General features: G+C 35.1%; 1 protein-coding gene across 6 annotated transcripts; it reads left to right on the forward strand.

Moving 5' to 3' along the window:
- Positions 1-6012: 6012 nt before the first annotated feature.
- BLTP1 (bridge-like lipid transfer protein family member 1) lies at positions 6013-223176 on the forward strand. Of its 6 annotated transcripts, XM_047718357.1 has the most exons (90): positions 6013-6249; positions 7932-8016; positions 13967-14035; positions 21563-21692; positions 25361-25477; positions 26479-26557; positions 27890-27954; positions 39788-39974; positions 42764-42845; positions 43426-43619; positions 45668-45747; positions 48057-48207; positions 53090-53246; positions 53658-53736; positions 56053-56144; positions 57632-57749; positions 59754-59762; positions 62355-62510; positions 62776-62873; positions 65486-65664; positions 65830-65936; positions 66869-67077; positions 72588-72815; positions 73612-73749; positions 78591-78770; positions 80884-81012; positions 84198-84317; positions 86096-86376; positions 91283-91533; positions 94181-94439; positions 95718-96555; positions 99094-99164; positions 100968-101141; positions 101456-101576; positions 103126-103272; positions 103644-103771; positions 104084-104283; positions 107049-107246; positions 108391-108602; positions 111481-111632; positions 112087-112237; positions 112411-112563; positions 114439-114679; positions 117190-117332; positions 120207-120426; positions 120885-121043; positions 122576-122751; positions 125986-126161; positions 130117-130823; positions 131219-131464; positions 131970-132063; positions 133433-133483; positions 136740-136946; positions 137338-137576; positions 148856-149100; positions 151721-151826; positions 156772-156869; positions 157801-157986; positions 159730-159898; positions 161418-161629; positions 163372-163570; positions 173692-173751; positions 175697-175923; positions 176654-176854; positions 177049-177179; positions 178621-178744; positions 180869-180978; positions 181668-181758; positions 182316-182378; positions 184886-185139; positions 185702-185917; positions 187133-187313; positions 187833-188034; positions 190142-190303; positions 191508-191647; positions 192768-192969; positions 197323-197523; positions 198325-198504; positions 200737-200874; positions 201812-202069; positions 203008-203158; positions 203519-203676; positions 203780-203972; positions 204209-204426; positions 207180-207431; positions 208093-208296; positions 215530-215724; positions 216144-216278; positions 219378-219543; positions 222423-223176. In XM_047718357.1, exons 4-90 carry the CDS (start codon positions 21596-21598, stop codon positions 222637-222639), a joined length of 15291 nt encoding a protein of 5096 aa, XP_047574313.1. In that variant the 5' UTR covers positions 6013-6249; positions 7932-8016; positions 13967-14035; positions 21563-21595; the 3' UTR covers positions 222640-223176. The 6 variants fall into 6 exon arrangements, with proteins under 6 accessions (XP_047574313.1, XP_047574316.1, XP_047574314.1 ...); XM_047718360.1 differs by lacking the exon at positions 176654-176854 and having other exon boundaries at positions 78573-78770; XM_047718358.1 differs by lacking the exon at positions 59754-59762.
- The last annotated feature ends 10813 nt before the right edge of the window (positions 223177-233989 follow it).

A 233989-nucleotide genomic window follows, 5' to 3' on the forward strand; every position in this document is an offset into this window, starting at 1 on the left:
CTCTACTCTTTGGCCTTTTCGGGAGCACACACAAGATCAAATGATAATTTATAAAAAATTTTAAATTTTATACTTTGAAAAAAAGAATAAGAAAAAATGAACAAGATAATAAAATATAAAATAGAGGCAGTAAGAAGTTTTTTTTTTTTTTTAAGATTTTATTTATTTGAAAGAAAGAGAGATACCACAAGCTAGGGCGGGTGGGAAGGGGCAGAGGGAGAGGGGCAAAAGGAGAGCAAGAAGCAGACTCCCCTCTGACCAGAGAGCCTGATGCAGGACCCGATCCTGGGACCTGAGATCATGACCTGAGCCAAAAGCAGGCACTTAACCAAATGAACCACCCAGGCGCCCCAACCAGAGTTTTAAAGTAAGGTATGTGGAATGTGTATTTCAAAGAACTGTAGAAGAATGAAAAAGAGATTAGTTCAAGGAAAAGATCATGTTTGTCAAATACTATGGATTGAATTGTGTCCCCTCATAATTCATATGTTGAAGCCTTAACTTCCCCCCTCCCCCACAGTACCTCAGAGTGTGACTATATTTGGAGATATGTACTTTAAAGAGGTGATTAAGGTAAAATGAGGTTATTAAGGTGGGCCCTGATATGTGACTGTTGTCCTTGACACTCCAAGAGCCACCGGGGTCATGCTTGCACAGAGAAAGGACTATGTGAGGACAGAGCAAGAAGGCATTTATCTACCTGCTTACACCTTGATCTTGGACTTGAAGTCTCCATAATTGTTAGAAGATGAATTTCTGCTGGTTAAGCCACCCACTCTGTGATATTTTGTTATGGCAGCCTTAGCAAACTGATATAAAAAATGTAAATTCATCTCGGGTCTAGAGGAAGAAAGCAAAAATTGATGGGAGAACCAAAGAAAAAGATAGTCACATTTCACCGAAATATTTTATTTTACTTTGGGTAACACATGCACCCATTACAAAATTTAGATATTATAAAAAATATATATACAATAAAAAAGAAATCTTTCTACAAACTCAAACTGGGCCAGGATATCCACTTAATTTCCCTTTGCAATGGTAGTCTATACCAGTTTTTCTTTCTTTCTTTTTTTTTTTTTAAGACATTATTTATTTATTTGAGAGAGAGAGAAAGCGAGCGCAGCAGAGGGAGAGGGAGAAGTATGCTCTCAGCTGAGTAATGAGCCCAATATGTGGCTCAACCCAGGACATAACCTGAGTCGAAGGCAGACACTTAACCGACTGAGCCACCCAGTTTTTCTTCATCATTTTTTCATATATAACCTATGCCTAAAAATAATACTATACATATGCATACAAATGCTATTTTACACTATGTGCCATTGACTGGAAATTTTAACTTTTGTCCATTTTAGTCTTTTGAGCAGTGTGTTTATAAAATGAAATCTGCAGGTTTGAGCTTGTTATTAGTTTCCACAGGTACACGTACATGTTTTGCTCTTCACTTTTCCACAGTATACATTGTAGATCATCTCCTATCAGTGCTTTTATAGTTACCTCATTTTTTTGCAGCTCTGTGGATGTTCCATGATTTTTAAACTAATCTTCTGAACTGAACTTTATTAGGTTGCTAACAATCTTTTATTTTTATGAACAGTGTAACAATGGATAGCCTATACATTTTGGTCGTGTATGAAGATATCCATACAATTCATTTCTGGAAGTGGGATTGCTGGGTCAAAACATATGAGCACTGACAGCTTTAAGATGATATTACAATATTGCTCTCCTTTAAAGCTAAATCAATTCAAACGTCCTCCAGCAATGTATGGGGGGGGTTCTGTTTCCCCAAGCCTTTTCTAATATTGCGTTATCAAATGTTTTTGAAATTTGTCGCCAGAAAAAGAAAAGCGATGGTACCTCAACTGCAGCTTTAACTGGTCTTTATCTTTCAATGAGAACGAAGAACATCTTTTCTATGGTTTTAGCCCACTTGTATTTATTTTTAGGTGAGCTGTCTGTTCATATCTTTTGATCATGGTTTGGTGGTTTTACTTGTTGATTTGTAGGACATTACATGTTATTTTAAAGTTCAAATCATTATTAGAATACTGGGTTCTTCTAGTATATCCAAAAATGTACAAATTTCCTCTTTCCAAATGCATGTTCAGCTCCTTCCACTTTTTATCAGCTTTAAAGAAGTGGGTAATTGTGGTTTTCCTAAAATATATTGGACTAACTCTCATTGGTTTGTTTTAACATTGGTGCCTCCTGGGAGACTAGTGGCATGACAGAATGTTGAATTGTGGCCTGCGCTGGCTAGTGGTAAGTGAAAAGAAAAATAATTTCAGTTGGCAGGTATATTTTGAAATAATACAGGAATCTATATTTTTTTTGTTTTTATGGACTTAAGAACATTATTGATGATGATGACAATTTAGTGTGAGAAATGACTTCAGACTTGGTATCCTGGTATTATAAAAAGTGTATAACAACTTGAGGAACAGTCAAGTTTATACATCGAGACATTGGGGTTTTAAGAAATTATTAGATGATAAAGAAATAAAAATCTGAATTAAGCATTCAAAAACCTTTAACATCTTGAATTTGGTGGCAGTAAATTCCTTTATGCATTAAAATACAGATAGTATGCTGTTTTAATATTTTTAAAAAATTATCTATAAAGTAGTTGTGGTTTTACATTTTTATGTGTTGTAGTTCTATAATTTGAGAATTTTTTTTTAACTTGGGTCTACTGTGGAGTAGTGAAAGATAATAGGTGTTGGAGTTAGACTCACTTGAGTTTCAAGCTCTGGTTCCATTTTCTAGCTTTTGTGATCTTGGGCAAGTTATTTAACTTTTATAAACTTCCTCATCCACAACTGGTATTTACATTATGAGCTTGTGCAAGTTAAATGAAATAGTATCCATAAGGCATTAGCCAAGTGCCTAGAACTTAACATATATTTAATTTTTAAAAAATGTTATTAGCATAATGATGAACATTTTTTCATGTCTCTGTTAGACATTTGTATGTCTTATTTGGAGAAATGTCTGTTCATGTCTTCTGCCCATTTTTGACTTATTTGTTTTTTGGGGTGTTGAGTTTGAGAAGTTCTTTATAGATCTTGGATATCGGCCCTTTTGCTGTAGTGTCATTTGCAAATATCTTCTCCCATTCTGTGGGTTACCTCTTTGTTTTATTGACTGTTTTCTTTGCTGTGCAGAAGGCTTTTATCTTGGTAAAGTCCCAAAAGTTCATTTTCACTTTTGTTTCCTTTTCCTTTGGAGACCTGTTTTGAAAGAAGTTGCTGTGGCTGATGTTGAAGAGGTTACTGCCTATGTTCTCCTCTAGGATTTTGATGGATTTGTGTCTCACATTGTGGTCTTTCATCCATTTGAGTTTATCTTTGTGTACAGTGTAAGTGAACGGTTGAGTTTAATTCTAATGTATATAGCTGTCCAATTTTTCCAGAACCATTTTTTGAAGAGACAGTCTTTTTTCCATTGGATATTTTTTCCTGCTTTGTCAAAGATCCTTTGACCATAAAGTTGAGGGTCCATTTCTGGACTCTCTATTCCATTAGTCTATGTGTCTGTTTTTGTGCCAGTACCATGCTGTCTTGGTGATCACAGCAAGTTGAAATCAGGCAACATGATGCCCCCAGTTTTGTTTTTCTTTTTCAACATTTCCTTGGTGATTCGGGGTCTTTTTTGGTTCCATGCAAATTTCAGGATTGTTTGTTCCAGCGCTTTGAAAAATGCTGATGGCATTTTGATTGGCAGGATGTTAAAAGTATTGATTTTATGAGAACAATGAATCTTGGAACACTACATCAAAAACTAATGATGCACTATATGGCAACTAACTAACATAATAATAATTGTATTACTTGTAGAGTAAAATAAACTATTAATTCTGAAAATATTTTTCTTAATATATATTTAGTTTTGAAGGGCATTTCATTTTACTCTGCTGTAAAATATTTTTATGGTGAAAATATCAATGTAAATTAGGTTAAATTGGTGGCTACCTTTGTTGATTATTTTGAAAGTAAACCCTGTTATTCTTAAATAATTGTTTCATTGTGACGAAAATTATGCCATTAGAGATCTACTCCTTTTATTTTTTTTTTAAAGATTTTATTTATTTATTTGAGAGAGAGCAAGCATGAGAGGTGAAAAAGTCAGAGGGAGAAGAAGACTCCCCATGGAGGTGCAAGCCCCATGGGGGACTCAATCCTGGGACTCTGAGATCATGACCTAAACCAAAGGCAGCTGCTTAATCAACTGAGCCACCCAGGCACCCAGAGATCTATTCCTTTTAATCTCTTCCTTTCCTTTCTTCCCTCCTTCCCTTAGCTCCAGGGCAATTTAGTTCAGTTCAGTTTTCTATCTGAGGATTCTGAACCACATCTAGGTAATTTCTAGATTCCTAGAGAATTCATACTGGGACAGTTTCTCTCTTGGGCAAAGTTGGTAGTTTGGCTGTGGCAAACTTGAATTCATGTGGGGTCCTGGTGCCTTATTAGGGAACAAAGATTGAGAATGACTGGGATTCTTCCAGATTTAGAAAAAGACTATTGAAATTAGGGGCGCCTGGGTGGCTCAGTGGGTTAAGGCCTCTGCCTTCAGCTCAGGTCATGATCCCAGGTCCTGGGATCGAGCCCCGCATCGGGCTCTCTGCTCAGTGGGGAGCCTGCTTCCTCCCCTCTCTCTCTCTGCCTGCCTCTCTGCCTACTTGTGATCTCTCTCTCTCTGTCAAATAAATAAAATCTTAAAAAAAAAAAGACTATTGAAATTAATTTCTTTGCAGAGGTGGAGAAAAACTCTAAAGAGGTAATTCAAGTAAGGGTGGTAGGAGTGTCCTCGAGGAAGGTGGAAGTAACTAAAATAGGTGCATGTTTTTCTTTTTTTGGCTTTTATCCAGTCCTTTCATAACTCACTTCTGCTAGGGCCTCTATTTCCTTATATGCAATAAAGGTTAATATGGTATGTCATATGTTTAATCTTTTCTGGCTTTATTTTAGATTTGGTTTCACATCTGTTTCTTTAAGGGCAAGAGTAAAACTCCCACTTGAAAATGTTAGGAGATATGGTACGGTACTTAAGCTCAGGAAGGAAGTCAGAACTAGAGTTTTAGACATTTAGAACTTGAGGGAGGATAAGGTATACAGTAATGCTAAAGAGCATGAACTTTGGTGCCACATAGCTTGGGTTCTACCCTAGCCTTCCAAGTTATTTAACCTCTCTGTACCTTAGTATTTAAGGTGCAGTTTGGCAAGTTATTTGACCTTCCTGTACCTTAGTTTTTAATTTATGAAATGGGAATAGAAGAGATAATACCTATCTCCCAGGATTTGGGGAGGATTAAATGAATCAATAAAAAGTGCTTGAAACAGTGCCTGGGCCATGGTTAACACTCTGTTTGCTATTGCTTGCATATCACTGTGTGCATTTCTAGTTGTCCACATCTGTCCCGAGCAATCCCAAATCTTCCATAGAGCTAAGACTGTTATCCACTTTCCTCTTCCTATTACAAATTGTACATAAAAAATGCACAATATATCTGAGATAATTCTCGAACTCCAGAAAGTCGTTTGCCTTGGTTCACCCGCTAAAAAATATGAAGTCTTTCTCTTTAAAAATGGTGAGCGTTAAACCACTTTTCATTAATACAGTAACAGACTCGATTGATTCAATATAGTTTCATTTCATACAATGAAGCTCCCGGTATTGATAAGGTCATAAAAGTATTACTCTCTATTTCTAGCGGATTCATTTCACTTCATAGCATCAGTCTGATTCTCCTTTTTGTCAGCGTTCTGTTCTTTTCTGTGCTTCTCAGGAAGGCGTTCATTGACGTTCCCTTTGCACGAGTAGCGGGTGGTTTTTTTCAAGCCAGCCCCTGACCTGAGCCTCAGGGCCCAGACTCCACCCCCAGCCCGGGAAGGTCTGGGGGAGGGAAGGAGCGGAAAGGAAAGGGGTGGGACGCCGCAGATTCTTGGGTGGGGCTTGGATGGCGTGCCGGCGCCGTGACGTGTGACGCCACCAGTTGGCGCAGTCGCAGTGGCGCCTGGCAGTGGCTGGGACCCCTCCCATCCTTCTCCGCCCCTCTGTGTCAGTGGCTAGGGGTCCCTGGCAGGACCTGTGGCAGCTGGCCGGGGTGGCGGGGTTAGAGGGTCGTGGGCACCGGCAGAGCTTCGCGGGCCGGGTCCGGCTCGGCGCTGCTGCCTCTGCCCGAGGCCTTTGGCGTCGCTCGGAGAGAGGCCGGAGCGGTTCCAGGCCGCCCCGGCGCTCGCCCAGGTGAGGGGACGGAGTCGGACTGGGCAAGGGTTGGGGTGAGCAGCAGTTTTCCGTCATCTCTGGAACTCAGCCTGGTGGGAGACTGGAGGTTTGGCTTCATCGCTGCTGTCTGTTGCGGTGTCGACTCATTTCTTAGTTTCTGATACAGCACCGGGACCTGTAGACCTGGTGCTGGAGGTCAATGGGAAGGCCTGGAAGGGCCATCGTAGTCGGATTGCTGGGGGCGCCGACACAGGAGCGGCCTCTGTAGATGGTGATAAGGCGGGTGGGCGGCGCCCACTTGCTTGTGTGTGGACTCGGCGGCCGGGAAGGTCAGTGCACCTGCAGGCTCCTGCTTTAGCCCTTAGAGCGGCTCTGGGATGCTTCAGACCCGAACTGCTTAACGTAGCTTCGATTGACCAAAGGCGGTGGAGCCTTAGAACTCCCCTTTCCAATTAAGGCATGGGGTGTTTTGTACTCAGAATTGGCGCTTGCCGAGTCTGCAGTATGGAAGAGTACATTTCAGCGGAAACATTATCTTTGGTCAAAGGAAGGTGAAGGGAAGTTGATTTTCCTTCCGCAGAGTATCGTGTCCCACCCACTTTCCCACACCTAACTCCCATTCCTATTGGCCTTAGTTTTGACAGTAGAAAGCTGGGGACGCTTGTTAAATGGAAAGAGTTCTTGTAAATTTCCAACAAAAGGAAATCATTTTTTTTTTTTTAGCTGTCCGGTAGTTTCAGGTTGCTGCTTTCACTCTTTGCATGGCATTGAAGCTGATTTATTCTAAATTAACCATAAATATTAAATATAAAAATAGATGAATTAACCAGAATATTTATTTTATATAATTGTTGAGTGGTACATATTTCATATGCATGTTATCTCATTTAGTCATCATAACATTCCTATCATGTAAAGCCTATTATTATCTCTTCAAGATAAACGCACAGGCCTAAAAATCAACTTGTCCAAAGTTAAGAGATGTGATTTAAACCAGTACTCTGACTCCAGTTTACAGTCCCTTAATTAGTATGCTTATCATCTCCCAAGTATCTTAAGAGTTTGCAGAGTGGTTTTCATTTGATGAAAAGTGTGCCAGTTGCTTGGAATAGGAAGGGAACTGAGGCATCATTCTTGACAGCAAGGACCCAACAGTTTGAGAGAACAACCTTTTCAAGGCCACACTTTGAGAGAGAGAGAGAGAGAGAGTGTGTGTGTGTGTGTGTGTGTTTTAGTATTTTATTTATTTAGAGAGGGCATCTGGGGGTGTGGCAGAAGAGAGAATATCTCAAGCAGACTGAGTGTGGAGCCCTCTGATCTCATGAGCCTGAGATCGTGACCTGAGCCAAAACCAAGAATCAGATGGTTAACTGACTGAGCCACCCAGGTGCCCCTTGAATATGTTTTAAAGGTAAGATTTGACCTCGACAACCCTCTAACTGCCCAAATCATGCTGTTTCCATGGGTGTGATGGTTTGGAAACCTTTAGAATGGTGTAGTTTGGAAACTGTGTTCTTATTCTAGATTTAAAAGTATTTCTTGTTTGGAAACTTTAAAGTAGGAAATGCAATTTTGGAGTAACATTAACAACTTTCCACATGTGTGCACTCTCACACATGTAATCAAATAATTTAATCTGAAATGGTGGAAATGATGGTAAAGCCAGACTACCTTATATATTGGTTAAATATTCTTTTCAGGTTTGTTAAGATGAAATGCTGCAGGTGGACCTTTTGAAGATTAGGAGGAAGAAGAACAACATTGCAGACTCTGAAAAAATATTGGGTAAATATCTTGGCTAAGTTTTAATTTTTTTTTATCTTTTAAAAGATTTTATTTATTTATTTGTCAGAGAGAGAGGGAGAGCACAGGCAGGCAGAATGGCAGGCAGAGGCAGAGGGAGAAGCAGGCTCCCTTTGGAGCAAGGAGCTGGTTGTGGGACTCCATCCCAAGATGCTGGGATCATTACCTGAGCCGAAGGCAGCTGCTTAACTGACTGAGCCACCCAGGCAGCCCTTGGTTAAGTTTTTAAAAATCTAATTTCCAATTAAAGCTGTGATAGAAGAAGTCTGACTTTCTGCTTCAGTTGTATTTTAATTGGCTTAATTAATGGTCAAGGAGTGGGGGTTTGGGGGATGTATAACATGACTTGCCATTCATTTTACCTGACTTTTGAATTGTTGATATCTGACTGACAATTAAAGCAGCTGGTTTTCCCTGGAGCAGATGATCTAAGAGAGAGCGAGGAGACTGTGATGCCATTTTTGACTTAGTTACACACTGTTACTTCTGTCATATTCTTTTAGAACTGTATCACTAAGTCCAGCCCACACTTGAGAGGGGAATTAAGTTCAACCTCTTGAAGGGAAGAATATTAAAGAATTTTTGGACATTATAAAACTACCATACATCTTTTAGCAATTGTCAAGTTCTTTAGGGTCAAATAAGCTCTTTCAAAGTACAAAAATATAGCCTTTATGACCAGGTGAGTGAGAGTTCTAGAAAAGTGGGGAGATGGTTAAGTCAGATTTGGCTTACTTTATAATTTGCCCTTCTTTGCTGCTAATCAGGCTCCATAACTTGATGTGTTATCTCTTAGGGTTATTTTTTTTTAAAAGTGCTTGTTCACCTTTGATTTAATGGAGGATCCTTTTAGGAGAAAAAAATTTCATAGTGGGAAAAATACGAATTTTTTATAACAAAATAATGAATTTTGGTAGCGTTCTTATTAGCTTGTAAATGTCGAGTTTGGGAGGAAGGAACTCATTTTTCATATAAAGAAACATTTTTCATATAAAGAGAACAAAGAGATAATTATTGAGGCCATGTCTTAACTGTATTTGTACTCAAGCTTCTCAATGCCATAGTTTTCTCATCTGTAAAATGGGGAATTGTGAATGAGTAGTTATTTGTGATGATTAGATGAGTAAATACACAAAAAGTGTTTAGAACAGTGCCTAGCATATAGCAAGCATTGAATAAATGTTAATAACCATCATTATGGTAGCTATATTTTTATTATTTTTTAATACCATGGAATGAATATTTCAAAGAGTAGGAGAACATTGACCAAAATATTTAAAGTTTAAACTTTAGATTATTGATTTTATTGTGCTTTGTATATGTAAAGTGTATTTCTATATCCATTTTTTTCCTATCCATATCCATTTAAAATGCTGTGTCTGATATCACCACTAGTGTTGTACAGTCATATCCTCATAAAAGTCCCTGAAGCAGCTGTTTTGTTGTTGTTTCATTTACATGAAAGTTCAATTTCAGTTGTAGCAATTCTCAGCTCACAGAAATTGGCTACTAAATGGATCTTGTGGGCTCTTTGGGTAGCAACATGTTATTCAAAAATATTTTCTTTGTACTTGATATGATGAGAGTGTTGGCAAACACAGGTGGCCAGTTTCTTTCTCCTTCTCCCCACATCCAATGACCCTATTTTGTTGGGCAAGTAGTTTGAACATGTATTTGGGAGGGTTTTCTGACTGATGTGAATAAGGTAGGTGATAGAAGTTTGAGGGCCAGATAGGAAAATGGAAATAGTTTTATCACAAAAATCCTATAGAATTTTACTTTGCTGGTGCTTTTTACTGTTATACCTTCTGGTGTATTTTTAATCAGAATGAAAGTGATAGGTTGAATTCTTGATTAAAAGAATTAAAGAAAACTTGCAGAGTGTATTCACTAGTCAGTACAAAAAACAAAGACAAAACCCCATAACCAGTGTATGGGATGTAGAAGTTGGAGGATTAAACCTTTCACACAGCAGTTACTGTTGATCTCTTTGCATAACTGACCATATCAAGGAATATGTTGAAGGTAGTAATTAGTTCTGGTGGACTATTAAAAGTGGGTTATATTTAAAAATCGTGATTTCTTCTAGATTTGGAAGTTGAAGTCAGTTCTTTTTACCCTATTCATAGATATGTTTTCTGGAGATTTTTAAGAGATTTGTTTTGTTTTGCTTTTGCTTTTAATAAGTATTTAGGTAAACCAGCCTAAATTTCTGGTTATAGAAGTCAGGTTTTCTAAAGTGCAACATTTTTGTTGAATGATATGATTACATAGATGTTGAAAATACTTCCATACTTAGTATAAGGAACCATTTTGCGTAGATTATGGTGTTAAAAGTGCATTTATTTAGTTTGCAGATTTGTAGTGTTTGAATTGTCACTCATCATATCTGAATATTTCTTTAGCAACAGTTGCCTGTTGACTATTGTCTTTTGGTATTTGATCTGCTTCTAAGAAACATGCTCACTGGTATTTGTAGAACTATATTATTCATATTGACTTAATACTTTTTTGATTGTTATTTATGCCAACTGATTATAAAATTCTGTTATTTAGATACATATATATTTTTTTTCTTGTATATTATAAGGAATGAGATGCAGTTTAGTCATTGTTTACTGGTATGCATTTTATTTTTTTATTTTTTATTTTTTTAGCTTTCACCTTTTTTGTTGAGCTCAATTTTTTTAAAGAACATTAATAACAGGTTAGCTATCACTTTTGTAATGTGTTTCTTGTCAAACACTGTACTGTGAGTTTTATGTTTGCTTTGTGTTCTTAGTGCCTTCAGCATCTCTTCAAGAAAGAGATGGCCATGTGGAAACAGGCTCTGAGATGTAGTAACTTGCTCAAGCTATATCATGGCTAAGGAAGGAATTAAAGGGATAGAACCAGCTTTCCATTTCAAATCTGGCTTTAAAGCCTACTCTAGTTCCAGGGTACCAGATAATTTCTGTTATTTCTGATAGAATGTTATTTTACCACTTAATTCTTTTGGATTTTAGAGTTAGTTATTAATGAATTGTGTTTGTTGCACATAGAATTCTGGGACTGGAAGGGACCTGGAGTGACTCTTTTTAGGTAGAGAGGATTATATACCTGGTTTGACATAAGAGGATAATTATTTATCTTGTTTGTTTAAATGAACAGAATAGGACATTATATATTTTTGTTTGATGTGTACAAAGCTGCTACCCTGACCAAAATTGTTAAGGAAATTAAGTTTGCTTTTGTTGCCCACCATCCCCTTTTTAAGATTTCCCCCATCTTCAGGAATCTTGGGTCTTTTGGGATACCCTTGGAACCTGCTTGTTAGTGAGAAAAGTCATCCAGTGAGTTAATTTACACTAATAACATTTGGTAATAACTAATGGTAGCTATTACTGAGATGCTTTACTTTGGATTTTAAGAGCGAATATTGGTTACTACTCCATTTAAAGTAATAGATGGTAGAATTTTAGGCCTTAAATCCTGATGGGTAAAATTTTTTAGGCAGAGAGGGCTTTCCAAATCGCTATCTGGTTAATGGATAATAACAGTCTTTTTACTACATTCCATTACTATCTTATAATGTAAAATTTACACATATGTGTGAGATGTCTAATTGCAGTAGGTACTTCTCTATTTTGTGTTTGTGTGCTCTATTTCTGTAGCATCGTGGAGTTGGAAGGAACATCACAAAGTCATTTGTTTCAGGCCATTTAGATTGGTGAGTGATCAGGGTTCTGTATGAATAGCTCAGATGGTCTAATCATTCTTGAAACTTCGTTTTGGATAAAAATGTTGTGATCTGATTTATGTTTTACTTTTGTTTTGGGGTGTCATTATGCCGTAGTAGAGATAGATAGTTCTTTTGTGTTGGTATTTACTGAGACGCTTGGGTCAATTACCTGACTTCTTAATTGTAAGGAGGACATAAATGTCTTTGAAATTGGCAACTTTACAAAGGTATCTTAAGATAATTTGTTACGTATGAGCAGAAACCAAACAGTAGCTGAAAAATATAAGTATATTTTTCTATGACAGTTGATGTAGATGAGTAAAATTTGACCCAAGGGCAAGTGATGCAGAAATATGTGTAAAGTGCATACTTCCCAGAATTTCTAGTATACAGAGTGTGCTGTGTTCTAATAGGTGTTTAATTTTACCTGATGATGAACAGAATATCAGTGTTGATGAAGTTCAAAGGGGAACTATAAATTTGATTTTCCAACTCTTAAAACCCATGAAATTTCTTTTATAGAAAAAAAAACTGTAATTAAATCCAAAGAACTTTAACATAGTGGTCTAAAGATACGTAAATACCTTTTAAGCCAAAGCATTGGGCCTTCATTGCTGTGTGAGAAATTTGAGAATGATTAAAACTTTTTATATTTGGCATTGAGTTATTAAAAAGTTGAATATCCTCTTCTTAAACTCAAGCAAATGAAAACCAGATTTTCTTGAGAATGAAAAAGATCATTTAGTAATCTCTTTGGCCTTGGGTACATTGGGAATACTCACTTATTTTTGGCAATAGTGCATAATTATGTACTTTTAATTTTTTTAATCTTGGTATTATTTTTTGAAGATTCTATTTACTCATTTGACAGAGAGACAGCTAGAGAGGGAACACAAGCAGGGGGAGTGGGAGAGGGAGAGAGAAGCAGGCTCCTAGCTGAGCAGTGAGCCAGATGCAGGGCTCAATCCCAGGACCTTGGGATCATGACCTGAGCTGAAGGCAGACGCCTAACTACTGAGCCACCCAGGTGTCCCTATGTACTTTTTATAATGATGCATTTATTTCATTCATTTTTGAAACAAGTATTCAGGGACTGCTGTATACAGGAAGTTGGTTGGATATGGCACTTAAATGAGTAGGGCAAACTTATCCTTAACAACAGCTGCCTAGTTGGGGGGTCCACTTCTAAAATGATAATTACAATATGATATGATAATTGCTAAGATACAGGTAATCAAACAGCCTTTCTTCACCATTTTCTATATTGCCAGTTATCCTACTGAAGATTATTGTAACTCTTCCAAATCTTAAACTTAATACTGAGAAATCCTTAGCTATACTGTAGAATTTTTTTTTTTTAAGATTTTATTTGAGAGAGAGAGAGAGTGAGAGAGAGAGCACAAGCTGGGGTGAGGGGTGGGCAGGGGCAGTGGAAGGGAGAAGCACACTCTTCGCTGAGCAGGGAGCCCGATGCCAGGCTCAATTCCAGGACCCTGGGATCATGACCTGAGCTAAAGGGAGATGCTTAACTGACTAAGCCACCCAGGTGCCCTCAAAGATTTTATTTTTATTTATTTGAGAGAGAGAGATCATGAGTAGGGGGAGGGGTAGAGGGAGAAGCAGACTCCCCACTGAGCAGGGAGTCTGATGGGGGCCTGGATCCCAGGACCCTGTGCTGGTGACCTGAGCCAGGGGCAGACACTTAACCAAGCCACCTAGGTGTCTGCTGCATTGTAGAATTTTTAAGCTCAATATTTATTGAACGAACAGCAGAAAAATAGCTCTACATTATCATGCAACTGTCTTAAGTATATTGCTCCAAAAAAATCAAAATCCAATATATACTTTCCCTTGACAGTTCCAGGGAAAGCTCTGGTTCTTCATAACTAGGTCTTCTCACATCATAGGTAATACTATACAGACTTACTCCTGTTTAAACCTGGTATAGGTTTAAAAACCTTCTTTTTGAAATCCTGTGTCAAGTTATGGGGTGATACCTCTTTTAGAGGAGTCATGCAGCCCTAGAAGAAGGTAAACCAGTGCAGTGAGGTTTTCTTGAGAAGCTGTGGGCAGGTGCACAGATCTTCCAGTTCCCCCCATTCCCCTTTTCTGAGGTAATCAAATAATTATTGCTGAGGTAGAGTGGAGTTGAGGGTAAGCAGTGGGAATGAAGGTCCTCTCATTCATATTTCCTTTCGCCTGCCACCCTAGGGCCATTCTTCTGACAGCTGTTATAAACACAAATTAAAGACGGAGAAAAATAGAAGAGGAACAGGAACTGTAAGTAATGGGATTAGAGCCAAAAAACTGGGAGTAATATATAAATTAAAAAAGAAAACAGAAAAAAGTGGAATGAAATAGAAGAGGTTTTAGATAAATATGGATTTGACTTTTTCAAGAATATATAGAAGCCATCAGATTCTCTCATCTTTCTGTCACCAAATCTCTCTATATCTGGGTCTTTCTTTTCCTCTTTCTTCCTGTTCCGATAAAGGAAATGTTTCTCTTTCTGCCAAACCTAATTCCAAAACCCAGCATATATGTGCCCTGAATTAAAGCAAAATTAAAAAAATACTAAATATTTAATACCATGTCCTTTATTTATTTATTTATTTATTTTTTAAAGATTTTATTTATTTATTTGACAGAGAGAAATCACAAGTAGGCAGAGAGGCAGGCAGAGAGAGAGGAGGAAGCAGGCTCCCCGCTGAGCAGAAAGCCCGATGTGGGGCTCGAACCCAGGACCTGGGATCATGACCTGAGCCGAAGGCAGCGGCTTAACCCACTGAGCCACCCAGGCGCCCCATACCATGTCCTTTAAATTGTATGATTTCATGATCTCTTTTTTAAAGTACAGAATCTTTTTTCATGTAAAAGAAAACTGTCCTTAGATTTAATAGGACTGGTAACAAATAAAAAAAAAATAGTGCTGTAGTTTGGGTATCCTCAGAGACAAAACCTGGGTAAGGATTCAAGTAAAGTTAGTTTACTTGGAAGTGATCATAGGAAACACTGGTAGGGGATGGGGAAGTAAGAAAGGAAAGGGACTGAAGTCAATGAAGGGCATTATCCTAGCAGTTACTGCTATGGGCATCTGGAACTCACTACCATTGGTAAACTCGCAGAGACCAAATGAAATACTCCTCCGAATTATCCCAAACTAAGAGCAAGGAAGCTGTAGGTGTTCATCCAACACTTTTCTAGCCATCATTGACATTAACTCTGGCATTTCTGGCTTGTCCTGATTCTAAGCTGAGATGTTTCTGCAGTCCAAAAGCAATCCTCAGTAAGATGTTACAGGTGTTTAAAATGAACATTCTTGTATAGAGGTAAATGCCAGCAGTATATGGGCATGATGCTAATGCATTGGTTGCTATTAACAAATATTTATACAGTGTATTATTTACTACGTGCTGGTGATATTCTAAATGCTTTACATTTATGAATTCATCAATTCTCACTATTCAGCTCTATGACGTAGGTACTGTTAGTATTCTTATTTTACAGATGGGTGAATAGAGCATGGAGAGGTTAGGTAACTTGCCTGTGGTGACACAACTATAATATTAGGACTGTTAGTTCTAACTTACATAGTCTAGTACAGAATCTATGCTCTTAATCCATATAATGGTCTGTTTTTGAAACAATACAGTCTGAAGCAGGACTTTTTTTTTTTAAATAAAAAAAAAAAAAGCTTGTACTGCAACTCATGACCCTGACGTCAAAACCTGAGCTGAGACCAAGAGTTGGATGCTTAATTGACTGAGTCACCCAGGCACATTCCCCCTCTCCCCCACCTTATTTTTTTAAGGATTTCTTTTAAAGATTTATTTATTTATTTGAGAGAGAGAGCTCATAAGCTCATGAATAACGGGGGTTAGGGGAGTAGAGGGAGAGGGACAAGCAGACTGTGTTGAGCAGAGCCCATGGGGCACAGTCCCAGGACTCTGAGATCATGACCTGAGCCAGAATGAAGAGTCAGACACTTAACTCATTGAGCCACCCAAGTGCCCCTTTTTTAGGCTCTTTGATTCTACTGGTTTTCTTTGATAACTGTCTCCTCCTTCTCCCTTACCCAATCTCTTTCCTTTTAGTGTTCTTTACCTCTTTCCTTGATGGCAGCTTACCAGCTGCCCCTTTCTAGAACAGTATAGCTATTTTTCCTTCCATTTTTATACTCAAGGCTATCAAATCAAATAATTCTATCAAAGGTATTAACTGATTTTTCTGATGTGATGAAGTTTGAGTTTGACATTGGTTAGTATTTGCATTTTAGTTTTTTAAAAAGATAAGCATTTAAGAACTGAAGAAAGACATGATGGTAGAATGAGGGATGACTACTTTTTTTTGGGTTGGGAGACATCTATTTCTTGGCCATATTTGTGAGGACAGGCCATGAGATACATGCTTGGGTAAGAAAAACCTCTTTCTAACCTGTCATTTCCTGTCTTCCAGCCACCACTTTCCCTTTTTCTTTTTAAATTATGGAAGTATTATATGCCAATTCTAAAACATTTAAACACTAAGTATCAAGAATAAAAGTTAAAGTCCTGCTTCACTGATTCTTTTCCTTCCCCCCAGATCTTACTGTTCTCTCTAGAGGTAACCACCCCTGGCTTTGCTAGTGTTTTTGAAGACTAGAGAAGTGTACATGCATGCACAAACACACTTCGTGTATGTGCACATATATATTTGTGTGTATATAGGATGTATACATATAACATATATAATAGTCTTTTCTTTTAGACATAAGTGAAATACTATACATTTTGTTTCTCAGTTTGCTTTTTCCCTGCTAACATTACATATATTCTGGACATTTCTCTTTATTGGCCCATATAGAGCCACCTCATTCTTTTAGAAAGATTGTATATTATTTCCCATTAAAATATAACATAATTTATTTAACTACTTTCCTATTGACGTTTTTTTCAAATTTCCCAGTATACTATATAATGCTGCAGTGATTGTCCTTGAAAAATGTCTTATTGTGGCTGAGTATTTCTGAGAAAGTCCTAGAATTGATATGTCCAAGTTAAAGCATACACATTTTTGTAGTATCTGATAAATTATTCTTCCCAAAGATAGTTTATGCCTATCAACTGCATATGAGTGCCCATTTTCCCACATTTTTGCCAACATAGTTGTTTGCAGTCTTTCTCATTTTCACTTAATATGACTACTGGGTGATAAATGGTGATTGCTCCCATTTCTAGTGATATTTTCCACCTTTGTAAATTGACTATATATTTTGCTTATTTTTTCATATTATTAAAAATATTAAAATATATTATTAAAATTACTATATTTTAATATAATTATATATTTATATTTATTTCTATATAAATTTCTATATATTTATATGTTACATTTAATATATTATTAAAATATTAAAATATTATTCCTATTTTTTGGTACTGATTTGTAGGATGGCCTCTGTTTTTGAAGGACCAAATTAATATTTGGAATTCTATCTCTAAAAGTGTTAATGCAAGTATTAGATGTTTGATAAATAAAACAGTGTGAATCTAGTATTTGAAAAGATTTTACAGGTAATTCATTTTGAAAAGTAATCTTGGAAAGGTATTTTCCAAACTGGTATAGTTGTGGTGGTATTAAATTAGGAACTTTGATAAATCTCCGGTTTGTGCATGTTTTCTTGAACCATTTCACATTTTCATGCTTTTCTATGTATGTCACTAAAATAATGATTGTCACAATTGCTATTCTAATGTGGACAGCAGTTTTGAAGTAAATATGATGGATTTCAGGAAAAATGAAAAGAATGTAGATGAATCATGAAAATATTGAGAGAGCTTGCATTGAAACATGTAGATCAGTATTATTTTCTTATGTACTAGATAAAGATACCATTTAAAATGATGTTATACTTGAAAACAGTGGCTGTGTTCAAGGTACTGTCACTGGTATTGTTGATACAAAGATGAATAAAATAATCTTTATTGGTCATAATCTATCAGAAGAGAGAGACAAGATAGATTAGGTTCAGGTTATGCATCTTTGGTGGGAATATCATAGAAGTGAGGCTATGTTCTTCTGTTAAGATGGTAGCTACATTTGTGGTAAGTGAGCATAGCATAATGCCTAGAGAAGTTGAGCCACTGTGTTGTACACCTGAAGTGAAAGTAACATTGTATGTCAACTATAATCAAATAAATTAAGAAAAGGAGTGCACAGTTCTGATTTATCTTAATATTGATGGTGTTTACTTTCTTTGATCCTTAATTAAATTTCACAAAGTTCCTCTTTCCCCCTTTGTCATTAATAATTATTTTGAGGGGAGTTATTTTGAAGTGATATGAGAATCCTGTTGCTTATCAAAATTTAATTGATTATATTGGTAGGGACTCATAGATTCTTTTTATTAAATGGGTTGTAATCTATTACTAGTATTTATTTTGATGCTTAAATTGCCCCAGATTTTGCCACTGGGAGCCTCTTCAAGCTCGTTTCTGTGTTCTTTTGACATGTTCCCATCATTCAGGTATTTCTTTACCTTCTGGAAAACACAAGCTCGTCTTGACTTTCCTTGCCCTATTTGTGAAATCAGCTATTTCTTCAAGGAGCCCTGTTTCCTCTTGATAGAAAATGTTTTTTAGAAGCAAAGTTCTCTGTTCATTTTAATTATGGTGCTGCTCCCAGACCCTTTAATGAGCACATGTATATACTTACATACTCATGTTTGTAGCCACATTTATTTCTATATCCACCTATATTGAAAACTATAACTCCAGTTCGTATCAAACACCATTGGATTAATTCTAATATTCATCATTTATATATCCTCCAACAGTGAGAAAACTGGCTTCTATTATCCTTAATATATTTACTTAATTTATCCCCTCCCCCATACCCAGGGCTGCCAGGGCTGTTTCCTAGGAGTGTGCCGTCCTTATCTTGCTCCCACATCAACACACTACTCCAGATTGCCCTTCTGCATGGAAGCGCTATTTATTTCTTTGGGGTCTGATGCTTTTCTCTTGGGTTCTAATGCCCTGCATCTGGCAACCTGCCTGCTCAGGCTCCAACACCTTAAGCTGGTCTCTTTCTTCAGCTTCCTCTCCCAACCATTGATACTGTCTTCCTTCCACTCAGACTCTAGCACTCTGTGCCTGACCTCTTCCCTACAAGTATGGTCTCCTCATCCTGCTATGGTTTTGATGTCCTCAAAAACTGCCACTGTTTCACTAGCCTCTTCATCACACAATTAGATACTTAATATTATTGGGCTCTGACATCCCCCTATGCCACTGAGACTCCTATCCATCTTTTCCCCAAATGCAGATGACTACCTTACTGTGCTTTACCTTACGGATTTTAGACTGAACCATTGAGGGAAAGAAAACAACCAATTTGTTAATCCATCAATTGCTCCATGAAGAATATGCAGTAGAGACCTCTCCATTAAGGAATTCGTGGTGTACCATGTAAACAGTGTGGTTAAGCATGCAGCCCCACTTCAATCTGGATTCTCTGTATCCATGTGGCTTTCACTTATTTCCTTGTCATCAGAATGTCTGCTTCTTACCCAGGGCTTTTATTAAGTCTTAGTCTTTACTTCAGTACTTACTCAATGTCTTATTTTAACTATTGAGCCTTTATCTGTTGATTTCTCTTAAAGCTTTTGCATTAACTAATAACTGGAAAAGCTTTGATTAAATCTGTGTGATACTGCCATTTTCTGTCTTTGTAACCTGAACACCCTCTTTCTCATTCTCCTTGGCTGTGGGTTGTTATAGTAGTTGGTGGTAGAGATTTTGGATGAGATCTTTAGATCCTCTTGGTAGATAGATCACTCTCCCTTGGATTTGATTCAAAACAGATCACCTTTTTATATTGAAACCTGAATGCCAGGATACATCCCTCATGAAACATCCCCAGGAGTTAGTAGGTGATCTTTTCACCAGAAGTGGTGTGGTGATGTATTATAAAATCGTAACAGTAAATATGAAATAGGCACAGATGTTACTTTGTAACATGTAAGTTATTAATTTTAGTTTTGAATATAAGCCTTTCCAGTGTTTTCTTCCTCTTAAAATTTGTGGTTTTTTTTAGTTTAAAACAAAACAGGCAGAAGGAAAGAGAAGTTCATGTTATAAAGTTAACCCCCAAATTTTAAGTTGCCAGTTGCCAGTTGATTTTTCAAAGCTTTGAACAGCATGAGAACACCTTTTTCTAGTTTTGAGATATAAATGACAAATATTATATTAAGGTGTATGACCTGATTGATATGAATATATATTGCAAAATGATTACCATAGTAACCACCATCACCTCACATACTTATAACTTTTTTTTATCTTGTGATAAGAACTTTTAAGATCTATTCTCTTAGCAACTTTCAAATATATAATACAGTATTGTTAACTATAGTCACCATGATGTACATTATATCTCCAGAAGTTACAGCTGGAAGTTTGTACTTTTTTTACCACCTTCACTCATTTTCCCTACCTCCCCACCTGGGGTCACTACTAAGCTGTTACACACTGTGAGAACATTTTTTACTCGTTTTCTAAAGTGTAAGAAAAAAAAGTTTATTGAAAAATGAAAACATTTGAAAATTGTTTTCTAGTTCTTTTACCCTTAGGTTTCCCTATCACTAATAAACCTTTCGTTGTTGAGCTTTTTTTTAAAAAGAGATGTTTAACTTGCCTCTGAATTGCTAACATTTCAACAATTTAGAAATATGAAACCTTGTAATCTGGCAGTGTTGTCTAACCCAGTTTTTAAACTTGTTTTGTGATTTCTGAAGATAGGACTCTGGTGAGTAAATAGGGAACATTTTTAGGAAGTTGACAAGTCAGCTGTACTGAATTTCAACTAGAAAGTTGTCCTTACTTCTTCTTCCGGTCTTAAAATCTGTTTTTCTTGTTTTCTATAAAATCACCTATGCTATTTGGCCTTAAATAATCATTAACGATGTCCTCTCTTTGTGATTAAGGCTAGTTTTTGTCGTTGTTGTTGTTGTTGTTTTGTATTGTTTTTATCTTTTTCCTGATTTACCATGATAATTTTGTTATAATTTTGTATTAACATGAGGGATAATTTTTAACAGAGGGATACTTTTCTTGTTTCTTTGATCATAAAATAAGAACTTTTATTCCTTTTTACTCATTTTCAGTTCATCTAACTCTCAATACATCTAAATATTCATACTTGTCCTGCTGAAATGCATACACACACACACACACACACACATATTCTTCACATGTCTGGTCACAGTTTGACATGTAATTTTGTAATTCATCCTGAGCATCTGATAGGAATAGATCTGCTTCCTGACCAAACTCTACTCAGAGTGAATCCAAAGTAGGAAGATTGTTTCCCCATGAAACAATGGGAAATACAGAGCTGATGGAAGTTAAGAGGCATTAATATAAGTTAATATATAAATACATTTAGTGTCAGCTTTTGAGACAAGTGTAGATGAATTTGTCTAATGTAGATCATTAATGCTTCTTATTGTTGAGATAAATATATTTGATTAGATTTAGTAATGATGTACCTCATATTTGGAGTATGGTAACTGAACCCAAGTCTCTGCTTATTCTTAGAGTGGTGAAATTAGGACACTAAAAATGTGATAACGTTGTCTTACATTTTATATAGAAATGTGGATGTGCTTTGTTGCTGTTTGTTGTATATTTTTCATTCTTACTGAAGGAACTGGAATGGGGTTTAATGAATTTTCACTTTTATTAAATTCATCTTTTTTCCCCTTCACATAATTTCCATTTCAGTTTAATAAATCTCTGATTCTAAAGCTAACTTTTGAATTCTTAGGTCTTTAGATGCTGCTCTGGAAAAACTTCAGTAATGGATCAAAGGAAGAATGAGAGTATTGTCCCTAGTATTACTCAATTAGAAGATTTTCTTACAGAACACAACTCCAATGTTGTTTGGCTCCTTGTTGGTAAGTAGAATATATTTTCTTATACTTTATTGTTTATCATGTATGGATTAACAACTGCCAAATTTTAAGCTATAGTTAGCTGAAGTTGAAATGCTTACAATACTATCGGTTTATTTTTTAAATATTTAAAAATTTAAAATAAGGTTTTAATCTTTGTTTCTGTGAATATTTGCTCTGGCAAATGTTCTGGAGGGATGTTTTTCTTAGGCTGCCTCGTCTGACTTAGGGGAAGTGGGAGGAGAAGAAAGACATTGCATTAGCTTATCTTTCCTGTCTCAAGCGCACTCCTTCACTGCCCCCCATCTCAACACACACGCGTGTGCATGTGCACACACACACACACACACACACATTTGTTTTATTTTAAAAGTGATAAATCCCCATTTATATGATAAATATATTTTATAGCAAAATAGAGTGTATATGCCTAATTAATGTCATCTCTTTACTCGCTCTTTATAAACTTGACTTTGGGCTCTGCCAGTAAAAATTTCTTTTTGTCTAATATTCCAGCAGTTTTCTAGGCTCATAGAAATAATACAAAACAGTGTATAAATCAGTGGCAAAAAAGAAGGGGGAGATATGAGTGAATAAATGAATGTGAACAAATAATGGGGGAAATACAAAATACTAATCAAGAAAGGGAGAGGGGCACCTGGGTGGCTCAGTCATTAAGCATCTGCCTTTGGCTCAGGTCATGATCCTAGAGTTCTGAGATCAAGCCCTACATCCGGCTCCCCACTCAGTAGGAAGCCTGCGTCTCCCTGTCCCATTCCCCCTGCTTATATTCCCTCTTTGCTGTGTCCTTGTCTGTCAAATAAATAAGTTAAAAAAAAAAAAAATCTTAAAAATAAATAAATAAATAAGAAGGGATAGAACACTGTAGGCTGTTATTGTCCAGGAAGTTTTTGTGGAAGAACTGTATTTGATTTGAATTTCAGCATAACAATTAGAAAGGTAGAGGGGGAAATAGGGTAAGATGGGGTAAGAGGGGAAAGAGAGGGTAATGGTATTTATTAAACATCTTCTGTGTGCCACATATCATTGGCATTTTGCAAATGCTGTCTCACTTAATGCTCAGAGAAAACTTATAAAGGCAGCAGACTTAACTTGTGGAATTAAATAACTTATACAGGTAACATAGCTGTTTTTTTGAGTGCATGCTTATGCTTCTTTCATGACACCACAGGATATGTGGTAAGGAAATGGGTAGAGATGAAGTGTGTATAGAAGGAATTATTATTGTTGATGATTTGTACATAGGATTGGATTACCATTTAAACTTTTAGTTCTATTTTCTCTATTTGACAGAAGTGAGCTATTATAAATTATCACTAACTAAAGCCAAAAAAAGTAAGATGAAATGCAAAACATTAATATGAAATAGAATTGCATAAAAGCAATGTTGAAAATTCTCTTTTGGTTTAATTAAGGGTGGAATTCTTCCTCTTTTCCTATCAGTCTCTTCTCTTATCACCTAGAATTTATGACTTTTTTCTGTTGTATACAAACTCCTTTCCTTAAGGACGAAACAACAGCAACGACCAGAAAAACACTGAGTGAGTGTTTTTACTCTTGCTGTTCCAGTAAGTGGCCTTATGACATTGAAGGGGGTTGGAAAACATGATGCAGTGCAAAAGCCACAATTCTCAGGTTGTGTAATACCAGAAGCATACTTTCTAGGTAAATACCTCTCGCCTTTCTGGTTGGCCCACCATAACCTGCTTTTGACACCGTGATTTACAATAAAAATTAGCACAAAATGCTTGTAAATTTAAAACGTAATGACATATTAAAATCACTATGTTGTATACGTGAAACTAATGTAACATTGTGTGTCAACTATCCTTCAGTAAAAAAAACCCATAACACTTTTTACAAAGGAAAAAATAATGACATATCATCAAATAACTTTTCAATAGAATTGTTCTAAAAATAATTTTTGTGGGCAAATCATAGCAGTTGCTACATCAGAGTTATTACTGTTAGTCTAAGCTACCCTGAGAAAATGTATTTTGACTCAGTGACTGTTTTATCCATATTAAATAACTTTTTGAAAAAGTTCAGAACTTAATGTGATATTGCTAAGTGATCGTACATGTTAAATTCCTTTGCATTACTTTGTCTTAATTTAGAAAATAGTTATACTTTTAAAATAGTTAAGTAAAGGGAAAGTTATTATCAAAAAATGCTTTATTATGTTTTATTTTTTATATATTCATGAACTAAGTTCTTTTGGAAATAGTCCAAATTCTATAGGTGCTGATACACTTCTCACGAAAAATGAGTCAAATTTGAAATATCATTTTCTGTAGCATATTCACTGGCATTCTTTAAAAGTAGGTTATTGTCTTATGAATTATAATAAAATAGCATAAAATGGCCTGTTAAATATAGATACGCCTTTAAGTAGGGTAAAATTCTCACTTCTTTCCATTTTTTTAAAAAAGCAGAAATTACTGATTTAAAAAAATAATACTACCTTTTCTCTGATTTAAGAAATCATTGATTTTCTTTCTTTTTATTTTATTTTATTTTTTTGAAAGATTTTATTTATTTATTTAACAGACAGAGACCACAAGTAGGCAGAGAGGCAGGCAGAGAGAGAGAGAGGAGAGAAGCAGGCCCCCTGCTGAGCAGAGAGCCCCAACGCGGTGCTCGATCCCAGGACCCTGAGATCATGACCCGAGCCGAAGGCAGAGGCTTTAACTCACTGAGCCACCCAGGCGCCCCAATTTTCTTCCTTTTTAAATGACTATAACTTTTAGGAGATAGCATGGGAATGAGCTTTTAGTCTGATAAAGGTGGATGTTTTTTAGAATATTCAGAAATATAGGCTTTCTCTTTCCAGAACATCTTCATATATGCTTGTTTGCTTATTTATTTATTTATAATATTTTATTTATTTATTTGACAGAGACACAGTGAGAGAGGGAGCACAAGCAGGGGGTAGTGGGAGAGGGAGAAACAGGCTTCTCCCAGCCAGGGAGCCTGCTTCGGGGCTGAATGCGGGGCTGGATATGGGCTGGATGAGGGGCTCAATCCCAGGATTCTGGGATCATGATCTGAGCCAAAGGCAGATGTTTAATGACTGAGCCACCCAGGTGCCCCTATCTGTGTTTAATAATAAAGAGTACAAAACAAAGAAAAGGGAAACAAAACAGGAAGTATTTCTTTCTTTTTTTTTTTTTAAGAGAGAGAATGCTTGCATGTGAAAATCAGGGTGGGGGGCTCGGGAGGAGGGGCAGAGCTGCAGGGGGAGAGAGAATCTTAAGCAGGCTGCAGTGCCTAGCATGGATCTTGAAGTGGGGCTCCATCTGACAAGCCCTGAGATCACGACATGAGCCTAAATCAAGAGGCAGACGCTTAACCGACTGAGCCACCAAGTCGTCCCAGGCAGTTTTTCTTTAATTGATCTTACTGGAATATATGCTTTTCTGGCTAATGAGTAGAGAAAAATGAGGAAACTTGGATAACGCAGAATCAACATTTGGTATTAAAAATCCAAGTATTAAATTGTAAAAGGACATATTATCATGTATAAGTAAACCCTGTCATTTCTGATTGTAATAAATGAACTTTTACTAACAAATTTTTACTGAGATATTAAAGTGATTGTAAAGGAAGCTTATAGTGAGATTCTTTTGCATTTTTTTCTCTCCCAACAGCTACCATTTTATCCTGTGGATGGATTATTTATCTCACATATTACAATTCTCGAAATGTTGGTCTTATTTTAACATTGGTTCTTAATAGATTATACAAACATGGCTATATCCATATTGGTAAGTTTGAGTAACAGTGAATGTTTTTCTTCCGCATAATCTTGAGATATATATTATAAATTTATATTTTATAAATGATAGTAGCTTTATAAATTTACCTTTGTGTCATGAACATTAACCTACCTGGAATTTCTCTCACACAGTACTCTATGACTTTATCACTTGTAAAGAACCTTCTTTACCTCATTCTTATTTATTAAAGTATTTCTATAGTAACTTTTGGATTTTTTTTCATATAAAAGATGCTTGTTAAAACAATTTGAAAAATATAGGCACATGTAAAATATGGAAATAGAAATTTCTCAGGATTCTACTAACCAAAGAAAGTTTTTAGTGTTCAGTGAGGTTTTTTGCTGTTTTTTGTTTGTTTGTTTTGTTTTTAGTAACCTATACTTAAAAAATCTATAAGTTGGAATCATTTTGTGCATTTCATTTTGTGCCCTGAGTTGTTCATTTAAGCTTCCAACTACTCATAATTAGGAAATTTGCAGATATGAGGGTCTATTTGGAACAAATATGCTTTAAAAAGCCTTCAACCAGTGGGAAAAGGGGTGAGAGGTCACTGTCTAGAACCATTCTAACCTTCCTTAGAATACTTCTTAGAGGATATAAATAAAATTTCTCTCAAACAGAAGTCATCTTCAACTAATTTGAGGCAATGCCTGTTTCCTGGAGTCAAAGAAATTAATGGAAAAAAGTGGTGAATTAGTCACTGCTTTGGGGTTTATTTAAAGTTGTGCATAATTAAGGGAATTATTCATTGAAGCAGCTATTCACTGTCTTCATATGGTTATTTAGTAACTCAGTTCATAGTGATGGTACTTGTACTTTTTGTTATACTTGACGAAAGAGCAATAGAAAAGGCTGTAAGGGTATCAGGAGGGAGTTAGGAGAGAACATTTAATTATTGAATAAATTGAATGCTAAGATTATTTTAAGCTTTAGTGCTCACCCTGGATCAAAACAATTCCATTAATCACTTTTTTTTACCCCCACAACAGGATCCTTCTCTTTCTCTGTTCTTTCTGGAAAAGTCATGGTTCGTGAAATTTATTACATTACAGAAGACATGTCTATTAGGTAAAAAAAAAAAACAAAAAACCAAAAAACAAAAACTCTTCTTAAACTTGAAATATCGTAAAATGTTTTTCTCATGATATTTTATTTAATATGATTTGCTTTTTCAATTAAAAACATAAATCAAAAATTTTTTTTTATAAATCATATCTGGTGAATTGATGTTTAAAAATATTTTTATCAGTAGATTAGCTAAGGTTTAGGCTGGCACAAAGTTTATCAATTAGCAATTTATTTATTTAAAAAAATTTTTTTTTAAAGATTTTATTTATTTATTTGACAGACAGAGATCACAAGTAGGCAGAGAGACAGGCAGAGAAACAGGCAGAGAGAGAGGAGGAAGCAGGCTCCCTGCTGAGCAGAGAGCCAGATGCGGGGCTCGATCCCAAGACCCTGAGATCATGACCTGAGCCGAAGGCAGAGGCTTAACCCTCTGAGCCACCCAGGTGCCCCTCAATTAGCAATTTAAAGAAATGAATGATTTCATTTCAATCCTAGATGAACACTTGATCCATTAAATTATCTGACCATTTTTCTTGTAGAATTCATGGTGGTCATTTGTTACAAAAAACAAAGATCAGGGATGCTGATAACTCATCCATTAGCTCCTTTTAGGTAATAAGTTTTAAGAATTGCTTAGATCTCTTAGCTCCTCTAATTTTCATGTAAGGAGGAAACACAAATCTGAATATAGGAAATGACAGTATGTTTGGTATGTTCTTTCTTCTGTAGGCCTTGAAGGAAAAGCTTACTCTATTTTTGTGATTATCTTAACATTTGTTACTTAGAACTTGAAAGTTTTAAATGAGTTGAGAGGTGCTAGAGTTTGGCAATACTCATACCTCACTTGAAACAATGGAGGCATTTTCTTTGTGAGTCTAAAATTATTTTGAAAAGAAAAGTGAAAAGGTTAAGAGGCTCTAAGTTCATCTTTTTGAGGCATGAGGTTATATATGATTACAGAGATGAAGGATTATCATTAAAAGTTTTCGTTAGCATCCTAATGTCCCCCTTTTAAGATTTGGCTTTTTGTTTATATAGTTTTTACACCATTTAAAAAGTATCATTTATAAAAAAAAATTTTTTCTGTTAGCACTTTATTTTCCTATTACGTGTGATCTGGTATTAAATTTTACCTAAATAATCTAATTTAGAGCTGTGTAAATTCTCTTTTCCTTTTTTAACTGGAGATTATGAAGCATTTATGTATACCAGTGATCTGTTGAAAATTTTCGATATTTGCATATTCATTATCAGTTACCGGTTTTTTATAATAATTAATTAAATGAGTAAATTGTTACTGAAGTTTTCATTTTTGTAATTTATCTTGCATAGAATTCAAGATGGATTTATAATTTTTCGGTGGTGGAAAATGTATAATCCAAAGCAGAAACAACATGGTGAGTCTTCATGTTTTTATGTATTTGAAGTCTTTAATTATATGATCACTGTTTTCCTTTATGGACATTAAAATATTTCACATTTTATAACAGATAAAAATATTTTTAAAAACTTTAACATTAATAAACTGATATTCTCACTAGTTGGCTGAAAATTCTTCAGCATCTTTCCTCTTGCCTGCTTAAATTTATTGACTTAAGCATATTATTTATTCAGGGTTATCCTCAGTATGATGCTTACCCCCATCATCTTACCTCCTATTACATCTATGGACCTTAACCCATTCTGTGGTTAAAATGGGTTTCTGGTAGTGTTTAATCATCAATTAAGACGCTTTTCTTACTTTTCAGCTTCTATGCCTTTATTCATAGTCCAGCCTGACACTGCTACTAATTCTCACTTACCTGCCATGTTAAGGATGAATAGAAAAGAGGAAATTAAGGTTCTAGATTCTAACAGTTCTGCTTTTATCATCAGAATTTTATCACCTTAGGATTTTCTCCCAAAGTCTTCATTTCACAGCTCTATATGTGTGCTTCTGTGCCCCTAACCCTCCTACTCGACATTAATCATACCAGTGACTTTGAGGAATGTAGATCTTGACTTACTGCCTGGAATAGTGGTTCTCAAACTTTTCGGTCTCAGGAACTGTACATTCTTCTAAATTACTGATGACCCCAAAGAGCTTTTATTTATGTAATTTATACTGATATGTACTGCATTCAAAATTAAGCCTGGGGGGCACCTGGGTGGCTCAGTGGGTTGAGGCCTCTGCCTTCGGCTCAGGTCATGATCCCAAGGTCCTGGGATCCATCCCCGCATTGGGCTCTCTGTTCAGCAGGGAGTCTGCTTCCCTTCCTCTCTCTGCCTGCCTCTCTGTCTACTTGTAATCTCTGTCAAATAAGTAATAAATAACATCTTTAAAAAAAAAATAAGCCTGGGTACACCTGGGCAGCTCAGTCTGACTCTTGATTTCAGCTGAGGTCATGGTCTCAGGGTTGTGAGACTGAGCCTATGTTGGATTTTGTGCTAGGTGTGGAGCTTGCTTGGGATTCTCTCTCTCCTTTGCTCTTTGCCCCTCCTCCTGCTCACATTTACATATACAAACTCTCTTTCTAAAATAAATGAATAAAGTCTTTTAAAAAATTAAGCCTGATAACTACAGAAATATTTTTGATTTCATTAAAAATATTTATAATAAACCCATATGTATTAAAATAAATACCATACTTTATGAAAAATAACTTTTCTAAAGCAAAAAGAAAACCAAATAGTGAGAAGAGTGGCATTGTTTTATATTTTGCAAATCTTTTTACCATCTGGCTTAATAGAAGATAATTGGATTCTCACTTCTGCTTTAATGTTCATCTGTTGTGCCATATATCTGAAGTGCATCTGAAGTGCCATATATCATAATGCCTTTTAAAAAAAAAACTCCACGGTCCACTCATGGGAGAATGATTGAGAAAAAGTTGAACATCTTCATATAATAATACTATTAAAATAGTTTTGACCTTTGGTCCCTAAAACGGTTGTTGGGATCCTTGCAAAGATTCCGAGACCATACTTTGGTAACTACCACTCTAGAAGGTTTTAGCTGGGTCCTTGGAGTGTAGTGTCAGAAGATGATGAGACCCTTCCACCTTTTCTTAGCTATTAGGACTGTCTGTATTTCTGGCACCCCACATTAGAATTCTGAAATGGTGGTTAGTGTCTGTAAAGCCTTGGAACTTTCCAATTTTTTTTTTTTTTTTTTTTTTTTTTTTTTTTTTTATGGGTTCACTTAGGAATCTTGCTGTCATTTATAACTTGCTTCTATGGGAAAATAGATTTAAAGTTCCAGAAAAGTTTTTAAACTTACCACAAGACTGAGCTAGCCTAAATTACTTTTGAATTCATTGTTCATTATTATTTAGTTTTTTTTAACTGTCATTTCTTTGCTCCTACATAGCTTTTTCCCCTTTAACATAATATATCATGTACTTTTCCTTGAAAAGACTGGCATAACTTGATGACAGTTTGGCATCTGTAGAATTAATGAAATCAGAATGACTAGAAAGAATGGGCAGATTTCATGTCTGGAAAAAGTTTTCTAAAAATTGGATTAGAGTTGTTTATTAGATAATTTGAGTAGAAGTTAATTGATTTCATATGATAAAAGTATTCTGTTTTTAGTTTGGAATAGACTTTTTTTGGTCTGTCTTCAGTGATTCAGAATGTGTCTTAGTAAGTCTCTAGTCTGTGGTTATAGAAAATTTGTTGTTCACACTTCCTTTTTACCTCTTTTTTAAAGCAATTACTATAAGGATTTTCACAAGAAAAGAAATGTTCTTTAGATAGTCAATATGTTAGTGCACTGGAAATCTTTAAAGTTTTGACTTTTATCAAATATGAATATATTCAAAATTTTGAGTCACTTTCCTACAGTATTATCCATGTTAAATTGTGTAGAAACAATATTCCTGATTATTTTTGATATTTTATTTGCCTATAAACCTTAAAGGTGGAATTTAAGTAAAGATATTCTACTTGTACTTCAGAAATGGTTAGCACGCATTCCTAAGAGCCAAGTTCTTTTGAGTTCAGGCCCAGCTTTTGACACATTCACTTAACTTTGAACAGGTCCAGTATTTCTACCTCTGGTTTAGTTTGTAAAGTCTATCTAGTTTGTCCCTTAGAGATTTACTTTAGGACCGTATATTTTTGTTGCATGTCATGGTTCTGTTAATTTTGCAATGATGTGCTCTTTTGACTTAATCTCAGTTTAGTCTTTTTTCCCCACGTTTAGTTATCATAAGCTTTCTTGTTAATGAGTTGCAGCAGAGCTGAAACAAAAGTTCTCCTTGTTTATATTTTTAAAAATGCCTTTTTGTATATTTGTATATTTATATTAGAAATTCTATTCTAAATTTTTTTCAGTGTTTTAAGATGTTCTTGTGAACCAGTGAAACTATAGGGATATGAGTTGAGGAGGCCCATTTGATCTAACCTCCCCCACTCCATGCTCTTTATCCCAGGATTCCAAGGACTTACACAATTAGGAAACAACTGAATTTCTCAAAATTTCTTATCCGTTTGGAAACAACTAATGTTCTCAAAAATCCCCAATTTGCAGAGGGAAAAACAGAAATTCCTATTAATAATAAATGTTAAAGCCAGAGTGAAAACCTAGGTCTGCTAACTTCCATCACTCCTTTTATTATAAAACAGGCTTGTCAAATATGGCCAAGTAGGTTCTTGGAAATTCTTATATATAAATACTGATGGCACCTTATGGGAGGAATGAATATGATAATTTATAGAATCCAGAGGCAACTGCAAGTTTTAAGCCTAAGCCTAATGGGATTGCTCACTTTGGAATTTTCTTAGACATGTGGAATACCATTTTAAATTGTTTGTAGTTTTTTTTCTGAAGAAAATAATTACTTCATTTTATCATGAAATATTTTATCTCCTTAAAGTGGATTGCTTTTCAGCAAAATACATAGATGAGGTCAAGAGTAACTGATCCAAGGGTGCCTGGATGGCTCAGTCGAGTCTGAGCCCCACATTGGGCTCCCTGCCCAGTGAGGAGTCTGCTTCTCCCTCTGCCTCTCTCTCTGTCTCTCATGAATAAATCTTAAAATCAAAAAGAGTAACTGACCCAAATCTGTCATGAAAAAGGTAGCTTTTAATAAAAATCTTTAGCTTATTTAACAGATACCTTATATTCACTTTACTGATCACTGATGATGGTAGGATTTCATCAGGCAGAGGTGGAGTGTAATGTTAACATATTTCCATGTCTTAGCTTTCTTTGTAATTGCCCATGATGTGAAATAGAAATATAATTTTTGGATATTTTATGTCTTAATATTAAGAATATCTAAATTATTTTGTGTTGCTTTTTGTGTGCCAGTGCTTGCAATAGAAAAGGTTATACCCCTCATTTTACAATGATGTTAAAAGTTGGTAGACTTTATTAGTTATCACATTTGCAATTCTAATTATTTGCACATAGTTTTCTATGTATTTTAACATTTAAATCTATGTATTCATCAAGAAGAGCACAGCTTTGGGAAGGGTCAAAGAAATTTGTCTTCCATGTGCTTTTAAAAGAAATTCTCTGTTACAGAGGATGACATTCTTAAGATTCTCACAGTTACAACTTTCCAAAGTAAAGACACGATGCCCAATAGCAATGCAGGAATAAGTGGTTTGGCCTAAATACATCATTAGTCTAGCATGATTCAGAGATAGAATTTAGAATGCAGGACATGGAAGAATGAATAGGCTGCAAACTAAGCTTTTGGTAAAAAGTTGGACGATATTATGGAATATATATTAAAATAGTGATTTACATTTACTAATGAGACCTTACGGTCTAGATATTATTTCTTATTGATTAAGGTCAGATCCTGATTGTGTACTTTCATAGTAAACTAAGCAAGAAGTGGAGATGGTTGACATTTCTTGTGAGAAAATTTGGAAGCCTAATTGGAGCATGTGCCTGAATAGATAATGGCCACTAGCCATCCAAAGAGATAGGCTAAGGTCTGGGTAAGGCTAAGATTTTCATGAGAAAGCTTAAGAACTATTTTATTAGGAGAAAAGAGGAGTGTTCAAGCGCTCAAATTCTGTGCCATTGAGCTTGGCTGGGATAATTTAATCCAGGAGTAGATTTAGAATTGTCAATTGTTCAGTTTAATCCTTAAAAAAAAAAAAAAAAAAAAAAAAAAGGAAAACATCTAATTTGTTTAACATAATTGTTGTAAAAAATTGTTGTAAAATATTCCCTAGGTCATGAAATTAATGATCTGCTGTAGATGATTGTTGGCCAAAGACCAATTAATGAGGATATCTATCAAAAACCCTTATTTTGGCTAGGATAGTTGATTTTAAGCCATTCTTTTGGAAAATAAGTAGCAGGACCAGTTACCTTTTAATATGTGATGATTCACTGTTTAAATGAATACCAATCTAAGTAACTAGGCATGCATCTTTCTTATCTAGAGAAGTTCTTACATTGCTAAGAAGTGAAAAGACGGTGGTATAGTATATCCCTTCCTGTTATTTTGTCATTTAGAAGTTTTAGCCTAATGTAATCTAGTACTTTAAATGTGTAGCATCTAAATCTTGTTTGTTAAATACAGGAAATAAAAATCCCTTAATAATTTAAAAGGTCAGTGGACTATTTTGTCTTTGTACTAAGTATTGATTCCAAGTATTTTAAGGCCGTGGCAGCACTTTGCACTTTAGCTTTTTTTACTACAAATAGCATGTGTCCCAATTACATAATTAAATAAGTGCCTTTTTCCTAATTTCCCTTTGGAAAACAAGTTTCAATTAGCTGTTTGCTCAGGAGACTTAAGCAGCTCTACACATTCATTTACCTTCTTTTCCTCCATAAATTAACTACTTATTAAGTGAAGAGCCTTTTATATTTATAATTTATATCTATCTAATTGTATATTTATTAATAAATATTTTGGGGGAATCCATTATGTAAATATTAGATGACATGGATATGAGAAAAAGATTTCTACCTCAAGGACAGAGCAGTGTCAATGTAGAGATGAGATTTAAAAGAGTCAACTGGGGTATCTGGGTGGCTCAGTGGGTTAAGTGTCCAACCTCTTGATTTCAGCTCAGGTCTCCATCTCAGGGTCGTGAGTTCAAGTCCTATGCTGGGCTCCCTGCTGGGCCTGGAGACCACTTAAAAAAAAAAAAAAGAGTCAACTGATTATACCGTTCTTAAATTATGTATAAGTTAAATTTTTTGTTTTGACTTTCAGTGTCATCAGAATGAATGAAACTTAAAAACTGCTTTTAAAATTCCCAGGAGAAATAAATGTCATTGAGAGATCTAGATTTACTAGAATTTAACAGTTTTAAATACTGCATTTAAGCTTTTAATATTGATCAGTTTTTCATGAAATTACAAAGAAATAACTGGATTCTTTTTTTTTTTTTTTAAGATTTTATTTATTTATTTGACAGAGACAGTGAGAAAAGAAATACAAGCAGGGGGAGTGAGAGAGGGAAAGGCAGGCTTCCCGCTGAGCATGGGAGCCTGATGCAGGACTTGATGCCAGGATCCTGGTATCATGATGTGAGCTGAAGGCAGATGCTTAATGACTGAGCCACCCAGGCTCCCCAAAATAACTGGATTCTTGATAACATTTCTGTTTTCAAGGATTCATAACCTTTTTTTTGAAACCATCATTTAATATAATTGATAAGTAATTTTATTTTGTGGTTAAGACCCAGTATTTAGAACCTTGGATTCTTGTCTGCTACTTTCTAATTGTGTAGTCTTAGTCTTCAACTGCCAGGGTTGCCGTGATGATTATGTGAGATCAGGCGAATAGAGTGCCTAGAATAGTCCCTGGAACACAGAATATGTTCAGTAGAGATGAGCTGCTTTTATTATTATGAACATTGTATCATATTATGAAATGAAAGATTATTTTTAAAAATAATTGTTTATTTACATAAATTGAAAGTGAATGCATAATTTTAATGACTAGTAAGAGTTTGACCTGCAAAAACAAGGAAACTAGTATTTATTTTGTATGACAATCATACAGGTAGGTAGAGATATTCTAATTTTATTTATTTATTTAAACTTTTTTTTTTTTAAGATTTTATTTTCTTATTTGTCAGAGAGAGAGTGAGCACACAAGCAGGTGAAGCAGCAGGCAGAAGGAGAAGCAGGCTCCTCAATGAGAAGAGAACCAGGACTAGGGCTTAACAGAAGGAGCCACCCAGGCATCCCATATTCTCATTTTACAGATGGGGAAAATGAGGCTTACAGTGGCTGAGGTACTTGCCTTAGGTCACATTAGTAAAGACCTATAGTCTTTCTATTATTTATTTACTACTTTTCTCCAGTTTCTGGAGAATCCAGTGCAGGAATCCCCAACTTTTTTTTTTTTTTTTTTTTTTTTAATTAAAGAAGCTGTGTGTACGTGTATGTGTGTGTGTACATGCACATTCCTTGGAAGAGGAGATACATGTCTTTGGAAAAGGTGTTTTGTCTTTCAGGAATGTGCTCATCTGTCAGTGGAGTTATTTATTTATGAGGATACCTTTCCAGATCAACAGGCACATTGCGTGTGGCGTACCTCTGTATGGACTTACTGTGTGAGTGTGAGATTGTAAGTGTGCCAGTACTTTGCATCTTTGTGTGTATATTAGGATGGGGTAGGGATCTGGAAAGGGTATTGCTGTATAGAATATTCCTGGGCATCACAGAAAGCTGAGATTATTGACAGAAAAGATCCTGGACAAAGGCCCTGAAGAGAATATAGCCAGGTAAGCCAGGTGTGGAGTTCTGATTTATTGTTTAATCACATAGTTTGCTGGCTGGAATCGTAGTATAATGGAGGTGAAACAAATAGAACCAGCAGAACAAATAAAAAGTCCTTTGTGAATTCAGCTAAATCTTTCTATTCTAAAATACAAAATCAATAGGTGCATTTAAAATGTTTGTAGATTTGCTATTATTTTTCTAAAGTGATTTTTGGAAGGAAAAGAGTGATCTAGGCATTTTGTTCAATCTTATTTGTTTTGTTTTTTTCATTTTTTAATTTAAATTCAGTTAATTAACATATGAAGTGTTGCTCGTTTCAGTGATTCATTAGTCTTATGTAACACCCAGTGCTCATTACATCATGTGCCTTCCTTAATGTCCATGTTTAATCTTTTTTTAAAAAAACCCACTTATTTCTATTTGATGATTTAACATATTTATTGAGCACCTCGTATATACCAGGCATTGTTTTAAGAATTTAATAGTAAACACAACAGGAAAAATGTTTCTCTAATGGAGTTTGCATTCTAGTGGGGGGAAGCAACAATAAGTAAATATTAATGCAAAAAAAGTTTGGGAAGATAGGATAGGTATTGTTGAGGGAATCTTGCAGTATTTTAGTATCAAGTATTTAGTGTTTGTCAGTGTTGTCAAAATATTTTCAGAGATTAATACCTTTATCTTTGTGCCTTGGTTTCCTTATTAAGTTAATGTAGCCACATTCAAACATATCAGTGATACGAGAGAATCAGTTGTGCATGTCCAGTAAGTTAGTTATGAAATTGAGAGGAATCCTATTTCCATTTTTATTCAGTCACTTTTTGTTTGTTCATCACTGTCGATCCAATTAGGGACTAGTCCAGACTCTTAATATTTCCCATTGCTGCTTCTGCTGCTCATCCACTGGCTTTTATAACATGGTCGCTAATGATTGGGGCATTTATTTAGGAACCATGGTAAACTATTCTGTAGGTAAGTTTGAAAACAAATGACCTAAATGAGTTTGGAGGTAAATTTTGATTGAGTTGTTTATGACCTTGAAGAATTGCTTAATAATTTAATTGCTACTTGTGTAGATCAATGGGGAAATAGAAAAATATCCAACTTTGCAGTTATTATGCTTCTACATGTAGGGTTTTCAAAAATTCTAAGATCCGTTTGTGGATATTTTTGTTCTACTTAAGAGTAGGATTTGTGGGGACGCCTGGGTGGCTCAGTTGGTTAAGCAGCTGCCTTCGGCTCAGGTCATGATCTCAGCGTCCTGGGATCGAGTCCCACATCGGGCTCCTTGCTTGGCAGGGAGCCTGCTTCTCCCTCTGCCTCTGCCTGCCACTCTGTCTGCCTGTGCTCACTCTCGCTTCTCTCTCTCTGACAAATAAATAAATAAAATCTTAAAAAAAAAAAAAGAGTAGGATTTGTGGTAAGATGCTGTTATTCTTTCATATAAATGAGTACTTCTATGTGCCAAGAATTGTAGGTACCATGGATACAACACTGGATAAAACAAGTCCCTTCTCTTACAGAGCTTGCGTCATTCAAGTTGGGAGGGACTCAGGTAATTAGTAAGTAAATATATCTAGTGTTGAGGAGTGAGTGAGGAAAATATGGCATTGAAGAAAATAAAAGCAGATTCAGTAGAATAGGGAGTGCTGGTTTGTGGGGAGGGCGCTCTTTTACATAGGGAAGTCAGGGAAGGTTTTATTGTTTGGGGAGAGTTAAACAGAAACATGAAACAAGTAAGGAAATGAGTTTTAAATGTCTGGGGGCAGAACATTTCCTGGTTTTTCTGTTCCTATCATTACTGAAGTGGAGACCAGTTTTTAGAGAGATTAGGAGAGAAGAGTATGGATCCTGTAGGATTTTTTAGGTAGCTTAAAGACCTTGATATTAATCTGAGTAGGAGGGGAAGCCATGAAAAAGTTAGGGAACAGAAGAGTAATATGATTTCAGTTAGGTTTTTTGAAGATCTGTAAAGATGTGTAAGGCACCCACGGTAAGGGGAATAAGGGTAGAAGCATGGAAACTAGTTAGGAGGCTCTTGTATTATAAAACAGGTATAAGTTGATAGTGACTTGACCCAGAGTGGTGAGAAGTGGTTAGATTTTGGATATAGGAAAAGGAAAGGAAATCTGACAGAATTTCCTGATACTGTCTGGAACAGGAAAGAGAACAGTTTTTCTTGCTTGAGTAATTGAAAAGATTGACTTACTATTGATAAGATGGGGAATGCTATGGATTAAGTTTCGTCATGAGAGAAAAGCACATGTTTGGTTGGAAGTGTCAAGTGTGAAGTACCTATTAATGTATCACATTGGAAATATTTGAGTAATTTTCTGCATAGTTGACCCTGGCATTTTGGGAAGAGGTTGTGGATGATAACCGAAGAAAGGTTTAAACCTAATGGGTGATAGAGTTTGATGACTGACTTAAAAATGGATGATGATATTTATTACTATCAGGTCTTTGAATGCTCCAAATTTATTAAAAAACAGTGCTTCCTATTCTTTTAATTTTAAGAATTTGATCTATAGCAAGAGAAAAGGGGCAAAACACTTGATTGTAATAGTTTAGGGGATTGTCTTAGTTTTTAGACCTGTGATAAATCTGAATAGGAGGGAACATAGGTCAAGAGCTATTTGAAAAATACCAGAAAAATTATAGCTCCTTTCTTTTATCTTTTCTTTTCTTATCTTAGGAAGTGGTGAGGGAAAAAAATCTAGATTGGAGTAGAAATGAAAGTATTACTGTATAAAAAATGAATGTTGTTGATTCATTTTCCATGGGTTATTTTTGAGGTATGAATGACAGTATTTTTCGTTTGTTCATTTAAACTAAAATGTATTTTATTTAGGGTATTTGACATTTCTTACACTTTTTTATTTTCTAGTAACTCGAGAAGAAATTAGTTTTGGTATAATTTGGCATATTACTCAAGGTGTATACTTCATATTTAAACACAGCTTAAGCTACTATAACGAAAGTTAGTAATAGTTCTCCATAGCCATTTAAAAAAAATAAGCTGTTCTAACTTATCATATCTAATTTTAATTGTCCTTCCGTTGAATTTGATAGAGAGAAAAATGAATAAAAATTAAAGTAATCTCAAAAATAACCCTCACAAAAACCTATGTATAACATAAGAAAAGAACACACTTAAAAAAAGCACTGCAGTACTTTTTTCTCACCCTCTTCAGTTGACATGTGATAACTGTCTTAGATTATTTCCTCAGTAGAAACAAGTGCCCCATCTATCATTTTGTTGTTGGATTTAATAATTACTGTTGTTACTTATATTTAAGGTAATTATGTCTCTTATTGAGAAGATTATTGTTTCTTTCAAGTCTGCAGTTTTTAAGATCTTGGTTTTAGTATGTGTAGTTTTATTAAAAAAAATTTTTCGGTAAGATTTTATTTATGTATTTGTCAGAGAGAGTGAGAGTGAGAGAGCACAAGCAGGAGGAGCAGCAGGCAAAGGGAGAAGCAAGCTTCCTGCTGAGCAAAGAGCCTCTGCGGGACTCCTTCCCCAGAACCCTGGGATCATGACCTGAGCCTAAGACAGAAGCTTAACCAACTGAGCCACCCCGGTGTCCCTTAGTATTGTGTAGTTTTAAAAAAATAAACTAGTATTTATGAAAAATCTTTGTTTCTGTGATATAAAAATTTAAATACTAATGTAATATTTAAATGTATCATACTTTGAACATTTTGAGCGATATATATATATATAATAAATTTATTGTTAGGATAAAGTTTTACTTTTGGTCTATAAATAGCACTTTGCTTTTCTTAGCATAGAAATCCTTAAATTCTCTTGTTATACAGTCAGAATTTAGAAATCAAGATTGTTTTAGAATGCTAAATTGGAATACTACAGTGACATCAGCTTTTTTCTTTCTTTTGCTAGTGTTTTATATATTTTTAAAATATATTTATAGGGATGCCTGGGTGGCTCAGTCATTTAAGCATCTGTCTTCAACTCAGTTCATGATCCCAGGGTCCTGGGATCAAGTCCTGCATCGGGCTTCCTGCTCAGTGGGAAATCTGCTTTTCCCTCTGCCTGCTGCTCCCTCTGCTTGCATGCGCTCTCTCTCTCTGACAAATAAATAAAATCTTATTAAAAAAAAATAGGAACTTAAAGAGATGCCTGGGTGGCTCAGTTGGTTAAGCATCTGCCTTCGCCTCCTGGGATTGAGTCCTGCATTGTGCTCCTTGCTCAGCGGGGAACCTGCTTCTCTCTCTCTGCCTCTGCCTGCCACTCTGTCTGCTTGTGCTCTCTCTCTGAAAAATAAATAAATAAAATCTTTAAAAAAAAATAGAAACTTAAAAAAATTAAAAGAATATATTTTTATTTTGTATATTCATGTTATATATTATATAAATTAAAAATAGATTTGTAAGTTTTTGAAATTCTCTTTATCATAGAATTATTTTTAAAATAGAGTTACCATAGCTGTGAGAAAAGATTGACTAAAAACTTTGAGTGAGGTTTTTAAAAAGTTGATTAAAAACTTTTTTTTTTTTGTAATCGGTGTCTTTAGATCCAAAGGCAGAAACCAGATTATACATCACAGTCAATGACTTTGAATTTCATGTCTATAATCGTTCGGATCTTTATGGACGTCTTCAAGAATTATTTGGTTTGGAGCCAACAATAATTCCACCTAAGAAAGAGGATGATAAAACACGGGAAAATGGAAGAACAAGAACCCAGTCCAAAATTGAAAGGTTCATAGTTACACTTGAATTTTATTAATCTCCAACATTTTATCATTTACTTTTATTGAATATCATCGATGCTACTCACCTAAACACAGCTTAATCTTTCTTTGTAGTTTGACTAAAACTTACATTCACATAAATTGTATAATTACTTTAAAAATTAAGTAATATAGAATTATATAATTTAAAAAGAAGCAGTCTTGTTCTGCTTACTAGTCCTACTTTCTTCCATATTGATTTGTGTTTTATGTACATGCCCTTTTGAGTGCATGTACATAAATATATACACATATACACATAGTTAAGATGCATATACAAATACATGATTTTGTTTTATTTGTTTCTGGGCTCTCTGCATTGTTTCTGTTACATTGACTTATGTGTCTTTTTTTTTTACCAGTACCACACTATCTTAATTACTGTAGTTTTACAGTAAGTCTTGTAGTCAGGTAGTGTCAATCCTCTAACTTTGTTGTTTTCCTCCAATGGTATGTTGGTTATGTTGGGTCTTTTGCTTCTCTGTATATACTTTAGAGCAACTTATTGGGATTTCAGTTTGGATTATATTGAATTTGTAGATCAAATCAGGAAAAACTGACATCTTGATCATGTTGAATCTTTGTATCAGTGAACATGGAATATCTCTCCATTTATTTGATTGCTTGATATCTTTCATCACAGTTTTATAATTTTCCTTATGTAGATAAATCTACATATATTGTTAAATTTATATCTAAGATTTTCATTTTTGTGGTGCTGATATAAATGCTATTGTGGCTTTAATTTCAAATTTCACTTGTTCTTTGCTGGTTTATAGGAAAGTGATTGACTTTTGTATATTATTAATCTTGAATCCTACAACCTTATTATAATCACTTATTGGTTCCAGGAGTTTTTTGTCAGTTCTTTCAGATTGTCTACACAGATGACTGGATCATCTGCAAACAAAGAAAGTCTTTTTTCTTCCTTTCCCACCTTAATCCACTCCAGCCTCAGTAAACAACTTCTCTGTTACATATGATGTTTCTTCTTTATGGAAGACTCTTCATCTTTTTTGCCTAACTCATTCATCCTTCAGGTCTCCCTGATCCTTCTATGTGTGCCCACAGAATTCTATTCTTTTTCCTAAGGTAACACTCCTTGCACTAAAATTGCCTATTATAACTATTCTTACTTCCATTGTAGGGTACAGATTCCCTCAAAGCAGAACAGTTGTCATATTCTCAGGAACCCTAGTACCTCAGCTCAGTTCCTTGGACATAATATCCATGAAACATTTATTTGGGAATAAATGTTCTCTTATTATCTACTTAAAAAACTATTAGATAAACAAGGCTAGTTCTTAACATTCAAAAATCAATGAAAAATGAAAAACCAAATGATCATATCAAAAGATGCAGAATAAGTATTTGACAAAATCTAACATTCATGATTAAAATTTCACAGTAAACTAGGAATAAAGGAGAACTTCTTTGATAAAGAATATCTACAGAAACCCTATAGTTAACAATATACTCAATGGTGAGAAACTAGAAGCTTTCTCACTAAGATCGGGTACAAAGCAAGGATGTCCCCTTACACCACTCCTTTTCAACTTTGTATTGGAAGTACTACCTATTGTAAGACAAAAGGAAATAAAAGTTACACAGATGGAAAAGGAAGAAGGATGTTGTGACAGTTCAGGGAAAAGTGATCATCAGTTGGGTTGGTAACAAGGAGAAGGGAGAGAAGTAGATGGATTCCAGATATACTTAGGCAAATGAATCCATAAGACAGTGATAGATTAGGTGTGGAGAATGAGTAAGAAGGATGCGTCAGTAATGAATCCAGTTTCTAATTAGTGGTTATCCTCACGGAACTGTAGAGAAAGAGCAGGTTAGAGGGGAGATAATGAGGTCAGTTTCAAATTTAGTTTTAAGCACTGAAGGCTACCTTAGTGGAGATGGCTTGAGAAATATGATTTAGGAGTTACTGGGTTATTGAAGAGCTATGGCTTCTCATCTGAAATCTTTAGTGATTTGCTGTGAAATTTTCATAGCTTAAATTTAGTATACTTTGTGTGTGGCCAGTTTCTTTTTTCTTATTCTTGGCCTATCATTTTCATTTTATTGAGAGGAAATTATTCTGTTATAAAGTGATGGGGATAAGGAAGGGAATGGATCAGCTGAGTTGCCAAAAGTGCTTAAAACAGTTGAAAATATCAATGTGACTTGTACTTTGGTCATTTGTTATTTTAGTAATTTAGGTTGTCTTATAGAATGTCATATTGGGGCACCTGGGTGGCTTAGTCGTTAAGTGTCTGCCTTTGGCTGGGGTCGTGATCCCAGGGTCCGGGGATCGAGCCCTGCATCAGGCTCCCTGGTCAGTGGGGAGCCTGCTTCTCCCTCTCTTACTCCCCCTGCTTGTGTTACCTCTCTCACTGTGTCTCTCTATGTCAAATTAAAAAAAAAAAAAAAAAAAAAGAATGTCATATTATAATGAGTATAATGGTGGATGTAATGACAGCATATCATAATTTGTACTTTTGTCATTAGAACTTGTTACTCTAAAAGTGTAATTTTGTTATTATACCTTGCCAGTCTTAAAAATTGATAAATGATACAGTGTATCCCGAGAGATATTTGAGAGATACTAGTATTCTGTTAGTTGCTGTCGTTATTTTGTTTACTGGAACAATCATTAGATGTATTTGGAAAGTTATAGCTAGTATTACTGTGTATTGTGAAGAGGTCCACTGTATTCTCAACTATTTAAGTTTTCTTATGTATGTTTATTTTTATTTTTATTTTTCTCAGAGTTAAAGTAAAAACAGAATCTCAAGACCCCACATCTTCATGGAGATCACTTATTCCAGTCATAAAGGTCAATGTGAGCACAGTAAGTAAATTCTGCGGCAGTTCATGTTTGGTGGGTTAATAATGAAAACTCTTATTTTTGCAAATAAAATTTTCACTAAAGAAAGTAATTTTGTAGAGTTGTTTAGGTTCCAAAGTTCATAAAGCTGTGAAAGAATTATTTCAACACCCAATACCATCTTAGCACACATTTATTAGGTTTTAGGGGCTACTTATTCACAACTACTTAGATTTCTTTAAACACTAAATTGATCAGTGGAGTAATTTGGATAGTGTATAGTGCTGAAGTGGAATAATTTAATTGTTGCTTGAAAATGTTTGTTATTAGGTCAGGGGCACCTGGGTGGCTCAGTGGGTTAAAGCCTCTGCCTTCAGCTCAGGTCATGATCCCAGGGTCTTGGGATCGAGTTCCACATCTCTGCTTGACAGGGAGCCTGCTTCCTCGTCTTTCTGCCTGTCTCTCTGCCTACTTGTGATATCTGTCTGTCAAATAAATAAATAAAATCTTAAAAAAAAAAAAAGAAAATGTTTGTTATTAGGTCAACTAAGGAAAAATATATGGTTTGTATATTACAGCATAGTTTCTCTTATTTATTTTTTAGGGACGTTTGGCCTTTGGAAATCATTACCAACCTCAAACTCTGTGTATCAACTTTGATGATGCTTTCTTAACTTACACTACAAAACCGCCTTCTAGTCATCTTGATCAATTCATGCATATTGTGAAAGGGAAACTTGAAAATGTTCGAGTCATGCTTGTTCCTAGTCCAAGATATGTTGGTCTTCAAAATGATGAGTAAGATAGTCTTACAAATTGTCTTTCTCTGATTGACTTATTTCACTTAGCATAATCCTCTCTAGTTCCATCCATGTCAATGCAAATGGTAGGTATTCATCCTTTCTCATGGCTGAGTAATATTCTATTGTATGTATGAACCACATCATCTTTATCCATTCAACTGCTAAAGGACATCTTGGCTCCTTCCATAGTTTGGCTATTGTGGATAAACCATGAGAGACTCTGGACTCCAGGAAACAAATTGAGGGTTACAGAAAGGAGAGGGTTGGGGGGATGGGATAACCAGGTGATGGGTATTAAGGAGGCACATGTTGTGATGAACATTGGGTGTTACACGCAACTAATGAATTGCTGAACACTACATCAGAAACTAATGATGTACTATATGTTGGCTAACAACATAATAAAAAAAAGTCATAAAAATAACATAATATCTTTATATCTAATATAGATATCAATTAGAATCTTTGTCATCTTTAATTTTTTTGCTCTAAGTTGGGCGATAATTGGGCATATTTCTCTGTTAAGCCAGTTAACAGCATAGTCATGCTTTATAATTACAAATGATATATTATCCATTGATGAGCTCTAATTTTAAACATTTTCCTATAAGATTATAACTATAATTTTTCTACCATTTTCTCCTTCTCACTGTACTTGGGAAACTTACTTGGGGCATTTAGACTCTGATGTTTGTAGGTTAGAAAATATACACTATATGTTGGCTTTTATTTCCCGAAGGGATGGATTAATAGTACATTCAATAAATGCAGTGTAGTGGAATACCATTTTGAGTTAATAAAAAGTTGAAAATTGAATCTAAATTACTCTTGGTAAACTGGGGAAGTAAGAATGATACAGTTTTAGAACTGTCCCAGCTTTTATCTTTGTGTGCTGGTAGTATAAAATTTATGAGGTTATAAGAAGCATGATTATTCCTTCTTAATTCCAACTTTTGGCTAGCTTGCTTATTAGATTTCCCCATCACTAGAATGATGGAGAGGTTTTCCCTATGTGAGTAGCAGGGATGCTATGGGGTTTACCTCATCTCATTCTTCATAATCACAGACTTTGCTAAGCATCTTGTAGAATGTGGGCTGTGCACACAGTTCTATATATTATGGGTAAATTTTAAAATACTGAATAAATCTGGACCTTATGAAGTTTACAGAGTAAGATAAAAAGGTGTTTTCTTACTAATTTTTATAAAAAGGTAAAATTGTATTTTTCACTCTTCAAAGTAAGTGTGGAAATTGAATGATGATATTAGACATTAACCTTCATCATTTAATATATATTTAGAAGAAGGTTGTTGAATTTGTATATATTATCTAATGACCGAGAAGTTAATTTTGATATGGAAAGAAGATGTGGTATATGAACGAAAAAGAGAAAAGTTGTTGAATCAAAGCAAGTAAAAATTAATAATTTGTGGGGAAGCGATTGTAGAGAAACATTAATTCCAGAATTTTTTCAAGTTGATCAACTAAATATTCTTAGAAATAAGATAAAGACAAAGATAATATCAAGTTGTTAAAAAAGACTTAATATTTTTCTTATTTAATGTTTCTAAAAGATTAAACTTTATTTTACAGATATATAGAATATTTCCTATTAAGTTATAAAGTATTAATATAAAATGGTTGAATTTAAAGTTTAATTTTAAATTTTTTGTTGCCAATGCAGAATATGATTATTCTAATGATCATTGATCTTCGATTATATTTAATCAAACTTTGCTTTAAATTGACTTCTCTCTTTTAAAGCTAAAAATGCATAACAAATTTTCATTTTTTCTTTTTGAAACTAATATATTGGTTAAAAATTTTTCAGTACCAATTTATTTAGTCTAATACAGAATACAACTATGCAAAACTTCATTGTCTATGTAAAAGGTGTTTTGTTTTCCCTTTTCAATGTGCTACACTTGATTGTTTTTTAGATTTTTTTCTCTTTTTGTTCTCAACTATTACTACCTTATTAGAATACAGAACATTTTATATTCTGGAGATGTACTTAGTTTGCCATCCCCCCTCCTTCTATAGACCACCAAGATTAATGGGAGAAGGGTTTGTGGTGATGCAGTCAAATGATGTTGACATCTACTACTACATGGATGAGCCAGGTATTAGTTTTTGAAAGTGTGTTTCATAGCTGCACTTTTACTCTATGAAATGTTGATATTTAATAATATTTTAAGTTTCCTTAGTTCAGATAAAATAAACATCAATATGTCATAAATGTGGATGGAAGAGTGCCTACCTAAAAAATGTCTGTGTCATTTATCAAAAATTGAATATTACTATTTTAGACCAAAAGAACAATATAGGAATCTTTTGTTCAATTCTGTTTTCAGAGGTATACCTTAAAAGTTGTGAATGCAAGTAACCTGGTGTGAAAACCTTTAGAGAATATGGTGACAGTTAAGGTAGTTCATGCTAGCTTAAGAAGAAAATCCTTTAAGGCTTGAAGTTTAAGGATTGAAGTCTAGCTCGTTAGAGTGCTTCACAGGTGGCTTGAATTTTATAAAAGTAACTAAACATTGGATTTTTAGCCCTTTTTTCCTACTAATTTTTTTTTAATGCCTTCATGGGGTTTATGAGGTCAGAGTGTTTTCAGAGGAAAATGAGGATGTTGCTTGCCTTTTTAACCATATTGACATTTGCATGCTGGTACAAAAGCAATGGTGGGTGAAATGATACCAGCCATTGCTGGTACAAAGCAACAGTGGCTGCTTTAGTATGAATTAAAGCAGAGCTTCCGAACTATACTAGTAATCACTGACTTTTTCACTACCACGCATTTACAGTAAAACGCATGCCAGTATCAGTTTAAAAAACTTTGATAAAGCCATAAAAAGTGTTTCTGTCAAATCTTGACCCTTGAGTAAACTTTTTAATAATTAGTGTGATGAAATGGCCAAGTACACATAATACACCTCTGTTACATACCAAAGTATACTGATGTTTGGAGGAAAAGCACTTGTATAGTTGAGTTTCTAGCTGAATTATATGCTCTTTTCATGGAGCACCAGTTTTACTTGAAGAAGCAACTAGAGATAATCTATGATTTTGAGCTTTCATGTGAAAATCAGAATTTTGGAAAATTTGGTTCTGCCAACTGTGAGTTTAAGGACTTTTCTGATAAGACCACCAGTGCTATTAACAAATGTGATTTTAAAAATGTTTAATGATGACGGGAGCCTGGGGGGCTCAGTGGGTTAAGACTCTACCTTGGGCTCAGGTCATGATCTCACGGTCCTGAGATCGAGTCCCGCATTGGGCTCTCTGCTCAGCCGGAAGCCTGCTTTCCCCTCTGTCTCTGCCTGCTGCTCTGCCTACTTGTGATCACTCTCTCTCTGTCAAGTAAATAAATAAATCTTTTTAAAAAATGTTGTTGTTGTTGTTTTTTAAAGAGTTTATTTATTTGACAGACAGAGATCACAAGTAGGCAGAGAAGCAGGCAGAGAGAGAGGGAGAAGCAGGCTCCCCGCTGAGCAGAGAGCCCGATGCGGGGTTCGATCCCAGGACCCCGAGATCATGACCCGAGCCGAAAGCAGAGGCTTTAACCCACTGAGCCACCCAGATGTCCCTAAAAAAAATGTTTAATGATGAAATTTATCAGTATTTGGAGAACATATGTGTGTCTCTGTGAACCAGTATTTTCCAAATGTTACAAAGTTACATCATGGATAAAAGATACATTCAAAGTATAAGGGAGATCGGTAAGTTTTAATGTATCCGAGTATGAAAAATTCAGTATAGGGTTTCAGATTCCACGTTGCAACTAACTTTTAAGGAACTACCACTTCTTGAATTTTGGTATAGTGTCAGAGAAGAATATCCACAGTTATCTGAAAAAGCTATTAAAATACTCCTCCCTTTTCTAAATAGCTGTTTGAGGCTAGGTTTTCTTCAGATACTTAAATAACAAATGCAGAAGCAGCTTTGAGAATTTGCTTATTTTTTAGTAAGTTGGACATTAAAGAGATTTGCTGAAATAAAAACAATGCCAACACTTACTTCTAAATGAATTTGTTTTAGAAAATATGGTTATTTGTTCATTGAAAAGTACTTTCATTAAAAATGGAATTAAAATTTCATTTAGTTTTTATAAAATAATTTTTTCATATCATATTTTCATTAAGTTATATTAAATGAAATATAATGAGTTCAATTTTATTAAACATTTTATTACATCAACACGCAATGAGTTGTTACCTTAAAAATAAAATTTTAAAAAATTGTCCAGTTTCAATTTTGAATACAGTAAATTATGATTGAGATAATACCAAAAAACCCCACTGTGTATCCTTGGTAATTTTTAAGAGTGTAAAGGATTACTGAAAGCAGCATTTTTAGAACTCCTGGTCTAGGGAATCTTTAAACAGTAATTTTAAGTAATTACCTTTCTATTGTATATTCTGCAATATAGGACTTGTTCCAGAAGAAACAGAAGAAAATATTGAAGGAGAAATGAGCAGTGAGGATTGCAAATTACAAGATTTGCCTCCGTGTTGGGGACTGGATATAGTTTGTGGAAAAGGAACGGATTTCAACTATGGGCCATGGGCCGATAGACAAAGGTACTTGAGTAAATTATATTTCTAGTAAGTCTTTTAATGTTGAATGATATAAATTTTATAAAAAAGTGGCTTAATATTTTATAAGCTCTTTTATTATGGCAGGGTAAGATATCACTAAGCATTTTAATTCAAATTATAAGCATTTTAATTCAAATTATAAATTATAATTTTAATTCAAATTATAAGTTGGCATAAGCAAGTTCATTCTGAAGGAGGGGCTGATTTGTTAGAAAAATGGTGAATGAGGAGCATATTTATTGGTTTCTTTGTTTTTTCTTTTGTATTTAATCAATGAATTTGCCAGGGACTGTTGGGCTGTAGAGATTCAGAGACAAAAGACATATAGTTCAGTTTCAGTGAGGGAAAACAAACAAAAGAGTTTTATTAAGGGTTGAGGTAGAGGTAAGGAAAAAGTCTTGATGAAGCACTTAGAAACGTACTGTACTAGTTGGCTAAGACTGCCATAACAAAGAACCATAGACTGTATAGTTTAAACAACAGAAATTTTTTCATGGTTCTGGAGGTTAGAATTCTGTGATCAATGTGTTGGTAGGTTTGGTTCCTTCTGAGGGCTGTGAAGGAAGGGTGTATTCAAGGCTTCTCTTCTTGGCTTGTAGATGGTCATCTTTTCTCTGGTCTTCCCATGGTCTTGCCTTTTGTGTGTCTTGTAGGTCTCTGTGTCCACATTTCCTTGTCTTAGAAGAGCACTAGTTATATTGGATTAGGGCACACCCTAATGACTACATTTTAACTTATTCATCTCTCTAAATATCCTATTTCCAAACATCAAATTCTCAGGTACTCAAGGTTAGGACTTCAATGTATGAATTTTTAGGGGGACACAATTCTTTTATAAAAGATACATAACTCATCAGAGAAGAATTGGGGAAGGCTTTTTAGTAGAGGTAACATGTAAGTTGAATTTTGACACTTAAGTAGGAGTTAGCCAATGAAGGAAGAGGAGGACAAATAATTGAGAAAAAGGAATAGTTCTGCAAATGCATGATGACAATGGAGATTTGTCTTATAGTTTCTATAGGTTGTTAGGAGACTTGGAGGTAGTTAAGAAAGATTTTATACTAGGGTCATGGACAGTGTCTGAAAGGTGTTTTTTTTTAAATTTTTTAGTCGTTCTGTTAATTTTGAAGTAATTCTTATTTTAATACATTCTGACCACGTTTCTACTTACTGAAGAGTTTTAAGCAAAGAAGGGGACATTTACCACTAATTATGAGGGAACATCTAAATTTTTATGTAAATAGACATTGCCTAAAGTCAGTTTAGTTTTTCTGTTCATAAACAAGCTTGAATGGAGAAATATAAGCCAAACCATTCACTGAAGCAGATATTGTTGGGCTGTTGATGGACTAATGAAGAGTGCTGATACTGACTTGATATACTGACTCTTTTTATACTTGTTTTAAAAAGTGCTTTCGACCTAGCTTGTTAAAAGAAATACATACTTTGTTAAGTCGCATGTTAACCTTTGTATCTCTAGTATGTTGAAATACCTGTCCCATCAAGTGTAGCTACTTAACAATTGTATGATAAATGAGTAAGTAAGTTTGTCATTTGAAAACTCCTGCAATATGCTAATACATTACTTTGTTGAGTTCTGGGTTAGGTTATTTATTAGACTTGGAAGTAAACAGCTTAAAATTTCAGGTTAGGAAACAAATGCTTTCCAAATTACTGGATTTAAATTTTCCTTTTATGATAAAATTTTTCCTATAGTAAGCCATACTGTGTTGGAATTGTTGAAAATGAGGGGTTTTATATCCTATTACATAACAGTTATATTTATACATTATTATATTTGAAAGGAAAATATTAAAAAAAAGCTTCAACACAGACACATAAAATATTTGCATTTCTAAGACTTGAATAAAGTATGATTATTTTTAAACTGTATTTCATTTGGTTTCATTAAAAAAAATTAGGGTATATTTACATAAAAGCCCAAACTAAAATTCTTTTACTAAATAGCCATATTCACTTCTTTTTTTTTTTTTTTTTTTAAAGATTTTATTTATTTATTTGACAGAGAGAGATCACAAGCAGGCAGAGAGAGAGGAGGAAGCAGGCTCCCTGCTGAGCAGAGAGCCCGATGCGGGGCTCGATCCCAGGACCCTGAGGTCATGACCTGAGCCGAAGGCAGCGGCTTAACCCACTGAGCCACCCAGGCGCCCCGCCATATTCACTTCTGAAGTGATACTTGTATTACGTGGAGAAATGAAAAAAGAAAAAAAGAAAAATTTGTTTTATCGACTCTTTTCAGTAGATCTTGCCACTGCCAGAAGAGAACAGCAATATCTTTCTTAACCTGGACTTAAAACCATTCATTCAGGTTTATTTGAAAGAAAAAAGAGAAAAAAGAAAAACTTCTTTTTTTTTTTTAAGATTTTATTTATTTGAGAGAGAGAGAGAGGGAGACCACAAGCGGGACGGTGGGGAGAGGGAGAGGGTAAAGCAGACTTTCTACTGAGCAGGGAGCCCAACTCCAGGCTTTCGATCCCAGGACTCTGAGATCATGATCTGCACCAAATGTAGACGCTTAACCAACTGAGCCACCTAGGTGCCCTGAAAAACTTACTTTCACATGCTTTTAGTTTATTAACAATACTTCTTATTTAACATGTACAAACAGTGCATTTCCTCTTTTGTATCCATTTCCTTTCTTCTCTACCATTTTGCATTTCTATATAAATATGAATTGTAATCAGAAATGAATTATAAGGTCAGTTTTCTTAGCATCCACTAAGATATAAGAAATTTAGGAAGAAATCTCAACTGTTTTGCTATTGGATAGTTCATTCAGTTTTGTGACGAGATTTTGATCTCTTCAAAAGAGATTTTGATCTTGTTAGCTTCTGGATTTTGATTTCATTCTACCACCTTTACATGATTTTTCTGAATCATTACGATATTCAGCTTTTCCTTCATGATATTTTCTTTCTGCGAGTTTTCATGTCAGAGTTGAAATACAAACGTTATGAGATTTGTACTTAATCCTTAGATAGGTGATAATTATAATAATGCAAACATTTTCAACATTGTCTAGCCTCTTACTGCTTTCACATAAGTGCTTTTCTTTGTATTTTCACACTTGAGTCTCAAAACCCAGTGAGATATGTGGGGCAGATATGGTAAGCTTATTATACCTGTGAGAAAATGGAGGTTCAGTGATTTAGGCAAGATAATGATGCTGTAGCATCTAGAGCTAACAATTGTTAGCTTTTCAAGCCTTTCAAGTCCACGCCTCTTTTCATTATATCCTGCTATCCATTGAACAGTCCATTTTCATTCAGTGATCATATTGGATTTTTTTAATCTTTAATAGTCTTAGTTTCATGTATTTGTATGTTGTAGCTAGAACATTTGCAGAACTTTTTCGTTCATATACACTAACTTGATGGCAAATTATAGTCTATAATGGGTCAGTTTTCACCTTTTGTTCTATTCATCTAATTTTTCCCTACCTTATTTATTCTAAGTAGCATTTTTTGTTACTTTTTCAACCCTTCCTTTTTAAAAGCTATAAACTGTCACCTTCTCTGAATGTGTGAATTACATTACATTAATTTTGACTCTGAAATGGAAAGTCCTTGGGTTCTTTCATCTTTGTGAGAATGATGAGGGGAGGCAAATGTATTAGAGCCTTAGCTTCTTTACTTTTTAGAGATCTACTGACCTTTAGATTCTTATTGATAGGTTATTGATTAAAAATAATGATTGTAGGGGCGCCTGGGTGGCTCAGTGGGTTAAAGCCTCTGCCTTCTGCTCAGGTCATGATCCCGGGGTCCTGGGATCGAGACCTGCATCGGGCTCTCTGCTCAGCAGGGAGCCTGCTTCCTCCTCTCTCTCTGCCTGCCTCTCTGCCTACTTGTGATCTCTTTCTGTCAAATAAATAAAATCTTAAAAAAAAAATAATGATTGTAAGGGGAACCTGGTTAAGCATTGCCTTTTGATTTTAGCTCAGGTCATGATCTCAGGGTTATGAGATCAAGCCCTGCATCAGCCTCCAACCTGCGTGTGGAGTCTGCTTAAGATTCTCTCTTTCCCTCTCCCTTTGCCCCCCCCCAAATAATAATGATTATAAAAATAAAAGAAATAATAACCATTTTTTCAAGCATCATGTACTGTCAAGTCTTTTCCATATAGGTTGTCATTTAATCCTCAGATCTATTCTATGAGGCAAGTTGTGTTATTCCTGTTGTTCAGATGAGAAAGCAGGTCAGGTGTCTTCAGAAAGGCTAAATAACTCATCCATAGCGGAATGATTCTAATTAAACCATCCTCCTTTAGTTATTTCTTTAACTCTTCATATGCTTGTAGAAAGTCTTTAATTTCTCCCAGTATGGTTGAACAGTACAGATTTGTTCTTACCTGTATCTCATTTGACAATAGTGTATTATATACTCAAAGCTTGTTGGGGTACCTGGATGGCTCAGTTGATTAAGTGTTGGGACTCTTGGTTTTGGCTCAGGTCATGATCTGATGGGTTGTGAGATTGAGCCATGCATTGGGTTCTGTGTTCAGTGAGGCAGTCTGTGTGAAGATTCTCTCCCTCTGCCCCTTCCAACTCTTGTGCATGTGTGTGTGCACCTGTGCATGCTCTCTCTCTCAAATAAATAAATAAATCTTTAGAAAAATACTCAAAGCTTACTGATCTTTGGAAGTATGAAACATTGGAGAAAAGAGTCTTTCATTTTACTGAAAGGAAATTAGTGTAGGTGTTATTTTGTGACTTAGTTTTTTTTTCCTATTTCATGTCCAATTGTTAAATGAGATAGCAGTGATAGTACAAAGTTAGAATACTGATTTTGCTCCCTTATAGATATAATTTTGAGTAACAAGTTATTCTTTATACCTCCTTATATAGAGACTGTCTGTGGAAGTTTTTCTTCCCACCTGATTATCAAGTTCTGAAAGTTTCTGAAATTGCACAGCCTGGGAGACCACGACAGATCCTTGCTTTTGAACTCCGAATGAATATTATTGCAGATGCTACAATTGATTTGCTGTTTACCAAAAACAGGGTAATTATTAAAATAATATAGTAGAATACAGTGTTTAAAATTTGAATATTATTTTCCAGGGTATTTTTCTGGTAACTAGTTCTATACTTACATTCATTTCTATGAGCTTCCTGTCCCCCTCCCCCCCACACTAATTGTATTTATGTTGCTTTCATTACCAAAAGTAGGAAAAATTAATAATAAATCTTAATTCTATAATCTGGTTCATTTTCTTCTTTATATCTGGCCAAATTGTTTTAGTGTATTTTTACTAAAACTTTGAACTTTTGTTCTTAGAAACTTTTATTACCCATTTCATATTATTGATGATTATATTTTATCTGTGATAGTAACTGAAAAGTAAAGATGTGAGTATGATTAAATAGTGAGAAAGTAATTGTTTTATATGGTTTAATTTTTTTCTTTTGATAGGAAACAAATGCTGTACATGTAAATGTAGGAGCTGGCTCATATTTAGAAATTAATATTCCAATGACAGTTGAGGAAAATGGTAAGCTGCAATGAGTACTTTCCTGTTTTAAATGATTAATGGGGAATGATTAATCTATAAATAATAGTTTGCTATCCCATTGAGACTAAAATTAATGGGGTTTTCTTTTTCAGCTTTCTATTATATTTACTTGATAGTACATTTTAATTACATAATCAAATTATTTGTATACCTGCAGAGAAGGGAAAATTTTTAAATCAAGTTAGGTCTTACGCTTTCATCATACCCTATACTTATTTTTTGTGAGACTGAGGATAATTTGTTTAAAATGTATTTTTCCTATTAGTCTGTTGCTCTGTAAGACCAGGTGTTTTTTTTTTTTTAATTTTATTTTTAATAAACATATATTTTTATCCCTAGGGGTACAGGTCTGCGAATCGCCAGGTTTACACACTTCACAGCACTCACCATAGCACATACCCTCCCCAATATCCATAACCCCACCCCCCCCTCCCAACCCCCCCTTTTTTTTTTGTTTTTAAACTGATAGAAACTTGGTGCTGAACCCAGTACCTGGCACATGGTATATGGGCAGTATGTGATAGAATGACTGAAAGGCTTTGTTTTAAGGTTTTATTGTTAATAGATTTTGTTAGGGAGTAAGCCTGGTATTTTGAAAAATATAGCTTTAAGAAAGCAGAATATTTCATATTTAAAATACTAAATAATACTCTGCTATAGTTTTATCCAAGCTAATCTAAATTTATCATACATTTGAAATTTGGACTCATACAAGTTAATCAATAATGTAATTAAATACCTTTTGTTAAATTTATCAAAATATTATATAGCCTTTTTCATTTTCCTTCTTCCTATCCTTTTAGTGTATTTGTAATTGAGAATAATTAAAGTGAAATTCTACTTTATTGATTCACTTCTTGAGAATACAGAGAATAACAACTTACCCATATTTTTAAGTCATTAACCAACAGTGTTACTATGGCTGAGTATAATTCGAGTAGTTTTTGTATCATGCTTGGCTCTCTTTACTTGTTTCTGTCACCTTTTTTTTTTTTCCTGGTATAAGAAGAAAGAAACTAGTGGGTTAACTGCATTCATTAGCTTGTATAAAAAGGTAGGAGTTGGGTCTATCTACTTAGATAATCAGTTGTGAAACAGTGACTGAGAATGGCATAGAGTATCTTTTCCCTGTACCTTTGAGGCTCTTTCAGTGAAGATTTAAACATTACCTTTGCTTGTTGTAGAAGAATGGTCATACTAAGTCTTGAAGCAGATGCTTGAGATTCTCTAGGACTGGGTGGTTCAGATTAGTAAATTGTAAAGAACATCTTTTAGTGTAGCCTTACAGAGACACAGCAGGAGGAAAAAGACAGTTGGGGGGTTGCATAAAATTGAGAATGATTCAATTAAGGGAGTGCTTCTACCATTTTTAAACTGATATTCCACGTAGGAAATATTTGTTCACCTTTCTTTTGTGCAGTTATGGGTACATCTGGGGTAAGGGAGCCACTGAGGGTTGAGGGAATCGATATGTCAAGCATACTTACTATGAATTCATGGTCGGTGCCACAGCACACTGGTTGTGGAACTCTGAGTGAGTTATGGGTCTAAGGAAAGTCCAGTCAGGTTTTTGGGAAAGGTTAGGTGGCTTTTAAGATGACTGTCTGAGGGGGAAAATTAGATTAAGTCATAGATATTAGCAAAATATAGTTCAAACACATTTAAAACTTTTTTCAGAGATTCAGGTACTTGAAAAAAATGCCCAGAACAGGAAGTATGCTGAACTAGCTATATACTAATTAGTGTATTAGTGGACTCTGGCTACCATAGTAGCGTTAGTGTTCATAGAAGGGCAGACCTTCAAGAAAAGAAATGAAACACTTTGCAGTTTTCTTCTTTTGTTCAGCATGGAGCTATATTGTTTGCTAACTGTCATTAATTACATAAGTAATAGCCATTGTTTAGAAACTCTCATTATATATGGAACATTTTCCATATAAGGAAAATGATTAAAACAACTTTCTTTGAGTCAGTAGGAAAAGAAGAGACATGGGAGCCATCTTCAATACTTGAAAACTGTCATTTAGAGGATGGACTTAACAGTTTTGCACTGGCAAGCAAAATCAGGAGGACATTTTGTGAAGATGGAACTTCATTCCTTTAGAGTTGTCCAAAATGAGAAAGGTCACTTATTAGATAGCAAGTTCCCCATCACTGGAATGTATTTGTGTAGTTTCTGATCACCATTTTTCAGAGATGCCTTCTTTGGGTGGTGATGGGAGTTGTTTCTAGTACAAAATTTTTAGTCATAGATATATCTTTTTAGGTTCTTAACTTTGTGTTTTCACGTATTAGGTTATACTCCTGCAATTAAAGGACAGCTCTTACATGTTGATGCTACCACCAGCATGCAATACCGGACCCTTTTAGAAGCAGAAATGTTAGCAGTAAGTCTAGAGTATATGATAATATTGTTTACATACATAAAATCTGAATTTGGTTTTAATTTTTTAATATAAAATTTTAATTACCAGGAAGTTATTAAATAGTTAATCTTCTCATTCAAGAACTACCAGGTGCTTTGGGTGTTAATTTTGGTAGGAGGAGTAGATTCCCAGTGCTGTGGACTCTGGCATCTTTTTTGCTCTGCTTCTGGTTATGGGCAAAGTGAATATAAGGCTGTGTTAGCATGATTTTTGATCTTTAAAAATGTGAAAAGTTGTTAGATTATTATTATTATTATTATTATTTTAAAAGATTTTATTTATTTATTTGACAGAGAGAGAGATCACAAGTAGGCAGAGAGGCAGGCAGAGAGAGAGAGAGAAGGAAGCAGGCTCCCTGCTGAACAGAGCCCGATGTGGGCCTCGATCCCAGGACCCTGAGATCATGACCTGAGCTAAAGGCAGAGGCTTAACCCACTGAGCCACCCAGGCGCCCGAGATTATTTTTAAATTTTATTTTATGTTTAGACTGATTCCTGTGTTATAAATGAGATAATTTTTCACTATATGTTTCTGGCCCCATTGGATTCCTGCTCATGGCTTAATAAGTCATTTTCCTTTTTACTTGATGAATGAGGTAGAAAGAATAAAATCTTATTGATACTGCAGATTGCTCCATATTAGAAAAAATATGGAAGTACTTATGATTAAATGGCAGGTTGGGGCCTCATTTCATTATCAGGTGGATTATTCTTCATCAGGGGAGACAACATTAACAATAATAACAAAAGCCACTATGTAGAATGGCTGATATTCAGAAAGGATTCTTTTATAAGATTCTCTTATATTAGGTCTTAATTGTGTAAAAAAAAAGCATTTTTACACATATATATGTAAATTAAGAGGAGAGATTTGTAATTACCAAGAATATATTGAATACTATAAGTGTATATTAAACTGGCATATTCAGCATTTTAACGAGTTCCTGAGCTATTGCTTATAAATGGTGCTGGGCAATAATGCTATTCCTGGTTAGGCAGCTCTTGCCTTTAGCAGAATCTCCGAACTTTGGCAGATGGAATACATGATAAAACACCTTAAATACATGATAAAGCTCCCTATCAAACTGCCAAACGGGAACCTGGAAGGCACCGGTGGCCAAACCTCTCACATAACAGATTAGGTTTAAAGAGGAATTAAGGATGTTGGTTGCTACTCTGTTAGTTTAGCTGGAGTACAGTATCAAAACTGTAGTCTGCTTTGTTGTTCTTAAAGTTTTCATGGCTTACTCTTTCAAGGAGCTGGATATAACCATAGATACTGACCTTTAGCCTCAGTAATATTAGAATCTCAAAGGGACCTCTGTTCAGCTCAGTGGGAAAATAAGTTTTAATTACTCTTATTAGTGTATGTGTGAATTTATTTCTAATGTTCTTCACACAGTGTCACATTTTAAGCTCTAACATTTTTACTTAACATTTCATTTGCAGTTCCACATCAATGCCAGTTATCCCCGAATATGGAACATGCCACAGACTTGGCAGTGTGAATTAGAGGTTTATAAAGCCACCTACCACTTTATCTTTGCACAGAAGAACTTCTTTACTGGTAATTTTCTAATAAATCTAAATATAATGAGGTTTATCACGGTGAACTTGTTTACATTCAGTATGTTTTGTCTTTAGATTCAACATGGGGATTTTCTGGTAGAGTTCATACTTTTTTTTTTACACTTCCTTTTGGGCTAAGAATATAAAAGGGAAAATTTAAATATAGGTATTTTGTGTTCTCTTTTACTGCAAACAAGGGAAATATCAACCCAAAATTGGGCTTACAAAAAAATGAAAGAATTCATCTTAGGCTGGTGCTTTGTGTCATCATAGTAGGGGATAATTTGGGGAGGATGAATCAGTTTCTTTCTTTGCCTGAATTAGGCATCAGCATAGTTTGATTATTTTGTTTCAATTATGTAATCAATCCACAAACGGTATATTCAGATAGCCAAGTATGTTATTTTTTTATTTTTTTGGAGTATAGTTGACACGTTACATTAGTTTTGGTTGTACAACATAATGATTCAACAACTCTGTGCTCACCACAAGTATAGCTACCATCTGTCACCATAGAGTACTACTACAACACCACTGACTATGTTCCTTATGCCATGCCTTTCGTTGCAGAGACTTCCTTGGTTCATAACTGGAAGCCTCTACCTCCCACTCCCTTACCTATTTTTCTCATCTCTTTACCCTCTTCCCCTCTGAGCACCAAGAGTTTGTTTTCTCTATTTATGGGTCTTTTTCTGCTTTTTTGTTTGTTTTGTTTGTTAGATTTCACATGTAAGTGAAATGTTGTTGCACATGGCAAAATTTTATTCCTTTTTATGGCTGTTTAATATTCTTGTGTATTTTTGTGTGTTTGTGTGTCTGTACATCAACACACACCACATCTTTATTCATCTATTGTTGACATTTAGTTTGCTTCCATATCTTGGCTGTTGTAAATAATGCTGCAATAAACGGGTGCATACAGTTTTTCGAATTAGTGTTTTATTTTCTTTGAGTAAATACCCAGTAGTGGAATTATTGGATCATATGGTATTTCTGTTTTAAGTTTTTGAGGAACCTCCATACAGTTTTCCATAGTGGCTGTACCAGTTTACATTCCCACCAACAGTGCACAAGGGTATGTTATTTTTGTGTTTGGAACTCCTACTTCTTTCCATTGGCATGGATATTGAGTTGATGTTATCATTAGTTGGAAAAAATTCCTTTATTTCTTGAAGCATATTATGATAGCTACTCATATTTCATGGGTTTAGAAGCATGCAGTCTTGGTCTCTGACTAACATATATATGACTACATAAAAATAAGTTGCATTTATAGAATCTTCCCATAGAAAGTTTAGTTTAACAGAGTTGGGCTAATTTGCCAGGGTCAGTGGCTACCCCAGAGTACCTAATATTTGGTTTACTGATTACTACATTTATCCATCTATCCATCCATCCATCCATTCCTCCATCCTTCCCTGTACCCACCAGTCGTTTACAAACATTGGATCTGTGCTGAGTACTATTAGATATTTGGGGCTATGGTGGTAGGTATACATAGATAGTCCTGCCCTTACGTTACTTACTAGCAATATGATGTTGGCCAAATTATCTAATTATCTTACCTTCTGTTTCCTTATCTGTGAAATAGAGATAATAATTTCTACCCTAATTTTGCTATTGTTAGAGTTTGGGCATTGTATAAAGCCATTACTACAAATATGTTCAACCATAAGTGTTTTATATTTGTTTTCTAGTTTGATTGGGAACTTTATTGTGGGAACTAGATAGAAAGCTTCTAAATTCTTGAAGTTATATAATTCTTCAAGGCTTGAGTCGGGGTCCCAGTAGTAGAATTTGTAACAAAATCCCTGGCAAGTTAAACTTTCGTCAGCGAAGCCGAACATTGAATAAGTACTGCTCAATTTATTTTTAAAAAATAGCTAAAATTCACAGTGTGTATTATGTGTCTGTTTTTGTTCTAAGCAATTTGCACATATTGAATTGTTGAATCCTTATAATAATTCCTGAGATCGATATTATTGTTATCCTTGTTTTACAGATGAGGAAAGTAAGTTACAGAGTGGTCAAGCAGTTTGTCCAGGGTCACACAACTAGTAAGTCTGTCGAGCTAGTGTTCCAACCCAAGTCGTCTGGCTCAAGAATCTGTTATATTTAGTTTCTTCGACAGTAGCCATATCTCTCTCACTTAAGGTTTTGTATTTTATAACTTTGCTAACCTTTTAAAATAGGTTCCTATTTTCAAGCATTTAATCCTTCACATTGTTTTTATTCCAGACATTTCACATTCTTAGACTTTAGCAGTGCTAAGAATAGTTGGAGTAGATACTTCCTCAAGATTTAAAATTTTTAACTTTGTAGTAACACTTTAATTTAGACTGAGCAATGTACTAGTCACTTTCAAATAGACAAGTGCACATTTTCTGTTACAACCATGTTTTCCTTAAATTATTTTCGGTACCTGGGTGACTCAGTCAGTTAAGCATCTGCCTTTGGCTCAGGTCATGATCTCAGCCCCACATTGGGTTCCCTGCTCAGTGGGGAGTCTGCTTCTCTCTCTAACCCTCTTCCCCTCTCCCCTCCCTGCCCCGTGCTTGCTACCTTGCTTGCTTGCCACTCTCTCTCTTCAATAAATAAATAAAATCTTAAAAATTTTTTTCTTTTTTTCCTAAATTATTTTATTTCTAACCTCTAAGCCTATACATATTGCAGTTCACTTTTTTTTTCCCTAAAATTTATTTGGAGAAATTTAAAGAAAATTGAAAGATACAAAACTTAAGTTCTCATATCCCAGATTTTACAGCTGTAACTTTTATTCATATTTTTTCTATTGCTTTTTAGAATCCTTTAAAACCTTACTTATTCTCTAAAAAGGATGACTATTAGAGAGTAACATGGTTAGCCTGGTGGTGAACATACCTGGTCATAGTGTTTGAATTGCTTTTTTCTGTTCTCAGTTTTCTGTTTCCCCATTGACAGAATTCTGCAGAAAGCAAATGACCTAATTTGGTGTGAGGGCATGCCTAATATTCCTCAGTAGTCATTCTTATGCCAATTATTACATAAAGTTTTTTTTTTAATTTATTTTTTTGACAGAGAGAAAGAGAGAGAGAGCACAACCAGGGTGCAGTAGACAGAAGAAGAAGTGTTATTCATTTAAGATTACATTGCTAGTAAAATGGTAAAGACAGAATTTAAACCCAGAACTGTCTGCTGTCAAACTGTGCTAAATACTGTTTCTATTCATTTTTCTGTCTCATATATACAAAGTTCTAATTTTATATGCATAGCACTGTTATATATTATGGGTATATAGAGATGAACTTGACACCTTAAGGAGGAGACCATGTACTGAAAGATATGATTGCTGGGAGTATAACCATATAAGTGACATGAATGCCTGAAGAAAAAGTAAAACCACTGTTTTAGATTAGTACTAATATCTTTATATAAAGAGTTTTTGCCTATCGGGATTAAAAAAAAAAAGGTACCAGAGGATAGGCAGACTAAGTAAATGAATAATTTTAAACTGCAAGACTTAAAACCATACAAACTGGCAGTACAACAAATCAGAAATCAGAGATTATTGACTATAAATACTAACAGGGCCACGTTTGTGTTCACCATTATATTCCCAGAGTCTAGAACAGAGTCTGGCACACAGAAGACACTCTGTAGGTATTTATTTAGTCAGTAAAACAACATGAAAAAATGCTCAACCCTACTTGTAGTTAGGAAGTTCAGCTAAAATGAGTTAACAGTTCTTAGTGATCAGTTAATTCCGAAGCTACATCCTCTTACTCCCCCAGAGAGAAAGAGAAAGAGGGAGGGACAAGGGACAGGGGGAGGGGAAGGTAGAAGGAAGTATAATGCAGGAGAAGGTACAATGAAATAGATAAGTCAAGCATATATTTCTGGTAGGAGTATAAATGGTTTCACTATTCTTAGAAAGCAATTCTGTAATTTATAGTAACTTTGAAAAACTTTATAGACTTTGACCTAGCCATTCTACTTCTGGAATCTATACTGACAAAGTAATCCTGAGTATATAAAATATCTTCCATGAAATATATATAAAATTATATATAACAAAAATTTGGAAAGAGTCTAAATATCCAAGATTACTAAATGGTTAAGTAAATCCTGGCAAATCTCCTTATTGAACTCTTATTAAAGTTTTTGTTAATGTTTGTGAAATAACATGGAGAAATTTTGAGTTCAGTGAGAAAAAGCAATATATGAAATATGTACATCTAGAATAGTGTAAAAAACTACATAGAAAGTAAAACTAGAAGGAAAGATATCCACAATGCTGGATATTTGGGTAGTGGATTATCAAGTGATTATTTTTTTTCTTTTATCTTCTAAAGTTTCTCTAATAAATAATAGGTATAAAAATTAAAAATAAATGGGTATATAAAATGCATAAAATTGCTCTTATTTGGATCTGTGATTAATTAGTACGTAAACATTGGTTTGCTATTAAATCACCTGTATCTTAATCTTCTTTTAGTATTTCAGTATAAAAGTTCTTTTTAGTTGTGAAAGAAAAATCATTTTTGACTGGTGTTAGAATATTTATATTTTGTTTTCTTAATTTCAGTTAACTTTTGCTTTCTGTCTTCTACTCCCATGATTTTAGATTTAATCCAAGACTGGTCTAGTGATAGTGCTCCAGACATTTTTTCATTTGTGCCATATACATGGAATTTTAAAATCATGTTTCATCAATTTGAAATGATTTGGGCTGCTAATCAACACAATTGGATTGACTGTTCCACTAAACAACAGGAAAATGGTAAGAACTTAAAAATTAGGTTAAGTATTCTGTTCATTAAGAGAAATTACAACAGTGGAAATTGATGTTGATTTTATAGTTTTAATAGATACTAGAATTGATCTTTTTTCCATTGTCTTATAATACTCTTGGAGAATTACTTCAGAGTTTTTATTGAACTAAGCATTTTATGTTTCATTTTCTTAGGTATGTATTTAAGGCAATTGTTATTTAAACTTTTATCAAAGTTAAAAATAAATTTTCTCTTTTTTTCCTCTTCTTGTAGTGTATCTGGCAGCCTGTGGGGAAACATTAAACATTGATTTCTCTTTGCCTTTTACGGACTTTGTTCCAGCTACGTGTAACACCAAGTTCTCTTTAAGAGTATGTATAATTGTTTGAATTCTTTATTAGTAAGTTTGATTAGTTTATTAGTAAGTTTGATTTCCCAAAGCTTATCTTTACTTTTCCCCGCTATCCCATTGTTATCCTGCAGTATTTTAGTTCTCCATATTGTTCATGAGGTTCAGTGTCACAGAAATGCTGCTGTTTGTTTTTTGTAGTTCCCCAACTCCCCCTTAGAGGAGTTGAGCAATAAAAAGAAAATTCCCAGAGCTGAATATTTTCCTAACCAGCTCATTTCTAACCTTTGTGGCTAACTCACATGTTCTTTTGAAAACCCCTTCTAGCTCCAATGTTTACAGTGTATGAACTAGATTTTACACTTTCCTTTGTTACTAATTATAAACATGAATTCAAGGGATAGCCACAAATACCTCTCTTCCTTTTTCTGAAAGGCAGCTCTAATGAGTTCGAAATTTTGTGGAATACCTAATTTTAGGGTATGAACAATCAGAAGTAGTTACTAGTATTGATGGAGGTTATGATGGTTAAAAAATAACAACAATAAGAGCTGCCAATACCTATTAAACATGTTCTGTGTGACATACACAATTTCCAGTGCTTTATGTGTATTAGCTCATTTCATTCTCAGAACAGTTTACATAAGGTAGTTGTTATCTGCATTTGTGAAATAGGAAACTGAGAAGCTGCGTTTATGTAACTTACCATGTGACTGGTGAGTAGCTGAATTGGAATTTTAACCCAAGTGGTATAGGTCAGGGCTTCATTCTCTTAACCACTCTGCTGTGCTGCCTGTTAAGAAATCAGGAATCATGGCACCCCAGTGTTTATAACATTATCAACAATAACCAAATTATAAAGGGTCCAAATGTCCATTGACTGATAAATGGGTAAAGAGGTATGGTATATATACATGGTGGAATATTACTCAGCCATCAAAAAGAATGAAATATTGTCATTTGCCATGAAGTGGATAGAGCTAGAGTGTATTATGCTAAGTGAAATAAGTCAGAGAAAGACAAATACCATATGATTTCACTCATATGTGGAATTTAAGAAAACAGATGAACATTATGGGGAGAAAATGAGATGCAAACCATAAAATAGACTTAACTATTGAGAACTGAGAGTTGCTAGAAAGGAGGTGGATGGGGATTGGCTAAGTGGTGATTTAGGTATTAAGGTTAAGGGCACTTACTGAGCGAAATAAGTCAATCAGAAGAAGACATTTATCATATATCATATCTCTGATGTGAGGAACTTGAGAGGCGGGGGGTGGGGGTTGGGGAGTAGGGAAGGAAAAAAATGGAACAAGATAGGATTGGGAGGGAGACAAACCATAAGAGACTCTTAATCTCACAAAACAAACTGAGGGTTGCCGGGGAGTGGGGGTATGGAGAGGGTGGTTGGGTTATGGACATTGGGGATGGTATGTGCTCTGGTGAGTGCTGTGAAGTGTGTAAGCCTGATGATTCACAGACCTGTACCCCTGGGGCAAATAATACATTATATGTTAATATAAAAAAAAAAAAGAGCACTTGTGTTGAGCACCAGGTGTTACATGTAAGTGATGAATCACTAAATTCTCCTGAAACTAATATTATACCGAATGTTAACTAACTGGAATTTAAATAAAAAATTTTTAAATGTAAATAAAAACAAATTCTATAATAATGAAATCTAAAAAAAAAAACAAAAAAGAAATCAGGCACCATGATGAACAAGATTAGGACACTGACTTCAAGGAGAAAAGTGAAGGCAAATGAAAACATATCAATTCAGAATTCTTCAAAGGCAGTTGATAATCCAAAACAATCCTATTTTAAAAATTAAGTAGGGGCGCCTGGGTGGTATAGTCAGTTTAGGCTCAGGTTGTAATCTCAGGTTCGTGAGATCCAGCCCTGCATTGGGCTCCATGCTCAGCACAGAGTCTCCTTGAGTTTCTCTCCCCTTCTGCTCCTCCCACTGCACTCTTCCCCCTGTCTCTCTGTCTCTAAGCTAAATCTTTGAAAAAATTTAATAAAATACAGAACATATTCCACCTGAACTTATTGTCAGTGAGATGATTTTGGTTTTATTTATTTATTTTTAAAAGATTTTTATTTATTTGAGAGAGAGAGAGAATGAGCGGAGTGGGGAGAGAAACTCAAGAAGACACTGTGCTGAGCATGGAGCCCAACATAGGGCTCAATTTCACAACCTTGAGATCATGACTTGAGCCGAAGGCAGATGCTTAACCAACTGAGCCACCAGGCATTCCTCAGTGAGATGATTTTTAATTTTTTTTTTTTTTTTTTTTTTTTACTGAGTTACATGTGAAATACCCATGGATACCCATAGAGATAATCTTTTTACTATTTTGTGAAAACTATGCTATTTATTCCCTTACTTTTTTTTAACTTTCTAATCAGAATTTAGTTTAAAAAAAAAAAGAATAGCGGAATTTAGTTTTAGTCAATGTTAAATCTTATCCCAGTTATTTAACTGACTTGATTATAAAATCTGCCTTTTGAAATTTATTTTCTTTTGAATTTATTCTCAAGATTATTATTAACAGGTTTGGCTATAAATAGAAACCTAACATATTTATGTACCTGTTTTATTACTTTGGGTTATTATAAATTATTTTTTAGGGAGAAGATGTTGATCTTCATTTATTTCTACCAGATTGCCACCCCAGTAAATACTCATTATTTATGTTGGTAAAGAATTGCCACTCAAATAAAATGACTCATGATACTGGTCTTCCTGCTGAGTGTCAAAGTGGTCAGAAAACAGTTAAACCAAAATGGCGGAATATTACACAAGAAAAGTGAGTATATAAAATTAGTGATTTAAGTATTTGTGTTTCTATGTGGAGAAGATTCTTCTGATTTTTTCAAATAATAAAGATAAAGTTGATTATTTGTAAGTGGTGTTTGTACACAGTTAAATGAATTAAATAACTGACCAGAATTTTATTTTTTGTTCTTCAAAGAGCTGGTTGGGTTGAATGCTGGACTGTCCCAAGTGTCATGCTTACAATTGATTATACATGGCATCCAATTTATCCACAAAAAGCAGATGAGCAACTAAAACAATCATGTAAGTTTTTTTTTATATAATTAGTACTTTGAAACATCTGGTTTATGATTGATAGCCATTAAAAGTATAAGAATTTTTTTTATTTGGAAATGTATTCATTTGATGTAATTTTAAACATTTAAAAATCTTCTAAGGATTTTTGGCGTAATTAAAACTAACTTTCATTGAGTATTTACTGTGTATCAAATACTAGAGCAGGCTGTTCACTGGTTTACATTATCTCATTTAATCCTTACAACTCTATGAGATAAATGTTGTTATTGTAGATTTGAACAAATGTGTTCAGAGAAAGTAAATAATTTTTTCAAGTTCTGCCAAAGCTAGAAACAGAAGAGCTAGAATATCAAATAAAGTATATGTGGATATAAATAAATTTAAAGCATTTGGCTTCATGAAATGTTAGTTTTTTTAATGCATTTTCACAACTATCATATCATACCAGTTTCCCTGAGGCTTATGTACTTTATTACCAGGGTCCAAAATGAAATTAGAGTCAAGTGATATTTTCTTTGTATTTTTCTAGTGAGTTAAATGTACAAATAGTTTTCATAATTTTTCTTATGAGCTTGATTATGTCACACTGCATTTGAATAGCTGTTTATGTGAAAACAACTTTGTACTTTAATGCCCAAGTATAGATAAAGCCCTGACTGTGACCTGAATTTATATTACAGGGACTTGAGAATGTTAATAGGAAATTTTCTTTGTTTCTATACCATGTGATTTATGTATTTCTACACATATTTCAATGAAGTCTGTTTTATTTCACATTCTTAACTTTAGTCTGGCAGGTCGTTTTCATTATATATTATAGATACTGTATCGTAGTTGATTTCATGAAAAATTACAAAATAGAATTTCTTAGAGAATGATTCCGTAAAGAACTTGTGAGAAATTCCCCACCATAATTTTTTTTCCTTAATTTTTTTCAGTATCAGAAATGGAAGAAACAATGCTATCTGTATTAAGGCCATCCCAGAAAACATCAGACAGAGTTGTTTCTTCTCCTTCTACGTCTTCACGCCCACCTATCGATCCCTCAGAACTTCCACCTGATAAACTTCATGTAGAAATGGAACTTTCACCAGATTCTCAAATAACTCTTTATGGACCACTATTAAATGCCTTCTTATGTATAAAGGTATGATTTTTAAAAGATCTTACACATTTTTAAACATAGGCAAATGGGTACTATCTAATTAAAATTGAGACCGTCTGAAGTAGCCAGTTTTGGTGGTTTAAAGTTGTTGAAGATAATATATGTTGACTAGACTTCCAGTGCTAGAGTTAATTACAAAATTATTTATTAAAAATAACACTATTTTTACACAACTTCTCAGTTGAGTTTTTATTTTGTATTTTTAGCATTTAATATATTCTAGGAATTGTGCTAGTTGCTTGAGATAGAGATGATACAGCATCTGTTCTCAAGGAAATAAGCTAGAGGATATAGTAGGATAGACATATATAAGGAGAGATTTTAACACATTGTAATGTAATACAGCAAAAGAAGTACAAGAGAACTTTGTCATCTGAGAGTAATAAAATAAAACCAGGAAGAGCTGACTTTAAGTAATCAGTAAAAACAGAAAACTTTTATTTCATGCTAAGTAATAAACAAAGATTTGTTTGCAGCACTATCTACACTTACCACTGATAGCTTTCCCTGTGATTTGAGCAGTTATCCAATATCACTTTTAGCAACTCCATGAAATTTTACATTTTTCCAGGATTTTGCTAATTCACTTTGCTTTAGATTTTCATCATACTGTTGGATGCTTTACTACATCTCATAAACAAAGTGAGACTAATTGTCCAAACATTAACAGTCATGAGCAGTAGAGTTATTTGTGGGATAGGTTTTTGTGTGAGTCTGATTTTGTCAGTGTTTACTTGTTTGCTTCCTTTTGTGATTTCACAACTGTGGAGGTTTGGTTATTGAATGCTTAGGTAACAGGCAATCCTGTAATGTACACTGACAGGTGTAATTAATTCTGGAAACGGTTTAGGATGTTCAGGGTTAATTAGGGAAAGACAGTCAAGGTTTGTTAACAAAGATTCTCTGGAAGTCCTAGCTGAACAGGTTTTTATATTTAAATTTTTATATTTGAGTTACTGTCTTATATAAACTACTGTAAAGCATCAGATGATATAATTTAAGATAAAAGGTACAAGGGACAATGTATTTAATATTTGTGGAAATCTAAAGTTTTGGTTTGGTTTTAGGAGAGATTCCTGAAGGAGTGATTCTTCAGATATTCAAAGGGGAGAAATACACAAACATACACACACACCTACGCATTTTTTTTCTTGTGACCCTTGTTTGACCCAAAGTATTCTTTAAATATTTCTCCCAATATTTTATTTTCTTGGGATTGCTTGTGAATATTAAGGATTTAAAGTATAATTTTCAAGTTATAATTTCCCTGGAGAGACTGAACTGTATTTTAATTTAAATGTTTTAAGTAATGATTTAGTTAGCAAATGAGGATGGTTATATTGATATAATACCAGTTTTGAATACTACTTAAGAGGTATTATCACTGTTCTTTTGCATCACTCTATGTATACTGAGCCTCAATTTTTTTCTTTTAAAAATTCCATAATACATACTTGTCAAAATTAAAAGGATGGTAACAAAGAATAAAGAGAAAGGAGTAAATGCCCTTTTTAAGATTTCTTTACAAATTCTTCATAAATGTAACCTCTCTTGATAGTTGGTTTTGATGCAGTCTCTTCCATGCATTAAGATTTTATAACAACTATTTAGTAGTGTCAAAGGTTTGTCATACTAAAGTTTATATTAGTATTTGCATTCATCAAATTAATGTAGAACTTGTATGAAGTAGCTATTAAAACTAAAAATTTTAAAGGTTTGAAATATTTTTAAAAATATGTATTTAAAACATGACAAATAAAATTTTTTCTAGGCCAATGAGCTCCATGCTTCCTTTTATTAGGAATATAAGTAACTCTTTGTCTTTTTTTTATCTCCTGTTTTTCTTTCTGCCTACCAGAAAGCTTACTGTCACGCTAAATGAGATGTATTCTATTTTAATACATAACTTACATTCTAGTTAGTGTTAGAATGTATGTATATATAAAAAAAAAAAAGAGAATGTGAAAATTCATGTAACTGAGATTGTATTTTCCTTAGTTACTAAAATTAAGCATCAAGACATTCTGAATAGACTAGAAAAAAATCATATTTGTTTGACTGTTTATGAAAAATTGATTTCCAGAATCCACAAAGAGACTAGGGTTACCATTATTATTACCAGGAAATTTGAGAAGAATATATACAAACATGCATTAAAATTTGTGAGAATATTTTATGGAACTGTTTACATCTTCTGAATTGACTTCTCTTAGTCTTATTACGTTTTTTCTTAATGGAAGAAGGAAAATCTGAATCTAAATAGTGATAGCATGTCGGTGGTAGTCAGTAGTAACTGTGGATTAAGGGTTGGTATATATGGCATATATGTTTTTCTTACTAGAAAAAAATTAATATTGAAAACAGACTACCTGTAGGTTGTTTTTTCTCCCCCTCTCTGGCTTCTCTGAATTTATTAGCTCCCTTCTTTTAACTATAGTGGTAATTCTTTCTCCTCTTCTTTGAGAAATGGGTATTATTGCATAAATAGGCTAGGGGAAAAAACGGTAGTGTCCTCTTATTTGACACTCATGATAAAATATCTCTAGGAAAATAAAATTTCAAAGAGCTTTTAAGTTGGTTGGAAATACAGCTTGCTTTATCGTGTTTAAATTCATTCATGCTGCAAACTTGACAAAAGAACACGTCTTTTCAGTTATATAAGTTATTGCTTTTTTTCTGGGGTTGTTTGGAATTTGTTTTAGAGTTAGTTCAGTTTTGCATACTACCTACCATAAAATGGAAATGGAACTTTTATTTGTACTTGTAAAAATTTATGTACATTTATTAATCTTAATATACCATAAAAGTTTGCCATAATATATTATTACTTACTTTATACTTTGGTCAACCTTTTGGTAATTTTTTTAGTGAATCCTCAAGAAGTTAACCTTTGCAGATGGAGTTCACATACTAAAAAAACAAAATTAAACTAAAACACACAAAACTTAAACCACACACTCAATATCAAACATTTAACATGAGGCTCATGTTTTAAGGGATTTATAATTTAAAAGTACATTTGTTTATAATATTCAATATGTACTAATATAATAACTCATAAAAGACTCCTAGAGTTTTGTAACTCTTTAAAAACAGTCATTGACACATTTAATAAAAATTAGCAAATGTTCTCTACTATTTTGGGGATTCAGTATTCCCTAAAGAATTTGCTATGTGTTATTTCTGTTTCAGATAATTAAATGGAGATTGTTTTGGTAGTGAAATCGAACATTAGGCCCAAGAGAACATTTTTCTTTTGACTTTAATAATCTACAGAAATAATCTTTAATAATCTACAGGAATCTCTTTAATAATCTACAGGAATCTCTTCTGTTTTTAAGGTTAAAAATTGCAAAAGACTTCTAAGAGACTTCTAAGAAATCTTTTAAAAATAAGAAATCATTTAAAAATCTTTTAAAAATAAGAGGATTATTAAAAATTGACTAAAATGAATATAATTTATTTTTATTGATTTGTTGGTAACTCTTAGTATGTCAAAAGCTAATAAACCTGAACATTGTACGCTGATTCCATTGATCATTTGTAGGGAGGAAGGGTGTAGAGGTGGTTGGGTCTGGAGGCCATTTGTAGATAAATATCACTGAAGGAAATATTTTACTTTTCTTCTTTCTCTGACATCCATGCCCATTGCAAACTATTGGACCTGTCTTCAGGACCAGAATGGCATGTGTTTTTTGAAAAGGCTTCTCAAGTGATCTGAAGACTGCTGCTTTGAGTACTTCTAGATCTTTAATGTTGATTGAAATCAATTAGAAATTTATTTTTAGTTTTAGAAATTTAATGTTAGAATTTAGGATAAAAACTAATGTTTATTTACATTTATATTTGTGCTTGAGTTTTTCCATGCTTCAGAGTTATATAATAAAGGCAATTATCAAGATGTCAGGTGGGTTCTAAGTAGGACCTGTGTTATTAGAGCTAGATAATAATAGAGAATGCATCAGTTTTGTGAGTCCATAGATGTGGGATTTTATTATTAGTTCCACCGCTAATTAACCAAATGACTGCAAGCCCGTCAACATCATTTCCTATGAAAAGATATTTAATTGGCCGGATTGATTGACTAGAATTCTAGCTAGAAAATAAATGTGTCAATAAATAAAATGCAGAATTTACCAAAATACTGACTTGATTTCTAATATTGAACAAATATGGTTAACTGTGTTAGGAATATTTTAACAGCTTTTGATTACTACTAACAGATCAAATAGATAAAATTTAAATTCAGAATAATGGGAAGAAAAAAGAATTTCATTTAAAATAAGTCCAAGAAAGACAAATACCATATGATTTCACTCATATGTGGAATTTAAGAAACAAATGAGCATGGGGGGAGAAAAAGAGAGAGGCAAACCAAGAAACAGACTCTTCACTATAGAGAACAACCTGATGGTTACCAGAGGGGAGTGGGTATAGGGATGGGTGAAATAAATGATGGGCATTAAGGAGGGCAGTTGTGATGAGCACCGAGTATTGTATGTAAGTGATGAATCACTAAATCCTACTCAATGAAACTAATATTACACTGTGTAAACTAAGTGGAATTTAAATAAAAACTTTAAAAAAAAGAAAAAATAATAATAAATTTAAATTCTGACACAAAAGGAACCAGAATATTAATAGTTAAAATACTTTGCATAAGAAGTCAGGATGGGGGGCACCTGGGTGGCTCAGTGGGTTAAGCCTCTGCCTTCAGCTCAGGTCATGATCTCAGGGTCCTGGGATCAAGCCCTGGATTAGGCTCTCTGCTCAGCAGTGAGCCTGCTTCCTCCTCTCTCTGCCTGCCTCTCTGCCTACTTGTGATCTCTCTCTCTCTCTCTCTCTGTCAAATAAATAAATAAAATCTTAAAAAAAAAAAAAAAAAAGCCAGGATGGATTATGTGAAAGGGTGTTTTGGTAACTATTGATAACACATGTATTTTTCATCAGTAACCAAAATTGGAGATTCTTACTTAAGATGTTAAAAACACTTCCGATAAATATTTCACCTAGAATATATGGATTGTAGTAGTTAGTTAATTGGATTTAGTCAAATTAATTTTTAGTGAATTGATCTTCCCTTAAAGGATGTCTCTAGGTACTATTGCCTCAGAACTCTGAGAAAGATTGAAAACGATTGAACGTTTCAGATTTTCAGAGTTTTCTTCTAGGACCTAAATTGTTAAGTTTTTGCCATAATTGGAAGTAGTGTTGTCATGAAACTTTACTATAAACTTCTGTAAATTTTTATGTTTTTGTTTTTTGGTTTTTTGCTACAGAATGTTTATTTGCTAAGTAGCCAAGTAAGTATATATGCCTTAAGTATATGTATCTTTTTTTGTTGTTGGCTTTTCATTTCAAGGAAGCAGACCATATACTTTTAACTAAATAAAATAGTTTAAGGAAATGCTTGGTTTACAAAATTCAGACTCTAAGTTGAAAAGTTATTGTTACATACCTCTTTAATAGAAGTTTGTTCTTAATATTTATAGGAAAATTACTTTGGGGAAGATGACATGTATATGGATTTTGAAGAGGTTATTTCAAGTCCTGTTCTGTCACTGTCAACATCATCCAGCTCTGGGTGGACTGCTGTTGGGATGGAAAATGACAAAAAGGAAAATGAAAGTTCAGCCAAGTCAATTCATCCGCTTACCTTACGTCCTTGGGATATTACTGTACTTGTTAATTTGTACAAAGTTCATGGACGTCTTCCTGTTGTAAGTGTTTATGTATCAGAATAGTCTGGAGTATATTACGAAATTCACTCAACTTAAACTGTAAGTGTGTATACACACATGCACACACTAATAAAAAAATCAGATTTGAAAACTTTAAAATTTATCCTTTTACCATAATAAAGCTAGTTTATTATTTTCTTCATAATGTGATTACTTGATCATTGTTAATTTTCTGCTTTTCTTCTTTCACTTCAGTTCCTTCTTTCTGTTCTTTGTAACTTTAGAGCATTTTGTCACAATATTGAGTTGCTGGGTTTATAGTTACCCTGATGGATACTCTAGGATTTACATTTTCTTATCCTTTATCCAACTCTAGACCTTTTGGAGCTCTTATGGTGAGCCTGCTACAAAATCAAGATTCAGCTTCACCCTGCAGGTTGAATTGTTTTCAGGGGTTCAGACCTAGCACAGAATCCTGCTTCAGTCTTAGGTTGACCAGTAGACTGTTGGGGCAGACTTGGAATGAGATTACATTGCCAGAGAACCCAGGGTTGTTGGAGTGAGACCAGATAGGGAGGAAGAGGCCCTAGAGCATTGTGCTGCCTACTGGCTCCATACCATACACCTAGGATTACAAAGCAGAGGAGTCACCTCTGGTGCCTAGTGAACTTAATGTTCTTACTGGGGTACAGAATAGTTAATTTTGTCAGTAAGCACTGTTTCCCCTTTTTAAGAAGCAAAATCTCTTAACTATATAAAGGTAATTTTTATTTTCCTGCACTTCCTTGGTCTTATTTTTTCTATATCTTGATTATGGTATTTTGTTCGACTTTAGCATGGAACCACTGATGGCCCTGAGTGCCCTACAGCATTCTTGGAAAGACTGTGTTTTGAAATGAAAAAAGGATTTCGAGAGACCATGCTGCAACTTGTCCTGTCACCCCTAAATGTGTTTGTCAGTGATAACTATCAGGTAATATGAAAGTGAGTTACAGTAGAGATGTAGAGATGTATTATTGCTTTTGGGGTTGAAATAGTGTGTTAAGTTTCTGTGCATGGTATATATAGCTCTTTAAATTAGAGCTTGTAATTTAACAAGTAGGAAGTTCTGTATATATATATGTGAGTTTTTCAAGAATCTCAGTTTTCTCTTTCTTTTTTTCTGCTGTTCCTATTTATGTGATCCCGTATAATTATATTCTATATATATTGTTTTTAGAAATGGAAAAACACAGTTTTTAATTTTTTCATATATTTATGGACGTGAAAGTGTATAAAATTTTGGTGGAGTCTGTTGAAAATTACAACCTCAATATTCCTATTAACCAGTACTATAAATCTTCAAAACATCCATATCCACATGGATTATTCTTTTTACCTAACATACTTACAAGACACTTCATTAATCCCCTCAAGATATCCCCAGGGCTCTTTTGGAAGGGAACCAATGATATTCAGCAAATGGGAATAATTTACATTCTTCAGTAGATTATCACTTTATTATTATTTTTTAATGCCAAATGGCTTCATTTTTTTTTTTTTAAGATTTTATTTATTTATTCGACAGAGAGAAATCACAGGTAGGCAGAGAGGCAGGCAGAGAGAGAGGAGGAAGCAGGCTCCCTGCTGAGCAGAAAGCCCGATGCGGGGCTCGAACCCAGGACCTGGGATCATGACCTGAGCCGAAGGCAGCGGCCCAACCCACTGAGCCACCCAGGCGCCCCTAAATGGCTTCATTTTTTATTTAACACTACTTTAGGGCTCTTCTCTACTTTTAGTCAAGTTATGAGTTTTAGAAAAGTAAATGTATTTTAACATAAGGCAAAGTAAAATTATGAATGGGAGGATGAATCTGATACCCGCAAATCATCAACAGATGATAAGGATTCTGTATAGTAACTGATCATTTTATATAAAATAACCTACCCTCCCCTTTGTAACTCTTTTGCCATAACTGACTTTATTTTTCTACAAAGAATTTAATTTTTTCGTATGTGCATATATTGACACACCTGACCTCATAGTAGCTGAAACTTAACACCTAATATATGCTTATTCTTGCCACAGAATCTGTTTCCTTCATCAGACTTTTGAAATAGTAGGCATACCTCATTTTATTATACGTTGCTTTATTGCGCTTGCAGATACTGCATTTTTTACATATTGAAGGTTTGTGGCAGCTCTGCATCAAGCAAGTGTATCAAAGCCATTTTTCCAACAGCATTTGTGCACTTCACGTCTCTATCATATTTTGGTAATTCTCACAGTATTTCAAGCTTTTTCATTATTATATTTGTTATAGTGATTTGTGTTCACTTATCTTTGATGTTACTATTGTAATTGTTTGGGGGTGCCCATATAAGATGGCAAACTTAAGTGATAAATGATGCATGTGTTCTGACTGCTTCACCAACCTGCTGTTCCCCTGTCTCTCACCCTCTTCTTGGGCCTCCCTGTTCTCTAAAACAAAAAGGTATTGAAATTAGACCAACTAATGACCCTGCAGTGGCCTCCAGGTGTTCAAGTGAAAGGCAGAATTGCATGTTTCTCACTTGAAATCAGAGGGTAGAAATGATTAAGCTTAGTGAGGAAGGCATGTCAAAACCCAAGCCAAGCTGAAAACTAGGCCCCTTGCACCAAATAGCCAAGTTGTGAATGTGAAGGAAAAATTCTTTAAGGAAATCAGAAGTGCTACTCCAATAAACATACCAATGATGAGAAAGCAAAATAGCCTGTTGCTAACACAGAGAAGGTTACAGTGGTCTGGATAGATGATCAAATCAGCCACAGCATTGCCTTAAGCCAAAACCTAATCGAGAGCAAGGCCCTCATGCTCTTCAATTCTGTGAAGGCTGGGAGAGGTAAGGAAGCTGCAGAAGAAAAGTTTGAAGCTAGCAGAAATTGGTGCATAGGTTTGAAGAAAGAAGCCATCTCCGTAACACCAAAGTGCAAAGTAAAGCAGCAAGTGCTGTAGAAGCTGCAGCAAGTTATCTAGGAGATCTAGCCAAGTTAATTCATGGAGGTGGCTATACTAAACAACAGATTTTCAAAGTAGATGAGGTAGCCTTCTAGTTGAAGACGCCATCTAGGACTTTCATAGCTAGAGAGGAGAAGTCAGTGCCTGGTTTCAAATCTTCAAAGGACAGGATGACATTGTACTTACAGGCTAACACAGCTGGTGACTTTAAGTTGAAGCCAATCATTGAAAATTCTAGGGCCCTAAAGAATTACTCTAAAACTGCTCTGCCTGTGCTCTCAGTGGAGCAACAAAGCCTGGATGACAGTCTCTTTATAACATTGTTTACTGAATATTTTAAGCTCACTTTTGAGACCTAGTGCTCAAAAAAAGAGAGCCGTTTCAAAATATTACTGCTCATTGACAATGCACCTGGTCACCCAATAGTGTTGATGGAGATCTACCCTGAAATCAATGTTGTTTTCATGCCCGATGAACATAAGATCCATTTTGGAGCCCATGGATCAAAGAGTCACTTTGACTTTCAAGTCCTTTTATTTAAGAAATATGTGTAATAAGACTACAGCTGCCGTAGATAGTGATTTTTCTGGTGAATCTGGGCAAATTTAAAACCTTTGGTAAAGGTGAGTTCTCCAGGATTTGGCTGCGTGTTCTTGATAGCATTAGTCTTAATGCAGGGCCTCAAGGTTAAGGATCTGAGGTGATGGATGGGTTATTGTGTCCAACTTATGAAACCATCCCCTTTTAATTTATGAGCAACTTATGATGTATATTAGTTTCCTAGGGCCACCATAGCAAAGTACCTCATACTGGGTGGCTTAAAACAAGAGTAGTGTATTCTCTCACAGTTCTGGAACCTAGAATTCTGAAATCAAAGTGTTGGCAGGGCATGTTCTCTCTCTCAAGGCTGTAGGAGATTAAATCCTTGCCTCTTCTAAGCTTTTGGTGGTTGCTAGCAATCCTTGGCATTGCTTGTCTTATAGATGCATATCTCTGCCTTTGTCTTCTCATGGCATTGTCTTCATGTGTCTCTGTGTCCCAGTTTTCCTTTTTAAAGGACACTAGTCATTAGATTAAGGCATACCCTAATTCACTGTAACCTTATTTTAACTTGATTAGATCTGCTAAAACCCTGTTTTCAAATATAGTAAGGTCACAATCACAGGTGCCTGGGCTTAGGACTTTAAGTGTGTCTTTTTAGGGTACACAGTTCAGCCCCCAATATGATGCAACCGCATCATAAAATCTAGACTATGATCTTTGTTGATGTACTGGATAGTCTCTGTCTTTAGGACAAACCTAGATCTGTATGTATTTTTGAGCTCAAAAAATATCAGTCAGAAGTATCTTATACTGAGAATTTTTGAATCTTAGTGCCAGAAGTGATCTTTATTGACCATCCTCCCCAGCTTCTTCACATAAAAAAATAGAAGGGAACTGATACCTGGAGAAATTTCTGTGATTTTATATATAGTCACATAGCTTAGGTGAAAATAAAAAATATATTGAAGGAGCTGCTAGAGCTATTATTATAGTCATACTTAGAAATTTCCTTTTAAGAATTACTTATGAATTTGATTTAGCTCATATCCTTAGGGTTTTTTTGTGTGTGTTTTTTTTTTTAAGAATACATTTCCTAAAATGTGTTGAAACAAGGATTGCCAACACTGTTTCTTGTGCAGGTGGCCTGCTTACACATACTAAAAAGACTACTGCAGTAAAATTAGTTTGGGAAATACCTGTGAACTGTCCCAATGTATATTAGTATATTGAATTCTCTGAAAAGACTTGCTGTGAAGAAATCTATATAGTCATTTAGCATTATCTTCCTTTGGTGGTCACTGTTAGGTGCGGTGAGATAAATGGTGAATAAGACAGAAATAATCTTTACCCTAATAAACCTGGTAGAGAAGAGAAGTATGGAAGAAATAAAAAACAATTGTTTTGAAACAGGAACATCGTAGAATTTGCCTTTTTAGATCTCTCTGGTTGTTTTGTAGAGTATGGAGGAGGGAGATGTAAAAATGAATGCTGGGAGGCTCTGCACACATCTTAGCAAGAGGTCATATTATTTGGACCATGATGATAGTAGTGAAGATAGAAGAAAATCGATGAATTTCGGAGAGATTGGGAGGTAGATTCTACAAAATTGGTGACTGATGGGTAGGACATTGCCAAACCTATTTAATTCTGTATTACTATATATATTCTATATTACTATATTACTATTCTGTGGAACTAGTGTTCCATGGACTACCATATTTTATGACATATCTTTTAGCTTTGTAAGTTCCAGAACTTTTCTTTTTGAAATATTTGCTGCTTTTTGGTAGTAAGTATGTAATTTCTGTAAGATAAATCTATCCTTTTTATCTTTATGTGGTTCTCAAAATCTATATGAAAGATGGCTTTCTTTCCTACTTCTTCATTTTATGGTCTTAATGGTCTTTGTTCTTCTCTGTTATTATTTTTTTTCTTTTTAGTATTTTAATCTCATTATTCTTGTCTTCCCACCAAAGATTGGTCTCTTATATTCCCTGTCAGTCAGAATACTAATTTCTTTTTATTCAAATATTGAGTTATTCATTTGTATCAGAGAAGTATCATTCTTTCTAGGACTTTGCTCTCTTGTTTTGCAGTTGGACTCTTAATGGATATTGTCACTAAAGAAGCTTAACTGAGACTCTCTGGTACAAGGTTGTGTGTTAGGATTTTATGGACCCTTGACTGTTATTTTCCAGATAGCGTGTTTTTACTGTTAGTCTCTGGAAAAAAAAACAACTAGAAACAAAAATGCCATTTTCTTGTACTTCTTACAGTCTTCTTATTGTTTTCAGCAGCGACCTCCTGTGGATGAAGTACTCAGGGAGGGTCACATCAATTTGTCAGGTCTCCAGCTGAGAGCACATGCTATGTTCTCAGCAGAAGGTCTTCCTTTGGGAAGTGATTCCTTAGAATATGCATGGTTAATTGATGTGCAGGCTGGAAGTCTTACAGCTAAGGTCACAGCACCACAGGTATGATTATCTGACTTCTTTTTCCTTTGCTCACCCACTTTGCCAAGAGCAAGTTGTATGCCTGTTTGAATGTTCATTGCATTTCCACTAATAGCATTCTGAGAGCCAGACAATTCTTTGCTTTTTGTTTGGGAGTCATTCTTGCCATTCAGGATTTTCTTAGCAACAGATGAGTCAGAGACAAATTTCACTTTTCTGAGCCACATAAAATTGAAGGGTGTAATGTTTTATAGTTCTGCATAACACTTTCAAGATCAAAACTTTGGGAAGTATGAGAACTGGTCTGGAAATTTTATATATTATTAAAATTACATTAGTTCTTTCTCTGCTGTTGAAAAATTCTTTTTTCCCCTAGTATTATGGAGTAATTTTTTTTTTAAGATTTTATTTATTTTACAGAGAGAGAGAGATCACAAGTAGGCAGAGAGGCAGGCAGAGAGAGAGAGAGAGAGGGAAGCAGGCTCCCTGCTGAGCAGAGAGCCTGATGTGGGGCTCGATCCCAGGACACTGAGATCATGACCTGAGCCGAAGGCAGAGGCTTTAACCCACTGAGCCACCCAGGCGCCCATTATGGAGTAATTTTTTTTAAAGAATTTTGCTTTCTTGATATTTCTTAAGTAGGATTTTAAAATATTGTTTATGAAATTCAAGATTAAATAGCTCAGTTCTTATCATGTCTCAAAGCAAGATAACATCATTCGTATCTGTTTTAATGATGTGGATTTAAAAAAAATAAGAACAAATTTGATAAAATCCCCCTCCTCCTCTTATCCCCTTTAATCTTTAGAAGACTCAGAGGTCATAAGGATCATTTAGTTCTTGAAACGGACCATTGATTTGACCATTTAGCCAAATAGCTGTATTACTGTAACATTTCACCTATTGATCCATATATTTATGATGTACATGCTTATCTTGGCATTTAAGAAGAGTGGAATTTGATATGGAATGAAATGTACATGCTCAATTTTAATAAAAATTACAGAATGTGTATGAAACATAGGTAGGAAATAGCAACAAGAAGGTGGGTAAAGACTCTAGATACCTTGCATATCTGCAAGAAATTTTTGAAAGGCAGCAAAAATTAAGATTCTAGAAATAAGAAAATGGATTTGAAAGGGATATTTTATATAAAAGTAGATAAAATACATAATAGAGTGTATAAAAATGGATGGAAAGAAATACTCAGTGCTCACTGGGCTGGTGACTATCCTTTCCTTATTATCCACCATCTCTTTTCTTTAATGTATAGGTAAAGACTGAAACTTATAAAAAAAAGTTTGTTCCTTAACAAAGACAGAATAAAGCCATGCTGATTGTACAATAATGGACACAATTCCTTTAATCTAACAATTGCTAGAATCTCATATGTTTCTAAGTTGCCCTTATTAGAAGATGAAACATTTCTTTCTTCTGCACTAGAATCTTAGCATCACTTTTGAATGAGCATTTCATGAATCCATAGGTGCTTTTTAATGTGTATTCCATTCTTTGTATGTTTTAAAAGTGAAATTCATGTTTTCTGATAGTTTAAATTGAACTTTTTTATTGAATGATATCCTATATACCTGTATTTCAATATGTTTATTAACAACTCTAATCAATTATAAAATGAAGGGTTTTTTTGTAAACCAAAGATTTGATGAAGAATTAATATATACTTAAGTTTCTGTTTGCATAAACAAAAGTGCTATAATCTTCAAAATATCTGATTTTCCAAAATTGCAGCTCACTATGATAATTAGATAATAATTTCATATCCAAGCTTTGTTTATTATTAGGTAGAGAATTTTAGGTGCTTTTGTGTACAGAGGATTCCAGTTATATAAGAAGGAAGATTTAACCTTGACGGAAATACACTTTGTAAGTTGCTGAGGTTGAATTTTTCAGTTGTCATGCATTTTGTCATTCACAAATGAAAAGTAACATAAGATTAAAAATGATGTCAAAGTAGAAATCATGATTCTAGCTAAAAACTGTGCTATGTAGCAGCAGGTGTAAGACAGCATTTGGGTTTTCTCAAACTGTATTAATATTCTTAATAAGCTTTTGAACTCTGAACATGTGTTTAGAATGCTAACACTGTTTTCAACCTGTCACTGCTTATTTGTAGCTAGCTTGTCTGTTGGAGTGGGGACAGACATTTGTTTTTCATGTGGTATGTCGGGAGTATGAACTGGAAAGACCTAAATCAGTAATAATATGTCAGCATGGATTTGACCGTCGGTTCTGTGAATCCAAGGTATGTTAACAAATATGTGAGCAATATTATAGACATTTATGGATTTTTTAAAATGAAAGATTGAGATATCAGCTTTAAATCAAATACACATAGCCATGAAGTAAGCATTATTGTTCAGTTTTCTCAATAAATTATTTTGCAGATTTGTAGCCAGTTGCAAGTATCTAACATATGAGGTAACTATTAAAACAAAAATTCACAGATAAATAGAGATATTATAAAGATTATATCTTACCTCTTACATTTTTACTGTTAACTCATTTTCTTATGTAATTACATTCTTTTGGATATGGCTAAATATTTATGTAGAAGATTTAGAAATTGAAGCAAGAGGAAGGTTAAATTCCTTACATGACATTGTTTATAGACCTCCCTAGAACATACCTGTTCTTTTGTAACATGGTGAGTAACATTGGCATTTGCCAAGAAAACATGGCAGTTCAAAAAAAAATTTTTTTATCCTAATTCTATAACATAGAGATAACCATTGTTAACAGTTTAGTTTTTCTTTTTAATTTCTTTTTATATGTGTTTTTCCTTTTTTTTCTTTTGTTATACATACTATGTTTATTTGCTGTTACATTAGTGTGAATTGAGAACAATTTATCCTGCTTTTAACTTTATGTCCAAAATATCTATAACCTCTGCTAATTTACTGACAGGAAAGGAAACTGCTATAATTGGTGGTAAAATTATTTTTTTTCTTGTTATAAACACTGCCAGGATCTAGGGAATCCTTAGTTATATGTCAAACAATTAGTTCCTTCTGGATAAATCACACATACTTGTAGGTGTCGCCTCCTTCCTTTTTTTTTTTTTTTTTAAGATTCAAAGCTTTCATGTTACATTAAAATTTTTAAAAATCAAACATTTTTTATCACCTTAGAAAATTACTTTGTGTCCCTTTGCAGTCAGCCATTCATTATTCCATGCAACCACTGATGTGCCTCTGTAATTTTAGATCAGGGTTTTTTGGGTCTGTTTTGTGGGGGCAAAATATATAGACATACTGTGTTTTATTGTGCTTTGCAGATACAGTGGTTTTGTGTCTTTGTTTTTTAACAAGTTGAAGGGTTGTGGCAACCCTGCAGCAAGCAAATCCGTCAGCACCATTTTTTCAACAGTATTTGCTCACTTTATGTCTCTGTGTCACGTTTTGGTAATTCTTGTACTATTTCAAACTTTGTCATTATTATTATTGTTACAGTGATCTTTGGATAGTGATTATGACTTGCTGAAAGCTCAGATGGTGGTTAGCATTTTTTAGCAATAAAGGCATGTACATTTTTCCTAGACATAGGCTGTTACACACTTAGACTATAGTATAAAGTGTAAACATAACTTTTATATGCACCGAGAAACCAAAAAATTCATTTTCATCTTACAGTATTTATTTATTTTTAATTTTTATTTTAATTCCAGTAAAGTTAACACATAGTATTATGTTAATTTCAGGTACACAATGTAGTGATTCAGTATTTCCATATATTACTCTGTGCTTATCAAGCATACTCTTAATCCCTTTCACCTATTTCACCCATCCCCCACTTCCCTCTGGTAACCATCTCTTTGCTCTCTATAGTTAAGGGTCTATTTTTTTGTTTGTCTCTCTTTTTTCCCCTTTGTTCATTTGTTTCTTAAATTCCATATATGAGTGAAATCATATGGTATCTGTCTTTGGCTTATTTTGCTTAGCAATTCATATATGGAATTGTTTCTTAAATTCCATATATGAGTGAAATCATATGGTATCTGTCTTTGGCTTATTTTGCTTAAATATATATATATTTTTTTAAGATTTTATTTATTTATTTGACAGATAGAGATCAAAAGTAGGCAGAGAGGCAGGCAGAGAGAGAGAGGAGGAAGCAGGCTCCCTGCTGAGCAGAGAGCCCGATGCGGGGCTCGATCCCAGGACCCTGGGACCATGACCTGAGCCAAAGGCAGAGGCTTTAACCCACTGAGCCACCCAGGCGCCCCTTGCTTAAATATTTTGCTCTGGATCATCCATGTTGTCACAGATGGCAAATTTTAATTCTTTTTTATGGCTGAGTAATATTCCATTTTGTTTACACACACACACACACACACACACACACACACACACTCCATTATATATATACACGTGCACGCACACATACACACACACACACATACATATACACACACCACGTCTTTATCCATTCATCTATCAATGGACACTTGGGCTGCTTTCATAATTTGGCTATTGTAAATAATGCTGCAGTAAACATAGAGGTACTTATATCTTTTTGAATTAGCATTTTCATATTCTTTGAACAAATACCCAGTAGTGCAATTACTGGATCATAGGTTAGTTCTATTTTTAATTTTTTTCAGCAATCTCTGTACTGTCTTCTACGGGGGCTATGCCAGTTTGCATTCCCATAAGCAGTACAGAAGGGTTCCTTTTTTTTTCCACATCCTCGCCAACACTTCTTGTTTCTTGTGTTTTTGATTTTAGCCACAAAAATTTGACTTGCTTTATTGTGATATTTGCTTTATTGCGGTGGTCTGGAATGGAACCCGCAATATCTCCAAGGTATGCCTTATTATTATAGAACACTGGGTATAATGCAAGACATCTGTGTTCTACTCTGGCTCTCCCACTAATGAACAGTTGTATGCCATTGAGCCAATAATTTACTCAGGGTTGCCATTTTCCCAAGAAGTAGGGGAAGTGTAGCCTAACCATGACCAAATCTGTTTCAGGAGTAAAATAACATTAAATTTGTGTCAATTGTCCTTAGATATCATAATAAAACTTAGAGTTGATATATTTGTAAAAACAAGTGTGTGTGTTTGTGTAGTATAGAGTACTCATAAGGAAATCTTACAACTTTAAACTCCTATACAGTTCTTATAATCCTGTGACACTGTTTACTTATCATTTTACTTTGATTATTCTTTGTGACTTTCAGTAACTATATTCTGTCAATTTAGACTTGCTTCTTTCCCCTTAAGAATGAAAATGGTACATACTTATGATTAGTTTCTAATTAGTAAGTCTTTAATTATTGATAATTTCATTTATCATTATGAAAATGAGATTTGACTAATTTTTTAAATATGCACGTGATGAAAATTTTATTTAAATCAACAGGTGTGAGTACCAAAATGGTGAAGTGATGGTGAAGAATTAAACAGTCAATTATTTTTCTTTTTAGTTGAGTTGTATTCCTGGGCCTTGTCCAACTTCAGATGATTTGAAATATACTATGACTCGTTTAGCAGTAGATGGAGCAGATATTTATATCGTGGAACATGGCTGTGCTACAAATCTAAAGGTACACTTCTGTCTATTTCTTGGCCAATATAGTTCTTTTTCCAAACCAAAATTTCCATTTTTTTTTTAAGGTACACTTATTTTAAAGGTACACTTTTGTCTATTTCTTGGCCAGTATAGTTAGTTCTTTTTCTAAACTGAACTTTTTTTTTTTTTTTAAGATTTATTTTATATAGAGAGAGTGAGACCATGACCAGGTGCTGGGAGGGAGAATAAGAGAGCAGCAAACTCCCCACTGAGTGTGGAGCCAGACATGGAGCTCTGTCTTACTACCCTGAGATCATGACCTGAGCCTAAATCAAGACTTAGTCGTTTTAAATGACTGAGCAACCCAGATGCCCCCAAATCTCCATTTCTTTCTTTTTTTGTTTTTGTTTTTTATTGTGTTATGTTAGTCACCATACACTATGTCATTAGTTTTTGATGCAGTGTTCCAAGATTCATTGTTTATGTATAGCACCCAGTGCTCCATGCAATACGTGCCCTCCTTAATATCCATCACTGGTCCAACCTATCCCCCAACACCCTCCCCTCTAAAACCATCAGAGTCCACAGTCTCTTATTGTTCATCTCCCCCTCCAATTCCCCCCCTTCATTTTTCCCTTCTTTCTCCTCATGTCCTCCATGTTATTCCTTATGTTCTATAAGTAAGTGAAAACAAATGATAATTGACTTTCTCTGCTTGACTTATTCACTTAGCATAATCTCCTCCAGTCCCATCCATGTTGATGCAAAATTTGGGTATTCATCCTTTCTGATAGTTGAGTAATATTCCATTGTGTATATGGACCACATCTTCTTTATCCGTTCATCTGTTGAAGGGCATCTCTGGTCTTTCCACAGTTTGGCTGTTGTGGACATTGCTGCTATGAACATTGGGGTACACATGGCTCTTCTTTTCAGTACACCTGTATCTTTGGGGTAAATACCCAGTAGTGCAATTTCTGGATCATTGGGTAGCTCTATTTTTAATTTTTTGAGGAACCTCCACACTGTATTCCAAAGTGGCTGCACCAACTTGCATTCCCACCAACAGTGTAAGAGGGTTTCCCTTTCTCCACATTCTCTCCAACACTTGTTGTTCACTGTCTTGTTAATTTTTGCCATTCTTACTGGTATGAGATGGTATCTCAGTGTGGTTTTGATTTGAATTTCCCTGAGGCTAATGATAATGAGCATTTTTTTATGTGTCTCTTAGCCATTTCTATGTCTTCATTGGAGAAGTGTCTATTCATGTCTTCTGCCCATTTTTTGACTTGATGATTTGTTTTTTGGGTGTTAAGCTTGAGAAGTTCTTGGATATCAGCCCTTTTCCTGTAGTGTCATTTGCAAATATTTTCTCCCATTCTGTGGATTGCCTCTTTGTTTTGTTCACTGTTTTCCTTTGTTGTGCAGAAGCTTTTACCTTGATTTGAATTTTGACTGCCTTTAGGTTTTGTACATTTATATCCTGCCTGGCTCCTGAAAACATTTGTTTGCCCCCTCTGCTTTGTGGGTTACTGCTTAAAATTAAGCCTTGTTAAAAGTCTGTGATTTTATTACTTACTACCAACATTTCTTTCCTCCTTCTCTTGTTTTCCTTTTGACTTAGGTTCTTTTCCTTTTATCCTTTTTTTATTAATTGAATGTTTACTTTTCTGTTGCATTTATCTTTTTCATTTCCCTTTTTCTCTTTTTTTCTTTCATGAAATTTGAAATAAATACCTCTTTTGTAGTTTATTCTAAGTTGCTTAAGAGTGCAGAAACTACATTTTATTTCATTTTCTTTATTCAATTTAGATGGGTGCAATTCGAGTTGCAAACTGTAATCTCCACAATCAGTCAGTTGGGGAAGGAATAAGTGCTGCAATTCAGGATTTTCAAGTGAGACAGTACATTGAACAATTAAATAATTCCAGAGTTGGACTTCAGCCTGCGGTACTACGGAGGGCCTATTGGCTTGAAGCAGGGTCAGCCAATTTAGGACTCATTACTGTTGATATTGCATTAGCTGCTGATCATCATTCTAAACATGAGGCTCAAAGACATTTCCTAGAAACTCATGATGCCAGAACTAAGAGGTAAGTGAAATTTAAGGAAGTTAATCATCCCAAGTTCGGATGAAAATTACCTTATAATTATAGAGGAAATTCCACTGTTAGGAATGGAATAGGAACATTTTACATAAAGACTAAATATGATTGTGCTGGGTACACCTCAGTGAAGATGTAAGAACCTGATATTTAAGTAAATATGTTATATACCTCATCTCTTGTAATAGTGCGGTTAATGGAAATAACACTGTTTTTTAATGTTTCTAAGCCCATACTATGTGTAATAGCAGTGAAATGAGCTTAAATTACTAGTTCCCAAGTAACATATTATAGAGCACTACCCCTCTTTCTCTCTCACCACAGCTTACCACTTTCATTTCAACATTTCTAGAAAACATCATTGCTATCACCATGTACTCTACGAAACTCTTCTTTCGTGGGCTCTCAAAACTGCAAGGGAGACTAAGGGAATTTAATCCTCAAGAAACAGTCATTAAGATATAATTGTATCTGCCATTTAAAAAGTTGCCAGAGCCTCTTACTGAATCATATCTATTTAAACTGCTAGTATAGCTTTTTCCATTTCCATCTTCCTCATTATAAAGTTAATTGAGCTTATTTTTAAAATAGAGAAAACTATTATGAAATAAAGGAAAATAATTACCATAACCTTACCACACTGAATTTGTCATATTTCTTCCCCATATTTTTAATGTATCTTTTTTTTTTTTAAATTTAATGTATCTTTCTTATACTTGAAATCATCCTGTATTTATAAATTCTGCATGTTGGTGTTAAACTTATATCCTAAGCATCTGCCCATATGATTAAAAATTTTATAAATTTCCTTTAAAACAAATGATAATACACCATCAAAAAGATACATTGTACTTTATTTAGCCATTGCCCTTATTCATTAAATGCATAGAAAATGTTTCTAAATTCCTCATTATATATAATAGTAAGAGAAACATTTTTTGCACATAAAATATTTTCCCACATGTTCTTTAAATTTAAATAGTTTTCTTAAAAGGGGGTGGTGGTGTGACTGTGCTAAAAACTGAGCCTTTTGATATGCATTCCCAAATTCCCAGAAAGATTATTTCACTTTATATTCCCAGTGACTTTTTTTTTTTCACAAATCCTCATTTCCCAGTGACTTTTTAAGTTGAGTCTGTGTCTCACTGCATCTTTGCTTCCCTTATGTGTTTTATGATAACTGGAAGATATTTCTATTTTGCATTTTGTTATTTCTGAGATTAATATTTTTTCATGTATTGGTGGTTTTTATTTCCTCACTTGTGAATTGCATCTTATTATTCTATGTATATTTAATTTATTGGCATATTGGTATATTTCTTACCAATTTTTCAGAGCTCTTAAATCTATAGATTACATCCTTTCAGTAGTCCCTGTTGCTAATATTTTGCAATTTGTTTCTTTTTAAAATTTTTTTTTAGTCTTATGTACAGACTTTATTTTTTGTGTATTCAGATATGTCAGTTTTTAACCTTTATAATTTCTTGTACTAATTTGAGAAAATATTTCCTTTGCTAGTAATCACATGGCACCTATGTTTTCTTTTTTTTTTTTTTCTACTCCTTTTGTTGTTATTGTTGTTAACATTAAACTCTGTCTGGTTTTTTTTGTTGTTGTTGTTTATTTTTGTTTTTCTTAGAGAATGAGAGAGCCTGTGCAGCAGGGGGGCAGGAGCAGAGAGAAAAATATTAAGCATGCTCCCTACTCAGCACCCCAATGGGGGCCTCTATCTCATGATCGAGCCCCAAATCAGGCTCTCTGCTCCACAGGGAGCCTGCTTCCCCCTCTCTCTCTGGCTGCCTGTCTGCCTACTTGTGATCTCTCTCTGTCAAATAAGTAAATAAAATCTTAAAAAAAAAAAAAAAGAGATGCTTAACCAACTGAGCCACCTAGGTGTCCCTCTATCTGGATTTTTTATGGTGTGTTTGTATTAATCCAGCCAAGGATGTAAATAGATTTTTTGCAAATATGTATTCAAATACAGGAGTAAAAATTTATACCTAATACACACTTATTTTTCCATTTTATCACAAACTTTTGGATGTTTTCATCTGTTAATTTCCCAAAAGAGCTATTTGTCTAGTTTTTAAAAATTCTGAGTTTTTTTTTTACTGAGATTACATTAATCTTTTAAGTTACTTTAAGATCCTGACATCCTGTAAATCTAAGTATGGAAGCTCATGTGTGGAGAATAATGTTTTAAAAAAATCTGGGTTTCTTTGTTAATTATTGCTCAGGAAGCCAGTAGCTATGAACAAAGTGCCTGGGTCTAATTAGGTCAGATTGTAGAACAGGGTGCTAATGAAGTGAAGAAAATGGCACCGTGTGATTCAAGTTCCAGGTGTTCAAGTAAATCCAACCATTTAGATTGGTTTCAGTGCTCTCTTTGGTTAATAATTGTGAAGAGTGGGATTTTACCATGCTTGCAAGCTAACAAGTTACCCTGCCACAGTTGCATGGGTGCTGCCAGAAGACACAAAACTCCTGGTCAAGGACAAAGGTCTTTATTACAACAAAAGTATGAACCAGAGTTATATGTGTTTGTATGGGTTCCCTGTGTCCCCCAAGTAGGGTTGCTAGAGGAAATATAGGATGCCTAGTTAAATTTGAATTTGAGATAAACAACAAATAACTTTTTAGGATAGGTGTGTCATATTGTCCCATACATTGCATAGGACAAACTTACTTTTATTGGCTATATCTGGTACCCATATTTAGGAATCCTTTGGAGATGACGCAAAAAGTCCATGATGGGTATCTACACAGAGTGGGGTGCATTATAGAAGAAGAATATTGAACTTAAGGGTTCCACAATTTTTATAGGACATGAAAGCAAACCTACTCTTTTCCAGGGTGAGACGTTACCTCGTCTCTTTAGGTTGTTTACTGCCAGTACAGTCCCACGCAATGGCCTGGTCATGGCTTTGCATACTTGGCATACCCAGCAAAAACAGGTAGGGATGTTTAGGTCATATTGGCAATTGCCTCTCCCAACTTAGTAACTCACTGACCTTCAGATTTGGCTGCCTTGTGCATATCTGATTCCCAGGAGTTTGGGGGCCTATCTGTATTCTTTTTTGATATAACTGGAAAAGTTACTGGACACACGGGTCATTAGTTTCTTTAGTGTTTTTGAAAAGTATGGTTCCCAAACCACCAACCCCAGTGTCTCCTTGGAACTTGTTAGAAGTTTACATAATCAGGTCTTAATAGGCCTCAGTCAGAAACTCGGGGGGTGCAGCCCTGCACTCCATAGTATAATAAGCACTCCAGGTGATTCTAATGCAAGCTAAAATTGAGAACTAGTGCATTGGATTGTAATAAAAGGAGGGAAGGGGAGCTAACATTTATTATGCAACTTCTATATTCCAGATTTTATATAAGGGGCTTTACATTTAATTTCCAAAACAGTCTTATTAGGTGTATCAGATCACAATTTTACAGTTGAGGAAACTGAAGCTCAGAAATATTAACTAATCTGACAAGGTCCTGGAGTTACTAAGTGGCACAGCTGGAATTTGAACCCATATCTAGATGAATGCAAACCTATGCATTTTTCTAAGCTTGTTGCTACACAAATGAGCTAAATAAAAAAGTGTGTAGAATATATAAGGTCTTTTATTTTTACAGTGTTTGCAGTAGTCTGCTGAGTGATTCAATCTTAATACTTTAAAATAGAGAAGTGATTTGAATTTGGTAACATTTAACTGAAGTAATATGTCAGATTCTCACTAATCATGAGGCTTTCTTACATTTTTCCTACTGTCCTCTAGACTGATGTTGCACTTCTATTTTGATGTATTTCATCTCATCTTTCACATCTCAAATACTACTTTTTGAAAGTTTCCTTCTGTTTTCCTTGTCACAACACCTGTGTTTTTTTGTTTTGTTTTGTTTTTACCTCATAGCACTCAGTACAGTTTATGATTAGATATTTTGTTTCTGGCTTGTCTTTGCCTCTGTACTCTGAACTTCATATGGATAAGACTGTGTCTGTCAGTTTCACCTAGCACAGTACTAGGCACATATCAATATGTTCAAGAAATATAAATGAAAGAATGTAAAATGAAAATGATAGTACCTATTCTGTCTTCCTTGAGGGCCCTGAGGATCCAATGAGATAATGCCTGTAAAAATACTTAGAAAAACAGACTGTTAATATGAGGTAATTCTATTATTTAAAGTTAAAAGAAGAATAAAGATTTATCTCCCATATTTGTATTATAGAATATTTTTTTAAGAAAGTTAATATACTGACGGGCTTTTGTGTGGATCATTTACAGAACCTAAAGGATGTTACACACATTTTCTCCCACTGTCCTAATTCTTAAGACTTTGTTCTGAGTCCTTATTACAAAATTATTACAGTTTTTCCCTCTAATATATAGAATGCATTATTTTGGTTTTATTGAGAAATAAATTTCTTATTTGCTCTACACTTATAGTATTTTGGTGTATTTGCCTGTGAAATAGGCTCTGAAATGCTAATGGTGATAAATTATCTATTTAGTATAATCTGTACCAATAGTTTTGTCCATTTTTTACTTTGATGTTTAAAATTTTTAGTCCTTTTGAGAATATTTACTACTATTTTAAAATTGGATTTAAATGTCTGATCTTTATATTTACTTCTTTTTAATTCTTTTTTAAAATGTATCTCTCTCTCTTTTCCAACTTACTTTCATCTCACCATGGTGAGACTACTTTTTTTTAAGAAAGGCAAAATGATTAGACATTCCACAGTAAAATAAGCTTTTGTGTTTGTGTTTCTGTTGTCTTTTAAAAATGTTAACAATTAACTTAGTTTTAATTAATTATCTGCCAAAAAGTTTATTTCCTAATGAGTTTTTGTTATGTTGTTGCTTTTGTTTGTTTTGTTTTGGGTTCTGTTTAGGTTGTGGTTTTTGTGGCCAGATGATACCCTGAAGAATAAGAGGTGTAGGAACAAGTGTGGTTGTCTCGGTGGCTGCAGATTCTTTGGTGGCACAGTTACTGGCCTAGATTTCTTCAAACTTGAAGAGTTGACACCTTCCAGTAGTTCTGCATTTTCAAGCACGAGTGCAGAGTCTGATATGTATTATGGACAGTCTCTGCTACAGCCTGGAGAATGGATTATTACTAAAGAAATTCCCAAAATTGTAGATGGTAATGTGTTATTTTGTTACTTGTGCTAATCTTTTTTTTATCTTTATCCTTATACCATTTTTGAGAGAAGTTCAGTGTTAGTTGTTCAACTCAGTTTTTTGAGCAGTCTTGTAGGTAGGTTCAGTATAATCTTCCTTTGTTTTGCAGGTGATTTAACTAAAGCCTGAGAAGACTAGTGAGTTTTTACAGTTACCTAAGGCAAAAGTAGGTCTACTCTTCAGACCTATTGTTGACATTGGTGATTTTCCTAGAGAAGCTTGTTCTGAGTATTTCTTTATATATATTCTTATTTTCTGTGACCTCAGCTTCCAGAGATTTACTTAAGAATAGCTGTGCTTCAAGGTAACAGTTGTTTTACCAGTTTACTTATATAGGAAAACTTATCAATAGTAATATTTATACCGTTGGCCCTCATATTACCAACTCTTTTGCAGGATATTCTTAGTATCACTAAAACTGATCATGTCAAAAAGAGAAATGTGCCTTTCCTTAGACCCTGTAGGATAACTTTGCAGATACACAGGTGTGTTGTAAGCAGTAAATGGTGGCTTTAAGTATACTAGATTTAGATTTATCTAGTATCTTACCTCTGAAGACTTCAGAAGTGAATTTTCCTTTGGGTTTTTTAGTTGTATGTTCCTACAATTAAGTGCAGTATTTACTGCTTAAGTTGTCATGCTGTCAAGAAGTGAAATATGGAAAAGTCTTGCTATTTTACTAATATCAGCCTTTTCCCCTTGATCTGTTCAAAAACATTTACAGCACTGCCTTTTGTCAGTAGACCAAAAGGAGGGAAGAAGTAGTTTTGATTTGCCATGTATAAGGAGCTCTTACAAGAAAGAGCTGGACTATATATATCAAATTCTTGCTTTAATGATTTCTCACTAAATATTAATACATAAGTATATACATCTTATTTAAGGTTATTTGACTTCAGCAGTTTTGCCTAGAATAAAAGCAGATTATCCTATAGAATCTGCAAACATCAAAAATTCTTGACATTTAAAGGATAGGAAAGATGCTATATAAAATTTATCATTTTTCTTAAAATATTACTTTCTTACATCTGATTAATATTTGCTTTTAAAGGTTTTCACAGACATTGTCTCATTTAATCTTCAAGTTACCGTGTGAGTTCTATATTTTCCTTGCTTCTAGTGAAGAAAGTGAGGCTCATCACTGAGATGGAGTTGCACAAAATCAGATGGCTAAGCAGAAACTAGAATCAGGGCCATCAAAGCCACTTCAGTGTTCTTTCTACCGCACTACAGCTGGCACTAATTATGAACATTGCTTGATATTCTGATCTGCAGATCAAAGTTTAACCATCACAAAGGGAAGAAAGAAAATCTACAGGGAAGTTACAGATGGTATAAAAAAGGAAAGAGAGCAAATTCCCTACCCGAACAAAAGCAAAGCTCATTATAATTCTTATAATGTATAATAGTGATTATATCGCCTATTGATTCTTTCAGGAGTGAGCTCTAATTCACAAATCATTATGAGTTTGGTATAGAATTAACCCCTGTGTAAGTATCTGACTTCTGATTGTTGAGGTTTCTAGGAGCCAAGTATAGATATGCAGTGTTAGAATAGAATCGAGGAGGGCTTATGGTAGAACGCAGGAGTTCCTTGGAAGGTCAGTGACCACTAGTTTCCTGTCATCTAGAAAGAGAATGAAACCCATTTTTCTTTTGATATTTATTGTTCTGATTTTTCCATTTGTGGTAGTAGAAGCGAATAATACTACTTATATTGTAAGTTCTTAAGTCTTCTTACCCCTTAAATTCCATCTAGAACTGCATTCTGCTGGGAGAGGTGTTTTTTCCTACTAACAGCTTCCTCTTTTCTTGGGTAATACAGGAATGGCTGGAGGAGAATAGAAACTGGGCAGGAGTTGTTTTTTGTTTTGTTTTGTTTGTTTTTTAATCTAAGCAATTTAGTCGGACTCTCCTTTCATTTCTTCCGCCCCCAATTTACATAACGTGTCACAGGGCTCTTATAAAAGGCTGAGAAAATGTTCCATATTAAAGAATACATGACAGCTGAATGCACTAATATATGATCCTAGGTTAATCTTGTACTGGAAGGGGCAGAGGTGCTTTCAAGGACATTATTGGGTCAATTGAAAAAATTGGAGAGCACATGGTAGATTAGATAACAGTATTGTATAAATACTAAATTTCCAAGTTGATAATTAGATAAAGATTATATATATATTATTCTTTTGACATAAACACTTAACTATCTAGGGTAAAATGTCACTATGTCTACAAATTACTCTCAATTCAAAAAGTTTTATGTATATATTATACATATTAGAGCAGATGTGGCAAAATGTTTAAAATAGGTAATTCTTAGTAAAAGATATATGGTGGCTTTGTATTATTCTTTAAAGTTTTCTGTAAGTATGAAAATTTTCAAATAAAGTTTTAAAAAATTCACTGTCTGTGGACTCTGGATCCATACTTCCTATAATATCTTTCTGTAGTGTTTAGCATATTGCTATGAGAAATTGGATATTTGTGCTTTTAAAAAACTGATTATATTTATAAAAATAGGGAATTGGATTAAGTGCTCTTATTTTCATAAATTGCTTTTGAAATTATTATGTTCATGTAACCTACTTTTTTGTTTGTTTATTCAGGTAATGTGAATGGCATGAAGAGGAAAGAATGGGAAAACAAATCAGTGGGAATAGAAGTAGAAAGAAAAACTCAGCACCTTAGTCTTCAAGTACCATTACGATCTCATAGTTCATCCTCTTCCTCAGAGGAGAATAGTAGTTCTAGTGCTGCACAGCCTTTATTGGCTGGAGAAAAGGAAAGTCCCTCTTCTGTTGCTGATGACCATTTGGTTCAAAAAGAATTCTTGCATAATGCAAAAAGAGATGATGGCCATGTAAGGTCAGTATTCAATTATATTCAGAAACTAGATTAGATTAGAAATTATAATAAGATTGTAGTTACTTAAAATTTTGGTAAGAAACTTTTTTTCCTCTCAACTCACCTACTATAGAAAATTCTTTTCTCCTTCTGAACATATTTTTTAATTTTTTTTTTAAAGATTTTATTTATTTATTTGACAGAGAGAGATCACAAGCAGGCAGAGAGGCAGTCAGAGAGAGAGGAGGAAGCAGGCTCCCTGCTGAGCAGAGAGCCCGATGCGGGGCTCGATCCCAGGACCCTGAGATCATGACCTGAGCCGAAGGCAGCGGCTTAACCCACTGAGCCACCCAGGCGCCCCTGAACATATTTTTAAATGTTCGTTTGCTTTTGTCTTGCTAATTACAAAATTTATATATATAGATAGATAGACATATCTCATTCCAGAAATAGGAAAATATAGAAAAATGTAATGAAAATAAATATTTGTCATCCTCCAGATACAAAAATTTTAGATTTTCCTCCAACTTCCTTTGCTGCTCCTTCTTATTCCCTATTTCCAGGTCTTCCATTTCTTCTTTTCTTCCTCTTTCAGCTGGCCATTTGTTAGATGTTCTGGATGCTTAGGGCTCTGTTCTGTACCTTTATCTCCACTCATTCTATATTGTTTCCCTAGATAGTTTCAGTGATGATTTGGCTTCAGTTATGATCTGTAGCCAACATCTTCTAAATCTAAAACTCTAGCCAAAACTTTTGTGCCTCTAGGCCCAGCTACCTTTTTGATATTTCTATTTGTATGTTTCATGGAGACCTCAAACTCAGCCTATAAAAAATGACCTTGTACCTGTCATGCTCAACTTATTCTGCCTCAGTAAATGGCACTAGCACCAGTTTGTAAGGGTGATGATAGTGGGGCTATCTCTAGCTCTTTCCTCTCCTTCATTCCCTCTCATTTATTCAAAGGGGCCCCTGATATATTGTGTTAGATAAACTTTTAAAGGATGTTAAAAAAAAAAAAGGTATAAATGCATTAGTGTCCACAAATCATGGATAGAAGATTATACTTTGGGTTTAAGTTTTTATTATGTTGTAAACTGCCTCGATTTATTTGTAACTACATGAGGTATGAACACTTATTGTGCTCTTTTGCTACTTTGTATAGATAATTCATTGTAAAATTTTAGATTTTCCTTTATTTGCAAAATAAATGATTAAAATTACTATAAAGATTTTATAAGTACTTCTATTGATACTTATACGATGTACAGTAAATGGTAATAGCTTTGCTTTCCATTTTAGCATTCCTACAGAAATTCCAGGAAACAGCCCCGTGTCTCCTAATACTCAGGAAAAGTCAGTAGGTCAATCTCCTTTGAGATCTCCCTTGAAACGACAAGCTTCTGTATGTTCCACTCGACTTGGGAGTACCAAGAGCCTTACTGCTGCTTTTTATGGGGACAAGCAGCCTGTTACAGTTGGAGTCCAGTTTAGTAGTGATGTCTCCCGAAGTGATGAGAATGTATTAGACTCACCAAAGCAGAGAAGAAGTTTTGGTTCATTTCCATACACACCATCGGCAGACTCCAATTCATTTCATCAGTATCGGTCAATGGATTCCAGCATGTCAATGGCTGATAGTGAAGCCTACTTTTCTGCAGCCGAGGAATTTGAGCCCATTAGCAGTGATGAAGGCCCTGGAACTTATCCAGGTAGAAAAAAGAAGAAAAAGCAAACACAGCAGATTGACTACAGTAGGGGTTCCATATATCACAGTGTAGAAGGACCACTTACTGGCCATGGAGAGACCATTCAGGATCCCCGAACTCTGCCATTCAAAACTCATCCTTCCCAGGCTTCATTTGTTTCTGCATTAGGTGGAGAAGATGATGTTATAGAACATCCGTATGTTGTAGAGGTTGAGAAAACACTAGAGAGTGAACAGATTACTTCTCAACAACCTGTGATGAATTGTTATCAGACTTATCTTACTCAGTTCCAGGTAATTAATTGGTCAGTGAAGCACCCTACTAACAAAAGAACCTCTAAGTCCTCATTGCATCGTCCCCTTGATCTGGATACTCCAACCAGTGAAGAAAGCTCATCATCATTTGAACAGCTTTCTGTTCCAACTTTTAAGGTATAAACTAAATCATTAGTTTCCACTGTTAGGTTTACTTAGATAAATCAATTTTTAAGATGTTTCTAGAATTTTTCTCTCAGTCATTTTAACTACCTTATTGAAAGAAAGAATTTCTGAAGTCATGGCTTCATGTGTGACAATAAATCTCAGGGTTATTGGTGAGTATTATAAACTTAAACATCTCAAATTGAGGAGTAGTTTCAGACTTGATTGTCACAATGTTAATCAGTTAATATATAGTCTCTGTCTACATTATGTTCTAAGATTAAGATCAAGTCTCTGAATTCAAATTTCTGTGTGTCTTAAAAATAAAATTTTGAAATTGTTTTTAATAGCTGGTGTTCTTTTTACTTAATCTGTAACTGCTACTGTGCAAATCCAATTCCATGCACTTGACATTTGACATTTTGTATTTTAGCAGGAATTGGTTATTGTCTGTTTCTGTAATGAATTATGTAGTGGCTTTTTAAAGGAAAACTGAATACATTAACAAACTAGTGATAATAGATAATATGAAAACTTTTTATGAAATTATACATTTATAAGAGAATTTTTTATGATTTTAAAGAACAAAATTAAGCAGAGAAAATCTTACAGAACTGAATAACTGTGTAGGAATCTTATGTGGTATATACTTACATAGTTAATTTACATATTCTTAATTCAGTATTTATTATGAACTGCTGTGTGCCAGGCATTTGATATGCAGTGATGAGGAAAATGGGCATAGGACTTACAGTTTAGGTGTGGGAGACAGTTAATAGATAAAACAGGTAAGTATATGATTACAAGTTGAGAAGAGTCTTATGAAGATAATTCAAAAATGCTAGAATAGAGAATAATGGGGGGGTGGAGCTACCTATATTGTATTGACATGAAAGGTCTAACTGAGGAGGTAATATTTAAACTGAAACTTAAAGTATGAGAAGGAACTGATGATGGGAAGACCTAGGCACAGGCAGGAGCCTTGCTAAAATTCTCAAGTGGGAGAGAAGTCAGTACACATAAGTAAGTTAGCAGGGAGACTGCTCATTTTGATGCTAGAGACCTAAACGAGGGACAGATCATTAAGAACTTATAGACCATGGTATCAGTTCTTACAATTTCATTGAAATTTCATTAGGAAACCTGTGAGAGCTTTAAGGAAATGTGCTCTCATGTACTTGGATACTGAGTAGAAGAATTGAACTGTCATGAAGTGGGAAGGGTGGGGTGATCACTTAGGAAGCTGTTGGCAGCAATCTGTGTAAGAGGTGACAGGACTAGACTTAAGGACTGCTGGAAATGTGATAGATGGAGTTGGGAAAAAATATATATATGCATTTGAGCAATATGTGTTGAAGGAAGAAGAAACATTAGTGACAGTTACAAAGTTTTGTGTGTGTGTGTATTTTTTAAGATTTTATTTATTTGAGATAGAGGCAGAAAGAGCATGAGCAGGGGTTGCAGAGAGGGACAGGCAGACTCCCTGCTGACAGGTAGCCTATCTCAGAGCTCCATGCTAGGACCCTGAGATCATGACCTAAGCCAAAGGCAGACTCTTAACCAACTGAGCCACCCAGTACCCCCAAAGTTTTGGTTTTAAGGTTGTGCCTCTTGCCCAATATAAATTGCCCATTAAGATTTCAAAATGTTCTCTTTATTCCATGTGAAAGTATGTAGGTATATGAATTTTCCAGTATAAAACTCAATGGTACTTCCAATACAGAATTGTACCTAAGAAGTTAGAATTATTTTAGTGTTTTCAGTAAATCTTTCTAGTTTGATTAGGCAATCAAATCTCTGAAATAAATAAGTCAGGGAAGAAGTTCATATCTTTAGATAAATCAAAATAGAATATAGGTTGTAAGAAAGTTATTTTTCTCTATTAAATATGAATAACTGTCTAACATATAAAAGGATTAAGTTTGGTTTGAATAATCAAATGTATTATTTTATTTGTTTTCTTTTCTGGACATACAATATGTTAGTTTTTCCTATAATTTAATGTTTCTCTGGGAGTCTTCCCTATTTAAAAATTGATTGTGCCAGGAAAACATTCTAAAATTAGTTTAAGAAAAGCTCAGTTTGTTAAGGAATTCAGGAGGAAAAACATTTGAAGCACTTACTTTTGAGCTTTAGTTGTATAGTCTTTTACCCTCATTGTCAACCCTACCCTGTCATTTATCTGAATAGTCAGAAAATGAAATTGCCAATTCATATTTTATATGATATTTCTCAATTTGTCTGTTAAGTATTTTTTTAAAGATTTGTTTATTAGAGAGAGGGAGAGAGAGAATGAGCAGGTGGAGGGTAGAGAGAGAGGGAGAGAGAATCCCTACATGTGGCTCAGTCTCAGGATCTTGAGATCATGACTTGAGCTGAAACCCACTGAGCCACCCAGGTGCTTCTATATGTTAAGTATTTTTGTTGTACATATCAGAGTCATATTAACAAGGTAATTTGGATATTCACAAATGCCAGTTGATAGCATAAAATTAGAGAACAAATAACATTAAGATTCTAGACTGTGAGTAATATTTTATATTATTTTAGGTTATCAAACAGGGGCTCACAGCTAATTCTTTACTAGACAGAGGAATGCAACTTTCAGGATCAACTTCAAAGTAAGTAGAAGTTACATACTTTTGAAGTTTAAAGTCAGTCTTTATTGATTATTAGATATGTAGAGTTTATTCTGAGAAATAGCCATTCTTTACTTGGCTACAAACTTTATTATTTATTTATGTTAAATTTTTCTCTTTTAATTTAATTCTTTGACCCATGCTTATTTAGAAATGCAATGCTTAATTTCCACATACTTGAGAATTTTAAAAGATATCATTTTGTTTTTAACTTCTAATTTCATTTTGTAATCACATAGTATGGTCTTTGTGATTTTGATCTTTACATTTGTTGAGACTTGTGTTGTACCCCAGCTTGTCGTCTGTGTTGGTAAGTGTTCCACAAACAGTTGAAAGGAAAGTGTTTTCTGCAGTTATTGGATGGAGTAGTGTTCTACACATGGCAGAGTTGGTGGATGGTGTTATCAAATCTTCTACAAGCTTACTGGTTTGTTGTTCACCATTTTTATCAGTTTCTGGGAAAGTAAAGTTTAATTAAAGTTCTTAATTTATTTCTGCCTTCAGTTCTATCATTTTTTTTTTAATTTTTAAAGATTTTTTTTTTTTTATTCATTTGAGAGAGAGAGCATGATCGGGGGAAGGGTCCAGCGGGAGAGGGGGAAGCAGACTCAACCATTGAGCAGGGAGCCCAATGTGGGGCTTGATCCTGGGGCCCCAGAATCAGGGACCTGAGCTGAAGGCAGTCAGTTAACCAACGGAGACATCCAGGCACCCCTATCAGTTTTTTCTTAATGTATTTTGAAGCTGTTAGTAGTTTTTACACACTGATATGTCTGCTTATATCATTTTATCATTACCTAAATTTCCTCTTTAGCCCATATAATAATTCTTTTAAGTCCATTTTGATATTAATCCAGCCACCTCAGCTTTCTCAGGCTGAGTGATACATATGTGTTCATGGAGTATCTTTTTCCATTATTACTATTTTTTTTTAACTTTCAACCTGCCTATTGTATTTACACTTTAAGTGTATTTTCTTATAAACAGTAAATAGTTGGCCTTGCATTTCATTTTATTTCATCTTTTTTACAGTTTCTCATTTTTATTTATTCATTCTTATAAGTAACATTTCATTGGCCATCATATGGAGGAATTGTCCAGGGCCTTGGGAAAATGAAAGAAAAATAAGATTAGTTCTGGAAAATTTATTTTTTAGATTTTATTTGTTTATTTGACAGAGAGAGAGTGGGGAAGCACACAAGTGGGGGAAGGGAGTTGGCAGGCAGAGGGAGAAGGAGAGGGAGAAGCTCCCCACTGAGCAGGAAGCCTGAAGTAGGGCTCAATCCCAGAACCCTGGGATCATGACCTGAGCCAAAGGCAGACACTTAAACCACTGAGCCACCCAGACACCCTGGAATATTTTTAAAAAATGAATTAACTACCGTAAATAATTCAACTCTGTTGTCTGTCATGGCTTTGCCAACATTTATTAGCAGCCACTAGCATTTCTGTTGGACCTAATGTGCAAGCCATAACTTGGCATATCGAAATTGGGAACTAATAAGAATTCAGTATTGTAATTTTCATAATTTGGAAAAGCCCCATCAAGTAAATATATCGACCTTTTTCTTCTTACTTGATGTATTAACCATCTTTGATCAGTTTGCATATTTGCATCTCACCTATCTCTGCCAAGCATTTGGGACATAAGCATCTAGTCTGATTCCATGAAAATTTTAGTTGAAATTGAATGTGTATTTGAGTGATTATTCATCTTAAGGAAGCTCTAATTTCTGTTCTTTTTCATAGTCTTTTTAATACATATTTTGTTATTAAATTGTATAGTACACCATACACTCCTCTGGAAAAGAAAATGGTTGATAACACAGATGATGAAACATTGACAGAAGAGTGGACCCTGGATCAGCCGGTCTCTCAGACCAGGACCACAGCCATAGTTGAAGTGAAAGGGACTGTTGATATTGTTCTGACTCCCCTGGTAGCCGAAGCTTTAGACAGGTATTAATTTTGTTGGAGAACATAATTTTTAAGTAATGTTTTATAAAATGATTAAGTATATGTGATATAATTATCATATGTGATACATATTCATGAAGAAGAATATTGATGATGGCTGTTGTGGTTGCACAAAGATGAAAATAGGTTTAAAAATAATAGAGTTCTCTGTCCTGCAAGGAGCTTATAATCTACTGAGGGAGACAAAACTACCATGAATGGACTCTAGAATGGAACATAACAGAACAATTTAGATAAAGTAGGCCATAGTATTAAGTGATATTTAGGTTTTTCCTGTACTATTTTTCTTCCCTCAGGTACATTGAAGCAATGGTTCATTGTGCTAGTACCCGCCATCCAGCTGCAATTGTAGATGATCTCCATGCCAAAGTCCTCAGGGAGGCTGTCCAAAATAGCAAGACTACCTTCTCAGAAAATGTAAGAACTTTTTATTCAATGAGTTTAGCAAGTTGAGTACTCTTCATGTATATATGATATCTGAACTTGAAAAAAAATGGAATATATTAAAATTTTATTAGCCGTTTAAATTGGAATACATGGACACTTCTAAATAGTCATTATATGTTTGTTATTGGCTCCTTAAGAAATAATGTATATAACTATACTGTGGATTAAATAGCAATAAAATATTTATTAAATTTGTAGCTTTATTTTTTTCTTTTATTTTGGAAGTAGCTTAATTAATTGTAAGCCTTTCCGAAAGAACTTCGGTCCTGAGTGAATGAGCATTCTTCAGGTCGGTACATGCAGTTTCTAAGACAGCAAAGTTGCATATAATTTGGCTTTTCTCTGTGATTAGATCATTTGTATCTTAATATTTTTGAGATTATTTTATCATGGTACCATGAGAGACTATGGACTCCAGGAATTAAGCTGAGGGTTTTAGGAAGGTAGGGGGTGGGGAGATAGGTGAGCCCAGTGATAAGTATTAAGGAGGGCACAGATTGCATGGAGCACAGATTGTTATATGCAAACAATGAATCTTGGAACACTACATCAAAAACTAATGATGTACTGTGTAGTACTAATGATGTGCTGTACTAACATAACATAATAAAAAGATTATTTAAAAATGGGTATGATTTTAGGTTGGAAAATAAAGTAGCAGGCAAAACAGATGCCCACTAAAACAGAAAAAAAAATATTTTTGAGATTATTTTTGGTCACCTCAGTGACTCAAGTCATTATCTCCTGTATGTAATAGTCTACTTATGCAGCAGTTCTAGCTATGGAGCCAGTTTCTTAGCAGTCATATCCTGATGCTCTTCTGGTGATTCTCCATTTGACTTTCAAATTTATCTGGTTCATATTTGGGCAAGAGACCAGAGGTAAGGTAAAGTAAGGCTGATTATTTTTAATGATCCAACTGTTCAAAACATTGGCATTTCCTAGGGTAGAGGAGTATACATCAAAGAAGTTTGAAAATGTTCCCAGTCAACAAGGAGCCAATTATCAAATCCAAAATATACTATCAAATAAATACATTTTTGTGATTCTAAAATAATACTTATTGCCATTTTTTTTCTGTTTCTCTGTAGATTGGTTTCACTTTATCTTATATAACTTCTCTCAGCCCTGAAGCTGCCAGTATTTTTCCTAGCTACTTGAAGTTTGGACTTTAAGAGTATGGGTGCTGGGGCGCCTGGGTGGCTCAGTGGGTTAAGCCTCTGCCTTCGGCTCAGGTCATGATCCTGGGGTCCTGGGATCGAGCCCCACATGGGGCTCTCTGCTCAGCGGGGGGCCTGCTCCCCTCCTCTCTCTCTGCCTGCCTCTCCGCCTACTTGTGATTTCTATCAAATAAATAAATAAAATCTTTAAACAAAAAAAGAGTATGGGTGCTAACTGGGATGGCAGCTGGCACATAGATAGGCATAAGGGAGCACAGTGAATAAGCAAGTTGCTCTTGTGAACGTTATGGAAATTATGAAAGTTCTATGAAATAACAATTCTACTTTAATCTCTTTAGCTATCTTCCAAACAAGATGTTAGAGGAACAAAAACTGAACATGCTACCATAGGAACGACTAATCAAGGACAAGCACAGACAAATCTTGTATTGAAGCAAGATAATGTAACAATTAAAGGTCTTCAGGCTAATGTTAGCATACCAAAGGTAATCATTTAATATTTAAAAAAATTTTCCTGGAAAAAAATTTTCTGAATTTACTAAACTGAATAGCGGTAGAATAGATTATAATATCAAAAATACGTATCTTATTCCTTTGATGAACTAATATAAAAATTAATAATACAAATAGTTTATGTAAATGGAATATTGGGTGGTATTTACTAAAATATTCCATATCCATCTAGTAACAATTGAATTATGATTACTTAATGAGTCTGTTTATAAGCTTTATCGTTACTCTCAGACACATAGATAGACCATTCTTAACAGTAGTTTTTCATTTTCCTGTATATCTTATGTTTAAGTGATAATATTTCACTTTGTATCTCTGAAATTTATGACATTTTGTGTGTTAGGTAAACTTATGTTTGTTACAAGCCTCAGTGGAAGAATCTCCAAGTACGGCTCCTAGTAAAAGTGTGACTCATGTTTCTCTAGTAGCATTGTGTTTTGACAGAATTGCTACACAAGTTCGTATGAACAGGTGAGAAAGATTTTATTGAGCCATAATTTTCTTGTTGGTTGTAAAAGTAAGCCATAACCATTTAAATACATTTCTGAAAATTCTAATGTTTAAATTCAAAATTGGTATTGGAATTTCAGGTATTACTATAGATCACAAAAGTTATTTTTAAAAGTTTTTACTCATACTGTTTTTCAGTAAACACTGAAAAAATTATTAATAATGGCTTAATTACAACAGTGCAGTTTTTTTAAAATAACTGCTTATTAAATGTTTTTACTGAACTATATTATTTAAATGTTAACCATCATACTTTTTTATATTTTTATTAAGAGGTGTAGTTGAAGAGACTTCAAATAATACAGAACCTGGTAGAACATCAAATTTTGATAGGTATGTCCATGCCACTAAGATGCAGCCTCAGTCATCTGGATCTCTCAGATCAAATGCCGGAGCAGAAAAAGGCAAAGAAATTGCAGCCAAGTTAAATATTCATCGAGTTCATGGGCAACTTAGAGGTCTTGATACAACAGGTAGGATCTACAACAAATATTTTTTCTTTGACCTGTAAAAATATAAGAGGATAATGCAAAAGGAAACATGGTTTTTTTTCAAATATTGCTACAATTTGAGTATTTTTATAGAAAGGTATTTCTGTATATATTGAGCACATGGTATTTAGCTGTTTATTTACTACCATGTTCTATGAGAATGAAAGGTAAACTTTGGTAGGAAAATAAGTGGTATGGTCCCAATTAGGAATTGCTTGTATCTCTTGTTTTCTTCATGGTATCTGCTTGCTCATTAAAGAAGAGAGAGTATGAATCTTTATTGTCATTCTTACTTTTTAAAATCATTCTGTTGGCACAACTTCATTAAAAAGAATTAATTGCAGTATCAAAAGCAGATAGTCAAGTTTGTAAAATACAGTAACAATTAGAATGATCGATCTGGCTATGCCTCTTAAATAAAGTCCCTGGTGAGGTGAAAAAGAAAACCAGAGATGTCACATATCCTTTTAATATTTTTGACGTAATTCAGTGCATTTAGAAGCTTAAATCATCTCAGACAGTCGGGAGATTCAATCTAGAAAACATTGAGTTAGTTAGTCTTTTAGAGACGATTGCTATGCTAAAATCTACATGTGGGACAGATGACTAATCCTGAATGTACAAATGATTACCTTGACTTTGCTCATTGTCTTCTATAGGCTCTGAAGTTTCCATGATTCTTGTCTGTATTCTGGGTCTGTATAACTGTTGTGGCTTTCTCAGATCTTCTTTCAGTATCCTTGTGTTTGAGAGCAAAGTATTTGACTGAGGATTCCAAATAAAGAGACTTTTCTTGGCTACCTGAGATCTATCGTCCTAAAGCTGGTGCAAAATACGGTGGCTGAAATATAAAAAGACTTTTAGCAGCTCTGTAATTTACACTGGTAACCAGTTTGCAATTGCACAAGAGTGCAAGAAGTAACTAAATAGAATTTTGAAAGGTACACTGAACGAACATTGTATAAAAATGCAAGGAAAAATGTAGTTGTCTTTGCTTACATGTTCAGAAGATATTTGTGAACGGATTCTCAATAATCTAATGACATTTGTTACCTATAGGGAGAGGAAGTATGTCCTTGGGTGTGTGTCAGGCTTTTCATTGTATACCCTTTCACTCGTTTTCTATCTTTGATCTATGCAAGTGTATTACTTAATCAAAAAATTTAAATAAAATTTAACTTTAATCTTCACCTTATTTCATAATAAGAATAAGTTCATGGAATTAAAGGCAGATATAAAAAATAAATAATGAGAAAAGCATAGAAAAATTTAACTGAATATTTACTCTCTGATCAGAAAGTTTTTCTAACCATAAATGTGAAATATAGTATTTTCATATGATTGAGTATTATGTAGCTTAAAATAATATCTTTGAAGAATTTTTAATGCCATTAGGAAATTATCTTGGTTTACTGTTACTTGAAATATCAGAATCAAAGCTGGTTTGTTTGTAAAATAATCTCTAAAAAGCTAGAAGGAAATTTAGTTTGATTGTAAACAAGTTATCTCTGGGTGCTAAATTTACATTTTTTTCATCTTTTTTTTTTTTTTTTTTTTGCTTTTCTGTATTTATTAGCAGTAATCAGAGAAAGAAATGAAAAAAAGTAAATAAAACACAAGGCTTTGCCAGACATGCAGGATGTTAGTTTCCATATCACATATTGTAAGTGGTGGAATTATGGCAATGTCTTTTATGAATTATAATTACATAAAATGTGTTAGCATAAAGCAGTCCTTTAGTAAAAGCTATAATTTCCCTATTTTCTAATGTTTTTCTTGTAGCTGGGTAATTAATTAGAATGATTTTTTATTTTGTAAGATGATGGGAAAGTATTTAAAAATAATTTACCATGAAGCCGAATTATTCAGGAGCTTTTTTAACTTTAGATTTTTAGAGTACCCTATAATCTTTCAGAAATGAATTCATTCTGCCTCTGAGCAATTATTTCTTAAATATGGAATCTTTTTTCCTCCCTTTTATTTCAGTGTGATTCTGGTGCTTTTTAAATTGTAGGACATTAGACATTATTTCAGAAGTTGATTAGTTCATTTATCTTTCTTTTTGACAGTATTAAGATACATTTTTAAGACAGACACTGTCCCCAATTTTTTTTTTTTTAAATCTCCTCGGGGTCTGAAGCAGATTCAAACTGAATAGGACTACAGTCAGTTCTGCCCAAGAAGGACACAAATTTTGGAATCAGACCATCCCGGATTATGTTGTCTATGGGAGGCAGTTTTTCCCTAGAAAGTAGTTTCCTAGCAGCTTGAATAGCCTGGAGCTGGCTTTCCAAATTGTTGCTATTTATGCCTTTGACAGTGTCATCAACAGACCAATTTACAGTGCCCTGGTTGTTGCGGTTCTCCTACAGTGGAGAGGTAGCGTCATCGGGAAACAAGCTTACATTTCTTCTTTTCAGCATCTGGTCATCGTTCTTAGCTTTCCTCAGCTCCATATTCGATGCCACCTCATTTCTGTACTGTCTTTCCCCTTGTTCTTGAATCTGGTAAGGTAGGCAGCTGGTGAATTAGCATTCTCATTAGTGGACATAGTTATGAGACAAAGGGAGAAAGCTACATGACCAGCTCAGGCTTCCACAGGAGGCAGTATGGAATGCGAGGGCTATGGGTCAGCTACCCTCAAAACGTCCACCACGGATCACCCCAAAGATGGTGTCTAAATGTTTTTTTTAAAACAATGCAGACCTGTCTTTAAAGATGGTCATTTTGCTCTCTTTTGGTAATAGATATTGGTACCTGTGCCATCACTGCTATTCCTTTTGAGAAATCCAAAGTTTTATTTACTCTTGAAGAGTTGGATGAGTTTACTTTTGTGGATGAAACTGATCAGCAAGCTGTTCCAGATGTAACTCGAATAGGTCCCAGCCAAGAAAAATGGGGTTGGATAATGTTTGAATGTGGACTTGAAAATTTAACCATAAAAGGTAAGCATTTTTTTTTCCATTTCTGCTTAAGTGAGGGACAAATTGGTCCCACATTGCTAAAATGTTTTGAACAATTGTGACTTTGAATAACCCAAATCTGCATATTTAAGCATAAAGTTGGGACCTGGGATTATTTACCAGGTTGGGTGTCCCATCCCAATTCTCTAAGTGAGACTTTCCCTTCAGTGTGTGATTCAAATCTACAGAGCATGTAGACATACAAAACATTACTGCCTGAACAAAAATATCTGTGGTTCAGAAATAAAAATTTTGAGTAAAATATAGAGCCACCCAGCTTTTGACAGTTTGCATCTTTGGAAACTGGAATTTTTTATTAGGAGAGTTTGGAAGGATGAAAATACTGTAAATCCTTTATTCAGTGACAGACTGACTTACAGGTATATAACTTAAAGTTATATACAATTTTTTTCTGCATTATTGAGTAAAATATAAAGGAAGGCTGAGTTCTATGTAAGGCTGAGTTATAAGTTATATATAAACGTTTAGGTTTAGTCATGTATATAATAGTAATCAAGTATGCCTACAGCTCTTTACCTGATAATCCAGCCTTACATGACCTTTATAGATAAGGGCAAAGTTTTGGTGAGGAAAAAAAAGATCTTTATGAATTTTTAATTTTAAAAAAATTTTTTAAAAGATTTTACTTATTTGTTTATTAGAGAGAGAGAGCACAAGCAGTGGGGAGAGGGAGAGGGGGAAGCAGACTCCCCACTGAGTAGGGAGCCCGACTTGGGACTCAATCCTAGAACCCCAAGATTATGACCTGAGCTGAAGGCAGAAACTTAACCGACTGAACCACCCAGGCACCCCTATGAATTTTTATTTTTATTTTTTTATCTTTATGGGTACTGTAGAATTCAACATTGAGATACCCACTGTTTTTTTGTTTTATTTTGTTTTTAAAGATTTAATTTATTTATTTGACAGAGACACAGCTAGAGAGGGAACAAAAGCAGAGTGGTAGAGGAAAAATCAGGCTTCCCACTGAGCAGGGAGCCTTATGAGAAGCTAGATCCCAGGACCCTGGGATCATGACCTGAGCCGAAGGCAGACTCTTAACAACTGAACCACCGAGGTGCCCCTACCCACTGTTTTTAATGAATACGTTCCTTCTCTCTTACAGGTGGAAGACAGTCTGGTGCTGTTTTATATAATACTTTTGGAATTATGGGTAAAGCTAGTGTCACAGAAAGAGGTGGAGTGCTGACATCCAATAATTCTTCTGATTCTCCAACTGGCAGTGGCTATAATACTGATGTCTCTGATGATAATCTTCCTTGTGATCGAATAAGCCCTTCTTCAGACTTAAATGGAAATTCTGTTTCAGATGAACAAGTTGGTGAATTTTTAATAATAATAATGCTTTGAAAAAAATAACAAAACTATATACTCATTTCAAAGTTAATTTCTGGAGTGTATTTGCTTCTTTCAGTATTTGGAATTTTGCTCAAATTGTAGTCAATGTATTTTGGTGATTATACTACTAGAACATAATTTCTGAAGCATAGGTACTGTACCATAGATATATTTTTATCTATCATAGTACCTTGTTTAATGCCTTGCTCATATTGGGCACTTAATAATATTTGTTGAATTAATAGAATTTCAGAAAAGTAGGCATTGCTTTGATGTTGTTTCAAGGATTTTAGCAGAATTCATGTAAATACTTAGTTTTGTCACTGGTAGTATTTCATGTAAGTTCTAAATATTTTTAGTATCCACCCATTTTAGCTAGAGTCCTGAAGAATACCTTATATGTAACTCATTTATTATATTTAATATGGTAGAATGTCATGATGATTAATAATAGAAATAATAAAAATATTCAAAATTCTAGATTACAAAAGAGTTGTACCACTAACTGATGGGTGCAGATTTTTTCCTCTTTGAAGTTTCTTTGTATATAATAGCATTGTAAGGATACTGACCTAGACTTGTGAAGATTGAAGGAGATAATACATATGAAAGGCTTAACTCAGTGTCTAGTACATAGTAAGAACTTGGTAAATGTTGTTTTTAAACACATATGTACATACACTTCTGATCATTTGGAAATTAGACCAAATGAAGAGGGAGAAAAAAACCTTTTAATTAAGAAATGTTATGGATAGCCACCATTCATTGGCATAATCACCTCTTAAACCCAGGTTTCTGGTAGTTTATTTTTTGAAATATTTATTTTGATTTGCTGCATAATTTATGAGTCTTTTTTAAGTTTGTTTTTTTTTTTTAATTTATTTGACAGACAGAGATCACAAGTAGGCAGAGAGGCAAGGAGAGAAAGAGGAGGAGGAAGGCTCCCTGCCGAGCAGAGATCCCAATGCAGGGCTCAATCCCAGGACCCTGAGATCATGACCAGAGCCGAAAGCAGAGGCTTTAACCCACTGAGCCACGCAGGCACCCCATAGTTAGGAGTCTAATCACAGTTTTCTTGTGAGGTCTTTGGATGCATTTGAGTGGTGGTCAGGGATTAGCACTTTAATTAAGGAAATTTAAAAATACAATAGTTACTCACTGGACAAACGAGCTGGGAAGAATCCAGCTGTTGTTTCCTTCTCCTTCTAGCCCACTGAAATACTTGACAGAAACTCAGCTGTCTTCCTTGATTTCTGTGATCCTCCTCTCTTTGCTGAATATCCCTAAATTTTGTAACATTGCTTTCTTTGGGTTCTCTGACTTTTCTTGGTCCATGTCCTCATTCAGTTCTTTGTCCTTCAGTGTGGGTATTCTTCCCATGTTGTTCTTGGCTACCTTTTTTTTTTTTTTAATTCTGTATGTCCACTCCACTTCATTTTCTAGTCCTGCTCCGTAATTTGATGATGCTAACTCTTTCCCATTGGTTAGCTATCTTCATTTACACATGCCATAAGTACCAAAAATTCAGTCAACCTAAATCCAACTTATCCAACTTTATTATTGCTTTGCTTTACATACTATTATAATTAGTTACTTATTATTTATAAGCTGCCTTCCCTTTTTAAAATTTTCAGTTCCTGAAAACTGTCTTCTTTATCTTTTATAAACTTAGTGCCTAGCTAATAACCTTATCTGAAACCCACAGGACAGATGTATTTGAGAATTCAGATTTTTTTTTCCTTTAACAGAAAGGTAATATGGTATGTGTTTTATATGTTACGTAAACTCCTAGTGGAATCTGAGACAGCACTCCATCTTGAAATATTTAAATACTATTGCAGCACAACATTCATAAAAACTCCCAAGTGGGATAAATAGCCTCTTACCAAATTTAGATCAGGTTTTGATGCCACATTTACACAAAAATATTTAGATTTCTCAGAATGTTATGAGATTTAGAGCTGCAGATAAGGAATGTGGACCTATATTTAGCATCTGCTAACTTTAAAATAACAATTGCCTACAATTCACATTGTTTTGTGAACTATTGCCTATAGTTCACATTGTTTTAGGATTCAGAGCTGTTTTGTGGATATTCTTCATTCTTTAATTGTCCCATGAGGAAATGTCAGTCTTTTATCTTGACCAGTAATAACTAAAAGTGAATTAGAGAACAATGAAGAGACATAACAGGTGGTAGACTTTTTTATTTCTTTAATATTATGCTTACCTCCCTGCATTCTAAAGAGTGGTGATTATACATTTTAAAAAATTACTACTTCTTAACACTGATTCAGATTGCTGCATACAAGATAAATAAGACTGTTTTATTATAGAGTATTATTTATTTGAACATGGACTATACTAGTATATTTGTGGAATTTGTTTTTAGAAATTTGAAATATGTTGTTAAAATGGAATGGAAAACAGATTGTAGTAGGAAGTAGAAGACATTGATTCTATCATTCATTCTCCTTAATAGTTGTATGAATTTTGACAAGTCCCAAAACCTCTTTCTCTCACTTTTTTCATCTGGAAAAAAAAATACTTAAACATCCCTAAACAAATGTAATTGAATGAAGTGATCAAGAGAAGCATTCGGTTCTAGGATCTGTGACTTAACGGCTTACTGCAGTGCAGTGGTTTTTCAGTCTTTGCTCCATAGAGCTTCAAGGATCTATAGGTATTTCTCAGAATCAGGGTTAGGCTGAGCAAGGTTTATTTTACCTGTTTTATATAAAGGTGTCACCTGTAGACCTTGATTCAATGGGAAGATTTTGTGCTTTAAACATTTACTTTGCACTAGTGGTTTTAAGCAGCTATACATTAGAAGTTTTTGGTTTTTTATTTTATGTAGGATGAAGGAGTTGAATCTGATGATTTGAAAAAAGATCTACCTCTGATGCCTCCACCTCCAGATTCATGTAGCATGAAGTTGACCATCAAGGAAATTTGGTTTAGTTTTGCAGCTCCCACCAATGTGAGATCTCCTACACATGCATTTTCTAGGTAAAAAGTTTTAAACATGTAGTACTCTTCCTTGATTTTTTTTTCATTTTAAATAACCTTCAATTCTGTTTCAGTTATTTTTAAGTTATTTTTCTAATCTATATAGCATTAGGGTTGCCACCTTCTTACCATCTTTCTTACCTTATGTTTTCTGTAGACATTATTCTTATCTTGTTTGACCCTTTTTCTTTCATAGGGCTTTAGTTTTACTATTATATGTCACACCATCATGAACTTCTTACTGTCACGTCTAATAGGTTTTAATATGTTTCCTTCTTTTCTATTATCTTTTCTTCACATTTTCTACTTACATGTTTATGATTTATCTGATAGCCAAAATGAAAAGTAATTTTGCCTAAGTAAAATGGCCACTAAGTATAGTAAGTATGGAAGATTATTTGAAATACCAGTCTTGACAGTTGTTTTTATAAATTTTTTTTTTAAATTTTCAAAGGCAGCTGAATCTTTTAAGCACTGCAACTCCAGCTGTTGGTGCATGGCTTGTTCCCATTGATCAACTCAAATCATCCTTAAACAAATTAGAAACTGAGGGCACCTTGAGAATTTGCGCTGTTATGGGATGCATAATGACAGAAGCATTAGAGGTATGTCTATCAATAATACAAGGTATCTGATACAATTTATTATAGAACATGATCTCTAATTATTCATCATTGTTGGAAAACAACAGACCTGCAAGTTCTTGATTACTGGATATCTTCTATTTGCAGTGTCTTTGATACATCACTCTGTATCTATTGTTTTTGCTTTGTTTCAGAATAAAAGTGTACATTTTCCCTTAAGAAGTAAATACAACAGACTTACAAAAGTTGCCCGTTTTCTCCAAGAAAATCCTTCATGTTTACTGTGCAATATACTACATCACTACCTGCACCAGGCAAATTACTCCATCATTGATGATGCTACAATGGTGAGTTACTGAAACCATATGTTAGCTTTAAAGAAGCCTCTATTCTTGGGGTGCCTGAGTGGCCCAGTCACTTAGCATCCTACTCTTAGTTTTGGCTCAGGTCAAGATCTCAGGGTTGTGAGATCAAGCCCTGTGTTGGGCTCCATGCAGAGTCTGCTTGGGATTTTTTCATCCCCCCTCTCTGTTCCTCTCACTGCTCATGCTCCCAGTCTGTCTCTCTCCCTCTAACATAAATAAATAAATCTTTAAAAAAAAAAAAAAGACGAAGAAGCCTCTGTCCTTTTGAGGAGCCATTCATTGGCCCACAGTTTGAGATGCAGCTGGGAAGTCCAAAGGAGAAATATGGTTAAACATACGGGCTTACAGACAGCAGTGCGCTGAGATGAATGATCTGGGAAGTGCCAACATGAAGGTGTTGGAAGCTGTGGTTATGGATGAGCCTTCTAGAAATGATAGTATGTTGAGGGAGAAGCTGGTCAAGAAAGGATATCTGAAGTACACCAAAATTAAAGGGGTGGGGGAGACATGAAAGAAAGGTGGAGAGAGCTACAAAGAATGCTGAGGAGGGAAAGGAAGAGGTAGGAAAATCAGGAAAAAATGTCTTAGAAGCCAGAGGTATAAAGAATTTCAAGCAAGAATGACCAGCATGAAATTTCACAGAAATGTTTAATAAAAGAAGGGCTAGTTAATGGTTATGGGGAGAGTATTTAATAACACAAAATGAATACAATATATGTCTGCCTCTAGAAAAGCACTATAGAAGGTAACACCTCATCATTAGGGGCTTAGAACTTGAGATCTCTCATCTCGCCAACCTTTTGGTCAATAGAAAATGCACAAAAGGTTTAGCCAAATTAGGATCAATATGTAATAGCCAGTCAAACTTCTGATAACCTCCAATGAGAGAATCTCTAGTAAATGGTAGATTTGAAAAAGGTACTTAGACCTGAGACTACTATAGTGCTTTTTACTCCTACCCTGTGAGATGAAGACTGGAGGTCCACAGTGCAAGGCTAACTTGCCTGTCTAGTCATCGGCAGAGAGACCTTGAAACAGACAGAATGGCAGGCATTTCCCATGGGTGGATGCTCTGCCGAGATTAAGCTTTTAATGTAAGAGGAAAATACACAATATGGCTTTCATTACTTGAGTCTAAGAATGAAAGGACAGGCAAAGAGATCTGATGTTCCTCAGAAGTAAATGAGGTGATTTCTGTTGTTCAATAAATGGCTCTCTTCAATTAGAGCCATTTCTCTTAACACAGGGAATTATAAGAAAGGGGTTGGAGGGGATTTGGATATTTTACTCTTAGACTAAGGTGCCAGTTGGAAAAATAACCAAATTTTCTTTCTTATAATCATTACCATGTGGGATAAAGTATATTTTAAATTATGTAATTGTTACTGATAATATATTTAACTTTCAAAACAGTTAAAAATCCATCTGTGTCCAGCATTTAACCATAGTAATTTATTTCTTCTAATGTTAAAAATAGTGGTGGTTACCTAATCTTTGAAGGGAGTAATTTCATTTCCTCTTTGTTTAATGAATATCCTGGATAGCTCGAAATACATTTGATTTCCTCACTAGAACAATAAAGGTAAAGTGGATTTAGTACTCTTTAAGGAGAATTCCAATTTTGTACCCCATGTTTAGCCTCTTAGTCACCTGGTACGGCATTGTTTATGACAGAAAGACGCACTGTTGTGTTTAGAAATTGAGTTCTATTGTCAGCTTGAAATACTCTCTTTTGTGGACAAATTATAACACATAAATTCCAGTTTCTTCATCTCTAAATGGGGGTTATGAAATTTAAATGAATAAATGTATGGAAAGCACTTAAGTGGTAACATCATTTCATCATTGTTGTTACAGAGTGATGGACTTCCTGCTTTGGTAACTTTAAAGAAAGGTTTAGTTGCACTGGCAAGACAGTGGATGAAGTTTATTGTGGTGACACCAGCCTTTAAAGGAGTTAGCTTACACAGACCAGCTCAGCCACTGAAACCTCAATCAGCTGTGGACCACGAACATGAAGACGGACTTGGGCTGGACAATGGAGGTGGTCTTCAAAGTGATACCAGTGCTGATGGAGCAGAATTTGAATTTGATGCAGGTAATTTGTAAATGTTTTAGTCAAATATTATACCTTGGTAACATATGTATATGATAATTTTGATCGTTTGTGTCCCAAATTTGAAAATGTTATGGCTTAAGTATACAAGTATGATTTATATTAGTCCAAATGAATGATAATAATGTTGGAATCTTTATACTGACTTTTGGTTTTTACATTTAATTTCATGAAATACGATAGATTTCTTTAATCTATCCCGTACAATAACAGACATTTTTGCATAGCTAGAATATTTGAGTGAAGCATGTTAACTTCCTTTTAAAATTCACATTTGAAAAAAAAATAAAATTCTTATTTATATTTGTTCATCATCTTTCCTACACCACTTAAAGAAGTCTTTGAATTTTACCTGGTGCCTGGTTGATTCTGCATTTATGTAGTGTTTAGAGTCATGCATTCAGCCTATAATTCTGTCAGCATCATGACTATGCCAGAACACAGATGGTAGATGTGCATTTCAGAAATATATGTGCACACTTTAATGCTTTTTCAGAGGTAAATTTTTGTTATCACAGCATGTAATATTCAATAATATTGAATTATGATATTTTAGAAAAGTTGAAAGTACCATGAAAAAGGACAGTAGCCTTAAAACTAGAGGTCTCAGAACACTGATATATAAAAATTATCCAGCTTTTTTTATTGTCTTTAAAAAAAAAAAAAAACTTAAAGTGAATATGCTATGAGGAAGGGTGCCTGGGTAGCTCATTTGGTTAAGCATCTGACTCTTGATTTTAGTTCAGGTCCTGATCTCAGTGTCGTAATACCAAACCTCATGTTGGCTCCCTTCTAATTAACCATCTACACATTCCTGGGTTAATCTGAAATTTCTATACTTTTAGCTTAGTTGGTTTTTTCTCTCTAAACCCTTAGGCTGAGGTGTGGAGGGACTAAATACAAGCTATTTGTTTCTTTCTTGAGACTGAGTGAGAAGATTGAGGTTGGGAGAGTAAAAGAAAGACAAAAAATAATATAGCATATGGACCCTCAACTCTGTGGTGAAATAATCTTCGACAAAACAGGAAAAAATATACAGTGGAAAAAAGACAGTCTCTTCAATAAATGGTGGCTGGGAAAACTGGACAGCTATATGTAGAAGAATGAAACTCAACCATTCTCTTACACCGTACACAAAGATAAACTCGAAATGGATAAAAGACCTCAGCGTGAGACAGGAATCCATCAGAATCTTAGAGGAGAACATAGGCAGTAATCTCTTCGATATCAGCCACAGCAGCTTCTTCCAAGATATGTCTCCAAAGGCAAAGGAAACAAAAGCGAAAATAAACTTTTGGGACTTCATCAAAATCAAAAGCTTCTGCACAGCAAAGGAAACAGTCAAGAAAACAAAGAGGCAACCCACAGAATGGGAGAAGATATTTGCAAATGACAGTACAGACAAAAGGTTGATATCCAGGATCTATAAAGAACTCCTCGAACTCAACGCACACAAAACAGATAATCATATCAAAAAATGGGCAGAAGATATGAACAGACACTTCTCCAATGAAGACATACAAATGGCTATCAGACACATGAAAAAATGTTCATCATCACTAGCTATCAGGGAGATTCAAATCAAAACCACATTGAGATATCACCTTACACCAGTTAGAATGGCCAAAATTAGCAAGACAGGAAACAATATGGTTGGAGGGGATATGGAGAAAGGGGAACTCTCTTCCACTGTTGGTGGGAATGCAAGTTGGTGCAGCCACTTTGGAGAACAGTGTGGAGATTCCTCAAGAAATTAAAAATAGAACTTCCCTATGACCCTGGAACTGACTACTGGGTATTTACCCTAAAGATACAGATGTAGTGAAAAGAAGGGCCATCTGTACCCCAATGTTTATAGCAGCAATGGCCACGGTCGCCAAACTGTGGAAGAACCAAGATGCCCTTCAACAGGCGAATGGATAAGGAAGATGTGGTCCATATACACTATGGAGTATTATGCCTCTATCAGAAAGGATGAATACCCAACTTTTGTAGCAACATGGACGGGACTGGAAGAGATGATGCTGAGTGAAATAAGTCAAGCCGAGAGAGTCAGTTATCATATGGTTTCACTTATTTGTGGAGCATAACAAATAGCATGGAGGACAAGGGGAGTTAGAGAGGAGAAGGGAGTTGGGGGAAATTGTAAGGGGAGGTGAACCATGAGAGACTATGGACTCTGAAAAACAATCTGAGGGTTTTGAAGGGGCGGGGGTGGGAGGTTGGGGGAACCAGGTGGTGGGTATTAGGGCACAGATTGCATGGAGCACTGGGTGTGGTGCAAAAACAGGGAATACTGTTATGCTGAAAATAAAAAAAAAAATTAAAATATATAGCAGATTCCACAAATAATTTCAAGGAAATTTAATTAATTTAATTTGTTTACTCAAGGAATATGTAAAATTGAGTGTAATTTACCACCAGGAACACTCGTATTAATATTTCAAGAAAATGATAATCTATAGCCCACTTATTCTTTTTTACTGTTTCAGCCACAGTCAGTGAACACACAATGCTATTAGAAGGAACAGCCAACCGTCCTCCACCTGGTGGCTCTGGACCTGTAACTGGAGCTGAGATAATGAGGAAACTTTCTAAGACTCATACCCATAGTGACTCTGCATTAAAAATAAAGGTACATTATTATTGTTTCTGGTTAGAGTAGACTTCCAGGGAAGACCTAAATTTCTGATATCTCAAATTCAAATATTAGGTATTTAAATTTAAATATTCAAATAGTAGGGGCGCCTGGGTGGCTCAGTGGGTTAAAGCCTCTGCCTTCGGCTCAGGTCATGATCCCAGCGTCCTGGGATCGAGCCCCGCATCGGGCTCTCTGCTCTGCAGAGAGCCTGCTTCCTCCTCTCTCTGTCTGCCTCCCTGCCTGCTTGTGATCTCTCTCTCTGTCAAATAAATAAATAAAATCTTAAAAAAAAAAAAATATTCAAATAGTATTTTATATTGAATACATTATATTCAAGAATTAATTTAATAATTGAGTAATATTTTTATAGTTGAACATGATTAGCAACATAACAATTTGAATTGAATTATTTTATGACTTTAATTAAGCTGTTTTAAGAAACTTATCCAGTGCTTGGTAAGACATGTATATAGCAAGGTGGTTAACTACCACCTTGGGAGCCAGACAGCCTTGGTTTCAATTCTGTCTCTGACACTTATTCTTTGACTGAACAAATTTTTAACTATACTGTGTGTCAGTTTCCCTATCTGTAAGATGGAGATTACGATAGTAACTTTTTCTAGAATATGGATGCCAAGAAATAACTGTTAATACATGAAAAATGCTTAAACAATACCTGGCACATAATAAGCATGTAAGTTATTTGTTGTTGTCATGGGTTATTTATGTTTTGTTAGTTTCCTTTTCTGAGCAATGAAAATGACAGACAATATTTTAACTTTCTTTGAAGGTTTCAGTATAGACTTACATTAATGCTCAGAACCCATAAGGTAAATGACTTAACAGTTTTGCCATATTAAAATATAAAATTTCTACACAGAAAAAATAATTATTATAAACAAAATAGACATATGACAAAGGGCTAATTTCCTCATATATAAAGATCTTTTTTCTAATCACTAACACAAATAGAAAATTAGTTAATGGGGAGTTCACAGAGAAATACACAAATATGGGACGCCTGGGTGGCTCAGTGGGTTAAGCCGCTGCCTTCAGCTCAGGTCATGATCCCAGGGAACGAGTCCCGCATCGGGCTCCTTGCTCAGCAGGGAACCTGCTTCTCTCACTGCCTCTGCCTGCCTCTCTGCCTGCTTGTGTGTACTCGCTTGCTCTCTCTCTCTCTCTCTGGCAAATGAATAAAATCTTTAAAAAAAAAAAAAACAAATATGAACATGTATCCTCTTAAAATTAAAGAAATGTAAGTTAAAATGTGAGATTTCCATTTCCACCGATCAGATTGAAAACACTAACACATTTGAATGGTGTATGTTGGTGAAGATAAGGGAAAGCAGACACTCTTCTACAGTACTGGTGGGAGTATAAATTGTCACAAATTCTTCGAAGACCAATTTGGCAATTTGTATCAAAATTTAAAATGTAATATTCTTTCACCCAGTATGTTCATGCCCAGGAAGTCATCTAAAGAAATGAATGCTCATAAATGCCCAAAGACACAAGTGCAATAATGTTCTTTACAACACTGTTAATGATAAGAAAATATTGGTACCAATATAAATGACTATTTGAGGGCCAGTAAACTAGTGTCCCCTCACACAGAGATGCATACCATGAAGACCTCAGAAAGATGAAGTTGATCTCTAAGTGGATATGGAATGGTCACCGAAATGCCTAAAGTAAAAAAATATAGGACAATATGTATCTGTGTCTTAAGGATAAATATGTACATGTGCTTATATAGTTATAAATTATTTAAAGAGAATAGATAAGAAAAAAGAGTACTTCTAGGGGAAGGAATCTAGTAGACTGGAGCTCAGGGGATACAATTTATTAGATTGTGCTTTTAAAGTTTTTATTCTGTTTAAGGTATTGCTCTTTTAATTAAAACGTTCAGTGATAGTTTAATAGACACTTTTTAAAAGTTTGAATTATTAGGCTTATTCTATTTCTGTAGTGTAGTTCGAAGCCAGGATACTTTTAAATTCTCAACTTCTTAATCAGTCTCAGATTTTTTTTTCCCATTTGATGGTTTTTCCTAGCCCACAAATATTCCTTTGTTTACGAATTATAGAAGTCCTCCAAAAAATTGAATTACAACTCTTTGTTTCAGATCTCTTCTTTTCACGATCTTTCTGTCTGTATAGTCTTTTCTTGTATGATTTTAAACTGATCTGAAATTCTAATCTTAGATGTGTCAGAACAGATAGAGATGGGCAATTCTGCAATTTTTAAATTTTCCTCAGAGAATTGCTGGAAATGGTTTTTGGCATATTAGAACTGTACAGAGAGGGGTGCCTGGGTGTCTCAGTGGGTTAAAGCCTCTGCCTTTGGCTCAGGTCATGATCCCAGGGTCCTGGGATCGAGCCCCACATTGGGCTTTCTGCTCAGCAGGGAGCCTGCTTCCCCCCCTCTCTCTCTGCCTGCTTCTCTGCCTACTTGTGATCTCTGTCTGTCAAATAAATAAATGAAATATTAAAAAGAAAGAAAGAAAAAGAACTCTACAAAGAATCTCTTACAGATTTTCATTATCATGGTACCAACAAGAGTAGTATAGTATTAAGAATTTTGGGATCGATATCTTGCCACCAGACACACTCTTCAGATTTCAAAGGGAATTAATAATTCATTGTTAAAATAAGTGAATGATAATAAAGGCTATTCTTTGTATTGTACTGTAAAGTTTTAAAACACTTTTATGTATATTTGAGATTCACCACAATCCTAGTAGGCACAATCTGTTTTGGTATTAATGTGAATAGTAACTAGCCGTAATAACAGTACTAGTTCTGGTAGTTATTAGCAGTCATTTTTATAAGCATAAGAAAGAGACCTATGTTATTCCTGTTGTAGGGTATTCACCCATATCATTCTTTGAGCTATACCAGTGGGGACACTGCCACAGATTCTCCTGTGCATGTTGGCCGTACTGGGATGCCAGTGAAGGAGAGTCCAAGGAAGGAGAGCCTACTCAGCTACCTGACTGGAAGCTTCCCAAGCTTGCACAATCTCCTAGAAGGGACTCCTCAAAGAAGTAGTGCAGCTGTAAAAAGCAGCTCCCTAACGAGAACAGGTACATCTTTGGTTTTGAGAATTACAAGTTTACTTCTATGTGAGAATTAAAAAACAAAAAACAGAACGTAAGTTTACTTTGCTTTATACTTTGGTTGCATACCTAATCTGTGTTTTATACCTCATCTTTGAAAAAGTATTTTGGGAAACTGCTCTCTTTGTAACTTGTTGGTGTCTTCATACTCTCAGTTTGCATTTCTAAATTGTAGCATTGGATATTACTATCAACGTAGTCATGGTATGGTATGATGTGTAAACCATCCAACAGTGAATTTCTTCTTGTTATATTAAAAATAAGTTATTTATTGGTGCCTCAATATCCAAATACAAACATCATGAACTGAGTTTTAAAACATCTGCAAACAACAATTTAGTCTGACTTTTAAAAAATAATTACATAAATCACATTTTCTGCTTATTACGTAAGTAGTATTATACTCAATAACATTTTATTTTCAGGAAATACAATGGCCACTGATATGTTATCTGAACATCCCTTGCTATCTGAGCCATCATCTGTGAGTTTCTATAATTGGATGTCAAATGCTGTGGGTAATCGTGGAAGTATGGTACAAGAATCTCCTGTTACAAAATCCGCACACAATAGTCTTCCATCAGGTATTGAGTTATCATGTTATTTTGCTTAACTGTCTAAGGGGCATATGTTAATTTTAACAAAATTCTATTTTTCACAGAATGGTCTAAACATCTCAAGTGTTTAATACTGGTTAGTTGAAATTTGCCCATTTATGAAATGCCTTTGGTAATACTGAATTGAGAGAATTGTAAGCAGTCACTTGGTGTTCTTGTGGAAAGACAGATATGTCAAATGTGAGATCGTATGTAATTTAAAGAGTTTAAAATGTCCAGTTAATGTGGCTGACTTAATTTTCAAAATACCAAAAGGAGATTAATGCAAAAATGTGAAGAATATGGCATAATGTGCCTATAATACAGAAAATATTTTAGTTTATACAGAGTCCACTGATATATAATAACTAACATTCTTTTACTCTTATAGTTACTTAAATAATTAAGTCTAAAGGTGTACTAAGAGGAATAAAATAAGATTTTGCCTTTGAGGAGGCAGTGAGGACAGTTTATTAATTTAAAATAATGCATATAAACAGCAAGAACACTGGCAGGGAATTCACCAAAAAATGTTAGTGGCTAGCTGCAGAAACATAAGTGGTGCCAGCCTTCATTTTCTGTTTTTTCTTTTTTGGGGTATTTTTTCCAAATTTATTAGATAAATATAGTCTTTTTTTTTTTTTTTTAGATACATATATTCTTTAAAGAAAAATTTTTTAAAGAATATGTGTAGTAGACTTTGATCCTAGGTACTGAAGGCAGCTGAAATTAGCCCATGTGATAGCTATTTGCATCACTAGCAAATTCTATTCATATAGAAAATGTGATATTATGAAATGTGTTTATAAGTGACTTCTCACTCAGTCCTTTGTTTTGCTGGTATGTGGATCACTCTTGAATCTGGAACTGATCCTAATTATGACTGCATTCTAATTCTTATCATTGGCTCTTAGTTGAAGAAGGTAGAAGGACAGTGTTTCTGCCAGCTCCCAGAACTGTTCTAGCCCTAGTTTCACTACTGCAGTTTAAATTTTGAGAAAACCAGAAAAGAACATTTCATCTTTATCACAGATCCTTTGCTTGGGGGAGTTAGAGGATAAAGGGAATACAGAGGAAAGAAATGGTGCCATTTTATTTTTGTTCTGCCTCAGGAAAGATAATTGGGAAGAAATTTATATGTAGGACTCTGTGACATCTGTGAATTTTGCCCTGCTGCTGTCTTTAACTCTGCTCCTCAGTGCAAAACTGATGAGAGAGCAAATGCTTTTGAAGGATCTCTTGGCCAAAAAATTCTCTATTTTGAACTGACTGGCTCTAATATAGACTTCATGTATGAGGATTACTGATATTTTCTGAAATCTTAGTTTAAATTCATTTTTATTATTAAATCATGTCTGTAAAATGACCAAAAAGTGGTGTGTTTCTTACTTTCATTCAGTTTAAATGGTCTGGTAATACTGCTGTAATATGGGCTTCATAAGTTTACTTTGCTGTGCCCTTTTTTGTTGTTTCTATTTCCTCATAATTCAGATTTTACTCTTGAACATTTACTCTGTTAGGTGTTGCACCCAATCTTCCTACAATACCCTCAGCCTCAGATTTCAACACCGTCTTATCTAGTGACCAGAATACTTTGGATGGAACACATTCTCAGCATAGCACTAGTCAGGATGATGTGGCAGGTGTAGAAGAAGCCAACCAAGGGTTTCCTGCTGTGCAGCTTGCTGATGCACAGGTGAGCCAGTCTGTTTGTCTGCAATTATATTAACTCTTCATTAGGTAATTCTTAGCAACTGGAACCATCCAGTCATATCCACCTTGGAATTCTAGTGAAAATCTTTTTTCTGTGCTTGTCTGTCTAAAGTCTTCATGCAAAAATGGAGGAGCCTTTTAAAAGTACATGGGTTAATTACAAAAGCAAATTTAGCATCTATAGATAGATATGCATTAAACAGAAGAGTGGTATATAATTAGTTGTCTCATATAGTAACATTTTTGTTATATGGAGATACAGATTGGCTAAATAACATAACTAGAAAGCTAAATTTAATCCTGTCCTTTAGAAGGCTGTGTTAAATGTTATGTTAAGACTTCACTGAGGGAGGGGCGCCTGGGTGGCTCAGTGGGTTAAGCCGCTGCCTTCGGCTCAGGTCATGATCTCAGGGTCCTGGGATCGAGCCCCACATTGGGCTCTCTGCTCAGCAGGGAGCCTGCTTCCTCCTCTCTCTCTGCCTGCCTCTCTGCCTACTTGTGATTTCTGTCAGATAAATAAATAAAATCTTTAAAAAAAAAAAAAAAAAAGACTTCACTGAGGGAGCGGTTAAGAAGCCCTGAAGATTTTCCAGCATAGGAAAACAAGTGACTTGAACTATATATGTAAAAATATTATATGGGTAGCAATGTGTTAAATGGATTGGAGTAGAGACACTATAGGTGAAAAGATAAGTTATTGAAATAGTTCACATAAGTGGTAAATGAAGCTTTTAACTTAGATGGTTGTGGCTTTGATAAGGTAAAAATGGCAAAATATGGAGGTCTTATTCAATTGATTAAATGTAAGAGTGGAGAGCAAAATCCTTTGAATTGTATATTTTAGTCTGAGTGATCACAAGGCAAGTGAGTGAGTGGGACCATGGGTGTTAAGAGATGTTATTTTTTCAGGATGAGGGAGACCACCATATTTGCATACTTAGGAGAAATTAGGAAGGCCCCGATCAGAAAAAAGAAAAAAAAGAAGGGTAAACTGATAGAGCAGGATTTAGAGAGGATGAAGAGTGTTGGAATTTAGAGTCACCCACAGAGAAAGATGTTTTAGACAGAAAAAATTACTTTTTTCCTCTGAGAAACTAAGAAGGCAATAAGGACAGTTCACAGTTATAGAGGTAAGTTTGCAGATTGATAGCTTCAATTTTCTCTTATAGTAGAAGGTAATTTATGTTAAGAAATGTGTCAGGCACTTTTAAATTTTCTTGAGATTTACTTCTCCAGTACATTGGAGTAGCTTTTAGGGACTTCATTTTTTAATTAAAAATAAATAATATAATAATAAATTAAAAATTAATTAATTAAAATTAAAAATAAAATATTTTATTTAAAAATAAATAAAATAAATAACCTTTTATTGTTGTTTTGGCCTATAGATTACATTAATTATAGTTGTTAGCATTCAACACATATTTTTAGAGATAATTATATTGTTTTGTATATAAGATTCTAAAATCTACTAGAAACATGAATATTAAATAATTCAGTAAAATGCTCTGTAAGGTGATTTAGATGTGTGTACAGGTTGGTGTGACTATGAAAGAGAGCTTACCATAGACTCCCTAAAAGGATTGCCAGATGTGCTGAGAGCCTTGTTAAGAGTTTAGGTTAATGTTAGGGTACCAGTGAAAGCAATAATTAGCAGCTCAGGTATAGGAGTATAAGAAGATTGATTCAAAGCAGATGTAGCAAGAGAAATAAGTGATAGGAAGTTGCTAAAATGGCGTTTAAGCCAAGATTGTGGGGGGCGGAAAGAAGTCACATAACTTTGGAACTGAAGTGTTGGTTGAGTTATCTCCATGGTTAAAGAAGTCATTCAAGATGATAAGTTAGGATTGAAAAGAAAAAGAAGAAAGTAAGTCAAAAATCAAAGTTTCTGATAGGTATGGAGGATTAACAAGATGGGGGATAAATAAATGACAAACATTAGAAAAGATGGAGGATGGTTTGGACCCTTGAAGAGGGAAAAGTTTTTCCCATTAGAATGAAAGGGGTAAAACCCAAGAAAGAATATCCCAAGCAAGTACATTGGGAGAGGGAATTCTCCCTAAGGTTCCACTCTAGTGTATAATTGTCGGAGTTCTCTGTGATAGGCCATTTGACCTTCGTAAGAGTAGCCTGTCTTCCCAAGCACAAACAAATGAGATGACCTAGAGATAATTGAACATGTAGACTTAGGTCTTAATACATAAATGGCACCTATCCATTTTAATAGTATCATTTAACTTTCAGAAAATATCACTAAGGGAGATGTACAGTGAAAGGATTATAAGAGGTCCAAGGGCAGTTCTGGATAGCACCTATATTTTGAATGTAGAAGGAAGAAAAGGAACTATGCAGCAAAGAATAAGCAGAGTGATTATAGTGATCAACTGCTGAACACATACAGTTGCTTCTCTTTGGGTTACCTCTTCATGACTACAAAATCAGTTAATAAGAGGTGTAACCAGAGTGATCAATTTCCATAAGCTTGTATGGTACTTACAATGTAAAGGAAGGTTTTGGTGTTTTTTTTTTGCCAGAAAATAAATGTTAAATGACTATTACAACCAAGTAATACTATTTAAAAAGAGGTCAGATGTTCCTAATATTACATATGAAATATTTTTAGTATTAACATAGGAAGGTGATAAACCATTCTAATATACCATATTTTTATGGAAACACAGTGTATATTCATACCTTTTGTATTTTTTTTAAAAGATTTTATTTATTTATTTGACAGATCACAAGTAAGCAGAAAAGCAGGGGCAGAGGGAGAGGAGGAAGCAGGCTCCCTGTTGAGCAGAGAGCCCAATGCGGGGCTGGATCCCAGGACCCTGAGATCATGACCTGAGCCGAAGGCAGAGGCTTTAACCCACTGAGCCACCCAGGCGCCCCTATTCATATCTTTTTTAAAAGCAAGACATAGAATGATTTAAATTAGTTCACAATTTTATTTTCCTTGTCCTTTCAGACACTTAGGCAGGAGGGAGGAATCTTTGTTCTTATGATTAATTTGAGGATGAGTTGACATAATGGGTGTTGAAAAATACTGTTAAGTTTTAAGTACAATTAGAGTTATATTTATTACACAAGTACTTTTTTTTTAATCACAGTACAATATTGATATATGATATACCTATTGAGGTAGGGTAAGAAAAAAGCCACAGTAAATGATGAATTATAAATTAAGCTAATTAATGAATGTGTTATGTCTTTTTAGGTTGTTTTCAAACCTCTTCTCAGTCATACAGGGATTCAGTCCCAGGATGCAATGCCACTCTGCTACCGAATGTACTTCGGAGAACACCTTTCATTTTCAGGGACTTTGGACTGCCTTAGAGCAGATATTGTGGATTCGGACACAGCCAAAGAGAGAAAAGGCAAAAGAGCAAGAAGGTGTCTTGTGTTATTGTTCTTTTTGTGTAGAATGTTGTATACAGGTTATAACATCTTTTTTTAACTTTATTTTCCTCTAATGCTAATGAGAGTAATTTTAATATCTAAAGTACATTTGTTATATATATCCTCAGAATTTTACTGTTGCAGTAGCTGAATTTTTAGGATCTTATGCATTGTAATTTTACATATTTTACTTAAAATTATTCCTAACTTCCATTCTGAGTCAACTTGCAGTATTTTCTGTTAGAAACAGGGTAGAAGTTATATTGAGAGTATGGCCATGAGAAACAAATACACAGGAATGCTAAATGTAGCATGGTGAAAGTTAAGAACCATCTTTTATCGTCATTATTATCAGGGACAGTTCTTTAGTTTCCTTACTGCTTGAATAGGAGATATTATGCCCATAATAATATTTGATTAATCTTTTTGTGAACATTAAATTTTACTTTGCATGGGTCTTGCTGATGTAGCTAGGAATAGTAGAATATGGATATAGGTGGTAATTATGACAAGAGGTTTTTGCGACATTCTTGGTTTCATCCAATTTAGGTTTTTGCAGGGTGGTAAATTAAAAGTAAAATGTGCATGTATCACACATATAACTAAGTGAAATATGTTTTCCATTTGAAATATTCTATTTAAAATTTTAAATAATTTGACAAAGTAAGTTTAAACATTTTTATGGTAATTATTAATAAAAAATATAGCTTTCTCAAATTTTATTTCAGGTCTAGATCTCCGAGGATTTTCTAATGACACAGGAACATGGAAATTACCTTGTCTTTTCTGTTAAATATAAGACAGTCACTGCTTTTCATAGTAGTGTCGCACCATAACAATAACTGGCAATCCAAAGCACCACAAAGTGACCTTAATGATTATCAAGAGTAGTGGGGGAAAATTACCTTTGTTTTGTGACCTGGAAAAAATGTTTGTTAAAACATTAAACATTCTATTACTGCTTATTATAAATGTGTAGGGAAATGAAAAATATAGTAAAACTAATACTTAGTACATTATAATTTAAAACATTAAAAACACTGAGAATTAAAGTGTCCTACTTCATTCTGAAATTCTCATCAAAGGATAGTTTGAATAGCCCTTGCCGTCTTATTATATAACTTGCAATGCAGAAAGAGCATCCTTTATGTACCTTGGAGTAATGCTATACTCCATTCTAAGTACCGCTGAGTTTCCAGCACTTTTCCTTTGTACTTTTAATGTCATGAAATACCATTATGAGTTCCTTTTACTATGAAATATTTTGCCAGCATCACTTCTCTGGGATATTGCCATCCTTTTTTTTTTTTTTTTTTTACAGCCACTTTCCTCTTTATGCCAGTAAGTTTGCCTTCACTGAGTTCCTCTAGCTGTATATCTATAGTTTCTAGAACAGTAGAAGTATCAACATTTCCGCAGTTAGCTATTTCTTCTATAACTCCATTTACTTTTATTTTAATTTCACCACCGGCATTATCATTTTTTTTTTGTTTTGTTACTGCATTTTTATCTTTGCTGTCCAGTTCCCTTTAGATTATCAATTTTTTAAAAAATGTCATATGGATTTATCATGAGGAGGCAACACAATTACAAGCTCTACTGGCTGTGAAGTGAAATGAATAACAAATGTACATTGACCAATCACTGACATACCTAATGTGATTGGTTAATGATCATGGTGTCCATCTGTTATTTACATAGTGATTTGTGGACTGAAGAGCTAGCAGCAAGTTTGTACTTGATGCAGTTATTCGCAATACATTTTAGTTTAAGATTTAAACATGTTATTAGGAAACTGGTGTTACGTAACTGAAATCCATTCACATTGGAATCATCAAATTCAGACTCCAAAACATTAATACGAACTTCTACTCCCTAATTACAGTTAAAAACTTTGTGCTAAACTTGTATTTCTATTTGCAATAGCTGACTTTCATATATATATACATACGTATGTACAGTGTATGTGTCATCAGTAGATATAATTAATTTATACATAATTAGATTATATGTATTTGAATAATTATAGTTACAGCCTACTTATTGGCTTACTAAATGCTATATAATACTGCCTGCCACAGACTAGAACTTCATCTGATCTGATACTTTACATTCACAGAGAGGTTCTTTGAGTGACTTCGAACTTACTGCATTTGATCTAGCTGAACTTAACATTCGTTTTCTTTTTCTAGTACTACATCAGTTCTGAGTACTCTACGTTCTTATTACTGGTCCATGGTTAGCTTTTATTTCTCAGATCTCCTATTGTTCCACCTTAAACTCTATTTGGAGATTTCTGTCACAGTACACTTTTCCTGGTCATTAATTTCAGGTTTTTTCCCCCCAACATTTGGAATGTTATTAATTCTGCTAGTTACTATACATTATTATTGGGTTATAGTTTCTTGTGCAAACATATATATCCCATCCTATAAAGCCAGGACATTAAATCATTTAGCATAGGTTCTGGCATGTAGAAGTTCCTATTAACATTAGTTTCCTCATATCTTTGCTATCCCTAGACAAGGTAGTTGAACATAATAGGGACTTAATAAATATATTTTTTTAATGTTTTTTTTGTTTGTTTGTTTGTTTTATTTGACAGACAGAGATCACAAGCAGGCAGAGAGGCAGGTAGAGAGAGAGAGGGAAGCAGGCTCCCTACCAAGCAGAGAGCCTGATGCGGGGCTCAATCCCAGGACCCTGGGATCATGACCTGAGCCGAAGGGAGAGGCTTTAACCCACTGAGCCACCCAGGCGCCCCTAGGACTTAATAAATATTTTTAAAATTTAATTTTAACTTTGGCCCTATGGTGCCCACACCAGCTCTTTATCTGTCTGGCAACTTTTGTCATAAGTGACTGCTTCATTATATACCACTGTTTTTTTCCTCCTTTTACTTGAATCTCCTCTCTTTGAGACTTTCTTACTTCCCTTATGTTTTCAATTCTTGTTTTTGTGATTGTGGATTATTTTAATTTCTTTTGAGCCTTCTTTCTCCTGTCCATTCTACTTATCAAAATCCAGTCTTTCCTTCTTTAACTACAGATTGTAGTCTTACTATGAGCTTGTACATTTTCATGGATGATACTCCAAAGTAAGGTTTTTCTTAAAACAATATTCATTAAAGAATTATTATTCTCTATAAAATCTTTAAGTTAAATTGAGAACATCAAAGCAGCTTCTGTTTCTTTTTTCTGTTAGAAAAATTTGACTTACGTGACTATACATTCATATTGTACATGGAAGAAGAAGGAAAAAATAATATTTTTTTTCAATTTTGTGGCCTATAGTTTGTTGTTATTGGCAGCTGGTTTACAGAAATCTGTGACAGTTTGGCTTTTAAGTATCAAAATTGCCTGTAATATTCCTATATGAAAATTTTCAGATAAGCAGGAGGATTTGCCCAAATAATTTTCATATTTTTTTAATGTGCATTTTTCATTTTTTCCAGTTGTATTCCTCCCCACTTTCATTTTGGCAAAGTAAGCTAGTAGGTTTTCATTTTAAATAGCAAATTAATTTATATAAATGCAGTGAGATTAAATTTATAAACAGTATATTTAACATATGGGGAGAGGATGTTTAAGGGAGGCACCCTAATTGACCAATAATTGACTTTAAATTCCATTACCATTGGAGTGTATTACCATACTGGCAAGGAAAAATGTTTAATTACTTCACTGAAATAATTACCATAAATCTGATTTTAACTAGTCAGTTATGGAATAAGATCAAGAGGGAAGTTTTAAGGCCTAGTTTACAACATATAAAAGGTTGGCCTCATGAGAAAGCAAATTCTACTTGATCCCTTGTTTAAAATTATTTAAATGTTCTATAACATGTTTTACCTTGGAGGTTTCTTTGCTAACAAACTAATAAAGATTGTGCATCTCTGGGAAAAAGGAAATTAAGTCTTGACATTTTTTTCTTTTCTCCTCATTTTTAGGCAAGGTCATGTGAATCTTCCTCCACTTGAGTTCAAACCAGCATTAATGTTGGAAACCTTTAGCATTAGCGCTGTTGTAATGGAAAAGTCAGTGTGCACCCCTCAGAACTCTACCAGTGCTCTTTCTTTTCATGATCTCAACAAACGGTATTATAATACCTTTCACTGTAACTTTACTATTTCTTGTCAGTCAATAAGCCAGCATGTAGATATGGCTTTGGTTCGTCTTATTCATCAATTTAGTACAATGATAGATGACATCAAAGCAACTCAGACTGACATTAAACTTAGCAGATATACAGCTGGATCAGCTTCCCCAACACCTACCTTCAAAACCAGAAAACATCGGGATTTTCGCTCGTCTGACTTCAGCCGCAGTTCTAGAGGAAGTCTGAATGGCGGCAATAGAGTAAACAATGCAAAGAACAAACGGACCAACAATGAAAACAACAAAAAGGAATCTCGAAACAAAAATTCATTAGGAAGATCTGAAAGAAGAACTTCAAAAGTGTCTAGGAAAGGTTCAAAAGATGTGGTGGACCATATGACTATTCATATGGATGACTCTGATTCAATTACAGTGTCAGAACAAAGTGAGCCTTCAGCTGAGTGCTGGCAGAATATGTATAAATTACTTAATTTCTATTCACTTATCTCTGATCCAACAGGAATATTGGAGAAGTCTTCAGAAACATTTGGACCAGCAGGTAATGGATATCTTTTATTTGAAAAATGTCTTTTTAGAACAGCAGTAATACTAAAATAGATAGGTTGTTGATCATGTTTTCTTAATGTTATAAGTAGATAATTGAAATGCCAAGAAAATTGCCAGTCATCCATGGAGAGAAGATAGTAATGGCAGTCAGATAATGCGCCACCCCATTTCCTGTCCTTCCATACACAGCTTGGTCTTAAAGAGTCAGGCATACCTGCTTTCAAATATCTATTATTTTACTGTCTGTATGATCATGGGAAAATGTTGAAAAATTTTAAAAATCATTTTGGTGAGTAAGAGGGCTGGTTTGTAATATGAAGAAAGGTAAGATGGTGTTTGGAGTGTTCTTTGATTTTACATTCCAATATGTTTTGTTTCCTTTTAAAGGAGTTCGGAGCCCTACAGAGCCGACATGTAAAGTTGTGTTTGAGAATGAACAAGACAGTAATAGTTTGACGAAGACACAGAGGAAACGTAGCTTGGTGACTTCTGAACCTCAGCATGTTACTCTAATAGTGTTTGGGATTGGCATGGTGAATCGCACACACCTGGAGGCGGACATTGGGGGGCTAACAATGGAATCAGAACTCAAGAGGATCCATGGTAGCTTTACACTTAAGGAAAAAATGAAAGGTAGGATGACGTTCTAACGCTGTAGTTCTACGTTTCTGAAAAAAGCCAATGCCACGTCTCTAAAAATTCCTACTTGGCAGTTTTTCTTCAAAAAGTGAACTTTCCCATTTATATGGATCAGGAATGCTGCTTTATATAGTTTCTTTTCCTATTTTTTAAAATTTTCCATTTTTAAAAAAAAAATTTTTTTTCCATGTTTTCCATACCAAGTATTACTTCTGCGATTTAAAATGCTATTAGGCTATTTAATACATGAATGGCATATTAAACTATATTTGTCATTATTCCAATTTGACATATAAGATGTATATATATATATATATATATATGATGCATAGAAATAAAAAAATTTTAAGTAGTTCAGAAATAATTTAAGTTTTATTATAAATAAAACTTCTGAATTATCTTTTATCAATGAATGCATAATGGATAAAATGCAACTTTAATACAAAGTACAATTATTTTATTTCCAGATTTCACATAATTCTTTTTTCTTACTTTTAAGATGTTTTACATCAAAAGATGACTGAAACTTGTGCCACTGCTCATATTGGTGGGGTTAATATTGTGCTGCTTGAAGGGATTACACCAAATATACAGTAAGTGTGTCAATTTTTATTACTTTCTTAAAACTGTTTATTACAGTTTTATAGAAAACTTAAAATTCATTGGATGAATCCCATACATACTGAGTTTTGAGATGTGTATACATTATGTTACCAGATATTATAGTTCTGTCATTAAGAATATCACCAAATGAAATGTTTTAGAAAAATAATTTTTTCCCTTTCTACAATTGGTTTACCCCCACACCCCTCAAAAAAATTGACTCCAGGAACACTGTAAGATCATATAACAAAAAATGATTATAATGCAAACTTCAGTTAAACATACAACATGCAAAAGCTTACATAATTCAAATAGTTAAAAATTTTAGTCAAAGAATACAGACTGTCTCTTGATTTTAGGTTAAGTAATTATTACTCAAATTCATGCTGGGCTTTACTATATCTTGCCATTTTTCATTTAAAGAATTTAATAATAAGGCCTATGAGACTCTTAAAATAATATAGGTAAACTTTAATAGTGAGTATACCATACCTTATCACTTTTCTTTTGATTCTTTGCTCTTAACCTTTTCTTTTTAAGTCCTCCTCTTAGATCTATTCTGAATTGAATTTAACCATTGACTTTTGTTCCTACGCTTGGGAGTATATATCTGAATTCCTAACTTCCTTTCATTGGAGCAGCTTTGATAATTTAGGTCAGATTTTGAGAATATGCTGTTTCTTAATGTTACAACTAGTTAATGTTCTGTCATCTTATAGTGAATCTGTCATACTAAATACTGACTAAATAGAAGATTTTGTTCACCTGCATAAAAATTAAGTATTAATCATGTATTGACTAGTAACAGTTCTGTTGATATTTTGAACATGGGTGATGTGATAACTGTCTTAGAGAACATTTCCTTGAAATGGTTCATTAAGGCTTGCTGGGGTAGTTTGGAACTGTAAACCTGGATCCAAAGAGTATATTTCATTATAGCTGCCTACATGGTCCAGATCACATTTCCTAAGCAGTCTGGAAAGATGAGGAAATTATAGTAGTTATGACAGACAAGATCTTTTCTGATAATTCAGTGTGGGAGTAGGGGGATTATGATGCAGTAATTGCATTCCTAACAAGGAACTATTGTGAGCCAGGAGCCTTACATAGATTTAATCCTAATCCGAATCCTGTGAACTGGGGTGGTTTTTTCCCACTTTACAGAGCAATAAATTGAGATTTGAATCTAAAAAATGAATCTAAAAAAAAAAAATTGAGAAGTTTCTTTGAGGGAAAATTTTTACAAGTGGGAAATAATAAAAGCATTCCAGATGATTGATCATACTGTACTAATTTATGTATGAATGTTTATTTGCTTCCTTTTTGTTTTCCTGCTTTCTCTTGAATCTTCATCTATAGACTGGAGGATTTTCCTACATCTCCTACAAGCACAGCCAAACAAGAGTTTCTGTATGTCATATTACTTTCCCCCCCCCCCCCATGGGCTTTGTGATTAACATAGTATTGAATAGTTTTAAAGAAATATTTAGATTATCTGCATGGCTGTGAATGTATGTAGTTGTTATTTGGTAGCTTTGATGTAGATCCTTTTATAGATTAAAGTTTACTGACATTCAAGGAACACACAGAGGTAAGGTTTACCTTTTGATAATTCACACTTTGTTTTGTTGAAAGATTTTAACACTAGTTATGTGTTGCTTGTACTTTTTTTAAGATACCTCACTGTTAAGATTTATATTATCATAAATCCCTCTTAACATCTGATGTGATAATAGAAACTAAAAAGTTTCACTTGTGTATGAGTTTTCACTAATTACAAAAATAATTATTAACACCTTAATATATGAAAACATTGACACATCTTAACTATATAGTTTTATTAAGATGAAGAGAGTTAAAAGAAAAATAAGATGAGGAGAGTTTACTACTCTGTTGACAGATTTTATGTATGGCTTTTACTATATGCGCTCTTATATTTTGAGTGGCTTGATTTGACCCAAATATATCTGATATTTTGTGGTAGTGATCTATACTGAATGTCAGTAATTTAAGTATCCATTACATGAGTCTTGCATCGGGGTAGAGATAGAGTAGAGATAATGAAGCCCCAGAGTAAATCCTCAGATTACTCAGTTTATAGAATAGCGAAGGATGGGGCCTGCATTTAAGACTCTGTAGCCTGGACTCAGGAAGTAAAAGAAGATGGGGAAAAAGTACTTGCCTCATTAAGCACTATAGTCATTGTAGCTGATCACAGTAGATCTATCAGAACCTTGTGAGGGTAAAATACCACTGTCAATGAATTCTTTAATAAGATTGTTTGGTCACTTGCCATGAACTTTTTGTGTATATGAGGCATGTCTAGGCTACATGGTGTTATAGTCTTTTCTTCAGAGAGATTTTGACCACTTCTTTCTTGTGTAAAAGTCTTATATACACTACATACCATAGGACCTAGATTAAGTGACAGCTCTCTTCAAGAATGAAATTATGAATAAGTAACTCACCTAGCAGCTTGTAAACTTTAATTCTTCATTCTGGGTCTCCTTATGTCTTTAACACACATAGTTTGACAGGAGTTAATGTTAATCAGACATCCTCTGTAGTTTTTAGCCTGGTTTGATCAGGATAGGTCTATCATGTTGTCCAGCTAGAAGAACACTCACATTGTAGTGGTAGGCATCGTTTATACAGACTACAGTGTGAATGGGACCCTCTGGTGCTGGACAGCACAGAGCACCTGAAGTCCTTAAAATAAGAATTTTCAGTGGAAATATCATAGTAGGATCCAAAATAAGAGAGCAGTCAGCCCCATTAGCTTTCCATTTTTACTTTTGCTGTATACCTGAAATTCCAGTGTGTTATATATGTGGTTATATAATTGAAAGTAATATTTAAGCAGACTTCTATAGATTATAAAGGTAAAAAACAGTGAGATAGGTATAGAATTTTACTGTCGTGACAACAAGATAGAGACCTTTGTATATTTAGTTTCATTCAGTAGATGGATACTGTTCACAAGTAAAAAGTTATTTGCATTTTAGCACCATCTGAGTGTTCTGGCTTATGTTGAAATTGAATTTAAAATGAAATCTCGGGGCACCTGGGTGGCTCAGTGGGTTAAAGCCTCTGCCTTCGGCTCAGGTCATGATCCCAGGGGCCTGGGATCGAGCCCCGTGTCGGGCTCTCTGCTCAGCGGGGAGCCTGCTTCCTCCTCTCTCTCTCTCTGCCTGCCTCTCTGCCTACTTGTGATCTCTGTCTGTCAAATAAATAAATAAAATCCTAAAAAAAAAAAGTTAAAAAAATAAAAATAAAATGAAATCTCATTTATGACAAAAGTAGCTTTATTTATTATAATATTTAAGAAAAGATTCCAAATTCAATAACAAGTCAGTATCCCGGAATCTACTTTCATGCTGGTTAGACCAATTTCATAGATTACTTTTTTTCTAGTCAGTGGATAGTCTCTGAAAAATTGTTGCCTTTGTAGAAGAAAACCATATAGTTCTCCAGTAATTTTTTAATATTTTATGTAATACTTGGATATCATTGTTTGTAAATAATCAACACCTCTGATAGAGCCATTATTATACTTCTCAGGGTTTATTTTAATATAAGTTAAATGTGATAAATTGATTGCTTAGATCCTTGAGACTGTACATAAAGTCTTAGCAAATCCTCTACAGTCTAAGTAGAGATAAATGTATGTGAACCGACCTGTAGTTAATATGAAATTTGCATTTTATATGTTGTTTGGCTAAATCTATTTATTGTCAAGAATCCTTTGCCCATTTAAAAGATAATATCTATGTCTGAAGCTATTCTTTTACTAACTGGGCCCTCTGTGGCGCAGTTCATTGACATGAGCCTTTGCATTCTATACATGAAAACTGCTTCATCATGGCTTCTACATACATCACACATTATCTGTGGAATTCCACAGCTATAGTGGAGGGAGTCATTCCTCTGCTCTACTTCTTTCTGCTTATTGTATCACAAAATTCAATGAGTGCCACCATACTCGATGAACTGTTGTAGGCATTTTAAGCAAGAAAAGAAATCAAGAAAGATAGTATCTCTGCTTTATGTCTATGTCAGTAAAGCTTACTAATTTTTAACTAAGTAATAGTTACTTATCATGAAATGGACTTCTAACATTTCTTTGACACTTGTTGAAAATTTAAAAAAATGGAAAAGACAAGTTAAATTTCTTCCTTCTTGTTAATTTCTTCCAACATATTAGATGATTGATGAATTCCTTTGATTAGATTCTAAGAAGTATAGCAAATATAGTGAGTATTTTGTTAGATATTCAGCATCTATGCTTTTCTTAGTGGTTACACATATCCCTAAAAGAAGCTGGAGGCAAAAAGAGGAGTTCTGAATGGAGGAAAAATAAAGATGGAATTTTGTGTGTTTTTACATGTCGTATGTCAATGTTCATTCTTTTACTTATAAGCACATACATGTTTTCTTCCATAAACTCTGTTAAGATATAGAATGGTTTTCAATGAAAACAATATAAAATAAATATATTTCAATGTTTTTATAAAATATTTCCTCAATATATGATTTAAATGCATGAAAAATCTTAAGTCATTTAGTTCATTGAATGATTTAAAAGCATTGTCTTACTCTTAAAATACTTTTTCAATATTTCTCTTTATTTGGCTGTCTTTTAATGCTCCTCCTTCTTTATTAATAGAACTGTAGTGAAATGTAGTATTGCCAAGTCACAAGCGCTCTACAGTGCCCAGAGAGGGTTGAAGACTAACAATGCTGCCGTGTTCAAAGTAGGAGCTATCAGCATCAACATTCCCCAGCACCCTGCCACCTTACATAGCATGATGGTTCGAAGTTCCCACCAACTATCTAAGCAGATCTCAGATCTTATCAGACAGCCTTCTACAGCGTAAGTTATTCTTCAAGTTCTCTGGTTCTGTGTATTACTTTAAATTGGTCTTTGGTGTGTTAACAGTAGTTTAGAGGGATTAGTAAAGTGCACAATGCTTAAGTCGTAGAATTTGAAATCAAACATGAGTCTTAACTCTAGTTTCAAATTAAGGATATGATTGGCCTTGACACAGTATAACATTCATTTGTATTTTTATTATTTCTTGTTTACTTTTCTAGATCATCATTTTTCTGTGGCTTTTTTTAGGAAGTCTTAAGGTGGTCTCGTATTAGAAGACCTCTGTATACAGTTAATTTTCGCTATTTTTCATTATGAATTCTAGTAATTTCATAGAATAAAATGGTAGCTGTTCTAATTACATATTTTTAAGTGATTTTTTGTTTTATAGCCCACAGCCTATGAAAGAAGATATTGCAACACCCCTACCTTCTGAAAAAACTCCGACAAGTGTTAATCAAACTCCTATCGAAACAAATGAATTTCCTCAGTTACCCGAAGGTTTAGAAAAGAAGCCCATTGTTCTTAAATTCAGTGCCATGTTAGATGGTATAGCCATTGGAGCAGCACTTTTACCATCTCTGAAAGCAGAATACAAAATGGGAAGAATGAGAAGTCATGGAATGACAGGTAACAATGAATTCAGTCTCTTAAAATTTATGATTGGTTTGAGAAATTGGTAATATTTTGATGAAAAGTACATTTTGTTTTGAAGATATTATATTAAAATTTAAATAATTTTAATGAGAACATTTTTAAATTTCATTAATGATGCTCTTCAGTCAGAAAAAAAAATACCAGTTACATCTTCCTTGAATGACCAGCAGGGACCCTTTTTTAATTTGAACTCTTCAGAGCTATTCAACTATTGAGGCCATTTCTAATCAAACTTAAGTTAAATCAATTTCCACATTTGTTCATTTCTTTGTAGTCTGAAAAACTTGGTTTATTTTCTCATTGGTGAATTGAGTGCAAATCAGAGGTTATTTGGCTTCTTCAAAATAGCTACTTTTATAAGATATTGTGATCCTTATATATTCTCTCCAAAATTTTTTTGCTGCTGTATTTTTATTCTGGAACTTACCATTTATAAAAAACATGTAAATTATATACACACAGTTTCAAGAATAATAAAGAACTGTGACCTTACCAACCAATTACACAAACTAAGAATGAAAACATTACTAGTACTGTGAAGGCTCCTTCAAAGAATATTATCATTACCAGATTTTCTTCAAGACTTTTAATGGAATAACCACTAACATGAATTTTGTGTTACCCATTCCTTTGCTTTTCTGTATAGTTTTACCATATATGTATATACTCATAAATGGCTTATGTTTTGAACTTTATTTGTATGAACTCCTACTAATATATTTTTTTAATTGGAAAATTCTTGCTATACATTTTGTTTGAGATTCATCTGTTCATTCATGTATCTGTGGTTCATTCAATTTTCGCTGATACCTAATAGTCCGTTAAGTGATTATATTACAACTTAGCTACTCTACTGTTGATGGATCTTTGGCTCATTTTATATTTTTGCTATTACAGTTCTCACATCTCTTAGTACATGTGCATGAGTTTCTCAAGGATATTTACTTAAGAGTGGTACAGCTAGATTGTAGGGTAAATGCATCTTCAATTTTATTAGAAAGTACAAAACTGTTTCCCAAAGTACTTGTGTTCACCAGTATTTACTGTCCTTCCTGTATTAGATAAGAATTTCCATTATTCCACGTCCTTGTCAACAATTGGTATATTCTGACTTTTAAATTTTTGCTTTGTGTGGTAAATGTGGAATGGTATTTCACTGCAATGTTAATTTATATTTCTTTAATTAAGCTGATTTTTTATTAAGATATTCTTATATGTTTTCTTTTGTGAAGTGCCTGTTGATGGTTATTGTTTTTTGCCCATTTTACCATTGAATCATTTGTATTTTTTTTTTTTGTCCACAGGAATTCTTTATATGTTTTATGTTAAACTTCTAATATTATAAGTTTAACATACATTTTCATCTCATTAGAGGCTTATTTCACTTTATTTTCTTTTGACCAACAAATATTCTTAATTTTGAATAATTTGAATATACTGAATTTATCAGTATTTTCTGAATATACTGAATTTACCAGTATTTTCTTGGGTGATAAGTATTTTTATATCTTAAAGAATACCTTACCTTCTCAGGATTATGAAGCTCTTCTCTTATGTTTTCTGTTAAATGTTTTTCAATGTTTCTTTTTAAGTTTTTAGTCTATATGGAATTATTTTTTTCTTTAATTTGATGTGCATTTGTCTAATCAGTTACTGCACCATCAGTTACTGACTGATCTGTCCTTTTTTTCCGTTGATACATAGTCCATTATTGTTATCTCTTAAGTGCTGATATATGTCGGGTCTGTTTCAAAGTTCTTTATTATGCTTCATTGGCCTATTTGCACCACCTATTTACAGTCTCATATTGCTATCTGACATTTCCTTTTTAAGGAGTTTTCTTGGTTATTTTTAATTACTCCTTCATATTCATTTTAGAAGTCAGTTTGTCAAGTTCTCTGAAGAAGCCTATTTGGATTCTTACAAGAATTTTATTAAATCCATAGATTTACTTGGGGAGAATTGAGAATATAAGATTCTATTTATTTACTTGACAGAGAGCAGAAGCAGGGTGAGTGGCAGGCAGAGGGAGATTAAGAGGGAGAAGCAGGCTCCCCGCTGAGCAGGGAACCCAGTGTGGGGCTCTATCCCAGATCACAGCCTGAGCCTGAGTCGAAGGCAGATGTTTAACCCAGGCAGAGAATTGACAATATTGATTAATATTGAGAATTGATATAATATTTAACTCATCTATTCTTGAATATATACTTCGTTGTCTCTTTAGGTCTTCTCCAGTGTTTTTCTACAAAGTTTAAAATAAAATATTTCAACCTAAGGTTTTTGTGCCTCTGTTACAAAATATAATTATTTGCATAAATTCCTAGGTACCTTATGTTATTGTTGTTTCATTAGTACAAATGGGATATTTTGTAAAATGGCATTTTCTAATCTGGTGGTAAGATGTACAAATGCGCTTGATCCTTTTATGTTAATTTTATACTCACTGCCATAGTGAACTTTTTTTTATTGCTAATAAGATTCTTTGGAGTTTCCTAAGTAGATACTTGTACCATTTGCAAATGATACTTTTGTTTCTTCCTTTCCAGTCCTTAAGAATTTTTATTTCTTTTTCTTATTGTGCTCTGCTACAATGTTCAGAAAAGGGGGTATTGTGGGCATCCTTGTCTTACTCTTATTTCTTAAAGAAATCAGTATTTCATCAATGAATGTGATGTTTGCTATAAGGTTTTTCTAGATTCCCTTTATCAGGGAATTTAAGAAAATTGACTTCTATTCTTAGTGTGTTAAGAGTTTCTATGAAGAGAAACTGGTGAATATTATCAGATGCTTTTTTCCTACATCTATTGAAATTAAAATGTTTTTTCTCCTTTATACCATTAATGTAAGTTGTATTACTAATTTAAACATGTGCATACATAGACATATATAAATATATAAAAACACACATATGTATTTATATATATTTACGTGTATGTCTTTATTCCTACTCCTAGCATTTTAACTTTTCTTTATTGAGAGGGATTTTTCTGAACATCTAGATCTTTCTGTTACTGGAAAGAGAAGCACTATGAAGGGAGCTTCCAGATTTAGCAGTGTCAGAAGTATTAGGCCTTTGGCTGTTGGCTGTTGACAATAAATTAGACTCATTTGGCCATTTTTTCAGGGCATCCATGTAATATAAGATTCAACAAAGACAGTAGGTCAAAAGCCTAATAGGCAATTGGAACTAGGAAGATATGAATATTTAGGAGCAAAGTAAATATAGTATCAAATATCTAGACAGATAGGAACACATAGTTCTTCTCGAAATGAAGGAAAGGGACAAAAATAGCAAAAGAATGACTCTACTAGTGATAAGGGATGACCTGAGGCCTAGGATTACTTCAGTCTTGATGTTTGTACTTGGTAATGCTGGTGGTAGTAGTAGAAATGGTAATTACTGTGGTAGCCACCACCTTTTCATCCTGCAAGTGATAGTCACTGACTATCACTCCAACCACTCCTGGTTGGAGTTAGGAAGAAGTTAGAGCAGTCATGATCTGTCTGGCCACTCACAGTTGTATACAACATTTGGTGAAGGAACTTTTGTTTGTTTATGCCTAACTCATTTCAAGTATAAACATTATTGTATAGTTAGTGAATATAGTGAATGTAACGTATGAGTGATCTTTTACTAGTATTTTGAAAAAAGAAAATTATTTCTGATACAGTTGAGAGCACTAGGCATATTTATTAAATTATAATATGTATATAGGCAAAATAGACTAATGATGTTTGAGTGGCGAGAACTGGTAATGTATAGAACAGTTTAAGACTTAATCTCGGGAAACAAACTGAGGTTGTGGGAGGGTTGGGATGGCTGGGTTATGGACGTTGGGGAGGGAATATGGTATGGTGAGTGCTGTGAATTGTCTAAGATGGATGAATCACAGACCTGTACCCCTGAAACAAATAATACAGTATATGTTAAAAAAGAATAGTGTAAGACTTTGTCGGATGCAAAGGAGGATGTGTGTATACATTACACACTATATACAATGGGTGATAATAGATCTTGATTTTAACAAGGCTTTTTCTACTCCTGAATACCTTCATAAATAGCTGGAGAAATATGGCTTGAATAATAATATAGGTTGTATATTTATAATTATTTGGACAATTGCATGCCAAATTATTGATTTAAGTGTTTAGAACCAACAGTATTTTTAGTAAACTAAAGCTCATAGCATATCCTTATTTGGTATATGGTCCTGTTAATAATTATTGTTAAGGTCAAAAATACATGTGTTGGCATAATTGTATACATGGTGAATATTGTCAGCGAGTACAAAGATTTGATAGTTTTCACTGAATCAGTGATAGGAGCCTAGTTGTTAGGTGCTGACTTCTCTGCTAATAAAGCAGAATGAATGTGAATATGGATGAGAATTTTTTTTTTTTGGTCACTTATTTATTTATTTATTTATTTAAAAACATATATTTTTATCCCCAGGGGTACAGGTCTGTGAATCGCCAGGTTTACACACTTCACAGCACTCACCATAGCACATACCCTCCCCAATGTCCATAACCCCACCCCCCAACCCCCCTCCTCCCATCAACCCTCAGTTTGTTTTGTGAGATTAAGAGTCACTTATGGTTTGTCTCCCTCCCAATCCCATCTTGTTTCATTTACTCTTCTCCTGCCCACTTAACCCCCCATGTTGCATTTCCTCTCCCTCATATCAGGGAGATCATATGATAGTTGTCTTTCTCCGATTGACTTATTTTGCTAAGCATGATACCCTCTAGTTCCATCCATGTCGTCGCAAATGGCAATATTTCATTACTTTTGATGGCTGCATAGTATTCCATTGTGTATATATACCACATCTTCTTTATCCATTCATCTGTTGATGGACATCTAGGTTCTTTCCATAGTTTGGCTATTGTAGACATTGCTGCTATAAACATTCGGGTGCACGTGCTCCTTCGGATCACTACCATTGTATCTTTCGGGTAAATACCCAGTAGTGCAATTGCTGGGTCATAGGGTAGTTCTATTTTCAACATTTTGAGAAACCTCCATGCTGTTTTCCAGAGTGGTTGTACCAGCTTGCATTCCCACCAACAGTGTAGGAGGGTTCCCCTTTCTCTGCATCCTCACCAGCATCTGTCATTTCCTGACTTGTTAATTTTAGCCGTTCTGACTGGTGTGAGGTGATATCTCATTGTGGTTTTGATTTGTATTTCCCTGATGCCGAGTGATATGGAGCACTTTTTCATGTGTCTGTTGGCCATCTGGATGTCTTCTTTGCAGAAATGTCTGTTCATGTCCTCTGCCCATTTCTTGATTGGATTATTTGTTCTTTGGGTGTTGAGTTTGCTAAGTTCTTTATAGATTTTGGACACTAGCCCTTTATCTGATATGTCATTTGCAAATATCTTCTCCCATTCTGTCAGTTGTCTTTTGGTTTTGTTAACTGTTTCCTTTGCTGTGCAAAAGCTTTTGATCTTGATAAAATCCCAATAGTTCATTTTTGCCCTTGCTTCCCTTGCCTTTGGCGATGTTCCTAGGAAGATGTTGCTGCTGCTGAGGTCAAAGAGGTTGCTGCCTGTGTTCTCCTCAAGGATTTTGATGGATTCCTTTCTCACATTGAGGTCCTTCATCCATTCTGAGTCTATATTCATGTGTGGTATAAGGAAATGATCCAATTTCATTTTTCTGCATGTGGCTGTCCAATTTTCCCAACACCATTTATTGAAGAGGCTGTCTTTTTTCCATTGGACATTCTTTCCTGCTTTGTCGAAGATGAGTTGACCATAGAGTTGAGGGTCTATTTCTGGGCTCTCTATTCTGTTCCATTGATCTATGTGTCTGTTTTTGTGCCAGTACCATGCTGTCTTGATGATGACAGCTTTGTAATAGAGCTTGAAGTCCGGAATTGTGATGCCACCGACTTTGGCTTTCTTTTTCAATATTCCTTTGGCTATTCGAGGTCTTTTCTGGTTCCATATAAATTTTAGGATTATCTGTTCCATTTCTTTGAAAAAAATGGATGGTACTTTGATAGGAATTGCATTAAATGTGTAGATTGCTTTAGGTAGCATAGACATTTTCACAATATTTATTCTTCCAATCCAGGAGCATGGAACATTTTTCCATTTCTTTGTGTCTTCCTCAATTTCTTTCATGAGTACATTATAGTTTTCTGTGTATAGATTCTTAGTCTCTTTGGTTAGGTTTATTCCTAGGTATCTTATAGTTTTGGGTGCAATTGTAAATGGGATGGACTCCTTAATTTCTCTTTCTTCTGTCTTGTTGTTGGTGTAGAGAAATGCAACCGATTTCTGTGCATTGATTTTATATCCTGACACTTGACTGAATTCCTGTACAAGTTCTAGCAGTTTTGGAGTGGAGTCTTTTGGGTTTTCCACATATAGTATCATATCATCTGCGAAGAGTGATAGTTTGACTTCCTCTTTGCCGATTTGGATGCCTTTAATTTCCTTTTGTTGTCTGATTCCTGAGGCTAGGACTTCTAGTACTATGTTGAATAGCAGTGGTGATAATGGACATCCCTGCCATGTTCCTAACCTTAGCAGAAAAGCTTTCAGTTTTTCTCCATTGAGAATGATATTTGCGGTGGGTTTTTCATAGATGGCTTTGATAATATTGAGGTATGTGCCCTCTATCCCTACACTTTGAAGAGTTTTGATCAGGAAGGGATGCTGTACTTTGTCAAATGCTTTCTCAGCATCTATTGAGAGTATCATATGGTTCTTGTTCTTTCTTTTATTAATGTGTTGTATCACATTGATTGATTTGCGGATGTTAAACCAACCTTACTGTCCTGGAATAAGTCCCACTTGGTCGTGGTGAATAATCCTTTTAATGGACTGTTGAATCCTATTGGTTAGTATTTTGGTGAGAATTTTTGCATATGTGTTCATCAAGGATATTGGTCTGTAGTTCTCTTTTTTGATGGGATCCTTGTCTGGTTTTGGGATCAAGGTGATGCTGGCCTCATAAAATGAGTTTGGAAGTTTTCCTTCCATTTCTATTTTTTGGAACAGTTTCAGGAGAATAGGAATTAGTTCTTCTTTAAATGTTTGGTAGAATTCCCCCGGGAAGCCATCTGGCCCTGGGCTTTTGTTTGTTTGGAGATTTTTGATGACTGTTTCAATCTCCTTACTGCTTATGGGTCTGTTCAGGCTTTCTATTTCTTCCTGGTTCAGTTGTGGTAGTTTATATGTCTCTAGGAATGCATCCATTTCTTCCAGATTGTCAAATTTGTTCGCGTAGAATTGCTCATAGTATGTTCTTATAATTGTCTGTATTTCTTTGGTGTTCGTTGTGATCTCTCCTCTTTCATTCATGATTTTATTTATTTGGATCCTTTCTCTTTTCTTTTTGATAAGTCTGGCCAGGGGTTTATCAATCTTATTAATTCTTTCAAAGAACCAGATCCTAGTTTCGTTGATTTGTTCTATTGTTTTTTTGGTTTCTATGTCATTGATTTCTGCTCTGATCTTTGTGATGTCTCTTCTCCTGCTGGGTTTAGGGTTTCTTTCTTGTTCTTTCTCCAGCTCCTTTAGGTGTAGGGTTAGGTTGTGTGCTTGAGACCTTTCTTGTTTCTTGAGAAAGGCTTGTACCGCTATATATTTTCCTCTCAGGACTGCCTTTGTTGTGTCCCACAGATTTTGAACCATTGTGTTTTCATTATCATTTGTTTCCATGAATTTTTTCAATTTTTCTTCAATTTCCTGGTTGACCCATTCATTCTTTAGAAGGATGCTGTTTAGTCTCCATGTATTTGGGGTCTTTCCAAATTTCCTCTTGTGATTGAGTTCTAGCTTCAGAGCATTGTGGTCTGAAAATATGCAGGGAATGATCCCAATCTTTTGATACCGGTTGAGACCTGATTTAGGACTGAGGATGTGATCTATTCTGGAGAATGTTCCATGTGCACTAGAGAAGAATGTGTATTCTGTTGCTTTGGGATGACATGGTCTGAATATATCTGTGGTGTCCATCTGGTCCAGTGTGTCATTTAAGGCCTTGATTTCCTTGTTGATCTTTTGCTTGGATGATCTGTCCATTTCAGTGAGGGGAGTGTTAAAATCCCCTACTATTATTGTATTCTTGTGGATGTGTTTCTTTGATATTGTTATTAATTGGTTTATATAGTTGGCTGCTCCCACGTTAGGGTCATAGATATTTAAAATTGTTAGATCTTCTTGTTGAACAGATCCTTTGAGTATAATATAGTGTCCTTCCTCATCTCTTATTATAGCCTTTGGCTTAAAATCTAATTGATCTGACATAAGGATTGCCACTCCTGCTTTCTTCTGATGTCCATTAGCATGGTAAATGCTTTTCCACTTTAAATCTGGAGGTGTCTTCAGGTCTAAAATGAGTTTCTTGTAGGTATCATATAGATGGGTTTTGTTTTTTTGTCCATTCTGATACCCTGTGTCTTTTGATTGGGGCATTTAGCCCATTAACATTCAGGATAACTATTGAGAGATATGAATTTAGTGCCATTGTATTGCCCGTAAGGTGACTGCTATTGTATATTGTCTCTGTTCCTTTCTGATCTACTACTTTTAGGGTCTCTCTTTGCTTAGAGGACCGCTTTCAATATTTCCTGTAGAGCTGGTTTGGTGTTTGTAAATTCTTTCAGTTTTTGTTTGTCCTGGAAACTTTTAATTTCTCCTTCTATTTTCAATGATAGCCTAGCTGGATATAGTATTCTTTTTTTGTTTTTTTTTTTAAGATTTTTGTTTATTTATTTGACAGAGATCACAAGTAGGCAGAGAGGCAGGCAGAGAGAGAGAGAGAGAGAGTGAGAGAGGAGGAAGCAGGCTCCCCGCTGAGCAGAGAGCCCGATGTGCGGCTAGATCCCAGGACTCTGGGATCATGACCCGAGCCAAAGGCAGAGGCTTTAGCCCACTGAGCCACCCAGGCGCCCCTGGATATAGTATTCTTGGCTGCATGTTTTTCTCGTTTAGTGCTCTGAATATATCATACCAGCTCTTTCTGGCCTGCCAGGTCTCTGTGGATAAGTCTGCTGCCAATCGAATATTTTTACCATTGTATGTTACAGACTTCTTTTCCCAGGCTACTTTCAGGATTTTCTCTTTGTCACTAAGACTTGTAAATTTTACTATTAGGTGATGGGGTGTGGACCTATTCTTATTGATTTTGGGGGGGGGGTTCTCTGGACCTCTTGGATTTTGATGCTTGTTCCCCTTGCCATATTGGGGAAATTCTCTCCAATAATTTTCTCCAATATACCTTCTGCTCCCCTCTCTTTCTTCTTCTTCTGGAATCCCAATTATTCTAATGTTGTTTTGTCTTATGGTGTCGCTTACCTCTCGAATCTCCCCTCGTGGTCCAGTAGCTGTTTGTCCCTCTTCTGCTCAGCTTCTTTATTCTCTGCCATTTGGTCTTCTATATCGCTAATTCTTTCTTCTGCCTCATTTATCCTAGCCGTCAGAGACTCCATTTTTTATTGCACCTCATTAATAGCTTTTTTGATTTCAACTTGGTTCGATTTTAGTTCTTTTATTTCCCCAGGAAGGGCTTTTATATCTCCCGAGAGGGTTTCTCTAATATCTTCTATGCCTTTTTCGAGCCTGGCTAGAACCTTGAGAGTCGTCATTCTGAACTCTAGATCTGACATATTACCAATGTCTGTATTGATTAGGTTCCCAGCCTTTGGTACTGCCTCTTGTTCTTTTTTTTGTGGTGAATTTTTCCACCTTGTCATTTTGTCCAGATAAGAGTATATGAAGGAGCAAGTAAAATACTAAAAGGATGGCAACAACCCCAGGAAAATATGCTTTAACCAAATCAGAAGAGAACCCAAATCGTGAGGGGGGAGATAGGGGATAAAAAGAGGTTCAGAAAGAAAAAAAAATAATAATTAAAAAAAACCGAATAAAGAAAAAATATAAAAAAGGAAATTATCTAATATATATTTTAGATAAACTAGTTAAAGAACATTAAAAAAGAAATGGGTAAAAGTTTAAAAAAATTTAGCAGAAGAAGAGAAAAAAATTGACAAAGAAAAAGAAAAAAGAATTAAATTAACTGCAAGGCTAAAGAATCATGGGGAGAAAGCCTTGAGTTCCGTGCTTTGCTTTCTCCTTCTCTGGAATTCCGATGCTCTCCTTGGTATTGAAACTGCACTCCTTGGTAGGTGAACTTGGTCCTGGCTGGGTTTCTTGTTGATCTTCTGGGGGAGGGGCCTGTTGTAGTGATTCTCAAGTGTCTTTCCCCAGGCGGAGTTGCACCAACCTTACCAGGGGCCAGGCTGAGTAATCCGCTCGGGTTTGCTTTCGGGAGCTTTTGTTCCCTGAGCGCTTTCTGTAGAGTTCTGGAGGTCGGGAATGAAGATGGCCTCCTCCCAGTCTCCGGCCCGGAGGAGCTGAGAGCCCAGGGCCCCACTCCTCAGTGCGCCCTCAGAGAACAGCGCCCAATTATTCCTGTCACTCTGGCCTCTGGCTGGGCTCCAAGCTGACCGAGCCTGCGACCGGTTCAAGGTAACGCCGAGCTGAGAGCTCACTCCTCAGCTCTGTCTCTGTAGCCGGCTTCCCTGTTCTTATACCGGTAAGCTCTGCGACACTCAGACACCCCCGATCCTTCTGTACCCTGCGGGACCTGAGGCCACGCTGCCCCCACATGGGCTTCACCCCGGTTTAGCCTCTGGAGCGATGTCCCTCAGCGGAACAGACTTTTAAAAGTCCTGATTTTGTGCTCCGTTGCTCCGCCGCTTGCCGGGAGCCGGCCCCTCCCCCCACGGTCTATCTTCCCGTCGCTTTGGATTCACTTCTCCGCCAGTCCTACCTTGCAGAAAGTGGTTGATTTTCTGTTTCTAGAATTACTGTTCATCTTCTCTTCGATCTCCCGTTGGATTTGTAGGTGTTTACAATCTTTAGATAAGCTATCTAGCTGATCTCCTGCTACCTGAAGTAGTCTCAGCCTGCTACTTCTCCTCCATCTTGACTCTGGATGAGAATTTTTTTTACACTTAATTTCTCTTGTTATAACTCTTCTGTGATAAGGACAGTTTCTTTCTGTTCTACCTTCTGTGAAATAAAGAACATTAGTAGGTGTTTCTCTGGCACTTTGTAGGTTTAATAAATAATACTTGTTGGCTTAATAATTCTGACTATCGTACCCATGCATATATATAAGGATTTGTTTTATTTGGGATATGTATGAATTTTTTTTAGAGATCATTTTTTGAACAAAGGAGTGAATGAGCACTGAACAAACAAACAGTAACTTTTATGTCTTACAGGTGCACAGACCAGGTTTACATTTGAGCTGCCAAATCACAGATTACGTTTTACTTCAAAAGTTTCTGCCACAGATATGTCAACCATTCCTCCTTCTGCCAGTCTCAACCTTCCTCCTGTTACTATGTCAGGGAAATACATAATGGAAGAACATGATAGTTATTCAGATCAGGTGTGGAGTATTGATGAACTACCTTCTAAACAAGGGTACTATTTACAGGGAAATTATCTACGTTGTGTGGCAGAAGTAAGTACTTTTTAATTCCCTTATGCTTTGTCATTTAGGAGTCTTGAAGCTTTAGGTCTAACTTTCAAGACAGATCATTAAATCATTTATTCTTATAGAATTTTATACCAAATCTGGGGTATGTGTATGTACACATGTGTGTATATTTCTGTCTATAGTTTCATGTAAATATGCTTTTTTTATTAGTCATCTTTGAATTTGTATTTCTTACATTAGGTTTCATATCTTTCTCCTTAATACTTTATGCTTCATTTGGTTATAAAAAAGCTAATAGCACTTATATGCATTGACTTGAATAATACTTCAATCAATCCTGAGGCATATTTGTTCCTATTTTGTAAGTGAAAAAACTTGAGGCTTCAGGAGGTTACATGATTCTTCAGGAAGACACAATCTTTTTTTCATATTTATTAACAATCTAAAGGTCATACAAATAATATAATTACAGTTAAATTCAGACTAATTTCTTTACTAAGGGAAGTTGAAAACCAGCATATGTGATTCAATCATTATTTTTCACTTTATATTGTTACAACTGTCATAAGTTTAAAAAACCGTCTGATACATATTTTTTACTTGATTTGTGGCAAGCAAGTCATCTGTTATTATGTTAATTTAATACAGCAGAATTAAAGCTGAAAGGAATTAAATAACTTTCCCTAAATCTTTCAACAGTCAAATGAGCAATGTAGAATTCTTACATAGTGTGGGTCTCAGCTTTCTTTGTCAGTTTGTCAGAAATAATTGCAACTTTATCAAAAAGCAGTTTTCTAACTATTTCTTTTGTAAGTTTTATTCTCTAGAATGTGAAGCATCTGTGAGAATGCTGTTTGAGTTCTTTGCTAGAAATATTAGAGCTATGGGAGATATTCAAGTTTGGTTTACCTTCTTTAGACTCTGCTTAACCTGCCACCTCTCTAAAGGTTAGGATTTCTTTATGTGAAAAATGAGTGTACAAAAAAAACAGTGTATAAAATTCTAGAAGTCAGGTATTTATTTAAAAGGTAGGTTATAAAGCATATTTCGTTTGTGCTTTCTATTCTGAAAAAGAAGTGCTCCAAACTCTAGCAATACTATTCTTAATGCCTCATTTGACAGAAAATAAAACAAGTCTGATGCAGTATGTTGCATAATTCCTTACTAATATTGGCTATTAGTGAGGTATAAAGTTTGTAATTGGGGAAGAACACAATCCCAGATTTGCTAAGAATGCATTTAAATACAAACTCTTGAAAGAATCTAAAGTTGCATTCCTCAGACAGTTGCCTGTTTCACCGTGGCTTAAAATAAATACACATGAAAATCATCTTAGCCCATTCTGTACTACTCTATACAAAATAAAAAGTGACTGGTGCAACTTAGACTTTATGTGACTTCTCATTTAAGTAAAGACTACTAAATCTATTTTGCTTTCTTAATTTTTTTTTAGCCTGAATATATGTGGTGTATTAAAGTACACAATCACAGTGAGATATACTTGTCTTTTTAAAAATTTTTAAAATTTCTTTTCAGTGTACCAGAATTCATTGTTTATGCACCACACCCAGTGTTCTATACAATACGTGCCCTCCATAATGCCCACCACCACGCGCACCCAAACTCCCATCCCCCACCCCTTCAAAATCCTCATTGTTTTTCAGAGTCCATAGTCTCTCATGGTTTGTCTCCCCCTCCAGTTTCCCCCAACTCCCATCGCCTCTCTATCTCTCCCCATGTCGTCTGTGTTATTTCTTATGCTCCACAAATAAGTGAAACCATATGATAATTGACTCTCTCTACTTGACTTATTTCACTCAGCATAATCTCTTCCAGTCCCGTCTATGTTGATACAAAAGTTGGGTATTCATCCTTTGTGATGGAGGCATAATACTCCATAGTGTATATGGACCACATCTTCCTTATCCATTCGTCCATTGAAGGGCATCTTGGTTCTTTCCACAGTTTGGCGACTGTGGCCATTGCTGCTAACAAAGTGGCAAGTCTGAAGCATTTGTCTTACTCATAAGGGTGTTTCAACTTATCTTTACTATAATACTCAGCTTCAATTCTTCCCAGAAATCTTACATTTTATACTATAGAGATATATCAAAGCTGGTTGAATATATCTGATTTGCTATTTCATGCAAATATTAGCCTCATGAGAACCATGATTTTGTTGTTTTTATTCACAGCTATGTCCTTAACATCTAATGATGTACAAAGTAGATGGTCAATAAATATTTGAATGTGCAAATAAATTTACTTTCATGTGTAATGATAATTGTCCATGGTTCTACCACTAACTATAATAGTAGTCATTGAAAATAAAAAGTACTCTAGACAAAATTTCAGTTTTGAGATTAGCAGGTTACATAAAGTATAAATTTCATTTACTCTCGAAAGGTAGAAAAAAGATACTTTATTAGCTCCTGTTATTAAAAAAAAATTAAGGAATGGCCCATAATAATGTCAGACCAGTAAATATTGGACGATCTGAATATTTTTTAACCTTATTTTCAAATAATATATCAATAATTCATTGTTTTTCTTCAGAGTTTGGGATGACCTATGTGAACAAAAGAGGTATTTACAACAAATACAGTGAGTATTGTTAATCTAATATTCTGATTTTGCTTGGCAGGTTGGTTCCTTTGAACATAATCTCACAACTGATCTTCTAAACCACTTGGTATTTGTACAGAAAGTGTTCATGAAGGAAGTTAATGAAGTAATACAGAAAGTTTCTGGTAAGATAATCTGGTACTTTGTAATAGAGAATATATAGCAAATTTTTATTCTTAATGGGTCCATGATGTTTCATTTATCTGTGGTATGAATATTGATCCTATCATTTAGATATAGTTGTTGAGTAACTCCCTAAAACTCTGCATTCCTTTTCTGGCTTTTCCACCTATAGATTCTTTTGCTTATTACTTTTGTCATTGTATAATATATAATTTACGATTTATAAATTTCACAAAGTTCCCTTATGCTTCTTCCCCACCCCACAAAAAGAGCTAACAGTGTATGTCTATTAACCAAACTATTATTACTCATTTGGGAGGAAGATTTAGATCAATGTAAGATTTTAACTTTATACCATATGATGACTCTGCTTGTTACCCAGTAAATCATCTGTGGCAACCCTTATATTTTTACTATGCATCAAGAGTAGATTACAAATGAGCATCTTAATAATAGTTTTACATTTAAAGAGGAAATATATGTTTGATTTTAAAAAGATTCATAAGATAAAGTATTCATATACTTTACTATACATATACATATAAGTATATCATATTCATAGGATAAAGTTTTAAAAGGTATTAGAATGGAAAATAAGTTGACTGCATAAGAATTCTTGAGGCTAAATATTGCCAGTATGGACATAATCATGTTAAAATAATAGTGAAGCCATATCTATAAATTGCTGTCAAGAGGAGATTCCTCCATGTTGATGCATAAATTCATTCATTTAACAGATTTATTAAGTATTTGGGTATTCAATTATAATTTTAATGAGTTCTATGAATCACAAGAACAGGGTGCTCTGTCTGTGCCAGAGGAGAAGCTAATCTAGTTGAAGAAATCAGAAAAGACTCTACAGAGGAAGTCCTATTCCTAAACCTCATAAGTCTTTTTGGCAAGAAAGGAGAGGTAGAGAAGATGCAGGTAGAGCTTAAGGACAAGTATTCAATAAGGCCCCAAAGGGGGACAAAACTCATTGCAGTAGGGAATTGTGTAGTACCCATGTGGACAACAGATTTTCCTGATTCTCATGGGCTGGTTCTGATTTTATCTGAAGTCAGGGAACTACTAAATGATTATATTGAAGAGGCACAGTAGAGCTATAGAATTTCACAAGTTAAGTTTTAAAAAATCAGCTCAATTGGTAGCCTTGGAATTTTTCTGAAAATAGTTGAATACAAACCAGTAAGAAAGGAAAAAAAAAAAAAAGCAAAGTTCTTTCTGCCACTGAAGGTGCCCCTGTTTGGGGAATATACAGAAGTTTTGATGTGGCCCATTTACCTGGTTAAAATCGCATTAGAACATTGAGATATGGAAGTTAAGAATATTTTAAGCTCGTTAATTTGTATGAGTTCTAAAGAATATTTTCAAGTCTGTTATTACTGAATATGTATAATGAAAAAACATATAAAAATATATAGACTCTTTTTTTTTTTTTTAATAAATAGACTCTTAAAGTAACTTTGAATCTTTGATGGTTAAAAAGCTAGCATTGTAGAGTTCTAGTATCAGACTGGCACTGTGAGTTGCCCTTAAGGTAGTTTTGATGAAAGAGAAAGAAAAGCTTTTCTTTTCTTTTCTTTTCTTTTCTTTTCTTTTATTTCTTTTCAGTGTTCCAAAATTCATTGTTTATGCACCACACCTAGTGCTCCATGCAATACGTGCCCTCCATAAGGAAAGGCTTTTCTTCAAGTTCGAATTGCAGTCAGTGAGAAATTGCAAGTATATTCCTAGGTCTATGAAGAATGAGCTGGAAAGGAAAACTAGAAATTAATGTTCTAACCATGAATGTTTACTAATCACTGTGAAGAATTCAGATACCAAAGTCATTCAGTAACTAGGTCTAATTCCTGAACCATTCCTTCCTGACAATAGAGTGAACTCTAGGAAAAGAGCTGAAAGTAAGTCATTTATCATCTAGCTGGCCCCAGGACCTTATGGAGCAGAGATTTTACAAAACCAGAGAGTGCTATTGAAAGGGAATACTTTTAACCCTTGTAGCCAAGTTTCTTAGATTTCTAATCTCTGTATTGCTTCCCTACTTTCCCATAATCTTCATAGTTATTGCCTTATTTCTTTTATTTCTTACACTTTTTCCTTATGCTTGTTTTTAATATTAAATTTGAGAAATGAGAAATAGTCATTTATAGCAATCATTAAGTTTGTTAGTAAAATTCTCTTTTTGAGGAATCAGTTCTTAAAATTTTACTGTCCACAGACTCCCTGGGTTTTAGAAAGATGTAGGTAAGCATTGACCTAGTAAACAGAAGAGATTTAGTTTTGAATATGGACAGCCATCTTAGAAACATATAAGGAGGTTACCTTCTGAGAATTGGGCCAATTATATATTTAATTTAAAATGAGGTAAAAAAAAATGTGGAGTTAATGTGACTAATAGTGTCTCTGATATTTCTGTAAGCTAAAATTATGGTGCAGTATATTTTGTAAGAGGCAGAACTCTTTTAAATTTTAAGAAAAAAAATTTTCTGTGACTACGTAAAAGATACTCAAGGCAGTGATAGGATCAACAAAACAAATAGGCTTTTTTTAAAAATTAACTTTTTAGGGCAATTTTTGTTCCACAGCAAATTGAGGGAAATTACAGAAATTCCCGGATATCTCCTGCCTCCAGTCATGTATAGCCTCCCCCATTATCAACGTTCCCCGCCAGACTGGCACATGAGTTACAACTGATGGATCTGCATCAGCACACCATTATCACCCAAAGTCCATCGTTTACATTAGGGTTCACTCTTGGTGTTGTACACTTTGTAGCTTTAGACAAATGAATAATGACATGTATCTACCATTATAGTATCCTACAGAGTAGTTTCACTGCCCTAAAACTTCTTAGTGCTCCACCTATTTATCCCTCCCTTGGTCGCTTCCACATTTTGGCAATTATGAATAAAGTTGCTACAAACATCTGTATGCAAGTTTTTGTGTGGACATAAATTTTCAGCTCCTTTGGATTGCAACCAAGGAGTATGATTGCTGGATCATATGGTAAGAATATGTTTAATTTAATAGGAAACTACCAAAAGTCATCCAAAGTGGCTATACTGTTTTGCATTCTCACCAAGAATGAATGAGGGATATTGCTGCTTCATCTCCTTATCAGCATTTGGTGTTTCAGCATTCCAAATTTTGGCTATTCTAATGGATTTGTAGTGGTATCTTAGTATTGTTTTAATTTTCATTTTCTGATGATATGATGATGCTCTGTAAAGGATCTTTTCTTGTGCTTATTTACCATCTGTGTATCTTCTTTGGTGAAATGTCTATTAAGGTCTTTGGCCCATCTTTTTTTTTTTTGAAGATTTTATTCATTTATCTGACAGAGATCACAAGCAGGCAGAGAGGCAGGCAGAGAGAGAGGGGGAAGCAGGCTCCCTGCTGAGCAGAGATCCTGAAGGTTATTTATGTTTTCTCCTATGTTATTTTATAGGACTTTTATTGTATTACATTTTACATTTAGGTCTGTGATCCATTTTGAGTTAATTTTTGTGAAAGGTATAAGGTCTATGTCTAGATTTATTTTTTTTGCATGTCAATATCCAGTTATCCCAGCATCGTCTACTGAAAAGACTGACTTTCCTTCATTGTATTGCCTTTTCTTTTTTGTCAAAGATCAGTTCACTGTATGGGTCTGTTTCTGGGCTTTTCATTTTGTTCCAGTGTTGTATTATTTGTTTGCTCTTTTACCAACCCCACACTCCCTTGTTTACTGTAGTCTTGAAGTCAGAAAGTGTCAGTGCTCTAGCTTTGTTCTCCTTGGCTATTCTGGGTCTTTTTTCTTTCCATACATACTTTAGAATCAATTTGTTGATATCCACAAAAATAGCTTGCTAGATTTTTATTGGAATCACATTGAATTTAAAACTGAAATTGGGAAGAACTGACATCTTGACAATATTGAGTTTTCTTGTCTATGAACATGAAATACCTCTCCATTTATTTTGTTCTTCTTTGATACTTTTCCTCAGAATTTTAGTTTTCCTCATGTAGATCTTATACATATATTGTTAATTTGTACCTGATTAACTTAATTTTTGTGATGTTAATATAAGTGGCATTGTGTTTTTAACTTCAAATTCTACTCTTCATTATACAGTACACAGGAAAGTGATTGACCTGTAACCTTGTAATCCTATAGCCTTGCAATAATCCCTTATTGGTTCCAGCAGTTTTGTTTTTTTTTTTTTTGTCAGTTTTGTCAGATTTTCCACATATATAATCTTGTCATTTGTGAACAACAAAGACAATTTTCTCCTTCCCAATCTCTGTATCTTTTCTTTCCTTTTCTTGTATTATTGCATTAGCTAGGACTTTACGTATGATGTTGAACAGAAATGGTAAGAGGAGTCATCCTTGCCTTATACTTTATCTAAGCCTAGGGAAGTTTCAGGCTTTTCACAATTGAGCATATCATTTTAACTGTAGACCTTTGTAGATATTTTCAAATTAAGGAAATTTTCCTCCTTTTTTTTTTTTTTTTTTGAAATTTGTAGGACAAACCTTTGCTGTCACACTCTTTATTATTAGCACGTATTACCTTATTTTAAAATTTCATCACCTTTATTTTTCCTTTTAATCTTGTTTGCAGCATATATAAAAGTAAACAACAGGTTCACATATTTGGTTAAAGAAATCAATTCAGTTTACTTTTTTCCCCTCAGATAAATTTTCTGGGATATATAATTACATTTGTTTAATTATACACATAATGTTTTTAGTCCTTATAAAATGTTCTTAATAAATGCCTATATATGCAGTATTATCCCTAACTTACAAAAATCTGTGTCAGTGAAATGTGTCATGGCTACAGTCTGTACTAAAGAATAAGTTAATGATCAGAAAAAAGAAAATAACTGTTTTTGAACAAAATTATTATTTTCCTCTTAAAGTGATTGCCCCAGACCCTCAATTATTTAATCTCTTTAGGTGGGGAGCAGCCTATTCCTCTTTGGAATGAACATGATGGAACAACAGATGGAGATAAGCCTAAAATTCTACTCTATTCCCTGAACTTGCAGTTTAAGGTAACATATAAGTAATTATACTTTTTGAAGTATTTTTCTAAGTATTTAATGTATTCTAGTTAAAGGAATTCATATTATACATAAATGTGCGAGTAGAAAATAAAAATGAAGTATGACCCCATCCACTGAAGAGAAAAAGCTTTAGCAATTGAATGTTCTTTAGGACTTTCCTCTGTTTGTACTTTTATATGTGCATATGTTTATGCATATATTTGTGCTTGGATACCTTTTCATGTCAGAACATATAGATTAACTTTATCTTCCTTAATAGCTGTACTATTTTTTATACAGTTGTAACAATTTATTTAACTGCCCCCTTCTGATAAATATATCAATTTTTTCTAATTATTATAGCTGTAAGTTACTCTGTAAGAAGTATTTTGTACATTTGTCCATTTAACATTAGTACCTTAATAGAAACCTTGGTATTTCCAGTACTTAAGATAGCAGTGTTGGGGCGCCTGGGTGGTTCAGTGGGTTAGGCCTCTGCCTTCGGCTTGGGTCATGGTCTCAGGGTCCTGGAATCAAGCCCCACATCGGGCTCTCTGCTCAGTGGAGGGCCTGCTTCCCCCTCTTTTTCTGCCTGCCTCTCTGCCTGATTGTGATCTCTGTCTGTCAAATAAATAAATAAAATCTTAAAAAAAAGAGCAGTGTTAAAAATACTGTTACCTAATGATTAATTATAATTAATGTATTTAACTCATGAATGGTTCAGATGTTAAGGACAAAATATTAAAATAAAATTTAGGAGTTAAAAAATTCCCTACTAATATGAGAAATTAAAGAATGTTTCCAGTTTTATCAGATCTTTAGACAGCCCATGTATGTTTTAAAACATGGCTACTTTATCGTATTGAAAGATTTCATTTGAGTGAGTGCATACTGTTGATTTAAGATTATTTTTTTCCTCCTAACCTATAATCTGCTCTAGGGTATTCAAGTAACAGCCACTACTCCATCAATGAGAGCTGTGAGATTTGAAACTGGATTGATAGAGCTGGAACTTTCGAACAGACTTCAAACCAAAGCTTCACCAGGGAGTAGCAGCTATCTGAAACTGTTTGGTAAATGTCAAGTGGATTTAAATCTGGCATTAGGACAAATTGTCAAACATCAAGTGAGTACAGAATATGCTGATATTAGAACTTTGGCTTTTAAATTTTGTATATAAACTTGAATTACTTTATTACCATACTTTAAAAAAGAATTTAACATTCCTAAATTTTCAATTTTAAATTGGAGAGAAACATCATTTAAGAAGGCCTTTACATGGGGCACCTGGGTGGCTCAGTAGGTTAAGCCTCTGCCTTCGGCTCAGGTCATGGTCTCAGGGTCCTGGGATGGAGCCCTGCATCAGGCTCTCTGCTCAGCGGGGAGCCTGCTTCCCCCTCTCTCTGCCTGCCTCTCTGCCTACTTGTGATCTCTCTCTCTCTTTGTCAAATAAATAAAATCTTGAAAAAAAAAAAGGCCTTTACTGTTTTAGTTTGGCATTTCATTGAGTGTTTTGGGGTGGTATATTGCTATAGTTTAGTGCAAGTGCAATCTCATGAAGCTTAATTCAGCATCTTCATAAATACTTGTTTATAATTGCTCTTGATTTTTTTTAGAATTTTTTTTTTTTAGCACTCTGTACTAACAATTGGTCAGTTTTTAAAATGTTACTAAGTTTCTTAACTGCCTGTTTAATATTGGCAGGTTTTGCATACTGTAATGTTAAACACAGAAAGTTTTACATATACCAGGTTTTACGTATGTATGTACACATATATATCACACACATATTTGTATATATGTCTGTACACATGTGTGTATATATGTCTATGTATGTGTATATATGTATAGAAAGTTTTACACGCATACATACATACACATTCACAGCAATAAATCAGATTTTGTTTTATAAAAATAAAATTTTGATAGCTCATTGGGGCATTTTTTGTTCTTATTTTGCTAGAAATTATTATGTAGATTTTAACCTTTTTCCTTCTTTTATTTGAAGAATTAATTAAAGGAATATCAGTTGTACTTTCTAAATTGAATGGCTATATTAAACATTATGTGGGGAAATAAATGAAGAAAAATTTCTTGCCATCTTTAAAAAAACAGTAATTTTTTTCCAAATGGAAACACATATTAAGAAAAGAAAGGATCTAATTATCTTAGAATAGTTAATATGTTGACATTAAGAATATGGACCTTGAGGGGCACCTGGGTGGCCCAGTGGGTTACAGCCTCTGCCTTCAGCTCAGGTTGTGATCCCAGGGTCCTAGGATAGAGCCCCGCATCAGACTCTCTGCTCAGCAGGAGCGTGCTTCCCTTCCTCTCTCTCTGCCTGCCTCTCTGCCTTCTTGTGATCTCTCTCTCTGTCAAACAAATAAATAAAATCTTAAAAAAAAAAAGAAGAATATGGACCTTGGGGCACCTGGGTGGCTCAGTGGGTTAAAGCCTCTGCCTTCGGCTTAGGTCATGAACCCAGGGTCCTGGGATCAAACCCTGCATTGGGCTCTCTGCTCAGAGGGAAGCCTGCTTTCCCCTCTCTCTCTGCCTGCCTCTCTTGCCTACTTGTGTTCTCTGTCAAATAAAAAAACAAAACAAACAAAAAGAATATGGACCTTGTCCTAGCTTTTCTATGAATTTTATGTATTACTTCATACTACTACTTATTTACCCATTCATGTTCTATATTAATTTCAGGTGTTTATGGTATAGAATATAAGGAATGTATCATTGACAAATAAAACTGAGAAAAGTATACAGTAGTTCATTTGATGAATAATACTATTAATTGTTAAAACTTTCAGGTTTTTTATCAAAATGTCTTCCATTACTTGCTTTTATTGAGTTTTTAATTTTATTTTAGGTTTATGAGGAAGCTGGTTCTGACTTTCATCAAGTTGCCTATTTTAAAACCAGAATTGGATTAAGAAATGCCCTCCGAGAAGAAATCAGTGGTTCTTCAGATAGGGAAGCTGTGCTTATTACCTTGAATAGACCAATTGTTTATGCACAACCTGTGGCCTTTGACAGAGGTAAGATAAAGTCCATCAACACTATCTTGTTGGATTTAGAAATGTTTTGGCAATGTTGGATAAAAATCATCTGTAGTTTACCAGTGTAAATGCTTGATAGCTGAACATCTCCTAATTCTGAAATGTGAGCATCCAGGAAAAGTGTTTTGCTTATTCATTTTTTAAACTTACTTTACTTTTTAAAGTCATTTCTTTTCTACATGGATATATAGGATGTCTGATTCAGAATTTTAATTGTAATGCTAGGTTTTTGGTTTCAAAAACTATTGCACCCATTTGTTCTGGCACTGTCTTTATTCATTTATTCTGTAAACATTTACTGTCTGGAAGTGGAATAGAGATATAGAAAACAGGATCCCTGCCCTCAAGGACCTCTCAGTCCAGTGGGAGAGAGCAAAGTACACTACAGATAGGAGTTGGAGATACCTGTTCCCCAACTGAGGGAGTCTTCTAACTTTGCCTGTGCTTCTAAGAAGAGAAAATAATCCTTCAGATTTGACTTGGAGTCAGGAGTTCACCAGGGAGACAAGGAAATGAAGCTAGTCTTATTTACCTTTGTATGTGACAGTCTAGAACAGTCCCTAGCTTATAGTAATAACTAAATAAATATTTACCAAATGAGAGAGAATATGAATGAATATATATTAATACAGTAGCCTAAAATGTGTAGCAGTTTTTATAAAAGAAAATAATAGGAAATAAGACTGAACAGATAGAGTCTAATTTATGTATATTGGGCCTATATGTTGGAAATGTAGAAGTAATGAAGAACCATTTATGAAACCATTTAACATTTAAATTGGTGGTAGGCATTAGCTGGTGATAAGTCTGTTAGAAAACTATTCTTTTGGCAGTGTTATAGATATTGTTTTATTTTGCTAAATTCTGTGCACTTTTTTTCATTTCACATCTTACTAACCTGTCATCAGCTTTCAACAACTCCTTAAAGTACTTTCTACTCTTTGTGTCCATGACACTTGCTTTTCCTTCTGCTTCCCTAACCCCTTCAATTTTCTCCCTCTTTAGGTTCCTCCTTCTTTATGCTGCATTAAATGAAGGTTTTCCTTAAGGGTTCCATTCTTGTTACAGACTCCGATGTCTTGGCCTCTCTTTGCAGGTCATATCTTTTTAATGTATACTCCTACTGTTAGGTTTCTCTCCTTCAAGAATTTTTAACAGTATAACAGCAAGCTTTATAAGGTCAGGGACCATGTTCTGTTTTCATATCATTTCTGTTGCATCCTAGTGCATAACATCTAATAGGCATTTCACAAATAATCTGTTAAGTGAAAAAATGGACCTGGAATGTTTTCTTCTTTCTGCCATTATGCAGTTGCCTGCTTTCATTTGTCAAATTGACTATATCCTCTTAGATCCTTTCTAATTCTAATGCTATAATTTTCTCACGGGAGTAATTTTTACTAATCAGCCAGATTTTACAACTACTGAGTTTTACTTGCCTTCTAGCCTTACAGCTTTGATTTTAATTTTCTTTCCAATCCACCTTAATTATAAAAAGCTGTGCTGTTTTGGCTGAATTATAAGGCCGCCTATGACAACTGGAATGAACAACGAATGGCTTTACATAAAGATATTCATATGGCTACAAAGGAGGTAGTAGATATGCTACCAGGTATCCAGCAAACATCAGCCCAGGCCTTTGGGACTCTCTTCCTCCAGCTTACTGTGAATGATCTGGGAATATGCCTGCCCATCACAAATACTGCACAGGTACAAAATCAAATCATAGTCCAAGATTAAGAATATAGCATTCTGCTTACCATTTCTGTGTATATAGAGTATAATAATTTTTTTTGGATTAACAGTTTATAACTTGAGTTTAGTAAATAGCAAGTAAGATTGGATTCCTTCAACCATTATTCATCCTTAGTGTATTAAATATGAATCTCATGAGACTTTGCTCAGAAGCACTTTGCCACAGAATTATGACGAGATTGATACCTATATGATAAATCTTAAGTTTTTTTTAAGATTTTGTTTATTTATTTGACAGAGAGAGAGTTTACAAGTAGGCAGAGAGGCAGGCAGAGAGAGAGAGGGGAAAGCAGGCTTCCCTCTGAGCAGAGAGCCCGATGCAGGTCTCGATCCCAGGACCCTGGGTTCATGACCTGAGCCAAAGGCAGAGGCTTAACCCCCTGAGCCACCCAGGTGCTCTAGGGAATCTTAATTTTTACCTGGAAAAATAAGCAGCTAGTTTTCAGAATCTTTTTATTGTTTTGTTTTTTAACAAACAAGTCTTTGGCATATAATTGTAAATGAAATAGAAGCAAAAGAACATTTAAGAATATTGTTTAATGTTTAGTAACCTCATCTAAAATAGGGTGGAGGATTTCAAAATGCCTTTAAGCTGCCATATTTAATAGTAATGAAATTTCCAAGTTATGTATACCAGATAAAGCAAGAATTTTCATAATTTATGGACATGCATATGAGACAAACAGAGGACTATAAACCCCTATCAAGGGTTGAACCTAAGAGGTTACAATTATATCAAATTCAGAGGTCTGTATTACTGTTAAAATTTACCTTAACCTATAACCAGTTGCTGAATGAGTTTAACTTTTAGTATTTGTTAAGCAAGACATTGTGAAGAAAAATTCTGGGTCAGTGATTGACAACATGCTCAGGAGTTGAAGAATGTTGTTTTTTAATGGCATTATGGACAGAGCTCAGGAAAGCCATATACACCAGAGGCGGTTGTCTAAAACAGAAGCTTGGGATAGAAAACTAGATAATTAGGGGCACCTCCGTGGTTCAATTAAGTGTCACACTGTTGATTTCAGCTTAGGTCATGATCTCAAGGTAGTGAGACCAAACCCCACATGGAGACTCACGTGGAATCCTGCTGGGGCTCTATGCCAAATGGAGCCTGCTTAAGATTGTCTCCCTTTCCCCCTCAACTTCTCATGCTCTCTCCTCTAACCTTTCTTAACCTTTTGCAAGTTAAAAAAAAAGATGAAGACAATTAATATTGTACTCATATGTGGAACATAAGGAATAGCATAGAGGACCATAGGGGAAAGGAGGGAAAACTGAATGTGAGGAAATTAGAGAGAGAGAGACAAACCATGAGAGACTCTGGACTCTGAAAACAAACCGAGGGTTACAGAAAAGAGAGGTTGGTGGGATAAGGTAACCAGATGATGGGTGTTAAGGAGGGCACGTGCGGTGATAAGCCCTGGGTGTTATACGCAACTAATGGGTCATTGAACACTACATCAAAAACTAATGATGAACTATATGCTGGTTAATTGAACATAATAAAAAGAACAGATGCTCATGGCATATGTATTCACTTCAACAATTTAAGTTTTAAAAGTAGACAACTTTCTAAGCTGCTTTTTAATGAAGATTTCTAGTCTTAACTTTTTCTAAACTTTTGTTCCTATGATTCCTGTGAGAATTTCCAAATTTAAAACATTCTGTCTTTTATTTTTTAATATATTTTGCAGTCTAATCACACTGGAGATCTTGACATTGGTTCTGCTTTAGTATTGACCATTGAAAGTACTCTCATCACTGCTTGTTCTTCAGAATCTCTGGTTAGTAAAGGGCATTTCAAAAACTTTTGTATTCGTTTTGCTGATGGCTTTGAGACGTCGTGGGATGACTGGAAACCAGAAATTCGTGGCGATCTAGTGATGAATGCCTGTGAGTGCCTTTTATTTTCTACATGAGGGTTACAATTTTTTTTAATTAAAAAAAAAAAGAAAATCAGTGTCTTCATTGGTAAAACCAAAAGATGCTTAGCTTATAGGAATGTTATTGGACTTTCTGAAATAAGGGCTCTTTTTAGTTAAAGATAGGTCATATAATGAAAAACTGCAACTTTCAGTAGTTTTGGTAAATGAATCAACTAGGCATTCTTCTTGACAGTCTAGCATTTGAAGATTCGTTTACTACCTGATTTTTTCCTATGATTGATTCGTGAATGACCAGATAAAGCATCTTTGCTCTGTGGGGATCTTCAAAGGAAGTGATAAATGTGCAAGATCCAGTTCATCATGTGACATAGATCAAAGGTTGTAGATAACCATAAACAGGAACTCCAGCCATAAAATAAAATTGATACGAATAAATTACATGTCTAATTTTGTAAGCTACAATGTGTAACTTGTATGAATTCCTTTGATTCCATAATACTCAAGGTTGGGTGTAACTAAAGGTGTGTTTATATACAGTTTTGAAGGTACGTGGTTTTATTTTTATTTTAATATAAGAAATGTTATAGCAGAGTTAGGGGGGAGGAGTCAAGATGGCGGAGAAGTAGCAGGCTGAGACTACTTCAGGTAGCGGGAGATCAGCTAGATAGCTTATCTAAAGATTACAAACACCTACAAATCCAGCGGGAGATCGAAGAGAAGAAGAACAGCAACTCTAAAAACAGAAAATCAACCACTTTCTGCATGGTAGGACTGGCGGAGAAGTGAATCCAAAGCGACGGGAAGATAGACCGCGGGAGGAGGGGCCGGCTCCCGGCAAGCGGCGGAGCAACGGAGCACAAAATCAGGACTTTTAAAAGTCTGTTCCGCTGAGGGACATCGCTCCAGAGGCTAAACCGGGGTGAAGCCCACGCGGGGGCAGCGTGGCCTCAGGTCCTGCAGGGTCACAGAAGAATCGGGGGTGGCTGAGTGTCGCAGAGCTCACAGGTATTAGAACGGGGAAGCCAGCTACAGAGACAGAGCCGAGGAGTGACTCTCAGCTCGGGGTTGCCTTGAACCGGTCGCAGGCTCGGTCAGCTCGGAGCGTGGCCAGAGGCCAGGGTGACGGGAGTCATTGGGCGCTGTTCTCTGGGGGTGCACTGAGGAGTGGGGCCCCGGGCTCTCAGCTCCTCCGGGCCGGAGACCGGGAGGTCGCCATCTTCATTCCCGACCTCCGGAACTCTACGGAAAGCGCTCAGGAAACAAAAGCTCCCGAAAGCAAACCTGAGCGGATTACTCAGCCTGGCCCCGGGTAAGGGCAGTGCAACTCCGCCTGGGGCAAAGACGCTTGAGAATCACTACAACAGGCCCCTCCCCCAGAAGATCAGCAAGAAACACAGCCAGGACCAAGTTCACCTTCCAAGGAGTGTAGTTTCAATACCAAGGAGAGCGGCGGAATTCCAGAGGAGGAGAAAGCAAAGCACGGAACTCATGGCTTTCTCCCCATGATTCTTTAGCCTTGCAGTTAATTTAATTTTTTTTTCTTTTCTTTTTCAATTTTTTTTTCTTCTTCTGCTAAATTTTTTTAACTTTTACACTTTTCTTTTTTAACATTTTTTAACTAGTTTATCTAATATATATATATTTTTTTCCTTTTTATACTTTTTCTTTATTGGTTTTTTTTTTTAATTTTATTTTTCTTTCTTTCTGAACCTCTTTTTATCCCCTTTCTCCCCCCACACGACTTGGGATCTCTTCTGATTTGGCTAAAGCATATTTTCCTGGGGTTGTTGCCATCCTTTTAGTATTTTACTTGATCCTTCATATACTCTTATCTGGACAAAATGATAAGGCGGAAAAAATCACCACAAAAAAAAAGAACAAGAGGCAGTACTAAAGGCTAGAGACCTAATCAATACAGACATTGGTAATATGTCAGATCCAGAGTTCAGAATGATGATTCTCAAGGTTCTAGCCGGGCTCGAAAAAGGCATGGAAGATATTAGAGAAACCCTCTCGGGAGATATAAAAGCCCTTTCTGGGGAAATAAAAGAACTAAAATCTAACCAAGTTGAAATCAAAAAAGCTATTAATGAGGTGCAAACAAAAATGGAGGCTCTGACGGCTAGGATAAATGAGGCAGAAGAAAGAATTAGCGATATAGAAGACCAAATGACAGAGAATAAAGAAGCTGAGCAAAAGAGGGACAAACAGCTACTGGATCACGAGGGGAGAATTCGAGAGATAAGTGACACCATAAGACGAAACAACATTAGAATAATTGGGATTCCAGAAGAGGAAACAGAGAGGGAAGCAGAAGGTATATTGGAGAGAATTATTGGAGAGAATTTCCCCAATATGGCAAAGGGAACAAGCATCAAAATCCAGGAGGTTCAGAGAACCCCCCTCAAGATCAATAAGAATAGGTCCACACCCCGTCACCTAGTAGTAAAATTGACAAGTCTTAGTGACAAAGAGAAGAATCTGAAAGCAGCCCGGGAAAAGAAGTCTGTAACGTACAATGGTAAAAATATTCGATTGGCAGCAGACTTATCCACAGAGACCTGGCAGGCCAGAAAGAGCTGGCATGATATATTCAGAGTACTAAACAAGAAAAACATGCAGCCAAGAATACTATATCCAGCTAGGCTATCATTGAAAATAGAAGGAGAGATTAAAAGCTTCCAGGACAAACAAAAACTGAAAGAATTTGCAAATACCAAACCAGCTCTACAGGAAATATTGAAAGGGGTCCTCTAAGCAAAGAGAGACCCTAAAAGAAGTAGATCAGAAAGAAACAGAGACAATATACAATAACAGTCACCTTACAGGCAATACAATGGCACTAAATTCATATCTCTCAATACTTACCCTGAATGTTAATGGGCTAAATGCCCCAATCAAAAGACACAGGGTATCAGAATGGATAAAAAAAAAAAAAAAAAAATCTATATGTTGCCTACAAGAAACTCATCTTAAACATGAAGACACCTCCAGATTTAAAGTGAGGGGGTGGAAAAGAATTTACCATGCTAATGGACATCAGAAGAAAGCAGGAGTGGCAATCCTTATATCAGATCAATTAGATTTTAAGCCAAAGACTACAATAAGAGATGAGGAAGGACACTATATCATACTCAAAGGAACTATCCAACAAGAAGATCTAACAATTTTAAATATCTATGACCCTAACGTGGGAGCAGCCAACTATATAAACCAATTAATAACAAAATCAAAGAAACATATCGACAATAATACAATAATAGTAGGGGACTTTAACACTCCCCTCACTGAAATGGACAGATCATCCAAGCAAAAGATCAACAAGGAAATAAAGGCCTTAAATGACACACTGGACCAGATGGACATCACAGATATATTCAGAACATTTCATCCCAAAGCAACAGAATACACATTCTTCTCTAGTGCACATGGAACATTCTCCAGAATAGATCACATCCTCAGTCCTAAATCAGGTCTCAACTGGTATCAAAAGATTGGGATCATTCCCTGCATATTTTCAGACCACAATGCTCTGAAGCTAGAACTCAGTCATTAGAGGAAATTTGGAAAGAACCCAAATACATGGAGACTAAACAGCATCCTTCTGAAGAATGAATGGGTCAACCAGGAAATTGAAGAAAAATTGAAAAAATTCATGGAAACAAATGATAATGAAAACACAACGGTTCAAAATCTGTGGGACACAACAAAGGCAGTCCTGAGAGGAAAATATATAGCGGTACAAGCCTTTCTCAAGAAACAAGAAAGGTCTCAAGCACACAACCTAACCCTACACCTAAAGGAGCTGGAGAAAGAACAAGAAAGAAACCCTAAACCCAGCAGGAGAAGAGACATCACAAAGATCAGAGCAGAAATCAATGACATAGAAACCAAAAAAACAATAGAACAAATCAACGAAACTAGGATCTGGTTCTTTGAAAGAATTAATAAGATTGATAAACCCCTGGCCAGACTTATCAAAAAGAAAAGAGAAAGGATCCAAATAAATAAAATCATGAATGAAAGAGGAGAGATCACAACGAACACCAAAGAAATACAGACAATTATAAGAACATACTATGAGCAATTCTACGCGAACAAATTTGACAATCTGGAAGAAATAGATGCATTCCTAGAGACATATAAACTACCACAACTGAACCAGGAAGAAATAGAAAGCCTGAACAGACCCATAAGCAGTAAGGAGATTGAAACAGTCATCAAAAATCTCCAAACAAACAAAAGCCCAGGGCCAGACGGCTTCCCGGGGGAATTCTACCAAACATTTAAAGAAGAACTAATTCCTATTCTCCTGAAACTGTTCCAAAAATAGAAATAGAAGGAAAACTTCCAAACTCATTTTATGAGGCCAGCATCACCTTGATCCCAAAACCAGACAAGGATCCCATCAAAAAAGAGAACTACAGACCAATATCCTTGATGAACACAGATGCAAAAATTCTCACCAAAATACTAGCCAATAGGATTCAACAGTCCATTAAAAGGATTATTCACCACGACCAAGTGGGACTTATTCCAGGACAGCAAGGTTGGTTCAACATCCGCAAATCAATCAATGTGATACAACACATTAATAAAAGAAAGAACAAGAACCATATGATACTCTCAATAGATGCTGAGAAAGCATTTGACAAAGTACAGCATCCCTTCCTGATCAAAACTCTTCAAAGTGTAGGGATAGAGGGCACATACCTCAATATTATCAAAGCCATCTATGAAAAACCCACCGCAAATATCATTCTCAATGGAGAAAAACTGAAAGCTTTTCTGCTAAGGTCAGGAACATGGCAGGGATGTCCGTTATCACCACTGCTATTCAACATAGTACTAGAAGTCCTAGCCTCAGCAATCAGACAACAAAAGGAAATTAAAGGCATCCAAATCGGCAAAGAAGAGGTCAAACTATCACTCTTCGCAGATGATATGATACTATATGTGGAAAACCCAAAACACTCCACTCCAAAACTGCTAGAACTTGTACAGGAATTCAGTCAAGTGTCAGGATATAAAATCAATGCACAGAAATCAGTTGCATTTCTCTACACCAACAACAAGACAGAAGAAAGAGAAATTAAGGATTCCATCCCATTTACAATTGCACCCAAAACTATAAGATACCTAGGAATAAACCTAACCAAAGAGACTAAGAATCTATACACAGAAAACTATAATGTACTCATGAAAGAAATTGAGGAAGACACAAAGAAATGGAAAAATGTTCCATGCTCCTGGATTGGAAGAATAAATATTGTGAAAATGTCTATGCTACCTAAAGCAATCTACACATTTAATGCAATTCCTATCAAAGTACCATCCATTTTTTTCAAAGAAATGGAACAGATAATCCTAAAATTTATATGGAACCAGAAAAGACCTCGAATAGCCAAAGGAATATTGAAAAAGAAAGCCAAAGTCGGTGGCATCACAATTCCGGACTTCAAGCTCTATTACAAAGCTGTCATCATCAAGACAGCATGGTACTGGCACAAAAACAGACACATAGATCAATGGAACAGAATAGAGAGCCCAGAAATAGACCCTCAACTCTATGGTCAACTCATCTTCGACAAAGCAGGAAAGAATGTCCAATGGAAAAAAGACAGCCTCTTCAATAAATGGTGTTGGGAAAATTGGACAGCCACATGCAGAAAAATGAAATTGGATCATTTCCTTACACCACACACGAAAATAGACTCAAAATGGATGAAGGATCTCAATGTGAGAAAGGAATCCATCAAAATCCTTGAGGAGAACACAGGCAGCAACCTCTTCGACCTCAGCCGCAGCAACATCTTCCTAGGAACATCGCCAAAAGCAAGGGAAGCAAGGGCAAAAATGAACTATTGGGATTTTTATCAAGATCAAAAGCTTTTGCACATCAAAGGAAACAGTTAACAAAACCAAAAGACAACTGACAGAATGGGAGAAGATATTTGCAAATGACATATCAGATAAAGGGCTAGTGTGCAAAATCTATAAAGAACTTAGCAAACTCAACACCCAAAGAACAAATAATCCAATCAAGAAATGGGCAGAGGACATGAACAGACATTTCTGCAAAGAAGACATCCAGATGGCCAACAGACACATGAAAAAGTGCTCCACATCACTCGGCATCAGGGAAATACAAATCAAAACCACAATGAGATATCACCTCACACCAGTCAGAATGGCTAAAATTAACAAGTCAGGAAATGACAGATGCTGGCGAGGATGTGGAGAAAGGGGAACCCTCCTACACTGTTGGTGGGAATGCAAGCTGGTGCAACCACTCTGGAAAACAGCATGGAGGTTCCTCAAAATGTTGAAAATAGAACTACCCTATGACCCAGCAATTGCACTGCTGGGTATTTACCCTAAAGATACAAACGTAGTGATCCGAAGGGGCACGTGCACCCGAATGTTTATAGCAGCAATGTCTACAATAGCCAAACTATGGAAAGAACCTAGATGTCCATCAACAGATGTATGGATAAAGAAGATGTGGTATATATACACAATGGAATATTATGCAGCCATCAAAAGAAATGAAATCTTGCCATTTGCGACGACGTGGATGGAACTAGAGGGTATCTTGCTTAGCGAAATAAGTCAGTCGGAGAAAGACAACTATCATATGATCTCCCTGATATGAGGGATAGGAGATGCAACATGGGGGGTTAAGGGGGTAGGAGAAGAGTAAATGAAACAAGATGGAATTGGGAGGGAGACAAACCATAAGTGACTCTTAATCTCACAAAACAAACTGAGGGTTGATGGGGGGAGGGAGGTTGGGAGGGGGGTGGGATTATGGACACTGGGGAGGGTATGTGCTATGGTGAGTGCTGTGAAGTGTGTAAACCTGGTGATTCACAGACCTGTACCCCTGGGGATAAAAATATATTATAGTTTATAAAAAATAAAATTAATAAAAAAAATGTTATAGCAGAGTTAATAAGTCATCATTAATCTTCTAGTAAAGAAAAACTGTTTGAGGAATTAAAGGTTGCAAACTAAAATTCCTCAGCCAATCTCTAAACCAAAATTAATACTTACATTATAAAAGGTGGTATGCTGTTGTTTATGCAGTTTTTTTCCCTTCTCCATTGGAAGAAAATCTTCTTCCCAGTTCTGGATCTTCTTTAAAGAACAAGAAAACTTTTCATAATTTTTACATCAAAAATTGAAGTTTTGGCATTTCACTTTGACTAAAACCTAGATAAAATTATGGGTGAAATTCTGTTGTGACTGCTTCTCTCTTAAATAATTCATAGGTAAAATAGTGGAATTTCTGTGAAATACTTCAAGTTACTAGGAGGACTTGATATCAAAGTACTTATGCCTAAAATTCATAAGAAGAAAAATAGCCTTCATCAGAAATCTTTACAAATAAGCTTCTATACAGTTGTTACATATATTTTTAAAAGTCACTAATAACTTTTGTGTCTTTTTTTTTCTTAAAATTAAATTACTGATTTCTAGTAAGATGATATCTTCACCTTTTTTATAATCATTAAAATGGATACATGTATTTGGAAGCAAAGAGAGAATACCATTTCCTTAACAGTTTATTATAAAGAGAAAATGCCTGACAAATATGCCCCTGAATCAAAATCAAAAACATATATTAAAAATCTATAAATAATAACTCAGCACCTCAGTGTATATTATACCAACTAAGTAGAATACTAATATGCTGAAAATTATTTATTTTAGTTTTTGTAGGCTACTAAATGACTTGTCTTTATGACATGCTTTTTGTTTGGTTCTTGGGAAGGAAGCAGAAGAGTTGAGTATTTGTTTTATTGATACAAATATTCTAAATTATAACAGGGGCAAAATAGTTTTTTATTAGTAATAATAAATAGAACAGAAATGATGTTAAGTATTCTAAGAAAGATTTGAATTAGGGTAGAGAAACAATGAACAGTAGAGTTATACTGTAGGATTTTTCTTTTTTTAAAGATTTTGTTTATTTATTTGAGAGAGAGAGTGTGAGAGAGAGAATGAGCATGAGAAGTGGGAGGGTCAGAGGGAGAAGCAGACTCCCTGCTGAGCAGGGAGCCCGATATGGGCCTCGATCCCAGGACTCCAGGATCATGACCTGAGCCGAAGGCAGTCACTTAACCAACTGAGCCACCCAGGCGTCCCTAGGATTTTTTTTTTTTAACAGATCATTTTAAAATCAGGCCCTAGGAAAAAAGGTGATCTGGGTGAATTGCCTCTATAGGGGGGTAATGTTTTCTAGGAAGTGCAGTAAAAATTAGAAAAATTTGTATATAGGATTCAAAGGACCATATAAGTAGATAGAAAAGATCAGACTCTTCACTAACATTCATTTATAAAAATTATATAAACCATTAAAGTTTGAAACTGTAGTATGGGGTGGGGGGGAGTAAAGGAGATATTTGAAAGCCTCAAGCTCTCTGTTAACACCTGGGTAACATGAGATCAAAAGAGCAGGAAAATTGCTATCCTGGATTCAGACTAATGGTTGATCCAACTCAGCATTCTGTCTCTGACTCAGAGACCATAGGTAAAACAGGGAAGAGCCTAACTGATTTCCTTCTCCTCACTTTGAAGATTTGGATCTACTCCCCCAAATCTTAATATTCCTTTTTAATTTATCATGGCTCTGTAATATATGAATTTATGTAATTTTTAAAAAATTTTTAAAAATTCTCTAAAAATTCTTGGGATTGAAAGTCCTAGAAGTTTTCTACCTTTTTTTTTTTTTAACTAGCTTTCATTTGGCCTTCATTATGTTACTCAAATTTCAGGTTTTCTTTTCATTACTGCATTCTTCGATTTAAAAGAGTTACCTAAGTCCCTTTTGCTCTGATTTATAACCATGACTTTAAAGGTTAATTTGGCAATCTTTTACCCTAAGACAAGACATTGTTCTCTCAAATTCTGTAATTTGTATGTGAAGCATAGGGACCATATGATTCAAAAATATTATTTAGATTTTAAAGTTATTGGTATAATCTTTTAAAAACCTACATAATAGATATTGTTACTTAATAGACTGTTTCTCTCAAAATAAGCTATAGTATTTCTGCAACTCAGATTTGAGTAACATTTGAATAGCAACTTAGGTTACAGAATGAATTGTAAAAGGACATTTCATTTAAGATTTATGACTGTCAGGTTTAGACTGAAATTTTGTTTCTATGAAGGATTACTGAGAAAGAGTCTTAATCATGTTCCTTAGGCTTCACTTTTTGAAAAGTTGTCTCAAAGATGGTATTGCCCCTTTACTGTTTAAAATTGTTGATTTAGGGGCGCCTGGGTGGCTCAGTGGGTTAAGCCGCTGCCTTCGGCTCAGGTCATGATCTCAGGGTCCTGGGATCGAGTCCCGCATCGGGCTCTCTGCTCGGCAGGGAGCCTGCTTCTCTCTCTCTCTGCCTGCCTCTCTGTCTACTTGTGATCTCTCTCTGTCAAATAAATAAATAAAATCTTTAATAAAAAAAAAATAATAAAAAAAATAAAATTGTTGATTTAGTTCACCTCTTTTTTTTCTTTTTTCTTTTTTTTTTTTTTAAGTTGAAGTTATCAGATTAAAGCTAAGTGGTAGTAAATTTTTCAGAGTTAAAGTTAGATATGTTCCGGGGATAGGTCCATGACCTTAGGAGCTTAATTGTTATGAGACTGACATCATGGCAGTCAGTCATTTTTTTCCTCATAAAATGATCCATGGAAAGACAAGGCTAATAAATTGTGTCTGTGACCTAAATGTGTAAGTTCTTATTAACAGAAAATTATTTTTAAACCATTTGCATTCTCAAAGTGCCATTCACAGGATGGCACAAATTATCATAGCATCTGGAAACTAGAGTTTCAGAGTCAGTCAGGTATTGTCACATGCAGAATGTAAAGATAAAGCTGCAGTTAAATTCTTAAAAGCATAAAATAAAAAATGTTGAGATACGGAATATTATAAGACATCTAAGGTAGTTGTTTCATGTTTCATTCTGCAGTTTAGAAATTGAGACCTAAAGAAGCTAGTGATCCTATTTATATTTAGATAATAATCTTTGGTATTATAGTACAGTATTTAATTATAATATAGTATTTAATCACAAGCATAATTTTATTGGAAACTATTTTTGGGGTGATTTTATGCAGGTGTAGTTCCAGATGGCACCTATGAAGTATGTTCTAGGACTACAGGACAAGCAGCTGCTGGTAAGTTCATGACTGGTATTACCTTTTTTACATAAATAAGTTAGAATTCTGCTTTTTTATACCTATATATGTAAATATACATATATACACACATAGATAAAGCCTTTATATTAACATTGAGTCTTTAATTCTGGTGTTCCCTGATTTTAAAAAACCATTTTTATAATAATATTAGCATATTTTTATCTATTTAACCATCATTTATTAGACACTTGCTGATATACTGCAAAAAGTTTTAGGAAAGACAAAGGCAAGGTATACTTTTCTACTCTGTATAAATTTGAATTCTAATGCAGTTGAGGCTCTGCAGCATGACTAAGCTATAAGTGGTGAGTTCAATAAAATATGAAATTCTAATTGCTTCTGAAATCTACTGAGGAAAGAGAAGAATTTCAAATTTGGAGGGATACTAGGATTAGAGATATAAGAGGCAGAGAGAGAGGCAGAGGGAGAAGCAGGCTCCCCACAGAGCAGGGAGCCCGAAGGCAGGATTGATCCCGGGATCCTGGGATCAGGACCTGAGCCAAAGGCATACACTTAACCAACTGAGCTACCCAGGTGGCCCAGAGAAAGCTTCTTTTAATATTTAACAAGTATTTGAACAGGGACTTGACAGACAAAATTGTTTCTAAAGCAAAACCTGGAAGGGTATGGGTCAGAAAATTCAGGCAGACAGAATATTAGTTATGCTGTGAAACCAGTGTCTAGTCAGAATTGTCCAGACTGGGTAGACAGAGTTATGTGAAAAGTAATATGGGAAAAATATTAAAGGATAATAAGGAGTCTGAACTTAATTTGGTAGAAAGTGGGAGAGCCACTGAATTTTTGTGATCAAGAAAGCAGACACTTTCAAGGAATAGAAAGGAAAAAAAATCTTGGGAAACTGGTTAGGAGATAACTATAGAAGTTATAATCTGTCTTGACTAAGATGATAGTACAATGTAAATTTTTATTGATTTTACTTGGTAAAGAGTAAGGGTGAGCTAAAGGGAGCTATTTAAGGGCTCTCAAAATGTCTGTGCGAGTAGAAGCTGATTAAAGTTAGTAGAATTCCTTATTCTCCTTACTATTTCTTGTTATCCTCCCCAAACCTAGCCTTGGTGCTCATCCTAAGTAACTTGCCTCAGAAAGTAGCAAGGCCAACAGTCCCACTGATGGAGAACTGAAAAGGTTAGGAAATTTCCAGGAGTAATGTTAGAAGAAATGGGTGATAACTGAGGTAAATGCATATGTATTTCGAGAAAGGTCACATAAAAGTCATTGTCAGGACTCTGGTTTATGAGTGACAACAACCCATGCAAACTAGCTTAACCGAAAGGGAGAGTTTATTAAAAGGATAATGCAGATCACAGTTAAGCTTCGAAATGGCTATCTCAGTGAAGATAAGGACCAAGGTCAGTTCAGAGGCTCTCAGGAACTCCTGGATCCAAGATTTCGACTGCCACCAGGGCTTTCTTCTTTGCTCCTCTCTGGCTGCTTCATTTTCTTCATACTTCTGACTTCCTCCTTAAACATGCCAGAAGATGTGGCTGCCAATAGCCCAATGAGCTTCATTCTCAAGCACTAGAGAAGGGACCTTTTTTTTTTTTTTTTCCTGAAGTCCAGAGAAGGGTTTTTAGATTTCCAACTTTGACTCTCACCTGGCCTACTTATCTAATTCTGGCTAATGAGTGAGGGTCATGGAAATTCCCATTGTAGCCATGGGAGTGTAGATCAGTTCAGGAGTGGGGAGAAGAGGAAATCCATTGTTCACAGGAGAAAGAAGGGTGCTGCACAGAGGAAACAAAGGTGCACACTCTGCAGAGGGAAATCAATCCCAGACCTAGTTGTGAGAGAGATTAGTTGTTAAATAAGGCCATCATCCATTTTATTCCTGAAATATAGATTGATTTAAATATCTGAACTCAAGACTTACCAAAAATGCCACTTCTCTTTATTTAAACAGAAAGTAGTAGTGCTGGAACGTGGACACTCAATGTTTTGTGGAAGATGTGTGGGATCGATGTCCATATGGATCCTAACATTGGCAAAAGACTTAATGCTCTGGGCAATACCCTTACGACACTGACAGGAGAGGAGGATATAGATGACATTGCTGATCTAAATTCAGTGAACATAGCTGACCTGTCAGATGAGGATGAAGTTGATACTATGTCTCCCACTATCCATACTGTAAGTAAATTCACTGTTAGACTTTTCTGGACTGGCCTTTACCCTGAGACAGGGAAAAGATTGACTTAATGTTATTTATTATATTGTAGTTGATAATTGTAGAGGAAGGAAGAGAGTGATGGTTTCCTGTGTCTATACTTTATAATTTTTAAAAATTTCATAATATTATCTTTTCATTGATACTTTTCTTATTAGCTGTCAACAGACTTGTACCCTAACCTATAGGTAATGTACTAACGATAAAAACAAAGTGAAAGCAAACCTGTAGAGACAGTACATTAGTGGTTGCTGAGGGCTGGGGGAGTTGGGGATGGGGAATGGAGAAAGACTGCTGTTAGTTATGAGGTTTCATTTGGGGGTGGGTGGTGAAAATGTTCTAAACAGATTGTGGTGACAGTTGTACAACTTTGTGAATATACTCAAAACCAATAAATTGTTCATTTTAAATGGGTGAATTTTATGGCATGTGGATTATATCTCAATAAAGATGCTAAAAAATGAATCTGAAAAGCAAATTGCATGTAAACAAAATATACATTTAAAAAATGTATTTCCCTCTGTACTGTAAGATTTTATAGTATAAATTATTTGGTAGTTTAAAAGCAAGTTACTCGGCTTTTATTCTGATATTGGTTTAAACATTTTTAAAATATCTTTTAACTGTTTCATGAAATAGTCTTGTTCTTGGAAAGAAATTTTTAAAAAATTAATGTTACTGTTTATTATTTAGAGTTCAGATGGAAGTTCAGTAAGTGGAGATGGCCACAAGCTCACCTTTGGGCAGCGACTTGTAAATCACCTGCTAGGCCTGACGCCCCCAAATCAGCGCCATTCTGTTCCTGCAGAGTATCTGTGTGACCCAGAGCTGTGGGGCTCCCCTCAGTCTAGCCAGTCCCATTTGAAAGCATGCAGAGCTCACTCATGGGGAAATGTAGGTAGCAGCTACATAGATTCCTTGTGAAAATGAAGGGATTTGAATCACTGGAGAATTCCAATCATCTTACTTGATATAGATGGCTTTGATTCTTGCATGCTTCCTTTGATTTAAGGTGTTATTCTTGTGATAGTATAGATTTGTGGTGTGACCTGAAAGTGGTATTGACAGACATGCTTTTGATTTTTCAGGAAGCTGTAGATTATCGAAGACAAGGAGCATCTTGTAGCCAGCCAGGAGAACTTAGAGGAAGAAAAATTATGAAGCGTATAGTCGATATCAGAGAACTGAATGAACAGGCAAAAGTAATAGATGATCTTAAGTATGTGTAATGATTTTTAATATAATATAATATTTTTAATAATGGAATCATAGAATTTTAAATAGGGAGAAAACTGGATTTGGGCCAGTATACCCCCCTTAATTTATAAATGAGATCACCAAGGTCCAGTAGAGTTTGATAACTTGCCTGAGATCATACATTCATTACTGACGAAGTTAGGTGTGAAGTTCTGTCCAGCTCTCATCGCAACTCCCCTTTTCTGGGCAGTTTAATGACAGACTGTGTATCATATATACATATCTCTACATATGTGTATATATATCTAAATATACCTTCACCTATGTATATTAACATACGTGTTAGTCTTTTGCTAACATTGGTATTTCTGGAATGTAAATTTTTTTTTTTTAATGTTCAGTTAACCAACATACAGTGCATCATTAGTTTTGCATGTAGTGTTCAGCAATTCCTTAGTTGCATATAATACCTAGTGCTCATCACAGCACGTATCTGGAATGTAAATTTTTAAGGAAGGAAACAAATTTAGCATTTATTAAGTACCAATTGTGAACTGACATGTTATTTCAGTATAATCCTCACAAGATTTCTGTGAGGTTAGATGACATTATCCAAACTTTATAGATGAGAAAACTGGCTCAGAGAGGTTAAAGAAGTGGGATTTGAACTTGTGTGTGTCTGAAGTCAAAGTTCATGGTTTTTATTTTTGCCTGCTTATATTAACAATTCTCTAAAACTGAGATGGATATAAGGTGAGTAGGGAGGTCGGGAGTAGGTGGTGGTAATGTTTTTTTCTTTATCTATTGCCTGCTGCATATTATTGATTAAGTAATACTTGCTCTAGAAGACAAAGTATCCTAATCGTCAAACTTCGAAATTTTTGTTTTCCCAAAAGGTGATAGTCATGCCTCATCTTTTCTGATCTTCATATACCACCTGTGTCTGTGGTTTTTGCATTCAGAAACTCTAAACAAATAATGTGCATTTTGTACAATGAAGGGTATTACCTAAAAAGTGATCTGTAAATTAGTTATGATACAGCGATTCACATTTTCCTGTTGACTTACATTGCAGTGTGAGTTTTGCTCTTGGGGGTTAAAAGTGACTTGTAGCAAAATATACATCCTCCCTTTAGTAGCAAAATATACATCCTCCCTTTAAATTTTACCTGAGGCTTAAATATATGTATAATTTTATATTCAGACATTATTCTGCAGAGTGAGTCCATAGCTTTCATGAGATTGTCACAGAAGCTATTAATGCGGAAGTGGGAAAGAGCTGTTTCCTAAAATATTAGAGAGCTTTTTAACAGTTTACTAGGTATGAGTGCTAACTTTAAGGATTTTGGCCTGTCCATATATCTTTGATATTCTGAAAGTGAAAGAATTAAAAGGGAGCAAATATAAATCAGTCTTACTCTGTCACCCCTTTACACTAATTGCGGTATTTATTTTGCATCCAGAAAATTAGGTGCAAGTGAAGGGACCATAAACCAAGAAATTCAGCGTTATCAACAGTTAGAATCTGTCGCTGTGAATGATATTCGAAGAGATGTTCGTAAGAAATTACGGAGGTCCAGTATGCGAGTGAGTAAACATTTAAGAAGAATTTTATTATTGGAGTAGACCGTTCTTTTATTTTTCACTTTATTAAACTTTGTGACCATACTTAAGTTCTCTTTCGTTCTCCATTTTTAGTGATAATACCACTTGATTTGTACATCCCATATCTACTAGGTACTAGGCGCTATTTAAAGCACTTTACATTTAACAACCCATTAAATTTTACAATAGCCAAAAGAGGTAGCATGTATTATTTTCCCCATTTTAAAAATGAGGACGCTGAGACAGCAGTCAAGTAATTTGACGAAAGTTATACAGTCATTAACCTTGGTGGAGCCAAGATTAAACACAAACAGTGGGACTCTGCAGTCTGTCCTTAGCCACTACTTTTTATCACCTTTCATAAAACTGTAATGTCTTTTTAGTGTCTTACTCAAATATGAGTCTTTTGACATGTCCATTCTACTCCTGTCCCATTTTCCACAGCTGACTTTACCTTTTAGCACTGCGTACTCTCAGCACTTCATTCTCTTTTCTTTGCACATTTAGTTGTACTAACTAGAATATGAGTCTCTTAAACAACAAGTTATTTATCTTTGACCCCATTTCCTACCACATTTTTTTGGTCCAGTTGCTGAATAAGTCCAGTTGCTGAATAAGTGAAATAAGTATGTAGATAGATATACTATAAACATATAGTAGAAAACAATTCTAAAATGTATTCAAATGGAGGTAGGTTGCCTTGGGTCAAGGTGGTCTTGTTAGGGGAAAAACTACTTTTTTCAGAAGAGATAGGTTCTTAACCCTTTTTTTTTTTTTTTTTTTTTAATAATCAGCAGAACCCTCCATTTTTTAGTGGCACCCTAATACATAAAAAGCATTAAATCAGAGCTGCTAGGACCAGAAGAAGAGGGGAAAGTTTGCAGGGATTCAGGGTTTATTGGCTTGACCTTTCTTGACCACCCCGAACTCCCAGACATCCTAGTTTGAAAACTGTTCTAAATTATTTATTCAAATTGAAGATAAAATCCAATTTGAGTTATTCATCACTGGCTTCTGATGGTAATAAATGGATAGTGATGATCTGTAATGCATAAGTCTTTGTTTAAAATTTTTGCTACTGTATACCTAACAATCATACAATAAAATTAAAGTACTGCTTATGCACTATTTATAAGGTAGTTTATATTTGGTAATTGACTGTTAAAAATAAAACTGTGTAGAGAGAATTAGGGAAATTCTTGAACTTTTATCAGTGTTCTTAGCATATATCTCATCTGTCTTCCCCCGCCCTCACTTCCTCCTCAGTCCTCTTGCATTCCACATCTCCATTGTCTTGGAATCATTTCAATATCTAGACCCCAGTTATACATTTAGAGATAAGTAGAGTGTTGAGGTCACCCCTTCCTTTCCTTTCTTATAATGGAGTGCTGTGGCAGGCATGCCTGTGGGTGGTACTTAAGATGATCAATGGTTCCCCCACCCCAACTGGTCTTCCCATCCCAGCCTCTCCCTCTACCCTTCCTGCTCTCCTCTGATCTCCCTTTTACCTCCTCCTGCCACCCAGCTTCTCCCAGAATCTTTCCTTTTAATTCTCTTTTTTTTTTTTTGCCTTCTTTTCCTTTGTTTCCTTTCTTCTCACCTTATTTCTGTACCCCTCATCCTGTTCCCAATCTTTTTCTTTTCTCTCTCAGGCCAGACGGTGAACCATATTTCCATTGTACAACCCTTCTAATTGACATTTGGTCTACAGAGTGGCTGAGTCCTGCTCTACTTTGATCCATCTGTACTGTTAAATGACATTTAAAGACAATTTTTTTTTAAAGATTTTGTTTATTTATTCGACAGAGAGAGGTCACAAGTAGGCAGAGAGGCAGACAGAGAGAGAGGGGGAAGCAGGCTCCCCGATGAGCAGAGAACCCGATGCGGGGCTTGATCCCAGGACCCTGGGACCATTACCTGAGCCGAAGGCAGAGGCTTTATTTAATCCACTGAGCCACCCAGGTGCCCCTAAAGACAAATTTAAAGTAGCATGTTACTGACTTGGGGAAAACATACTATTTTGTTAAATAGAATATATTACCTATAGTCAGATATTATAACAATAAGCAACTGTCTAAAGTCACTCTTCCTCTCCCATTTCATTAGGCTGCTTCTCTAAAGGATAAGTGGGGTTTGGGTTACAAACCAAGTTATAGCCGTTCAAAAAGCATTTCTGCTTCTGGAAGACCTCCTCTTAAACGAATGGAAAGGGCAAGGTAATACCTATTTTCATCCACTGAAACAAGTAATAAAATTGCTGACTCCTTTATGAAGATCCACTACTAATTTATTGTGTTCTACTTGGGGAAATTACATAATTAAGGGAGCAAAAATTAACCTTATTAGTCAAATACTGGTAATAATGGATACTATCCAACTAAAAAGTTTATTTGAGGAATTCTTCTAGTGTATTTATACCGCAATCACTGTGTGCTTTTTAGAGAAGAAGTACATTGCTATTAGACAAGTTTATGTGTAAACTTATGGACTATTCAAAGAAATGAGTATGTGCAGATTAGTAACTGCTGCGATAAATTTGCCATTTTAGAAGAGATGTGACTACATACATATTTACCATATGAAAAAATGGAAATTCTATGTATTAAAGAAAAATACTGTCTTACTAATAAATGAGCTTTTAAAGTAAGAACTATATATATTTTTAATATGCTTTAGTTTCAGAAAATCTCATGTTAATCAAAACATTCAGTTTTGTTTTGTTTTTTAATGAGATGCTAAAGATTAAGGAATGGGATACCAAAAATTTAATCCTTGGATAAGGTAAGTATTTAGAAATATTTAGTGTCAGTAAAAGATTTACTGACATTTGTTAGACTTTTATAAAGTCCAGGGACTTTTTAAAAAAAGAATGCTAATGTTTAGTAACTTCATATTTTTCTTCCAGTTCTCGAATAGGAGAAACTGAGGAGCTCCCTGAAATCCGTGTGGATGCAGCATCTCCCGGACCCAGAGTAACTTTCAATATCCAAGATACAGTAAGAGAGATACTATTTGTTAGAGATACACAGTGTCAAATAATTTTTAGTAATTACAAAATTACAGTAGTTACAGTTTCAAAATATGAATTCCTACCTACAGTGAAAGTGCCAGTTATGATGGGTGAAGTGTCTTTAAATTTCCAAACAGCAAGACACTGCCTCTGTGCTAGCATTTGAGAGCCATGCTGCTCATGTTAGCATTTCGCACCTAGAATAAAGATTCCATACTGCTTGATCTTAGGTAGAAAGACTTCGTTGAATAATTTTCCTTTCAAGTATGAATCCACATTAAACTAGGTCTTTTACACAAGTGTAAATGTGGAATGTTTATACTTTATCTATTTATCTTATTATGTATTTTAGTTCAGAATATATAGAGGTAATAGCAGAAACCAGAAGTTAGAAGGTCAGCTTAAAAGTTATATTTAATTTTGTATGTGTTAAAATTTATGTTAACATGGTTGTTTTGTTTTTTGAATGTTTGTTTGCTTTTAAAACATTGTTTTTTTAATTTTTCATGAGTTTTTATATATTTTCTTATTATTTTAATTAAGTTGAAAAAAACAATATGGGGAAGTACGCCACAATCCAGCTGTCCTGGGGAAGGGTATTTTCAGGTACTTATTAAGAACAACATAAATTTTGCTTTAAAACTAATTAGCCACCCTGAAAATCTGCTTTCAAAATGTCTTCCTTTCATTTTATACTAAACTCAGACCTCAAAAATATTTTACATAAAGCTTTAAGATTGAATTCTTTTTCATCATGTATATTTTATAAGCTCTTGCATGAAAACATTTTAGTTCTGTATTTCTTTATATAATATTAATTATTGAATCTCCAGAATTACTAAATCAGCTTACCAAATTAACCAAATCATAAATCAAAAACTCCTATTTATTAGTTATTTGCTAATCCCTAAGTGAATCTGTTTTCCCTACATTCAATGACAAAATGAATCTTTTCTTTAAAAAAAATTTTAACTAGGGGCACCTGGGTGGCTCAGTGGGTTAAAGCCTCTGACTTCGGCTCAGGTCATAATCCCAGGGTCCTGGGATTGAGCCCCGCATCAGGCTCTCTGCTTAGCAGGGAGCCTGCTTCCCCCTCTCTCTCTGCTTGCCTCTTTGCCTACTTGTGGTCTCTGTCTGTCAAATAAATAAATAAAATCTTTAAAAAAAAAATTTTTTTAACTCATTGAAACTAGAATCAAACTTCTCTCAAAACAACAAATTAATCATTGAATGCTATTTCTTTGGAGTTACTGTGTACATATAAAAAAAGCATACATTTATTTTAAAAATCCATTTAAAAATTATGTTCAAAACAATATGGAAAATGTGCCACCCAAGGACTTAAAAGTTGAATTAACATTTTTACGAACCATATATTTTCCCTGAATATGTCATGAAAGTAAAATTAAATTTTAAAAATATATCTGTACACTATGTATATAAATCTTTGTCTAGAAATTTTCCATCAAGTTACATTAAAAACTGGCACTTATTCCACATACATTTTGTTTCCCTGCCCTCTTAAGCTATAGTTTTAGTACATATCCCGCCATTACACTGAACTTAGTCAAACTGAATTTTGTTTTAGAACTGTAAGATTATAGAGGTGCCTGAGTGGCTCAGTCAATTAAGCGTCTGCCTTCAGCTCAAGCCCTGATCCCAAGGTCCTGGGATTGAACCCCACGTTGAGCTACCTGGTCGGCAGGAAGCCTGCTTCTCCCTCTCCCACTCCCCCCTGCTTGTGTTCCCTCTCTCACTGTTTCTCTCTCTGTGTCAAATACATAAAATATTAAAAAAAAATAATAAAAAGAACTATGAAATTATGGGGAGCTTGATAAACATGTCCTTTTTTTTCTAAATATGAACTTGGAAATAAATCATTTAAAGAACTGAATCGAGGGATTCTCCTAATTGATATTTCCCCATCCATTTTTTTTTATTGAGACATGACATTATATCAGTTTCAGATGTAAAACCAATGATTTGGTTTATTTGTATGTTTTGAAATGATCAAGTATGTTTTGAAATGATCAAGTAATTCTCAAAGGCATTAATATTTGACTTGGTTCAAGTCCTATTTTTAAATAGTAATGTAAGCTATTTGTTTAAAAAAATAGCATATAAAAATCCCAAATTATAGATCATTAAGGCATGGTTAAATGTAAAATAAATGTAAAACAAAGTGATTGCACAGATTCTTACCTTTAAAAAATTGAAGATGTTCTGATGAATAAAATCTGTTTTACTTAATTACTAAATAACATATATATTATAAAAAAATAAGGAAAAGCTGAATTCTGTATGTAAGACATTTTTATTACAGTACTCTATTTTTGTGTATCTAATTTTGTTGTATTTAATAGGATCAACAAATTACATTACCTTGCACATAACACTTTACAAAGGCTTATCGCATTTTCAAAGGATATTTGAGCAAGTCTCAAATTGGAAAAACAAATTAGGTCATAGGAAGTTTTGTTATTGTTCTTTTGTTTTGTTTTGTTTTTGATCTACTTAAATACAGTGGCCTTCTGGTGCAATTCTCAGTGACATAGTGTTTATAATAAACTATTCTTCTTAAAAAATAGTGTTTATAAGTTTGATTCATATCTTTAATTATATAATGATTGACACATCTGTTGTCTACAGTTGTCAATCAAATAGAGACTCTTTTTGGTGGGGGGGATGACTCATTTTTAAAAGCTAGCTATAAAAAGCATCCAGAAGCATGAAATACTTTCTCAAGGGACACTGCATGCTTTTCCATCACTAATTACTCTCTTGCCCTTCTGATTTACAGTTGATCACATTCTTTGCTTTGTCTCCACAGCATGTTTAGCTATGCTTAAAGAATTACACAATATGTACTAATTAACAGGCTGATATGTTTATATAATGTAAAATTTCACTATAATTTTTAGTATGTCGGTAGTGTGTCTGTCTGTGGTAAGACTTTCCTTCCTTGGTGTGCCATTTCATATGACGGTTCAGAGTGAGGAAATTCAACTCTTGAGAGAATTTTAAATGCTTAAACATATATTTTTTCTTTTTCTTTTTTAAAGTAAGAGATGTATAATGTGAACCCGACTCACATCTTCTCTTTTTACACTCAGTTTCCAGAGGAGACAGAACTGGACCTTTTGTCAGTAACCATTGAAGGACCATCCCATTACTCCACAAATAGTGAAGGATCATATTCCGTGTTCAGTTCTCCCAAAACTCCAGGAGGCTATTCATCAGGCATTCCTTTCCAGCCTGAAGAGGGCCGACGGGATGACAGTTTGTCTTCTACTAGTGAAGATTCTGAGAAGGATGAAAAGGATGAAGACCATGAGAGGGAAAGGTTTTATATTTACCGGAAACCCTCGTAAGTGGCCTTTTTGTTTTGAGACCCATCGGTAGTATTTCAGAGTCTAGAACTGAGCTTTACAGAATTATGTGTAACTGTTAAATTTTACAGAAAAAAATCTTAATGTGCCTAGCCAAAGTGAGACTAAGAAACATAGCTATGGTTTACTAATGTAATTTAGCTCCCTATGACATTATTTTTTTCTTTCCCTATTCTTTGTTCTTTTAATAAAATCAGAAAAATAGCATTTCACAATTTGCAAAAATGAAATCTCACAAATGTAGAATATAGTTCATACATTGACATTCAGACTCCTCAATAGGAGTGATTATGCCTGTGTCCTCAGCACCTAGCACGTCAGCTGGCACATAATAGTTACTGAGTGTATGGTTGTTGAATAAAATGTGACTCCATCAAACTTGGGAAAAATTTCAATTAGTATGAGCTAATTGAGTAATATGTGTAAATTTATAAAATGGTAAAATTTATTTACAGACTATTGCTCACATAACATGTTGGGAAATAGTTTGTTGAAAATTCTTCGAATTTAGTAAAATGTAACAGTCAGTTCTTTCTCTAGACACACATCTCGTAAAAAAGCAACAGGCTTTGCTGCTGTTCATCAGCTATTTACAGAACGCTGGCCCACAGCTCCAGTCAACCGAAGTCTTAGTGGCACAGCTACAGAGAGAAATATTGACTTTGAACTTGATATACGGGTGGAAATTGATAGTGGAAAATGTGTTCTCCACCCAACTACCCTACTACAAGAACATGACGATATAAGCTTGAGAAGGTAAGAATTTGGTCAGAAAAGGAACATTTAACTTTATTGCTGTTTCCCTGAATTACAAAACTTTTTCACCCGTCTCCCAAAATACAGATTTAAAGAGTGGATTTAATCAGAGTTTTGAGTGGTTACTTGTATAACATACTATTTCCTTAAACAAGTATATAAAATTTTCTGGCAACTAGAAATGCATTTCTACTTTAGATTCTAGCAATTTAATTAAAAGCGTTGTGTCTTTGTAATTCTCCTTTAAATAAGCCCAAATTTATCAGTCTCTGTTCTTGTATTGTGAGTATTTCTGTTTTAAAGAACAGTGCAGTACTCAGAGATTTCTTGGTTATTCAGAGTTTTGGTGAATTCAGAAAAAAATCAAGATTGGGAAACTGGGGACAAAGTGGCCTAAGTATATTGGAATGTAGCTTCAGCATTTATCTCCATCATTGAAAAAGTGGTGATATAAATAGGTTTAAGATTAGATTATTTTTTCTTTGAATTTTTGCCTTTATCTCCTAATCTTAAAAAGAACTAAAGAAAATAATAATTGAGACAATAGATGGGAAGTTACTGGAGATGTCAATTAAAAAGGGGGCAGAATGCTGACAACTGTTGAAGCTGGAAGATGGAGCCATGGGGGTTTACAGTTTACCATTCTGTTTACTTTTCGCATGTTTGAAATTTTTCCCAGTGCCCTGGCGGGTTCAGTCAGTAGACCATGTGACCTCGAGCCCCATGTTGAGTATAGAGATTACATTTAAAAAAAAAAAAAAAAAAAAGATTTTTAGATGTTTTTTTTTTCCTAAGGAGGGTTTTATAAAATGAGAAGATAACTTAATTTAACTTAAACAGTTAAATTCCTACAAATGTAGTAGTAATGATAAAAAGCTTGTTAATTCATTAAAATAGATTGCTGATATTCAACTGATTTTACCTGTGTAAAGGGCAATTTCATTTGGCTCAACCTAATACGTTCATGTGAAACACCTGTGACCTCAGGAAAGACTAAATAAAGGTGGCTGCCCTATGTAGTTACAGAGCATACAACATGAATGTCATCCATGCATGGTGTTAGCCAGTTTTGCTACAGGCACTAATGAGCTTTCCTTTTTCAGTTTTATTAATGAAGGATTATATTCAACTTGCTGTATAAGTAAAAGTTTGATTACAAACAAAAGGAGATGAATGCCTTTTTTAAAAAGATAAAAATCATTTTTCTATTTATAGGAGTTATGATAGAAGTTCCAGGAGTTTAGATCAAGATTCTCCTTCAAAAAAGAAGAAGTTTCAAACCAATTATGCTTCTACCACCCATTTAATGACTGGCAAAAAAGTACCATCTTCTCTACAGACAAAGTCTAGTGACTTAGAAACAACAGTATTTTACATTCCTGGAGTTGATGTAAAGGTAAAAACCTTAAAGTCTAGGATTAGATTATTCTTCGCAGTGTTTATTTTCTATCATGTGTGTTCTTCCTTTACCGATTATATTAAAGTGAGACTTTCCAGCATTTTTCTCTGATATAACTATATTCTGAACTTAAGAAGATCCAAATTTCAGGTTTCTACTTCTTTTATACAGCTTCATTGAACTTTGTTAGTACGAAGTTACTTTTTTATGCATTGATAGTCATATCATTTGCTAAACCTTTCCTTGTCCAACTTAATTAAACAACTATTTTTTAGATTATAGAGTTATAGACTCCTATAACATTAAGCTAGGAGGAACTTAATATCTGGGATGACTTTTTAAATTAAATGAAAAACAGCTAAGAATCTTGCTAGTATCACAGCGTTAACTTGTAAAAAACTGGAACTGGGTCTTCTGACCCCTGGATTGGTGTTCTTTCTTCCACATTTTTTTACATATGTTGGTTTTTCTCATCTTCATTATTTTAATTTTGAAAGTTTATTTGTCTTAATACAGTTGCATTACAATTCCAAGACACTAAAGACCGAATCACCCAATGCCTCCAGAGGATCTTCCTTGCCAAGAACGCTCTCTAAAGAGTCCAAGCTGTATGGTATGAAAGATAGTGCACCATCTCCTCCTTCTCCTCCTTTACCTTGCAATGTCCAGAGCAAGACTAACACCTTACTTCCTCCCCAACCCCCACCTATTCCCTCAGGTATTTCAGGAAAATATGCTTTATTTTTAATTTTTTTGGTAACCTTTTAGTCATCACTTACTTGCTCTATTGAGAATTTCTTGCAAATTCACATGTTAAAGAAAAAAATCCCATAGACTTGTCAATAACGATGGTATAAAACTCACATATAGAAGTCTGGCCCAACTTTTGGCTATTTTTCAAACTGATACTACCTAGGATATCACTGTTAAAAGAATCTTAATATGCCAAATAGATTATTTACTTAACTTTTTAGATCTATTCACTTGGAAAAATTTTTACATAGTTCATATTTGGGAGTTTTTGATCTAAGTGGAAACATTAAACTTGTACTTTTAAGACAAAGTGCATTGGTCTTAACCACATTTATTAATTATCTATTCCTGCATAACAAATGATCCCAAACCTGGTGGCCTCTAACCTCAAACACAGTTTATGGATCAGAAATACAGGAGCAGTTTGGCTGGTGAATCTAACTTGACAGTCTTTTGTGACATTGCAGTCAAGATGTTGGCTAGGCTGTGGTCATCAGAATGCTTAACTGGGCCTGGAAAACCTACTTCCATCACATCCCATTCACATGGTGGGCAAACTGGTACTTTAGTTCCTTCCCATTTGGGCCTGTCCACTGGCTGTATTAGTGTTCCTATAACAAGGGAACTGACTTTCCTGGAAAGGAGTGATCCAAAAGAGAACATAGCTACTAAAGTTGCAGTGTCTTTCATGGCGTAGCCTCAGAAGTCACAAACCATCACTTCCACAGTATCTTATTGAGCATACAGGTCAGCCCTAGTCAGTGTGGGAGAAAACTGTACAAGGGCATGAATACCAGGAGGCAAGGGCCACTGAAGCTATTTTGGAATCTGGCTACCACACCACATGAATAATACCATATATATATATATAGTAAAATTTCCCCCCAAAAAGGGAATATCAGGCTGAAAAAGAATTAGTTCAAAAAGTTTCATTTTAGAGATGGAATTTGATATATAAATCTTTTAAAATATCTAATAAATGTAATAATAATGCATAATATTTTTTTTAAGATTTTATTTTTATTCATTTGACAGACAGAGAGAGAGATCACAAGTAGGCAGAGAGGCAGGTAGAGAGAAAGGGAAGCAGGCTAACCGCTGAGCAGAGAGCCCGATGCGGGGCTCGATCCCAGGACCCTGAGATCATGACCTGAGCTGACGGCAGAGGCTTAACCCACTGAGCCACCCAGGCGCCCCAATGCATAATATTTTTATATCACTTTTGAATTGGCAACGCATATCTATGCCCATTAAGTATAGGACAGATATTATTATCCCCATTTTATAAATGAGGGAAGTTCAGGTTCATAGAAGTTGAACTGCTTTTCTAGGTTTACAAAACTAATATATGTTGGGGGTAGAAACCTAAGCAAAAGTTAGCTGAGTCTTAGCTATTATATTCATTCTACTCACCCAGAAATATTTCTGAAGGAAAGAGGGATGGGAGTCATGCAGGGAGGCTTTATAAAGATCTACAAGTTAAGAACTACAGGAACACAAGAAAACCTGAAAACAACATTTTTCCTCACTTAAAAAATATTGTTGGGGCGCCTGGGTGGCTCAGTGGGTTAAGCTGCTGCCTTCGGCTCAGGTCATGATCTCGGAGTCCTGGGATCGAGCCCCACATCGGGCTTTCTGCTCAGCAGGGAGCCTGCTTCCTCCTCTCTCTCTGCCTGCCTCTCTGCCTGCTTGTGATCTCTCTCTGTCAAATAAATAAATAAAAAATCTTTAAAAAAAAAAATATATTGTTAGTCAAATTTCTCTATATCTTCTTAAGTGGACAAAATAATGCTAAATGAGACACTAAGCAAATTTTAAACAAAAAATTGAAGCAACATTTGTGACCTAGAGCAAGTAGGAATAACTTGTATTATATGCATCATTAATTATCTTTATATTCTAATATTAATATATCATATTTGTCAATCTGTTATTTTTATTGTGTTCTTATATAGTTTAGGAATAAGATGCTTCACCTGATTAAACTGTCATACATAGTTCTGATTTCTCACAAAATTATTATATGTTGTATGGGAACTATTAAATTCACCTCACATTTGTAAATGTTTTAGCCAAAGGAAAAGGAAGTGGAGGAGTAAAAACAGCCAAATTATATGCTTGGGTAGCACTTCAGTCATTGCCAGAAGAAATGGTTATTAGTCCCTGCCTGTTAGATTTTCTGGAAAAAGCTCTGGAAACTATCCCAATTACACCAATTGAAAGGAATTATACAAGTAAGTATCCTCCTTACGTATTTACTTCCCCATCACAATTTTTTTTTTTTTTTTTTTGAGAGAATGCAAGCGCAGTTGGGGAGAGGGTTGTTGCAGAGGGAGAACCTTAAGCAGGCTTCATGCCCAGTCCAGAACACAATGTGGAGCTTGATTTCAGGATCCTGAGATTATGACCTGATCTGAGATCAAGAAGCAAGTGCTGAACCGACTGAGCCACCCTGTTGCTCCTGCATCACAAATATTTTTAAAATTCTATCACTTAGAAGGATTTTTAATGATGTTATACATTATGATATAATTCAGTGATCAAGAACTGTAGAACTGAAAAAGAACTTGAGAAATCATCTAGTCCTCATTTACAAATAAAATAAATCTTGGTGCGGTTATATGATTTTCCCACGGCCATAGCTAGTTAGAGACAAAATTAACATCCTTAATTCCTACATTGGCTTCCCTCTTGGACTGGAAACTTCTTGAGGGCAAAGTCTTAATTTTCTTTGCACAGTGTTTGTTATAATAGGAGGGGGATTGGAATTTGGAGAAATGAGCAAGAGGTTTGAATAGGGAAAGATGTGCTCGCTTCGGCAGCACATATACTAAAATTGAATAGGGAAAGATGTGTGGAATGATGGGCTACAGAAGCACATTTCTGTGTGTTCATATCCCTGATCTCAGTAGTAGCATAAGAGAAAGGATTTTTTTTTTTTTTAAGATTTTATTTATTTGACAGAAAGAGCCAGAGAGCACAAGTGGGGGGAATGGCAGAGGGAGAGGGAGAAGGAGAAGCAAGCTCTCCTCTGTGCAGGGAGCCTGATGCAGGGCTTGATCTCAGGCCCCTGGGACCATGACCTGAGCCAAAAGCAGACGCTTAACCAACTGAACCACCGAGGTGTCCCAAGAAAGGATCTTTTGATAAATAGTTTGCACAGAGTGTCTGGCTTGTATAATCTGTTAAGTGTCCAAGTATTGATTTTGGCTCAGGTCATGATCCCCGGGTCGTGAGATGGAGTCCCCCATCAGGCTCCATACTGATCTTGGAGTCTGCTTAAGATTCTTTCTCTCCATCTGCTCCCCCCACCAGTCCCCACCCCCGCTGCCACTTGCACACGCACATCTTCTCTTTCTCTTTCTCTCAAATAAATAAATAAATCTTTAAAAAAATAGTTTGCCTTTGCCCTAATAATAAAACTAAATGTTTTAACAGCTGTCAGTTCACAAGATGAAGATATGGGACATTTTGAAATACCAGATCCTATGGAAGAATCGACAACATCATTAGTATCATCTTCAACATCCGCTTACTCTTCCTTCCCTGTAGATGTTGTGGTTTATGTACGAGTTCAGGTGGATATACTTCATTTATTCCTTTTTGTTTTAAAGAAAAATGTTTTTCTTAAGTTTACTTGAATCTTTCCAGCATTATTTCCCTTAAAGTTTCTTTAACCTTGGATTCATGGACCTTTAGTATACCTATAATGGCTTAGAGATCACCTGAACCTCTGAGAAGTGTATGGACAATTTTATGTGTGTATTTACTTTTCTGCTGAGGAGGTTCATAGATCTTTGGGCTTTCAAAATTTAGATCTTATACTTCTTTAGCAAAAACAAAAATGTATAAGTTAAACCCCCCCCCCCCCCTTTTTTTAAGAATTTTCTACCCTTTTTTATTATGACACCTGTGTTTCTTGCCATTATGGTCCTTTATGGGCAAATATAAAGTGTAATTGAGATGTAAGTCAAACAGTAGTACCTTTGTTAGATTTTCGCTGAGTTATAGAATTTTTATTTAATATTTTATTGTAAAATGCAGTCTTACAACTCGCCCTTTGGGAGTATATTAGCATCTGATTGAGTCCATTTATTAAAGAGGATATGAAAACTGCTTGTAACCAAACTTTAGGCTTCAGTTTACCTTCAACTAAACTCTGATAATTTCAAGAATAAAAGAAACACTAATGGTCATCTATTCAAACTATCTTCTACAATAGCTGTTCGCCCAAGAGGTCTTCAGTAGGGAGTTTTGCATTAGCTTTTTGAAGATATGATGAAAACATGTAATGGGGGAGGGCTTGAGAGTTTTAAAATTTCTGTTATTACCATAGCTTTTAAAAAATTTTAGAATAAGAGGAATTACTTCTTTTCAAAATCTGATTGTGAACAAGTGTAATATGAACATTGACATCTTTAATGTTCTGAATTACCTAAATAATCTAAATATATATTACTCAAGGTGATTCCTAAAACACCATTTTGTTAATAAATTTTGGTTGATATATAATGTATCTGTTTGAAAGAGCTAGGACATTAAACACAAAATCCTTTAAAGTCTCAAATAATTTGCTATATGTGGACTGAAATGGAAATTAATTACGTTTTTTGGAATCGAGTGTGAAATTTTTTAACTAGTACCTGGAAACTTTTTTTTTTTTTTTTTTTTTTTTTTTTTGCTTCCTGCACTTTTTAGCCCTCACAGATCAAGTTTAGCTGCTTACCAGTATCCAGAGTAGAATGCATGCTAAAGCTGCCATCCCTGGACTTGGTGTTTTCTTCAAACCGAGGTGAACTGGAGACTTTAGGGACCACGTATCCCACAGAAACTTTATCCCCTGGAGGTAATGCTACTCCAAGTGGAACAAAGACCTCTGCAAGCAAAACTGGAATACCCGGTATAGAAACGCTCTTTTATTCTGCTGGTTGAAAGCCAAATACTAGAATTAGTATGTGTTTCTAAATAAATAAATTTGGAAAAGGAGAATATATGAGAATTACAGCATTTATAGAAAGATATAGAGAGATCAAAGTTTTTTTTAGTATATTTTGGTACAAGGGAATGGCAGTTGGTTAGCATTTTTTGGTTGGCTTGAATGTACACCCTATAAGCATTATGAAGTAACTGTCATATTATACATTTAAGTACTTTTGAATGTTTTATGCTCTATTTTTTACATTTAAGAACAATCAGTGTTACAAATGGAAAATAAGACATAGAGTGTTATCTTGCAAGAATTTATCACCGTGAATTAAAATGAGGGGTTTTGTGTGTGTGTGTGTGTGTGTGTGTGTGTGTATTCAATCATAATTTCATATATATATATCAAATGTCCATTTCATGAAAGATTTTGTTTTTAACATACAACCAATAATTTCCTGGTGAGATAGTCACTGTTCACTTTATTAAAGCTTAGAGTCATTTCTGCCCTAAAAATCATAGAAAGATCGCATATGCAAATGATAAAGATTTTATTGGCCATTTGTAAAGAGACTAGAATGAATGAAAATTGATAATTATTAATAAGAGAACTATCATTAAGAGAGTGGTTCATAACCAGAGGTAAAAAAAGCCCCCATGGGATATTTTGCACGTAGTGCATGCATGTAGTGGCTAAAGCAAAACATTGCTTTGCAGTGTGAATCTTTGAAAGTTTTCATCGTAAAATAGGAAAACAAAAAGTTGATATTTTAGAAATAAAATTTTGCTAATATGGTAGCCCACTGTCACACTTAGCTCCAGAATATTGCTTTTGGAATTGGGTTGTGGTCTGTAAAAATATTGGAGTTATAGTGTCAGTTTTTGAAAAACCTGCTTTTTATTATAAAATTAACTCACTATTCATTATAGAGAATGTGGAGAACAAGAGTACTAAAAATGAAAATAATATCCTTTTATCAGAGATAACCAATATTATCACTTCCTACCTACTCTCCAGCATTTTTGTAGATACAGTCTTCTTCCCAGGCAAAATTTAAATATGATCTTTTCTGCTATGTATCTTCTAAAAACTTAAAATATAAGTTTTCCCAAAGTATTAAATATTCATCTCTAAAATAACTTTAATGATTTCATGATAATCCATCATTTTGATCATACATTTGAGACTACCTGAGCTTTTTGTTTTCTATTTTGTAAATAATATTGAGTTGAATATTTTCGTATATAAATCAACATCCTTAGGATAAATTCTTAATAGTGGAATTCCTAAGTCAGAGAGAGTGAACATTTTTAAAGTGTTTGATATGTTTTACTCTTCTAGTAAATATAAGATTTCTGCATCCTCATCACAGTGTGTGTAAACACCAGGTTTACTGTATTCTTCCCAACATTACGCTTTAAATTTATTTTTAACCATTGTTAATGTGATGGGCTAAAATTTTTTTTATTTATTTTTTAATTATTTTTATTAACATATATTATTTGCCCCAGAGGTACAGGTCTGTGAATCGTCAGGCTTACACACTTCATAGCACTCACCATATCACATACCCTCCCCAATGTCCATAACATAACCACCATCTCCATACCCCCCCTTCCCCCAGCAACCCTCAGTTTGTTTTGTAATATTAAGAGGCTCTTATGGTCTGTCTCCCTCCTGATCCCATCTTGTTTCATTTTTTCCTTCCCTACCTGCCAAGCCCCCCACTTTGCCTCTCAAATTCCTCATATCAGGGAGATCATATGATAATTGTCTTTCTCTGATTGATTTATTCCGCTCAGCATAATACTCTCTAGTACACATGCCCCTTCAGATCACTACATTGGTATCTTTAGAGTAAATACTCAGTAGTGCGATTGCTGGGTCGTAGGGTAGCTCTCTTTTCAACTTTTAAGGAAACTCCATGCTGTTTTCCAGAGTGGCTGCACCAGCATGCATTCCCACCAACAGTGTAGGAGGGTTCCCCTTTCTCCGCCTCCTCACCAACATCTGTTGTTTCCTGTCTTGTTAATTTTAGCCAAGCCTAGGAGTAAATCCCACTTGGTCCTAGTGAATAATCCTTTTAATGTACTGTTGGATCCTGTTGGCTAGTATTTTGGTAAGAATTTTCGCATCCGTGTTCATCAGGGATATTGGTCTATAATTCTCCTTTTTGGTGGGGTCTTTGTCTGGTTTTGGGATCAAGGTAATGCTGGCCTCATAAAATGAGTTTGGAACTTTTCCTTCCATTTCTATTTTTTGGAACAGTTTCAGGAGAATTGGTATTAATTCTTCTTTAACTGTTTGGTAGAATTCCCCTGGGAAGCCTTCTGGCCCTGGGCTCTTGTTTGTTGAGATATTTTTGATGACTGCTTCAATCTCCTTACTGGTTATGGGTCTGTTCAGGTTTTCTATTTCTTCCTGGTTCAGTTTTGGTAGTTTATAAGTCTCTAGGAGTGCATCCATTTCTTCCAGATTGTCAAATTTGCTGGCATGTAAGTTGCTCATAAAATGTTCTTTTAATTGTTTGTATTTCTTTGGAGTTGGTTGTGATCTCTCCTCTTTCATTCATGATTTTATTAATTTGGGTCCTTTTTCTTTTCTTCTGGATAAGTCTGGCCAAGGGTTTATCAATCTTATTAATTCTTTCAAAGAACCAGCTCCTAGTTTCATTGATTTGTTCTGCTGTTCTTTTGGTTTCTATTTTATTGATTTCTGCTCTGATCTTTATGATTTCTCTTTTCCTGCTGGGTTCAGGAAGAGGGAGAGGGAGAAGCAGGCTGCCTACTCAGGAGCCCAACTTGAGGCTCGATCCCAGGACCCTGAAATCATGACCTGAGCTGAAGGCAGACACTTAACCAACTGAGTCACCCAGACACCCCAGCAGTATCTGTTGTTTCAAAGGATCTTTATTGAACTTTACTGGGGTGTGGGTCAGTGCCAGGGGTTGAAGAGATGGTAATGAACCTAGCTAGCAGATACGTTGCTGCTAATGTTGACCTAACTCAAATTTGGAGAAACAGATAATAAGCAAACAAGCATATTTTAAGTGGAAACGTGAAGTGAGTGAGTATGGGTTAGCCAAGCAGAGAGTTGGGATGATGAACACTTTAGGTAGAGAATACAAAATCCATGAAGCAGGAAAGAATTTGGCAAGTTTAAAAAACAAAAACAACTAGTATAAGTGGAGTATGGCAAATAAAAGGTAGATTGGTATGAAAAAGATTTAGAGAGATGGGAAAGAGCCAGATCATGTGGGGAAGCCACTGAAGGTTAAACAGGAGAGTAGACGTGAGATTCTGATTTATACCTTTGGAACACCACCAGTCCAACTGCAGTGTGGTAGTTGATTGGAGGAGAACAAGAGTAGAAGGAAGCAGGAAGAACAGTTGGCCATTTCAGCAGTACCAGAGCTGATAACTGCTTAGACTAGAGTAATAATAGTGAGATACAGGGAAATGGACAGGCTTAGTATATGTTCCTAGACATGAAATGACAATGGTAATAAATTGCAAGGATGACAGATAACTCCCAGGATTCTGGCTGAGCTGTGTCCTTGGAAATGTCACTTACTGGAGATGGGGAGACACTGGAAGAAAAACAGATTGGGGGTAAAGATCAAGAGTTCAGTTTTAGACTTGGTAAGCTTTAAATGCTTGTGACACATTCTAGTAGGATGCCAAGTAACCAGTTGCAATATGAATCCAAAGGAGATCTATATATTTTAGAAATACATATTTTGAAATTATTAGCAAAACCATATAATGTTCTCCTAAGATGCTTTACTCATATTTTTTACATTTAAAGTGTATTTTGGATTAGTTTGTACACCTGTGGTAAGTGGTGCCAATGGGGATACTTGCTTCTTCTCAGAGAAAGAGATTTTAACTTTCTGCATTTGTGTACCTTACTCTATTTCCACTGCTGGCTATGGAAATGTGGACTCCAGTTATATGATTTGGATTTTTTATAGTTTGTTCTCCCCCTTCGCTTAAGCCCCAGCTATTTTTTGGCTCTTCTACTGCCTGCTTGCAATGGAGCAAAGGAGAAAAGAAATGGGAAACTATGGAGTTGGCCAATCAAATGTCTAAATAATTGTCTCAAAGATGAACATAATATTAACCCCAGTTAACAGAAAAAATTAATTGGAAAGTACATCTTAAGTCTTTACTTTGATATGGTTTTAAATCTATTGATCAACTAATGTTTGTGTATTTCCATTTTAATTTCAAGTCTTGTTTTGTTTGGTTCTTAAGAATGTATTAAGTGACAGGCTTTTAAAATTTTCTGTGGCTTATAAATATTTTGGATTTCTGGTATTCATTATAGGTTCATCCGGCCTGGGCAGCCCTCTTGGCAGAAGTCGACATAGTAGTAGTCAGTCGGATCTGACCAGTTCTAGCAGCAGTTCATCTGGTTTGAGCTTCACTGCATGCATGTCTGACTTTTCCCTTTATGTATTTCATCCGTATGGAGCAGGGAAACAAAAAACTGCTGTTTCTGGGCTCACATCTGGATCAGGAGGACTAGGTATACTTAGAGTGTTTCCATCTTTTTGAATTTATAGCATCTTTTGAAGCTTTGATCTTTTTAGAAAACACAGTACCTTTAATAATGGATATAAAACAAGATCAGAAACTTCATTTTTCTTCTGGACAATATCCTGTCTCTGCATAAGTAGATATATGAAATAAATAATTCAGGTGAATTAATTATATAAGAATTTTAAACAATATTTTGTAAGTGACATATGCAGCACAACAGTCTTTGGATTTAAAAGAATATTTATGTTACTTAAATATTTAAATGTTCTACCACATCATTATTTGTGTAAGAAAATTGTATTCTACAAATAGTAAATTTTTAAAGTGTGTGCATCACATTTGTCAATTTAAAATGAAACTACCTTCTGCTGCTGCTTCTCCTTCTTATCATTATTTAGCCAACTTAAATTTCACTGTCATTTTAAAGTGCAGATTTACCACTAAAAATGTATGAAATGTTGATATTAGTGAACATCTCGATTTACTTAGAGAAGTAACAAAAACATATACTCCATGTCAGTGCTAGTTTTTGTTGGAGAAGTATTATAAAAATCACTATTGTTTATGGGCTTGAAACTATTAAATCTGTTGTTGAGAATGCTAATACTCATTAGATCATTCTTCTTAAATTTTTAGCCTCACTTAAAGTGATTTTAATTGATGGCATATTCCAGTGTATTAGATAATTTCATGTAACTAGATAATTGCATATATGTATATATATACATGTATTTATGTGTGTGTACGTGCGTGTGTGTGTGTTTGTTGTGTTTTTGTTGTTTTAAAGGGAATGTGGATGAAGAACCCACTTCAGTCACTGGTCGAAAAGACTCACTCAGTATAAACCTTGAATTTGTAAAAGTGAGTTTGTCTCGGATAAGGCGTTCAGGAGGTGCCTCATTTTTTGAAAGTCAGTCTGTAAGCAAGTCTGCAAGCAAAATGGACACCACACTAATCAATATATCTGGTACTTGTATAGTTTTTAAAAATGCTATTTTTTGGAATTAAGTAAGGGTCTCCTTTTTAACAGTGTTTATGTATTAAATACATTTAATAGTATTAAGCTTTTAGTGATGAATGATTTAAATGAGAGGAATTACATTCTAGGCCAACGTACTATCTCAATTCAAGTAAGCAACGTTAGGAATATGATTTCTAGGTAAATGCATAGAAATGACACCCAAAGGCCAAAATATGCTTCGTTAAATCACTGAAAAGTTTTCTTCACTTCTCTACCATGAATTGGTAAAATTTCTGATTTTTCATTAGCTTAGTTTTCTGATTGTGAATTCTTGAAACACTAATGAGGGATGATGGTTAAAATTTTTTTACATAGTGTCATGAGATCTTAAGCTGTGTATGTGTGTATTGCTAGCTTTGTAACTAGCCATAAACCTATGGACAAATCACTTGCTCATTTTCTTTATGTTGCGACTTGACTGTTTAAAATTATATGCATTTGGAATATTTTGAAGAGTTGGGAGTACTATGGGAGTGAAAACCTTTAAAGTTAGTAATTGCACAAATATAGTAAGTACACTTAGAGCTAATATTCAGCAGACATACACTGAGTCTATATGTTACAGTGAACTTGTGCCGCTACTCTCCTAGATGATTCAGGGTGCCGGCATGAATAAGGAAAGGTCTTAAAAGTAGACAAATAAATGACAGTGCAGTGTGATTAATGCTGTAATGGAGGTTTATATAAAGAGGAAGAAATGAATTGTTTTATTCAGGAGATCAGAGAAGGAAGGCTTCACAAAAGAAATGATATTTGGGCCAGATCTTCAAAATTATGTAAACAGATTCTTGGCTTAGCAACATGGTCTTTAATGGTACAGAAGCATCAAAAAGTATGCTCTTGGATCATACTTCATTTCACTGAGGCAAAGCATAAGTGTAACTGAACATTTAACTGTTGCATAGTTAAATGTCCCAAGGGAGAGAGGAAGTGGCTAGAGGGAAAGCTGATAAAATAGAGCAGGACTAGATTGTTGGGAGACTCCTATGGCAGGCTAAGGAACAGGTTCTGATCCTTTGGGCAGTGAAAAGCCACTAGAGGTTTTTAAGAAATGTGATGACAATACTGTGGCTAAAGATGACAGTATTGTATTGTACACTTTAAAATCTGTGAAGACCAAAAAAAAAAAAAAAAAAATCTGTGGAGATCGATCTCATCTTAAGTGTTCTTACCACACATAATAAATTTGTATATGGATTATAAAATAACATGTTTGCATTAAAAAAAGGAAATGGGATAATGCTTCAGATCCTTGTTTTAGAAAGAGTCGATGGCAGCGTGAAAAATGTGAGAGATGCTTGAAAAGACTGTTGAAATAGACCAAGCAATAGGGATTAAAGCCCTGAACTGTGACAATAAAAAAGAAGAGGGAATGGTTTTGAGAGAAATGGAACCCACAAGCTTGAGTACAAAGTTGTGTAAGGAGTAGAGGAGACAGGGATGCCTCAAGTTTTTAGCTTAGGTGACTGAAGGGACAGTGGACCATCATTAACTTAGATCAAAAATAAGGAAGCGCCTAATAGGATGTTTATGTGGGAGAGCCTGGTAGATAATTGGCTGATGGACTATGTGGATATAGACTCAGACTGAAACAGAAATGTTGGTTTGGGGGATGCTGGTGTGTAACTCCTTATGGAAGAAGCTCTGGTGGAGAAACAGAAGAGCATGTAAAGCTGGGGCAGAAGAGTGCTCAGAGCAGAACCCCAAGAAGCAGCCATCACAATGCCTTCAGACTGACAAGTCCCTGTTCTTTGTCTAAAAGGAAAACAGTAGTTCTTGCCACACACTGTTTGGTTTGCAACTACTTTTGAGGAAGTTTGTGTTCCTGGCCATCCCGATTATTCCGTTTCCATATTTGAGAAGAACCCGGTGTTAAACTGAAAGCTGTCAATAAGTCTGATCTTTAGAACTTCTCAGAATTTAATGATAAACTGACAGTAGAATTCCAAGTTGCCCTCACCTCAAAAAAGAAATGGGAATAGTGTAAGAATGTGCTATTTTTATCATTTGTGGAAGGAACAATATCACTTGCTAATCATACCATGTAACTTTTTTTGATATTTCATTATTTATAACATTATTATAATTCAGTTGTGTAATATGTCATACCTACCATACGACAATATTAAAGGTTTTGGAAATCTTTTCTCTAACAGATTTTGTTTATTTATGTATCAGCTGTATGTGATATAGGGTCTGCCTCCTTTAAATATGATATGCGTCGACTCAGTGAAATTCTGGCATTTCCAAGAGCCTGGTATAGGAGAAGTATTGCAAGACGCCTATTCCTTGGAGACCAAACTATAAATTTGCCAAGTAAGCTTGCTATGTAATTGTAATTATACTTAGGTTACTTTTAATTTTGGTTATAGTAGTAACAGGAATCAATGATTGATACCACAAACTTTGTCTTACTTGCTAAGTTGTACCATGTAATTCATTCACTCATTCAGCAAATGTCTGCTGAGTGCCTCTAATGTGCTAACCACTGGGGATACATTGGTATTGGAGATCACAAAAAGCTTGCCCTCTTAGACATTGCATTTACCAGGCTGATATTCTATAATGATTATTCTATAATTTGCAAAATCTGAAAATGCAGAAATACCATCTAACTGTCCAAATTAATCATGGCTAATTAAGCATAGGAAACAGAAAATTTTGGGGATATGCTATCATGTTGCCTGCATTATTTTCTCTTAGACTTAGATGTTGTTGTAGTAGCATACTGTGTAAGTGAAAGGTAGAGTTAACAGGATACAGTAGAAAATACTAGAAATCCAGGTTTGAGTCTATCCCTTATTTACTTATTTATTTATGAGAGAGAGGGTGCACACATGCATGACGTGGCGGGGGTTGGGAGGGACAGAGGGAGAGGAAGAGAGAGAATCCCAAGCAGGCTCCCCACCCAACACGGAGCCTATCTATAGCTGGATCTGACAGCCCTGAGATCATGACCTGAGCTGATTTCAAGAGTCAGATGCTTAACTGACTGAGCCACCTACTCCATTATTTGTAAAGTGGAAAAAAGAGTACCTGTGTTGCCCCTCTCATGAACTTCCATGAGAATTAAATAGAATAACATGCTGGAATATACTTTGCAAACTATAAATTGCTGTATAGTTCTCAAATAGAGAACTAGGAGGAATATATGATTAGAAAAGGTAGAGCCGTAAAATTTACTATTTTATAACATGAAGATTGTACCCTGATTAATTTTGTTCTATTAATTTTGTTTTTACTTTTCTAATAGCATCTGGCCCAGGGACACCTGATTCCATTGAAGGCGTAAGCCAGCATCTTTCCCCTGAATCATCAAGAAAAGCTTACTGCAGGACCTGGGAGCAGCCTTGTCAGTCGGCCTCTTTCACCCACATGCCTCAGTCACCTAATGTATTCAATGAGCATATGACAAACAGCACCATGTCACCAGGGACAGCAGCACAGAGCCTAAAATCCCCAGCTTCCATAAGATCAAGGAGTGTGTCTGATTCTTCAGTTCCCCGAAGAGGTGATACTGTTCTCTTTGTTATCAGTATCCCTCCAGAGCCTGCAAGATCAAAATCTTAATTTGTTGCTCCCAGATTTCTGCCTCAACTCTAGGAAAATATTAATCTTGCAGATTTTTATGGAAGATGGTGGGGGGGGGGGGCGGAGTAATACCCAAAACCATAAACAACAAACACTTCAAAGTATTTGCTGGAAGAAGAGAGAGCTTGGGTGGCTAGTAGCTTTAAAAAGGGAAAAAAAGAGAGGAATGAGCATATTATTAGTTTGTTCCACATGGTATAGTTATTGTTAGAAGTAAAACAAACCTACAACATTGTAAAAGTTGTTTAATTTTGAAAAAGTTAATTTTTTTTTTTTGAGTGTCAGACTCATTTATGAAAAAGTTAATCTTTGGTATTCATCCATTCAGTCATTCTTTTATTCAGCCAGTGTTTTTTGAACTCTTTTATGTGCTCAGCACTCTATTTGTATCTGAACATCTAAAAGTGATATAAGAGTATAATGAATAAATGCAGGATTCAAGATTCACACTGAGCCCACAGGAACCGAGCAGACGGGCACCTCAGCAGACATCTGCATTTCAGAATGGTCCCTGCCTTCAAGTCCTCTATTTGGCAGCAGTAACTTATGATTTTCTTCTTTGTTAAGAAAATCCCAGGGTGATGATCTGTACGGCTGCACCTCATGCACACCAGAATTTCCTCATATAAAATGGATATTATAAAGAACTTTATAAGCTTTCAAGAAGACTAACAGCCCTTACTGAACATTCAGTAAATGGTAGCTACTATTTTAGAGGCAAAATGGCAGCTATTAAATGTTAGGTTTTAATTAAGAATACCATATTTTTATTTTCGGGACGATAGTGGTAAGAGTGATAACTTTTAATTCTCTGAGCACCTATGTGAGTGAATGTGCATTTGATTTTCCTGTTTTTAGATTCACTTTCAAAAACATCAACTCCTTTTAACAAATCGAACAAAGCAGCCAGCCAACAAGGGACCCCATGGGAAACATTGGTCGTGTTTGCCATCAACTTGAAGCAATTAAACGTTCAAATGAATATGAGTAATGTAATGGGAAATACAACGTAAGCTATTCAGATATAAGAAAAATTAATGATTAGTTGTAATTTTTCTTATAGTAAAACAATTTAAAATCTTTTTAATACTACAATGTTTGAGACAGTAGAAAAAAGCTATAAATTGCTTTATCTTAAAAATATCTTAAAGATATTGTAATATAAAACAACATGGAATATGTACTCTAAAGAGAGAAAATTATAAGGAAAACAGTGTAATATGCTTTATTATCAATATTCAAACATTTACCACAGTTTTTGTAAGAAATGTATTGTTTTATCAGACTTTTTAAAATCTTCTAACTCCTGTTTTAATTCATGACATTGAAAACTGTCTGTCTAATTAACAACCCTTTTTCTTTTCTCCAGTTGGACAACTAGTGGTTTGAAGAGTCAGGGCCGTCTTTCGGTAGGAAGTAATCGAGATCGAGAGATAAGCATGTCTGTTGGTCTGGGAAGATCACAGTTGGATTCTAAAGGAGGAGTAGTTGGAGGGACCATAGATGTCAATGCTTTGGAGATGGTTGGTATGTTGAAATTTTACAACTGAAAACAAATTTTTGAAAATTGATTTTGGTAAGTTTTCCCCATTAGGCATTTCTATGAAAGTAATTATTGTTTCTATTTTAGCTCATATTTCTGAACATCCAAATCAGCAACCTAGTCACAAGATTCAGATTACTATGGGTTCTACTGAAGCTCGTGTTGATTACATGGGCTCAAGTATCCTCATGGGTATCTTCAGTAATGCTGATCTGAAGCTTCAGGATGAATGGAAAGTAAATCTGTATAATACACTGGATTCAAGCATAACTGATAAAAGGTATTTAGTAAAATGTTACTTTTTGGACACTTTGTGTGACTGCTTTTAATATGTTTTCTCTCATCCAGTGAGAGAGAAAACAATTCATTTTTCTGACAAAATGACTTTATATTATGCAAATAATATGAAAGAAAAAGCTGGGTGGAGAAGGGAATTTTCCTTGTTTTTTTTTATTTGTTTGCTTCTTTTTTAGTTATCTTCTGTAAGATATATGATAGTTCTGTTTTATGCTTTAGTGAAATATTTGTCCATGGAGATTTGAAGTGGGATATTTTCCAAGTAATGATATCAAGATCAACTACACCAGACCTGATAAAAATAGGAATGAAGCTCCAGGAGTTTTTCACACAACAGTTTGACACCAGCAAACGAGCTCTGTCTACCTGGGGACCTGTTCCATATCTTCCACCTAAGACAATGACTAATAACCTAGAGAGAAGTTCACAAGAACAATGTAAGAATAAGTGATCCACATGTTCTTTATTCTATTTACTCAGCAAGTACCTGATTTCCCACTCACCAGTAGAATTAAAGGCCATCATTTGTGAAGTCATGACATATTACCTCCTTCCCCTGCCATAACTCACCTGTAACCATACCCATTCCATGCTCTTGAATACTAGTTATGACAATACCATGTTCTGGTTTAGAACATGGGCTGTGGAATAAAAATGTTTGAGTTTGGATTTATTAGCTGTTTCATATTAGGCAGATTATTATTTTCACTCAGGAATTCAATCAGCAAATCAACTATATTCTTAAGCATTGTTTTAGGCATAAGAGATATACTATTAGGCAAAGTTCCCACCTACATAAAGCTTTGTTTTAATGGGAGAGATAGACCATAATTAATTTGCTAACTAAATATGTCAGATAATTTCAGATAGAAAGGCATACTAAGAAAGCAGGGGAAGGAGATAAAGAATAATAGTGTGTGAGGCTAGCTAATTTAGAGAGGGTGGTCAGAGAAGCCTTTTAAAGTTCTAAGCTAGAAAGATCTCTACTGGGGAAGAGAGTTCTGGGCACAGGGGCCTATCAAAAAGTGCAAAGCTCCTACCGCAGAAGAAACTCAGCTTATTCGAGGATCATTAAGGTGGCTGCTTTGGTGGAACAGAGTAAGCAAGCAAGAAAGTGTTGGACATGAATGGCCACAGATAAGATTTTGAATATGATGGCTAGCTATTGGAGAGTTCTGAACAGTTTTCATATTTGGTTTACTTTTTCTTAAAATACTCCTTTTTGAAGAATCACTCTGGCTGCTGTGTGAAGAATAGACTATAGGTGGCAAAGAGTGGGAGTAGAGACCAATGCAGTAATTCCCATTAGTGTTGTTGCAAGCATAGTTATATTAAGAAGGCTATCGGAAGGGTCCAGGCAGCAAATGATTGCAGCTTTAACCAGAGAGGTAAAAGTAGTGAAAAGTGTCAGAATTGGGATTATTTTATTTTATTTCATTTTTTTAAGATTTTATTTATTTATTTGATGAGAGAGAGAGATCACAAGTAGGCAGAGAGGCAGACAGAGAGAGAGGGAGAAGCAGGCTCCCTGCTGAGCAGAGACCCTGATGTGGGTCTTGATCCCAAGATCCTGAGATCATGACCCAAGCTGAAGGCAGAGGCTTAACCCACTGAGCCACCCAGGTGCCCATGGGGATCATTTTAAATAACTCTTTATAATCACAGAAGCAGTACATGTGCATTGGAAAAGCCTAAGAAATACATACAAGCAAAAATTGAAACATCACATTCCACCCAGAAATCATCACTCTAAACAATTTAGAGTATATACCTTCAGATAATTTTCTATAAAACTATATAAGACATATACTTTTTACCAAAATATTGTTCATGTTGTTTTATAACCTTGTTTAGTGAATAATATCCAAATAATATCTATGTACCATAGAGTATCAGTACCATATATGTATCCAGTTTTCCATTTTGCTAAATATTTCTCTCCTCTGGCTTTCTAACCACATCCTATAAGTGACCTAAAATTATTCTTAAAACTGGTTTGTCTAAACCAGTATATCAGAGTCAAGATCCCAGGTTAAATCTGGTTATGTTCCTTTACTCTCTTAATTCAGCATAGTCCTTTTTCTTTTCTTTTTTTTTTTTTAAAGATTTTATTTATTTATTTGACAGAGAGAAATCACAAGTAGGCAGAGAGGCAGGCAGAGAGAGAGGAGGAAGCAGGCTCCCTGCTGAGCAGAAAGCCCGAGGCGGGGCTCGAACCCAGGACCTGGGATCATGACCTGAGCCGAAGGCAGGGGCTTAACCCACTGAGCCACCCAGGTGCCCCAGCATAGTCCTTTTTCTAATGACCTAACTTGTTGAAGAGACTTGGCCAGTTGTCCTATCTTCTAATTTTTTTTCAGTTGTTTGCTTATAGTTTCATTTATCCTGTTCCTCTAATCCCTATATTTCCTTTAAACTAGAATTGGTGGTCAGGCATATACAAATTAGAGAGATGTTCCCCAAAACTCCTGACCTAGATTCTTAAAAAAAAGTCCTTGTCTTGAAAAACAAACCAGGCTTAGGGAACTGTTTTTAGATTAAAGGAAACTAAAGAGACATACTAACTAACTGGAATGAGAGTTGTGGAAAACAGCCAAAAAGGACATTATTGGGATAAGTGAGAAATATAAATATGAATGTTACATCTGATTAGTGCTTCTCAAATTTTAATGTGTACCTGAAACACTTGGAAATCCCATTAAAATACAGATTTTGATACAGAAGATATAAGGTGGACGAGTAGCTAGGCTATAAGCGAGTTTAAAAAAAAAAAAAAAAGAGAGAAGACCTCTATTTGACTTATAGATCTTCTAATCACTAGTTCACTTAACCCCTCTTCTGCTTCACTTGAAAGGATTCTAGATCAAATCCCTAATTTACAGAGCTATTGTGAGAATTATATAAAAGTTAATGCCAGCACTTTATAAATCATGAATCATTACTGAAGTGTTAAGTTGTAGTTATTATTAGCAAGTTACTACTTTCATTAGTTTCCATCCATCCTTACGCAGCATCTTTTCCCAGATTATATTTTTGTTAGCTTCTACTTAATGTTAATAGGTATTGAATTGTTTTCATCCCTTATCCGTGTCACTTCAGCTATAGAAAATAGCCACTTGCTGCCTTCCTACCTGTCATTCAGGGTGTTTGTGAGACCTTTGAGAATAAGTGGTTTTTGGTTTTCTTGCAGTGCTCGATGCAGCTCATCATCGACATTGGCCTGGAGTATTGAAGGTGGTATCAGGATGCCACATATCCTTATTTCAGATTCCATTACCAGAAAATGGAATGCAGTTTGGAGGATCAATGAGCTTACATGGGAATCATATGACATTGGCTTGTTTTCATGGTCCAAATTTCCGTTCAAAATCCTGGGCCCTTTTTCACTTAGAAGAACCAAATATTGCTTTTTGGACCGAAGCTCAGAAAATCTGGGAAGATGGTAAACTGACACATTTGTAACTTTTACCTTTTCTTACCTTCTGATATGATTATAAATGACAGTAATTTTACTTTCTCATGTCTTTTGTATGTTTTCATTATATTTCTGAAGTCCAACTCTGTTCTCATGTACTTAACATGTCAAGGAGTTCATTGCCAGTGAATCCATATCTGTAAAATCTGAAACATGTTAAAGGACTTTCTTCTGAACTTGCCATCTTATTCTGTTTCTAGGCAATTAAAGTTTCTGCTGTTGTGGGTGGCCACAGTCATAATAATAGTTATTATAAATAGTATAAAAATATAAAGACTCATGGTGGTAGTTTAAGGAAATAGTCAAGACTAAAACTATAAACTTTATTGGTAAGGCTATGCTTTTACCTGTATTTATAGTGATAAACCTCCTTCCTTTTAGTTATTATTTCCTAATCTGTGATTTCTTAATGATGAAGGAAAAAAATGGATGCTGCTCATCACCAGGGATAGATCCAGTTATAACTAAAAGAAAGAAAAACTATTTGTGATTTTTTTTCTTACTTCTCACTTTTTTTATACCCTTATCTATGTATGAGTTAACTAAATCTATTAATCTAGAGTCACAACTGTTTTCTTGCATCTAAATGTAGTTTGTTAACATCAAGAAACTTTTATTTTTCTTCTAGGCTCTAGTGATCATTCTACATATATAGTACAAACATTAGATTTTCATCTGGGCCACAATACCATGGTTACCAAACCATGTGGGGCTTTGGAAAGTCCTATGGCAACAATAACCAAGATAACAAGGCGTCGCCATGAAAACCCACCCCATGGAGTAGCAAGTGTAAAAGAATGGTTCAACTATGTTACAGCCACAAGGAATGAAGGTTAAAAATTTATTTCTTTGGAGAGATTTTTCTTTTCTTTTTTTTTTTTTTAATTTTATTTTTTATAAACATATATTTTTATCTCCAGGGGTACAGGTCTGCGAATCGCCAGGTTTACACACTTCACAGCACTCACCATAGCACATACCCTCCCCAATATCCATAACCCCACCCCCCCTCTCCCAACCCCCCTCCCCCCATCAACCCTCAGTTTGTTTTGTGAGATTAAGAGTCACTTATGGTTTGTCTCCCTCCCAATCCCATCTTGTTACATTTATTGTTCTCCTACCCCTTTAACCCCCCATATTGCATCTCCTCTCCCTCATATCAGGGAGATCATATGATAGTTGTCTTTCTCCGACTGACTTATTTCGCTAAGCAAGATACCCTCTAGTTCCATCCACGTCGTCGCAAATGGCAAGATTTCGTTTCTTTTGATGGCTGCATAGTATTCCATTGTGTATATATACCACATCTTCTTTATCCATACATCTGTTGATGGACATCTAGGTTCTTTCCATAGTTTGGCTATTGTAGACATTGCTGCTATAAACATTCGGGTGCACGTGCCCCTTCGGATCACTACGTTTGTATCTTTAGGGTAAATACCCAGCAGTGCAATTGCTGGGTCATAGGGTAGTTCTATTTTCAACATTTTGAGGAACCTCCATGCTGTTTTCCAGAGTGGTTGCACCAGCTTGCATTCCCACCAACAGTGTAGGAGGGTTCCCCTTTCTCCACATCCTCGCCAGCATCTGTCATTTCCTGACTTGTTAATTTTAGCCATTCTGACTGGTGTGAGGTGATATCTCATTGTGGTTTTGATTTGTATTTCCCTGATGCCGAGTGATGTGGAGCACTTTTTCATGTGTCTGTTGGCCATCTGGATGTCTTCTTTGCAGAAATGTCTGTTCCCTCTGCCCATTTCTTGATTGGATTATTTGTTCTTTGGGTGTTGAGTTTGCGAAGTTCTTTATAGATTTTGCACACTAGCCCTTTATCTGATATGTCATTTGCAAATATCTTCTCCCATTCTGTCAGTTGTCTTTTGGTTTTGTTAACTGTTTCCTTTTGATCTTGATAAATACCAAAAGTTCATTTTTGCCCTTGCTTCCCTTGCCTTTGGTGATGTTCCTAGGAAGATGTTGCTGCGGCTGAGGTCGAAGAGGTTGCTGCCTGTGTTCTTCTCAAGGATTTTGATGGATTCCTTTCTCACATTGAGATCCTTCATCCATTTTGAGTCTATTTTCGTGTGTGGTGTAAGGAAATGATCCAATTTCATTTTTCTGATTGTAGCTGTCCAATTTTCCCAACACCATTTATTGAAGAGGCTGTCTTTTTTCCATTGAACATTCTTTCCTGCTTTGTCAAAGATGAGTTGACCATAGAGTTGAGGGTCTATTTCTGGGCTCTCTATTCTGTTCCATTGATCTATGTGTCTGTTTTTGTGCCAGTACCATGCTGTCTTGATGATGACAGCTTTGTAATAGAGCTTGAAGTCCGGAATTGTGATGCCACCAACTTGGGCTTTCTTTTTCAATATTCCTTTGGCTATTCGAGGTCTTTTCTTGTTCCATATAAATTTTAGGATTATTTGTTCCATTTCTTTGAAAAAAATGGATGGTACTTTGATAGGAATTGCATTAAATGTGTAGATTGCTTTAGGTAGCATAGACATTTTCACAATATTTATTCTTCCAATCCAGGAGCATGGAACATTTTTCCACTTCTTTGTGTCTTCCTCAATTTCTTTCATGAGTACTTTATAGTTTTCTGTGTATAGATTCTTAGTCTCTTTGGTTAGGTTTATTCCTAGGTATCTTATAGTTTTGGGTGCAATTGTAAATGGGATGGAATCCTTAATTTCTCTTTCTTCTGTCTTGTTGTTGGTGTAGAGAAATGCAACTGATTTCTGTGCATTGATTTTATATCCTGACACTTGACTGAATTCCTGTACAAGTTCTAGCAGTTTTGGAGTGGAGTGTTTTGGGTTTTCCACATATAGTATCATATCATCTGCGAAGAGTGATAGTTTGACCTCTTCTTTGCCGATTTGGATGCCTTTAATTTCCTTTTGTTGTCTGATTGCTGAGGCTAGGACTTCTAGTACTATGTTGAATAGCAGTGGTGATAACGGACATCCCTGCCGTGTTCCTGACCTTAGCAGAAAAGCTTTCAGTTTTTCTCCATTGAGAATGATATTTGCGGTGGGTTTTTCATAGATGGCTTTGATAATATTGAGGTATGTGCCCTCTATCCCTACACTTTGAAGAGTTTTGATCAGGAAGGGATGCTGTACTTTGTCAAATGCTTTCTCAGCATCTATGGAGAGTATCATATGGTTCTTGTTCTTTCTTTTATTAATGTGTTGTATCACATTGATTGATTTGCGGATGTTGAACCAACCTTGCTGTCCTGGAATAAGTCCCACTTGGTCGTGGTGAATAATCCTTTTAATGGACTGTTGAATCCTATTTGCTAGTATTTTGGTGAGAATTTTTGCATCTGTGTTCATCAAGGATATTGTTCTGTAGTTCTCTTTTTTGATGGGATCCTTGTCTGGTTTTGGGATCAAGGTGATGCTGGCCTCATAAAATGAGTTTGGAAGTTTTCCTTCCATTTCTTTTTTTTGGAACAGTTTCAGGAGAATAGGAATTAGTTCTTCTTTAAATGTTTGGTAGAATTCCCCCGGGAAGCCGTCTGGCCCTGGGCTTTTGTTTGGAGATTTTTGATGACTGTTTCAATCTCCTTACTGCTTATGGGTCTGTTCAGGCTTTCTATTTCTTCCTGGTTCAGTTGTGGTAGTTTATATGTCTCTAGGAATGCATCCATTTCTTCCAGATTGTCAAATTTGTTGGCGTAGAGTTGCTCATAGTATGTTCTTATAATTGTCTGTATTTCTTTGGTGTTCGTTGTGATCTCTCCTCTTTCATTCCTGATTTTATTTATTTGGGTCCTTTCTCTTTTCTTTTTGATAAGTCTGGCCAGGGGTTTATCAATCTTATTAATTCTTTCAAAGAACCAGATCCTAGTTTCATTGATTTGTTCTATTGTTTTTTTGGTTTCTATGTCATTGATTTCTGCTCTGATCTTTGTGATGTCTCTTCTCCTGCTGGGTTTAGGGTTTCTTTCTTGTTCTTTCTCCAGCTCCTTTAGGTGTAGGGTTAGGTTGTGTGCTTGAGACCTTTCTTGTTTCTTGAGAAAGGCTTGTACCACTATTTATTTTCCTCTCAGGACTGCCTTTGTTGTGTCCCACAGATTTTGAACCGTTGTGTTTTCATTATCATTTGTTTCCATGAATTTTTTCAATTCTTCTTTAATTTCCTGGTTGACCCATTCATTCTTTAAAAGGATGCTGTTTAGTCTCCATGTATTTGGGTTCTTTCCAAATTTCCTCTTGTGATTGAGTTCTAGCTTCAGAGCATTGTGGTCTGAAAATATGCAGGGAATGATCCCAGTCTTTTGATACCGGTTGAGACCTGATTTAGGACTGAGGATGTGATCTATTCTGGAGAATGTTCCATGTGCACTAGAGAAGAATGTGTATTCTGTTGCTTTGGGATGAAATGTTCTGAATATATCTGTGATGTCCATCTGGTCCAGTGTGTCATTTAAGGCCTTGATTTCCTTGTTGATCTTTTGCTTGGATGATCTGTCCATTTCAGTGAGGGGAGTGTTAAAATCCCCTACTATTATTGTATTCTTGTGGATGTGTTTCTTTGATTTTGTTATTAATTGGTTTATATAGTTGCCTGCTCCCACGTTAGGGGCATAGATATTTAAAATTGTTACATCTTCTTGTTGGACAGTTCCTTTGAGTATGATATAGTGCCCTTCCTCATCTCTTATTATAATCTTTGGCTTAAAATCTAATTGATCTGATATAAAGATTGCCACTCCTGCTTTCTTCTGATGTCCATTAGCATGGTAAATTCTTTTCCACCCCCTCACTTTAAACCTGGAGGTGTCTTCGGGTTTAAGATGAGTTTCTTGTAGGCAACATATAGATGGGTTTTGTTTTTTTATCCATTCTGATACCCTGTGTCTCTTGATTGGGGCATTTAGCCCATTAACATTCAGGGTAAGTATTGAGAGATATGAATTTAGTGCCATTGTATTGCCTGTAAGGTGACTGTTCCTGTATATTGTCTCTGTTCCTTTCTGATCTAGTACTTTTAGGCTCTCTCTTTGCTTAGAGGACCCCTTTCAATATTTCCTGTAGAGCTGGTTTGGTATTTGCAAATTCTTTCAGTTTTTGTTTGTCCTGGAAGCTTTTAATCTCTCCTTCTATTTTCAATGATAGCCTAGCTGGATATAGTATTCTTGGCTGCATGTTTTTCTCATTTAGTACTCTGAATATATCATGCCAGCTCTTTCTGGCCTGCCAGGTCTCTGTGGCTAAGTCTGCTGCCAATCGAATATTTTTACCATTGTACGTTACAGACTTCTTTTCCCGGGCTGCTTTCAGAATCTTTTCTTTGTCACTAAGACTTGTAAATTTTACTGTTAGGTGACGGGGTGTGGATCTATTCTTATTGATTTTGAGGGGGGTTCTCTGAACCTCCTGGATTTTGATGCTTGTTCCCTTTGCTATATTGGGGAAATTCTCTCCAATAATTCTCTCCAATATACCTTCTGCTCCCCTCTCCGTTTCCTCTTCTTCTGGAATCCCAATTATTCTAATGTTATTTCGTCTTATGGTGTCACTTATCTCTCGAATTCTCCCCTCGTGGTCCAGTAGCTGTTTGTCCCTCTTTTGCTCAGCTTCTTTATTCTCTGTCATTTGGTCTTCTATATCGCTAATTCTTTCTTCTGCCTCATTTATCCTAGCAGTGAGAGCCTCCATTTTTGATTGCACCTCATTAATAGCTTTTTTGATTTCAACTTGGTTAGATTTTAGTTCTTTTATTTCTCCAGAAAGGGCTTTTATATCTCCCGAGAGGGTTGCTTTAATATCTTCCATGCCTTTTTCAAGCCCGGCTAGAACCTTGAGAATCATCATTCTGAACTCTATATCTGACATATTACCAATGTCTGTATTGATTAGGTCCCTAGCCTTTGGTACTGCTTCTTGTTCTTTTTTTTGTTGTGAATTTTTCCGCCTTGTCATTTTGTCCAGATAAGAGTATATGAAGGAGCAAGTAAAATACTAAAAGGGTGGCAACAACCCCAGGAAAATATGCTTTAGCCAAATCAGAAGAGATCTCAAATCGTGAGGGGGGAGAAAGGGGATAAAAAGGGGTTCAGAAGAAGGAAAAAAAAAAAAGAAACTATTAAAAAAAGTAAGCCGATAAAAAATATAAAAAGGAAAAAATATATATATATATATTAGATAAACTATTTTAAAAACGTTAGAAAAAGAAAACGGTAAAAGTTAAAAACATTTAGCAGAAGAAGAGAAAAAAAAATTGAAAAAGAAAAAAAATTAAATTAACTGCAAGGCTAAAGAATCATGGGGAGAAAGCCATGAGTTCCATGCTTTGCTTTCTTCTCCTCTGGAATTTCGCCGCTCTCCTTGGTATTGAAACTGCACTCCTTGGTAGGTGAACTTGGTCCTGGCTGGGTTTCTCGTTGATCTTCTGGGGGAGGGGCCTGTTGTAGTGATTCTCAAGCGTCTTTGCCCCAGGCGGAGTTGCACCGCCCTTACCCGGGGCCGGGCTGAGTAATCCGCTCGGGTTTGCTGGGTTTGCTTTCGGGAGCTTTTGTTCCTTGAGCGCTTTCCGTAGAAAAAGTCCTGATTTTGTGCTCCGTTGCTCCACCGCTCGCCGGGAGCCGGCCCCTCCCCCCGCGGTCTATCTTCCCGTCGCTTTGGATTCACTTCTCCGCCAGTCCTACCTTGCAGAAAGTGGTTGATTTTCTGTTTCTGGAATTGTTGTTCTTCTTCTCTTCAATCTCCCGTTGGATTTGTAGGTGTTTGCAATCTTTAGATAAGCTATTTAGCTGATCTCCCGCTACCTGAAGTAGTCTCAGCCTGCTACTTCTCCTCCATCTTGACTCCTCCCCGAGATTTTTCTTTATTTGGAGCTCTGTTGCCTGTGTTTAGAATTTAAGTGGAGAGAGAATGTTCAATTCTTTAATTAAACTAGTTTCATTTTACTCATAAATAACAATATTAGTACCTGATTTACCATCCTGGTAGTGTAACATCTCATAGACTAAAAATTATTTTAGATGTAACTGAAAATATTCAAAATAAAGTTGGTTTAAATAAACGAAGTTTATTATAGTTAGAAAAATATTTTTGTAGTGATGCTAAACATGAGAAGCTTGGTAAAGTTACTACATAACTAAGTAATAGAATGCCACCAACTTTAAGGTTTGGGGTGGTTGGAATAGAATAAAACTAAATAATATTCCCCAATCATGGAAAAGTGACTACACTGAGACCTGCTAAGACTTGAATGTTTTCCTTAAAAATAACCACCTTTCAAAATGGTAAAGATGACTTGGGCACCACTGAAAATAGTTACTATGGAATAGGCAGTGCCAGGGATTAGAGACTATTAAAAAGGTTCTGAGAACAAAGGAGGGTAAGGAAGTAAATTAGAAGATTATGTATGTATTGACTGTTATGTACTGACTCTGCTACCTTCCAAAGAGAGATTTTTGAGGAAAGGGTTCTTTTAGCTGCGATACCATAGAGGGGCTATTAGCAAACTGCACTGCTACCCGAGTACCTGAGAACTGCTAATTTTTATAAGAAAACCTAGCACTTATGTTGGGGAAAATCAGGACTTCTACCTTATTTCAAGGTCAGGAACATACTTACTTGTGAATTCTATGTAAGAGTAAAGTATTCAATCAATGGAGAACTCTGAGCCTAGTGAAAGTCTTAAATTTAGACAGAAATTTAGTTAAAAATGATAATTCATTTTAAAGTTTGACAAACAAAAATAAAATGTATTAGATTTATCCAAAAATCATGTTATAAAGCTTCAGTCTTGAGAATAGTGATATACATCACTATCTATATATATGATTAAAACACTACATATATATAAACATATCACTATATTTATATATAAATAGATTCAATAGATCAATTTCAATAGATTAATATATAGGTAACTATTCTCAAGACCAAAGCTTTATATGGCTCTACTTTTAAAAATGTGGGTCATTATTTTCTAGCTTCTAAAAAATTCTGTGTATGATAGTGTCATGAAAGCTATAGGTTTATCATTGCCTATTGGTTTCATTTGATTCTTCTTGTCTTTATTATTGTCCATATAGAGCTAAACCTGCTTCGTAATGTTGATGCTAATAATACTGAGAATAGCACTACAGTGAAGAATTCTAGTTTGTTGAGTGGATTCAGAGGAGGTTCTAGCTACAATCATGAAACAGAGACTATCTTTGCATTACCAAGGATGCAGCTTGAATTTAAATCCATTCATGTTCAAGAACCACAGGAACCTTCATTACAGGGTATGTAGAAAAATAGTTTTTAAAGTAACTAAGAAAATTCTAAAGGAACTTCGAATTACTGTTTTCTCACGGGTTATTTGTGTAATAGTAATATAGTCTAATTTATTTACTTAGTTTTTCTTACCAGCTTTTGGCTTCTGGCAAATAATTTAATCCATTTGTGCCTTTTTCTCCTCAGTAAAATGGGGGATAATAATAGGATTTCATTCAGAGTGTTTTATGAGGAGTAAGTGGCATATACTTGGAAAGTGCTCAGTAAACTATATCATCATTTGTAAATCACATTCAGAAACTACTCAGTTGTCTATAGTTGCATTTAAATGGGTGCATTTACATGAACCCTTGTAAATCCCTTATAAACAGGAAGAGAAAGGGACATATCTCATTAAATCTTTTACTATAGAACTTTGCCATTACAGATGCCAGCCTGAAGCCGAAGGTAGAATGTAGTGTGGTGACAGAGTTTACTGACCACATTTGTGTGACTATGGATGCTGAGCTCATCATGTTTCTTCATGATTTAGTGTCAGCTTATCTTAAAGAAAAAGAAAAAGGTGAGTAGCGTTTCTTTTTTTCTTTTTTTTCTTTCCAATTTCAGCAAAGGCTGTTGTCAGTGTCATTTAAATGGATTTTTATCGTCTAGTGATAAAATGAGTGGAATGTGTCTCCTTCCTTTGAGTTGAAAATATCAATTGGTGAAATAAATATAAATAATATATTAGTAAAACTATGTGACAGAGTTTCTGAGGGTCTGCTATGTCCGTGACACTCTTTTTCTAAATATAATTGACACTGAATGGTGTTTTATACTTTACAAAATGTTTCCATGTTTGTTATGTACATTATCAGGCCTTGTAGGAGAATCTCACAAAGGAGGAAGATAAGGAAAAGCTCTTTGAGGAAATATTGCTAGTCAAATGAAATGGCTAAAAAAACAACTACATAATAGCATGAATTATATACATTGTTAGGAAAACAGAATTAAGTAAATAAATTTGTTTAGAATGCAGAAAACATTATCTTTTCATAAATAAATAATTTGGACTTCAGTGGTGGTGTTTTATGAGCTAGCTAACATTGGTTTATCGCCTGGAAATTTACATGTTTGTCCATTAGGAAACATATGGTGACCTTAATATCCCTATAGAACTGGTTGAATACATTATGGTGTCCATAAAATGGAATGGAATACTCTGTAGTATTTAAAAGAATGAAGTCGTCAGAAATATGATGATATGGAATAGTCTCCAAACATATGGTCTTTACCCAATAAGTATTTATTGCACAAATATATGAATATATACTAGTAAAATAGCAGATGTGATTTTTTTTTTAATTGCTTGGAATATATGCTATTTGTTTAGGTCACCCTATAATACTTCATTTTCATAATGAGCAAAAAGATAAAATTAGTCTAGCAGGTATTTCAAGATGGCCTCATGGTGAATGTTTAAGTGAAGAAAACAGATTATCAAAAAACAATGCAAAAGTAGTATAACATAGATTGAATTGCTGCTCCATTACTGTTCAATCTACGTGCCAAAAATCCAGTGAGAGTAAAATCAGTAATGATGACTGGAAGAAATCTGTGAGACATTAGTTGAAACTTAAATGACTAAAACCATATAATTGGAAATATTATATATAATTAGATCCAGTCTTCACTTAAAGCACCAACATATACCAGTTCCTAGTAATCCTCTTGTTTTTCTCTGTGCCTTAATATTTAAATTTAATGTGGGAAAAATAACAGAGACTCTGAATAAACCTGTGAAGTTCAGAATTCTTTTCTAGTCCATGTCTATATAAAAATCTGCCAGATTTCTTTTGCAGTTATTATGTGAAATCTTTGTCATTTTATGAAATATGTTTTGGTTTTGGTCTGCCATGAACTGTGCATATTTAAAAAAAAAAAAAAAAGCACTTTCTTTTTAGATACAAACTCGTGCACAACAACAAAAAAGAGAGAAACAGACCCAATGAGGACAATCTGGTGGTTGCCGAAGAGGAGAGGAGTGGGAAAATGGGTGAAATGGATAAAGGGAATTAAGAGCTACAAACTTCCAGTTATAAAATAAGTCATGGGGATTAAAAGTAAAACATAAGAAATATAATCAGTAATATTTTAATATAGTTCTTGTGGCAAGCATTTCAAAATGTATGTATTTGCTAAATCACCTTGTACACCTGAAATTAATTTATTACATATAAATTATATTTAAAAGTAGAAAATCAAACTTGTATAACACTATTTTAATGGAAAAAAGGAAATAAGGATTGATTATCAGATTTACAATAACCAAATGTTATTGTTTTTAGGAATTTCAATTATAAATAAAAATATTTTAATAGTTATAAGTGTATTTTGTAATTAAAAACTAAAAGCAATTAGTTTTGACCAAAATAAGCATAAACATGCCTGAGAATAATCTTTAACAGCATGTAAGGCTAGACTAGAATCAGCATATTTCTAGAACATCAAGATATTGTAGCACTGTAACAACTACCAGAAATAAAAACAGAGTGATTGTGAGGAGGCAGTAACTGAAGACATCTATATTCTTATGTAATCTGAATGTAAGGACAGTTTTATTCCCAGGCTCATTCTCAATGAATATGTTATCCCTACTGCTAATTCATGATAAAGTTAAAACCAGAGTTACATAATGCCTGTCATATTACCTAATTTATCTATTATTTTATGCCCAATTTGTGTCTTGAAAATCTCTACTCTTAAGAGAAATGCTATATACATTAAAATTTGCCAAATGAAAGCTACATTGTCTCAGATTTGATTTTAATTTTATATATATATTATGATCACCAATTTAAAAAGAATTTGTCTTTCATAAAACATTTGAGTATTCACTATAAAGAGTGAAAGACTGCTTACATAAAAAGTTCCTAACTTAGTACCAGTGTTCAAATATATAGAGACAGTAACATCCTAAAACTATCGAGTGGTACACTTTTTTTTTTTAAAGATTTTATTTATTTATTTTTGAGAGACAGAGAAAGACAGAGAGAGATCCAGGACTCAGTCCCAGGACCCTGTGATCATGATCTGAGCCAAAGGTAGATGCTTAACCATCTGAACCACCCAGGTGCCCTTGAATAGTACACTTTAAATGAGTGAACTGTATGATACATGAATTGTATCTCAATAAAATTGCTAAAAAAATGTCAACCTGCAGCCATTCTTTGCTATCAAATAAATCTCAGCATTCTTTACCATTAGTTTTAAGCACGCAAATATATGCAAAATATATTTACATGTATTTTACATATATAAAATATAAATATATATACATATATTTTACATATGTAAAATGTCCACTGCAACCATCCTTGCTATCAAATAAATCTCAGCTTTCTTTACCATTAGTTTTAAGCACGCAAATATATGTAAAATATATGCTATTCCTCAAAAAAAAAAAAGTGACATGCTAACTTTGACATTGGCTTTAAGAAATAATAACTGGCAGTTATTTATGGCTTATTTTAAAATACTAGTTTTTCAGAAAGGTAATTAAGTTAATTGGCCTGTTCATAAGTAAAATGACAAATGGAGCCAATTATACTGTTCATATGGTGATTTAAAATAAATTTATAAGATATCTATTTGTAATATTAATTTATTATTTTCATTATAGCCATTTTTCCACCTCGGATTTTATCTACTCGACCAGGACAGAAAAGCCCAATTATTATACATGATGACAATTCCTCTGACAGAGACAGAGAGGACAGCATCACTTACACGACTGTGGACTGGAGAGATTTTATGTGCAACACATGGCATCTAGAACCCACTCTCAGGTAAGTAGTGGATATATATATTTCCCTGTATCCTGTGGGATTATCATGAGAAAAAGGTCATAAATAATGGAGCAAGTTATATACAGTTTACCAAAAACAGTTTTTAGAAGTTAGCTACTTATAACATCACTATCTTCTGGCCATGTTTTCTGCTCCTTTCTGCTTTTTTTTTTTTATTATTTGACAGAGAGAGATCACAAGTAGGCAGAGAGGCAGGCAGAGAGAGGGGGAAGCAGGCTCCCTGCTGAGCTGAGAGCCTGATGTGGGGCTCGATCCCAGGACCCTGGGATCATGACCCGAGCCGAAGGCAGAGGCTTTAACCCACTGAGCCACCCAGGCGTCCCTCCTTTCTGCTTTTTTTAAGTGCTTCTAGCACAACACAAAAGAAGCATGGCCACCACAACTAGCTCAGCACTCTCCACTGTGTGACATTCCATCGGTTAATCACTAACAGATGAGAATAACTCCACGTCCACCATTGCTCTTACTTTTTTTTAACCATCTTTTTTACCAGGATATTATTCTCAGGTGTTTGAGGGACCTGCAGTAAACTTTTTTGTTTCTTAGTTAGGGACGACACAATAATAGCCATACATCATCATTAAGGAATTATTACAATTTCTCACACATGTTACAACAGTTAATAGAACCTACAGTGTCACAGAGTTGTTCTGTCTGCGTGCTAAACAGTAAGTAATTCAACAATCCTGAAATGTTGAATTTAATGCTGTCAGATTCAGGTTCATTTACAGAGACTGTTCTACTACAGTCATGATCCCAATTATATCAACTTATTTTCATATTAAAATTTCCAAACTATTTTCCAATCTTAATTACATTTACAATGGCTGCTGTAACTAGTGGTACTTGCACTGTATGTCCTTGTTTATGGTTACCACTCACAATCTTCCTGTCATTTTTACCTTTCCTCTCATCTGCTTTGTTAATCAAATTTTAACTCTCTGAATCATGGAATAACAGTATCAAAAAAAAAAGTCCATATACTCTGGCACATTTCTGCAGAACAGTACAGATTTCTTTTAGATAAGGTTATTATTTCAGACATTTATGCCACAGAATAATTCCATAGCAACCAAATATCCATTACACAGTGGATTCATGTATAAGCAGAAAGTAGTGACTTTGTGTTAATAATTTATAATAAAATTTGGTATTGGGGGCACCTGAATGACTCAGTTAGTTAAGCATCTGCCTTCAGCTCAGTCATGATCTCAGAGTCTTGGGAGCAAGCCCCACATTAGGCTCCCTGCCCAGCAGGGAGTCTGCTTCTCCTTCTCCCTCTGCCCCTCCCCCAGCTTGTACTCTCACTCTCTCTCTGTTTCTCTCTGATAAATAAATAAAATATTTTTTAAAAAATAAAATAAAATTTGGTATTAATTAACAATACATATACTCATGAGAAGTATTAACAGTGTCAGTACTCAGAACAAAATTAAAATATTGCAAATATCCTAATGCAAAAAACTACCGAGAAAATTTGTTTTGTATTTGTAAATCTATGATGAAATTAAGTATCTTTTAATTTAAAATGAGCATAAAAAGTTTAATTTGCCATTCTTTTTTTTTTTATAGCATACCATCAAGAAACTAGTTAATATGGTGTAGTGGTGGAGAGAATGTTGAAGAGCTCTAGCTCTAAATCCTGTTGTCTAGATATCATAGTAAATTGAATGATCTTGGCCAAAGGACCTAACCTATTTCTCCTTCAGTTGCCTCATAAGAAAAATTTGGTAAACAGTATTACCTACCTTGTAAGGTTGTTACAATGGTTAAATGAGTTAATTAATGCAAAATGCTTATAACTAGTAGAGTCTTAGCAGATCAGTGCTTTGTACCCTCTTTTCCTGCCCAAGTTCAGAAGCGATTGAACAGTGAGAGAGAGGCAGCTGGAAATCAAAATGACAGTTTTAATAGTGATAAAGCTCATAGCAGAGAATGTGGTTTGGATGTCTGGCAATAATGGCCTTCTACTACAGAGTCCAGGTTTGGACTTACCTACAGGATCTTCATCATGAACACCAGAATTGTGTGCCCTCCCCCACCTTGAGTTCTGCACTTGGCAGCCGTGTGAACTCAACCGGCTGTAGGCAGCTGTGAACAGTCTGGGGCTAACCTATTTAGGAGCCTGTCCTTGAGAAACCTATTGCATGGAGCAATAGTCAAAATGAGTGGCCCTTAAGGTAGGGAAGAGAGTACTGAACTACACAACCCAGTTCCTCAGTTAACTTGCCAATCAGATAAATCATTAATACAGGATATTAATATAGGAACAGAGAAAGACCAGGCGTGTTTCACTAATGGCTGCTCCTCTATATGGAAGGCAATGGAAGAAAATGGTTTTTCCCAAACATGTTTAGCACATAGCAAAAACTCAGGAAGTCTCAGCCTTTTAGTCCCTACCATTATGCTACATATATGTTGAACTCTTATTTTTTTTCTCAGCTTTATTGAGGTATAATTGACAAAACATGTAAGATATTTTAAGTGGATGGTATCATAATTTGATATATGTACACATTGTAAAAGGATTCCTCCCATCAAGTTAACATCTTTTAGAATGAACCAGATGTTATTTAAATTTCAAGATGACCCTGTAACTTAAGAGGCCTAAAATAAAATAATCAGAATGAAATTCACTTAACTCCACTGCTACACATGGACTCTCAAGAATACATAGAATCACATTTTTAAAATACTGTTAAAATAAACCGAGGAATTATAACTTAGATTATTCAGTTGCACCTACTGAGAACAGTCCGTCTTGAGCATATTATGGAGGCTTAGTGATGTTCTTGAACCTACCTTCAGGACTGTGTTATGACACTGTCTTCCTTAATACCTATTATTTGTAATTTTAGATTAATTTCTTGGACTGGAAGAAAGATTGATCCAGTAGGTGTTGATTATATTCTTCAAAAACTGGGCTTTCATCATGCCAGGACTACTATTCCTAAATGGCTTCAAAGAGGAGTCATGGACCCCCTTGACAAGGTTCTGTCAGTTCTTATTAAAAAACTCGGTACTGCACTACAGGATGAAAAGGAAAAGAAAGGAAAAGACAAAGAAGAACACTAAAAAAAGTAACTTGATCTGTGAACAAATTAAGATTGTGTCTGTTAAGTTTTATTACACTGGAGTGTTTGTTTTTTTTTTGTATAGTAAAATTATTTTCAGTATAACTTAAAATAACTCTAATTTTGTGGCCATTATATTGAAAGTTTGTAAGTTAACCTGTTTATTCTAGTTCCACCATTCTATATACAGTGAAGTATTGCATGATAATGTACATTTTGTGAAAAACTAGATTAAAATATATAAATCTGCCTAGTAGGGTTTATAATCGTATTATGTGCAATATGATTCCTGCATCTTTAAAATATTTTCAGAGTAACTGTGAATTTTTGTTATTGGCCATAACTTTTAGAAAAAAATCTTATTGATAATGTGATCTTTTTTTTTTTTGGTCATTAATTGCCTTTTCTTTTTTTTAAATGTAGTCTTGTATAAATACCTATTTGTATATAGTTTGAGTAATTGTGATATGATTATAACTAAAATATTGTTTGTAACTATTGTAATAAAGTCACAATAATTGGTTTCACTCTGTAGTTCTTTTTGAGTGTTTTCTTCTTTTGATATCTTATTTTTTATAACAGATGCTTATCCTGTTACTGAATGTTTTCATAGAAGATGATTAAAACTTACAAAAATGAAATCATGGGGCAGCTGGATGGCTCAGCTGGTTAAGAGTCAGACTCCTAATTTCAGCTCAGCTCATGATATCAGGGTCATGGGATCCAGCTCAGCACCAAGTCTGCTTGTCCCTCTCTCTCTGCTCCTCCTGCTCCCCTGCGCTTGCTCTCTGTCTCTAAGATAAATAAGCAAACTAACTGACTAACTAACTTAAAAAAAAAAATCCTTATGGAAAGAGTTAAGATGGAGAAGTAGGGGGAATCTGGGCTTTCTTCTCCTCAAACACCACTGTATTGAGGTTCAGTCACTAGGAACATCTAAGAAATCCATCTGAGGATTGGAAGGAGGATCTCCCTAGTTGGAGGGAGACAGCATGGCACATGCAAGGTGCATGGAAGTGAATTGGGGAAGACAAGAACTTCAGAGATATGGAGGGAAGAAGCCCTTTCCTCCAGGGGAAAATAGAAAATAGAAGGAGGCAGGGGTGGGGTGGATGTTGAGATTGTGCGGTGTTGGGTTTGCACAAGAAGGAAATCTCTCGGACCCCAGACCGGGGAGATGGGAACTGAGTGTCGCAGGTTTTATGCAAAACTCAGGTTCTGGAAGTGTGTGACTTTCACCAGAGTAGAGCTGTGGCCTGCGATCCTGGAGAGGAGGGCTCTGGTTCAGAGCATGCACAAAGTGGTGCAGGGATCTCCTGGGTCGCACTGGCAGAGAGATCATTACCATTCCTGGAATACATTTGGAGGAGAGCAAATTGCCTCTCAAAGGACAAAAGACCCTGCATGTGCCAACAAACACAGCCTTTCATCAGGAGGGGACAAAGGTGTGTGCAGAGGGTAGATAACCCAGTCACTGCTCTTTGTGGTGCCACAGCATAGAATCTGTCCACCATGCAGGCATGGGACTGTTTTTGTGGGACAAAGGGCACTAGTCAGAGAGCAGCAAGACTCTAACCCAGAGGAGGGAGCAAATCCAACTGGTGCTCACTCCTTAAAGATTTGAAATTTTGAATCCCAGCCACACTAAATATAAAGGGCAGGGAGAGCGGTGGTGCCAGGCATGATGAAGGCCTTTAGTAGAAAGTTCTGTGAGAGCTTCTGAAGAGCAAGGAGTGTGAGATTTCCTGTCTCTCTGGATGAGAGAGAAGGGTTGCACCATGTTATCCTCACTACACACAGGATTGGACCTCAGAGAGCAACACAGCAGTCCCTAGTAGAGGTGGGAGCCGCTTAAACTAAAGCCTGCCCCCCTGTGCTTGGCAAGTGTTTTTTCACCTGGGCAGGAGTGACTTTGAGCCAGCACAGGGCACTTCTCACCCAGAAGAGCAACACTGGCAGCATGCCACATGCCCCGAGTCTACTGATCATACAGTGCCTCACAGCGCCCCCTTCGGTTCTGGTGGAAATAGGACCAAGGCTGTATTTTTTCCCCCCTTATTTTCTCCCCCCTTTGGAATCAGACTTATAGTTCTTTGTTTTTTCATTTCCTCCCCCAATCACTTTTTTCTCTTTCTTTCTTTCTTTCTTTCTTTCTTTCTTTCTTTCTTTCTCTCTCTCTCTCTCTCTCTCTCTTTCTTTCTTTCTTTCTTTCTTTCTTTTTTTTTTTTTTATCAGGCCTCTTTTTTACTTTTTCTTCTTTTTTGTTTTCCTCCTTTGGAATCAGGCTTACAGTTTTTTGTTTTTTGTTTTTGATTGCATTTTTTTTTTTGCTTTTTTTCCATGCTTTTTTCTAGAAACAAATCAAAGCACATCTAGATAAAGTTCCAAACACTCCCCACTATAGGCAAGGAGGAGCGCTGCAGAGTACAGACCAGTGGGAAAGAGCAGCCAAAACCCAAGAGCTGAGTGCACACAGAATACACCAGAACACTTCCTGAAGTGCAGGCCCTGGACAGTGTATGACCACTTTTTAATATAGCATTACTCTGAGGTGCAGGAAAACAACAAGCTTTCATAACATGCAAAAGATAAAAAGTTAGCGAAAATGACAAGATGGAGGAATTCTCCCCATAAGAAAGGTCAGAAAGATATCATAGCTAGGGACTTGCTCAAAGCAGATATAAGCAATATATCTAAGCAAGAATTTAGATCAAAAGTAGTCATAAAACTACTAGCTGGCTTGAAAGAAGCATAGAAGACACCACAGAAACCCTTGTTGCTGAGATAAAAGACCTAAAAACTAGTCAGCCTGAAATAAAAAATGCTGTAACTGAGATGCAGACTGAATATAATCACAATGAGGATTGAAGAGGCAGTGAGAACAGGCGATATAGAGGGTAAAATTATGGAAAATAATGAAACTGAAAAGAAGAGGGAAAGAAAACTATTACATCACAAAGGTAGACTCAGGGAACTCAGTGATTCCCCAAAGAAAAATAATACCCGTATCATAGGAGTCACAGAAGAAGAGCAGGGAAAGGGTCAGAAGGTCAGAAGGCTTTTTTGAAGAAATTATAGCTGAGAACTTCCCTAATCAAGGGAAAAAGAGGCATTCAAGTCCAAGAGGTACAGAGGACTGCCCTCAAAATCAACAAAAACAGGTCAACAGCATGAATATCATAGTGAAACTTGCAAAATACAAAGAGAATTCTGAAAGCAGTTGGGGGAAAATGGTTCTAAACTTATAATGGTAGCAACACAAGGCTGGCAGCAGACCTGGCCACAGAGACCTGACAGGCCAGAAAGGACTGACATGATATATTCAGCATGCTAAATGGGAAAAATATGCAACCAAGAATACTTTATACTATCATTCAGTATAGAAGGAGAAATGAGGAGTTTCCAAGACAAACAACAATTAACAGAGTTCATGAAAACTAAACAGCTCTGTAAGAAATATTAAAAGGGACTCTTTGAGCAGGAAAGAGAAATCAAGACTAGAAAGAAACAGAGAAGATCTACAGGAACAGCAACTTTACAGATAATACAATGGCACTTAATTCATATCTTTCAGTAATTAGTGTAAATGGACCAAATGCTCCGATCAAAAGACACAGGGTATCAGAATGGATTAAAAGACAAGACCCATCAATACGATGGGTCTCTTATAAGAAACTCATTTTAGATGCAAAGACACCTCCAGACTGAAAGTGAGGGGGTGGAGAACAATTCATCGTGCTAATGGACATTAAAGGAAAGCTGAAGTAACCATACTTATATCAGATAAACTAAATTATAAACCAAAGGCTGTAATAAGAGATGACGAGAGAGACACCGTATCATAATAAAAGTATCTATCCAACAAGAAGATCTTACAATTATAAATATTTATGCCCCTAACCTGGGAGCAGCCAAATATATAAATCAACAATAAACTTAAAGAAACTCACTCATAACAACATAATAATAGTAGGGGACTTTAACACTGCCCTCACAGCAATGGACAGATCATCTAAGCTGAAGATGAAGAAAACAAGGACTTTGAATGACACACTGGACCAGATGGACTTAACATATATATTCAGAGCATTTCATCCTAAAGCAGCAGAATACACATTCTTTTCAAATGCAAATGAACACTCTCCTGAATAGATCACGTACTGTGTCACAAATCATACCTCATCTGGTAAAAAAGACTGAGATCATACAATGAATATTTTCAGACCACAATGCTATGAAACTTGAAGTCAATCACAAGAAAAAATTTGGAAGGACCACAAATACATAGAGATTAAAAAACATCCTACTAAAGAATGAATGGGACAACCAGGAAATTAAAGAATTAAAAAAAAAAAAACATGGAAGCAACTGAAAATGAAAACATGTCTAAAACCTTAGGGATGCAGCAAAGGCAGTCCTAAGAGGGAAGTATTTTGCAATCTAGGCCTTCCTAAAGAATCAAGAAAATACACAAATACACAACCTACCCTTCTACCTGAAGAAGGTAGATAAAAGCAAATAAAGCCTAAATCCAGCAGGAGAAGGGAAGGGAAATAATATAGATTAGAGCAGAAATCAATGATTAAAAAAAAAACCCACAGTAGAACAATCAATGAAACTAGGAGCTGATTTTTTGAAAGAATCAACAAGATTAATAAACCCCTAGCCACACTTACCAAAAAAAGAAGAAGGTGGGGTGGGGGGTAGGGAAGAGAGAGAGAGAGAGGGAGGGAGAGAGAAAGGACCCAAATAAACAAAAACATGATTGAAAGAGGAGATGTCACAACCAACACCAAAGAAATGCAGTTATAAAAGAATATTAGGAACAATTATATGCCAATACATTAAACAATCTGGAAGAAATGGGTAAGTTCCTGGAAACATATAAACTACCAAAAGTGAAATAGGAAGAAACAGAAAACCTGAACAGACCCATAAACAGGAAATAAATTGAATCAGTAATCAAAACTCTCCCAACAAACAAGAATCCAGGACTGTATGGCTTCCCAGGGGAATTCTACCAAACATTTAAAGTATTAATACTCACTCTTCTGAAACTGTTCCAAAAAATAGAAAGGGAAGGAAAACTTCCAAACTCTTTCCTTGAGGCCAGTAGTACCTTGATCCCAAAACCAGGCAAAGAAGACTCCACTAAAAAGAATTACAGACCAATATCCCTGATGAACATGGATGCAAAAATCCAATCAGATCCAATAGCACATTAAAAGGATTATTCACCATGACCAAGTGGGATTTATTTCTGGGCTGAGAGGTGGTTCAACATCTGCAAATTAATGAACAAATTAATTAACAAAAGGAAGGATAAGAACAATATGATCCTCTTAATGGACGCAGAAAAAGCATTTGACAAAATACAGCATCCTTTCTTGATAAAAATCCTCCACAATGTAGGGATAGAGGGAGCATACTTCAACATTATAAAGGCCATATATGAAAGACCCACAGCTAATATTGTCCTCAATGGGGAAAAACTGAGAGCACTTCCCCTAATGTCAGGAACACAATAGGTATGTCAACTTTCTGCTGTCCAACATAGTACTGGAAGTCCTAGCCTCAACAATCAGACAACAAAAAGAAAGAAGGCATGCAAATCGACAAGGAAGAAGTCAAACTTTCACTCTTCACAGGCAACATTATACTCTAGGTAGAAAACCCGAAAGACTTCACTTAAAAATTACTGGAACTGATATAGGAATTCAGCAAAGATACAGGATAAAAAATCAACACACAGAAGTCTGTTGCATTTCTGTACACCAATAATGAAGCAACAGAAAGTAAAACCAAGGAATTGATCCTTCTTTCAATTGCACCCAAAACAATAAGAGGTAGGTAGGAATAAACCTAACCAAAGAGGTAAAAGATCTGTGCTCTGAAAACTAAATCACTTCTGAGAGAAACTGAGGAAAATGCAAAGAAATGGAAAAGTGTTCCATGTTCATGTATTGGAAGAACAAATATTGTTAAACAATGTGTATAGCTACCCAGAGCAATCTACACGTTCAGTGCAATCCCTATCAAAATATCGCCAGTATTTTTCACAGAGCTAGAACAAAAAATTCTAAAATTTGTATGAAACCAGAAAAGACCCTGAATAGCGAAAGTAATGTTGAAAAGAAAACTGAAGCTGGAGGCATCACAATCCCAGACTTCAAGCTCTATTACAAAGCTGTGATCACCAAGACAATATGGTACTGGCATAAAAACAGACACATAGATCAATGGAACAGAATAGAGAACTCAGAAATCGACCCTTAACTCTATGGCCAACTAATCTTCAACAAAGCAGGAAAGAATGTCCAAAAGAAAAAGAAGAGTCTCTTCAGCAAATGGTGTTGGGCAGGGCACCTGGGTGGCTTGTTAAGTGTCTACCTTCGGCTCAGGTCATAATCCCAGGGCCCTGGGATCAATCCCTCCTCTGCGCTCCCTGGTCAGCGGGAAGCCTGCTTCTCCCTCTCCCCCTGCTTGTGTTCTCTCTCTCTCTCTCTCTTTCTCTGTCAAATAAATAAATAAATAAAGGTGTTGGGAAATTTGGACAGCAATATGAAGAAGAATGAAACTGGACCACTTTCTTACCTCAAACACAAAAATAAATTCAAGATGGATGAAAGACCTAAATATGAGACAGGAATCCATCAAAATCCTAGAGCAAAACAAAGGCAGCAACATTTTTGACCTCAGTTACATAAACTTTCTACTAGACAAATCTACAGAGGTGAGGGAAACAAAAGCAAAAATGAACTATTGGGATTTCATCAGGATAAAAAAACTTCTGCACAGCCAAGGAAACAATCAACAAACCTAAAAGGCAACCTTCGGAATGGGAGAAGGTATATGCAAATGATATATCAGATCCAGGGCTAATAACCAAAACCTATAAAGAACTTACTAAACTCAACACCCAAAAGCCAAAAAGTCCAGTCAAGAAATGGGCAGAAAACATGAACAAACATTTCTACAAAGAAGACATACGAATTGCTAAAAGACACATAAAAATGCTCAACACCACTTATCATCAGGGAAATACAAATCAAAACCACAGTGAGTGGTCAGAATGGCTAAAATGAACAACTCAGGAAACAACAGATGTTAGTGAGGATATGGAGAAAGGAGAACCCTTTTGTGCTATTGGGTGGGAATGCAAACTGGTGCAGCCACTGTGGAAAACAACATGAAGTTTCTTCAAAAAGCTGAAAATAGAGCTACCCTATGATCCAGCAATTGCACTATTAGGTATTTACCCAAAGAAAAAACAATACTGATTCAAAGGGATACATGCACCCTGGTATTTATAGAAATTTTATCAACAATAGCAAAATTACAGAAACAGCCCAAGTGTTCATCAACTGATGAATGAATAAAGAAGATGTGGTATATATACAAAATGGAATATTAATCAGCCATAAAAGTAATGGAATCTTGCAATTTTCAATGATGTGGATGGAGCTAGAGAGTATTATGCTAAACAAAATAAGTCAGAGAAAGACAAATACATAGGATTTCACACATATGTGGAATTTATGAAACAAATGAGCAAAGGGGAAGAAAGAGGCAAAGCAAGAATCAGAATCTTCACTATAGAGAACTGGTGGTTACCAGAGGGGAGGTAGGTGGAAGGATGGTTTAAATAGTGATGGGGATTAAGGAGGGCACTCACTGTGACGAGCACTGGGTGTTGTACGGAAGAGCTGAATCTCTATATTGTACACCTGAAACTAATATCGCACCTGTCTTTTTTTTTAGAGATTTTATTTATTTATTTGATAGAGATCACAAGCAGGCAGAGAGGCAGGCAGAGAGAGAGGAGGAAGCAGGCTCCCAGCTGAGCAGAGAGCCGTATGTGGGGCTCGATCCCAGGACCCTGAGATCATGATCTGAGCTGAAGGCAGAGGGTTTAACCCACTGAGCCACCCAAGCGCCCCAATGTTGCACTGTCTTAACAGGAATATAAAACCTTAAAAGAAAAAGAAAAAAAGGATGATAAAGCAGAGAAGGGAGACAAAAAATATTTATAGAGAAAGGGATTAAAATATCAGATAAGATATTTAAGGAATACCTCACTAAGAAGACTTCTTCTAAAACCCTAATGAAAATTAATCTTGATCAAGTTACCTGGCTTCTGAGTCTCAATTTATTTCTTCATCTGCAAATAGGCATATCATCATCTACTTCATTGGGAGGAATATTGCTAAACAGCATAGTACCGGTTACCCAGTAAATGCTTGGGATTATTTTACTTCATATATGAATAAGTACTAAAGTTTTAAAGATAACTAACTTATAAATTTTATCACAGAATTTAGTACATAAAACTTCCATGATGGAAAAATAGATGGTTTAACCCTCATTTCTGCAACCAGTCATAAGATTGTTGTTAGAATTTGTCATTTATTTCTTGTACATCATTCCATGTCTGTTGCCTCAATCAGTGTCTCAGATGATTAAAGTTCCTTATTCAGGGGAATCAAGAACTGTGAAGGGTTTGAGAATTTACTCTGCTTGAAAGCTTTAAAGTTTGCTGACCCAGTTTCATGGATGTTGGCAGGAGACATGAGCCTCCTGGGTCAGAGACTAAGTAAGGACTTTTTTATTCACAGCATGGACATCTGCATGTCTTTATAGTTCTGCTTATCTGGATCATATGGAGGTAATATGTATGGGTCCAGATTAATGCTCCATACACAGTAGGGTGTGTTACAGTAGAAAATCTCTGAACTAAGGGAAATCTAATACTTAACAAGGACAGAGGAAACACGGTATCTTCCAGGGCTGTAAGCAAATCTACCCTTTGCACTGGGGGTAGATACTATTTCTGTTTTCCAAGATTGTTTGATATACAAACGTCCTTGAAAATATAGTCCCGAACAAAGAGCAGTTAGATGTGCTTGCTAGAAATGCAGAAATGTGGCAGACCCATTGAGAATATCTTCCACCATAATCTGATTTCTGTTTCTGAGAGTTCTGAGCATTAATGGGAATGCATAGAGTTGCACTACTCTGTTACTAACTTAGGGGCACTAAGAGACTTTCCATCACGGAGCTATCTTCATTCCTCTTTGCCTCCATTGTGTAGCAGCAACCCTATTTCCCCCAATGATTAGAATTAGTCACTATAGCCACACCTATTTACTAGTTGAACCAGTTCACACTTGCAAACCCACATAACTGGGTGGCAGCCTTCGATTCTAATTTAATAAGACTATTGCTGCATTCCAAGTAGAAACATTCCTCCCTTGTATACTAAGAGCTCTCGACAGCAGAATTGGACAGAAAGCATAGATTTTGAAGGAGCTTATTAGGTATAATAGTGAGAGGTGACACTTCTTCCTTAAACCCTCAGGTATTGGACTCATGTATTCTGCTTATGGCAGGTATGGTATAAGATACTGATGACTAGTTTAGAACAGCTACTACATCCTATAGGGCAGCACCCCAGCTTTATCTTTCCCAGACCAAGGAACTACTGAATCTTCAATAATCTGTTCCACTGGTATAAGTACAGCTGCATCTGGGTAATGAAAAAACTAGTGAAACCCATGGGCGTCAACTTTCTTTTATTGTAAAGTAGGTTAATTTTCATTCTTTAAAAGGAGACCATAACAATTAAAAAATTATTTAAACAGAAAACTACTACTATTCATTTTGATGCTTAAGATTAATAAATATTGACTTATTCCTCTTCAAAGGCTGGAATTCATTGAGACACACAGATATCAGAGATATGGAGGTTTAAAAAAAAGTCAGGTTTATCGCTTAAAGAATCTAAATTGGAAAATGTGGCTATTTGTATGGCCAAATGGGGTTGCTAATGCTCTCTAAATACACAAACTTATTCTATTAATACAAGCTGGACAAATTCAGCTTTCTCCCTTACAGCATGCACAGCAGGGGAAATCAGATTTGCATCCTCCTTGCGGGCAGGCTAACTTCAAAAGATGAAAAGAGAGGAAGGAGCTAAGTTTATTTTCTTAGCTCCAGAGCATGAAACAGGCCAAGTAACTTCTGGGGAGGAGTAAACAAAGTACTGAGAGGAAAAACTGGGTTATTCTCCTCATAATGGAAACATGAAGCCAGGGGAAAGGAGCTAATCGAAGAGAATTCGTTGATAAATTTTTGTCTATCCTGTACCATTTCACTTGCCATTTGACTTGAAGACCTGACCAGTCAACCTGTATTTGACCTGAGAGCCCAAGCTTTGTTGCCATCAATCTCCTGACATCACTCTGCATATCTAGACCATTGCATATCCACCTAATGACCTGGCAAGGGTCTACTTACTATCACTCTCGATAGCACTTGCTCTCTTTCTGTGCTTTTTAGTAGCACCTCACTCCGAAAATGCTTCTCAACTTCTGATACAGATGAATTTAATTATATCGCACTTCACTTGATTGCACCTTACAGATACTGTATTTCTTACAAATTGATGATTTGTGGCAATCCTGCATCAAGCAAGTCTATTGGCACCATTTTCCCAACCTGTGCTCCCTTTGTGTCTCATGTTTCATTTTGATAATTCTCACAGTATTCTAAGCTTTTTCATTATTATTATACTTTTTGTGGTGATCTCTGATTATCAGTCTTTGATATTACTATATAATTGTTTCAGGGTGCCAAAAACCACACCCATATAAGATGGCAAACTTAATTGATAAATGTCTGTATTCTGACTGCACCGTTGACTAAACGGTTCTGCCATCTCTCTCCCTCTCCTCAGACCTCCCTGTTCCTTAAAACACAAGTTGTGAATGCAAAGGAAAGTTCTTGAAGGAAATTAAAAGTGCTATTCTGGTGAATACACCAATGTTAAGAAAGCAAAACAATCTGATGGCTGATATGGAGTACGTTTCAGTGATCTGGATAGAAAATCAAACCACAACATTCCCTTAAGGCAAAGCCTAATCCAGAGCAAGGCCCCCGTTCTAGAGCAAGGCCCCCATTCTCTGATTTTAAAAGGCTTGAGAACTGAGGAAGCTGCATAAGAAAAACTTGAAGCCAGCAGAGGTGGTTCATAAAGTCTGAAGAGAAAAGACATCTTCATCACATAAAAGTAAAAGGTGAAGCAGCAAGTGTTGATGTTGAAGCTGCAGGAAGTTATCCAGGAGATCCAGCTCAGATCATTCATGAAGGAGGCTACACTAAACATATTTTCAATTGTAAACAAAACAGCCTTCTATTGGAAGATGATGTCATCCAAGACTTTCAGAGCTACAGAGAAGTTAGTGCCTGGCTTCACAGCTTCAAAGGACAGGCCAACTCGCTTGTTAGGGACAAGGACAGGACAGCTGGTGACTTTAAATTGAAGACAGTGCTCATTTGCTATTTTGAAAATC

Source organism: Lutra lutra, chromosome 2 (assembly GCF_902655055.1).
Source record: "Lutra lutra chromosome 2, mLutLut1.2, whole genome shotgun sequence".
NCBI lineage: Eukaryota > Metazoa > Chordata > Mammalia > Carnivora > Mustelidae > Lutra > Lutra lutra.

Excerpts from the sequence above, each read along its gene's own strand:
- BLTP1 (XM_047718357.1), top strand. The coding sequence starts at position 21,596 with ATGGATCAAAGGAAGAATGAGAGTATTGTCCCTAGTATTACTCAATTA. Across the intron at positions 175,924-176,653 it reads TGTCTCCCACTATCCATACT|AGTTCAGATGGAAGTTCAGT; the intron begins GTAAGTAAATTC and ends TTTATTATTTAG. Across the intron at positions 197,524-198,324 it reads ATCTGGATCAGGAGGACTAG|GGAATGTGGATGAAGAACCC; the intron begins GTATACTTAGAG and ends GTTGTTTTAAAG.